The following is a 273672-nucleotide window of genomic DNA, read 5'->3' as shown; positions in this document are numbered from 1 at the left end:
AAAAAATATATCTATTTTTAGTTTTTCCTTCATTGCCATCGCCAGCAAGCTTTCCCTTCTTTCCAGCCTTCCTCTCATTAGCACTGTGTGACACGCATTGAAAGATGAATGGTACATCCCTGTGGGTAAAGGAATGAAATATTACAATCTGTGTGCACACATGCAGGCACACGCATGTATGAATGTATGTATGGACTACACCTGAGTTCAATGATTAGAACACGTCTAATTAAAGAGGGTCAACTCTGGGTATGCATTGTTCAATATCACACAAAAGAGCACAATTTTCTAATAATATACAACTGAATGTAGCAGTTCCTCTTCTCCGTAAGTGTTTCGGCTTGTAAAAGGACATAAGATTTTTGTTTTTCTTTTATTTTTAAACCTTACTGTGGTTAGCTTCTCACTTTTAAAGTTTAGCTTTAGTTTAAATATAGCGTCAATATTTTAAGAATGCAAGGGTTCTGGCTTCAATAGCCTTGCAGAACGTTATATTGTTTGTAAGGATGCACAATACAACGATGGTACATTTGTATTAAATACGATTATTTAATGTTAATGTTTTTTAATATGTCCATCAACAATCCCTTTCATAGACTGTGTAATTTCACAAATCCTAAACTTATTTCTGTTATTTCCTCAAAATTTCCATACACAGTATCGCAATTAATTACCTCTAAGTTATGAACTCAGGCCGCACAGTGGCCAACTGGTTAGCACATCCGCTCTGGACTTCCTGTGTGGCGTTTGTATGTTCCCCTCATGTCTGCGCGGGTTTTTTCTGTGTGCTCCAGTTTCCTCCCACATTCCAAAAACATGCATGGCAGGTTAATTGAAGACTCTAAATTGTCTATAAGCGTGAATCTGCGTGCGAATGGTTGTTTGTTTTTATGTGCCCTACGATTGGCTGGCGACCGGTTCCGGGTGCACCCCACATCTCGCCCTGCGTCAGCTGGGATAGGCTCCAGCACACCCGCGACCCGATAAGCGATTCAGCGAATGGATGGATGGATGATTAACTCAGGAGGAGCTGAATCAAACTATCCAATATGAAAATCATGCTACTAATAATAATGGAAAATGAAAATAATATTTAATACCGTTAGCTAATTTGTTCTGTGAATGCCCACCATTATCTGAGATTGGCTTAGAAACCAGTCCAAGGTGTACCATCCCTCTCACCCAAAAAGCTGGGACTTGCTCAAGCTCATCCACAAAGCAAATGAGGAAAAACTATAGAAAATGAACAGACAGATGCCCACCATTATTGGTTTGTCTTTGTATTGTTAAAAAAAGAAATAATTTTGTTTCGAAAGTCTGAATGCTACTGTGTCACCATGTGTAATTTGTCACAGCACGTGTATTCCCCTTATGATTCACGTCATGTGAGGCTAATGGCATTTATACTCAGATTCACGCCGTCAATGAGTAGGTACTATAGTCATTCAGCCTGCACAGAAGTCAGGCTCATGTACCACTACACCATCAGTGACTTCTACCCTAAAATATGATATGAAGTAACTTCCTTCGATAAGTCCCATCCTCTGCATGATTGTTTATTCAGCATCCATCCATCCATCCATTTTCTGAGCCGCTTCTCCTCACGAGGGTTGCGGGCGTGCTGGAGCCTATCCCAGCTGTCATCGGGCAGGAGGCGGGGTACACCCTGAACTGGTAACCAGCCAATTGCAGGGCACATAGAAACAAACAACCATTCGCACTCACAGTCACACCTACGGGCAATTTAGAGTCTCCAATTAATGCATGTTTTTGGGAGGAAACCGGAGTGCCCGGAGAAAACCCACACAAGCACGGGGAGAACATGCAAACTCCACACAGGCGGGGCCGGGGATTGAACCCGGGTCCTCAGAACTGTGAGGCTGACACTCTAACCAGTCGTCCACCGTGCCGCCGTTTATTCAGCATTTGTGTCTCAAATTAAATCATCTTTACTGTATGCATGACTAAGTATTACCTGCGGGATGAGGGATGGCGCACTGTTTGAGACAGATCCACCCAAAAACGAGAGTATGTTACCATGGCAAGATGTCTGTAATTCTTTTTCTGACAAAAGCATATCACATTTTATTAAGACCTTTAAGAAGTAATTTAAACGTGAAAAAGCATAGCACGTCTCCTTAACAACATTAAAAGAAGGTAGGACAGTGGATCACAGAACCCTTTGTTGAAGAAGTAAAGTGTTTACAACATCAAGAAGAAGTCAAGAATTTTAATCATCTGGAGAAGGTAAGACTGTAAAACATACTACAGAAGCAGCTCAAGACTTTTTGTAAGTAATGAAATGTATTACTCTTGATAGGTCAAGTCAGTGGTCTGATCTCAACCCAATAGAGTATGCCTGGCACTGACTAAAGACAAAATGATGGCAGCTATAGACCCCCGAACCGTTCAGCATGTGAAGGTGACTGCAGTGAAGGCCTGGCAAAACATCTCCAGGTAGGAAAGTCAAAATGTGGTGATGTCCATGGACTCCAGATTTGAGGCACTCATTGACTGTAAGTATTAAAAATTCCATTTGTTTTAGCCTTGTTTGTATGTCTACAATTGCCAGTGTAGCTATGTTTTGAAATTCAAATTAAAGCATTGTTTCCTTCCTGGAAAGGATACTTCAGATCATGTATATACTGTATGAAGTAACTCAATGCTCGTAAACATCAGTAGCCACATGGGATCAAATAACAATTGAATGCAATAAAGGTCATGGCCACATTGTGGAGTGTATGTGGTCTGGTATTCAGGTCACTGCTGTTTTTATGTGGCTGTTTTGCCAACCCACATGGACTACATAGGCAAGGATTGTGCATGTGCAGGTTGCCAAGAAGGAAATCATAATGTCCAAACAAGGACTGGGAGTCATTGGTGTTTATTATGATCAATGACTTCTCAATATTTGGTCCATAGAGTCATTGAAGTGCTATTGCTATAATGATTTAAACAAAAACATACTACACCATAATTTGAAATATACAGAGAGTGTGCTTTATTTAGTGTGCCGCTAGAGTCCACGGTAAATCTACAGTAAGTAATCATGAAGAGGGATGAAATATTGTTGATGCAATAGTCAAAACAATTCTGCACATCACTTCCGTCAGTCTCTTCATTCCCCTTTGATTATCTTGAGCCCTCTTGGGTCCACATTAACATCACCTAAACAATGAACCCCTTTGTTTGGCAAAGGTCACCAACGGAAGCTGATTAAAGTGTCATTTGTTGTTGTTCTGTCTGACCCAGTTGTCAGCTAACTCATCATCACCCTGGATACGGGAGGGAATATAACCTGGACCTGAAAGGAATTTAAAAAATCGCCACGAGCTAATTTCAACTCTACTAAGATTTTAAAACAGCATACTGTATATCTATAGAAGAGCACACAGTATTATTCAAAGTAAATACAGATGCTTTAAACTTGATGCAAACCACTGGTAACAGCCAGATTGGATTTTATCTGAAAACATTTACAGTATAAACCCTCCGATGTTCTAGAATCCGATTATTTGGATGGATGAAACCAAGGTCAATGCATGTTAGAATGATGGAAAGAGGAACGTATAGATGATCAAAAGCTTAGCACATCATGGGTCAAACAAATAAACAAATAAGATGGGATGTCCCTGAAAAACACATTCCTTGGATGGCAGCATATGTTGTTCCAAAACCTGTATGTACCTTTCAGCATTAATGGTGCCTTCACAGATGTTACCCACACCTAACACTAACACACCCCTATACCATTACAGATGCTGGCTTTGAACTTCGCTGGTTACAAACCAGATGGTGCTTTTGCTCTTTAGCCTGGAGTACACGATGTCCATGATTTCCAAAAACTATTTGAAATGTGGAGTCGTCAGATCACAGCACACTTTTGCACTTTGCATCTCTTTACTCTAAATACAGTAGTAGCACTATAAAAAAAATACACTTGCTACACTGTGTGTGGAACATTGTGTTCACTTTGGCCACTAATGCAGTGTGGTGCAGTGTAGAGGCTGACTCAGGAGTGGATTTTGACTCTCGCGCTTCCTCCCAATCCCAAGTGTTTGGGGAAAAAATCCCCCTCCCTCTTGATCCGAGGCATACATATTTGCAGTTACTCTTTATCAATTCCTGCACCTTTTTTTTTTTTTTACAGGCACTACCAATTTTTCCATATAAAAATACCCCAGTGTTTCATTGTATTGTGCCTCAATATGCATAAGCTTTATAGTACAGTACGTAATGAAGAAGAAGAGAAGAGAGCTTGTTTGACAGTGAAGAAGCAGGTGGGTGGCTGCTCCTGCAAGAGATGGAGGGTGTTAAGTCGTCACTATGATGCATATGTCAGAGAGCAGTGGTGGACTGTAGAGATGACTGAGATAAGAAGGCAGGAAAAGCTCCAAAGTTTGAGAGAGGGAGATTACCGAGGGCTTGGCCTCTACATAAAGAATGGGTGCTCATGGTTCGCGAACACAATGATACGCATGCCTCTTCCTCATTTCAGTCTTCCTCTTACGTGTTCACGAGTGTAAAACAAAGTGGTCAGGATTCAAATGCCAGCCTAGACATGGATGTGATAATGTGCCACACTGCCCATGTGACAGCCGTCCCAAATAAAGCACTTAAATCATACCGCTGGGTCGCATCCTCATGCTAAGTCCTCTTGTAGCACTTATGACCCAGCCTTGAACTCACTGTGTTTTGTCGATGCAATTATTTAATCCAGCATGAGGTCAATTTACTAGTGTGGTTTTTGTCCTCACTAGTATCACACTTCAGTGCACTAGTGGCTTAGTAGTAATGTTGTTGTTGTTTTTTACCCCACTACAGCCTTCCACTACTGCATGACATGTCTGCGCACTAGTAAGAATGAATCGGATATGAAATTTTTTTTTAATTTCAATCCCTTTATTCAAAAACCGGACATTATTTCAAATTGACAGTGCAGAAAATGCACTAATATAAATTGATTATGATTCAGTTACTGGTTGGGTCTGTAACAAAGCAAAATGTTGATCATTGTTTTTCAAAGTAAAAACGATATTTGCAAATGTTGTATATTTATTAAACATAGAGATAATTAGTCTGAAGATGACAGAAATCTGAGAATATTTACTGTTGAGAGACTGAAATTTCGAGGATTTGAACAATTTTAAGTTAAACACGGTCAATAAATGATTAATCGATTGTCAAAATAGTATAGATAATCAGTTTTCGATTAATTGTTGCCCCTCTTGTCCGAGTATCAACTAAATTAGATAGTATACTACTGTAAAGATCTTAATAGAGTATGTATGCTAAGCATGTATTCCCAGATTAATAAATTAAAAAAGAACATCTTGTTCTTCTTCAGTCTGTTTGTTATTGCTCCCTGTTGCCCAGTAATGAACGCCATTATTACTTCCTATCATTGCTGCATTCTTTATGTCCCAACATAATCGGCTGCGTTGGCTTTACTAAAGAAAGAGAGACTATGCAGAGGAGGTAGCGATCAGAATAGCTGTTTTATTGTGTGCCACTGCCTTGGCTCACAGTACTGAATGTGTTATCTGAGGGAGCAGCATGCCACACTAAGCTATGTGCATGTGACGCATGGCTGAGCAGCATTCCTCCTTCTGAGTGCATCGCAGGGCAGAGATAGTAGGAAGGCATAGCTGCCTGACTGCCAACAACAGTGAGGAAGAGAGAGGAGTGAGCGCAGTGCAGAGGAGAGATGAAGGGTGAGAGCAACATCGGGAACATGTAGTTAAGTGAAATAAAGTACCCTTTGTCGCAGATAAGATCATTCTGCTTTCCCGGCTGCCATTACATATAAAGTGATTATAAAGTGCTACAAATGCAGCTTGTCATGCTGTTGGCAGACCAGAAAATTCATGTAGATAAGCATTAGTCCGAGCATTAGGAGACTGCAGGTTTGGTATATTCAGTTTACATTTATTTATTGGAGGAAGACAGCAACACTTAAACTGGGTCGATTCTTGAGTTGTCAGACTACTAAGGAGTGTCACAGAAGAGGAGGCTGAACGATGAATCCGTTGTTGTTTTCAAGCTCAGGTAGTCACCAAACTTCCAGTGGGGTTCATATGTCCCCCCTGGATTATGGAAAAGCAACATCCACACGAATGCCTAATATGACAATGTCTCCTCATTAATAAAACATCCATCACATAACTTATTTGCTCATATTGTGGCCTCCACTCAAATTTGAAATATTTTAAAATTATTTTAAAATGCAGGGTTTTGTTTTTTTTAAATCAAGGCCTTCAGTAACAATGTGAGAAAATGCAGTAGATTGTGGATTGTTTACCTTAGCTTTTGTCATATTCTCAGAGTTGTGCATTCTGATATTTACAGCCGATACTCGGTTCTTATCTATTATCTTCAAAAACATTGCGTTTCTGTGAAACAGATCTTCAAATAAAACAACTACGTATAGCATGTTGCCAGTAACTGTGACAAAAAACAAGAAATAGTCACTCACTGAGTGTACACTGAGGAGCCGGGGCAAATTGGATTGGAAACAGGAAGTGATACCATTTACAGGTTTGCTTGAAAGATTGTAGCCATCTGGAGCAGGGCCTTCCTTCTGTATATATGCATAGTATATATACATGCATAATTGAAGACTCATTTGTCCGTAGGTATGAATGTGAATGGTTGTTTGTCTATGTGTGCCCTGCGATTGGCTGGCGACCAGTTCAGTCTGCTGAGATAGTGTAGGCGCCAGCATGCCGGCAACCCTAGTGAGGATAATAAGCGGCATGGAAAATCAATGGATGGATATTTTTTATTTTATATATCTTACTATTTAAAAAAAAAAAATGCAGTGTTCCAAAAACAAGGACATTACAATCTGCAGAAATGTGTCCAAGGTGGGAAAATATCATACAAACCAATCAATATACTGTACTGTGTTATAACCGTGTTATAATACAGTAGGTATTGATGCTTGTCTAGTCATTAGATAAAAAATGGAAAGAAAAAAAAAAAGAGTATTTATGTATTGCTAGTTGTTTAGCTTCTTGGCTGTTCACAGAGACCACGTCTATGCTGTGTCTGTTGACTTCAGGCAAAAGTCAGACCACACCCTATGACTACCACAATATTAATTAGCTATTAATTAAAAGTCCCAATTTTCTCAATTTATAGTCAAACAAATGTACCATTAATTTAAGGAGCCATTTGAAAGATACTGTGACATTATGTCAAGGTTGTAGCTCACATGCTAGTATCCAGCTTGATTTTATCTGAGCAAACATTACATGAAATCACATTTTTGCTGAACTAATCCAAAATACATGTTGAGTTGGTTTACAGATGGCACAAGCGCCACTCTGACGCACATCACACAAACGTCGTGGAGATTGAGACAAAAGTGCAGAGACACGAGCTTTGGCGCGATAACAGAACGGCGACAGCGATGACCATCGATAGGAAGACACAAACTATCACCACCCGTCCTACTTTTGGGATGTCGCCAAGAATCTGTCCCTGGTGAAGAGTGCTGAGCTGCTTCAAACCACTATTTGCGCCAGTTCCTGCTTTTCTGATAACGATGATGTACAATAGATATATTTTTCCACTTCTGTGGTCGGACTTTCGTGTTTGTATTCTGTGATACCAATTAACCACAACAAGCAATATGGATTTGGCAGTATATATACATATATATATATATATATCCCAAAATGTAATTAGCATCTTCATAAATCATGTTGAAAATCAGGAACTTCGTTTCAGGCACCTAATGGCAAAGACAGTTTGCCATTAAAAGTTTGAAAGATATCACTTTAGAATTGTTTTTCTTATAAACAATTATGGCCTCTTGATGGATAACTACTCCCAATAATTCAACGACGCATATCAGTCAAATTTATTCATTTCCAAAAGGAAATTCAGTGGGCCATGTCTTTACTGTTATTGATCAGTGTATCGTATCTATAGTAGGAAGCATTAATGTTGTGTGCAATTTTTTGGGGGGAGCAAAAATACTGTAGAGGGACAAAATGGAATAATTGGAGTCTATTTTATTGCAGCCAGTGTGTCATGCAAGCAACAAAAATGATTTGAAGAGTCGCCACCAAAAAACGTGTGGGACGTTACTCTGCCTTTCACTTCCTCTCACCCACTGCCACAAATACTGGCATGCAGTGCTTAACCCTAACAAAAATCCCCCCACCTTCATTTTCCAACATCCAACTGTCTCCCGACAAGCCATTCATGTCCAGTCGCACTGTAATCCTCTGTTGTATTCACCAGAAGAATGGCAGCTACTCCCGACTGTGTACTTCATGGGAGAACAATATGGCCAGTTAGTCACTGACATTTGGGAACTTTCTATGAAAGTTTGTAATTTAAAATAATCAACAAGAGGGCAATGCTGTACATCTATGACCTGACGGTTTGCAGTAGGATTTGTGTGAGGAGCTTAATCTTTAACAATTATCATGTCATGGAGTCACCGTGACACCACTAACAGCAGAAAACTGCTCCGAACTCTGCAGTAATAACACCCTTGAGATTTCTTTGCACCTTTCCTTCTGTGTCAACACTCTGCAGCTGCCAACGGGTCTCAAATATCCATCAGCTACCAGCACGGAGACACGGTTGAGGCTGCAACACTCTGCAATATGAGCCTAAACTGACCCTCACGCACCTTCAAACGGGGAAATCGGTTTTCTTTGGCTCTCGGGGTTGTCATAACCCGCTCATGTGTGACATATACCAGATACACGTTACAGCAGGCCACAACTTGTAATCAAAATCTATTGAAAGTGTTTTGTATTGAAGCCTTTTTGTAGGCAATGGAAAGACTGACTGGCCTGAATAATGAATCTTGGTGATCAGATACTTACGGGTGGAAAGGTGATCCTTTGCACGCTTGACCGGAAGATGGCACGACAAAGAGGGGTGGGCCATCAAAAAAAAAGGAAAAAGAACAGTGAAGGACGACATTTAAGAGAAAATGAAAGAACAAGGTGGGGTTTGTTCTTCCATTATCAAGGAAAGTGAAGTGTTCATTTGCTACAACATGGAAGAGAGATCACAAGATCTTCAAATACCATACCAGAGTTTGGATTTTATTTTCATATAGTTTGATCAACAACGGTAAAATTAATTCTAATTGAGCATTTTTTTTCTTTTACGCCGCCTTGATTCTATATGGGTAAATGTGTCCCGTGCTGAAAACAGCCACGCTTCAAATCCTATTTTTAAAATGTTAATGATGATTTAATTTATTTTAGGCATATTAAAGGTAATCCTTATTGTAACGGTAAAGACATAAACAGCTTCATAAAAATTGTGTGAGTTGCTCAATGTACGTGTTGCAATTCAGGCTCTGCGGATACAAGTACATAAATGATGCTAACTTCTCATCAAGCCCGTTACACTCTTGCCTTTATACAATCATAATAACAGTAAAGATATGCAATAGGTCAGACACTTTCACAAATTCATATATATTCATTCATATCTCAGAAATAACAGCAATTATTTTGTGGTATGCGATTGTGTGAATCAAAAAATGGCTGCCTCATCCTGGCACTTGAGCTGACAGATCCCTGTGGTGTATTGCAACAACATAATGCGGCTCTTTCCAGTGAAATTAACGGTAAAGACAGCTTGATTGACAAAGATGGATCGTTTGTAAAAGAACCCAAAAAAAAAAAGGGAACTCTGGAGACATTAAATGCATTTGTGTTAGCATATTAAGCGGTAGGAGAAAAATCCTATACTGTACATCCAAAAATGCAAATAGCATCTTCAGAAAACATGATGTAAAAGTAAAGACTTTTCAGCATTAAAAGTTTGAAAAATACTACTTTGGAGTGTTTTTTCTTTGAAGAAAAAAAAATTACTGTTTAACAATTGCCAATCATTCAAATACTCATATCAGTAAAATGAAATCATTTTTTAGATGAAATTCAGTGGAGTATGTCTTTACTGTTACTGATCAATTTGTATGAAAACGACCCTCCTCGTAACGGCCAGTTTAACATTTTATCGTCTCAATACAAATGACAACTGAGCGGATATAGCTAACTCTTCGGGCACAAAAAGGCATAAAGACCCACGATAATGCATTCCTAAATAATTGAACAGTCATTGAATCCCATGTTGAGGACATTCTGTGTTGAAAATGTTATGTTTTGTTATTATTTCAGGGTATGCGGCGTTATGGTGAAAGAGTTTGACAATGTAACATGTTCCAGCTTCAAACCCAGATCTGTGAGAGTCCATCCATTTTCGATAGGGTTTGCGTTCATTAATGCACTGTGGTACTGTACACTATGTACATTTTATTCCTTGTAATGTGTGTTTTAATGAATGTTTTTTTTAGTTTGAATGTTTTAGGCCGACCAATTCAGAGTGTAGTCCGCCTTTCGCCCGAAGTCAGCTGGGATAGGCCCCAGCGCCCCGTGACCCTAACTAGGATAAGCGGTGTTGAAAATGGATGTATGGATGTTTTCAGCATACACTCAAAATCCCGCAATATGGCGAATGATGTGGGATGAATATAGGGTGGGGGGGGGGGGGGGGGGGGGGGGAATCCGCAATGCACTGAATCTACAATAGGTGAATTTCAATATAGCGAGGGAACACTGTATTTAATTAATGTAATGCATGTTTTTGGAATGTGGGAAGAAGCCTGAGAACCTGGTGAAAACCCATGCAAGCATGGGGAGAGCATCATGCAGCAATTAAAATTAAACAAATTTCAGTGCTGCCACTCACTATGGTGGCCAAGGCCATACAGATCATCTTGATCATTGACTGTTAGGTAAATAAACATAGGATGTAGGCCTAAAGACAATTGTCTCTGGTGTGGTGACTTTACCATGGCAACAGTAAACAAATGTAAAAACATGTCTGCTTATTTGAATTAATCATATACTAATACCTTACCTTATCTGCTCTTTTACCACCCCTGCATATGTCACCCGCCTTGGAGACATCTTTGTTTTTCCACGAGGCGCCATGCTGCACTGAACTCATTTCAGCGGTGTTCACTATCTGGCAGACCGGAAATCTCGTGGCACCATAGCACCATTAAAACTAAGTGTAACTATAGTAGCAACTCCACTACCAATCAATTTTTCAACAAGCTGGCTCGGTTGGTACAGAGCTAAATTTAGAGTCACCGGTTGGCAGGTGACTCTAAATCAGGTGTAGAATGTTGTACACGCTGCATTCATTTATAGTAAAATACTACAAATTACATCAAAAGTTGCCATTATGCTTTTTAGAAGACCATCAGTGCGATGTTTTACAGGAACATTGGAATATGAATATTCAATCCTACTTAGCGTATTATGGATATTGCCCTCCACATTACTGAAATGTGTAATCATTTGTATTTACAATTAACAGTACTCATGGAACACTGTGCATGAAAATCTTGATTCATAGGAATTTAGCAATTGTGCTCATTGTGGTTGCAAATGCACCCCTATGGGAGGCACAAGCCAGTGCAAACTGTAAACCGGTCCCAAGCCCGGATAAATGCAGAGGGTTGCATCAGGAAGTGCATCCGGTTTAAAACTTTGCAAAACAAATATGAGCGTTCAAAAGAATTCCACACCGGATCGGTCGTGGTCCGGGTTAACGTCCGCCACCGGTGCCATTGACCTGCAGGGCGCCGGTGGAAATTCAGCTACTGTGGGTCGAAGTCGAAGAAGAAGAGGTGGAAAGAGAAGAGGAAAGCACAGAGCCTAGAACTGAATGTGGGTACTTTGAATGTTGGGACTGTGACGGGAAAATCTCAGGAGTTGATTGACATGATGATTAGGAGAAAGGTTGATATATTGTGTGTCCAGGAGACCTGGTGGAAAGGCAGTAAGGCTAGAAGTTTAGGGGCAGGGTTTAAATTATTTTACCATGGTGTAGATGGGAAGAGAAATGGAGTCGGGGTTATTTTAAAAAAAAAAAAAAAAAAAAAAAAAAATGTCTTGGAGGTGAAAAGAGTATTAGATCGAGTGATGAGGCTGAAACTTGAAATTGAGGGTGTTATGTATAATGGGATTAGTGGCTATGCCCCACAGGTAGGATGTGACCTGGAGGTGAAAGAAATTCTGGAAGGAGCTAGACGAAGTAGTTCCGAGGATCCCAGCCAGAGAGACAGCCGTGGTTGGTGCAGATTGTAATTGACATGTTGGTGAAGGAAATAGGGGTGATGAAGAAGTGATGTGTCAGTATGCCATCCAGGAAAGGAACTTGGAGGGACAGATGGTGGTAGACTTGGCAAAAAGGATGCAAATGGCTGTAGTGAACACTTTTTTCCAGAAGAGGCACGGACATAGGGCGACCTACAAGAGCGGAGGTAGAAGCACGCAGGTGGATTACATCATGTGCAGACGATGTAATCTGAAGGAGGTTACCGACTGTAAGGTAGTGGTAGGGGAGAGTGTGGCGAGACAGCATAGGATGGTGGTGTGTAAGATGACTCTGGTGGTGGGGAGGAAGATTAGGAAGACAAAGGCAGCGCAGAGAAACGTGGTGGAAGCTGAGACAGGACAAGTGTTGTGCAGCTTTTCGGGAAGAGGTGAGACAGGCTCTCGGTGGACAGGAGGAGCTTCCAGAAGACTGGACCACTGCAGCCAAGGTGATCAGAGAGGCAGGCAGGAGGAGTTGATGACTGAGGAAAATGAGAGAGAAGGGAGAGAAGAAGAGGCACGTGTGGTGGACCAGGAAGTGGCAATGATTAGTAATGGGGAAGTTAGAAAGGCATTAAAGAGGATGAAAAATGGAAAGGCAGTTGGTCCTGATGACATTCCTGTGGAGGTACAGAAGCATCTAGGAGAGCTGGCTGTGGAGTTTTTGACCAGCTTGTTCAATAGAATTATAGCGCGTGAGCCCATTTTTAAGAACAAGGGTGATGTGCAGAGCTGTGGGAACTATAGAGGAATAAAGTTGATGAGCCACACAATGAAGTTATGGGAAAGAGTAGTGGAGGCTAGACTCAGGACAGAAGTGAGTATTTGCGAGCAACAGTATGGTTTCATGCCTAGAAAGAGTACCACATATGCATTATTTGCCTTGAGGATGTTGATGGAAAAGTACAGTCAGAAGGAGCTACCTTGTGTCTTTGTAGATCAAGAGAAAGCCTATGACAGAGTACCCAGAGAGGAACTGTGGTACTGCATGCGGAACTCTGGAGTGGCAGAGAAGAATGTTAGAATAATACAGGACAAGTACGAGGGCAGCAGAACAGTGGTGAGGTGTGCTAGGCAAATTTAAGGTGGAGGTGGGACTGTATCAGGGATAAGCCCTGAGCACCTTCCTGCTTGCAGTGGTGATGGATAGGCTGACAGATTAAGTTAGACTGGAATCCCCGTGGACCATGATGTTTGCAGATGACATTGTGATCTGCAGTGAAAGCAGGGAGCAGGTGGAGGAACAGTTAGAAAGATGGAGGCATGCACTGGAAAGCAGAGGAATGAACACTAGCCATGATGTACGGATTACAGACGGGCACTGGAGAGACAACAGAAAGCAGAGCACGGAGGTGGTAGAAATGATGTTCAAGCTCACTCTCTGAGTGATCAGGTTGGATAAAATTAGAAATGAGCTCAGAGGGACAGCCAAGGTTCGATGTTTTGGAGACAAAGTTAGAGAGAGCAGACTTTGATGGTTTGGACACATCCAGAGGAGAAAGTGAGTAGATTTGTAGAAGGATGAGGAGGATGGAGCTGCCAGGCAAGAGAGCTAGAGGAAGACCAAAGAGGTTGATGATGTCGTGAGGTAAGACATGAGGGCAGTTTGTGTTCGAGGAGGATGCAGATGGTCTTAAATGGAAAAGGATGACGCGCTGCGGCAAACCCTAAGGGGACAAGCTGAAAGGAAAAGTGCTCAGTGGTTGCAGTTGCCCCTGTACATTTAATTATAATCTAACCAGAGCATGTCCAGTCCACAAAAACATGCTTAGGCACATGGAAGAAAGGATAAACTCCACAGGAGGCAATGGTCCACAATAGAGCTTTATTTTGTCAAAATAACAAACTTAGCATCTCTGCAAGCTACTGTAACAAACTCAACTAGAAACCTTAAACAAAAACTGATACACCTTATTTACACCATAGCTTCTGATGCATGCTCCACCCCCAGTACCTTGCGACTGAGGCTAAGACATGGCAGTTAGCTCGGACACAGTGCTACACCAACGCAGGCAGACAACACCCAGCCTGTGGTCAGTGACAGCACAGGCCAAATCTAACAAGTACTGATGTGCACACTTCCAAAGTGAACAGCTTTCAACACACTCTGCTTTTCTTAAACAGATTTCATCTTAAATTTATTTTAACATTAAGAGGCATTGGCTGATGCTCCTCAGTGCTTTTGGGACATGACAGGCAACATTTGTTTCAAAATAGACCCAAGTATGCGGAAGTTTCTCCTTTTAAAAAAATAAAAAAAGACCATGCAGCCCTCAATACAAAAACGGTCATTAAAAACCTCAATCAAGTACAACTGAGAAAATAAGACCAATTTTCAAATCTGGGTAGATTGTAAATTTTATTGGAAAACAAAAATATACAACTTGGAATGGATTATTTGAGGCATGGCAAGAGGCCATTAAAAAAAGAAAATGAATGAGTAAAACATTAAAAAGCATGGTAAGATTAGTCTTTTTCTGGTATATAGAACAGCAGATACAAAAAGTTTGTACGAGTACCTAGGAGATACACCCGTGTCATTTTTTTGCAGTAGTGCAATGCTGAGAGATTTCCCATATATACTTTGTCCATAGTCCATGCAGAGTTTTAACTGCTCTACATTGTTTCCATGCCAACTGTGTTGCCAAGTGACAACTAGCTGACAGGTTTCCAATGTGGCCTTGCCAGAAAAGGCCCAGAGCACAACAGAGAGAGGAGTCGGTCCTCCGGCTCCCAAGGGCCTCCGCAGGCATCTGGACCGTTCGTCACTCAAACATCATGACAGCAAAAGAAAGGGACATGGGGACAAGAGCCTATGCAGTTTACATGCAGTTCCATTGGACAGCAGTAGGGGCGGGGACGCAGGGGGTTAATAAGATTTTACAGATAAATTACACAAAGAAAAAAGGCAAATTATTTATACGAAATCTGTACAAGGCCCTCACTTCGCCGTCATCATTTGTACGAACTCTGTAGAGGGGGAAAGGTGGGATGAGAAAAAAATGGCTCAATTCAAAGAGGGATTCAAATGATTAGTTACCAACCTTCATAGTTGACTTGTCCATCTCCATCAATGTCAGCTTCTCTGATCATCTCATCTACTTCTTCATCAGTTAACTTCTCCCCGAGGTTTGTCATCACATGACGGAGCTCAGCAGCACTGATGTAGCCGTTACCATCCTGAATGTTACAATATCTTCACAGTTAGCCTTCACGTATAAGCCAGCCGGTCCTGTGTTTTGCGGCACATTTACCTTGTCAAAGACACGAAACGCTTCTCTGATCTCCTCTTCACTGTCCGTATCCTTCATTTTTCTGGCCATCATGGTCAGGAATTCTGGGAAATCTATCGTACCGTTGCCTGAAACGCAAAGTATGTTGAGGAGCGGAGTCGGAGCTATGCTGCTACAATGTTCTGAATCCACTCACCATCAGCATCCACCTCATTGATCATGTCCTGCAACTCTGCCTCTGTTGGGTTCTGCCCAAGGGAGCGCATGACTGTGCCCAGCTCTTTGGTGGTGATTGTGCCATCTCCGTCCTTGTCAAAAAGTGAAAACGCCTCCTTGAATTCTGAGAAGAAAGTGAGAGGAGGGTCTTAACAGGAATTATGTCACTCGTGTTTCCAATATCAACGCGATGTTTTGATATTCCGATGGCAACGGTTTCCAGTTCAACAAAGACAAAGACACCAAACAGAAGGCCAGGTAGCGGGCTAATGACAGCCTGCACTATTTGGCAGCACCATAAGGGCTGAAGATTGACGACACAAGTACAATGATGCCCATGTTATGGTATTCGGCAGCCTATTTGCAGGATCAACACGTAAAAGGCCAGTGTGTTATTTAGCAAAAAGAAAGTCAGTCAATATAGTCCCACAGAGTCACTGAAAGCCACTGTTCCCAAGGTAACATAACACATGGTGCTTAGTTTCCAACCATCTTAAAAACAGAAAATTGAAAAAACACCATGACACTAAAAAGCAGGTAATTAACTAAAGGAACAATTGGCACTGAAACCAGAGCTGAGGACTAATTGAAAAACAGAAGACATCTGCTAAGTGCAACATTAATGACATGAAACTAACACCTTGCACTTCGTTTTATCTACTATCCACAAGAAAAACATTTCAGTTTCAAATGAAATCATTCTGAGCCCTAATTTCATGGAGGACACACCCAGGGCAAAGGACACATGGTGCTCAGTGCCCAGCCAGATTGCATCACTTTATTCGATGACAGCGCTTCATTTTCCATGGGAGAATCAGTCATTGCACTTTTCATTCATTCCCAATTTGAAAACCTGTCGGTTGGCTTAAACGGAAACTATAGCGATCCTCCACGAGAGAGCCAATGATCAATAACGCAGGCCTTTTTGGAGAATGTGAATAAAGAAGCAATGTCTTACCAGCAATCTGCTCTTCTGTAAGCTGATCAGCCTGGAGAGAAAACAATTTTTTTTAAAATAAAAATGACAAGACTGCATGACAAATTATTCATGGTACGGCAATGCTGCCAATTGCTGAACTAAAGGTGGGTGCATACGTTTGAAACTTATAACATCTACAATTCTAGAGTACATTAAAAGTGGTTCAAATGGCAAGGCAGAGAGACTCAAGGAAATGTTAGCGCCCACCTAGTGCACACCCCTGCACATGGCATCCATTTCAAGTGGAGCGGTTTTTCGCACCAGAACATGGCCGCGCACGCAATCAGGTTCCTTGTAGTTTAGGCGGCAACAGAACCAACGGTCGCCTGGACCACTTACAAGGCTTCTCTGGGGAGAACGCTTGAACACTTTACACAAACCCTTTGGCATTGCAACGAAACAGTCGTCACACGCCACTTCCGAGTCATGAAAACCAGAAGCAACAGAATGCGTTCTAACGCTATACACGTACAGAAGAGGTTGGAGCTGTACATTATTATACAGTTACGAGCCCAGCAGTGACGCAGCGATTAAGGGAAAAGGACGAAAGACGCGCTTACGTTAGTTTTATTTCCCTTTTACTGTTGCCTTGGAGAAATAAGCAGAATTTGCGCATTTAGCCAGCACTGCGGCATTTGGCGGAGCACCTCCCACGGACAGTAACCTCACTCCGTTCCGTGGATCAGTAGCAGTATAAACGACGCCGAGTGTTGCTGTCGTTGTTTTTCTCTTACCATTTCGACGTAGATGGAGCTGCTTTTCACGACAAAAATCCTCTGCTAGCGCGTAACCTCGCCACACTGGCAGCCCGGTTGATGAACAGAACGCGCCGTCGCCGTCACCCGCCGCAACTGGGCTCGCCTTTAACGGTTATCCTAAACTCCTCCTCTTTCTATATCCCTCCGCTCAGTGTCATTTCCCCCCCCCCCCCCCTCACTAAAACCATACATTTGAGATTTGTTGAAGCGACGAAAACGCGTAATAATTTACAAGATAATACTTTACTCGCGCGTGCGTATTCTGGGAAGGTTCGGACTCTGATAAAAGGGATGATATAGTTGAATCGATGACGGTCTAGTTTACAGCGTATGAACACTTTCTGCTTCTCCGTGATGAGGCACACGCCGAGCCGAAAGAAATGGCGCTCTGTGATTGGTTCGTTTGTACCTGCAATGCGTCACTCCCCATTTTCTGCGTTTCGCTGCATTCAGCCAGTCGTCCAAGACATCATAGTGCTACATCCACAGCAGGCTAGCTCGGCAACCCCTATGTACAGTACGTACTCATGGGCTTCATTCATAAGGAACTCCTTAGCAGTTTTGCACTTACTATATTTATTTAGAACTGAATCTTTAATCGCACCAGTTTTATGTGTCAGTTTGTTGTATATCTTAATATCAAATTACAGTACATCACATGTTAACATCGATGCTCTCTGTTATCCCAGTGTGGGACTCCCAGGGTAAATGATCAATGCATCTATAATGAGATGCACATGTATGTGATTATATTTTTATTTTTTTAGCCCTTGCTCATCCATAATGTGTGCATTTCTCTGGCATGCACATTGAGATGCGTTTGTTGCATGCATTACTACTTATGGCACAGTTTCAGGTCTAATTATGTAGTTAGTGTGAAGGGAGTATCTGATAGCATGAGTGCTGACGCTTGACTGCACTCCTGTCTCCAAGCGGCCACCTGTCTCAGGCCTGTTCCAATGGAAGAGGATGAGGATGAGGATGAGGTTGAGAGAAGGTAGATGTGTGAGGGGAACCACTTTATACTGTATTACCTTTGGCCTGGGTCAGCATAGATGAGAGAGGACAGAAATGAAGCAACATTTCAAACAAAAAAAAAAGCGAAGGGACATTTAAGCTTTCACGGTGACTCAAGTCAGGGAGTCTGTGCGTGAGTTGTAGCCCATAGCAGCTCTTGTATGAAAGCGCATTCTGTGACCGCTCATGGTAATAAAGTAACTGAAGTGCATCAGCGACTGTCATCCTTGACCACATACGAGGGCATTACAATACCGATAAAGAAATCAGCATCCCTTTGTAGAGGATACACAGTGGTTCCCACTTCCATTTGTGGTAATGCCAGGTCATGTGATCAACTGTCCAGCCTCACAGTCAGCCAGACTTTTTTGCAACCTGCATAATCTTGAGCACATTGAATTAGTTTTCATACAGAGGTTTCTTTTTGTCACCGAGGATTATGAAATACCAAAGGTGACGACACAAAGGCCGAACTTTGTCACAAGAACCGGCTAAGCTGGAGCATGTGTGAATGAATGACTGCATGTAAGACCTGTACTGTAGTATTTATGCCATGAACATGTAAATGCATGTGACCTAGCTTTGACTTAGACATTACCTTGCAGCAACAGAGGTTAATTACTCCAGTATAACACTTGTTTAGATGCAAGGGGCCATAAATATTTTATCATGTAATGGTTTTCTTCTTTCTTCTTCTTTGACCCACAGGCTCAAGATCTATTGCCACCCTGCTGCCAATATTCCCAATCCGCTGTTCCCTTTAATGAGCCATTGGTCTCTGAGAAGCCGATGAAGGGCAAAGGTGATTGAAGGCAGGGGCGCCATCAGATGAATGAATTTGTTCGTCACCCCCACTTGTTACACACATTATTGATCTTGAAAAAAAATATTAATGTTTAAGCACAAGCTTATACACCTTTCATGCATACTCTCTTTTTTATCACCTCTGTGAATATATAACTTCTACACATAACCATAAGCTTCCTTATCAGTCATAGCCCAACCCAGAACATTGTAATGAAGCGGCAGCTTTCATTTCCTTCCAACAGGGTTCAAAGTTCATCCCAGTTCAACAGAGGCAAAGCAGAAGTCACCCTTCCATGTTCATTAATAACCCGTAAGATCACTCAGCTGAATGCCACTTAGCATGGATCCTTTTGTTGCGCAATCATATTCTAAAATATATCTTTTTTTATAGCATTTGTGGACCATGAGAGGCAAATGACAAATATGAGGCAATGTTTACCTGTGTAACAGGAAGACGCTATTATAAATGAATGAGGCTGTGTAATGCACCTGCTGGTTTAATGCCAAAGAGGTGCATCGCCTTTCATGGGAGAGAATGTCAGGTGTTTGCACTTCACTGTCAACTAAAAGATCATTGCGTCATGTATGTATTTCTGCATGTTTGTTTTGCCTTCTTTCTCTATGTTTAAGCTAATATGGAATCGAAATGCTTTTTTTGTGAACGTTTCAATGTGTGTGTACTGAGGGTAAAACAAGATGGAATGGGTGTGATTGTTTGTGGATTCATATTTTATTACGCATGGGCAAATCAGCTGGATCTGAAATGCCTCGCCGCACTAACTGGCTAAAGTTAAGAGTGGTGCTAACAACCCTGCCAAATTTGAACGATTAAAAACTTGGCCAATTCTCTAAAATTAGGCTTCAAAGTTGTGAAAAATCAAGCCATTCGCTCTAGTCTCAAATGCTGTGGGCGTGTCCATTGACTGTACTAAAACCTCACCCCTTAACTATCAACTGTCAAATGGATGTTACTTCATCTACCATCTGTCTTGTGACTACACATAACTTCATGTTTGAGCTGCAAAAATATAACCACTTAAAAAACGGTGGAATATATCGCACTGGGTCGTCGCGACGCATTGCCACGACACGACAACGGGGCGCTCTAAAGCCGCAATGCCAGCGTGAAGCCCCTGTCCACCCACTTACTGTCACCTCAGACATTCTTTTCCAACTTGGTCTTTCGCCTTCTCTCAGTGACGCGTGTGCACTCGTGGTCGACAATGAGGCACTCTAAAGTGCCCACCCGAGCCCAAAGCACCGGTCCACATGCTGGCTGTCAAGTCGGACTTTAAAAAAAAGAAAAAAAAAAATGCTCTTCGGTCTTTCTCTGTGTGACAACAGAGAGAGCACCTCCACCTCCAACAGGGAGGTGCTCTAAAGCAACCACGGCAGCAGACTATCCAAAAGGGAAGATGCATTTAGCCCGCTAGCTATCTGCAGGTCGCAATTGCGCCGCACAACCGCTGATGTGAATCAAGGTGCTCAAATTCTTAAATCGTGGGGCATGCATGACTCATGCCACAGCCTATGCGTCATTAGCGCACCTTGTAGCTATACACCCATAAAAATCAGGAACAATTAAATGTTATGAAACACTTAACCGCTACATCACCACAATTGAGCCCGACATCTCAGTTTTTGCACATATTTTCAGCTATTATCTTCAAACATGTACAATGTTTTTAGAAACAAATCTCTGAATTTTTACTGTACAGGGTTCCTTAATGGTTGTCAAATCGATCCTTACACTCTCATTTTTCGTTACCACCTCCGTCCTCGATGTATCTCAGGCCCTCTAGCTTCCTCCTTCCCTAGCTGGCTTGCCTCCAAGTTCTCTGCTGCAGTGTGTGTGGAGCTGGTGCTCATGAAATTGCTACTTGGACCTTCCAGAAGTGTAGCACTTCAAATCTCTCCTGCAAGGATAATTTCACCATCACTGGCTGTTTTTCCTAGTCACATGTGTCCTTGTCTTTCACATGGACCTGCAGTTCTGTCTTTCCAGAATACGTGGCCTGTGTGCACTTTTCTTTCTCTGAAATGTAAATAAGCAGAGGAAAACTGAGAAGCGCTCCATAGGCTGTACCGGGTTAGTCTTGTGTGTGTACTTTAGTTTATAACCACCAATAAGGAAGTGACAAGTGCAATGTATTAAGGAGTGCTACGTCCTTGGCCCTTGCGGAACTACAGGTCACGTCTGCTGCTGCACGAGTGGAGACCCACAGCCATGCCTACTCCTCGCCTTCTTAAGATGATTTCATTCTTCAGGGAGCATGCTGTGGCCACTACCACATGAAGACTGTAGAGCACGTGCCATGTCGCCTGCGTGTTCGTGTGTGTGCGCGTGAGGCTGTGGGTGTGTTGCATTTCTGTTTAGTCTGAGCTCATAAACAAATGTGATGGCTATGCCTCGCTTGGAAGACTCAGTAGTGACACCTGGTGACCAGAGCATTGCTTTCAAAGCGAGAGACAGAAAAAGCCTGGGGCCTCCCCCTGCTACCCATCCATTAATTGTCTATACCACTTGCAAACATTAGGACCATTGGTGAGCTGGACCCCCTCCTAACTATCGTAGTCAGATGGACGCCAGCCATTCGCAGGACAAGAACAAGCAACCATTCACACTCCAATTCAAACCTTTTAACAATGTTTTGAATTCGCCTAAGATTCATGTTTTTGGAATGCGGGTGTACCCGTAGAAAATCCATACAGGGGGAAATGTCTGTGTAGATTCTCGGTCATCTGAAAGGTTCAAAGGTTAAATCGACTAGTAGTACTAGTCGACTGGCGAAAATGTGCAAAGCTGAGATGCGAACCACAGAACATGCTAACTACTAGTCAACGATGCTGCCGGCCCCCGAAATATGTTCTCTAAGTTAAATTTTATAGCGATCATGTAGGAGTACCTAACTTTTACATACTTAAACTGTGAGGTATAACCTAATTCAACACTGTAAAACAAATGTATAATCAAATTTTAACAACAATTTAAAAACACATCATGAAGTTTCAAGGGAATTTTTAAACTTAAAACTGTGGCTTCTGACATTAATTATTTGCAGTGCACTCACTCTACACAATGCAGTTTCAAGTATTACCATCTGAACACCCTGGATTGGTCGCCAGCCTTACAGAGGGCACATATGGACAAACAATCATTCACACTCATTCGCACGGCTACTTGAATCTGACAGTTATGCAGTGTTGGGGAGTAACTAATTACATGTACAAGTAACTAGATAATGTAATTTAATTACAAAATGTTTGTAATTGTAGTCTATTATATTACTGGGAGAAAATGTGTGATTATATTAAAGTTGCTTTTGAAAATTTCTACAACTGAATTTTTGTTTTTTGTTTTGTTAATAGCCACAAAAGCCCATTTTATTTTCGCTTGTGATTGGCTCTCTCTGGTCATGTGCCATTTTCTGTAAATATGACCTCAAAGCGCCACCTTGTGGTGCAATCTATTAGTTTGTCTGCAATTTTGAAAAGGTCAGACTCATAGTTCTACTTTGAACACATACAAGAACAGTGACTTTTGAACAGTTTAATCTTTAATTTATGGAATATTCATTTATCTGGGTTGTCATATCACGCGACATTTTCTAAATTGTGCACATTTGTCATTAGGTCAACATGGTATGGTAGTTTTCCACATGCAGTACACATATAATGCAACAAACACCTTTGTTATTATGTATTTACATGTCATCATGTTTTGTTATCTGTTTATTATTTATGTAAAGAACAAATATGTGATTAATTCCGAAATAATGATCTATGGTTTTAATCCACGTTTTTAGAGGAAAGGGTCCAGTTGATGCATTCATTCAAAATTAGCAAACGTAATTCAAATGTAATCAAATGTGATTACAAAATAATGAGAAAAAAAATTATCTATGGTTTTAATCCACTTTTTTATAGGAAGCATCCACAGGTCCTGTTGATGCATTCATTCAAAACTAAGAAAAGTGATGAAAATGTAATCAAATGTAACTGATTATATTACTTTGATAAAGTAATGGAAATAGTATTAGTTTAGTATACTATTACATTTTCAACAGGGTAACTTGTAATTGTAACCAGCTACATTTCCAAACTAATCTTCCCAACACTGCAGTTAGGATAGTATACGTTTATTGAACCATATTCAATGTCTCTGGCAACACATCTGCAGATATTCTGCTTGGTCAGATTAAAATATAGATTATGCTAGCCCACTTGCATAGCTTCAACACATTGTAATGTGTTTATTTGTTCCTGAATTATAAAGTTGCTAAAAGGATCATTGCTTTTTTTTTTTTTTTTTTTTTTAAAGGTTGTTTTAATTAATTAGTTTTATGATGGCGCATGGACAATACACATATACAACATGTAGTCAAAAGTATTCACTCCCCTTGACTCACAATTTAAGTGACATCCCATTCCTAATCCCTAGGTTTTAATAAAACATCGGTCCACCCTTTTCAATTGTAACATCTCAAACTCTTCTGGGAAGGTTTTCCACAAGGTTTAGGAGTGTGTTTCTGGGAATTTATGACCATTTTTCCAGAAGCGCATTTGTGGGGTTACACACTGATGTTGGACAGGAAGGCCTGGCTCTCAGTCTCCCCTCTAATTCATCCTAAAGTGTTCTATAGGGTTTAAAACGGGATTGTGCCCACCTGTCAAGTTCATCCATATCAAACTCTCTCATCCGTATCTTTATGAACCTTGATTTGTGCACTGATGCACAGTCATGTTGGAACAGGAAAGGACCATCTCCAAACTGTTCCCACAAAGTTGAAAATGCCCAAAATATTAACCCCTGAGTTCCAGTGAAAGGAACTCTCAATGCTTTGGCATACCAAGAGATTTTAGACAGTCAATCAGTTGGGGATTACCCCTTCCCGTTCCAACATGTCTGTGGACCAATGCACGAAATAAGGTCTATAAAGAAATGGATGAGAGAATTTGGGATGGATGAACTTGACTGGCCTCCACAGAGTCCTGCCATCAACCCCATAGAACACTTTTGGTTGATTTTGAGTGGACAGTGAGCCAGGCCTTCTCAGTGTGTGACCGCACAAATATGCTCCAGAAAGAACAGGAAAAAATTCCCATAAACTCACTCCTAAACCTTGTTGAACGCTTTCCCACAATAGTTGAAGCTCTTATAGCTGCAAAGGTGAAACCAACATCATATTAAACCATTTGGATTTAGAATGGGATATCATTTAAAATCATATGTGAGTCAAGGCAGGTGAGTGAATATCATATTTTTTTTAAGGAAGAACAATTCTCGTGTTCAGTAGATGAGAAATTCAAGTGACTGATTAAAGGTATTTCACATACTGTACCTAAACGTTTTAATCTATAGTATCCTTAATTTAGAATAAAGAGTGTCCCTGATTTCAGAGTTAGCAATATCTGCATGTATAATTTTAAAGACATTGACTTCTCCAAAAAAGAGAATGAATTCAAATTTAGCTTCAAAATAAATGTTCTGTTGTAGATTTTAAGATGAATTGCATGGAGAAGAGTGATGCGATAGATAAAAACTTTTCTGGACAAAGGGTAGCAGTTTGATGCCAGGTATTTGGCAGATGCTAATGAGGCCATCAAAGACTCTTGGCTGCATTTCAGCCAGAAGGCAAAGGCCCTGCAGTGGATCACTTTTATATTCCCAAGAGATAGTCTTTTTCTGCTGCTGACTTTGATTGTAAACAGTTGTAAGCAGGAGCAAAAATCTAAACATCCACGTAAAACATAGTGGAAATAAATGTCAAAAGTCACTTAGTTTTACTTGTTTTTCACAATATAAATAAGTCATCCATCTTCATCATAAAACATCTGCTTCAAAAGTCGTTGTGGTATTTTTTGTTTGCATGTTTGTGTGCATTATGTATTTATTGTGTGTCCCAAAAGTGTACGAAAGAAAAACACAAAAAAACATGCACATGCTGTGTGAAACTGTGTAAATTTAGCTTGTGCTATCTGATGCGTTGCCGGGGTGTGATGTTGTCTATAATCCGGGGACTGCAATGGGTTATGTAGTGCAGAGTTGGGTCAGCGTAGTTGAAGGGCTGAGGATTGTCTGGTTCCTGTGTGTGACTGAAAGAAAAAGAAAAAACATGAAGCACATTTAATATTCTCATAGTACAATAATCCTGTCTTTGTGCTGAAGAGTTTCAATAATTTCTACTTTCTAATTTCTAACTTCTTCGAGTGTGACATAAACCACGACCAACGATTTGGACCTACGATAGCCTTCTAACGCCAAAATGAAAAGTCTAGCATGTTTTATTTTATTTTTTTAAATGATTATTATTATTTTGTATCTCTTCCATGTAATGTGACATATCAACGACAACTCTCCAACAGTGCACCTTGACGACGGCCAATAGGATTGTCTTCCGTGCTTGCCGTTGTCAACACACTTGGTCGCTGTTGTCAACATTTATTCACGTGCACAAGCCAATGTTTACTGAGGCTTTAGAGCATGATTTGACAGAACACTAGCATGTTTATGTACAAACATTAGTGCTAGCACTAGCTTGCTAGGCTACATAACATTTTGTTGCCTACTTGCGAGCCGTATCATTAAAATGTATGCAAATATACCTTAAGCCCCTCTTGAATGGACAGCCCAAAACGTCCTCTCCCGAGCAAATTTTTTCCTCTTTTTGTGCTCCCCCCCTTTTCACCTTTTCTGGTCAGACCTCCCTAACAGTGTTTGATTTGACAAGATAAAGCCCAGTGATCGTAAAAGACAGAATATGGTGGTATCAGGATGCACATCGCGTACTGTCAAATTGCTGTGAATGTGGCCCACAAACTAAAATTAGTTTGACATCCCTGCTACATTACATTTATAGGAGCCAGTCTGATGACTTGCACAATGTGAGTCATTCCCTTCTAAACACTTAATACTGTTAACTAGCGTTATTATACCTCAATTATGGCCATGAGTCACATAGCTGTGTAATTTGGACCTATCATGAATCTCTTCCTGAGATTAGTGTAAAATAAAATTTACATATGACTGACAATAATCTCAAGCAATTTATGGATGTTTGGATAAGCCCTTGTGCCATGGGATAGGCTCCAGCATGCCCGCGACCCTAGTGAGGAGAAGCGGAACGGAAGACGAATGAATGATGATGCATAAGAGATGTTTTGGTGGACATTTGTGGTTGTTCTCATATTGCAAACATGGAAAGATTATTTCATCAAACCCACCTCACCATAGCCATATCATGATTGACGCTAAACTAACATTGTAATCGTACAATAGTAGTGCCACCACCCTACATTATATCCATAGGACCTAGTTTACAGATAATAGAGAAAGCAGGCCGACTTTATTCGCTGACAATGACGGCCTCGCATGTCTGAAGAGAGAAATCTGAACATCACTGAAGCGTTGCCACTCAGCCCGGGTAGCAAAAGACAACGTGCACAACTGTGCCCCCCTTCTTGTGAACAAAGAATTTCTGGAAAAAAAATCTACGATCACACCCTGTTTGTGCCCATGTGTATGATGTGGCTCTTTGCAGGAACACAGTCAAATTGTGGCTCTTAGCCTCGGACTGGTTGGCCACCCCTGAAATACAGGATGAGCTGGTGATTTAAATACAGTATTTTAGCAGAAATATCATGAATCTATCCCCACCCGTGCACGACTCAGCTCAGACGGTTCTGAGGTACGCCACTCTGCTGTCTATTGTTATTATCATTTTATTATTAGCTAACATTGCGACTGAATGTTGACGACTTCAGGGTGTAACCCGCCTCTTGTGGCTGGGATATGCTCCAGCGAACCCGTGACCCTGAACAGGATAGGTGGTAGAAAAAGAAAAAAAAAGAATGTTTCAATTAATTAATGTATTCTTTTGTTAGTTAGTTAGTTAGTGCTGCAAATGCTGCTTTACCCATCAACCTCTATAATTATATTAGTTTACTTTTAAGGAAACTTTAGCTTTTTTCACAAATTAAAACAGTGCCAATGCCAGTTATAGTAGGAGAGTGGCCAGTCTGGCTTACGACTGAGAAGTTAACCCAGGACAAAAAAAAGGACTTCTGCAACATTACACAGCACAGAACTTGTAGAGACTTACTTTGTAATTTGCAGGTTTACGCAATAGTTGTTCTATGTGTAGCTTGGATTACTTACTCTCCAGTCACTGTTCTCTTCCAACAGCAGCAGAAAAAGGCCAGCGCAGCCAGAAGGAGCAGCAGGGGGATGCCAATGCCCAGAACCAGGGCCAGTATGAGATCTAAGTTGTTGGTGGTGTTGTTCATATTGTCTCTATCTGTTAAATTTGAAATCCAATTGTTATATACACTGAGTTCCTTACCAATGCGACAACAACAGTTGTTTCATTGCTTATTTTATTGCACATGCCTTATATCAGAACTCCTTAGTCGCAATGTCATTCACCTTCATTAGTTCAAAGTGCACAGATACTCACTTAATACACAGGACTGTGTTTCATCCACATCAGTAGTGCCGTTGCACACACACCTGTAGCCTCCATAAGTGTTGGTGCAAAGGGCAGGGTGCACACACGCCGCCTCCTTGGCCATACACTCATCCAGATCTGTGGGTGTATAGGCATTGCGTGAGTTGGAGGAAGAAATCTACAACATTACATTTTCTACTCTAGCAATTTGGAAATAGTTGGTTAGCAATTAATGAATTATGGTGCAGGTGATGATACAAAAGTAATTCAATGGATCTAAATTGCTTACAAAGTAAGTTCTCATATTTTGTTTGATGATATTGTTGGCTTGAGCTGCAAAACTTCAAACAACAATGGCACATTTTACCATCAACCTCTATGGCACCGATGTCATAGTGGCTGCTGACTCTGGCCAGGTAGTCTCTGATGTACCAGTGAGGTGTGTCACTGGACATATTAATGCGATACTCAACCAGACGTGGACTGGGACTCTGTCCTGGCTCTTTCTTACTGGCATTATAGAATTTGTTCTGGAATCCCAGGGACAAGATATTTACAAGCTGAAATAAAAATACACATTTGTATGTTAGTTTCAATAGAATGGTGATGACGCTAGCCCCCAGCAATTTATCATAGTCTTTGGCATTGACACACTAACCCACCTGCTTAAGTCCGTCAGCTCTGTTCCTCCTCCAGTCCACAGACACATTGAACACATTACCCCCTGTAGACACATTAAAGCATCAACACCTGTGTGATGGCCTTTTATGACCAAATATTGACATGTTTATATACATATTTACTGCATATTACAATTAATCTGTATAAACCCTACCTGGTGGATTGGCAGAGTCACCTGGAGAGTTAAAGATAATTCACCGCATTAATTTCACCGCATTAATTTTAACGCATATCAGTGATCAACTCATCACATTTGCATGTTCCTCATTGTGAATGATTATGTGCTCAGATCATAAGCAATTGCACTCGAGAATTACTTCTTTTTTTTTTTTTTTTAACATACTGTACCTCTTAGATAGCATGTTTTCATTAGGGGGAGTAAACAGATTTTCTTCAGCCATTTTTCATAAACTAATGAGCATTCCTTCTGTTGTATGCTGACAGTATATCAGTGGGGTGAGAGGATGTATTATTGTGGGAGTGTCTGCACTCTTCTTCCCACCATACAGTATTTGGAACATCAAAAGAGGGATTAAAATAATGAAATAAACTTAATGAACTACTACTACTTAATAAACTAAATGAACTGGTACTGTGAAAATCATGGTAATATATTGTGATGTATGATTACATATGTCACATACCACATCTGTCAGAGTCGATAGCATTCTGGTATCTGCAGAAGCAGTCGACAGATCCTGGTTTGTTCTTACATTCAAACTTGGCATTGGGACAAGTCGACATGTCAGCACACTCGTCTATATCTTCAGTACATACACATGCAGTTAGTTTCAGTGAAGGGGAAATTATTTCTCTCCAATGTGTTCCATACCTGTACAATTAAGTCCATCGCCGAAAAAGCCAGGTTTACACGTGCAGGTGTAGTTTTGCTTTGTACTAGAGCAAGTCGCATCTGCGTGGCAGGGGAAGGTGAAAGGAGGCAAGCACATGTCTGGGAAAGTAGACCGTAAAACAAGACTGAGGAGTGGAATTTCTTGTTATGTATAGATAGCCATTTTTTGTGACTGACCATGCTCAAAGCACTTGTATCCCTGCTTTCCATCGGACACAGTATTATCAGGGCACTGTCCACAGTTGAAGTTCCCATTCTTTAAATCGGATTGGCACTGCACCCCTCGGAAACAAGGCTTGCCTTTGCATGGATCCGCGATGTTCCCGCAAAACTTCCCAATCAACCCTTTTGGGCATAGGCACCCTAACACCTGGGACGTGAGTGATAAAGTACATATTAAGAACTCAATGACGTAAGTTTGTTAGACACGTAGAAAGACAGGACACTAGGTTTTCCTACACTCATTAAGTATCACAATAACAACATGAAGGAATGAATGAATCCATTTAATTACTTTGGAAAAGTTTTGGGGGTTTTTTTTTGTCTACAAGTTTTATCTGTCCCAGAATTTTTGAAGATTGTCGAGACGTACTAAGCCAAAGGGACTCACAACCAGAGAGAATTAAAAAAAAAAAAACAGATAACACCGGGTGGACACGACAAAAGGCCCGTGTGGTAAACGATATACTCGTAGAGTAACTAAGTTGAGACAGAGGACAAACGTCGGCGGCGAACACGGGGCAAAAACGGGTGAATATTGCGACGGTCTCATTGTTTATCAGCTCCAAAACTAAGTACTGGAAAATACTCATGTTTTGATGTCAAATCCAGATGTTTTCAAAAATGAAGGAATTGGCGTAACTGTTTCAATACTTCCGGACGACAATATACTGTTTGTGTGACTCGTAAGGAAATTAGCCGCTCTCAAAAGTTTACCTGGAACTTTCCATGCAAGTGGTTTTCAATGATGCTGTCAGACAGACAGGTCCCTCCATTAAGGCAGTTGCAGATACGTAGAATGGGGGTAAACAGGGAGCTGGAGAACTTGTCTGTGACCTTAATAGTAAGCTTGACCGGCTGGGTGCTAAGAGGCATCCAGGTTAAGTAGCCATCACCTGCATTGGAGAAAGCACAGGTCGCCTGATTGGACCTCAATCATATGTTGGAATTGGACAGTGGCAAATTATGCCGCAATCAGCGAGGCGTGTTGGTGGCAAAACAGCCTCTGACTCAGCATTGAAATTTTACTCCGCCCAAGGCCTGAAAAGTGAAGTCACTTGCTTCACTAAGGTGAATTTTCTCATAATCAATGTGCTTAGTAAGTCAGCAGAGCTCCAAAGTGACTTGCAAACATACATACAGTAGCTCTGCGCAACAGGCATGTCCCATATAATGACATTATAGTCTTCAATAATCTTATACCTTGTTTTGTTTCTTCTTAGGACACAAGCTGCCATATCCCCAGCCATAACTAGATCTGCAACCTCTGACCCTCAGGATGGGTCATCTTTCAGCAACGGTAAGAAACATGCATGTGTGTGTGTGTGTGTGTGTGTGTGTGTGTGTGTGTATTTGTGTCTCACCACTGCCAATGGAGGCCTGTGGGGGTCTTGGGAAGAGTAGTGAATAAATGACAGGATCTCCGTTAGGATCCTGGGCAATGATCTGTATGTTGACAGGAGAATTGACCTGTGCATGGATCAGTGTAGGTCCTGTCACTATTGGAGGTGTATTGCCTACCAGAACAGAAAGACACAACCCGTCATATATAGTCAAAGACACATTTTACTTAATATTCTCAAAATATTAACAGAAGTCTTGCCATAAATTAGGGCCCGATTTTTGTATTGTTTCTCAGCATTCAGGGTTTGAAGCCCCAGGTCTGAGCTGCTGGAAGCAAAACTGTCGTGGACACACTGCATGCTGCCTTGGCAGGCTCTCCTCAGGTCCTCCACCGCATTAGGACTGAAGCCCTCCAGCAGTTTGTTGAGGGAGACTGGTTCAAGTATATCCAGTGGAGGCGGGGAGAACAGCAGGCTCTCTGGTTGTGGGACTGCCCCTACAGACACAGTTTGTACTGTAATTATTATGTGCAGTTACAAATAGGTCATTTTCATAACATTTGATCAATAATGGTAAAGACTACCCCACAAATTGTTATTTTGAAAATCAATTAATTTTACTGATTTGAATTATTGGCAGCTGTTATCATTCAAAACTAATAATTGTTTCTAAGTAATCTTTTTTTGCACTTTTAATGCCAAAATAATTTTACCCTTATGTGTCCCAAATGGCGGCACGGTGGACGACTGGTTAGCCCATCTGCCTCACAGTTCTGAGGACAGGGGTTGAAATCCCGGACTCGCCTGTGTGGAGATTTGCATGTTCTGCCCGCGCCTGCGTGGGTTTTTCTCCGGGTACTCCGGTTTCCTCCCACATCCCCAAAAACATGCATTTAGGTTGATTGAAGCCACTAAATTGCCCGTAGGTGTGAACGTGAGTGCGAATGGTTGTTTGTTTCTATGTGCCCTGCGACTGGCTGGCGACCAGTTCAGGGTGTACCCCCACCTCTTGTCCAAAGGTAGCTGGGATAGGCTCCGGCACGTCCGCGGCCCTAGTGAGGAGGAGCGGTACAGAAAATGGATGGATGGATGGTGTCCAAAATGAAATTTCATGATGTTTTCTGAAGACGCTACTTACATTTTAGGAAATACTTACGGGATTGTTCTCCTTAATATGAATTTTCTATGAACACTAAAACAAATATGTCTTGAGTGAGTCTTAAATGAGTCTCAAGAGTTCCTTTTTTTTGGTTCTTTTAGGTCCTTCTATATCACATAATCTGCCGCCGCCATTTGCTCTGTCAATGCTGTTATCATTGTTTATGATTTTCCCCATAAATGTTTATTGTTGTTCGGATTACATTTGCATTGGACTGTCATGAAATCTGTATTTAGCACATGATTGTGTTTACTGTTATGGCCTAAAATGTTAAATCATCAAATAACATTTTGAAACTAGGGCTTCAAGCATGGCTGTTTCAGCATGGAAGACATCTAAACATATAAAACCAAGGCAGCATAAAAAACAAAAACAAAAAAAGCAAAATTAGAAAACACCCTTTTTACAAGTGACTTTACCATTATTCATCAAATGATATGAAAATGACCCCAACACAAAATATTCCCTGGATATTTTAATTGTCTGTCAATTTGGAGGACGGAGCTCACGAAATATGAGTTCCACTAATTGCGCTTGTATTATAAATGAATATATAACAACACATTTGGCTTCAAGTACAAATTAATAATATAAATGTATCCGCAATTCACTCACAGGACAACCCGAAAAGATGCAGCATGTCTTCTGAGGGCGGGTTAGGGTTAGTTGAAGACAGCAGCCGGCCATCAGACATGAGGAAGTCATCTGAGCGGTTAGTACTCCAGAGGCCCATGAGACCCACTGTTCGGTTGTAAAAGGTCTGGGGAACTTCCACCATGGCTGCCAGCTGGTTGTGACCTTCCGCACGCCACACTAGCACATGCAGACCACCAGCGTACAAAGCTGCACAGCGATCCACTGAAATACAGCGCACAGCAAAGTCTCTCTCTCCTACGTGCACAACACCTGGTAAGCATAATGTATCGCACAAAAAAAAAGAAAGGTTATCAGTTTCAGTTTCATACAACAGATCAGCCTTTAACGGTGCGTCATATGTGTGTAGCTGTTACCAACAGTGACAAACATTTCAGCATTATCTATAAACAATCGCAGTCCTTCTCCTTTCTCTGCACATCTCCATTCAATCTGTAAGAATCAACCAAATATAGGTACAGTACATGTTTTTTGCTCTCAAACTATTTAGTTGTCATTCTATTATTAGTTTGAGGAAGCATTAGGTTGCATTTGTTACTGTAACTCAGACCCTGTCAAATGCACGTGCAGTATGCAGATCAATGAATACCTAATTAATTAAAATAACAACTACATAATAAAGAAGAACCTCAAAAATCCTCAAACGGAACTCCCGAGTGCACATCCACATTCACTTTTGGTGTCATTTTTCCATACACACAAGCACACTGACCTTGCCAATGCCCTGGTGGAAAGCAGCCATGCGTACCACCACTGGGAAGTTAATGCTCCCTTTTGTGTGCGTGTGGAGCTTCTCAGTCTGCCCTTGCAAGGTGAAGATATTAGATCCAGTGTTGGAAGACAGCCGCATTATCACAAACTCTCCTAATGCCTTAAAGGAGTACTTTGTCCCATCGAAGGTGATGAAATGAAGGCTGCCATACACCATTGCTGCGTTGAAAAAAAAAAACACAGAACGTTTTTTTTTTAACAGGTAATTAGAAAGGAGTTTTACAAGAATTTGAACGCTGCAAATACGATTGGAAGATATTTCAATTTAATTCCACTGGTATTGGGGTTTCTGTCTTAAAGGTACTCAAAGCATTTTTGCAATACGATGGACCCACATATATTCATCTATTCACAGATTGATTTTATAATCTACATGTGTAGATTCAGCTGGTTGTGCATGAATATTTTCTTCAAAATTCAAATGTCTGCAGCTATACTGTATGAGGCTTTGATTCACCCGTATTCTTCTTTATATTTACAAAGAACAGAGCCCCTTACCGACACCCTGTGTTGCCTCGTTGGCTAGCTTGGAGCCATCCGGACTGGTCCAACTATAACCTTTGCAACGGTCAATTGGCCGCTTTTTGAGGTAAAGGTGGCAAAGAGGAGACCCAATGCAACACCATTGGAAAGGCAGAAGATCTTCATCTGGAGAGAAAAGTCACCTTCTCAAAAGACTATCAGAGAGCAAATCCTTCTGTACTGCATATATATTGAATATTATTGTACAGGTAAAAGCCTACTGCATCTTCATTTACTTTTTAGTCAACTTACTGAATTGCTATGCATGAATAATTCAAATGAGGCTAATGTTCAGTATTCCATCATACTTAAGACAAATACATCCATCCATTTTCCATACCGCTTCTCCTCACTAGGGTCGTGGGCACGCTGAAGCCTTTCCCAGCTGTCTTTGGGCGAGAGGCCAGGTACACCCTGAGCCGGTTGCCAGCCAATCGCAGGGCACATACAGTATAAACAAATAACCATTCGCACCTACGGACAATTTAGAGTCTTCAATTAACCTACTGTGCATGTTTTCGCGATATGGGAGGAAACCGGAGTACCCGGAGAAAACCCACGCAGGCACGGGAAGAACATGTAAACTCCACACAGGCGAGGCCGGGATTTGAACCTGGGTCCTCAGAACTGTGAGGCAAATGTGCACTCAATGCAATGCAAAAAAAAATAAAAAATAATGAAAGTTGTCATTGCCTAAAATGTTCAATTTAGATGTATTACCGATATGTTTCTGGATACTTTGTCTTGAGAAATAGCGCTCGCTGTAACCGGCCAGCAGAGGCCCCTCGGGATCATACACACATCGCTTTCCTGATCCGTATTTGTTGGCCAAAACTGACCGGAAGGTGTGGCCCCCAGCACCACCCCATCTCTGACCCCTCAAAATCTTCAAGTGTGATGCTTGTTCAGTGGTGTCTTGCACGAAGGACAAATCTTCCAGAGCCTGGTTGCGGGTACAGTGACATGAGGGCAACCCATCAGTCCAGGAAGCAGGATCAGGTTCCTTCATTGCCCATGCGTGGCACATCAGTCCTGAGTCCGCCTCTAACCCATGAGGTCCACTTAAATCATACACAAACTGGCCTAACTTTCCCAAGGCCCCTTTCACTTGCTGCGGCCTGTATCTCCCCCCTGTGCCAAAAATGTTTTCTGGTGGAGTAGTGGGCTCCTTGTGGATGCTTTTCCCCTCCATATAGCCGATAAGGGCATCGTGATGTTCTCTCTGGCCCTGGACCCCATCTCATCTCCCCATATTGTAGGAGGGCAAAGGACTGCACTCCGTCTGTGGTCAGAATACACTGGAAAGTGTTCGTCTGTAATGAACACATTGTTAGTCAACTAAATAAACACATCTTATTGTTTTATATTTCTGTTGTATACACCGGCATTGCGTCGACTAGAGCAGTGATTGCCGTGGCACATTAATGTGCTACCTGTGAGAGATCATCGGGTGTGCTGCTAAATTTAGACATGCTCATCATTTCAGTATATGTAGTTTTCTGTGTCTAATAGTTTTTGTAACAATTTTGTTCGCTGGTGTGCCGTGAGATTTTTCTACGACAAGTGAGCCCTGGTTCAATAATGGTTGGGAAACACAGGACTGAAGTGGATATATTGTTTGTATGCATGGCAACAGAAAATAAACTGTAGTGCATTTGTTGAGCCTGCCTCAAGGAGGCGCTTAATATCAATTTATAAATTACACTGGATCAGACACATTCAAAGTGAACTGCTAACTAAAAAGCATCTCATACAAGTTTTGGTTTTGGTATACATGCCAAATGTATGACATATTTCAAGCACACCAAAAAAAGCTCTCTTATTTGATGCAGACGTTTGTCATCAATTTAATCTTGTTACCTCTGACTGATTGATCTTCTGATAGGACACAGCCATTACATGGTCCCAAGTGATTTTGAGTATCCAAGAAGGAGTGAATGCGGGCTTTCCTTTCTGCCCCTCAAATTTTGAAACCCCAATGGCTGTACGATTGAACACATCGTGGGAGTACATATCTGACATATCTGACTCATGGTATTCCTTGAAAAAGAAAAAAATAATTAATACTTTGACAGGATTATCATACTGCAGCTTTCAAATATTTTGGATGACATCTAACCTTATAGAACAAACATCCATCGCCTAGGGTGAGGTCAGCATCATCCCAGAACACCGCCAAAAGAGACACGTTCATATCAGTGGGAAACCCAGTGGCTAATGGAGCTGGAAGAAGATACTGCTCGTTCTCAGCAACAGACTGAAACTGGACAAGGCCATTATCAGAGAACTAAAACAGAAAAGAAAAAGACGCACCAATTTCAATAAAAACTCCATCTATCTTGGCCTGGAAAGAAAGAGTGCAAGATTTCATCAACTCGAGTTTTAACCATACTTCTTAAAAACTCCAAGTTTAAGCGTAGACCTTATACAGTTGCAAGAAAAAATATGCAAACCCTTTAGAATTAGCTGTATTTATGCATACATTGGTCATAAAATGTGATCTGATGTTCAAGTCACAACATAAGACAAACACAGTATTGCTAAATTAATAACACAATTAAAGTGGATATAAAAAGTCTACAAACCCCTGGTCAAATGCAAATGTCAGTTTTTGGAATTTCAAAAAATTAGACCAAGATAAATCATTTCAAAATTTTATCCACCACTAATGGGAAGTATAACCTGTATAACTCAAAGGATTTTTTTTCCTTCATCTTTCAAGAGGTGAAGAAAAAATACACAACTGAAATAAAATGGTCGCACAACTGCACACCCTCTTATGACTGGAATGTGGCTGTGTTCAGAATTAACCAATAGCATTTAATCTCATGTTAAATGGGAGTATATGTATATACACTGTATACTGTATATACAGTATATACACACCTTCCACCATTTAAAGTCCCTCTGGTTAACCCCAAATAAAGTCCAATTGTTCTAGTAGGCCTTTCCTGACATTTAATGAATGAATGAATTAATTAATTAATGAATTTGCTTTCTAGCAGAAGTCGAAAGTTTTTTTGCTAACATCTACTGCTGCATCAAACTGTTCATAATTCCCTCTACCTTGTCTAAGGCCCCACTTCCAGTTGAAGAAAAACAGCCACAAAGCATGATGCTGCCACCACAATGTTTCCCTGGAGGTACATTATATGAAGGTAGGTGTTCTTTTGGTGATGATTATTGTTGTTTTTAAACTACCTTTTGGGGTTATAGCTCAAATGTTTAGCCTTTGTTTAATTGGACCATAGCAAAGTCTCTCAAAAAAACATGAGGAAAATGTGTCATGGTTTGATGAAACCAAGGTTGAACGTAGGTTACGTTAACGGTGGAAAAAGTTTTAAATGATTTGTCTTGGTCTCGTTTCTTTTATCACAAAAAAAAACCTTGCCATTTGAACAGGAGTCTAGAATTGGTAAATCCCTGTCTGTTTCTATTCTTTTACTGAACACAACATGCTTGCGTCACAGTGCAGGGTGGAAGTATTCAATCCTTTGGATTTAATGATTGGTTGAGCTTCATTGACAGGAATAACCTCAGCCAAACTTTACTGTAGTAGATCAGACCTGCACAACAGGAGGAATTTTGGACCGTTCCTCTTCACAAAACTGTTTCATTTCAGCAATATTTTTGGTGTGAATCCTGGAAGCCGTTACCTTATCGTGGTGGAGGGGTTTGTGTGTCCCAATGATCCTAGGAGCTACATTGTCTGGGGCTTCACGCCCCTGGCAGGGTCACCCATGACAAACAGGTCCTAGGTGAGGGACCAGACAAAGTACGGCTCAAAGACCCCTTATGATGACGACAAACTATGGACTCAGTTTTCCCTTGCCCGGACGCGGGTCACCGGGGCCCCCCTCCTGGAGCCAGGCTTGGAGGTGGGGCTCGAAGGCGAGCACCTGGTGGCCTGCACCCATGGGGCGTGGGTTCCCCTTCCCATGGGCTCACCATTAGTGGGAGGGGCCATAGGGGTCGGGTGCAGTGCGAGCTGGGAAGTGGCCGAAGGCAGGGACCTTGGCAATCCAATCCCCGGCGACAGATGCTGGCTCTAGGGACGCAAAATGTCCCCTCTCTGGCAGGGAAGGAGCCCGAGCTGGTGTGTGAGGTCGAGAAGTTCCGACGATATACAGTCGGACTCTCCTCCACACACAGCCTGGGCTCTGGTACCAGTCCTCTCGAGAGGGGTTGGACTCTCTTCCACTATGGAGTTGCCCACTGTGAAAGGCGCCGAGCAGGTGTGGGTATACTTATTTCCCCCCGGCACGGCGCCTGTACGTTGTGGTTCACCCCGGTGGACGAGAGGGTAGCCTCCCTCCGCCTTCGGGTGGGGGGACGGGTCCTGACTGTTGTTTGTGCCTATGCACCAAACAGCAGTTCAGAGTATCCACCCTTTTTGGAGTCCTTGGAGGGGGTGCTGGAGAGCACTCCCGCTGGGGACTCCATCATTCTGCTGGGGGACTTCAATGCTCACGTGGGCAATGACAGTGAGCCCTGGAAGGGTGTGATTCGGAGTAACGCCCCCTCCCCCCGATCAGAACCCGAGCAGTGTTCTGTTATTGGACTGCGTTGCTCATCACGGATTGTCCATAACGAACACCATGTTCAAGCATAAGGCTGTACACACGTGCACTTGGCACCAGGACACCCTAGGTCGCAGTTCGATGATCGACTTTGTGGTCGTGTCATCGGACTTGCGGCCGCATGTCTTGGACTCTCGGGGGAAGAGAGGGGTGGCCGACCGGAGGGGTGGCTGACCGAGCTGACGGCTTCGAGGATATTCTGGTCCACCATCCGGTGTCTCAGGAGGGGGAAGCAGTGCATCATCAACACTGTGTATCGTGGGGATGGGGCGCTGCTGACCTCGACTCGGGACGTTGTGAGCTGGTGGGGAGAATACTTCGAAGACCTCCTCAAGTCCACCGACACGACTTCCCATGAGGAAGCAGAGTCTGAGTTCTCTGAGGCGGGCTCTCCTATCTCTGGGGTTGAGGTCACCGAGGTGGTTAAAAAGCTCCTCGGTGGCAAGGCCCCGGGGGTGGATGAGATTTGCCTGGAGTTCCTAAAGGCTCTGGATGTTGTGGGGCTGTCCTGGTTGACACGCCTCTGCAACATCGCGTGCACATCGGGGACAGTCCCTCTGGATTGGCAGACTGGGGTGGTGGTCCCCTCTTTTTAAGAAGAGGGACCGGCGGATGTGTTCCAACTATAGGGGGATCGCACTCCTCAGCCTCCCTGGTAAAGTCTATTCAGGGGACATTGTATCGGTCCGTTGTGGTAAAGAAGAAGCTAAGCCGAAAGGCAAAGCTCTCAATTTCACCTATGATCACGAGCTGTGGGTCGTGACCGAAAAAACAAGAATCCGGATACAAGCGGACGAAATTAGTTTCCTCCGCAGGGTGTCCGGGCTCTCCCTTAGAGATAGGGTGAGAAGCTCGGTCTTCCCGGAGAATCTCAGAGTAGAGCCGCTGCTCCTCCACATCGAGAAGAACCAAATGAGGTGGCTGGTGCATCTGATTCGGATGCCTCCCGGACGCCTCCCTGGTGAGGTGTTCCGGGCACGTCCCACCGGGAGGAGACCCCGGGGACGACCCAGGACACACTGGAGAGACTACGTCTTTCGGCGGGACTGAGAACGCCTCGGGATCCACCCGGAAGAGCTGAATGAAGTGGCTGGGGAGAGGGAAGTCTGAGCGTCCCTGCTAAAGCTACTGCCCCTGTGACCCAACATCGGATAAGCGGTAGAAAATGGATGGATGGATGGATGGATGGATGGTGTGAAGCACTATTGAGGTCATGCCACAGCATCTCAATCGGGTTGAGGTCAGGCCTCTGACTGTGCCACTCCAGAAAGCACATTTTATTCTGTTGAAATCATTCAGTTGTTTATTTCATTCTGTCATTTAGGCCTTATTGCATCATCTTCTGTCAAGCTTCAAATGGGAGATCTCCTAAGTTCCCCTGTAAAATATCTCCATAAACTTGAGAATTATTTTTTTTGTCAGTGATAACATGACCTGTCAAGGACCTGAGGTAGTAAAGCAGTCCCAAACTATGCTGCCGCCACTATCCTGCAAACTTCATACCTGTAGCAATGTTTTTGGGGACAGCAGTGGCTGCCTCTGTGGTGTCCTCCAATAACATCCATTATTGTTCAATGTTTTACATGCAGATTTGTCACATGATATGTTAGCATGTGCCAACAAAAATAAACAAAGTATTTTGCTGTCACTGGGTTTATCTTCACCTCATTAAGGGCCTGAGTTACTAAATGTTTGCATGTACAAAAAGGGGCACGAACTTGATTGCTCAAGCAAACAAATTTGGAAGCTACTTTACTAACCAGGCACGCAGTTCATTCTGTGCATTATGGTAGAAGTACAAGGTAGGTGAAAAGTAAGTATTAGATATTGCATATAGATTTTTTTTAGTATCACTGAAGTCATCATGAAAACATCTTTTAAACAGACGACACTGACACGAACAGTGCTGAACTTTATCCATGTACAATCAGTCCTGTCATGGAATGATGAAGATCAAGGATTTAGAGATACTTTTGTGACCTTTTCTCGCTTCATGCAAGTTAACTGTTCTTAATTGTAGAGCTCTTTTGAGTTAGGCATGGTTCATATTGAGTTGCTTCGTGAGATTAGGAACGTGTGTTTTATGGGGCATGGCAGGGCCTTCAGCCACCACGTTCATCTCGTCACATTGATTGGAGTCTATGTTGGCTGACTCCTGACTCCAATTCGCTCTCTTGGACAAGTTAGCCTCTGGGTTCACATGCGTTTTCCACCTTGGAATATGAATGTTTACATGATGTATTCAATTTAAAAAATGAAAACATTTAATTGTTTGCATCCACCCATACATCAATTTTCTGAGCCGCTTATCCTCATAAGGGTCGCGGGAGTGCTGGAGCCTATCCCAGCTATCTTCAGGCAGGAGGCGGGGTACACCCTGAACTGGTTGCCAGTCAATCGCAGGGCACATACAAACAAATCACCGTCCGTTCTCACATTCACACCTACAGGCAATTTAGATGGTATTTTTTTAAATAACTGCATTTGTCTATTGTTGTGACTTGAATGAAGATCACACCACATTACCGATTTAAGCAGTAATCCAGGTTGTTCCAAATGGTTAACATCCTTTTGTTGTTGTTGTTGTTGTTTGTTTTCTTTTGAAACGATGAGATATACTCCCTTGGAAAACTTACATAAATTCTGTCATATAATTTCCCCAGAAATGGGAAACCTATTGGTGGTTTGATGTATGGAGAATTTCCATCTTTTGTGTCCATGTGTATTCTTCTATCACCAACTTCTGCTCCAAATGGGTACAGGTTAGTCTCTGTTGGTGCAGTGAAAAGCGTTGATCAGTGTAACTAATAAACATACTTGTGTTATCTTTATATTAGGCCAAATTAATGTAAATTTAAAACATGTTTTTAAAATAAAATCCAAACATGGCATACACTTAAAATATAATCTCTAACAACTAACTTGAACATCGAGTGCACCACCAATTACAGTGGGTGCGGAAAGTTTTCAGACCCCCTTACATTTTTCACTCTTTTTTATATTGCAGCCATTTGCTAAAATCATTTAAGCTCATTTTTTCCCACATTAATGTACACACAGCACCCCATATTGACAGAAAACAAAAAAAAATTATTAAAAAAGAAAAACTGAAATATCACACAGCCAAGTATTCAGACCCTTTGCTCAGTATTTAGTAGAAGCACCCTTTTGAGCTAATACAGCCATAAGTATTTTTGGGAATGATGCAACAAGTTTTTCACACCTAGATTTGGGGTCCTCTCCAGTTCTGTCAGGTTGGATGGTCAGGTTGGATGGTGAGCATTGGTGGGCAGCCATTTTCAGGTCTTTCCAGAGATGCTAAATTGGGTTTAAGTCAGGGCTCTGCTTGGGCCATTCAAAAACAGTCACAGAGTTGTTATGAAGCCACTCCTTCCGTATTTTAGCTGTGTGCTTAGGGTCATTGTCTTGTTGGAAGGTGAACCTTCGGCCCAGTCTGAGGTTCTGAGCACTCTGGAGAAGGTTTTCGTCCAGGATATCCCTGTACTTGGCCGCATTCATCTTTTCTTCGATTGCAACCAGTCTCCCTGTCCCTGCAGCTGAAAAACAAACCCACAGCATGATTCTGCCACCACCCTGCTTCACTGTTGGGACTGTATTGGACAGGTGATGAGCAGTGCCTGGTTTTCTCTACACGTGCCACTTAGAATTAAGGCCAACAATTTCTATCTTGGTCTCAGCAGACCAGGGAATCTTATTTCTCACCATCTTGGAGTCCTTCAGGTGTTTTTTTTTGTAGCAAACTCCATGCGGGCTTTCATGTGTCTTGCACTGAGGAGAGGCTTCCGTTGGGCCACTCTGCCATAAAGCCCCGACTGGTGGAGGGCTGCAGTGATGGTTGACTTTCTCGAACATTCTCCCATCTCACGACTGCATCTCTGGACCTCAGCCACAGTGATCTTTGGGTTCTTCTTTACCTCTCTCACCAAGGCTCTTCTTCCCCTATTGCTCATTTTGGCCGGACAGCCAGCTTTAGGAAGGGTTCTGGTCGTCCCAAACGTCTACCATTTCAGGATTATGGAGGCCACTGTGCTCTTAGGAACCTTCAGTGCAACGGAATTTTTTTGGCCAGATCTGTGCCTTGCCAAAATTCTGTCTCTGAGCTCTTCAGGCAGTTCATTTGACCTCATGATTCTCATTTGCTCTGACGTGCACTGTGAGCTGTAAGGTCTTATAGAGACAGTGGTGTGGCTTTCCTAATCAAGTCTAATCAGTATAATCAAACACAGCTGGACTCCAATGAAGGTGTAGAACCATTTTAAGGATGATCAGAAGAAATGGACATCACCCGAGTTAAATATGAATGTCACAGTAAAGGGTCTGAATACTTATGGCTCGGTGATATTTCAGTTTTTCTTTTTTCATAAATCAGCAAAAATCTCAACAATTACGTTTTTTTTCTGTCAATATGAGGTGCTGTGTGTACATTAAAGAGGAAAAAATGAACTGAAATGATTTTAACAAATGGCTACAATATAACAAATAGTGGAAAATTTAAGGGGGTCTGAAAACTTTCTGTACCCACTGTACATGTTGCAGCAAGGAGAAAATGCTTGATTTGCCCTGACAACACAATACTGAATATCCTGTCATAGTTTCATTGAGGATAAGGCATCGGTGCATGTTACACAGTACACATTTTATATTGAATTGCATTTGCTTGTGTGGGATACTGTGATTTTTGTTTATACACTACATGTGGTAGCCCAACGAATGACTGGTGCATCATCTACTTGAATAAATATAAGTTGCACCTCACATAAACTGTTTTCCTCTTAGGAAGTGGTGCCAATACGTGGCTTTAATTGCTATTGTTAATTTTGCCTTTCCTATGTCTGACACCACAATGTGTTGTGATTGACACGAACAAGCAGACATCTGTGAACCTAGATTTTGCAGTAGTGTTTAACGGGAAAGTGCTTCTTCATGCAAAAAACAAAAACCTTCAGAGGTATTATGGCCTCCTCAGTGACAGGAGGCCATAATAAAATACTGAATTTAAAAAATTATGTGTATGTAACGTGATTAATAATAAGTCAATGAATAATAATGTACAGCTAACCATTCTGAGTCCTGTTGCACTTTATATTATCTTCTCGACAGGAACAGGTGTAAGACCCTGGCAGATTTGTACAAGAAGTTTGCCCGGGACATATTGCGGGGTGGACACATTCATCAAAGTCCACACACCCTCCTTTTCCATGACCACTGTCTATGGTTGCACTCCAGCCACGGTTACAGGAGCATTTGAAACTTCCAACATGATTGGAGCAGGTGGCAGCAGAGTGACACTGCCCATTGGCCTGTTGGCATTCATCAAGGTCTACACACAGCGGCCCGATACTCACAAAGCCATGCATGCATAAACATACAAATGACCCTGGGGTGTTGTGGCAGCGAGCTACAGGATGGCATGGATTGGTGAAAGCCACACACTCGTCCACATCTTTGCACCACGAGCCATTTCCTGCAAAGCCCAGAGGGCAATGGCATGAAAAGGAACCAGGCGTATTCCAGCAACGTGCCAAGGAATGGCAAGGTAAATCTTCACATTCATTGGTGTCGACACACATGCTCCTGAAGGTATCCTGAAGGTATCCTGAAGGACAAGTGCAGTTATATGTTCCAGGAACATTGGTGCACACCTGATCAACGTGACAGGAGGTGTTGTCTTTACATTCATCAATATCATCACAACCCAGCTGAAAGGAACTGTACCCAGGATAACACTCGCAGATGAAGGATCCTGCTGTGTTATTACAGAATGAATGCTCAGGGCACAGACTAACAACTGAGTCTTGACATTCATCTATATCCTGACACTCAGTGCTATTGAAAATAAAGCCCTCATTGCAAGGACAACGGTAAGACCCAGGTTTGTTGACACATGTAGACTGAGGTGGGCACACTGTTGAGTTGCGAGAGTCTGAGCATTCATCGATATCTACACAATTTGTTTCATTACTCCAAAATCCACTCATACAGTCACAGTAATATGATCCGATTGCATTAATACATGCCCCGTTGCTGCAAATGTTCTCGAGATTAGTTTCATTGCACTCATTGGTGTCCATGCATGAGTCCTCGACATGGGAAAATCCAGCATCACATATACATTGAAAGCTTCCATTAGTGTTGATGCATGTGCTATATTCAGGGCAGGTAGAGTTGTTCTGGCACTCATTAATATCCTCACAGTCATGACCGTTGTTTTGGTAACCTTCCCAACACTCACAGAAGAAGGATCCTACTGAGTTCAGACAGCTGGAGGAATTGGGACACTGAATGAAGCCGAGAGAGCATTCGTCTACATCCGAGCACATGGATCCATTGACAGAGAAGCCTGAGTCACAAATACATTTGTAGCCTCCATTCACATTGCTACAAGTGCTGTTTTCCGGGCACGTGAAGTCCTCTGTTGCACATTCGTCAATGTCATGACAGTGTGTCACATTGTCAAGGAAACCTTCCCAACATTCACAGATGTAGGAGCCATTAGTGTTGAAACAGGAGGAGAAGGTAGGGCAAATTTTAACTTGGAATTGGTCACATTCATCCACATCAGAGCATTCCAAGCCATTGCCTTGATAGCCATATTTGCACTGGCAGTAGAAGGAACCCTGATAATAGTTGCACTCGGCGAGGGGATGGCAGACGGAACTGGTATTCAGGCAGAGGTCTTCGTTCACACATGTCCCCTTGTCATATACCAGGCCAACAATACACAAACAGGTGTAGGAACCGATGGTGTTGCTGCATATCGTATTTGTGCTACAAGTTGTGTTCTCGTGGCATTCATCGATATCCTCACAATCAAAGCCATCCCCCCGGTATCCGTCCAGGCACTGGCAGCTGTAGGCTCCGTATGTGTTGCGGCACAAAGCCTGGGTACTGCAGTTAAGTGGCAGGATGGAATTCTGCTCGCATTCGTTTACATCTTGGCACTGAAAGCCGTTACCATCCATGCCGATGGGGCAAACACAGGTGAAAGATCCAGGTGTGTTCGTGCAGCTGGCAATGTTATGGCATCCTCCATTTTGGAATTGGCATTCATCAAAGTCTATAATTCATCCAAAATGGGACATTGTCAGGGAGGCAGCCCCAAAGGGAGAGGAATAAATTTCTCAAGAGACTTACTATAATGGAGCAAAAAAGCCAAATTGTACAATGAATGTGCACGAGGAGTTGACACTTACCAGAGCACTTCTTCCCATCACCGGTGAAGCCACTGAGACAGAAGCAGAGATGACTTCCCACTGTATTGACACACTGTGAAAAGTCACTGCACTCATGTAGTCCTGTTTCACATTCATTTACATCTGACAGAAAAGGGGGTAGAAGAAGAACAATAAATAAAGAAATAAAAAATCAGTCGGCTACATATGAATACTCAACTGAATTAAACAACACAAATACATGCAATATCATGTCATGGATCGAACAAACATTAAACAAGTCTGACAGATACAAGCTCTATCCACCACGGATGATTTAGGCCCGCCTCATATCGAGCAACATAGCCGAACCTGAGTGAATTGTCATAAGGTGTGTATGGTCTGTAACTAGTTTTCATGAGTGGCCGAATGTCGCCCACTAGCTTTCCTGCGATACAAATTTTGAATCACAGATGAACGGCATTGCAACATCGCAAATCTAACGGACCAATCTAAAATGCCGTGTTGTATAACTTGCTTTTACAACAATACCAAACATTTCTAGGTATGACGTGAGATCCATCTAGCCGGTTGTCGCCAAGACGTACCAATACAGTGTATGTATATACAGTATATTTACAGTATGTATGTATATATATATATATATATATATATATATATATATATATATATATATATATATATATATATATATATATATACACAGTGTATGTATATAGTGTCTTACAACAATTATACTTAACTAATGAGGTTAGTTAATAATACTAAGCTAAAAAAGTTCCGCTTCTTCCTTGACAATGACAATGATGTTGTTTGTTGATCAATACAAAAATAATACAGTAAAGGATGTGTGGCGCCTCGAAACGTTGTTTCCTAATAATAATACTGGTTGTCGAAGTTTTTACGTTGCAATGAGTTTATACCCGTGCAAGGGCCAATCTCCTATTGTGCGGGTCTAAGTTGTCGACTATATATTTTTTTGTGATTGTCCAATTCAGTAGTGTTCAGCCCTGTTACTCAGTGTATATAATAATAGAAAAAGAAGTAGAAAATATTTAGTCTTACCAGCACATTGAGGTCCACTGAGAATGTAGCCTTGTTTACAAACACAGGAATATGAACCAGGGACATTCAAACATTCTGTGTCATTTTCAGGACAAATGTTTTCCCTCTGGCACTCATCTATATCAAAGCAAGCCAGGCCATCACCAATGTAACCCAGGTCGCACGCACATTGGTGTCCAGTAGGTGAGCGGTGGCACAGGCCATGAATGTGGCACCTTGTGTCACAGAGTGGACTGGGTGGCACACAAGTGTCATTTAGAGCTACTGTACCATTCAAACATGAGCAAATATGTGCTCCAGGGGAGTTGACACACTTTGAGAATTCTGGACAAATAGTATCCAAGAGGATGCACTCGTCCACATCCTGGCAGAAGAAGCCATCACCTTTGAAACCCTGCTGGCATGAGCAGAAGAAGTCCCCAATAAAGTTGCTGCATAGTGCCCATGGATGGCATGTGTCCATCACAGAGCACTCATCAATGTCATCACACTGTGTGCCATTGACTGCAAAACCACGCTTGCAGGTGCAAATGCGGGAGCCGATTGTGTTGAGGCATGTCGCATTAACATGGCAAGGATTCTCTTTACACTCGTCAATATCAACACAGTCCATGTTGGCGCCAGGGCGGTAATATCCAGTCTGGCAGAGGCATTCATACGAACCATCTATGTTCTTGCATTCTTCATTGACACCACATGGATTTTTCTGTTTCTCACACTCATTTACATCCTGGCAAAGAGTCTGGTTGACCAAGACAAATCCCTTCTGGCATAGGCAAGTGAATGAGCCTATGTTGTTCACACATGTAGCCTTATTTCTACAGCCTCCATTATCCACAAGACACTCATTCACATCAGCACACTGGATCACACCATCTCCAGAGTAGCCCACCTGACAGGTGCAGTTGTAGATACCAGGCAGGTTAGTGCAAAGGGCATTGGAGTGACATGGAGTAGAAATGGAACATTCATCCTCATCTGTACATGTGAAGCCATCTCCCCTGTAACCTGCTGCACACTGGCATGTGAAGGAACCAGGTGAATTCGTGCAGAGAGAGTAGGGGCTGCAACGGCCTGCTGCACATTCATCCAGGTCACGGCACTCAGAGTTATTAAAGATGAATCCACTGCCACAGTCGCAGAAATATGACCCACCGGTGTTGACACAGGTAATGGTAGGAGGGCAGATGTTTGGTGTTGCGCACTCATTAATATCCTCACACAATCTGCCATCTCCTACAAACCCCTCCAGACAGGCGCACTCATAACTTCCAAGCCTGTTAATACATAAAGAATTGGGATCACAGTCATTGTCCTCATTGCATTCATTTATATCAACACATCTCAGGCCATTTCCGACAAAACCGCTGTTGCATGTACACTGGTATGACCCGATTGTGTTAAGACAGTCTGCATATAGACTACAGATGTTGCTTGCGCATTCGTCAGTGTCCGTGCAGATCTGGCCGTTACTTTCAAAGCCGTTGCTGCATGTGCAGCGATAAGTACCAGGCAGATTTATACAGCCTTTGTAACCAAGCGAGGTCGAGCACACCCGTGGAGTCTCTGAGCATTCATCGATATCGAGACATAGGTAGTTCCCGTTGCCCTTATAGCCAGCATTACAGGTGCACACATAAGATCCAGGGTTATTGTTGCATGTTGCATTCCAGTGGCAAATGTTTTGGTTCCTGCATTCATTTTTATCAGTGCACTTGAAGCCGTTTCCCTCAAAACCGACTTTACATTTACACTGTCGTCCACCCTCAAAGTTGCTGCAGAGTGCGTTGGCGTGACAGCCCCCATTTTCTTTTTGGCACTCATCAATATCCTGGCAGTTAGTGCCATCGCCGATGAATCCACTGAGACAAAAACAACTGTAGCTGCCAAGGGTGTTTTTGCAGCGGGCTTTCAGATGACAACTGTGCAGGCCGCTGAGGCATTCATCGATGTCTCTGCACAGAACACCATCGCCCTGAAAGCCCACGCCACACACACAGGTGAAATTGTTTTGGAATTTTAGACACTCGGCTTGTTGGTGGCACTTGCTGCCTGCTGCTTCACAATCCCTCAGGTCAGCAACTGATAAGAATTTAAGACAGAGAAGAACTTGAAAAATGCAGAAACCACTTCTAATTATTTCGTAAAACTGTGTGAGTTTAGTATGAATGTGGTGACTGTGAGTTTGTTTACCTGCAGAGGAGTACTTTAGCATTGCCAATAGATTTATCAGCCACAAGAGTGGGAACCTATAAAGGCAAACAATAGGGTCAGAAATAAATATCTGAAATCCTTTAAAAAATAAAGTGGACATTCCTCATGCTATTCTCCTACAGTGTGATAGAATCTTAATAATAATAACAATCGTTACAAAAAATTAATAATAATAATAGTAATAGTAATGGGCAGCACGGTCTGCCTCACAGTTCTGGGGACCGGGGCTCAAACCCGGCCTCGCCTGTGTGGAGTTTGCATGTTCTCCCCATGCCTGCGTGGGTTTTCTCCAGATACTCCGGTTTCCTCCCACATCCCAAAAACATTCATGGTCGGTTAATTGAAGACTAAATTGCCCATCGGTGTGAAATTGTGTGGGAATGGTTGTTTGTTTATATGTGCCCTGCAATTGGCTGGCGACCAATTCAGGGTGTACCCCGCCACTCACCCAAAGATAACTGGGATAGGCTCATATACATAGCAATTTTCTACATTTGTGTACAATTCAATATTTTTTTTACAATTTCACGCATTATTCATTTACACCCTTGTGGTGGTAAGCTACTTGTGTAGCCAATCTGACGGAAACGTGGCTGCCATTCTGGGCCTATGGCCCCCATCCAACCACATTAATTCATAGGCAATGTGGGTTAAGTGTCTCGCCCAGGGACACAACAACGACATGTGCTTGGGTGGGGATACAAACCGGCGACCCTTCAGTTGCAGGGCATACTCTTACCCGCGGCGCTACGCTGCCCAATTTAAAGGGGGATCCTTTAAAAAAACTGATCTCACTGACGAGTATGTTACCTTACATTTTCACAACATGAAAAAAGACTGGTGCTCATTTTTATGGCTATGATGGCTATGAAGATAAACATATGTTATGTATATAATTTTCTGTCCAGTAGGCTTCAATAAATGCTGGCAGGTCAAAGAATAAATAGTGATTTAGGCAATAAACAGTAAAATATTTTATTTAACATCAGAAGGTTGCTTATTGCTCCTGAATTATATCACAATGTTGTAGTTTTGTATCACAGTTCAAAACATATGCTTTTATCTGCACCAAAGAGGTAATAATAATAGGTACAATAATAGGTATATGAGAGTTCTGATTGAGTTACCATCTAGATATCAGGACTGCCTTTGAGGCAAGTCAGACTATTGTCTGTGTCCCATGATAGTGCTGTGGCAGACTCCCATTACATAAATGCAGTCAATTCTAACTCATATAGGGCTTCACAACTGCATTAATCATTAGACTCTTAGACTCAAACAAAAACAGATGAGTGTTTATTATCTAAATGTGACCTAGAAATGTGGAAGACCTCACTTTATAAAGAGAACCTGACTTTACAAACGTTACTGTACGAACTTACTGTACCTTACCAATATTTTTCACGGCTCCAATGTATATCTTTTCACAGATTTGATTTTAAATTTATTTTCCAAAATGTAGAAATATTTGTCGGTTTTCATTCTTTACTCTTTATATCGATTTAGCAAATGAGATTACAGTGTAGGCAACGTCAGGTGAAAAGTAACACCATATTTATAGTTTTAAAGCTATACTAAATCATGACTAATTTACCCATACTTTACTGTTACTAACCTCTAGTTGTAGCGTGCTCAACTTTCACTCAACAACAAGGTAAAAACATGATCATTTTGCACCTAATATACACTTTATGGCACAATAATTGTATTTATTTCACCTGTAAGGGGCAAATCACAAAACATTTTCCCATACCACAATGAAATACAGGAAATCATAAAAGCAAAGTATCTTTATGTATCTTTTACAGTATCTACTGTATTTACATAGATATGCATATTCTGAATATTTGAATTGACTATTTGACCATCACTAAAAGAATGGAGAGCACTCACCCCATGATTCCCCTTCTCCTTGTGGTTTTTGGTTTTGGACAAGGTATGAATTCCCCTTGTATGGATTGCTACCTGCCTACCCGTATTCCTCACAAACTTACACTTTAGTCTTAAGTGGATCCTTCCTCTTCCTTCTCCTCCACCTCCTTAGTCTTGATTCCTCCACCCTAGGGAAACAGGACAATAATATGCACTGCCCTGATATCTTAAACCTCTGGGAAGGGAAACACCCATATTCCTCTGGTTGCGTGTAAGCTTTCACACAATACATGTAAAAGTTCCCTCAGGCCTTTGTTTGTCTTCTTCACTGCAGTCAAGCATGCAGGACATCAACATGATTTTCATTCACCAGCTCATCGCAGGGTACTTGTAGCCTTTAAGTATGGATGTTATTGTTAGATTTTGCTGTTGTTTGAGCTGCCATCCATCCATCCATTTTTCGTACCGCTTCTCCTCATCCTTTTAATCACATGATTAAACCATGTCGCGTACTTAAAACTTCAGAGCAGAAAGCCAAGTGAGGGAACCTCTGCATGGAGAGACATGGCTCTCCAAACTATGTCAAGTAGAGGTACGTGGTCTTCAAGTGATTGTGTGCCATGACATAACCATGTCTCAGTCCTTATGCTTTGTTGTGATTTCTTATAAGGGCATGTGTGTGACTTTCCAAATCATGTCCAATCAATTGTCAGTGGACTCCAATAAATTTTGCAGGAACACATGCACTGGAAAGTCAATGATGATAAGCAATTGAGGGCTGGCAGTTACAGTCAAAGGTAAAAGTATGGTAATCCTTGGAATTTCTTAAATTTCTGCATATGTTGGTCATAAAATATATTCTGATCCTCATCTAGCTCGCAAGAATAAACAAACAATATGCTGAAATGAATGCCACACAAACAAATATATGTGTTGGTTTTTTTAGAGCATTACAAGAAAACAAATCCCAGGACAGGGAGAAAAAGGTAAGTGAACCCTTGGATATAATGACTGGTTAACCCTCCTTTGAAAGCAATAACCTCAACCAAATATTTCCTTTCGTAGTTGCATATCAGACGTGTACAATGATCAGGATGAATTTTGTACCGTTCCTCTTTACTGAGGTCAGACTTGGACTGGGCCACTCTTTTTGTTGATTTGCTTTTGGATCATTGCCCTGTTGCAACACACATCCTCCTTTGAGCTTCAACTGTTTCAAAGATGGCCTCGGATTCTTCTGCAAAATATCTTGATGAACTTGTGAATTAATTTCTCCATTGATGGTAGCAGGCAGCATGGTGGCCAACTAGTTAGCACATCTGGCTCACAGTTCCGAGGTCCTGGGTTCAACTCTGGCCTCCCCCTGTGTGGAGTTTGTTCATGTTCTCCCTGCACCTGTGTGGGTTTTCTATAGGTCCCACAATCCAAAAACATACCTGATAGGTTAATTAAAGACTTTAATTTGTCCATAGGTATGAAAGTGAGTGTGAAGGGTCGTTTGTCTATATGTGTCCTTTGATTGGCTGGCAACCAGTTCAGGGTGTACCCCGCCTCTCGCCCGAAGTCAGCTGATATAGCTGCCAGCACACCCGTGACCCTAGTGAGGATGAGGTGTTCAGAAAATGGACGGATGGATGGTAGCAAGCTGTCCAGGCCCTGAGTAAGCGAAGCATGCCCACACATCAATGCTCCCTCTACCATGCTTCACATTTGGGATAAGATTTTGATGTTGGTGTGGTGTGCCATTTTTCCTCCACACATGGCACTGTGTGACAGCCACACCTTGGAAGAGAAGCAACAGTGCTCCATTTATAGACAATTCCTCTTACCATGGACTGATGAACATCAAGAGTTTTAGTGGTACTTTTGTAACCTTTTCCAGCCTTATACAAGTCAACAATTCATAATTACAGGTCTTCCGAGAACTCTTTCTGAGCGAGCATCAAGCAATTCTTCTTGACAAGAGACCATTTTGAACTGGCGTGTGTTTTGCAGTGGCCAGAGCATCTTAAAGCAACACTTCGAATCAAACTCATTGATTAGACTCCAGGTTGGCTCACACCTGACTCTGATTAGCTCTTAGAGAATCTGTAGACTCAATTTGCACTTACTTATGTTATTTTTCAATAAAAATATGAAAATTGTTTGTGTGTTATTAGTTTAAGAAGACTTTGTTATTGTGATGTAGATGAAGATCACCCTACATTTTATGACCAATTGGTGCAGAAATTCAAGAAATTTTAAAGGTTTCATATACTTTTTTCTCCCACTGTAAAACATCATAGGATAGGGTTTAACGATAATTTCAATCTTCAGTCCAAATAAGGATTCAACGAATTTTTACCATCTTTTCTCGTCCTCTCCTTGTTTACAAGCGTGAAGTTGCCTTTGTGATACTGAAAACACACCTGTTGCTGCCTTTGATGAATTCTTTTTGCAAGATTACATAGCTATATTCTTGCAAATCCAGCTAACTCTCAAGGACATTGGACAGAGCAATTGTTACACCGGCAAAATCCAAAACAAGTACATCTATATCTATGTTCTTCATGCTTATAAACAATAAAATCTGGAAAACAATATGTTGGGCAAGATAAATCCAACATTAAATCTCCAATAATGATTTTGAAATTAGACTGACCTGACCAATATACACTAGTAGATGGGTAAGACTTTTTCCGTCATTACGTTTAATGTCATTAGATAAAGACTTAAAGATTTAAGGCTTTAACTCTGATTATTTTTGTTATGTGGTCAAGGCGAATTGTTCTCTGTGAAAGAATTATAGTTATCATGTTTAAAGCATGTTCATATTTTGTCGAAACCCGCCCACGCAGATGTGTGGACGAGACAAGGCTGTCTGGTTCACCCCTATTTGACCTGTCTAGGTTCACACTTCCTCCACAAAATTCACACTTCTTGCACAAAGACGTGTAATTATGCTGACTGCTAAAGAAAACTATCAAAATAACAGGAAACTATCTAAGCATTCTTTCAGTGCACCTGCACATCCACTGTGTTGCATGCTGCTTTGCTTGAAATAAATAGCGGACGAGGGCAGCACTTCTTTGTCAGTCTTGGTGAGCATACTCAGCCAGTGAGTTGCTCCGCTGTCCCTCGCGAGCAGAAAAGACAATCTTGGTTGGTGTGAGTTCATTTCGATACAGTCCTCAGGCTTGTCTCAGTTGTTTTGAAGAAACTTCTCTGACATTCTCTTAATTTCTATCACCACTGAGAGAGTTTGTTTTTTATGTTTAATATGTACATCAGGGGTCACCAACCTTTTTTGAAGCTCCTCCTTGGGCACTAATTAACAGGAAGGGCTACCAGTTTGATAAACACTTCCGAAATAACAAATGCGCTCAAATTACCTTTCACAATATTTTATTATTAGGCATGTCCTCCCCGTTCCTGCGTGGGTTTTTTCCGGGTACTCTGTTTTTTTCCCACATCCCAAAATCATTGGTGGTTGATTGAAGACTCTAAATTTCCCGTAGGTGCGAATGGGAGTGCGAATGGTAGTTTGTTTATATATGCCCTGCGATTGGCTGGCGACCAGTTCAGGGTGTAGCCCCCCTCTCGCCCGAAGATAGCTGGGATAGGCTCTAGCACACCCACGACCCTAGTGAGGATCAGCTGTTTAGAAAATGGATGGATGGATATTAATTTATGTAAAGACACTGATCATGTTAATGATTCCTCACAATAATTAGTGGACAGATAAAAATCAATATACAAAGTACAACACTTTATTTCTATAAATCTGTAAATTATCACTTCTACAGATAGATAATCACTATGTCCCATCACTACTGAGCTATTTTTATAACAGGCCTGCAGCTGCAGGCTACTCATGGGGTGCTTGGGGGCCACCTGGTACCAGCGGGCACCCCATTGGTGACCCCTGATGTACATTATGTTGCCATCAATCCATTTTCTTTTTGTGCTTGTCCTCGTTAGGGTCAGGGGTGAGCTGAAGCTCATTCCTGAAAGGTACACGCGGACTGGTTGCCATTTCACTGAAAAAACAAAACAAATACAAAAATTTAAAAAATGAACTACAACCCCAATTCCAATGAAGTTGGGACGTTGTGTTAAACATAAATAAAAACATAAAACAATGATTTGCAAATCATGTTCAATCTATATTTAATTGAATACACTACAAAAACGAGATATTTAATGTTCAAACTGATAAACTTTATTGTTTTTAGCAAATAATCATTAACTTAGACTTTTATGGCTGCAACACGCTACAAAAAAGCTGGGACAGGGTCATGTTTTCCACTATGTTACATCACCTTTTCTTTTAACAACATTCAATAAACGTTTGGGAACTGAGGACACTAATTGTTGAAGCTTTGTAGGTGGAATTCTTTCCCATTCTTGCTTGATGTACAGCTTCAGCTGTTCAACAGTCCGGGGTCTCCGTTGTCGTATTTTACGCTTCATAATGCGCCACACGTTTTCAATGGGAGACAGGTCTGGACTGCAGGCAGGCCAGTCGAGTATCCGCACTCTTTTACTACGAAAGCCACACTGCTGTAACACGTGCAGAATGTGGTTTGGCATTGTTTTGCTGAAATAAGCAGGGGTGTCTATGAAAAAGACGTTTCTTGGATGGCAGCATATGTTTCTCCAAAACCTGTATGTACCTTTCAGCATTAATGGTGCCTTCACAGATGTGTAAGTTGCCCATACCATTGGCACTAAAACAGCCCCATACCATCACAGATGCTGGCTTTTAAACTTTGCGTCCATAGCTGTCCGGATGGCTCTTTTCCTCTTTGGCCCGGAGGACACGACGTCCACAATTTCCAAAAACAATTTGTCGGACCACAGAACACTTTTCCACTTTGCATCAGTCCATCTTAGATGAGCTCGGGCCCAGAGAAGCCGGTGACGTTTCTGGGTGTTGTTGATAAATGGCTTTTGCTTTGCATCGTAGAGTTTCAAGTTGCACTTACGGATGTAGCGCCGAACTGTATTTACTGACATTGGTTTTCTGAAGTGTTCCTGAGCCCATGTGGTGATATCCTTTACACATTGATGTCGGTTCTTGATGCAGTGCCGCCTGAGGGATCGAAGGTCACGGGCATTCAATGTTGGTTTTCGGCCTTGCCCCTTACATGCAGTAATTTCTCCGGATTCTCTGAAGCTTTTGATGATATTATGGACCGTAGATGACGAAATTCCTAAATTCCTTGCAATTGTACATTGAGGAACGTTGTCCTGAAACTTTTCGACTATTTTCTCACACACTTGTTCACAAAGAGGTGAACCACGCCCCATCTTTGCTTGTGAATGACTGAGCAATTCAGGGAAGCTCCTTTTATACCCAATCATGGCACCCACCTGTTCCCAATTAGCCTGTTCACCTGTGGGACGTTCCAAACAGGTGTTTGATGAGCATTCCTCAACTTTCTCAGTCTTTTTTGCCACCTGTCCCAGCTTTTTTGGAACGTGTTGCAGCCATAAAATTCTAAGTTAATGATTATTTGCTAAAAACAATCAGGTTTATCAGTTTGAACATTAAATATTTGTAGTAACTTTGTAGTGTATTCAATTCAATATATTGGTCGAACATGATTTGCAAAATCATTGTATTCTTGTTTACGTTTAACATAACGTCCCAACTTCATTGGAATTGGGGTTATAGATAGTATAGCTATATTATTTACTTATTTAATAGTCATGGTCAAGGACACAACAATGACTGTATGAATATCTGTCACATAAACAATCACTGAAACGTGAAGCTGTGATTCATCTACATTGACTGTGACTCACAATAGTTAAGAAATGCGTTCTTAAAAATGGTTTCAGTCTTAAAACTGAGTGACTCAACATACTGGCTCAGGTAATCCATTACGTCATCAGGTGACAGTGTTCAATTTTAAATGTGTTTAATAGCCAACATAAATTACCCAATGTAATATTGTATTTTAGATATTAACAGCAATATACAGTATGAAGTCCAATTGTTTTACTATAATATTGTATTATGATACAATAGTCTCCTCTGATGAGAAGCCTTTCTAAAAACATAAAGTTGAAGAACTGAACATGAAACTTTTGAATAATGAGATTATTTCCCCTTTCTCCACAATTCAAATCCTAACGTTTAAGTATTCACATTAAAATTTGGAACAAAATCCTGTTCGTATGTAACGTACATATATTTATGCCCTCTTTGTCTGGGAATAGCATCCTTTGAGATAAATGTCACATGAAACCATTTTATTAAATAAATTTTTAGAAATGTTTAGTAATTGCAATCTTTTTGAATACCTCAAATAAAATGGCAAATGTCTGTGTTTACTGTTGTGACAAGCCGAAAGTAGCATAGAAAAGCTTTCAAACGATAAGGTGGAGCACCTCATGACTAAATATGGTCACACCGGAAAAGGTGCGTGGGATTTTATTTTCCAGCTTGCGCCTCCTTCACCGGCTATGCAAATTAATATGACGTATTGAGACTACCTGCGTTATAAATTGTCTCTTCGTGACTGCTTATCAGTTAGTCGACACCCAGAAAGCGATTGAGTCAGCTCGACTGGGAGTTCACTTGAGAGAAAAACACGCCTGTTGCTGCCCAAACAGGTTTGACGTGGACACACCTGTAGGAAAAACAGCAAGCTTTGTTTCTCCGCTCCATTTTGACCTCTGTGGACGACGGACGGATCGAAAGCAAACGAAGGACGCCTTGAGACGAACTTGTTTTGAGCCTTGAATTCTACTATGAAGATGTGGCTTGCCCTTGTTCTTGTCGCCCTCGCGGCCGGAGCCTCAGCCCAAAGCTGTAAGTAATTGGTTTTATTTTCGCTGTGCTTTCAGCGTCGAACAACATCCTTCACTTTGTCAACAACCATTTTTTATTTATTTATTTATTATTATTATTTTTTTAATTATTATTATTATTTTTTTTTAATTTATTTTTTTTAAATATATATATTGCTTCAAGAAACTCTAACGTTTTAAAAACTGTATTATTTGGGGTTTAGTTTTATACCGTGTTTTAATTATCTCACCCTACCTGTTTGTTTTAATCATCGTGACTCGGGTTAGTCGCACTAATGTTGGTCGTCTGGAACCATTTGACGTGTTTTATTTGCTAGGAGAAATTTCATTTAAAACTTAATGCGGATGTCAAACGCCGTTTCGTTGCTGAGTGGGGGTGGGGAATTTGTTAGTCCCGCTCCCCCGGGACTTCTCTGTTTCTGAAACCAACGCCCATGACTTGAATTTGCTCGGCGTCTTTCTTGCTTTGCTTGCTAGCTAGCCGTCTTAAAAAGGCTTCAGCTTTCATGATCTAGGCCCTTTTTGTCGTCTTTATTTTTAGAAGCCTTCCCATCATTTTGTAAACTATCAAATATTAATTTAATTTAAAAGGCAATTTTGAGCTGAACTCGTCAAAGAAACAAGTTTTTAAATCACACAATTGAGATGCATGTCCGAGCATTAATTTTATTTCCATCAAAACTATGTGTACGTTCTGATGTTGTACCAACCCCCCCCCCCCCCCCCCCCCCCCCCCCCAGGTTCATGTAGCACTATGAAGTGGGCCACTTGTGATGGAGATCCTTGTGAGTGTTATCTCTTGGTTGGTGAACAGATGAAACAGACACTTGAATGCTCTGAGTGTAAGTATTTAATCCAACTTTATTATTATTTTTTTTTAAGTAACTTGTGTGTTCTCCTACTTGAAACATGCACCCCCATCTGTATCTTCAGTGATCCCCAAGTGCTTTCTGATGAAGGCTGAGATGTACAGAGCCAAAAAAGGCAAGGACACTCGTACTTTTGGAGGAAAGCCCGTGGAGACTGCCTTTGTGGACAATGATGGCATCTACGACCCGGAGTGTGAGAACGATGGCAAATTCAAGGCCAAGCAGTGCAACAACACAGAGGAGTGCTGGTGCGTCAACAGTGCCGGTGTTCGCCGAACAGACAAGGGAGACAAGAACCTAAAGTGTGACAAGCTGGTGGAGACCTAGTAAGTTGTTTTGTCCTCCATTTGTGTTAAGGAGAACAAGGGCAACCTGTAATTTGTTTGGACATTCCTGAAATGTTTTGTCTTCTAGCTGGGTTCGTCTTCAGCTGACTCACAAACCAGTGCCAGATTCTGTGGATGCTAACCAATTGAAGGTGTAAGTATATGCAATATACTGACTTTTGGAGAGCTCAGAATAGAGTGAGATGTATTGATTTGGGCACTGTATGTGAAAACATTTGCTGTAAAGACTCTTTCTTACCTAACAGGGCTATTGCTGATGCTATCCACAAGCGTTATGTAAACTTTAACAAAGATATGGTGAAAGAGATTGAGGCAAGTGGATGCTTAAGTGTCTATTTTAGTTTAACATGCATTTTAAACATCTGCTGTTGTAACTAACAACCCCCCCCCCCCCCCCGTAGTATGACCCTGATGCCCGTATGATTGTGGTGGATGTGATGAAGCCCAAGGGAGAACGCGAAAGCGATTTGACCAAAATGGCCTACTACATGGAGAAAGATGTGCGGCTATGCAAGTTTTCAATTTATTTATTTTTTTCAATTTTTTTTTACTTGTCATACTGACTCTCGTCGTCTTCACACAGGTAAAAGTGTTGCCGCTGTTCAACGACCAGGAGCCGTTTGAGCCTGTTGTGGGCAGCCAGAGGATGGAGATGGAGAACATCTTGGTGTACTACGTGGATGAAGAGGCACCGACATTCACCATGAAGCATCTTACTGGTGGAATCATTGCAGTCATCGTGGTGGTCGTGCTGGCTGTGGTGGCCGGCCTGCTACTCCTGGTGAGTTTACGTAAAGCCACAGCTTCATCGATCATCTTAAACATTAGTTACTCACAGTTTTTGTTTCTGTTGGTGTAGTTCTTCTTCAGAAGGCGTCAGAGTCAGAAGTACAACAAAGCTCAGGTGGGTAAAACGCAATGCTTCAGAGACATCGTCAAACCTTTTTATATTTTATATTTATTGTTTACCTTTTTATTTTTGTGTAGCAAAGAGAGCTGGATCCCATGTAAATTCATGGCTGCAGGAGGCCAGAGTCATTGTTGGATCCACATACTTGCAGTGTGCCATGTCCCGTTCTACATGAGGAAGACAAATTTTTGTAAAGGAACAATCAACATGCTCGTTTTTATTGGCACTATTGATACTGCCTTCTATTTATAAGTTGTGTAAAGTTTTAAGCACTCTTCCACCTTTATGCCATGCTTCAAAAAGTAGTCGGAGTAAATGCTGCAGTTAAAATTTTAGACTCTGTTCAATGGTTTTAATTCCTTGTTTGTACAGTTTCTTACAAATGTTTTGTTTTGGATTGTTTTTAATAAAATGTTTTAAAGACTATGGTTGAAGCTTATTACTGTTTATTTAAGTGTGTGTTAGGTTGACATACTGCATTGAGTCATGAAGCGACCCTAAGCCACTCGCGCTTCTATTCTTTACAATTGAAATGTCAGTTTTTGTGAGAAAAATAAAACTTCTGTTATAGTTTCCATAAATGGTTTCTCATGTTCTTTTTCCACATGAAGCCGTTTCTGTGCCCGTTAGTCCTTGCATTAATGGCTTTTTCAGTATTTCTCGAACATTTGCTTGTTAGTACATGACAGTACAGTATACTAAATGCAGAGTGAATAGATAGCTGTTTGCTTCTGAGCTTTCCCATAAATGTAAAAAGTTTTAAGATGCACATGTGTACCTTTTGAGGAATGACAAAGCATATTTTCACTTTTGATTGAATTAATGTCCCCCCCCAAAAAATAAATTACAGTGCAAAAGTGGGTGTTAATGTAATCCAGTCTATTATTCTTTGATTGGAAAAGGTGGTGGTGTTGACTAAAAGTGGCCTTGTTTATTTACTAAAGATTAAATGTCCTGTCTTCTGTGATAGAAACTGGCACTTCAGTTTGTTGACATCTAGCCCAAACCGACATGTATGTTACTCAACCACCATGCATTAGGATTTATTTTTACTGTAGCTCATTGCGATGTGAGCGTGCGTTATTTATTGGCAAAGCTGAGTATGAGACCAGCCAGTTGGGTGACATTGAGTAGAGAAGGGAGGTGTGTATATCCACATTTGTTGTCTCTCTGAAACTGATCAGAATTGTGCTTAACCTGATCGTCAGGTTTTACCTTGCTTGTAGAAACACACACAATGTATTCATGCTAGAAGTGACACAAGAAAACCTCATTTAAAAGGACTTTACACACTGCAGGTGAAAAGTCAAAAGCCCAAGTGGCAAAAGAGCCAATCACTAAAAGACCCAAAAAAAGCTGTCAATCTGTTGCCCTACTGAAGTGGAGACAGGTGTTATTGTGTTGCCTGGTTTGGCTCCAGCTAACCCTTGACCCAAATGAGAAGGGTGTGGGGAAAATGTTGGATAATAATGACAAGAGTGTTTTTAAAATAAACTAATCCGTGAACATTTACTCAACAGCCCCAATATTAGTTAACCATGCAGAATTCAATGCAATTCAATACGAGACCATCCATCCATTTTCTGAGCTGCTTATCCTCACAAGTGTAGCTGGAGTGCTGGAGCCTCCCCCCAGCTATCATCGGGCAGGAGACGGGGTACAAATTACACGTTCTTCAGTATGTTTATATTAGAATTTGGCAGATATGCTGTAGAGGCTCATCACTAAAATAAGACATACAGTATTTGTCTTTAAAAACAAAAAATGCTGGTCGTATTTGGATGTTGAAAAAGCCATTAATGCAAGGACTAACGGGCACAGAAACGGCTTATCCTCACTAGGATCGCGGGCTGCTGGAGCCTATCCTAGGTATCTTCGGGCGAGATGCAGGGTACACCCTGAACTGGTCGCCAGCCAATCGCAGGGCACATACAAACAAACAACCATTCGCGCTCACATTCACACCCAAGGGCAATTTAGAGTCTTCAATGAACCTACCGTGCATGTTTTTGGGATGTGGGAGGAAACCGGAGTACCTGGAGAAAACCCACCCAGGCATGGGGAGAACATGCAAACTACACACAGGCGGGGAGAACTGAGGCAGACGCTCTTACCAGTTAACCATCACCGTGCCGCCAATACAAGACCAGTTTTAAAACAAAAAAAAAAAATTTCTTTGTTTTGGAAAAGATGTTTTTCACACAACGATGGATTTCTTTTGTTCAGCCAGTCTCATGAAGCTAAATCTGGTAAACACAATTTTACCCTCATGCAAAGCACTTCTGGAGCTAATCACAACATTACTAAAACTATAGTAGTATACTAGTGTCTTTGAGAGATATGAGGTGATTGGACTTTATTTATTCTTCAGTTTTTCCGCATACAATAGTCACATAATAAGCAAACAGGGCAATAATATCATTATTTGTATTTAATTGTAGCTGTTTAGTTCCTTTTGCCTCACCCAATTTACGACTTCCCCCTTCGCCCTCCCTCTTTTGATCACCACAGCAACCTGGAACAAAAGCTTGTCTCAAACTAGTTCAGACAGGTCAGGTATCGTATGTCCTCCCCCCGCCTTGAATGCTGGAACGAGGGAGTGTCATTTGATGTCAGGTGCGGGTTGACGGAATCAACACGTCACGCAAGTTCACCCCAATTAGGCAGCAGGGGCAATTTTGTGGGGAGGAACAACACATCTTTGGGGGTTGGGGGTGTGAGGTGTCTCTGAATTATGACAAGGGTTTGAGCATTAATTCAATATCTTTGATACCCAGTTTGACATACTGTACATGTAATTTTGTCTTTGTCCTCACACTGAGTCATTGGCGGTTCTGATGGGGGGGGGGAGTAACACTGCGGCCTGGACCCCCCTGAGCCCCTCCCCGTACATTTACAATGGAGTACTGTAGTAAGATTTGTTTTACATTGTGTCAATGTAACGGGCGCATCAGGTGCTGACTTGAAATACCTATTCTAAGTCTACAGAGTACAGTGAAAGAATGCACGTGAAACCGAATACAATATAAAAATACCAGGAATAAATAAATACAGTGAAGCAATTTAAACAATATAGCGTGCATGCTTGCGTATGTTCAAAACTGTCCCTCTGTGACAAAAGTCCTGCCCCCCCCAAGTAAAATTGGTCAAGCACCGCTACTGCTACATGGACAACTACGTGCTACTAGGACTACTACAAAACGACAAGTTAACATCTAGTGCTTCATTCATAGTACTGTCAACTTGTGCACAGTCTTGCCTCACTAAAGAGCAGACTAGTACATGGACCTTAAACTGGATATCCAAGAGATCGAATAAATGGTCAAATGGCTTGTCATACTGAATGTTAAATTCCAGCATTGAAAATCAAACATCCCTGCAGTCATGGATTAATGTGATAAAGACCAAACACAAGGTTGGAATTGTATACAGTTGCAGTTTTATTTGTCATAGTTTCTTCACTTACACATGTTCCAGATATCATTTGAATATAATGCATTCGGACAAATGCCTTATAAACAAGCATCAATGGGAGAATTTATGAAAGTACCCTTACATTAAATGAATTATATTTCCAGTTTTAATAGCATGCCATGTGTGGTAAATGTTGCAAAGTGCAAAACGACACAGAACATCGTTCTGTGGCTTTAAGAAGGCCTTAACTATTCCTATTACGGGTGTTAGTTTCCTTTCCCTCCTGGTTAATCAGTAACTGCAAAGCACATTTCCGTGCAGGTTTGTTACTCTTTTCCAGCGAGTCCTTCTGCCTGACCAGGTCACCATATCGACAACTTCCTTTCCATTTCTGCTCTCCATTTTAATACTTAAATACTTCAGCCAGAAAATTAGGTGTACACAATCTAACGACATCGAATACAAGAGCTTTAGGAGAAAGGGAAATGATCAAAAACACATCTCAGTATGATGCAGTGAAGTTGTAAAGCACTGTAGCTATAGAATACTAAACAGTATTGTATTATTAATTTAATGACTGCTAGACTCTGGTAGTGTCAATCCAATAGTATTACGATTTTTATGAACACAATTTTGTCCTCCTCCTCCTGTATTGTTAGATGTTCTGCCTGTTCATGTTGTGCCTCACGTTTTACGGCATTTTTCACCACTTGAAACTGGTCGTTCATGTCTACTTTCATGAGCTTTCATTATTTCTTACATAACACAACCTACAATTACAGAATAGTATGCACTAGTGCAGGCACTGTGCTACACAAAAACTATGCAAATCCGTAGCCTTTGTCATTTTTATTTTTTTTTTAAATCCCCCTTTCCTCCTCCTGCAACCACAGTGTTTGTACATTAAAATGCACCAGACAGCAAAGATTAATGCTCTTGAGAACATTCGCTTCGTCAATCAGTAAACAGTGTTGACTCTTCAGCCAGCACATTCGACGGCAACACTCATAAGGAAAATGCTTCAGAATAGTTTTGTACCTTTGTACCCATAAGGCTTGCTGAATCGCTTTCAAGTGGTAAGACAACTCCCAGACATTGTGTGCAGGGAAATGTTCGAGTGCTCCCTGTAGAGGGCACAGATGTGACCGTTTCTATAAAGCGAAAGCAGGACTTCGCTGTCACAACAAGGTGGGGGCCTTACTGCAACACAGCGCTGGTGGAGACTTGCTCCTCAGCTCTTTGGCACTTCAGGCTGACAGGCTGTGCCACCATGAGAGCAGGGGCGGAGAGGTGATGCGCCGCGGCCTTCTGCTGATGCGCACTGTTGATGTAGCTGGAGATGAGGAGGGTTATCTCTCTGATCTGTTGATGAAAAGCATCAGTCAATACATCCTTGGAATGAATCACATTAAACACAGTAGGCACATTTGTTTTCACCATCTCTGGGTGAAGTTCAGCATAATTGGCGTTCATCTATTCATCAAGGAGGTGCCCTAGAGTGAGGCATCCAAGTGCTTCATTATCTCTCTGGGCGTCGGAAAGTTGACAATTGCTCCAGTGGGTCACTGTGGACATTTTGAAATCAGGTCCCCGAACAAAAACCATCAGATGATGCTTGGGGTGAAAGGTTTTTGTCATTTGTTGTGAAATCGATGTACAGACCCTTTCCAAAAAATTGGAATATCATAGAAACGTTTAGCTACGACCATAATTCCATTCAAAAAGTTAAACTTTCATAGATCATAGATTCAGGGCCCATAATTTAAACCATTTCAAGGAGTTGCATATTTTTACATAATTTGGGCTTCAAGCTCATAAAACCCATGAAATGAGGAATTCCAAAAATTGAATACTGTGAAGAAATCAGCCCAAATTTTGCAGGCCATAAATGTTTTAAACTGAGTGTCACACACTAATCATCTACTAATATCATAACATTGCGGGCGAAAGAATCACTGCCAAGGTAAACTTCATTTGTACATTTGCATTGAATCTTTAATCATTTCTTGTTTGTAAACTTTTATTTCGGTACAGTTTCTTTTAACTTTTATGTGCAATACGTTTTAATAGAATAATTATTTAATACCGTTTTGTTTATTTTCTACGGAGCCCCCCTGGTGCCAATCTATGGGGAAAATAAAATCATTGATAATCTGTTCCCTCGATTTAGTCATCTGTATCCTCAATTTACTAGACTGTAGCCTCATTTTAGAATTCTGTACCCTCAGTTTAGTCAACTGTAACCTCAATTTAGTGGGTACAGTTGACTAAACTGAGGGGTAAAGTTTACTAAACTCAGGGTACAGACAACTAAACAGAGTACAGTTGACTAAACCGAAGGTACATATTACTAAACGGAGGGAACAGATTATCAATTAATTTAATTTTTCCTATAAGTTTGGAACCAGGGGGTCTCTGTAATTTTCCCATATATTTAAGTGCAGTGTTAATATTCCAACTGTTCATAATGTTACATTGGCTTAAATGTTAAATGTACTTTGCTATTGTATTTTAGCATTGGTCATGATGGTGTTATTTTAAGAGCTAAGAATTTTTCTAGGTGGTCTAGTAAAGTGCTGCTGAGAAAGAAACTGGAAGTTAAAAAAACAAACAAACAAAAAAAACAACAAAAACAAACAAACAAAAAAAACATCCAAGGCTTTTGATCAGACACTTGTAATTTAACAAACCTACAGCTATTTCTTGTTTATGTGCTTGCGTTCTTTTACGGATTAAAGCAGAGTTTGATGCAGTTTTCCACTAACCTTCGAGACGTCCATAGCAAACGTATGATTCTCTGACGGTTTGTCTTTTGTCGTGTTGTTACCGTTGTTCTGTGCCACCACAAGCATGAAGTCCTGTTTGCAGCCCCCAAATGTCATCACATTTTTGTAGGGGTGGGACACCAGTGGTTTCTGTATAAACATAATATTAATGGATCGTGATTGAGGTTATGATGGTCTTGGTGAACATTACGCAAGCAAAATCGGCCTTTTGATGACTTTTGCTACAGAAACAAATTGTCAAGCGTTGGCTTGACAACAACTTAATTACTTGGTGACAATTGTCGTCTCCTGTTCTTAGTGTCAAAAACACATTTCAAATTACCTTCCAAAATTTTTAATTCAATGAATATAGCAGCTCAGGAGACTGAATAAATGTGTGTGTGGGTGTTCAGAGGGATGCTCACAATAGAGTTGTGCTCCAAAATACTGATACCATCTTCGTGAACCGCCAGCCAAACACGTGCTGCTGGGTCTGAAGAGGGAGTGATGGACTGAAAACACAAATCAAAATTGCAAATTCATCTATCGCATTGTACACTTTTCTCTTTGCATCAAAAGTTGTTTTGCTCTACTAAGATTGTTCTCCGTTGAACCATTTCAGCAAAAATATTGTAATTGTGTATTGTGTTGTGTTTCATAACCATTGTTTACATGATAGCATGACTCACAATGACTTTGAATGATATCCAACGCAAGATAGCTGAGATCAAATAAAAAACAATGACTGCACCACCACTCCAAATTTTCAAACAAACTTTCTTCCCAGGTTTTTTTAAAATTTGTTTTATCCTTTGTGTAAATTTAAGGCTGCGTTTACACTGTCTGGATGAAGTGATGATTCCGATTTTTTGCTTTCTAGTGGCACAATTCAGAAAGAACCGCATGGAATCCGATTTCCTTAAAAAACTGGTACAGTTCGGATACCTGCCAGTGCAAGGGAAGTGCAAACGAACAACACGTATTAAAATAAAAACCGCTTTAAAACTAAACTACAGCAAAAGCATAGACCATTCAATATGGTCTAAATATGCTACATTGGACAAGTGTTGATTATAAAAGTATTGTCAGGGTTACCAAAGATATAATCTGTAAACATATTTTTTTGAGGACTTTATATTTGAGTTGACACAACCCTCACCTCAGCTTCAAACAGTTTGGCACCAAAGAAAGGCCACTTCTTAGCAACAGTCAGGTAAATCCTGACGCACTCAGATGAACTTCGACCTCTGAGAGAGGACCAGCGACCAGAGAGACGCTGGAGCAATTGTCTGAAAGCAACAAAATCATCAATCATAGAATTGAAACCTTCCAAAAGGTTTGTTGTGGTGCACAACTTAATCCATTATTAGGGCGCGAGTACCAGGAGGCGGTGAAGGACCTCTTGGAATGTGTTCTTCCAACAAATGAGTCACCTTTTTGGGAGTATCAATATACACGAAAACTCACACATTTTCGCAAGCACGTACATCCTGTTAAAAATTGATCTATATTCGGTGTGCCGAATATGACCCTCGCAAAACCCACCCAGTAGGATCCTCTAGAAAGGTTTGGAAAAAAGCAGTCAGTGTGACACATCAACACTAAATCGGTGGACTATCATAACATGATGCTTGAAAATGTCTCAAGGACCCACGTCTGAAACAGGAACAGGAAGTCGGCCATTTTGGTCTGAAGCAGCGACTTTGGGCGGATTCCAGGGCTTGTATTTTGAAAAACTCCTACTAGGTCCAAATGAGCCCCAATCTGAACCAGGCCCAGTACACATATACGAGACAGACGAGCGACACTACATTGCACAGCTTTTCTGCCTACGCTCTCAGACTATAATGCCAAGGATTCATTTGGTGCTTGCAGCTTAATATTATTATTATTATATAAAATAGTACTTCATTAAGTGTATTCTACTACCTAAGGTGTTCCTCAGATGGGGTACAACGGTAGTGTTTGGGGTAGAACTTGTCCAGCACCTGCTTCAAGGTTTGGTTGGACTTAGTTTGAACTGGTCTGGAAGTCAAGAAGGGACGTTCAAAGTCCCCGGCCTCAACCTAAATAAAACAGACAATGAAAATACAACAAATATTTTAAAAAACAAAGAAGTAATATAGATGTCAGGAACATCTAGGAACTTTCAGACCTGAGCCAGTAAGGCAGCCATTTCCAGAGCCAGCTCCTTGTTGACAGGGAAGTGTCCTGCTCCAATGGCCTCATTGATCTGATAGGCCAACAACAATCTTTCCCTCTCTGACTCCCCCCTCACCTGGCTGGAGAAGTATAGTCTGGAACGGTAAAGATGGTCGTTAAAATCGTATAAGCCTGTTTCGATATACTGGTCTATTTGTGGCGCTACACTACATGGATGAAAGCATTGGGACACCTGGAGGAAGTAAAGTAGAAGGACATAGAGTTGGTCCTCCTTCTGCAGCTTCCACTCTTCTAGAAATCCTTCCTACAATAACTAAGAATAAACTCGTTGATATTTCCTGTCAATTTACTCTAAAGAACATAAGTGAGGTCAGATGTCTTCCAACCATGCCTTGATGGGAATTCCTGGAGTTGGAAGCACAAAATTGTCTAAAATGCAGACGCATTACAAATAAAAATGACCAACGTGCTCCGTCCCATCTGTGAATGATTACGGTCGATAAATTATTCATTGTGAATGTGGCTACGATGTGTCCCAAACCTTTTGTCCAAATAGCAACCTTGTCCTGTAATTAGGATTGCTTAGCTCAAACTCGTTTTTCCACAATGTTCAATGCATGTACTGTTATACTGTACATCATTAACCATTATTGTTACAAGGCAAACAACAACATTCTTTGTATGTCACTGTGCCACATGTACTGTATATTAATGCTTTAGTATTAACGCCTATATTTCTTGGCATACCTGTTCTTGTAGGTGAGGCGGACTGTTCTGGTGTTTTCTGACTTTCCAGTGTGCTGCTCTTTGGATACTTGTTCCCATTTGGATATAATATCACAAATCTGCCGTAGACATATAGAAGACGTAGACAGAAGAATAGTTAAGAGAGGCAAACGGGGGGAAACATGTAACTTCCACACACAACGCACACGATTTTGTTATTTAAAATATCCACCAAACAGACTGAAGCATTTAGATGCTTGAAAAATGCACCTTGACGTTCCCTTGAAGCAAGCAGTGTTCCACCTCTCGCCCGGTAGGGTCATCAGTGTACAGACTGAAACCTGACAGCCCCGTTTTCCTCATGCCGGTGTCCTGGTTGAGGCGACACTGGAATTCATCCACTGTGGTTGACGCATCAAAACTGACCACCTATAAAAAGGCAATTGCTCTTAGCAAGATTACACTTATGACATTATGCCAAGTGATTTAAAAAAAAAAAAAATTCTACCAAATGTGTCCCTAAACTAAAATCCTCCAATGGGTCACGCATTGCAACAAGCAAATACAATTCCTACACATGAAGGCATGCAGAAAAGCGTGCAAAGCCAGAATGAGAGTGCACCTCAGTGGTGTCGTGACTCTCGATAATGCAGACCACCATTTCTCCAACAACTAATTAGTGAAATTCCACTGCCACCTCCATATTAATAGCATTGCTTTGGCAGGGACTGGCGTAAAACTCGATTTGTAATGAATGTTGTCTATATGCTAACTAACAAGTGACATTTGGGCCGGAAAACCAACAGATTAACCAGATTTGTCAATTTTATCGTCCAAACACGCAGGTTATAGGTGTACAAATTTGTTGCTATGGCCAACAAACTAAAACTTACAATCATAAACCCTTCAGCTCAGCAAAATCTTGTGTGAGCCATCAATGTCAGTGCATATATTGTAACCCTACAAACCAGCTAATTTGGTCATTTGAACAAATGCTGGTGGCTAACAATAACATTCACAAAGCTGACAACAGTAGGGCTATATGGTTGAATAAATGAAATAAAATGATGACATGGGAATGCCCATTGTTTCAAAGTGAGACCAACAATGTATTTTGACTGGCACGCTCAAACTTCTGACTATTTGACCTACCAAAATTTACCCTAAATCAGAACACACCAGTACGGTGCAGAGACTATATGAACAGACTGTTTCATATACGTCAACCACATGTGGCTTGAGGGAATATCGAAATTGTTTGCATTAACTGCAGTCTTTACGAAGCCACTCACTTTATACCAACACGTCACCACTGTGGTGTTCGAACGAGCTTTTCAAATAGCTTTGTCACAGTCACTCTGTCATCATTGTTATCTTTTGTCTTTATTATTATTACCTGGTAGGTGTTATTAAGGAAGTGAACAGGCACACTAAAGGGCAGGGAGTGGTGATAGGGATTCCTGAGCAGAATAGACAGGATCTCCATGCGGGATGGTCTGGCCTGCCTCTCACCCTTCTGCTGGGTGCGTCCCAGTGAACGCTGGCAGTAAATGGCATATTTGCCCACCTCAGTCCTGGGGACAGAATTGAAGGTATTGATACATTTATTGGCCATAAAGTGTGTTTACAAACACTGTCACAATCAAAGAATATCCTAAATAAGAGGAATACATAAGCATAATGTTGAAATAATAGCTAGTTGACAGTGTCAATCAATTATAGCATTATAGTATTGTCTTTACAGATAGAAAGGCAAATTATATATACATATATTGTCATACTATAATTCACTGATGATACAAATTCAACGACTATTTTCATCAATTGTAGGAACTGGGCTCAAATTATCATCAGGGTAGTACTGGAACAAAGACAGCAAACAAATATTAAAATACATTTAGAGCAACCAGCATGACAAGCACTTAATTTTGGATGGTATTTGTATGAGGTAGACACGCACTGGAACAAGATAATATAGTTAAACACATGGTTTTCCCAAAATGGCTGCGAAGCAGTGCAAACAAGAATGAATTGCAAGGTCATTATTACAAAATTATTGTGAGCCAAGACCCCACGAAGCACACCTGAACTCCCATAATGACAGTAAATTCATGGAGTTTTTTTTGTTTTAATGGACACATCTACCCATTATGTCATGTCTACTGTAATGAGCGATTGTTATAGGAAAACATATTTAGACCAAATCAGGAAATCGTTAGAATTTTTCATGTGTTTTTGGTTTTTTTTAATATGTGGTGGAGTCTAGTGAATCAGCTCAGTGGTGTTTTGTCACCTGGAGTCCCCATGTCTTTTGAGATGAACTTGGAGCAGCCAGAAGAAAGGATGCTGAGGCAGAAACAGTCCAACACACAAGGCTAAAAACTGCCAACCCTGAAGAGTGACAAATGGCGTTTTCAAACACATATGCATCAAGACAGTACCGCGAGTTTTAAAGTGCAACACAAGCTCTGCCTCATCTGAAGTCATCCAGTTTGGTACATACTGTATCACTATGAAGCAATGAACAATCCACTTTACAATACTCTGCAGCAGGACCTTAGTTCCTTTTCCGAAAGACTCGTTCAGCTGCGAGCCATAAACAAAGTTTTAGGTTATATTTCATACCATTCATTTCAGTTGTAGAGCAACTATCAACTGTGTGGGTGATACATACTTCCTAATAATATGCAATAGAAGTGATCTATGTCTGTCTGCCTGCCTCCCTGCCCACCTGACCGTTCACCCGTTTACCCATCCATCCATCTAGCCACCCACCCACCCACCCACCTATCTAGAAATGAGCCCATTTTTACTCCAACCATCCAACTTCTACAGCGTTTGTCCTCATTAGAGTCCGAGGTGAGCTGGAGCCTATTGCAACTGACTTTGGCCGAGAGGAGGGATACACCCAAGACTGGGACAACCAAGATCAAATCCATGCAAACACAAGGGGAAGACGGGTGCTGCCAGGGTTTTCGGGTCCTGCGGGGAAAAAATTTTTTTTCAGCCCCTTATATCCGATTTCTATAGTGCGTTTCCTCACCAATGCAATGGGTGAGCTGGAGCCCATCCTTTTTTTCTTTTTTTTTTAACATGTCCTATTCAGCTGCATGGCCGTGCAGAATGGTGGATCTGTATGCCTTTTGTGCTGTAACAGTTTTGCTGTGGAACGGGAGTTTGAAATACTCCCTCTGTTTAATTTGTTTATTATTTTTGTTACTTATTCTGATGTTTATTGAAAATGCAGCCGGACAGAAAAGGGTTTTAAGGGATAGACAGAGGGACAGAACGGACACGGGGAATAGGGGTGTGAACCACAGCAGACCGAGTCTATGTATTTGACTACAAGTAACATTACAAAGTCAAAATGCATTCTGATATGTGGACTGGGGGAGGGACAACCAGTGAGGACATGCAACAGCTAACTAATAGGATAAGATGAGAGAGGACAGGACATGGGAGATGAGCAAGGAAAGTGCTACTGATGAGTAGTGTGGTGGAATGCTTTTATAGTGTCTAAACACCTGTAAGAACCTGTGAGTTGCTATCTTGTGTTATTGTTAGTTGTCACAGCATAAGCAATTCAAGCCTATAGCATGTTTATAGAGCGTATTAGTGAATGAACACCATAACACATGCATGTTAGTCAACTAGTGTATGGAGTTGCTCTGCCGGCACACTGAGGAAAGGGGGGCCCGGCCCCCTCCACTAGCAAGGGAGGGCCGAGCCAGCTGGCCCATCCCGTGGGGGAATCAGCCAGGGCGACTCCATCCAATCCCAAGGACGCAGGGCGCTCCCCCCGCCCAACCGAAGCGTCCCGACAAGAACCTGAAGGGAGGGGGCAAGGGGACCGGTCCACCAACCCCCACGCCCAATTCACCCAATGGACCCCACTGCCGACACCATGCCCGCAAAGCAAGGGGGTCCCAACCCGAGAAGGGTTGGGACCCTTCAGCTGCCACCCGAGAAGGCAACAGCCCACCAACAGTGAGCCCATCCTGATTGACTTTGGGTGAAAAGTGGATGCACCCTTTCAACTTGGAACTTCAACATTTTTTTTTATTAATTTGTCCCTGGACGGCAATTGGTTATGCAGCATGACAACAAAAACGGTACAGTACATGCAAATAGGGTCATAGGGAGAAGGGGGGAAGCGACCCTGAATATAATGGGAGGCAGGTTGACCACCAAAAAGCATTATACATAAAAACAAAAATGCATTTTTAAAATTGGTGAGTCTTTCGAAAATCCCTCCCTAACTTCTCCCCTTGCATTTAAAAAAAGCTATATCAGTGAGGGTGAATGAATTTCTGAACCTATTGCTCCGAGTAGGGGGTAATCTGTATCTGGAGCCAGAAGGCAAAAGCTGTAACTCTATGTAAATTAGATGGGTCCTGTCAGAAAGAATGGCTTTGACTTACTTTTAACCTGTCTGCTGTGGACAGTACACTCTGCTTTATTACAGTGATTTTACTGCACATATCCCTTTTTTTTCCCTGAGCTCCAGTGGTGCAATTGGGCAGTACTTATTTGATAGTACTCTGTAGAGCAATGCCGAAGTTGTGACTTTGAGTCTCACCTGGAGTAGACTTTTGGGCCAGCCGCGGCTAAGTGGTCAAAATCGCCAGCAAGGGTCAAATCTGTGCCATCGACCTGCCGAAGAGTGTGGGTACACACAATAAAAAAATAACATTTCCTGTGTGAATGTGCATGTTCTCCCTGTGCTTGTGTGGATTTTCTCCAGGTACCTGAGCTTCATTCACATTCCAAAACATGCAAGTTAGGTTAATTGAAGACTCTATACTGTATTGGTCAAGTTGTGAATTTGAATGGTTGTTTTTCTATATGTGCCCTGGATAGGCTGGTTATCAGATCAGGGTGCACCCCGCCTCTTGCATAAAATCAGATGGGAAAGGCTCCAGTTCCAGTTCACCCCCGACCCTAGTGAGGATAGATGCCAACAGTGCCCTCTGTTGTTGACATGATTGAGAACGCACGGGCGGATGCTTCATATCAAGATCACGTGACTGTAGCGAACTGAAGCTCGCTTGATGATCAGGCTGCTGTTGCTACCAGTGGCGAGCATGCGCACCTGCAGGGGGCCCGGGTGGCCGTGCGGCTGCTTCTTTCGGGTCTGCTTGATGAGCTGGCAGAAGAACTCATTCTGAAGCTCAGGGTGGGTCAGACACACCTGCAGGGCGCTCTGAGCCAGGGAGACGTGATAGTCGATAGCCGGGGCATCGATGGCCACATTTATGAACAGCTGACAAGTCTGAGAAGAAAAGTAATAGCCACTTTTATGACAAGGAGCACAGAAGTACTTTTACTCTGAGCCCTATATCAACACCAAATAGCCCTTTAAATTGGGAAGGTAACCCATTCTGGAAAACAGCAGTGTCTCAGAACCAGTGGTGAGCATTCCAGGCCCTGATTTATATGTATTTAGATACTAAATACTAATATTTACTCCCTGAAATTATTATTATTTATTCCTAACAGTCTGTTCTCTTCATTTCATAATGTCCATCTTTAGTTTGTATGGATGTTAGATTTTTCTTTTTAGTTTGTTTGGCCAATCAGATTTTAGTCTCTATGTGCTGCCATGTGAATCAAATTTGCCCAGGGCCTTCAGAACCAGTTATTTCCAAAACGTATAAACTTTGAGAATCTTTTCTGCACAAATAAATACGCCCAGCTCACTAAAAGTGGACAGCAAAATAGAACCCGGAAGAGACCAGATTGTCGCGCTTGCCTGGCCGCCTCAGACTGCGACTTGGTTGGCCGCGAATTGGCCTGGAGAGAGGGACCACTGCGTCGCGCTCACCTGCGTCCGGCTCAGAATGCTCCTCAGGGTCGGCCGCGAGCGCGCAATGTTACACTAAATGTTTCCGGTTTGGTGTTGTATTTTTTGGAATGCAGCCGTCTGCGTATAGGACTCGCACCACCATTATATAACTTTACCATAGATTTCAAGTAGAGAGCTCTCTCGCTTTTGTTGTAGAGAGCTCTCTCGCTTTTGTTGCTAACCTGAGTTAAATAATCGGGCCAAGAAACTATAGTGGTGTCCTTTTACGCAAGGTTGGTCCCCCTCCCCCCCGCAAGTTTCATGAGCCAAAGATGCACGAGAGCAAAAGATTGACAGGCTATTCGGTCAAACATCCTGTCACTACACTCTGTGATGAGCTATTCTTGTCTCGCCGTACCTAGTTGTAAAAAAATAATTACAATTAAATTAGAAGCATTAGATGGGGCCAGAGATGGGTGATTCTTCAAAAGATCATTTTAATAATATTCTACTGTCAGTTCATACAGAGAGTTTAAACATATATGACAAAAAAGTGTTGTTTTTTTCAACTGTAAATTGTCCCTTTAAGCAAGGAAAGCATATGCATACTCCCGCACCTTAAAGAGTTTGACAGCCTCTGTTTGCAGGGCCTCTGAGGGCAGCGTGGTCAGGGGGGACAATAGAGCCTCCTTACTGAAACATAATGCTGGGTGTCTCCAGATATGAGAGTCTGGAAATCAAAGTATAAAGTTTGAAGAAAACACATCTAACAAATGGAACATTATGAAAGCAGCACTCATTGAAACACTTGGAAAGTCATTATCTCTATACATAGACACGGATATAGTCAGAAATTAGATGGGTCTGGTTTAGATTGCAGGCAAATCCGCTTTTTTGATCTGACGATCAGATATTGACGTTCGACTGTCCACACTGTCAATTGCAAGTGACCAGATCGGACTTTTTGCTCCCACACAACTCTGAACTGACCTGTCTGCACAGGTTGCTGTGGTAATAGGCGTCAGTAGTATGTTGGTGAGGCCATTTACAAACATGAACGGACAAGCAGTGGGTGGGGTGGGGGTGGGGGGAATAAAAAAAATAAAAAATAAAAATCATGTGATGCTTGTTGTTCAGACTTTATAAAATCAAAACTAATAATGTGTGGAGATGATAGAAAATCAGATTTGGGTTGGCAGTCTGAGCAAGGCCTTAGAAATGCTTACTTGGATCTCCATCCACTTTAAAGAGTTTTCCCACCAGTTTTTCAAACTCAGTGCCGACTTTCCCCAACATGGTTCCTGCTGCAACACACAGGTGGTACAGCCACGAATCCTAAACAACACCATGAATTTTGTCAGCTATTTGAACTCCATACATACTATGTTTATTAAAGTGTAGTTTGGAGTAAACAGACTGACCTTCTCATAGTGAGATTCGATGAGAAGGTAAATTGGATCTTGATCCTGTGGATGGATGGCGATAGTAAAAGCCACTACCTGTGATCCGCCCCCACATGCTTTCAGGCCATCGTCCGAGTCCCGAGACCTGTCCATCTCCTCCACCTGGGCATCCCAAAGCTTAATCTGACCAAGTGGAAACTGAGAACATACAAACAGAACAGTCAAATCAGTAAGGGATCATTTTTATTTTTCACTCCATCACTCACCTAGCATTTGTGGTTGGAATCTACTTTTAAGCTTATATGGTAAATACAAATAGACAATGGTAAAGAAACATTTGTACAGAAAAAGCTCTTAAAAACGATGCTTGTGACCTGTTGATCAAATTTGTGTCACATATGGAGACACAAATTGGAAGCATTTAAAGTGCTTAACACATTTAGCACACCACCCAGTGTAAGGGTTATACCAATGCTACCGAAATCACCTACACCAACATGTAATATTTAACATTTTCAATGCTGAAATAAAACAAAAATATTTTTATGTATGAATTTTCTGTCTACTGCTGTTCTGCAAGAAAACTGAAAATATGGTAATGCACATGAATTATTTCTGAATATTCTGTTAACCGATTAAGATGTCCATTATAGTTCTTATTTTAATCAAATTTCTCAACGGAAAATGTGTTTTTACGGTTTTGTGTTATGTTTGATTAGATTCTGATTTCTCAGAAAATGACACTGAGTTTTTATGATGATCATCATTACTCCATGGTAAAATTTATTATTATTTGGATTACAGTTTCTGAAAAAATATATATATATATACGATGCCATTTCCAGCAACAACATCCATTTTAACCTGTAAAAGTAATAGAGGTACAATAAGATTTATAAATTGTACCTTGTCCTCTTGGCTACGAAAGTAGTACAGAGTTTTGCCAATCAGAGGACACCAAACCCGCTTGGAAGAGCCATGCTTTACCTGCAATTGACAAAAGAAATTTCATCAATTCTGAAATTGCTTTGAATTCAATGAAAATAGTTCAATGAGAATAGTGCAGTGTGCGTGATGAAAAAACATGGGAGGGAAATATACAGTAATGACTTTCATGAGGGAACAGTTGTAGAGTAATAATGTAACCTTGATAAGCCATCCCTTCATGCTGGGCCGAATATCTGGCTGGGTGAAGAGTGGACTTGCAGCTTTGACTCTCAGCACACTCTGCAGCACCATGAGCCACTCATCGAGCAGGTTAGGGGAGTCTGCTTTCAGGTAGCATACTCGCTTCCCTGTCAGTATCTACACAAAACAATAAGGAAGGAAGAGGAAGGGAAAACGAAGAAAGTTATAGCATCCATGGAGTCTGACCAAATGAACTTGAAATACATTTCAAATGTTCCATCCATCCATTTTCAACACCGCTTATCCTGGTTAGGCTCACGGGACGCTGGAGCCTAGCCCAGCTGACTTCGGACGAAAGGCGGACTACACTCTGAACTGGTTGCCAGTCAGTCGCAGGGTACATTTACTAACCATTCGCACTCACATTCACACCGTCACTGAGTGGGAACTGAACCCACACTGCCTGCACCAAAGTCAGGCGAGTGTACCACTACACCATCAGTGACTATCATTTCAAATGTTGAATACTCATATTTATTGTTTGGAACACAAGGCATCCCTGAATACCTGGAGCACTTGTTTTCCTTCTCCTCGTGTGATGTTGCTGGTGGCGTTGACCTCAATCTGACCTTGAGGTTTCCTGATCACATCGCTCTGCGGAAACAATTTGATATAAGAGCTCACATAAGCGTCAACGCAGCTCTGTACATTTAAATAGGGGAGAACAATTAGTCACAGCTCCCAAAAATATATCTAAATAGAAACTCAGACCTTGGCAAAGGCCACAAAAGTGGTAACAGTAACAAAAAATTCACACTACAAAAATCTGCAATGTTGCTTCTCAGGACCATCCATCCATCCATCCATTTTCTACCACTTATCCGAGTCGGGTCGCAGGGGCAGTAGCTTTAGCAGGGACACCCAGACTTCCCTCTCCCCAGCCACTTCATCCAGCTCTTCCAGGGGGATCCCGAGGCGTTCCCAGGCTCTCCAGCGTGTCCTGGGTCGTCCCCGGGGTCTCCTCCCGGTGGGACGTGCCCGGAACACCTCACCAGGGAGGCGTCCGGGAGGCATCCGAATCAGATGCCCCAGCCACCTCATCTGGCTCCTCTCAATGCGGAGGAGCAGCAGCTCTACTCTGAGATCCTCCCGGATGACCAAACTTCTCACCCTATCTCTAAGAGAGAGCCCGGACACCCTGCGGAGGAAACTCATTTCGGCCGCTTGTATCCGGGATCTTGTTCTTTCGGTCACGACCCACAGCTCGTGACCATAGGTGAGGGTAGGAACGAAGATCGACCGGTAAATTGAGAGCTTCGCCTTTCGGCTTAGCTCCTTCTTTACCACAACGGACCGATACAAAGTCCGCATCACTGCAGACGCTGCACCGATCCGCCTGTCGATCTCCCGTTCCATTCTTCCCTCACTCGTGAACAAGACCCCAAGATACTTGAACTCCTCCACTTGGGGCAGGATCTCATCCCCGACCTGGAGAGGGCATGCCACCCTTTTCCGACTGAGGACCATGGTCTCAGATTTGGAGGTGCTGATTCTCATCTCAGCCGCTTCACACTCGGCTGTGAACTGTTCCAGTGAGAGTTGGAGCTCACGGCTTGATGAAGACAGCAGAACCATGCGGACCAAACTCTGACTCCGGTCGTACAAGGACCGAACAGCCCGTATCAGGGGGTTCGGTACCCCATAATTCCGAAGCACCCTCCACAGGACTCCCCGAGGGACACGGTCGAACTCCTTCTCCAAGTCCACAAAACACATGTAGACTGGTTGGGCAAACTCCCATGCACCCTCGAGGACCCTGAGCTGGTCCACTGTTCCACGGCCAGGACGAAAACCACACTGCTCCTCCTGAATCTGAGATTCGACTTCCCGACGGACCCTCCTCTCCAGCACCCCTGAATAGACCTTACCAGGGAGGCTGAGCAGTGTGATCCCCCTGTAGTTGGAACACACCCTCCGGTCCCCCTTCTTAAAAAGGGGGACCACCACCCCAGTCTGCCAATCCAGAGGCACTGTCCCCGATGTCCACGCGATGTTGCAGAGGCGTGTCAATCAGGACAGCCCCACAACATCCAGAGCCTTTAGGAACTCCGGGCGAATCTCATCCACCCCCGAGGCCCTGCCACAGAGGAGCTTTTTAACTACCTCAGTGACCTCAAACCCAGAGATAGGAGAGCCCGCCTCAGAGAACCCACACTCTGCTTCCTCATGGGAAGGCGTGTCGGTGGAATTGAGGAGGTCTTCGAAATATTCTCCCCACCGATTCACAACATCCCGAGTCGAGGTCAGCAGCGCCCCATCCCCACTATACACAGTGTTGGTGGTGCACTGCTTTCCTCTCCTGAGACGTCGGATGGTGGACCAGAATTTTCTCGAAGCCGAAGTCTTTCTCCATGGCCTCACCGAACTCCTCCCATACCCGAGTTTTTGCTTCAGCGACCACCAGAGCTGCATTCCGCTTGGCCAGCCGGTACCCATCAGCTGCCTCAGGAGTCTCACAGGCCAAAAAGGCCCAATAGGACTCCTTCTTCAGCTTGACGGCATCCCTCACCGTTGGTGTCCACCAACGGGTTCGGGGATTGCCGCCACGACAGGCACCGACCACCTTACGGCCACAGCACCGGTCGGCCGCCTCAGCAATGGAGGCGTGGAACATGGTCCATTCGGACTCGATGTCCCCCGCCTCCCCCGGAACATGAGCAAAGTTCTGTCGGAGGTGGGAGTTGAAACTCCTCCTGACAGGGGATTCTGCCAGACGTTCCCAGCAGACCCTCACAATACGTATGGGCCTGCCACGTCGGACGGGCATCTTCCCCCACCATCGGAGCCAACTCACCACCAGGTGGTGATCAGTTGACAGCTCCGCCAACTCTCTTCACCCGAGTGTCCAAGACATGCGGCCGCAAGTCCGATGACACGACCACAAAGTCGATCATCGAACTGCGACCTAGGGTGTCCTGGTCCCAAGTGCACGTGTGGACACCCTTATGCTTGAACATGGTGTTCGTAAAGGACAATCCGTGACGAGCACAGAAGTCCAATAACAGAACACCGCTCGGGTTCTGATCGGGGGGGCCGTTTCTCCCAATCACACCCTTCTTTAAATGTCCTTCTCAGGACATTTAAAAAAATTGAAAAAAAAGAAACCACAAGCACCATCTGCTCAGACAAGTGTACCTGTATATATTCGGTAACTTCAATACAGACAAACAAGCCCATATGTACATTTTAATTACCCCCATGAGTTATTGTTTGGCGTCCTTGGGTCCCTTGAAAGGCACTATCTAAAGCTAAGTTATTATTATTATTAACTAATCAGTGCAAATTACAGTGAGTGCATTTTTAAATCACACAAGTACATTGGTTTTTAAAAGCAAACAAATGTTTCATTCAAACAAAAGATTTGTGTCATGATCCTTGCCCTGCAGGTCCTCCTTTGGAGCTTGGATGGTGGCTTGCGCCTTGTCTCTCTCTCTCTCTCTCCCCAGCAATCAGCATCACCTGGGCCACACACCTGTCTTCAAGCAGCACGCATTGCTGCCTGCATTTAAGCCTGTCAAGTCCAGAAAGCCTTCACCTGAGTATTGACACTTGATTGTGGCTTACTGGCCTACTCTCAAACGTCAAGGTTTCGTTGTATATAAGTAACTATCTGACTACCCGCATCTGTACTCACCTGATTGTATTCTCTTCCATCTCCAGTGTCCCCTCCATGTCTTCCCCTGCCTCGCTGTCTGCTCCAGCCACACCACCCCATCTGCTCACATTCCCGTTTCCTGCTCGCTCCTTTTCCCGACGGCCCACCGTCTCGCCTTGTATATCCTTACCCTGAGCCAACCCGCAATAAACCATTCTAAATCTACTCCCTCTGCTTTAGTCTGCTCTTGGGTCCAATCCAATTCACCTACGATTTTGAACCGTGACTATTTGCTGCTCTGTATACATGGAAATACAGGAGCCCCTCTTTAATAACCATCACATCATCCATTGAGTTTGGCTTTGGATAATTTTTGCCTGCATCAATTCATACATCAAGGATGTATGAATTGCCTCCCGGAGTTGCTGTTTGGAGTTATACTGCCATTCACCGTCATAGAACGTCCGTATAAAGACGCTCCGTGGTTGAGGTCAGGGGATGACGGTGGCCACACAAGATTTTCTCCCTTTATGCCCATAGCAGCTAAAGTGATGGCGTGCTGTCTTGCATGAGTAATATTTTATTGCAGAAGGTTCCGTTTTTTTAATACCACGGCACGTAATATTTGCTTACAAACACCACCTGTTTTGCACCTTCAGACCCTCGATAAGGCCCTACCACCTCACTCCACATTGTAAACGTCACTCCAACATCTCTTTGCTGGCATCACAGCCTTGTTAGGACATGAGGGCCACTAACCATCCAAAACTTCTTCCATTTGGACAGTCCATTTGGACAAATAGCACGGCATTCATCAGCGAATACAAGTTTGAACGTTAGTCTTCGAGTATTCCTGAGTCCAGTGCAAAGTTTCTCGTTGTGAAATTTTTTTTAAGAGTAGCTGAAATGCAGCTTTATGCATGACACAAACTATTAGAGAATCCTGTATCGAGAGGTTCTTGGGACATCAGAGACAATAGCAGCTTCAGATACTATCTGCTTCCAGCTCATCAGTGGCTTTTAAACACCTTTTCTCTCAGATTATGCATTTGTCTCTTTCTCCAATATGTGTTTATCGGTTGTTGGAATCACACACTTTTAACAGTACAATGTAAGCACTTTTCATCAGCAGAACGATCCTTATTTCCCCCCATAAAGCATGAAAACCGTGACTTGCTTAATATGGAGCAACATCCATACAAACTTTCCTCTTAAATTAGCCTTTTCTGGGAAACTAATCAAACCTGTCAATAGTGATCAATATCAGTGATCTAAACATACAAACACTTCCACAGAAAGGTTCATCAAATGTTGATTTAACTTAAATCCTAGATGAATAATTTGGAACAGAAGAGGAATTGTGTCCTTTGTAAAGTCATCATCTCATGTCTCGGAATAACAAAAATGAGGCTGAGGTGAGTAGAACTGCTGCAGATACTGCAGTATATTACAGAAAATTCAGAAGGTTGTTAAAAGTGAAACTGACAAATGTTTTGAGACAAACTCACTGGGGATTTATAGTAAAGAAGCTCTCCATCTTTCAAGACAAACCAGCGTCTCTTCCAAGTTTTCTTCCAAGTCTTCACCATTTTCAGCAGGTAGCCTGATTTCTCCATCGATTCCTAAAACATGCAGTATTCAGAATGAGAACCACACTGACCTTTAGTGGTCAAGTATGTTAGAAACATCCACGGATTTTGTTGCTGTTAGATGGTGTCACTCTAGTACTGTAGCAAAAATATACCAAACAAATTACATATTCTTCAGTATGCTTTATAATAGAATTTGGCAGATATGCTGAAGAGGCTCATCACTAAAATAAGACATACAGTATTTGTCTTTAAAAACAAAAAATGCTGGTCTTATTTGTATGTTGTTGTCCATCCATCCATCCATTTTCTTTACCTCTTATCTTCACTAGGGTCGCGGGCTGCTGGAGCCTATCCCAGGTATCTTTGGGCGAGAGGCAGGGTACACCCTGAACTGGTCGCCAGCCAATCGCAGGGCACACAGAAACAAACAACCATTCGCACTCACAATCACACCTACGGGCAATTTAGAGTCTTCAATCAACCTAGTACGCATGTTTGTGGGATGTGGGTGGAAACCGGAGTGCCCGGACAAAACCCACCCAGGGACGTGGAGAACATGCAAACTCCACACGGGCGGGGCCCGGATTTGAACCCCAGTCCCCAGAACTGTGAGGCAGATGTGCTAATCAGTCGGCCACCGTGCCGGCTTGTATGTTGTTGTTGTTTTTTTTTAAAAATAAATCTCAAACCGAGTTCAGAAAGTATACAAGGCAACATTCTTATGAAGTAAATTCTCATAGTTTAAAGATGTATTTTCTATTTCCAAAATAACTGTCTTCTACATACACATGAAGGGTTAGAAGCAGAGATATTTTACTTCAGTTTTATCCATCCATCCATTTTCTGTACCGCTTCTCCTCACTAGGGTCGCGGGCATGCTGGAGCCTATTCCAGCTATCTTCGGGCGAGAGGCGGGGTACACCCTGAACTGGTCGCCAGCTAATCACAGGGCACGTATAAACAAACAACCATTCGCACTCACATTCACACCTATTGGCAATGTAGAGTTTTCAATTAACTTACCATGCATGTTTTTGGGATGTGGGAGGAAACCGGAGTACTCGGAGAAAACCCACGCAGGCACGGGGAGAACATGCAAACTGCACACAGGCGGGACCGGGATTTGAACCCCGGTCCTCAGAACTGTGAGGCAGATGTGCTAACCAGTCGATCACCGTGCCGCATTTCAGTTTTATTTCACTCCAAATATATAAAACAGACAGCTCAAGCTCAGCTCGATGTCAGAAAAGTCAACATTTTTGCTTTTGCATGGGAATCCAATCAAGTGAATGCATTAAATATTCATACAAATAGAGACTAAAAATGTACAAAATAAGGTTTGTGGGCACTGCTATTTGGAGTGACAGATACTGTATCATGTGCAGTTTAATCCCTTTGCAATTTCAAGTTTTGGAAAAATATTGGATTTTCGCATTTCATTCTGCATTGCTCCAATGAATGGTCACAATGTTTAGTACAACAGTATAATAATAGCCTATAACACAACAAAGTTGAAAGTTGAGCAGTATTTCGAATTTGAACTGTTTGAACTGACTGCTTTCTTCCAGCTTGAGCTCCCCACCTCAGTGTGACCCTTGCAACGACAAATTAGTTTTGCTGCACACTCAGCTATGTGGGGAGCTATAAATGTGCTGTACTATGAATACAAAATTCAGCCACAAAAATTCTATATTTAGCCTTGGTTTCCAAAACCATGGCGATTGTTGTTGTTTGTAATACAAATACAGTACATACACTCTTGCTGTTGTCACCAGCAGAGGTGCAGGTTTTCGGGAATTTCTGCTCTGGTTCAGAGCACTCAGTATCGGTGGAATACGCATCAGGCGGGATGGCATAGTCGTTCTCTGATGTCATTGAAGACATGGACACAGCTGCAAGTAAAGCATAAGTGGTTTCACGTTATTGTAATGTTCAAAATATACACTTAAGACGTTTATTGTATAAATTAAAAACAACAACAAAAGAGAGGTCAGGTAATTTCCTCCCAGTATAAGTGGCGTGTACCTCTTTTGAGAGAGCGTGGGCTGCCTGGGTTGCTGTCCTTGTGGGAGCTTGACGATGTGTGGGAACTGCATAACGAACCATCCTCCTCTCCAGAACTGGATGACTCCTCGGAACTGGATGACTCATCTAAGAATGGGTTGTTGCTCAGCAGAGTGGCTTTCTGCAGACACACAGGCCTTTTGTGTTCACAAAGACAATACAAACCTAAAATACATACATAAATTCAACCACCTGCATATGCACAACACAGAACATAAGAATGTTGCACACAGTTTTACTTACCCCCTTCAGAGTAGTGTAAATGGGTGTGGTCATGTTTTTATAAATGAGGGATGTGTATATTACAAATGCAGGATAGGAGGATTGCTGAGAGGGGTCTACAAAACAGAGTAAAGCTCAGTTAAACATAGACTTTGTCATCACGACTGTCACACTCACTGATTCACCTTTGCTAGCCGAGTCTGTGCAGGATGTCTCAGACAGCCTGATTCCTGATTTCGCCACTGCGTAGATGCGACTCTCCTTTTGAAGGCAAACACGTTAACATAGACAACATAGGTACACTTGAACCATTACAGGAAGTTTAACACTAGAGATGCATAATCACTCATAGAGAAACAGTTAAGAAATTCCTAATCTAATGGAATAATCCCACAGTTGACTGATTTTCTTCAGGGGCCGGAGATGAAAAAGAGGAAAAAAAGGAAAAAGAACTTTACTTCTCCCTGTCCTGGCTTCTCATTATTACATGATTAAGTCAACAATAAATCAGTGATCAAAAACAACGGAATGTACACTGTAGTGAGCTGTGTCTACCCTTAATGTGGAGACATTTTAACGATGAATACATACAGTACAATTTGTTGTACTGCAATGAGATTCAAATAAATTCACATTCTTACCCAGGAGGGGAGCCTGTGTAATGGGGGTGTAGGAGGTGAGCTGTGACTGTCTGAGCTTATTTCTGGACAGCCCTCAGTAGGGACGGGTGTGGCCTGTATGGAAAGCGTTCTGGGTTTGGCACGAGAGCTGGGGCAGATCTGCAGGGGCGGATCCTTGCCTGTTTCCATGTCAACCTCCTGCACTTGGTCAAGATCAGTTTCCTGCGGCTGGGAGGAGCGCAGCATGCTGAGGGCATTACGTGTTTTCCCGTGTGCTGCCTCAGTGCTGATTGGTGGTTGGCTCAGGTGTTTCTTGATCATAGCTACATGCATCAACCCCGACCCTGCTGCGGTCCGCAGTCTGGGCTGTTTGGGTGAAGCAGGAGTATCTCGAATGTCTTGGGGCAGGTTGGGTCGTTTGGGAGTAGGCGCTGGTGTGACAATGGGGCTGGGGGTGTTCGGTTCGTTGGACGAGGATGACGAATCAAGTCTCTGCGACTGGAATCGTTTGTTTAGCTCCTCAGAGGGGCAGTCCTCCATTTTACATTCCCCAGGTGCTCCCAGAATGTTGAAGCTGGGCCGCTCCGCACGTTGCATGTCGCCGTCAAACAGAGAGCTGCTGTCATCCGAGGCTGTCAGGTAGGCCTCGCTCCCAGCGCGACTCAACTCCAGACCTCCTTCTCTGACTTCACACCCTCCTCCTCCTTCAGCACTCGAGAGCACTGAGGAAACACTACAAGACTCAGACCTGCTCGCTCCAAAGTCTGATGGATTCTTGTTCTCATTCTCCTCCAAACGAGTATCCAGCAGTCCAGTTTGATCTGGTCTCTGGACTTCGGCACTTGTGGCTGAGGAGGCTCTCTGCTTACATCTATTGTCTGTTAGAATATACAAGAGGATATGCCTTACTTTATATACTGTACACTGACAGGTTACTTCATTAGATATGCCTGCATCTAATGAGATCTTATAGCTAGTCAAATTCTGCCTTTACAAAGACAATGATACGGTGTTAAGTATTAATTGAACAATATGTTTGATATTGCGGGTGTAGTATGCAGCATAGTATACAGTATTATCCCTATTTTGACCAAATATTTTTTTTTTACATGTATGTTAGAATAATTGAAGACTCTAAATTGCCCATAGGTGTGATGCAAAATGAAAATAGTTGGTTGTTTATATGTGCATTGCGACTAGCTGGGGACCTTTCCAGGGTTTACCCCGTCTCTCGCACAAAGTTCAACTGCAATGGGCTCCAGCTCTACGTGACCCTATTAAGAGATGCATTATAGAAAATGGCTGGATGGGTAGCTTCCATGAAAAACAATTGTCATGAATTGTCTATAAACAGACTAAGGTTTGCAGTTTAGAATCTCCACTTCAAATTACTGAGTACATACATCTGCCTTATTCATAACAGTTAAGCATTCTTACCGATGTTGACCCTGCCTTCATTCTCTTCCTCGGTGCTGAGGCTCCTTTGGGAGGGAATGGGCCCTGTCAGAACCTGTGCACTCTTCCCTCTCACCTGGAAGCAGCCAAATGTCAAGCTGCTAACCCGGTGGGCTTCACCTGGCCTGCACAGAACTGCTCGTCTACCTGAACATTTCTGCTCAAATTCTGAAAAATGAACAATACATGATATAGCATATATATTTGAACAGTTGCATATATAGCCTTGGATCTTACACTGACCGTCCATTTTCTTCTTTAGCTCATTAATCTGTGCTTCTTGTTGTTTGTTGTTTTTTCTTAGTGCAGCGTTCTCTTCCTCAAACTGAGGAACAAACAAGTGGTAAGTAGGTCAAACTCACAAACTGATCATGCAAAAAATGTATATCATTGGTCTTAAATCAATTTTTTTAAATTATTCTTTTGTTTTTTGTTCCTGTTTGGCTTTTAGGCTAAGCATAAAGGAGGATCTGTATCCCTTTTATGCCAGAACAGTTTTACTGGAGTTTTTAAGATACCACTGTGGTTCTTCGTATTCTGATGGATTTTTACTGAAAATTCAGTTGGATAGAACAAAGCTTTAAAGGGGAGTGACAGATAAAAAACAAAAGGGAGTGATAGTGAAAAGATAATGAAATAATATAGAACGAGAAGACAACAAAAGACAGGACATTTGCTGTAATAAAGATGAGGAAAGTAAATCATTATATGCCTAGTACAATGACACATGATATTCGAGTGCTGTATGGGGCAGTCGTGCTACACCTTGTGAAGGAAGGACAAGACGATATAGTATAGGACTGGACAGGACAAGGGCCGGAGGGGAAACATCCAGGACAGAGGTAGTCGACCCGACTGTACGGCTGAAATGTGGTGGGAGTTGCTATGTAAATTCTAAACAGCCATAGAAACAGAGTGCAAGAGTGTCTTAAATCAATTAAATCCGTGTCGTGTTTTTTTTCATTTTTCGCTACCTCTGACAACTTCTGCAACACCCATTCTTTGATCTTTGCTGCTTTCTCTTCCACAGTCTTGGCATCTTGAAGCCTTAACTGTTTCTGTTGCAAAGAAACAAGTCACAGGTCACAGAGGCACAAACAAAACTCATTGTCCTTAAAGCGAACACTGACGTAATGACAAATACGTCTTAAAATACAACCACTGACCTATACTTTTGAAATACGGTGTTACGTTTATAAATCATTTTTTTAGTTATAAAAAACATTCTGAATTTGGTACCAAGTGGCCACCATGTTTTTGCGTGTGCAATGCATTCTAGGATTGATGACATACAATGGTTGGTGTTTGCCGCCGTACATTGCTTCCCTCTCTTATATTAGTTTAATGTTTAAATCTACACACTTGTAAACAGTCATCCATTGCAATAAAATAAAAATAAAAAAACATTGCTGCCCTTGGCCGAGCTAAAGGCAGCCAGACACCGAGTGACGAGACTGAACTCGACTGAACTATTATGCAATGTGTGCATGTGGTTTTATGAATGGCGAATGAGTCTGCCACCGGTTTCGCAGCGATTCAAAATTGGAAATAATGTACAAACTGTCGTAGTTCAAAGCTAATCGTAATGCACACAAGGTTACACTTACTGTGTGCTGAAAATACATTTCCAGATGAGTGTAACCCGCCTGGTTTTGGTTTTGCATTGCGTTCTGGGTTACGAAATTGCCACCATGAACGTATCGTGAGGGGAGTATGCTGACCATTGAGCTAACCGCCCTGGGCTGCTGATACAGTGGCCAGTACCCTCTTCTAAGGATCAGGGAGTGAGATAATGACGTACAGCCATGCAGCCTAGTAGGCTCCAGTTACACACTCCACCACCCCAAGCCATATAAATTGTATATAAAGCATCAAATATTGTGTTTTACATCAATACTTACTGTAATTTCTCATGTATAATGTGCACCCATGTATCATACGCACCCCCAAAATTGACCTCAGAATTCTGGAAAACCCTTCAACCTATGTACAATGCATTTTTACAACGCATGATTTTGCTTCTACCCATATGATCAAAACATGAAATATTGTCTGTATTTTGTTCGTTTTTCAAAGAATTATTCTGAAGTTAAGCACTTTATTTGAACATTTACATGCTCTTATTTTGAATTTCACACCCCTACTTTTATTTAATAAATGAGAAAACACACAGTTGTGCTCATGTTTGATTACCCAGGCAGAATTTGTAAGATGTGTACAATTTTTTTAAGAAAACATGAAGGACCAGGTGAAACATATTTATTTTTATTTTAATGGGATTCAAATTAAACTGTCAAGCATTTCAGAAAAGCATTATCATTAAATAAAACATAACCATAAAGAAATTGATGATGGTTGTTCAGTCTTCGGCGGCACGGTGGGCAACTGGTTAGAGCGTCAGCCTCACAGTTCTGAGGACCCGGGTTCAATCCCCGGTCCCGCCTGTGTGGAGTTTGCATGTTCTCCCCGTGCTTGCGTGGGTTTTCTCCGGGCACTCCGGTTTCCTCTCACATCCCAAAAACATGCATTAATTGGAGACTCTAAATTACCCGTAGGTGTGAATGTGAATGTGAGTGCGAATGGTTGTTTGTTTGTATGTGCCCTGCGATTGGCTGGCAACCAGTTCAGAGTGTACCCCGCCTCCTGCCCGATGGTGGCTGGGATAGGCTCCAGCACGCCCGTGACTCTAGTGAGGAGAAGCGGCTCAGAGAATGGAAAAATGGATGTTCAGTCTTCAGTTGTGTTTAAAAAAATAAATATATATATATACATCCATCCATTTTCTGAGCCGAGAATGAAAGTGTAAAACTGTGCGCGCGCACGTGTGTGTGTGTTTTACCTGCTCTTCCAGCTGCTGCTCCAGCTGGGCGATGACGTCATCCTTCTCCTGCACTAAGGCCTGCAGCTCTTGGCAGCGCTGAAACCAAACATTCTCTGAGTCTTCTGATTGACCGTCTGGAGCCCTCAGCTTCTCCTCCATCCACTGCACCTGAATTTGTACACAAGTACACTCTAAATAACACATTCCATATTTTATACGTAGCGGCTGAATTAAGTATTTAACAGTCACCATTTTTCTCACTAAATATATTTCCAAAGGTGCTATTGACATTACATTTTCACCAGATGTTGGAAACACCCAAGCAATCCATACATACAAACAAAACTAGAACAAATAAGATCAGAGATTAAGTTGTGTGTAATAATCTCAAATGACACAGGGAAAAGTATTGAACACATGAAGAAAGGGAGGTGCAAAAAGCCATGGAAAGCCAAGACAACACCTAACATCGATCAATAATCAAACAGCAATCCAGACCCTTGTCACTGCAAATGAATGGTTCAGTCCTAATTGATGGCCAACAAGAAGGTCTCATTGCCAAGGTGTGAGTCAAAACACATGTCATGATGGAGAAGAGCAAAGAGCTGTCTCAAGACTGTCGCAAAATAATTGTTGGGTTTTGGCAAATCCTCTTCTGACAGAATAAGTAAGGAAGCAATCTTGTCTTTGTGGGGTTTTATTACAAAAAAGAAAGACAAGTCTTTCCAAACAGAGGAAAAGGTACAAGTCGTCACGAGTTGTTACCCCTGACTGAAGTCCAAACAAAAAAAAAAATCATCTCTGTTATACAGAAGTGAGAGAGACAGAGAAGAAAACGCAAACAATTATCTGTTTCCAGCTGCGCTCAACTTAACTTTATCGAAAAACAGCTAGTAGTCACAACATGGCTGGGAACAACTAGTATACACAGCATGGCCAGAAAACAGCTAGTAGTCTCAACATGGAACAATAAAGCAGGTGAAGGTTGTATAAACTAATAGAAGTAATATTTGGTATACATGAAACATACATTTTCCAACTCAGCTGCAAAACATAACGATGGCATTGGTTACAGGCACATATCTAAGCTTCTGAACGTTCCAGTGAGCACGGTTGGTGCCATAATACATAAGTGGAAAGTCAATCATACCACCATAGATTTGCCTCGATCGGACGATTTATGACAAAGGAGTACAAAGAATAATCAGAAGAGTTGTCCAAGAGCCAAGGACCACCTGTGGAGAGCTTTAAAAAGACCTGGAATTAGCAGGTACTGTTGTCACAAGGAAAACAGTGAGTAATGGACTCCACCGCCATCACCTGTATGCACACTCATTCCTCATTGCTGGGAAAAATATGCATGTCAAAGCTCGTTTAAGGTTTTCTGAACAACATTTGGACAAGCCAGTTAAACACTGGGAGAATATCGCCTGGTCTGATGAGAGCAAAATTGAACTGTTTGGTTGCCATAATGCACACCACATTTGGAGGAGAAATGACACTGCACATCATCCTACAAACACCATACCAAAAGTCAAGTTAGAAGTTGGGAACACGATGGTGTGGGCTCTCTTTTCACCAAATGGTACTGGTAAACTTCACATTATTGAAGGAAGGATGAATGGGCAAATGTCCCGAGACATTCTTGACAAAAATCTGCTGCCATCTACGAGGATGATGAAAATGAAACGAGGGTGGATATTTCAGCAGGATAATGATCCAAAACATACTGCCAAGGAAACTTTCAATTGGTTTCAAATAAACAAAATAAAGCTGCTAGAATGGCCCAACCAATCACCTGACTTGAAACCAATTCAAATAAGGTCCACTAAAGAAGCCCACTGAACCTTCAAGATTTGAAGACTGCTTGTGTGGAGGAATGGGCCAAAATCACACCAAAGCAATGCATGCGACTAGTTTCTCCATACAGGAGGCGTCTTGAAGCTGTCATTGCAAACAAAGGCTTTTGTACAAAGTATTAAGTAAATACCAGTTGGCGTGCTCAATACTTTTTCCCTGTGTCATTTCACACTATTACAGACAGCTTAATTTCTGGCCTTTTTTTCTATTTTCTTTGTATGTATGCGTTGTTCCCAACATCTGGTGAAATTTTCATGTCAATGGCACCTTCGGAAATATATTTAGTCAGAAAAAATGGTGACGTGTTAAATACTTACAATATTTCACCCGCTGTATGTTTTCTGACTTACCTGCTGCTGAGCGGTGAAAGCTCGTTTTTCCGCATCAATCACTTGCGTCTCCAGTTGTTGAATCTATGACAGATCAGCAAATTGACTACTTGTGTTACATTGTTGCTTTCAAATGCTTTGCCAGGTAAAAATAAAAACGCTAAGTGAAACTTACAAGGACTCCCAAAAATAAAATGAATAAATACATACAGGTACATTTATACACGGCACAGTGGGCGACTGGTTAACACATCTGCCTCACAGTTCTGAGGACTGGGGTTCAAATCCAGGCCCCGCCTGTGTGGAGTTTGCATGTTCTCCCCGTGCCTGTGTGGGTTTTCTCCGGGCACTCTGGTTTCCTCCCACATCCCAAAAACACGCATGGTAGGAGGTTATTTGGAGACTCTAAATTGCCCGTAGGTGTGAATGTGAGTGTGAATGGTTGTTTGTTTCTATATGGATGGATGTTTCTATGGATGGATGGATACATACATACATGATGCAAGAAATAATGAGGTATCGTAAAAGTGAGATAAATGAATGTGAATAATGAATTTCACAAGTGACTAAATAGATAAAAACATTAGAATTGAAGCAAGCTAAAAGTGTAAAATGAAATGCTAATTATGTTAAACAGGGATAAATCATAACTAAGATAAATAGTGGGTGTAAAAACAAGATCAGTAAAAAATCTCAACTAAAAAGGTGGGTCTTGAGCTATCAGTGCTCTCTGCATCGCTGATTTCCTCCAGCAGGCCATTCAAATTAAGCAGGTGTCATGTCATAAAACATGCTTCACCTTGAACAACATGTAACATGCCTCTCAAATGAAAGTTTCATCCATCCATCCATTTCAACACCGCTTATCCTGGTTAGGGTCGTGGGACGCTGGAGCCTATCCCAGCTGACTTCGGGCGAAAGGCGGACTACACCCTGAACTGGTCGCCAGTCAGTCGCAGGGCACATATAGACACGGACAACCATTCGCACTCACATTCACACCGTCACTGAGTGGGCACTGAACCCACGCTGCCTGCACCAAAGTCAGGCGAGTGTACCACTACACCATCAGTGACTATTAAATTTTTAATGATGCTAAAAATTTTATTAATTTCGACCAACTGTCAGACTACCCAGTCGTATATGGCGTTAAGCCTTTTTGATACGTGACAACAATCATTCATAATCATGTTATTTTGGTCCAAAGTCTTGAAGAGGACTATTTAGGACAGTTTGTCACGAATTATTATTAACAGTTCGGTTTTAAACATAAGCAGATTTTCGGAGATTTTAGGCCTTTTAGGCCTTTGATGGTGTGAATCACAAAAAAATAAAAAAACAAAAAAATCACCCGGTTACACAACACAACACTAACTGTATTGCAAAATCGTATATACCGATGCATGTGCAGGTTATCACAGCCGACAAATGGTATAAGATAAACACTGACAAACCCTGCAACCTGGTAAATTGTTGATTTTCCTTGCTTGGTTTTTATGAACAACTTTATTGTACTTTATTATGTTTTTCAATGGCCCATAATATAGTTTAGATTTTTTTTAATAAGAATATTTGTTAAACATGTTGATGGATCTGAAATTTTAGTCCTTCATTTTTGTGACAACACAACACAACACAGAGCCTGTTCAACACAACACAACACAACACAGAGCCTGTTCAAGCTGACTTTGAGCAAGAGGCAGGGGATGCTTGGAGGTCACATATAGACAACCATTGACAACAATGGACAAATTAGACTTTTCACTTAACATGGATGCTTTTGTAATGTGGGAGGAAGCACGCGAGAACAGGGAGAACACGCAAACTCCACACAGGAAGGATCGAGCCGAGACTCAAACCCAGAACTCAGACCTGTGAGGGGGACGGGCCAACAACTATACGAAAGTATGAAAGCCAATGTGAAAATTGGAAGAAATCAAAAATTAATTTCCTGAAGGTAGTCAAAAATACACACAAGTGAGATTGTGTTCGTATTGAGTGCAACGAGTTGTGTAATGAATGAGGTGCCACATCTATTAAGGTACAAACAGAGCTCTGTTTACTTACATGACATCAGAGTATGCAAACCTGTAGCGTGTTAAAACTGAAGCAACACTAACAGGTCACACAATTCACACAGAGGCAACAGCGCCAGTGCATGCTTGTGCAACCTCTACTGAAATACTGTATAGTGTCACTCTATACACAAGCGCAGTAGTAGTGGGTAGTGTAGTGAGGAAATAGATGACTTAAGGAAATTTCTCAACTGCTTCTATCGCTCTAAGATGAGCATTTGAGAGGGAAATTCTTTAAGTCATCTATTTCCTTCACCAACATGTCCATTACAATCTGCACCAATCACGACTCTCTCTCTGTCTGGGATGCTCAGAACTACTTCGTCTAGCTCCTTTCAGAATTTCTCTTTCACCTCTAGGTCACATCCTACCTGTGGGGCATAGCCACTAACACCCTCAATTTCAAGTTTCAGCCTCATCACTCGATCTGATACTCTTTTCACCTCGAAGACATTCTTAGCCAACTCTTGTTTTAAAATAACCCCGACTCCATTTCTCTTCCCAGCTACACCATGGTAAAATAATTTAAACCTTGCCCCTAAATTTCTCGTCTTACTGCCTTTCCACCTGGTCTCCTGGACACACAATATACCACCCTTTCTCCTTATCATCATGTCAACCAACTCCCGAGATTTTCCTCTCATAGTCCCAACATTCAAAGTCCCCACATTCAGTTCTCGGCTCTGTGCTTTCCTCTTCTCTTTCTGCCGAAGAACCCGCTTTCCACCTCTTCTTCGACTTCTACCCACAGTAGCTGAATTTCCACCTGCACCCTGCAGGTTGACGGCGCCGGTGACGGAAATTGTTAACCTGGGCCACGACCGATCCGGTATGGAATTCTTCGGATGAACGCTCATATTTGTTTGGCAACTCAGACAACCTCCAAAGACGTGCAGGCCTCCCTTGCCTCAGTTAAGGTCAGACACGACAATAAGGAAGAGACTAGGCAAAAATGGCATCCATGGCAGAGTTCCAAGGCGAAAACCACTGTTGACCAAAAATAAAGGCTCGTCTTACTTTTGCAATAAAACCTCTGAATGATTCCCAAGACATCTGGGAGAATATTATATGGACTGACGAGATGAAAGTTGAGCTTTTTGGAAGGTGTTTGTCTTCTTACGTCTGGCGTAAATGTAGCACAGCATTTCAGAAAAAGAACATCATACCAACAGTCAAACATGGTGGTGGTAGTGTGATGGTCTTGGGCTGCTTTGCTCCTTCAGGACCTGGATAAATTGCTTTGATTGATGGAACCAGGAATTCTGCTCTTTAACAGAAAATCCGGAAGGAGAATGTTCAGCCATCAGTTTGTGACTTCGAGCTGAAGCACCCTTGGGTTCTGCAGCAGGATAACGATCTAAAACACACCAGCAATTCAACTTAAAAAAAACCAAAAACAAAATCAAGGTTTTGGAGTGGCCTAGTCAAAGTCCAGACTTACATCTGATTGAAATGCGGTGGTGTGACCTTAAAAAGACCATTATTGCTTGAAACCCCTCAATCTTTTACTGAATTTAAACAATACTGCAAGAAAGAGTGGGCCAAAATATCTCCACAGAGATGTGAAAGACTCATTGTCAGTTATAGAAAACACTTGATTTCAGTTGTTGCTGCTGAGGACGGCCAAACCAGTTATTAGGTTTCGGGGGCCATTCATTTTTCACACAGGGCCAGGTAACGTTTTTCCTTAATAAATGAAATTTAAAAACAGCATTTTCACTTGGGTTATATTTGTCTGACATTTACATGTGTTTGATGATCTTAAAGTGAGGAAACTTCGCAAAAATATAAGAATTTGAGAAGGGGGCTTTTTACTTTTTCACAGCACTGTAATTATAAAATAAATATGCTCCATTTTTGTATTCACACATCGTCATGAAGAAACCACGTACTTTTTGGTTGGTCTTACATGTTATTGTAGGAGTTTAATCAGGTGTATCATTGCCTATTGGTTATGTGCTTATTCAAAAAATGTCAGGGCTTCAAATGTGCTTTGAAGCATTGTGGAATGGGAGGATCTTTTTCTTTTTTCCCCTATTTGTGTCTATGTATTATTACATGTATGCATTTGACTGTGTAATGTAGATGAACGTTTCCAGTTTAAATAACATACTGAATGGACTGAACTGATTAGAAAATTAGACTAGAAATTCATTCACCGATGTTTCGTGCAGTAATCGTGTCTGTTTCCAGTGCAGCGTGTATAAAACATAGGTCTACAAAAATTCTAAATCATAAAATTACAAGAGTATTTCATACAGCTACAGCTCTACTGCAAGAGACTCGAAAGCCTACTGCAATCAGAAGCATTGTGGACAGCTGAGGCTGCCATGGCGCCACTTTCACTCTGCTTCTGCTCAGACCAACAAACTAAACTCCCTCCCTGTACAGAGAAGCAGCCACACCCTGCCAAAGCATTCATAGTTTCCACAAACCAGACCTCCTCTGGACACATGGCCTTTTTTGTAGCTTGACCCGAATTTCATGTCACTGTAATTCTAGAGGAACTGTCTCTTAGTGCATGTGTTTATGAAATTATATCACTGGACCGCGTGTGCCCACACCAGTGGCTATTAATGATTGTATGTACAGGTAGGTGTTATTAAAGGTCTTGGTTAGTAAACCACAGTGACATTACTTTGTAGCTATGAAGATACTGTCAGATATTATTTATTATTATTTATTATTAAGTTGATTAAATACCAAATATAAGTCATTATATAAAGCAAATAAGTCTGTTTGTTGTGAACAAACATAAAAAGACTGTAACTCAGATTTTCCGACTCACGCTCACTGTACCACAAGCCACACGTCACTCTAAGTCGCAGATATAGCATCTGGCAGAGAGAAGCATGCTAATTACAAGGCACCAGTACTCCACGCTATTTGCTATAGCTGCATTTTATACACACACACAAACACACACACACACATAGCAACATATGAAAAGCTTGTGTTTGTTATTCTCGAGGTTTTATTTGGACGAAATCAGTTCAAGTGTGTATATGCAGTTCAAGTGGGATAAACAAAGAGATTCGGGGGTTTGATGTTGGTTTGATTAAACATTACAAGCAATATTATTTACATTTACTTTGAGTACCCTTGGTGAGTGTTGTTTACACACAAATAGGACCTGTCACCTCTCCCATAGGTCCATAATCAGTCTTTAGTGCACTGTCACCTCTGTGGATGATTTCCTGTTCATATCCAAAATAAATTCACTTCCATTCCTGGAATTCCACAACTGGCGCTCTGTGTCCAACCTCCCCTGAACTCTAGCCATCCCTCCCCCGTCCACAGCCAGCTCACAAAGCCTCTTTCTCTGCCGCTATAACCCACATCCCCTGCAATACATTACCTACAGACATATACAGGTTGAGGACCAAAAAGAATCGACCCAGCTGGAAGTTACTGACATTAAAAACTCACAAAATCCCTTAAAATAAAGAGATGGAACATTTTTACACACATTATATTCAATCACTGGCCACAACAGTAGGTACACCTGGACAATCAAGTGCAGTTTTGACTTACACTGTCAAAGGTCGGGGAAAATATGTTTAGTATGGTATTTGTAGTCACTCTGACTGACATTTCTAATAAATGAAAGGGGTAGCACGATACAGTGGTTCGCACATCTGCCTCACAGTTCTGAAGTTTGCGGATTGAGATCTGGCTCTGCCCTTCCTGTGCGTGCGTGGGTTTTCTCAGGTGTGAATGTTGGTATGAATAGTTGTTTGTCTGTTTCGGTACTGTGATTGGCTGGCTACCATTCCAGGGAGTAATCCTAAAGAGGACAAGCAGGAGCAAAATTCAAAAGACAATCTAAAGTCAAATGGCCCAGAGGTCGTGTGATTACAAGTCCAACACATTTTGGGAGAAAAAAAAATGTTTTTTTTGCTTTTTCTTTCACATTTTTTGCAGCACTCAACCCCAAAAGAAGGACCAGCCTCAAGAATACATACTATGCGTGAAGGAGGAACACTCAAATTAAACACATTAAGACGCCAGGATCACTGTAAAAACATCACTTAAGTTGTATTGTTTTTACATTTTATTATCAAAAAGGATTGAGATGAAACGCTATGAAAGTGTTATATCAGTGACCAAAATGATTGGTATCAGTATTATCATGCTATTGCTAAAATAAAAAGTCACAGATACATGCACAGAGAGCATTCAAAATATAAAATCAGCAACCCTGTGTACTTTATAATTTGCAAACAACAGAAAACTAAATATATTGTCATGCATCAACGACCCCATGAAATTTACTTAGAAATTAATGTCAATGATATAGAGGTATTTAACTACCTGCAACATGAAGGGGCTCACATTTTCGGGTGGAGATCATGGAGATTATTCAAATATTTAACTGTTGCACCCTCCCTTTTTGCCAACATTTGCCTGCATTCAGTGAGAATATTTTGAATTAATTTTGTATCTGCAGGTTTTTCGGTAAACTTTTTACTGTCTCATCCTACAGGTTAATTTCATTCTACACTTATGTGACACCTAGGAATATTAAATAATGACATGCCATGGGTGGCACGGTGACCGACTGGTTAGCACATCTGGTTTATAGTTCTGAGGACTGGGGTTCAAATCCTGGTTAAATTCCTTCATTGTTCACCAGTAAATTGACTTGTGTTTTATTGTTTATACAGTTTAACATGACAGGCTATAACTTGCTGTTGTATTATTGTTAAAACTGTTACAAACAGTAAAAGTTGCATGTACAGTTCATTTTAAAACATTTTATGATGGCAACAGTCTGACAGATTATTATTTAATTATTATTATTTTTTAACATTTTATTTTATTTATTTATTTATTTTGCGATTGGCTGCCAACCAGTTCAGGGTGTAGCCCGTCTCCTGCCCGATGACAGCTGGGATAGGCTCCAGCACTCCTGCGACCCTTGTGAGGATAAGCGGCTCAGAAAATGGATGGATATTTATTTTGCATAAATTCCAATAGGAAATCCAAAATCCGAACAAATTAGAAATCTGACAGGTGCTCCGGGAAATACTGTGTTTTACCTTAGCGGTTCTAAAGTATTTTGATTTCAGGCTGTGTCGTTGGGGCCAACGAGTATGTCTGAATTAAAACTTACTAAAGCATTTGAAAACGTGGATGTCTGTTGTGGTACAGGAAGAAATACCGCATTTCTGATTGGAGCAGGAAAAGTCTGAATCAGTTCAACTTTTGCTGTTGTCAGTTTTGCGGTAGTGGCAAGGATGCTAGTTAATTACAATAGGATGTTTCTGTCGCAGCACATATGGAGAAATGCTCTTTTTGGATTTAATGACTCTAAAACCAGCTGTACATTTTATATATAGTTTTATAATTTGACCACAGTTACTCCAGGTGGTAAAAGCTTTTTGATTTAGCCTTTCCCAGCCAGGACTTGCTACTCAATCCCAGGGCACATATACAGTAGACAAACAACCATTCACACCTATGGACAATTTAGACCCTTTGCTTAACCTAACGTGCATGTTTTTGGAATTTGGACGCAAGCCGCAATACCAAGAGAAAATCCATGCTAGCACTGGGAGAACGTGCAAACTCCACACAGTAAGGCCTGAGCCAATACAGGTTTCTGGAGAATATTGTCAATGGGGGAAAAAAAGCAAGAAAACCGAGGCAAACAACAAGTGTCTTAGGTTGAAGCGAGAATGCTGAGATATTCAAAGAAGATAAATTTCACTGGGCTGAAACACAGACACGTGCAACAAACTCAAAATGACCTGTTTCGGCAACACACGCATATGAAAACACACACAGTTAACCAAACTAGCTATTTCCTCCCTTGGGGGTCTCAATCTTTACACCAGGCCTCTCCCCTCCTCTTTCTACTTTATTTTCATGTCCTCATTCTCTCTATCTTTCTCAGAGGCTTTCCAGGATTTCATTACATTGCCAAGTCTGCTAAGAGAAGTAATAGAGAGGAATTGCCAGTAAAGAATAATTGCACAATAGAAAGATTTTTGACCAACAAAATTATTATCTAGCGTTTTTACGAGCCCATTTCCAAAGATTAAGAACTGGGTTGCAAAGGCACCAGCCACACAGCTTTAAAAAAAATAACTAAAAACAAAACGAGCTTTGTCCGGAGTGCTGGCTGTTTAGGAACAGAGATCAAACTTCAGCTGGGGACTGGATGGTAACAATGACCTCATAGTGTCAGCAGTTTGGCCTGGGCAGTGAGAGGACTGTCTGTATAAGGATTTAACCATTTCCGTGAGAATGCCTTCAGACTGTGGTGATACTATGGCATGCAACTAAAAGACCATTTTCAACATTGTTCTGACTTGCTACTGAGATAGATTACATTGTTCGACATAAATGAGTACACCTGAACAGATTTGTTCGAAAACCTTTAGTTTCGTTTCAGAAGCAATATTTACTGTGGTATACTGCTTTAGAAACTCCTCCCACAAATGTGGGAGGAGTTTACAAACAAGTAAATCTTTTAATTCTAAAATTTTAAAATTTATTGAGACGTGTAAAAAGCTTTCAAAGAGGATGCACTCATTTATCTTGAGCACTGTTTGTGTTAAACGTTGTTTATGTTTATGGAGTTACAGCTTCTCCTTCCACTTGATGAGAGACGTCAGAGTAATACGGGCTTTAATACTGTGTCATATGGCAGAACTATTGGGAGTGTGATGGCTTGCTCAAGGGCACTTTACCAGTCTATGTTTAATCAACAATAATGAGTCTTGAACCCCTGACCTTGCATGAAAGACCTATTTCAGCCCCTACGACTGATTGAAATACAGGACAATACTCTTTTGTGATAAGACGAATGCATATAAAGCGGAAATCCCCAAGTAAAAAGTATTACGTCACGCTGACGTTTCGCGAACGCTCCCATAGATGTCTCAAGACAGTTGCAAAGTATGACTTCTTTGTTTTTATTAGACAGGGTTTTGGCCTGAGAACAAAGACGGCAAATAGGTGAGTTTTTATCGGATAATGGAAGAGTTCGGCCTAAAATTAGGGAATAGCGAGTCGTGAATATGCGAGGTTACACTGTAGTTTGACCCTAAGCCAAATAAAACTGACCTGTATATATAAAGTCTTGGCAGCGGGCTCCCTCATTGGGAAACAACATACTGTAATAAATATTCAATACAATGGATAAGGCCAAAGAAATTCTGTTGAGACAAAGGTAAATAACTACCAGACTCAGATGTTTATATGAGTCTCAACAGGAGTTTTGCTATCCAGTTTGTCTGGAGTTGAATCAATCCCATCATGCAGTGCATGGTGAAACCATGTGGTGAGACTGCTGTTTATATTAGAGCTGCCTGGAGAACAGTTTCAGATCTAGGCCACTGAGCAGCATGGGCCAGCCCAGTGCCGGTGAGCTCGGAGGGATGGTTCAAACTGCCTGTCTTCCTGTGATTCATTGTCACATGACCAAGGTCTTTTTTTTTTTTTTTTTTTTTGATAGTCTACATAACAACATAGAATTTACTGTCATACAGCTATTATGTAATTAATTTGGCCAATCTAATTTTTTTTTTTTTTGCTTTTCATTACACCTATAGCAGCATCATCGAACTGGTTCCAACTCAGTCAAGAAACCATGCGTGATACGATCTATACAATGTCTCGACAACGCACTTATCAGCTCCAAAACATTTTACTTTTTTTCCCCATGAAGTTTATAGGTAATAATGAAAACAGCTATAGTGGTGCAGATATCACGTGGCAAAGATGCTGTGACATTGGCTCAATCACATCACAATCAAAAGACGATCAACTGTGTAATAATCCCTCTACTACTCAAATACAGTATGTACATGGCCTATAGGAGGCTACTAATGAGTGACTAATGCAGTGCTAATACTCCAATGTTAACCAGTTTCATCAATCAATGTTTTTCTTTGGTATTTTCGATTAGTGACTTTATATCAGTAGTCACAGATTTCTGGGGAGCTGAAATTTCTATTGCGTATACAAAACTGTGTCTACAGTCTACTGTGCCTATGACCAACAGCTGCAACAAAAATCCTTGTTTGAACGTTATATTTTCAAGCAAAAATCAAAAATATCAAGACAGGATGTTTGAAGAACATCTTGCTAAACTGTGACAGGTTTTCTCACTTTTTTAAATCGGCTAACAATCAAACAGTTTAACTTTTCATCAAAACAAAACTATTTTTGCTGGATGCTGCTTTTTTACTGAATCATAATGACCTCTGGACATTTCATTTGAACTGTTGCCTAATTTCATGAAGAGTTTATTTTTTATTCACTATTTCCATTTTTTGTTGTCTGTTTATTTCAAATATTCAAATCATAAACCACAAGAGAATCCAGAATAAGCAGTAGCAAGGTAACTACGTCTGTGGAGGAAGATGGACATCACAGAAATGACATTTTAATTTGTATACTCTGAGCAGCTGACTATTGATAGTGTCATATCAAATTGTTATTCACCTCTTTTTCCACCTTCAAATCTTCGGTACCCCCCTACCCTTGAGGACTTGCATGCTGCCAGAACTAAGGCAAGCGCATGCCAAATCCTCTTGGACCCTCCACATCCTGGTCACCACCTCCTTCCCTCAGGTAGGGGCTATCGATCAATTCAAACTAAAACAAGCAGACATTCCAACAGCTTCTTCCCTCTTGCCATTAAATTGCTAGAGGCTAAGCGACTCTCCGTAGTACGTTTTTATGTCTCAAAAGTATTTTTTGTCTATTGTCGTACTCGAGCGGCTCCAACTACCGGAGACAAATTCCTTGTGTGTTTTTGACATACTTGGCAAATTAAAGAGAATTCTGAGGATTCAGATTCTAAATGAACTCATGTTTGTTGCTGGTTTCTTCCTGTGCGTTTTCCTTGCGTTTGAAGGGGACTATTCATTCGTCTTCCTCCCAAAGTAGGAGGAGTGAGCAGTACTTTACTAACTATACTGTACTGTGTACACTTCTCCCTACGTGACCTCAAATGACTACTGTAGAAACCTTATAGTGACAACTGTCACAGTGATTCTTTAGAGTATTTCAAGTAAAAAAAAAATTGCTGCAACCAACCTTGTCAGCAGTAAGCTCTCGGATTTTGATGACCTGAACTCTGAACTTCACGAGCAGAGCTTCGAGAACCATACATTTGTCCTTCCAGTCCGCTTGACTCATGGTCTCCTCGCCTTCTGCCATACTGCCTGCGCTCTGGAAGACACACATAGACACTAGCATCACACTGCAAATAGGGCTGGGTGGTTATGGAAAAAAACAATAGTCACGATTCTTTTCATTGATATTGAAATCATGATTAATGAACACAATTATTCATTGATTTAGAAACTTTGAATTTAACTACCAAAACTCAACTTGAAATACAACTTAAAATAACAACCTGAAAACAAATTAGTAACAAGTAATATGATACATTAAACAACAGAAATAAAAAACGAATGAAAAAAAAACCAGCCATGGGTAAAACATTGGCATGTCTGGGGTGACTGTATTGTCTATCATCTATAAAAAATAAAAAAAATTCTCTCAATATTCTGGTATTGAGCAAATAGAAATAAGGTTGGTAATGCTAATTAACCTGAAACAGGACAAATTTATTCCATGTCAGACAGTCAGGGGGGAAAAGCGTTTGTCTTTTTATACAATGCTGCGACTGTATCTGCTGTTCCTGCTGTGGCCTGGTGCTTGTTTACATTCAGGTACTTAGTGTACTTGCCCTGCGATTGGATGGCGACCAGTTCTGGGTGTACCCCGCTTCTTGGCCGAAGATAGCTGGGATAGGCTCCAGCACGCCAGCGACCCTAGCGAGGAGAAGCGGAACGGAAGATGAATGAATGAATGAATGAATGAATACTTACTGTAATGTGTTGGCATGTCAAGTCTGCACTAAGTTGCTGATTTAATGTGGCTTCAACGACACTAATATATAAGTTACTGGTTCATGTTGATGACGTCATTCTCTAACTTGTGTGGCGTACATTACCAAGTAAAAGGTACGGTTAAGTTAATGCCTTTTTTTGTACTGTGGATCAGTGATATTCGTGCCAGTTGGCAGCTGCTGAAAGTAACTACAAAGTTACTTTATTCTAACTTAGTTACTTTTGAAATCAAGTAATCAGTAAGGTAACTAAGTTACTTTGAAGCGCAAGTAATCAGTAGAGTAACTCAGTTACTTTTTCAAGGTATTGCCACAGATATTTTGACAGTAGCCAGACCTGAAATATTCCAAGGCTGAGCCCAGCTGGACCAGTGTGGGCAGCGGGTATATCACTTTGCTGGGCCAAATAGAAAAACAACAGTACTACAAGCCGTGTTTCCGGTGCTGTCGTTGGAAAATAGATAAAAGAGAATGATGGATGATCATCTTTCATGGCAGATAAACACAACACACAAAGCCTGGCTTTCTGCTCCATGTGATAACCTCTCATTACCCAGCTGGCGTCTGAGCAAAGAGACTGAAAACATGCTGAGGACGATTTTAAACTGGCTTCCACTGGCTTATTTTTTGTCGCTTTCTGATGCCAAACGTATATGAATGCTCATCCTTTTTAAGAATAGCTGGTTCTTAAAGTTTGACAGCTATTTTTAAAATGCGAGCAAATACCACATCAACATTAATGTACTTGTATTTTACATCATGAAGGAAATTTTTCCCGCATAACATGCCTTTTTTTTTTTTTTTTGGCCTTTCTCCCAAATTTCATCAAGTGGAACTTTTGAATTTTCTGAGGTGTGAGCTCAGCAGTAGTTAAGTCGCTGAACTCCAACTGTGACGCAATAAATAGCAACCATCAAAACATGATGCATACAACAGTTTAGTTTTGTTGACAAACAGCTATTTACCTAGCGATACTATTTGATGAGTTTCCCGACTTACCCGTGAAAAGAGGTGATGGAACACAGCTACACGCGTGATTTCACGCCATGTCCATGCCAACGTCTATATAGTTTAATAGTCCCGTGGACGGTTCTCATGAGTATACCAACAATGAGTTTCTCTTTTCCCAAAGAGTTTCGAGGAAAAAAGTTGGGACTGGGTTGGCGGTTCGTTGTGGTTTTGTCAACAGATCCAATCACATATTTAGTGGGCGTTGCACTGCGTGGGAGAAAAGTCACGTCTATTTGATTGACTTATGTTTCACACCAATCAAACAGCCGAGCGCTATTTCGAGCCAGGACCCACTTTTTGCAGTTTTCATGACTGGATTCGGCTCTTGGGCGCAGCGAAGCAATAAATTATACTTCGTGTAGACTTTAACAAGGATAACATGTTAGAGATAATCATAGAATTAAATAATGACATATAAATGCGATACCTCGGTCAAACCGGAAGTAGTATGTACAGTTGAACGTGACCTCAGTAGCAGACATAGATGTATACAGCTAGATACCTCATTGAGCGGATTGGCACGCTCCTAGATTTGGATAATTTATGGACAATGGTGTGAGGATAAACGGTGCGGAAAATGAATGAGCAAGCAGCAAACGAACGAGGCATCTACACTAACTACCGTATGAAGAAGTCATCAATGTTATATCTATATGTCTATATCGACATATACATATACATATATATATATATGGTTCAAAGTGGCCTCAAATGGGACACTCATTTCCTCCCATTTCAAACTAAAATCGTCTGGCCAAATTGACCCCGTGGGCAAAACAAAAATCACTAGAACACGTTCTAAAATCAAATGTTTTTAGACAACAGGGAGCAAATGTGGAGGTGGCTGAAAAGAAGATCTTGATCTTCGCTTCAAGAGGGACAAGGTTTGATCGCATTAGAAACGAGTTTAATCATGAAGTGCAATCCACCGGAAGCTGTTGCGTTGGGGAAAGTGACGCAGGTCGGAAGCTTAAACGCTGTTTCGGAAACCAGTGCCACATGCTCGACTCAGGTGAATGCCGACTATCTTGATACACGTTATATCATCCAGTATTGTTCATCTTGACACGATTCAAGCCTTTACTTCGGTTTAAAAAAAATTACAAAAATAGTTATTTGTATCTCTGGCTACTTGGTATCTTACATGCACAGTTACCGGTGTATGGCTAGCAAAACTCGCTAGCAGCAATCAGGTTGTGGTAATAGTCTAAAAGGTTTGGTTGTAAATCATGGCTGTTCATTTCGGAAACATGCATGTTTTACGTGTGTTTGTTGATGCAGCTTCTCATTTGCCGTTTCCTTTTAATTAGGGTCACTTTGCTGTTTGCACGGTTGCTGACTTTCAGATTTAAGGCGAAAGGTTTGTTTCAAATGATGCAGAGTTGAATGCTGCTGTACCATGGTGGTTAAAAAGAAGACACCCAAAGTCGAGGCTTTAGTTTTGGACGAAGAGAAACTGCACAAGCTTTTAGGTAATGTGGTCGGAACGAAACCATTTTACGCCTTGATGGTTAATGCCGGATAATGTTTGAATTCCAAAGGTTCTTCACAATTCATTATGTCACATCATTAAAACTGAACAGTGTACCCTTGCCTCTAGCATCTCTATCTGTGGATGGAGGACAGGATGGAGTCAGGCAGGTCGCCAAGACTTTGCAGTCCTGTCTGGAGCAGCAAGAGCCAGTACAACAGATCCAACTGGTCAAAAAGGTGATCACAAATAAGCCAATGCACTATTGTCTTTATATAATTTTTGTCATATTTTGTCATTTTGTCATATGGAGTCATGTCGTGTATGCGTTCATTCAACATCAGGCCGGTTCGCTGCTGGAGGCACTCTGCGAAGAGTCAGCTGATGGAGAAATTTTAGGAGCTTGTCTGCAGACATTGGCCTTCGGCTACACGTCCCTGCAGGCCAAGAACCCCATGAGACGTGCCATTTCCAGGTGCACAATAACGTTCATATATTCTTGAATGAGTTTCTTTAAAAAGAGAATCAAGACACAGAGTTAGGAACTAGGGCCCAACCAATATGCATGTTTATAGGCTGGTGCCGATTTAGATATTTGGCAGAATAAAATCCCAATACTCGTTGAAATGGCTGATTAACAAATTAATTGTCCTTTAGTATTTAACTTTACAGCAGAGGACAAAATTGGCCGAATTTTGCAGTTGAAAAAAGGTGCTTAAATTTTTTTGGTGATTGTCTTATGTTGTAATGTGTTAATGTGCAAACGAATCTGACAATTTGAAACTGTTAATATTGGCCGATTAAGTTAATCGGCCGGGTCCTCGTATGAAGTCATGCTTTACACTGTGTTCCAAATTATTATGCAAATGATATTATTCTCTGATTTTCCTAAATTGTTGATTCAAATGACAGTTGGCATAATTGGCAAGTCATCAACGGTCATAATGTAATTCCACTGTTTTTGAACAAATCTCCCAGTGATAGCAGTATTTCTTTGAAAAATAAAAAACTGATAAAGCAATTTATTACTCACAACAGAGTTTCAAAACATTTGACGAGTTTTAAAGAACTGCAAATAGTCATTTATTGAATTTGTAGCATTAGTGGGTCATATTTCCAGAAATCAAAAGCTAGTTCAATCAAAAACATAAATCAAGTTATATTTTCACATAGGACTTCTTATTTGATAGCAGCTTCACAATACTTACATCCATAAAACTTGTGACTTTTTGAACAGTTTCTGTTTGTATTTCTTTGAGATTATGCATTGTCACACTTGAAGATGATTTTGTTAGTTAAAGCACCATTCTTCTTTCAATGCCATGGAAGAAAGTATTCAGTCAGAAAGTCCACATACTTTTCAGAGGACAAATGTAACTTGATGTTTTTGTTTGAAATAGCTTTTGATTTCAGTAAATAGACCTCTTAATGCTGCAAATTCAATAAATGACCCTTTTCACTTCTTTAAACCTTTCAAATGTCTTGAAAGTCTATGCGTAATAATTTGCAAAAGTGCTTTTGAAGTTTTTTTTTTTCAAACAAATACTGTAATCATTGGGAGGTTTGTTCAAAAACATTTCTGACGGTTGATGACTTGAAAAGTATGCTGACGGTCATTTTATCAATTATTTTGGAAAATCAGAGGAAAAAATATCATTTACATAATAATTTGAAATGCAGTGTATGTCCATCCATCCATTTTCTGTACCGCTTTATCCTCACAAGGGTCGCGGGTGTGCTGGAGCCTATCCCAGCTATCTTCGGGCTAGTAGCAGGGTCCACTCTGAACTGGTCGTAATAACGTTAGGAAAATCTGGGTCTCATTTTAATCCCGAAGAAAAATATCCTTTACTGTCATGACATAAATTCATACACAGGTGCATATTCTAGAAATTGTACGTTTTGGTTTTAAGCCATCACAATAGTGAACACAGCAAACACATTGCTCCTGGCATACTGTATAGAATAGGGGGCTAGTTTCGATCCTGGGGAGCAGTTAATAATTACATTAATAAAAATGAAGTCCTCTTAATGTCTGATTTGATTCCATATAATTAGTTTTGATATTCCACCTAAACTATTAACTCGAGCATCTTATTGCCAGTATGAACTAAGATTATTATTTTTTTTTTTGTATTTGCATTGCATTTGTTTGTTAACGTTATGCAACATGTTTGTGTGTGCTCACCTCTCTTTTTAGTGTTCTGAATTCAGTACCAACCTGGCTTCAGGAACGAACCACAGCTTGTCTGTCCATGTGCCTGTCAGACTGTTTGTCTGATCCATCTCCAGACCAATACTCGCATGTTGTGAACACCATTGCTGGCTGCATGGAGGGCTTCCCTCTGGGTAAGTACACAAGCCCTTGGGCTGCCTCTTGATTGGTTATCATATACAGTATTCCACTCTGACCACTAACTACACTATTTTCAGGCGAGAGATGCGTCAATCAACTCCTTCCAGAAGGTTTGTTTTTGGAGTTCTGTATAAATCATTTATTTTGAGCAAGATCCTCCACTGACCACGATGTCTTCTATCTAGTTTTGCAGTTTCTCCACAAGGGATTAAGCGACTATCTGAATCAAAACAAGTATGCATATACAGACAGTACTGTAGTTCTGTGTGTCACTTTAATAGCAGCTCTCATAAGCTGTCTATTTCGCCCTCTGCTGTTTATAAAGTAGTGTTGCAGGAGGTCACATTGCTCAAGCCCAGCTGATGCATTCCTGTCTGGCGGCAGTGAAAACATCAATGCTGGTCATCCAGCGATGCCAAGGTTCTATTAGTTCTGCCCTTAAGATCCACCAGAGACTGAAGGACACACTTAGCAGCCTGCTGGACTGCTACATACGTATTATTATTGATGGTAAGAAACTGCAGCGCTGACGTGGAAATCAAATTGGCTCATTTAAAGGAGTTATCCTTGAATCTCAATTCTTAACCTTACCAAGATATTATATTGTCTCTATTATAACATTGTAACTTTGTGGGAATATTTGCGGAAGGCACTTCATATTTTTTTCCCCCCCCATTTTTACACCCTTCCAAGACAGCAGTGTAAAACATGTTTTTTCCAAGGGCTACATCTCATGTTATATTTCCGCTCATTCATTTGTGAAACCAGACGGATGTATAATTGAATCATTCATTATTATTACAATTTTACCAGCAACTGATTGATTACCTTTTACAAAATTCTAGTTATTAAATAGTAAGTCAACGAAAAGCAACTACAAGCAGTTATTCAATTATATCACTATATTGTTCTTTTAAACAGTTTTGTAACAAAAACATTTGCTAGTATTCTCTCGTTGCACAAAATAACAAATTTCCATGTTTTTGAATACATTGTCATACTTAAATATTTAAAGAAATATGAAACTGATATTAATGCATACAAAGCTAAAACAATAAATGACAAATGTTTAAAATTATTGACATGCATTTTTCTCTGTCTGTCTGTCCTCTATTGAACCCAGAGGAGTTTTTGCAAGCAGTTCAGAGTACATCCGGTATGGCCATAGTCTTATTAATCAGATCTGTGATGGGTTCTGGAGATGAAGTTGCCTCTGTGGTAAGTTTAAAGTGCTAATTTACCAATATTAATTTATCTGATCAGCTACGGCAACACAAACGTTAAACTACTTTAAAAAATTCATTGGGCAATACTCTTTGAAATTGAATACTGTAAATAAGTGGAACTGCACAAAGAATAATACACAGTAAAATTGATTTTTGTTCTTCAGTGACTCCAATGCATGTCAACCAATGAAATATTAACTAATTGAATATGTATTTGGGGTTATGTTGTGTCAAAGATCATTAAGATATTTTTCAGTAAAACAATCACATTGTGCATGTTTATCCTGTGCCATTACAGGTGTGCAGTTTGCTCCGTAGCTCAGTGTACGGCTTGGACTCGGCGCCCGTGTGGATTAAGCAGAGGTGTGAGCGGTTGTGTACAAGTGCTTGTCCGCCAGGTGTCTCTATGTGTTTGTGTCATGGGGCGCTTGTCATGCTGAGTTGGAAGGGCTCCCCCCCTGGCCCACACTGGGAAACAGTGCTCCTGTTGGTCCCAAACACACTGCTGGATCTAGATGTCAGGTAGGTGATTTGAAAAAAGCAACACTGTTGTCACTACTACAGAAGGATAAAAGTCTGTGAACAAGGTTTACAAACATATAGAAAAAGTTCGGGATATGTGGCAATGTACTACAACCTTTACATGTGAATTAAAATTTACCTTCTCTAGGTTTTTAAATGCACATTTCAAATTGTTCAGTCTTCGAGTACTACTTTTAAGTACTTTTTTTTTTTTTTTTTTTTTTTTTAAATAAAGGAACTCTCTTATTTTCCTCCAAGAGTGTCCACTTCCATGACTGTCTGTGACTCTTTCAGTCTCTCTGTACCTATGTTGCAACTTACTGGTGACATTCTGTGACTCAAGCTCAGTGGCATGTCCCCTCTGAGAACTTTTGAAGCCTTGCAGTGCCAAAGTACTGTGAAACCATGGTTCGGTGTCAACTTGATCTCATGATGTTAAAATGTGAACAGCATAATGAAGAGGCGTGTGTAAATACCAGTTTTAACTGAACCAGGAAATGCATAGATCATTTTACACTTGAGACGAAGTGAGTATTGGGATTCACGTTACGGAAACAATGAGTCCCTGCAATTTATCATCACAAAATACGGATACAGTAATCCTCCGGTATATCACGGTGCTTCGCGTTCCCGCTATATTGCAGTTTTTTTATTACAGTTGTTACTGTATTTTTTAATACAGTTTATACAATATTTTTGTGCATTCCATTGCTCTTGCCCTCAAAGTTTTTTAGGACGATTTTTTCCAAAACTATCACGACAAACAAATTTATCGTTTTTTTTATGCCACTGATTAATGATGGAGCATAATAATTAAAGTAGATCCTTTTTTAAGAACAATTTTAATTCTAATTCCAAGAATAACGAACATTGACATTTTCAATGTAGAACAAGAAACAAAATATCTTGGATAAAAAAGATAAATAAAACACACTCAGACTCTGTTCATAAAATTTGCCTTGAACAAACATGAAGCCGTCATTAATGCCTCAACAGTCAATATACTCCCAATCAAGTTTCCAGTTGTTTTAAAGTGCCAAGTAGCAACAGAAATAAGAAGTAGATCTTGGCAACCTATTTTGAGTCAAGATTTGTACTACTTTTCAAAAGTCTGCAACCTTTCTTTAAATGATTTGTCAACATGTTCAATGGCTCTCTTATAATAGTGAGTATGCTATACTGTATATAATGTGAGCAGCCGTGTGCCATATACGCTGACATGTTTGTATTTGCATTGTTTGGGCAAAGGGTTCCATAATTGGAAGCTGACGGAAAACGGAAAATGTCCCACCGTGTTATTTCTTCCCAGCTGTCCCCACTTTGCACTATCTCTGATTGGTTTAGAGATCACGATGATGAAACCCAGCGTGTGTCTGCTTTCAAGTCGCGGAAATGTTTTTTTCTAGATCAAATGACTGGCCACCTCTACGCATCCTCAGTTTTTTTTTTTTGCTTCATTCGACTACTTCAACTTCTTAAACACCTAACCTACAATTCCATTACAACATGCTGGCAATTTTTTGACTTGAGTTTGTTGTGGAGCCAATTATACATTACTCGTGCACTCACTGTAGTAGTCTTGCCACGCTGCACTATTTCCATATCTGTTGTTGACCAATACTGGCCACTCATGCCAGAGTAGCATCTGCTCCATTTGCACACTGATTGAGGAGTATCTGCAACATTTGCACAATCAACATTGTCCCAGGTTATTGCACTACTCGCTTGAAGTCTCGGCGCCCTTTGCACAATGGTCATTGCACCGGACTATTGCAATATCAGTCTTTCGAACTGCTCTAAGTGCTAGAGGACTCTGCATCTTTTTGCACAATTGTCAAAAAAAATAAAATAATGCATTACCAGATAACTAGCAACGCTTTATTGCTCAGTGACTGTTTTTTGTCAATGTCTTTGTCTCAAAAGTGTTCTCTGTCAATTGACTGACTGTTGTCGTACTAGAGCAGCTCCAGCTACCGGAGACAAATTCCTTGTGTTTTTTGGACATACTGGGCAACTATAGATGATTCTGATTCAGAAATGCTAGCCGCATATGCAACCACATTAGTCGCACTCTGGAGCCCTGTCTCCATCCATCCATTTTCTACACCGCTTATCCTCAATAGGGTCGCGGGTATGCTCCTCAAAGAAAAAAATAAAAGAAAAAATGCATCCGCCGGATTTCCAGCATCACGGAGTACTAAGCCGTTCTAAGACTCAGATTGATGATACTGTATGCGTGCGTCCCTGCTCGCATACAGTATCTTTTTGTGCCTCACATCGGGACTCTCATCCACAGAGATCCCTGAAATGTATTGTTTGATTCATGGATCAAACTTTTGTTGTAAATTACACTGTTACGCTCCTTGTTAAATAACAGCAATTCATACAAAAAGCATTGACACATGGAACTGTAGGGTAGATGCATTGAATTAAGAGAGGTTTCTGAATCTGACTTTAAAAGTTTAGAGAAGGTAAAATTAAATAAATCTGCAAAGGTTGTAGTGCATTTTGGGTTCATCCTAAAATTTCACCTGAAAGTCAAATATCCTTAAGTGTATGCGCAGATAGGAGTACATTGCGATATTTTGACAGCAAAAGCATGAGTATGATCAGTAGGCTGGGTGATTAATCGAAATTTAATCGTGATTTCGATTTTGGCTTCTCACGATCATAAAAATGTTATAATTGCAGAAAAACGATTAATGTGTCGCGGCACCGGTTGTGTATGCAAGTTCCTGCATTGTTAACGCACTCTGAACGCACTCTTTGTTGCTTGTAGCACGCATGTGAAGCATGTTCTTCTGCTCTCCCTGAGCATGCTTTAAGCTGTTTGACACCCCAGTTGGAGTTCACTGTTCAACTAAACGCACAACAAAAATAACTACTCACATTGACTATTTAAATACAAGACACATCGTTTTAGAAATCGGCAGTTTATGCTATCAGTCAATGGAAAACCCTATTGACAGTCTACCTAACATTAACATTAGATCACAGGAGGAATTTACCTTGCAATAACGAATATTTACACACAAACGCCATAGTAACACATGCATAAAGACAATATATCAATGCTCAAAGGCATATAGTCTTCCTAATCTGTGAAAAATGAGTTTAATAAAGTTTTATTGTGACTTTCTTCCTCGACTCTTTATCTTACTATAATACGCAGCTCCATGCATGCATCGCACCACACTGTGCCCAAGGTGCGCACAGAGGAACAGCGGATACAGCCATGGCTGTGTATAAAAATTAAAAAATATATTTTTTTTAAAAACACGCTTTTTTCTCCCAGACCGTCTGACATGAAATCAGACTAAAGTTTTCCTGTTTTCGTTTAATTAGGATTACCAACATTATTTCTATTGGCTAAATGCCAGAATATTGAGGGAATGATTTTTTTTAACAAATATATATAATAGAAGCGGCATGGTGATCCGACTGGTTAGAGTGTCTGCCTGACATTTCTGAGGAACTGGGTTCAATCCCCGGCCCCGCCTGTGTGGAGTTTGCATGTTCTCCCCGTGCCTACATGGGTTTTCTCCGGGCACTCCGGTTTCCTCCCACATCCCAAAAACATGCATGGTAGGTTAATTGACTACTCTAAATTGCCCGTAGGTGTGACTTTGAAAGCGAATGGTTGTTTGTTTGTATGTGCCCTGCGATTGGCTGGCAACCAGTTCAGGGTGTACCCCGCCTCCTGCCCGATGATAGCTGGGATAGGCTCCAGCACGCCCGCGACCCTAGTGGGGAGAAGCGGCTCAGAAAATGGATGGATGGGTGGATATATAATAGACAATACAGTCACCCCAGGCAAGCCAATGTTTTTAACCATGGCTGTATTTATTTTTGTTTGTTGTTTTTTTATTTCTATTTTTAAGATATGTTTCCCACTTGTTACTAATTTATATTGTGGTTCTATGAAGTTATATTTATATTTACTTTTGTTAATTTAATAAATACTAAGTTTTGAAATCAATGAATAATCATTTCATTGTCAGTCAAAACAATCGTAATCAATACTTTTTCAATAATCGCCCAGTCCTAATTACCAGAATGCACAATATAACAAATTGTTCCTGCAGTGATAAATATTCTTAGGAAAACATCTTCCACACACAGTGGGTATTTAGTTTTTACAGTTCAGTCCATAATGTTTGTTCATACTCTGACTTTGTACACTATTTATCGAAATATATATTTATCCTGTACAGTTTCCTGTCCCACTCTTGCATAGGGGGACTCTGTAACATGGACTTAGTATAAAAGTCTCTATTTCATTAAAAAAAAAAAGACCTTGGTTTTGTCAAACGAGTGTCCAGAAAAGGCCCCTCTGACAGCTACTTCAATTTGAACCAGTTTTTTATCCTATTTGGCCAAGACCGCACCTTTTCCGCTGATTAGTTGCCTCCGTGTAGAAGACCAACTTATGACTCCACACGTGTTTGTTGACAGTGCTGACTTAGGAGCGGTAGGCGGAGATCTCCGCTTGTGACATAGATGAGCTTGAAATTCGATTGACCTTGATTTCAGGCCTCTCAGCAGAAAAACGTCTGGAACTCAGGAATGCGTGGACAATTTTAATTCATCTTTTCACATGTTTACTGAGGAACCATATAGCCAATATAACATCCCAAATAGTAAAAAAGAAAAAGTGGGTTTGGTAAAATGCAGGACCTTTAATATTTTCTTGATCTGCGCATAGTGTCTTTGTGGTGACAAATTCTTCTGTTTCTCTGTGTATTCTTCTATTTGCAGTATAAAAGAGCCTAGTACTGTTATGGTGGTAGTTCGGGTCCTGACGCTGTGGAGCAGTGCTGCCTTGGACTGCCTGCGAGGAAAGAGGCAGCTCTGTTCCCTCAGCCTCCAACAGTCACTCAGTGGAGGGTCTGATTTACACCAACGCCTCCTGGAGTATATCTACTCCCACTGGGAGCATCCCTTAGATGGAGTCCGCCACCAAACATGCTCCCTGTTTCGCAACCTGCTCCTTCTCCATCAACATGCCAAATCCCCCACCTCTGAAGCAAATCCGGACAGTTATGTCATAGAGCTCACACAAAGACTGTTCCAGCTCGAGTGGCACATGCGGGGAAAATATGGAGCTTTAGGCTGCCTTGTGGAACTCTATGGTGCTGGGTACCTGCTTAAGATACAGCCACAACTTCCTTCATGTCTCTTGGGCCTGATGAGTGACCAGACCTTGGCTCCATATGCCAGTGACCTTCTGGAGAGGCTTTTTATCAGCCATAAAGAACAGCTTGCTGCTGAAGCCTCAACAAAAACACTGACCTCTGCAGAAGACTGGATGGAGTGTTTGCACCAGGACGTGGGTTACACCCCTGCTACAGGTGCTGTGTAGCGCGAGAGTGGACGAGACTATTTATATGCTGGATAATTTCCTACCAAAATTGCTGCGCTGCAGCCCATCCAGTCTGACATACATGGTGCAGGCATTGCAAGACAGACTTCCCTGCGGCAAAGGTAAAAGCACAAAGACTGTCAACCATAAACATCCAGCCATTCATTTCCATACAGTTTGTCTTCATTAGGGTCACGGGTGAGTTGGAGCCTATAATTATTTTTGTCGCTTATAAAAAAATATGGTGAGTTGTTTTTTTGTGTTGCCTGCTAGAGGCTGCAGGTGGGGTACACCCTGAACTGGTAGCCAGCCAATCGTGGGGCAAAAAAGTATTGAGTCAGCCACCAATAGTGCAAGTTCTCCCACTTAAAAAAAGGAGAGAGGCCAGTAATTTTCATCATCGGTATACCTCACCTATAAGAGACAAAACGAGAAAAAAAATTCAGAAAATCACAGTCTAATTTTTAAATATTTTAGAAGGAAATTATGGTGGAAAACAACTATTTGGTCACCTACAAACAAGCAAGATTTCATGTCTCTGATAGACGTGTAACTTCTTCCTGAAGAGGCCCCTCTGTCCTCCACTCATTACCTGTTTGAACTTATCGGTATAAAAGACACCTGTCCACAACCTCAAACAGTCACACTCCAAACTCCACTATAGCAAAGACCAAAGACCTGTCAAAGGACACCAGAAACAACATTTTAGACCTGCACCGTGCTGGGAAGACTTAATCTGCAATAGGTAAGCAGCTTGGTGTGAATAAATCAACTGTGGGAGCAATTATTAGAAAATGGAAGACCTACAAGACCACTGATAATCTCCCCCTATCTGGAGCTCCACGCAAGATCTCATCCTGTGTGGTCAAAATGATCACAAGAACGGTGAGAAAGAAATCCCAGAACCACACGGGGGGACCTAGTGAATGACCTGCAGAGAGCTGGGACCAAAGTAACAAAGGCTACCATCAGTAACACACTACGCCGCCAGGGACTCAAATCCTGCAGTGCCAGACCTGCTTAAGCAAGTACATGTCCGGGCCTGTCTGAAGTTTGCTAGATAGCATTTGGATGATCCAGAAGAGCATTGGGAGAATGTCATATGGTTAGATGAAACCAAAATAGAACTTTTTGGTAAAAACTCAACTTGTCGTGTTTGCAGGAGAAAGAATGCCGAGTTGCATCCAAAGAACACCATACCTACTGTGAAGCATGTGGGGTGGAAACATCATGCTTTGGGGCTGTTTTTCTGCAAAGGGAACAGGATGACTGATCCGTGTAAAGGAAAGAATGAATGGGGCCATTTATCGTGAGATTTTGAGTGAAAACATCCTTCCATCAACAAGGGCATTGAAGATGAAACGTGGCTGGGTCTTTCAGCATGACAATGATCCCGAACGCACAACCCGGCAACTAAGGAGTGGCTTCGTAAGAAGCATTTCAAGTTCCTGGAGTGGCCCAGCCTGTCTCCAGATCTCAACCCCATAGAAAATCTTTGGAGGGAATTGAAAGTCTGTGTTGCCCAGCGACAGCCCCAAAACTGCATCACTGCTCGAGAGATCTGCATGGAGGAATGGGCCAAAATACCAGCAACAGTGTGTGAAAACCTTGTGAAGACTTACAGAAAACGTTTGACCTATGTCATTGCCAACAAAGGGTATATAAGAAAGCACTGAGATGAACTTTCGTGATTGAGCCGATACTTATTTTCCACCATAATTTGCTAATAAAGTCTTTAAAAATCAGACTGTGATTTTCTGGAATTGTTTTTTTCTTTTTTTCCCTCATTTTGTCTCTTGTAGGTGAGTTATACCTATGATGAAAATTACAGGCCTCTCTCATCTCTTTAAGTGGGAGAACTTGCAGAATTGGTGGCTGACTAAATACTTTTTTGCCCCACTGTATAAACAAACAACCATTCACACACACACATTCACACCTACGGGCAATTTAGAGTCTTCAATTAACCTACGACGCATGTTTTTGTGATGTGCAAGGAAACCGGATGTGCAAGGAAGCCTTGTGATGTGCAAGGAAACCGGACTACCCGGAGAAAATCCACGCAGGCACGGGGAGAACATGCAAACTCCACACAGGCGAGGCCGGGATTTGAATCCCGGTCTTCAGAACTTTGAGGCAGATGTGCTAACCAGTCGCCCACCGTTCCACCTCTAATTTACCCATTATTATTATATACTATGATCAAGAGGTTTAAATGATTTTTTAATTAAACTTAGACATGTTTTTGTAATATTAAAGGAAGCCGGAGTACCCGGAAAAATACCCACCCAAGCTTGGGGAGGCAAATGCCCCACAGCAGCACCATTACTATCCACTACTTCACCGTGCTGCCACCTTAAGCATCCATCCATCCATTTTCTGAGCCGCGTCTCCTCACTAGGGTTGCGGACGTGCTGGAGCCTATCCCAGCTATCATTGGGCAGGAGGTGGGGTACACCCTGAACTGGTTGCCAACCAATTGCAGGGCACATTAAAACAAACAACCATTCGCACTCACATTCACGCCTACGGGCAATTTAGAGTTGTCAATTAACCTACCATACATGTTTTTGGGATCTGGGAGGAAACCGGAGTGCCCGGAGAAAACCCACGCAAGCACGGGAAGAACATGCAAACTCCCCACAGGCGGGACTGAGGATTGAACCCCGGTCCTCAGAACCGTGAGGCAGACGCTCTAACTAACTAACTAAAACTGTTTGTAGCGCTCTGTTACATGTTTTGCCAATGTCCTTGAAGAGTGTTCTTGCAGTGTTATTTTTAGTCATCAGATTTTTTTTTTTTTTTATGCTCAACAGGTTCAGCTGGCAGCAGGGGTGGACTTGGCGCACTAATGACATGCCTGCGGGCAGCCAGGTCTCAAGGTGTGATGCAGACCCCAGCAGAGGGTCTGTGGGGGGAACTGGCTCCTCTCAGCCTGGTTCGACAAGCACTCATACATAAACATGATCAAGTAATTATCTTAGCATTGTGCCATATCCCCGTTATCTGGTTGTCAATTCGTTAGTTCTTTAATTAGTCTTTATAACATACGTCTTTATAACACATATTTTGTGACATATCTGCCAGGTGAAGATGGAGGCTTTAGGGTTGGTGTGTGAAAGCAACCGCAGTACTGAGGTTTTGACCTTACAGGAAATGGACCTCATTCACCACTTCTTGCTTCCCAACCTCAATTGCCAGTCACCAAGTGTCAGACAGCAGGCTGTCAGTCTTTTCAAGAAGGTAAGACAAAGCTCACTTTTCTTTGTCCACGCTGAGCATACTGCACATTTTGTCATTGAAATCTAGGTATTGGTAATTGTGCCCAGTTTGTATTGACCTTTGTCAACGTCTGTTACACAGATGCTTTGCAGAGTAAAAGACAGTACACAGCTGTTGCTAAAGAGACAGAGCCAAGAGAGAGAGCAGGAGCAAAAAGCTAATGACCAACATACTCTATGTCTTTATCAGGTACATTCCAAGCAATACATCGTTTCTCCCCTTTATCATCAGAAACAATAATAATATGTGTATGTGTGTGTGATAGGAATTCCTCCACGAGCTATGTACAAAGTTGTTCGATGTTTTGCTTCCCGGAGCTTCGTTCTCTAAATGCCTCATGTCCCTCCACTTGCTTGGTCTACTGGCTGAACTCTTCACTTTTGGTACTGGTTTGTGCACACTCCTCAGCAGCACCAACACTGACATTTTACATATTTTCGATGGGAAAACAAGTAAAACATAATGCTTTTAAAAAGAAAAACAAAAAGCTGTTGAAAGCTGTTAGTATGGAAACAGGATGAGTATTCTGATAGTTTTCTGCTTTTGTCTTGTCCTCAGGGCCTGATGGGTTTGGGCTTGGTGAAGTTGTGACCTCTACTTATGCTCAGAATGTCCTCAACTGTGTGGCAAGCAACTTCCTGGAAGTCAAACTACTGGCTACAAAGTTGCTACAGAAACTTCCTCTGTCAGCAGTGGAACTAGAGGTTAAGAGGCCCTGTACAGTTTTCTGAATTGGTCTACATAATTTATATTTATCTTTCTTACTGACGTTAGGATGAGGATTATCTACGTAATTACCTTATATATAATACTGTATGAAACAGTGAAGTCAATTTAAAAAAAAAAAAAAAAAAAAAATCATTCACATGTTTTTTAGTTTGCCAGTTTGCAGTTGTTGTTAGCGCATAATGAAGTAGCTGAATAAAAACAAAAAATGTCGTATTGATCTGTATTGGATTAGGAACCAGGCGTGATGTGTGGTATACTTCATGCTGCGCTAGATCTGAGCACCAGCACCAATCCTTTTGACAGTGTAACAGCTGCCCACCTGCTCAACCTGCTACTCCACCAGCCTAGTTTGAGTCAGGCACTACTACACTGTGCCCAGCAGCAGGGACTTGACTTCCAGCCTCCTTCCTCATCGCCACAGGCACCTGATGTTCAGGAGCTTAATACATTATCTGGTAAAATGGTGTTCCGGAGCCCAAGAGTGATCTAATTTAATCTGCAATAGACTGTGATCATGATATTGCATACACTATATTGTCTCTCTCCAGTGATTCAGTTCTTGATGTGCTGTCTGGAGATAGAGGTCTCCAAAGCGGAGCGTTGTCTCTTGCAGGCTGCCGCTTCCTATCCTCTCTATGGCCGAGCCCATTGCATCACTGCGGTCCTTCAGAATCTCAACACAGAGTGAGAGAAATAACTGCATTTGCATCCTTAAATCTACGTATGTCTCTTTTTTTGAAAGCAAGTCATGTATTGCCGTTAATAATGCTCACTGGAATTGTGTGGTGCATGTAGGTGTTTGTGTCACACAGAGGAGTGGAGGCGACTGGTGTCGGAGGTCATCACCATGTGTTACAGATTGTCAGATGTGGTCTCTCCTGTTGTCCAGAGCGCCGCTCCTGAGGGGCTCATCCCCATGGACGTTGGCACAGGTAATTTCTGTTTGAAATGTGACGGATTACAATTTGGCTGAAGCATGTGCCCATGTTTTCTGATAGTGTAAGCAAAGCAAATTTTATATAGCGCATTTCATACACAGGTACCGTAATTTCTCGCGTATAATGCAAATTTTTTTACCCCCAAAATTGTCAAAAGTCAATAGTGCGCATTATACATGGGTATAGGGGGAAATGAAAAATACTTTCGGGAGGGGGGGTGCTTGTCAACCACAGCAAACGCAGTGTGAGTATTGTTGAAGTTCTTAACTGATGATTTCAGAAAAGTTTTGCTGTCTAGCCCAGACAAACGTTCTGATTTTCTCCCCTTTGATTTCGACGTCTTTACCATCATTGTGCGCCTTCACGGTGTTCTCGGTCACCTCAAGATTGTCTTAGTTTTAATAGGAGCGACAGCATTCATGACATTTGAGATTATCCAGTTGAAATGATCCAAAAGTTCATCAACTGTCTCAGCATTCACAGTTTGTGGCACAGCTATAGACTCCATAAACTTTGTGGCAGTACTCTCATTTATGTACTTTTTCTTAATAGACGTAGAGGTTTTCTGACCTTTTGGGAAAATCTGTAATTCAAAGAATACACAAAGCTCTAAAATGTGACCTTGAACGTGGATTGGACTCTTAATATGTTGAGAGAGGTCTAATGTGTCCAGTGTAGCAGAGTTCTTTCGATTTTTATGTATTTATTATTTAAATTTTTTTTTTTTCCATGTTATTGTCAACGCGAATGTTAAAGTCTCCCGTTATGACAAAATAGTTGTAGTCGGTTCAAATAACTGACAGCAGTTCTAAAAAATCCTCCTTAAATTTTCCATTGTATCTTGGAGTTCTATAAATTATTAAAACAATAACCTTTGGGTCACTTTTAACTAAAAAAAAAAAACAGAATTATTCAAAAGAGCTCAAATCACCCAGTATAATTTCTTTACACTGAAATAATGACTTAAAAATAACAGCAATACCACCGCCTTTTTTTCCCTATTCGACACATGGTAATAAAATTTTTATTTGCTGGTGTTGCCTAATTTAAAATTATATTACAGCTACTTTCTGTTTACCACGTTTCATTTAGGAGCAAAAAGTCTAGAGCATAGGTTGTAATGATGTAATTAATCAACATAGATTTATTACCCAGTGACCTGATATTGAAAAGAGCTAGTCTCGGAGAGATAACTGGAGACAATGATTTGATAGATTCACATTTTCTCCTCACTAAGTTTGTAGTTGTACTATTTCGTGCCATATTTCTTTGACCAACTTTCTGTCCCTTGTAATTACAGGAATGAAAAATGAATTGAAAATGAAAAGACCCCGCACATATCAGTCAGATTTGGAGATAAGATTCTTCATGGGTGAAGGAGGGGCCCTTCGCATCTTAGTGGGTGAAGGAGGGGCCCTTCGCATCTTAGTGGATGTTGGTTTCAGATGAGGGGGGATGGGAGGAAGATCTTGGCGTGGTGTGCGTTGGATTCCAATATTGACAATAGCCTTCATCCTGTCCGTCACATCTAACAGGGCATTTAGGCTAGTAGAGAGTGAGTTTTGCCTTGGGCTTTGCTCCAATGGGGCACTGAGGGGTGTGGGAGATTCCAAGTGCTGCCTCATCTCATTTCTCATTCGTTCCTCCGATTGTTTGGGTGACTCCACCTGTGCATCGTGTCGCCTTATCACTTGTTCCTCCGGTTGTCTGGGAATAACTGGAGACTCCTGTGCTTTTTGTCCTTCAGCCATGTCAACAAGGCCAATGTTTTCCTTTCGGCCTCTCTTCACTATAAATGTTTTGGTTTTGTGGCAATGTTTTCATTTCCGTTGGTGTTAATGGCCAATCATTTTGTAGAAGCATGTACGTAAGCACATAAAAATGTTTCATCATCAGGTTGGAATTGCTCGACTGACGTGGAGAAGCACTTTTGTTCATGGCATATTGTGCATTTGACATAAACGTTCTTATACTTCTAGTTAAAAATAAGATTATTTACCTGTAGATTTCATGGGATTGCCATTCTTGTTGTTTATCATTTCCTCAATCCTCACAATTTGTTGACTCGTGTGTGCATCTATGCGTTCTTTCTTTTGTATCAACAACACCTGCCAAATCGACCTGATTTGCTTAAAATGAAATTTGACTCTACTTTAGCTAATATCATCACTTTCGTGGTTGTCTCGTGCCCCCTCACGAATAACAAATGTTTTTAAAAAAATGCCTCCATTTAGAAATGTCGCTGGTCTGATGAAAAAGTGCTTCAATGATCCAAAAACTAAAGTAACACATTGTTATTTGGAAGTAGAGCTAAGTGTTTCATCATTGAAAACATTTTACCGGTTTGCGTTTTCTGAAGCTGTTAGTTATGCCATTTATTTGTAACGCCATTACTCCCATCACTAGTTATGTCTTTATAACAGACACATCATCAGGACTGCAAAGGATCATGCAGGAAATTCAGCCAAGGGACACCAATGATTTCTTTACCAGTGCCAGAGAGCTGGATACACATGAGGGAAAGGGTCAGGAAGAAACCCAGACCACACACATCGTGTCGCCACACACCGGTGAGTTACACACATGACGAGAACACCCTCACTACTTTTAACATCAAACCAAACATGCAGAGTTGTCACCTTAGATGTACTGTAGTTAGTACTTAACTGAGTATACCAGCAGTGTTCTAGACCAGAGTTGTCCAACAAGCATTTAATAAGCTGCATGCGGATGTTTTGCTGCCCTCGTGCAGCTCGCGCCTCACCTGTTATGCCTGGATCAGACTGCAGGATTTTAGCACAGCAATTTCCCAGCTCGGGCCTTCTTGTAGTGTGACATAATCTGTGACCAACGATTTGGCCCTACGACACCAAAATGAAAAATCTAGCATGTTTGATTTATTTATTTAAAAACATTTTAAAATTATTTTTGTGTATATCTTCCGTGTAGCACGACATATCAATGACAGCAGCGACCAGTAGGATTGCGTATTGTGACTGGCGCATCGCCTCCCATATTTGGTCACCGTTGTCAACTTTTATTCACCCGCACAAACCAATGTTTAAGCTTTAGAGAATGAGTTGACAGAACAACGGCATGTTTACGTTAGGCTTTACACGATCAAGATTTTTGGGGCCGATCAACAAGTTTAAAAAACGAATAACTGATCACCGATCCGATCACAAGAAGGAGCAATGTGTCTATTTACATGACTTGTTAATTTATTGTGTAAAGTGGTCCCCCGCTATATCGCGGATTTTTTTACAGTGCAATTTTGCATGCTGTATTTTACAGCGTACAAACTCGCATTGGTTCCTAATTGACTTCACATATTCTTTACAGTGCAATTCTGCATGCTGTATTTTACAGCGTACAAACCCGTATTGTTTTCTGCATCCTGATTGGCTAAGATACTGCAGACCAATTTGAATCCATCTCCTCCGTGCCATGTCTCCTGTACAGCACAGAATGCGTTCGGCTTGCTATATTTAAATTAGTGTTCGATTGCTAGCAATGTGACTCTAAAGTGCCTTCTGTTTGCAAGTTTTCTCCCCAACAAAACCAACAATGTTGACAAAACGTGCTGCACCTGCGGTCGCACCCAAAAGGCAAATGAAGGTGCTAACTAAAAAAGGAAAAGTGAGACTTCTAGACATGCTAAAGGAATGTAGAAGCTATGCGGCTGTAGGGCCCCATTTTGGAATCACTGAATCTTCGGTGCGTTACATTAAAAAGGAGGAAAGTAACACAAGGACGACAACAGAAATAAGATTTCATAAGCAAGCAAAAAGGGTTGTAACTGTGTGCAACAATCATCGTAAGGATGGAATCAGCTGCCGTGAAAAAGAACGTACACCACGTTTTTGTGCGTGCGTACCTTTTTGTACATGAGGCCCCTGTTGCGGTGAAAGGTGACACGTTTTCTGGTCATGCCTCCCCGATAGTGTTTGATTTGACAGGATAAAGCCTAGTGATCATAAAAGACTGATAGTATCAGAATACGTGCCGTGTAGTGGTGCCACTGTCTGAGCGAGATATGGCAAGTTTAAATGGTAGTAGTCTGACATTGTGAAAGACTAAATTTGTCTTGTAGTCTGATCCAGGCATTAGTCAATCAGTCAAGTATAATTCAGCAGCTTGGTGGTGAAGTTCTGCCATCCACAAAGCAACGCAAACCATATTTATTTATATAGCGCATTTCATACACAAGGTAACTCAATTTGCTTTACATGATTGAAAGCATTTAAAAACAAACAAAAAACAGATTATAAACATTTAAAACAAGAAAAATAAAAGTACAAGTAAAACAGCGTACAGTGCAAGAAATATAATTTAAAAGGGGAAATGGTCTAAAAAGCATGGGGGGGGGGATTTTTAACCTGGACATAAAAACATTCACATTTGGGGCTGACGTCACTTCTGTTGGCAACTTATTCCATGTGTACAGCATAATAAATAAATGCTGCTTCACCATGTTTGCTTTGGACTCTGTGCTCCACTATTTGACCCGAGTCTGTTGATCTCAGTCAGAAGACCATTAAAGTAATCAAGTCTATTTGAGATAAAAGCATGGATGAGCTTCTCCTGGGGCCTCATGTACAAAGACTTGCGTGGATTTCCTCCTAAAACATGGCGTACGCTCAAATCCAGAAAACGTCGTACGCACAAAAATATTCAGATGTATGAAACTCTGCGTACTCATGAATCCAAGCACATTACATTCCAATCAATGTGGAAATGAGCGCACATGTTGGAGTAGCCGACGCCCATATTTGAATATGCAATGATCAGGAAAAAAAGGAAAATGAGCAAGGTAATGAAGAAAAATAATTTTTCTGTATGTGAAGTTGCTCAATGAAGTGGAGGAACGCAAGAAAATTCTCTTTGGCACACTGTCCTACGGCGTTAACAACATGCGAAAGAGGTGTGAATGGGACAGCGCGTGTGCGGCTGTCAATGGTGTGGAGACAGAATAGCGCGCACACGCTGAACTAAAAAAGAAGTGGTCGGACATTAAGGTGGATGTGAAGCGGAGGACAGCTGCCCACCGCCAAAGTGTGGCCAAAAAAAAGGCGGAAGAACCGGCGCGGAGGGCCTCACCCCGTTCGAGGAGAGAATCACTGCGATCATGGGTGACGCTGCTCTCTCGGGTGATGGGAGGACATGTGGCTGACTATGATCTTCCCCCAAGGTTAATAACATGTATTTTTAGAACTCATAACAAATGTGTTCATCCAGTAACTTACACTCAGCCCTGTGAGATAAAGGTTCATGCGTAAATGTTGTATGTGTGGTATTTGTAATAAATCTTTTGAATTCAAATCAATATCAGCATATCAAAGAGGATGTCAAAAACTTTGACTCCTTTTTTATTACTCCATTTATTATTTTAATACACGAGAGAGAGGACACGCACACTGACAAAAAAAAAATCATGTTTTTTTTTCGGAGAAGAGGGGTAAATTATGTCAATTTAAACAGATTTTAATCATGTGCAACCGATGTACATGTTCAAATTAAGTAAATTCAAAGGACTCTTTTTGCATGTGCTGGAGTCACGAAGCGATTGTGAGGGCAATAGGCGGCATAAATGATCGCCTCGATCAATTAATAGGTGTCCTCACAAATAGAAGTGGTTCATTAAACACACTGGTTAACAAATGAATTCTCAGTCGTTGCCTCAATTGCATTGTTGAAATCAAATGTTGCCAGTCATGAATTGTTCATCAGTGCTAATTATTCATGTTTCTCTGGTGTGCAGATTTATGAGAACAGTTTCCCAGCATCACCTCTAAGTGTCGCTAAAGCACCAAAAGCTGCAGAAACGTGTGTACGCCAGCCACGCAGTTGGCGTGAGGCACCGCACATTTCCACGGTCATGTCACTCTTGATACATCTGAACGTTGCCGTAAAAAAGAACGAATGCCACGTTTTTGTGCGTACGCACATTTTGTACATGAGGCCCCTGGTCTGCTTGGCAGAAGGCAGTTTTAGTAATTGTTTTGTTATGATTCTTGAACGTCAGGCCGACATCAGTACACCAAGGTTTCGGACTTCAGTCTTTGTTTTTTAAAGACAGTGACTCCAGGTATTTACTAACAGCAATTCTCTTTTCTTTATTGCCAAAAACTATTATCTCCATTTTGTTGTGGTTTAATTGAAGAAAATTTTGACTCATCCAGTTATTTGTTTTAGACACTGACAAAACACCTCGATTGAACTGTAGTCATCTGGAGACACTGCTACATATAACTGTGTGTCATCTGCATAGCTATGATAGTCAAAATTAAAGTTCTGAAGAATTTGATCTAAGGGTGGCATATACAGGCTGAAAAGGAGCGGCCCAAGCACTGAACCTTGAGGGACCCCATAGGTCATTGCCATTAGATGAGGTTGAACACTCCCAGTGGTTACAAGATGACCCTTTTCCTCTAGGTAGGACCTGAACTTTAAAGTACTGTTCCATTTAGTCCTACCCACGTTCCCAACCTGTTCAGCAGTATATTATGATCTACCGTATCAAAAGCTGCACTGAGATCCAAGCTGTGGTCAGTGAAGCTTGGGATGATGCCCGGCTGCTTCCAGGTGATCCAGAGGGAGTTCACTCATCTGATGATTCCGGATCCCATTTACTCAAATCCTGGTCGGCAGACGATCAGCTGGTAAGCGGCCGAGAGCATCTCGCCATATGGCCCGGCATTTTCGGCGGTAGCTTTCCAGAGCCTCATCCTTTATTGCCCCATATGATCTAAAGCAGTGTTCCCAACCTGTTTTGCACCGCGGACCGGTTTAGAATAGGCATTGTTTTCCTCATGGACTGGCTGTCAAGGTGTGGCACATATATAATATATAGCAATAATAAATGAACACAACTGTCTTAAAACTGAATGTTAAATACAATATTTTACCATAATGCAGAATCAGTGTGAGTCATGGGCTTGTTCCTTATGTCCAGTCTGCTCTGAAATGTTGTCTTTTTTACTGTCACTGCAGGGTGCCATACCTTATTCCAGTTATCCAGAGGTTTGATGATCACACACAAATTGCACAAAACCCTCCCCCACCTATGCCCTTTAAAAAACGCCATTGACGTCTTTAGACTGCATGGGCAGGGAATAGCTTGATTCTGAATGACGTCTTTGGGCGACATTGGCAGGGAATTAGTTAAAAATAACTTTCTCAACAATCTTCGGCTATGAAAGGCAGATTTGAGATCGGTTCGTTGATGGTTTCAGCTGCTGAACCGTTTTCTTTACAATTTCTTGGTCAACAGTATCAAATTCTGACAGGGGTAATCGAGTTTTTCCTGGGTGGCTTCAGATGTAATATCATTTTATTATTTTGCTGATTTGTGTTGGTATTTACCCTATGAATTGTATTTTTTCACTAAAATAAGCAAATTCATTGCATTTATCTGCTCTTAGGAGTTCTGGAGCTATCTTATTAGGGGGGGCTGTGAGCTTGTCAACCACAGTGCTCCACTAATGTGTGTGTGTGTGTGTGTTCACTATGATGGGTAAAAAAGCAGAGAAAAAATTTCGTGTGTATGCATGCATGTTCATGACAACAAAGGTGATTCTTCTTCTTCTTATGGCTATGTGATGATTAAGTTTTTCTTTTTTAATAAATCTGCAAAAAATTCAACAATTAGTTTTTTTCTGTCAATATGGGGTCCTGTGTGTACATTGAGTGGGGGGAAAAAACAACTGAAATGACTTTAACAAATATAACAGAGTGAGGAATTTAAGGGGGTCGGAATACTGGGACGTGGCGTGGGGCCGATGAGCAAATTATGGCTATTTTCGATTTGGGTTTTTTATGGCTTTGTTTTTGCAGTGGGAAAGTTCTAAAAGTAACGAGCTAATTTTTAAATGTAAGGAGTAGAAAATACAGATATTTGTGTTTAAAACGTAAGAAGTAAAAGAAAATGGTGGTCTTACCATATATAAGGTGTTGACCGTAAAGGCAGCATTTGTCAGTATGTTCCACTTGTTGAGCTTAATTGCTACGTACCTTTCGATAAGATTCAGGTTTCTTTGGTATACAGTAAAAGCTCTTCAGATCAATCTTAAAGTTTGGTCTTTCACGATTACACTATGTCAGACTACTGCAATAAAATCTTGTATTCCGATACCACCACATCCCGATTTTTACGATCACTGGGCTTTAACTCAAATGCGCCCGGATACACTCGTTACCACGGCCACAACAACAACAATCGATCGCGTCGTGTGTATTATAAGAACAAAATGGGGAAAAACCTGTGTTGGTGGTCACCGGTGCTCGGAGAGGACTTTAATTCAAGGATTGCTTGAGGTGTGTTCACGTACTTTTAATACGATACGGCTCGCTAGCAGGCAACAAAATGTTATGCAGCCAAGCCAGCTAGTGCTAGCACTAACAGTTGTACGTAAACATGCCAGCGTTCTGTCGAATCATGGTCTAATGTTTCGGTGTGTGTGAAGTAATTTAATTACCATAAGTTAGCACCCATTATTTCTGTAATGTTGGACTGACCTGACTGATTCGAATACATGGCCTGACTAGAGCAGGGATTTCCAACCTTTATGGAGCCAAAGGCACATATTTTACAATTGAAAAATCTTACGGCACACCAACAAACAAAAATGTCACAAAAATTGGATACATTAATTACTGTATTTACTTCCTGCCATCTAATAGAAGAGCATTAATTTGTTCTCTCTGTCACTATCCCTCACTCACATAAATAGATGAACAAAGATGCATTATTTATTGTAAATAGAATTTCTTTGAGCACTTTAAGTAAATGAACAAGTCATTTAAAGAGACACATTGTTCCATCTTGTGATCTGATCGGTGATCGGCCCCAAAGGTTCTAATCGTGTAAAGCCTAGTGTTAAGTGTAATCATGACACTGAGAGTTGTTCCTAATGTTTTAAGATTCTCTTAGAGCTGGATGACATAACCAAAATATTAGAAATAATGTAACTAGATTGTATAGGTTTCCCTAATATTCAGTAAATTACTGTTGCTGTGGTAATTTAATTTGTCGCTTTTGCGATAGGGTGAGGCGCTTAATGCTCGTCAAGTTGGCTTGGCCTAAACAACCACTTTTCCATATTTTTGAGTGTCATATGACTCATTTATTGTTGCTTCTTGCTGCTATTTTAGTGATGTCCTGATGAGGGCAGTGGTTGTCCTTTTTTTGTTGTACCCGCACTTTCTGTATCTTGGAAAAGTGATGGAACTTCCCTTTTCCTTTTGGTTGTGTTTGTGCACGTGCATGTGTGTGGGCATGCACCAGGTGGTGAGGGCCACAGGGTGACAGCCCAGATGGTGCTGGTGTGTTGCTGGCGGAGCATGAAGGAAGTGGCTATGCTGCTGGGGCAGCTGTGTCAGAGCCTGCCACTGCACTACACCAATGACAACACACACCCACATCCTGGGCTCATCACAGAGGAACAGGTAAGATCTGGAATGTACACCTTCACACACACTGGTATTTTTTCTTCTGCCATTACCCCATGTTACATTTGACTAGAAATGTGTATAAATTTAATAAAGTCCATCATTCCAACAACTGACTGCATAGAACTTCGAGTATTGCTCGTTAATTAGAAGAGCCAAGATAGCAAATAACCAAATTATCGCATGCCAGTAATGTGCTTCCCCCCCCCCCCCCAACTATTTCTGAACTCTCAACTAAATTTCTTGACCACTTAAAAAACAAACAACCGCAACTGAAACAAAGTGTTTTACCTAATAAAGATTGAACAGAAAACACATTTTCTGGTAATAATAATAGTAGTAGTAATAATGATACAAAAATATCAGCTCCAACTAAGTAATTCCCTAACTACATAAAAACATAAATGCATACACACAAACTATTTTGTAATTAAAATGTACTTTGACTCCTGAAGCACCTCCTTTGTGTCTTATAACAAACTGTCACAGTCCTTATGTTGGCCGCCTGCTGTACCACCAGGCAGCCTATCTCAAAATGTATCCAGTTTCGGTCAGACTTCCTGAGGAGGGAAAAGAGCTTCCTTCACAATGGGAACAACATCGGTTAAAAAAAAAAATCAGACTGTCAATACACAGCCCCAAGTAAGCATACCTTTAACTTAAATTACTGTGTGTTAATTGTGCTTGTAACTTTAGGTACCTTGAGTCTTAAGGTTCCAAATATCTAAGGCTGGTTTTCAAAGTTGGAAACCGATGTGACTTGATAACAAAAATATGTGACTCTAACCAGCCCTGACATCCATTGTGGACATATAATAGCAAGTCTAGACTTTGCTTGTGCTTTCCCCAAAACCACTGCGAGTGCCTCCTAGGAGGGATCTGTTCTGCTCTGTTATAAATACATTTCATGTCTATTTTTTGACAGATGCTGTGCCGTCTTGCACAGAGCAAATCAAGTGAGACAAGAAATCTAACACAAAACTTCAAAGAATACATTGAAACAGTAATAGGCTAGATCATCTGATCACTGTATGAGTCTGAACTATGAATGTGCGTTGTGCAAATACTGAACGGATATAAATGTCATTCATCACTCAAAAATAATAATGATCTTGCCAGTAAAGAATTCTTCAATTGGCTGCCTTCATTACAGGCTGTATTTAAAAGAGAGATTGCTCCATATGAGTTTAAAATGCTTCCCTAAATCTGAGTTGATTTGTTTTTGGGAATTAAACTTACTAAAACATATTGTGTAGTGCCATATCATCAACAAATATGCATAAACTAATGATAAAAACACAGCACACATGAATTACTGACATTAAAAAAAAAAAATTCTCCCAGGCCAAATAAAAACTTGGGAATAGCTTGTCAAAGCAAAAGTCAAACAATTAAATTGAAAGTTATTCAGTGCTAATAAAATCTACAAAATACTTTTGTATGTGCAATTCACTTCGTCTGTCACAAATATGGTGTCACTGTGACGTTTGTAATCAGTACAACCTCAACACAAAAGATTCTGACTTCAACCAGACTTAGTATGTGGAGTTTGTATGTTCGTCCTCTATTTGCATTGGTTTTGAAGTTAACTTGTCTTTATCAGTGAATGTGTTAGGAGTCTACATTATTAGCGGTATTCTTTGTTTAATCCTTTTTACATTATTTGCAATGAAACAGACAGCCGGAGGGAGTTCGTCTGTGCCATGCTGTGAGTGCGAGGCTGCACAATTAGCATCTTTCCTTGTTAAGCCCTCTTTATACTCCAGCGGCCGACGTCGCCTGCATTGCATCACGTGACCAATGAATTGCCCCACGCAGCACCCCTGCGTAGCTTGCCGCGCACCCGACAAAAATAGTTGCTGAGTGTCGAACGCCGCAGAGATCCTCTCTTGTGAGTGATCTGTTTTAGTCACATGCTGTGATGGCGTACCAGCGTGCCCATTGGTTCTACGTACCATCTGTGTCGCCGCCTTCTCAATCGATTTTGCAGCATAATTAAACATATCATCTGGTCATCTAGGTCCATTTGTTCTGTCGCGGTCGCCATTGTTGTTGCTTTTGTTCCTTGTTACTGAAAGGAAAGTAAAAACGGCTACCGGAAATGGCCAAAAAAATGCAGAGTAAACGCCACCCTGTGGTGTCCTATCCAATACCAGCCGTAGCGACACTCCCGACTTGGAGGAGAACTGCAGCACACTTTCAAAACAGCGCCTCTGGGTTGCGCTCGAGTATAAAGGCAAACTATGCGTGGGACAGCCGCAGTGACGTCAGCGCGGTCACCGTCCGCGCGAGTATAAAGAAGCCTTAAAGGCTAGTGTCATGGTTTCGTTTAAGGCACGAACCTGCTGCTTAAATCACCGTGATGCTCCTTCCTTTCTACTGCATTCTTTCCAAATCACTTCCACCACCAGCATGAAAACACTGGGCACTACAAAGTTCTACACACACAGACAAACTTGCACAGGAATAGTTGTCTGAGTGGTTCAGCATGTGAACAAGAGTAGCAGATAAAGGCTGTGTTTTCATTTGTAGGGGGTAAAGTGTGTGTTTACATGCATGTATGGTTGTTTTTACCTGTTGACTGTGCATTAAAGTGTGTGAGTAAGTGAGAAGTGTTGTATGTGCTAAATTTGTGTCTTTGTGCTAGGTGTTGTTTGGACATTGGTGTGTTGTTGGTGGGACAAAACAACCAATTCACAAAAGCTGAGCTGTGTAATGAAAATACGAACAATAAATCTCCCATGGTCTTTAATTTTGCTTATTTAAATCTAAGTGATAATCCATCATCTTAATTGAATAGGCAGAGAGACAGAGACAATTATCACCATATGTACATCTACATATTGTTCAGATTATAGCAACTGTAGTACGTGATAGTTGAAAATTTGACTTTAGAATGCTAAACGGAGCATGGAGACTTTAGTGGCGTGCCACATTACATAAGAGGAAATTCTGACCGTCTCTTTATGGCGTCCTTTTCTTCTCTCCTCCATTATTTATGAAGTCAACACTTTGAGCAACTTGTTTGTATGTAACATTGATTGTCTTTGGGGTGACTCCTGCTGTGCTTGGAAAGTAGGCTGCAGACAAAGTCATTCGGCCCTACCACAGTGATGACATGCATGAGCACATGAATGTAGTGTGCGAGTACATATTTGGTACTAGAACATGTCGCTGTCAGCCAACATTTTGTCTTCCATCTCCGTTGGCTCGGTAACAGTGCAGATGTTTATTTCCCTGGGTGGCACCATGGCATCATCATCTGTTATTGATGTGCAGTGATCAAAATAATTGTTCTCATATAAGGCAAGAATAAGTTATGTTACAAATGTTTTTTTTTTCAATTTAATTCATTCATTCATTTTCCGTAACGGTTATCCTCACGAGGATTGGGGGCGTACTGGAGCCTATCCCAGCTATCTTCGGGCAAGAGGCGGGATACACCCTGAACTGGTCGCCAGCCAATCGCAGGGCACATATAAACAAACAACCATTCGCACTCACATACACGCCTACGGGCAATTTAGAGTCTTCAATTAACCTACCATGCATGCTTTTATTATGCGGGAGGAAAACGGAGTACCTGGGGAAAACCCACACAGGCACGGGGAGAACATGCAAACTCCACACAGGCGAGGCCCGATTTGAACCAAAGTCCTCAGAACTGTGAAGCGGATGTGCTAACCAGTCAGTCACCGTGCTGCTTTTATTTAATTATGTTGCTTTTAAACAGGCTAATGGTTGTAAATGTAGTGGTTCTGTGACTGTAAATTGTGTTATCCAGTGAGCCTTTAACTATACTGTACTATACTGTATTTGTGTGTGTGTGTGTGTGTGTGTGTGTAAAAGACCACTTAAAATGCCAGCCAGTTAGATTTTGGTTGCTCGAGTGTTTATTTGCCATGGCTCGGCCTTATGCTTAAATCAGACTACAGGATTTTAGCCCCGATACTGGCCCGCTTAGCTATCGCAACCGATTTCCTAGATCGAGTCCAACATATTTTGTCGGAAACCACAGTTTCTTGTTGTGTGACATAATCCACGACCAACGATACAGCCCTACAAAGCCAAAATGAAAAGTCTAGCATGTTTGATTTTATTTTTTTCCCCCTTTTTCCGTGTAGTATGACATATCAACGACAACTCTCTGACAGCGCACCTTGACGTCGAACAATAGGATTGTGTATTGTGAGCGGCACTTTGCCCTCTGTGCTTGCCATTGTCAACATACTTGCAAGCCATTGTCCAGATTTATTGACATGCACGAACCAATGTTTAACGAAGCTTTCGAGCATGAATCGACAGAATGGCGGCATGTTTACGTACAACCGTTAGTGCTGGCACTAGCTTGCTAGGCTACATAACGTTTTGTTGCCTGCTTGCGAGCCGTATCGTATTAAAAGTACATGAACATACTTAAAGCAATCCTTTAAAGAACTTCCTCTCCCGAGCATTGGTGATGACCGCCACGCATATTTCCTCATTTTGTTCTTTTTTTTCCTCCGACACAATACATTGGTGCGGCGCATTGTTGTTGTCGTCGCCATGGTAACAAGTGTATCCAGTCGCATTGACTGGTGACACGTTCTCTGTTACCGCCTCTCCGACAGTGTTTGATTTGACAAGATAAAGCCCAGTGATAAAGAAAAAAAGACGGGATACGGTGGTATCGGAATACATGTCGTGTAGTGTTGCCATGGTCTGCCCGAGATACGACAAGATTTTATGGCAGTAATCTGACATAGTAACGTACAACGTACAAAGGCTGGGTTACTTTGTCCTCTTTGCCATCACTGGTACCCTTCTGAAATGACATCACACAAAGCACAAGCCAATGAAAAGTCAAAACAGACTTTTGCAGTTAATCCTTCTGACATTATATGAAGTCTTTGTTACAGTAAGGCATTATGACCATTTAACATGCTGTTTTTGTGGCATATTGTTTCAGGGTTATTTTTTATTTTTTTTGTATGACATGTATATACGTGTAGCTTATATTGGTTTTGGATGAAAATGTAATTAATTTGGGGGAAAAAAATGTAAATACATCAGAAGGGGAATGCCTGCATTTACTTCCAGTGTGGTTAGACCAGTGATTCCCAACCAGTGTGCCGGGGGCACATTAATGTGTCATGAGCGCTCTTCAGGTGTGCCAAATATCAAATTTGACTTACTTGCTCAAAAGTGATTTATTTCCAAGAAATAATGTAACTTTATTCTTCTATTTATGCCAGTGAGGCAAAGTGACAGGCAGAACAAATACATGCTCTTCTATTCGATGGCAGGAAGTACATACAGTAATTAATGTATCCACCTTTTGTGACATTTTTGTTTGTTGGTGTGCCGTGAGATTTTTCAATTGTAAAATATGTGCATGACGGGAAGTGGAATTTTATAGAAAATGTAATTACAAGAGAAACTACAGGGACAACGATGCAGCAGGGCTTGACTACGGAAAGAAAATAATAATAATGAAAATAGGGATATGTAAAGAAAAATAGGACTGCGTGTTGCTGGACTAAAATTGAGCGTGAATAGGTTACAGCGTGTTGAGCTAGTACAAAGTTGGAACTTGTGTGAAGCTGGTATTTTATTCCAAAATTAATTGGCACTAATTTTTTACTCACGACCGTAGCTCAGTTGGCCCTGTGTATGGTCTGTCTCCGAACATCTCAGGAGGAAAGAGGCAGGTTTAGTTGAAGAAGATGCACAAAAAGTCAAAAAGAAAGTATTTGTCCCATTGGGGTGCGCTTGTAACTTTTCCTGCCGCTTGAACTTGTTGCGCGCCCCGCTCTTGCGCTCAACTGCGGGCATAGCTGGTACGGCTGCCGGCAGATGCTTCCTGGAATCTCTGCCAACAGATCAGGCTAAGAAAAACGATCAAAGCCGCATGACTGGCTTCTTCAATCGGGCAGCACCGCCATCGCACGTGGTGGCAACAAAGGACAAAGAATGAAAAGTGGGGGGGGGGGGGTTTGACCGAAGCCGCCCCATGGCTGAAGGGATGTTAGCCAGGAAGGGCAGCGAGTCAAGAAGACGAGAGCGAGAAGGCGGAAGTCGAAGGGTTAAATACCCAGGGGGTGTGTCTAAGGGACGGGGGAACTGGAGAAGACCACACCCATCAGCTTGATTTAGTCTACAATTTGGCTCATAAAAATGGGTTTAAAATTCATATATCAATCTAAAATACTCCCAATTTTGTACTCTCCCACGCTTAGGAAAGAAACATAACAACAAACTCTTGGTTGTTATAACTCTTGCGCAGGTGCTAAACTAGTGTTCTTGGCACAATCAGTTTTTACAGGTTGATATGAGACATGATGGCACATTCAGAAGGCAACCTGTAAACACAATCACCATTTTCTATTTTTCAACAGTCATCAATCACTTCCTCATACAAACCAGGTTTCCTTTGTCTTGGCAAAAAAATCTGGTTGGTTGAGGTTCAGGAGGCAGGAATGCAACAGTTTATCAGTTCTTGGGGTTGCCATGACAACCGGGCCATCGTGCGTCATCACTACAGACACGCTACTACTTCTACTGCTACTACTACCACTAATCCCTTAGAAGCATTTTACTTGCGAAATTCCACTGTACAATACTGGTACTAAAATTCATTATCCCACACAATATATAGCACTCGTGACTTAATTTAAAAAAAAAAAAAAGAAAAGTCTCCTTTCATTGTTTACTGCACATGATTGCACAGAACTGGAATTTTATATGTTCATGTTTTAATATCCCTTTTCCATTTTCGAAAACATTTCTAAATTATAATTGAGAAAAGAAATTGGTGTGATGTGTGAACAGTAGTGACCACATAAGATTGTGAGTTTTATACATTTCTAATATTTGTGCTATTTTTAAATTCAGAATTCATGGTTCCTGCAGTAGATTGCAGCTCAAGTACAAAGAACAACAAACATGGTCAGAGTGCTGTCTCACCCATTTGGGCCAGTGTCACGGGTTGATCCATACATGTAATTAGACTTGGGAAACTTCTCTCTCCCCACAGGGAAGTTTTTCAGGGAAACAGGCACGCTTGCAAACAGGAAGTTGATGTCTAAATAAATCCCTTCCCCCGCCCTTGCTTTCTTGGCCTTTTTAAACAGTTACACAGACGGGAACCTTCAGGAAGAAAACTTTAAATACGCAGAACAACTGCCCGGCTTGGCCACGCTCAGTACCGCAGTGGTCTGGGCCCGGCAACCTTGGGCATCTAACATGGACTGCTGTTTTTACTCTAGTGAGGTCAGGCCTGTCCTGGGAGTCCATTCTCAAACCATTGTGATAAGTTATTGTGCATGGTTCAGTTGTGGTTTACTCATTCTGTGCTTGGGTGTTTTAGTTGGTCTACTTTATGTCTGCAGGGTCAGGCAAGTTTACTAAACTGATTTGGCTGAATAAACAGGCTGCCTCAGCTCTTCATTTTTGTTACACGTTCACCCAATTTTTTTTTTTTTTTTTTTTTTTATATTCATTCTTCAATTCATCATATTTAACAGGTCGCAGGGTTGTGGGTATGTATAATATACAGTCAGGTCCATAAATATTTGGACATCGACACAATTCTCTTTTTGGCTCTAAACTGTTTTCCCTTCAGTTTCGTCTTCAGCAAATGAAATGCATGCTCAATCAGATTCAGGTCAGGTGAATGACTTGGCCATTGGTTAACATTTCACTTCTTTGCCTTCAAAAAACTCTTTGATTGCTTTCACACTATGTTTCTGTTCATTGCCCATCTGCATTGTGCATCCGCGCCATCCAATGAGTTCTGAAGCATTTGGATGAATATGAGCAGATATTGCCCAAAACATTTCAGAATTAATCCTGATGTTCTTTTCAGTTGTCATATCATCAATAAATAGTAATACAACGGAACCAGTTTCATGTGTAGCCATACAATACTTGGCCACACCATGAGACTACCACCACCATGCTTCACTGATGTGGTGGTCAATTCCATAGATATTGGGACATCGGCACAATTCTTATCTTTTTGGGTTTTTGACATCACCACAATGGATTTGAAAAGAAATGAACAATATGTGTTAATATACAATATTAACTGCAGACTTGCTGATTTAATTTGAAGGTATTTACATCCAAACCAGTGAATGGTGTAAGAATTACAGCAGTGTATACATGTGCCTCTCACTTTTTAAGGGACCAAAAGAAATGAGACAGTTGATTGGTTGCTCAGCTGTTTCATGGCCAGGTGGGCATGTATGGCTGCCAATGGAACTGGTTTCCTTAAATGTATTGATGTGACTGCTGATATAAGCAGCAGGATGGATTCTAAAGTATTTTGGGCAATATTATCAGCCAAATGCTTCATGCTTTTTTTGTTCAATAATTTTGTTCTTAGTTTGACCACACTGTACTACTTTTTTATACCAGCGTTCTCGCATTGTTTGGCTCCATTTTAAATCAAGGCTTTGTTGGTAAAGGCTCAGTCACTCTCGTAATTGTTTTTTTCCCCTGTGGTTACCAGTCTGTTTTAGTTTAGATGCTGTGTCAAACCCATATCCCAGAAGGAGTCGGTTTTGGATTGTTTTTTGTTTGTTTGTTTGTTTTGTTTTTTGAACCAAAACCTTGTCACTCCTCCTTGTGCCCTCTGTGCCACCCCAGACTAAGCCGAGGGTTGGCTGCCTTAGTGGTAGCGGTGACACCACAGCTTTAATGACAGGGCACTATAGCTCCACGTCCGCCTCGCCCTGCCGCCTCACCTGCTACACACTCACCAGTTTACATACTGCCACAGAAATGGCACTAGTGTGTGTATATATGTGTGTGTGTGTGTGTATAGTTACAATAATGTTGCTAACACTATTACATACTGGATGGTTTTACTTAGACTGGCGATTATGCGGATGTCTCAGCATCCTTATTTGAACACACTTGTCACGCTACTGCCATGCTGCTCTCATGCTGGACATGCTCACTGCTCACTGACCGAAAAGTAAGTGGTGTCTCGAAAAGAAGTGTGGTGCTGGTGTTAGAGCTTTAAGTTTTAATGCCAACTGGAGAAAAGGCTAAAGTGTAGCTTCCATTCTTCAGTGAAATAACGTTTTACCCCTTTTCCTCATTTGCTTCTACTTTTTCATTTCCACTTAAAAGTTGATAGACTGCTAAAAAGTCAGCATTTTATTGATCATTGTTGGGTTACATAATTGACAGTTGTGGAGTTAAATGGGTGTGGAACAATGGTTTTGGTGTTAATTTGTTTTGTTGGAAAATGACTCACAAACATGAAGTACAACATTTAAAGGGGAGGTTTTATAAGAATTTAAAGACTTTTTTGTTTTAAGTGTGCATCTGGAGAAAATCTGGTCATCTTGCTCACAGCTTCCGATTATATAGCCACCAGGAGGACTTACTTTGCAATGGTTGTGGCAAACTTCACTTTTTCTAGTAGTCAAACAAATCAGTCATTTTTTTGTCAGTCATTGCTGTTGATAATGCACAGTGGACTGTAACTTAATATTCCAATGCTGTATTACATAGTAAAATCCCAGAGCCACTTGGTGAGTTTAAGACCCTCATTATTAGACCATCATTGTCTCGACCTAACAGTATATGGGATACTGCCATGAGGCAGAAAACGCTTAAAGATCCCCCAAGATCATGTAATGTGTTGTAGCTGTACAGGTAACTTTAAGGTTGTATCTTGCTGCTATTAAAAACAAGTGGTCTGTGACTGGCAGTGCACCCCCAGTCTACAAGCATGCACTGATCTACCTGCTTGCCTGCATTACAAAATGTCATATTTCATCACATATTCTCTCTCTGTTACAGGTGGCTTGTATTGGCTTGTATTTCCGTCAGCAGCTCCTGCAGTCCCGTCATCGTGGTGCCTTTGAACTGGCTTATGTGGGCTTTGTTCGCCTCACTGACATGCTATGCAGGTAAGTCTTTACATACAGTGTTGAGGGCTAAAAGGTAATACTGCTCCATGGGTGTGGATAGCCCTGCGCTTTACAAGGGTAACTTTTGTTCTGCCATATAAATGGTCAGTAGGCACATTCTTGTGGTGTCAATCTTCCTCTTGTGGTGTCATCTTCCTCGTTGCAGTGTGGATTGGCACGACCACGGACGATCCTCCACCATTTGCCATACATTACAAATACATTTCCTCACGGGATTATTAAAACAATATTTACTGTATCTATAAGTACATTTATATACAGAATGCAAGGTATGAAATAATATACAATGTGTCTAAATTAATGTCTGTTTCATTACTTTACGCGATCAGGATTTCTGGGATCGATCAGCAAGTTCAAAAAAACGATCACCGATCCGATCACAATATGGAGGAGTGTGTATTTACATGACTTGTTCATTTATTGTATATACTTGTTTACTGTATACTGAGTATGTATCTTCAAAATTATTCTCTACCATTTTAGACTTAAAAACATCTTTAAGACCTCAATGACAACTAGGGGGCATTCGAGGATTGGCCACTGACATAAGTTTAGGTCAAATCAACATTACAACATGGCAGAGATAATGGGTGCTACCTAACTGTAGTAAAATTATTTTAGTACAATTAAGTTACTTTAACAAATACTGTCAATTACATGGTTATTCCAACTTTCTCACCGTCCCGGCTATATGCACGGGGTGCTGTCCAGAGTTAGCGTCGGTTTGGGTTTTCCTTTGCGTTTTTTTTCCCCCCCGCGCTGCGCTGCTTGAAAACGGTATGCTCCTTCTTGTGTACATTCAGATGACGTTCCCCACGACCTACTTCCGTTGTGCGCAGACTGCAAATAATTTACATGTTGTTTGTCTGAGACACCGCAAAATAGTCCCACACTGACGTATTTTTTTCACAGAAAGGATTGAAAAAAACTTTATTGGCCGTCAGCTAGTTACAGTACAACGCCACAAGACACGTGACAAGGCTAAAAATAAACTAGCTTTTGGATTCACATGCGACGGCAATGCGGAGTAAATGTCTTTTGCGGAGCCGATCGATAACGTCATTGATCGGTTCGGCGAATTTTGACATGACAGCCGATCAGCATAAAATGCTAATTATCGGCCGATACCGCTCAAACCTATCGGATCGGTGTAAAGTCTATTGTATAGGCTGTGTACCCTCTGGGAACTGGCTCAGTCTAAGACGAATAAAATTTAAAGCATATGCAAAAAGACCTAACAGGAAAAAAACTTCCTATTCCTTTATTTGTTCAGAAAATAAGTAACGAATAGGATGAGTCTACAACCAGACATAAGTTCATCCAGTGAGGTCAGTGGGTCATGAAAAAAAAATGAGCACCAAGCAACAACTTGCTCGTGCAACTTGCTCATTTGAGAACCAGACCAAAATTATTATATGCACCCCTGCTAATAAGCAAACTATGCTTAAAGCCAAATCTTATACAGTAAGTCTCAGATGCAGCTAGTTTGCCAGATCTCTTTGTGAGAGAGGCCATATTGCTGATATTTTGTCACCAGACACATTTAAAATGCAATAAAGTGAGTACTAAACTGAAAACTAGACATTACACCGATCTGAGCGGCTTCATTAGATTGGCCGATAATTTGCATTTCATGGAAATGTTGTGATTTTCTTTGTCTAAATTCACCAATTGATCAATGACGCCGTTGATCGGATCCGCAAATTAAGACATTATCGCTGATACAATCTCGTTTACTCCAGGCACTTTCCTCGCTTTTGTCTTGTATGTTTGAATCCGAAAGCTAGTTTATGTTTAGAACTGTCATGTGTTTTGTGACTACGTTGCGCCGGCAGCTTGGGCATTCTCACGGATGTGGTTAGCTCGCTAGCATGTCTAAACACAGTGCAGAATCGCTCCTATGAATCACTAATCATCACATCCATGGCGGCTCCGCTGCCAGATTATCCCTCCATCCCTCCATCCATTGTCTTCCGCTTATCCGAGGTCGGGTCGCGGGGGCAGCAGCCTCAGCAGGGAAGCCCAGACTTCCCTCTCCCAAGCCACTTCCTCTAGCTCTTCCGAGGGGATCCCAAGGTGTTCCCAGGCAAGCCGAGAGACGTAGTCTCTCCAGCGTGTCTTTGGTCGTCCCTGGGGTCTCCTCCCGGTGGGACGTTCCTGGAACACCTCACCGGGGAGGCGTCCAGGAGGCATCCTAAACAGATGCCCGACCCACCTCATCTGGCTCCTCTCAATGCGGAGGAGCAGTGGCTCTACTCTGAGCCCCTCCCGGATGACCGAGCTTCCCACCCAAGCTCTAAGGGAGAGCCCGGCCACTCTGCGGAGGAAACATCTTTTGGCCGCTTGCATCCGGGATCTTGTTCTTTTGGTCACGACCCACAGCTCGTGACCATAGTTGAGGGTAGGAACGTAGATCGACCGGTAAATCGAGAGCTTCGCCTTTCGGCTTTGCGCCTTCTTTACCACAACGCAACGATACAAAGTCCGCATCACTGCAGATGCTGCACCGATCCGCCTGTCGATCTCCCATTCCATTCTTCCCTCACAACTGTGGTTTAACGAGAACTTTATTCATCATTGAAGTTGGGTTAGGAGTACACAAAGGCTATCAAAACCCCATGACACTTTACGACACTGTGTTTTTACTCTCATGTCGCCTGTCAGAATACTGCATTACGGCCATGAGACCGGCAATAAGTATGCATCTTCAAGTACAATAAAATCTAAGCTAATAGTTAAATAGCAAAAGTGAAACAGAAATGCAGAATTGTTTATAGGCAGATGACGTTGTGGTGTCTTATAACAAGGGTTGGGCATCATTTGAATTTGAGCGATTCCGGTTCCTTAGTTCGAGTCCGGTTCCAAACGATTCTCGATTCCGATTCTTTTAGGGGGCTGGGTCAGAAAAGTTTGCATGGTTTAAATAAAGGGTGTCCAAATTATGAACATCCATTTTCTTAGCAGCTTTCAGCATAGACTAAAATGTACATTTGACTCGTGGTTCTTGAGAACCAGTATCACGATCAAACTTATTAACTAAAAGGCAATGTGTGTGGAACTAACCCAATTTGACTTAATATTCAATAATTAATGTTTCAGCTAAAAGTTAAATATAGCATTGTTAAAATATTTATTTTCCTGGTGAGGCACAAGGTTAGTGTTTGTGATACTGTGAGACAACGTTTATGTGAATTTTCGGTTCGGTTCTCGATTCTCGATGCCCAACCCTACTTATAACATGCTAATAAAACCGGCACGTTGAAGTGTAATTCTGAGTGATATATTTAATCATTTGTTTTTGTTTCTCTGCCACGGCTACAATATATATCTTCACATAAAAACGGTCAATGGCACTACGAAGTTTGGGGAACGCTGCCTTTTTGAGTTCTTTAATTTTATATTGCGCATTGTTGCAATATTAGTGCAATGTAAATATTTTTAATAATTTAGTAATTGATTTATTCTTTGAAACATTAATATGAATTTGTGGAATTGAAATGCCTTGACTTAATTGAGGTTAGCACACAGATCGCTTATCAGCTTCTTTGAACTTTAAAATCCTGATCGTGTGAAGCCAACGGAAAACCAACATAAAAATAACCAATTTAAATGAAACTAAAGTTACTTTTGCCCACTTGTCGTGTCTGGTTCAACATCAACAATAAGATAACTGTTACTCCAAATAATCCTTGAAATACATGGAATATTCCAAGTTGACTGCGGGCTGTACATTTTCATGCGTGCGCACGCGTGCACACATCCTATGGGTTTGTGTGTATGCATGTGTGTGTTTCAGGAAGGGAAGTGTGTGTGGATAGTATCCAGACTGTGTGCTGGGTTATGGGGTGCTGATTGCAGGGTACTAAACCACAGCCTTTTGATGTGATGTCTTTGCAGCTGCCATTGGTGTGCTCGACCATGTTTGCACTCTCAGACGGTGTTTCTTTTGTGCTTTTTCCTCTTCCTTCTCACCCCCCATAATTTCTTATTCTTTGTCTCATTAACATGACTTTCACTTTCCTTTGCTCCCATTACAAATTACAAAGTTTTTGAAAGAAAAAAAAAACGAAAAAAAAAAACAAGGACTCGAGACACTGTATAGCCGGTGTGGACAAAGGAATGCACTATACTATAAAGTGGCAATATTAACTCATATTTTATATATTGTAGCTGTCGGGTGGAATTCTCCACCTCCAAAATGACAACTTTTTTCGGAAATAACCCGAAAAAAAAAGACTGTTTGCTTGAGTTGTCAAACGCGGCTTTGTTCAAGTTGGTATACCTTATATTGCTGTCATATATATCATTGCACTACAACATGAATAACAGCTAGCACCCCAAAATTATTTTCAATCGACTATCGCTAATTCAATATGCTGAAAAATCCCTAATTTATTACCGTGCCGTCATTAAAACGATACAAGCACGCCAGGCTCAGATCGGCCGCAGCGTTTGGGACATAAGGCGACATAACGCTTTTAGCCGGGAGATACCCTCGTCAGCCTGCCACCAAAATCTGCATCTTTCACACATTGTCACCAACAGAAACGCTTTTGTGATCTGTAGGAACTCTATTGGAACATCTTAAAGGTATATGTGGTGTAATCAATGCAAAATTGAGCTGACGAAAGGCGTGTATATATGCGGAAATGAATTTGCAAAGCACTTCCTTATGTGTAGATGATCGTGTCTGATGTGGAAACGCGTCGATAAAATCATAAATACCGAGCCGATCGTTCTGATATTTTTAGAGGTGTACTTGGGCATAAAAAGGGAGGCAATTGTGATGCAATCTATACTAAATTAAGATGACATGCAGAAAGGAATCTACAAGATTTACTGTACTTCATGTGGGATGACGTAGCTATATTCTTTCCTCAAGGAGGCATTTCAACAATAATTTTTTCTTTTTAAACTACAAGCCTTCTACCATGTTTCACAATCACTATTTTCACTCATTATTGTATTAAAAAAACATCCAGACTTTCAATATAGGCAACAGTTACACCGTAGAATGCATAGAAGTCCAATGAGAAATGGCCTCACCTTCTACCGTCCGTCTACTGGCTGTGACAGGCTCATGTATCCAAATTGTGGGCAGGCTAAAATCTGTCCGAACATCTAATATTTCATCAGAAAACGAGCCTAAAATTATTAAGTCAATTTTGGGGGGATTCATGGTGGAAAAAGTTTTAAAATGAATTATGTTAGGCTTATGATTATTATTAGGGATCTCCCGATCACATTTTTTTGCAGCATAGTCCAAGTCTTTGATTTTAAGTATCTGCCGATACCGAGTTCCGATCCGATACCTTGGCATTGCATTAAGAAAGAGAATTTAAAAAAAAGTGTGTGGAAACAAATTTCAAAGTTCTATCTTTTTTTGCTCTAAATTTGATAATACACATATACTGTATTGAACTACAACAGCAAAATTTGAATTGGCCCAACTCAGACAACTTAATTTTTTGTCTTTTTTTTTTTTTGTACTTAAAACTTCTTATTTGAGTAACAGGATGGAAAGTAACAGTTAATAATATTGTTTAGCACATCTGCCTCACAGTTCTGAGGACCCGGGTTCAAATCTAGCCTCCACTGTGTGGAGTTTGCATGTTATCCCCGTGCCTGTGTAGGTTTTCTCCGTGTACTGCGATTTCCTTCCACATCCCAAAAACATGCTTGGTAGGTTAATTAAAGACTCTAAATTGTATGAATGGTTGTTTGATTATATGTGTCCTGCGATTGGCTGGTGACCGGTTCAGGATGTACGCCGCCTCTCGCCCAGAGTCAGTTGGGATAGGCTCCAGAACGCCCATAGTGAGGATAAGCGGTATGGAAAATGTATGTATCTATGTATGTATGTATGGTGTGGTTATACATTATACACGCAAATGGCCCATAAAGGTTTTATAGGCGGTCCGTGTCATGTTTCCAATGTTCCAAACTAGCATGGTGCAACGGGCCAATAGTATCAAGGCAGACTGTCTTGTGTGTGTCACGCACACATGGCGTCTGCCTTTCGAATAATAACCCTCCCCCCCAAAAAGGTTACATTGTGTGGTATAAAATGAAGCTGTTACTGTTCCATTTGGCCAGATCATTGTGCCTTTGGATTATTTTGTTAATTATGATTATTTTGTCACTTTGTGACATTTAAAATGTCAGAAAATTAATAAAAACGATCTTTTTCACTTGAACTCTATCAGCTGAAAACCACGTGATCGACCCCTATTTTTGATCACATAATCGGATCGGGACATCCCTATCCCAAAACCCTCCCATTTGAAGAGGGGTGTATAGATTTTTTATATCAACTATATATTTAATTTGTCCTGATTCTTTATTCTGGTATTTTTTGACTTGTGAGTCTTAAGACATTTTATCCAAACACCTGTGCAAAGTATTTGGAAAAGAGTGTTAAACTATGTATTAAAATCCTCCAATGAGGACGAACACCCATGGTCATATTTTGTGTGCGTGCGTGTGTGTGTGTGTGTGTGTGCGTGTGTGTGTGTGTGTGCGTGTGTGTGTGTGTGAAAGGAGTGGTAGTAAAGTTCTGCAACAGCTTCCAGCATGCTGGCTGTCCGAGGTTTTGGAAGAGGTCAAATCAAGTGACCAGTCGTCCAAATTGTGTGCCACACGACGCAGCGCTGGAATACCCTTCTATATTCAGGTGATGATGCTTGACTTTTTTTTTTTTTTTTAATTCTTTATTTTATAATTTATTGAAGATTATCAGAATTGCTAGAAATTGATAATTGTTGACTGAACTTTAAAGCATTAAAGCATGTAGCATTAAGAACAAACTTTAAAGCTTTAAAGCATGTAGCATTAAGAACAAAAATTAACAATATAATTTGTGGTGGTCATCATTGCCTGTGATTATTTATTTTTGTTGTTGTAAAGATGCACCGACAATCCTCAAACAATGTTTATATGTATCCAACTACTGTGTTTTGAGACACTGAACTGAACCACAAGAAAGTAACACTGTTTAAAAGGCATTTTGCTACACCTCATCTATATTTATGGCTTCCATGCCAGATGCATACTTACAGTATGCATACTTACAGTACATGTAGATAATCATATCTCTAAGAGGCCCTTCACGAAGATTGTTCCCATTTCTTTAACGCAATGTCATTTTTAAAACTGTCATTTTAGCAACAAAGAATATATTTTATATAAAATGTGGCTGTTTTAATGCCACTTTCTTGTCTGATAAAACTTGACTGCCAACTTGGCGATCAAAACAAAAAGCAGCGATGTATAAAATATGGCTATATGATCCATCCACCCATCCTGTTTTGAGCCGCTTATCCTCACAAGGGTCGCAGGAGCGCTGGAGCGTATCCCAGCTATCTCCGGGCAGGAGGCGGGGTACACCCTGAACTGGTTGCCAGCCAATCGCAATGTATTCTTAAATTGTTTTCTGTACAGCTCCAGTTTTAATGTAGATACGATCATATAAATCCTGAATCGATACATCTCTGGCTAGTAGTAGTGGTAACTATAACAAAAGTCCAGGATATATATTTAAAAAAAAAAAAAAAGATATTTGAAGATGTCAGCTAAATAATAGACCATCGCAGTGGAAATAGTCTGAGGAGAAGATGAATTCCACACCTTGGCAGAGGTTTGGTCTGCATTCCTTACTCTTGGAATGACAGATCCGGGAAGGCTGCCTCCTGCACTCACTTCTCTCTGGTCTGACCAATCCAACACACACTTCACAGGAACCAGACTGTGTTTTCCTTCCACCTCCTCTCAATCCCATAGGCCCGAGGCTTTGTAAGGACCAAACCTGGTGTCCTTCTCCTCTCCTCCTACCTTCATCTCTCCATATCTCTCTGTCCCAATTCTTAATAATAACTAAGGTCAGATGTATCAACTCCCTCCTCGAGATAACGAACACACCAGCCTTGCTCCTACATTAACCCCCCTGGACACATACAAATTATCTCGGCCAGTAAAGCTCTTGGTATGTCATCATCCATCTTGGCATTGATATACTGTCTGCACAGTATACAATATGTTGGTATTAAGAAGAGTCCGGAATATTCCCTTTTGTTCATTTCCAACAACAATTATTCCTAAGTTTCCTAAATCAGGCACCTAAAAGTACTATCAGTGTTGGGAAGAATAATTTGGAATTGTACAACCCAAATTCCAATGAAGTTGGGATGTTGTGTTAAACATAAATAAAAACAGAATACAATGATTTGCAAATCATGTTCAACCTATATTTAATTGAATACACTACAAACTGATAAACCTGATTGTTTTTAGCAAATAATCATTAAATTAGAATTTGATGGCTGCAACACATTCCCAAAAAGCTGGGACAGGTGGCAAAAAAGACTGAGAAAGTTGAGGAATGCTCATCAAACACCTTGTTTGGAACATCCCACAGGTGAACAGGCTAATTGGAAACAGGTAGGGGCCATGATTGGGTATAAAAGGAGCTTCCCTGAATTGCTCAGTCATTCACAAGCAAAGATGGGGCGAGGTTCACCTCTTTGTGAGCAAGTGCGTGAGAAAATAGGCGAACATTTTAAGGACAATGTTCCTCAACGCACAATTGGAAGAAATTTAGGGATTTCATCATCCACGGTCTATAATATCAAAACGTTCAGAGAATCTGGAGAAATCACTGCATGTAAGCGGCAAGGCTGAAAACCAACATGGAATGCCCGTGACCTTCGATCCCTCAGGCGGCACTGCATCAAAAACCGACATCAATGTGTAAAATATATCACTACATGGGCTCAGGAACACGTCAGAAAAACAATGGCAGTAAATACAGTTTGGCGCTACATCCGTAACTGCAACTTAAAACTCTACGATGGAAAGCAAAAGCCATTTATCAACAACACCCAGAGATGCCGCCGGCTTCTCAGGGCCCGAGGTCATCTAAGATGGACTGATGCAAAGTGGAAAAGTGTTCTGTGGTCCGATGAGCCAAAGAGGAAAAGAACCATCCGGACTGTTATGGACTCAAAGTTCATAACCCAGTATCTGTGATGGTATGGGGCTGTGTTAGTGCCAATGGCATGGGTAACTTACACATCTGTGAAGGCACCATTAATTCTGAAATGTACAAACAGGTTTTGGAGAAACATATGCTGCCATCCAAGCAACGTCTTTTTCATGGACGCCCCTGCTTATTTCAGCAATACAATGCCAAACCACATTCTGCACATGTTACAACAGCGTGGCTTCGTAGTAAAAGAGTGCAGGTATTAGACTGGACTGCCTGCAGTCCAGACCTGTGTCCCATTGAAAATGTGTGGCACATTATGAAGCGTAAAATACGACAACGGAGACCCCGAACTGTTGAACAGGTGAAGCTGTACATCAAGCAAGAATGGGAAGGAATTCCACCTACAAAGCTTCAAAAATTAGTGTCCTCAGTTCCCGTTTATTGAATGTTGTTAAAAGAAAAGGTGATGTAACACAGTGGTAAACATGACCCTGTCCCAGCTTTTTTGGAACGTGTTGCAGCCATAAAATTCTAAGTTAATGATTATTTTCTAAAAACAATAGTTTATCAGTTTGAACATGAAATACCTTTGTAGTGTGTTCCAGTAAATATAGGTTGAACATGATTTGCAAATCATTGTATTCTGTTTTTATTTGTTTAAGACAATGTCCCAACTTCATTGGAATTGGGGTTGTATTATTAAATATAATTTTGGTTATCATCAAGAAAACCATGGAAAATGGCTGGAGCTAATCAGCTCTATATTAAACTCTTATGAGCTATTTTCAGTGTCATCATTAAATTTGTCCAAAAAAGGTGCCTTTATTTGCCTGTGGCATTAAGAATGAACAAAAAATGTAAGAAACAAGGGGTAAAAATTTTTTTCCATGACTACATTATTTCTATATTTCTACATACTTTACTCATACTTAATACTGTGTATTTCAAGCTTTCAAGCTTTTAGTATGATATCGCCCATTGTAAGCAATACATTGTGCACCCAGTCAATGCAGTGCTGGTTTTCATTACGTATGGAGCCACGACACTAAAAATGTGGACCTCTTTGCTCCACTTGGATAATAAGTGGTTTTCCTTTTGCATTCGGGTGGATTTTTAATCTTCTCGAACTCCCCGATTTCCAGAGTGGTCTCCGACAACGAGGGTAGCCTGTATCCATGTTGAGCGCTCCAAGCTGGGCTTTCATGTGGAACTTCCGTGTAATTTCTCATGTATAATGTAAATCTTTTTCCAAAAAACATTGTCAAAAAGTCAATAGTGCGCATTATACAAACAGTGGGGCAAAAAAGTATTTAGTCAGCCACCAATTGTGCAAGTTCTCCCACTTAAAAAGATGAGAGAGGCCTTTAATTTGGATCATAGGTATACCTCACCTATGAGAGACAAAATGAGAAAAAAAAATCCAGAAAATCACAGTCTGATTTTTAAATAATTTAGTATCAAATTATTGTGGAAAATGAGTATTTGTTCACCTACAAACAAGATTTCTGGCTCTCACAGACCTGTAACTTCTTCTTTAAGAGGCTCATCTGTCCTCCACTCATTGCCTGTATTACTGGCAACTGTTTGAACTCATTATCAGTATAAAAAACACTTGTCCACAACGTCAAACAGTCGCACTCCAAACTCCACTATGGCCAAGACCAAAGAGCTGACAAAGGACACCAGCAAAAAAATTGTAGACCTGCACCAGGTTGGGAAGACTGAATCTGCAATAGGTAAGCAGCTTGGTGGGAAGAAATCTACTGTGGGAGCAATTATTAGAAAATGGAAGACATACAAGACCACTGATAATCTCCCTCGATCTGGGGCTCCACACAAGAGCTCACCCCGTGGGGTCAAAATGATCACAGGGACGGTGAGCAAAAATCCCAGAACCACATAGGGGGGACCTAGTGAATGACCTGCAGAGAGCTGGGACCAAAGTGACAAAGGCTACCATCAGTAACACACTACGCCGCCAGGGACTCAAATCCTGGGGGGGTTGTGCTGATACGGGTGGCAGAGTTCTGGACAAGCAGTAGTTTTTATAGTGACTTGTCAGGGAGCCCAAACAGACGAGATTTACAGGAATCCAGGCGGGAGGTAACGAGGCTATGATCAAGGGCGGCAAAGTTCTGGACAAGCTGTAGCTTTTATAGCGAATTGTCGGGGAGCCCATACAGACGAGATTTACAGTAATCGAGATGGGAAGTGACGAGGTTCTGAACAAGGACAGTAGCGGGGGGTGAGGGATGGACAGAGGCCATTGATGTTTTGTAAGTGAAAGTATGCAGACCGGTGATGTTGTTTAAGTGAGCAAAGAATAGCCCTTACCACTTCAGCATTCCTCTCTGTCAGCAGTAACAATCAAACACCAATGAGCTCGTTATCTTAGCAGTTATTAGTGATGTAAGTGTAGGCTTGTCTTGACTCCTTAAAGTCTTGCTTTTTTTCTTGGTCTCTGTGAGTTCTGGTCTCAGGTAAGTCTCAGACAGTGTGGTCTTGAGCACAACACTAGCAGTTATACTTGCCCATGCTGTAACACTGCGACACCAGCAAAGGTAAAATAAATTTAAAAAAAAAAAAGTGTTGAGCAAAGTTTCATATACATGTGATTATTAGTTTTCTTTTTAATTTATAAGCAAAAATAAAAACTTGGCAAAGGCCGAGCAAGAGGCATATGATGACCTGTATGCCAGGTTGGACAATAACGAAGGAGAAAAAGATCTATAGTTTGGCCAGACAGAGGGATAGAGATGGGAAGGTTGTGCAGCAGGTTGGGGTGATTAAGGATAGAGATGGAAATGTGTTGACTGGTGCCAGTAGTGTGCTTGATAGATGGAAAGAATACTTTGAGGAATTGATGAATGAGGAAAGAATACTTTGGTGAGTTGATGAATGAGGGAAATGAGAGAGAAAGAAGACTAGAAGAGGCAAGTGTGGTGGACCAGGAAGTAGGAATGATTGAGAAGGGGGAAGTTAGAAAGGCACTAAAAGCATGAAAAATGGAAAAGCAGTTGAGCCACACAATGAAGTTATGGGAAAGTTATGGGATCCCAGCATGATTATACGGAAGTATTCTTGTTTCTGTTTTGGTTCTTTTGTATTTCTTATGTGTTGTTTGTTGTACGCAGGCTCTTGTCAATTCTGAGCCAAAATCCTCCAGTTGCAGTCTGTTAAAAAGGACCATGAGAGAGCTGATTACCCTCGCCATGCCTGCTGCTGACAGAAATACTGACAGTTCCACTGTTCCTCAGGTTTGTCATTTTGTCATTTCATCTATTGACTGGTCTCCCTACCGTAATCTTGCTATGGTGTCATTTCAGAAATTTTAGTGCCTAACAGACTTTTGATAAGAGCAAATCAGCTTGTGCACCTTTGGCATCTGTGGCTGTAGTAGCATTTTGCTGGCTGCAGTATATTAACAACTCTGTGACTTAATGGCCAGACATGTGCAATTCTTAAATTCTTGTCTTGTACCAACTGAATGCTTAAATACTATCATTACAGGTCCACGCTCTGAACATCCTGAGAGCTCTTTACAGAGACACTCGTCTGGGAGAAAACATAATTTGTTTTGTGTCGGATGGAATGCAGGCTGCTATACTTGGCTTCACCTCTCCTGTCTGGGCAGTGAGTTTCCATGCATTTTTCCCCCTTAGCTTTGCACAAATAATGTGTGACATCTTAAATATGACATGGCTACTTTATTTTTCAGTAAATAGAAGAACAAAACTACACAAAACTGAGAGGTTTATTTTAGACACCCAAAGGTGGATATTCATGAAAACCCCAAATCACCAGCTATTTGATGTGTACTCTGATTAACCTTTACAAACCTGTGTTGCTGTTAACATTGACATTGTGTGATGCTATTGAAGCAAAATGTGCTCCCTTTTGTATGAGTTTGGTCTTAAAAAGCTAACATATTATGCAGATATTAGCTGTAAAACTGCATGAAGATGCTGACGTGTGTGCTTTACTTTTATTGTCATGTTTTCTATCCTCATACTCCCTCCATATTCCACTTATTTTATTACAGGTAAGGAATTCTTCAACTCTTCTCTTCAGCACTCTGATCACAAGAATCTTTGGAGTGAAGAAAGGGAGGGATGAACACTCAAAAAAAAACAGGTCCGCTTCTTTTCCCTTGCTGGCGTGGAATGAAATGTTTGTATTGACCAGGTGTTTATATAAAACAGTAGTCATTCAAGCACGAATTGTGTAAATCGTATCGAAAGGTAACAATGGCTAGTTGCAGAAGAGTTTTCTGAGCAATCTATATTTTTGAATTTCAACTTTGAGCCAATTTATGAGTCAGGATATAAACATTTTGAGTAAGCAACGTAAAATATTACTATGCAGTGGTTGTCTAACACCACCAGGGGACACTATTGTAACACTAGAGTGTTTTTTTTTTTTTTTTTTAATCCAATTTTCTCAAGGTCACTGCAAATGAAGATGAAAGGTACAGTATTTCCTGCTGTTTGAGCTCCTATGTGCACATTATTCTTACTTCAAATACAAATAAAATGCAATGGCAAGGTCAATTCCTTTGTTTTTATTGCTTACTGAAGACATTTGGGTTTCAGATCAAAAGATGAATATGAAGCAAAGGTTTTAGCATCCAAAACACACGAGCCCATCTGTGAAGTATGGTGGAGGTAATGTCATGGGTTGGCTTGCATGGCTGCATCTGGCTCACTAGTCTTTATTGATGATGTAACTCATGATGGTAGCAGCAGAATGAATTCTGAAGTCTACAAAACCATTTTGTCTGGCCATTTACAGAAAAATGTTTCCAAACTAATCAGAAGCTTCGTCATGCAACAAGACAATTACCCAAAACACACTGCAACACAGCAAAGGACTGCATCAGGGGACTGACTTGGTCATCTTAGACTGACCAAGTCAGTCACCGGAACTTAACCCAATAGAGTATACATTTTACCTCCTGAAGAGGAGACCTCCAGAAACAAACAAGAACTGAAAAAGGCTGGAATAAAGGCCTGGAAAAGCATTTCAAATGAAGAATATAACAGTCTGGTGAAATCAACGGGTCGCCGGCTTGAGGCAGTTATTGCAAGTAAGGGTTATGCCACCAAATATTAAATGTTATTCACTTTATAAGTTATTTTAATAATGTCTGTTCCAATAGTTTTGCTCACTTGAAAAGTGGGTGGCTTTAAACAAAAGTTCTTTAATACATCTATATGTAAATACCATGAAATAAAAGCTGGAATTCTGAACTTTTGCCTCATACTCATCTTTTGATCTGAAACCCAAATGTCTTCAGTATATAACAAAAACAAAGGTTTGACCTTGCCGTTCCAATACAACACATTCGGGGTTGCTGGGTTCCCCCAAATTACCGCAGTGATCGATTTTGTCAGTAATATGTTTGTTTGACTCTTTCTCTCATACTTTAAATTCCATCACTTCAAACGTCATTTTGCTCTTGTAATGCTCTCCCAAATTTTCCATCGTTAAAACTGTCAAAGCTACCTAAAGAAAAAACGTCATTTTAAATATGGCCGTCTGTACCACTTTCACACCTGTTGCCAATAATGCACGCAATCTGTTAGAGTGAATAAACACGCAAGTTAGCAAAAGCTATTCGAAATTTTAGTAAGAGATTGCAATATTAGTAAATCACGCTCACCACACCAACCAAAAGCTCACAGAATCTGTGAGAGCAAATGCACAATTCACCCCCCACTATTTGGGATCTTGGTAAATAAAGCCCCAAGTGTCTTATTTGAAGGACAATGATATTCCAAATGACTATTGGTTACATATGGCAGTAACAATCAAATGATCTGTGAAAGCTTATAGGGAGCTTCTTATCAAACAACAAGTGCTGTTTTCACCTATATTTTTTATGTTTTATCTAAGTTGATGAGAAGATTGACAAACTTTGGCTTGTGCAACTGTTTCTGGGTGATCGATGATTTTATAATTCAATGATTACAATCACTGCAGGCTATGGACAATAAAAAATGTCTGTTTAGCTGTTGGACAGTATGTATGTCTATTAAACCCAGTTGATATTTTAGACTTTTTCACAAGCATTTTACTATGTTTCTATTGACTCACTTTAAAGACTTCTGAATGCTTTGTAACCATGAGTCAATCGTGATGTGGTATTCCCACCTTATGACTGCTGGATTCGTCTTTATTATTACAGCGTGGGTTTATTTTCATGTGCATGTGGCAGAGTTTAGTAGTTAAAACATAAGATGCAGAAGAACGTCTGCGTGCTTTTTGTTCACTGTTTTCTGTCATATCTTAAAATCCGCATTATTCATCAATTGAAATTGCTAGAAAATTGTGAATTAACAAGGAAACTGACTGCAGTTCAGTAAGTCTCTTTAAAATTATTGTGCTCCCCATCTGTTAACGTACACAAGTTAACCGAATGAACTTTTGACTATTTTCCTTGATTGGCTCTGGAGAATCTCCCTCCATCCAGCCATTGTCTGTACCGCTTTATCCTCACAAGGATCGCGGGGGTGCTGAAGCCTATCCCAGCTATCTTCGGGCGAGAGGCGGGGTACACCTTGAACTGATCGCCAGCCAATTGTAGGGCACATATAAACAATCAACCATTCGCGCACACATTCACACCTAAGGGCAATTTAGAGTCCTCAATCAACCAACCATGCATGTTTTTGGGATATGGGAGGAAACTTCCACCACACGGTTCTGCTCTACCTTTGTCTTCTTAATCTTCCTCCCCACCACCAGAGTCATCTTACACAGCACGACCCTATGCTGTCTGGCCACACTCTCCCCTACCACTACTTTACAGTCAGTAACCTCCTTCAGATTGCGTCGTCTGCACAAGATGTAATCCACCTCCATGCTTCTACCGCCGGTCTTGTAGCTCACCCTATGTTCCTGCCTCTTCTGGAAGAGAGTGTTCACTACAGCCATTTCCAACCTTTTTGCAAAGTCCACCACCATCTGTCCCTCCAAGTTCCTTTCCTTCTTCATCACCCCTGTTTTCTTCACCAACATCTCCATTACAATCTGCACCAATCACAACTCTCTCTCTGTCTGGGATGCTCCGAGCTACTTCATCTAGCTCCTTCCAGAATTTCTCTTTCACCTCTAGGTCACATCCTACCTGTGGGGCATAGCCACTAATCACATTATACATAACACCCTAAATTTTAAGTTTCAGCTTCATCACTTGATCTGATAGTCTGTTCAACTCCTTTAATGGTAAAATAATTTGAACCCTGCCCCTAAACTTCTAGCCTTACTGCCTTTTCCTTTCTCCTCATCATCCTGTCAACCAACTCCCGAATGTTTCCTGTCATAGTCCCAACATTCAAAGTCCTCACATTCAGTTCTAGGCTCTGTGCTTTCCTCTTCTTTTTCTGCCTAAGAACCCGCTTTCCATCGCTCCTTCATCTTCGACCCATAGTAGCTGAATTTCCACCAGTTAACGGCGCCAGTGGTGGATGTTGTTTACTCGGCCCACGACCGATCCGGTATGGAATTCTTTGGATGAATGCTCATATTTGTTTGGCACTTTTAAACCGAATGCCTTTCTTGACGCAATCCTCTGCATTTATCCAGTCTACAGTTTGCACTGGCTTGTGCCCCCCATAGGGCTGGATTTAAATATTATCCATCAATTAATTATTATTTTTATGTGGGGGTGGATCTGTTGAAAGTTCTGAACTCCTCCAGAATGAGCTGAGCAAATTAATTGTGCCCTTCGGAGTTGCCATAGAGAAGGTCAGCCCTGAGTTGAAGTCATGTTTTTGTTTGGACTATAAACTTAGGAATCAACAGTTATTTTAGTTAGTTAACTTATTTCTTTTTTCAATCACTTCAAGATACGACTAATCAACAGTCAATTCCACACAATTAACCAAACACTTCATGATGGCGCTTAGTCCTTGTTTATGTATGTGGGTCTTCTATTGCTGTAAGAAAGCTCACTGCAGTACATTATTTTATTTATTTTAAAAAACATTTTAATTTATTATTTATTTATTTACTGCATGGGTGGTGTTTTATGAGACTTTGCTTCTTTCGTCTTGCAGGAATTTCCACCCGTGTATTTTACTTGAATCCAGATGTAGTGTTTGTGGATCACTGCTCCATTAACTGAGCCCAGACTTAGGCCTCTCTGCTTCGTGACCTTGCATTGATGTCGGTGTGATATCATCTTTACCATAAATACAACCAGCTGACACAGAGAGATTGCTTACTCAGTTCCATCTCAGCATCCAGCCTTATCACGCCTGTAGAAACTGCATATAATGCATCCTGCATGTAACGTTATACGTCTATAAAATGTCTGCACACCCCTATTCAAATGCCATATTTTAGAGATATAAAACAGACACCAATATAAATCATTTTAAAACTTGTTTGACCATTAAAGTGGCCAATAAACTTTACAATTGAAAAAAAATATAGTTTAAAGATGGCAAGTAAAAATAAACAACTGAGAATGTGGTTGTACAAGTGTGCATACCCTCTTATAATTGGGCATGTTGCTGTGTTCAAAATTAACCAATCATATTCTAACTCATGTTAAATGGTAGTCAGCACACACCTGTCACAATTTAAAGTGCCTATGATTAACCCTTAATAAAGTCACTGCTATGCTTTTCTGACGTTTTTGTTAGTCACAATTTAGGTTAGAATCCACCAGCCGCAGAGAGCTTCCGCAGCATCAGATGGCTCTCATTATTCAAAGGTATCATTCACCAGAAGAGTACAAAAGAATTTTCAAGGCAGTGTATATACTATGAAATACAGTTAAGAAAGTCATTAAGTGGAGTAAATATGGCACATCATTGACATTAGCATGGACTAGCCATCCCTAAAAAAATTATGAAAAGACATGAAGAAAACTGCCAAGAGGCCGACAGCGACATTGACGGAGCTGCAGAAATTTCTGGAAAGTACTGGCTGTACATCTCCCATCTGAAGAAGACTGACGACGACGAAGAAGACATCTCCAGTCTTCTTCAGACAGGAGATGAACAGCCAGTACTTGTCGGCCACTTGGTAGCCTCCCTGACCAGTATATATAGGCTATGGAGACATTCTTCCAAAGAATAACATCCAAGCCCAGCTAAATCTTCCAAAAACGCTTTTGAAATCTACCAAACACATGTGGTAAAATTGTGATACGGTCCGATGAAACCAAGTTTGAACTTTTTGGCCATAATATCAAGAGGTCTGTTTCACGCAAACATAAGACTGCTCATCACCGAAAGAACACCACATACAGTGAAGCATGGAGGTGGCAGCAACATGCTTTGCAGCTGTTTTTCTTAAGCTGGAACCCAGGCCTAAATCAATTTGTAGGGAGGGATAATGGAGGGAATTATGAAAAGTTCCAAATAACAGGCAGTGTTAGCAGAAAACATTCAGGCTGCTGCTCGAAAGCAAAAAATGTCAGTAATAGCATACGACTGGAAAAGATGAACTTTATGTGTAGTTAATCAGTGCTGACTCCCATTTAACATGAGTTTTAATGCGATTTGGTTAAATGCAGCCCTATGGGGGGCACAAGCCCGTGCAAACTGTATGCCGGTCTCAAGCCCGGATAAATGCAAATGGTTGCGTCAGGAAGGGCATCCGGCTTAAAACTTTGCCAAACAAATATGAGCGTTCATCTAAAGAATTTCATACCGGATCGGTCGTGCCCCAAGTTAACAACATCCGCCCCCAGCACCGTTAACCTGCAGGTTGCCGGTGGAAATTCATCTTCCGTGGGTCGACGACAAAGGAGAGGTGAAAAGCGGGTTCTTAGGCAGAAAGAGAAGAGGAAAGCACAGAGCCTAGAATTTAATGTGGGGACTATGCCAAGTGTGGTGGACCGGGAAGTGGCAATGATTAGTAAGTTAGAAAGGCTTGTTCAACAGAATTCTAGCGGGTGAGAAGATGCCTGAGGAATGGAGGAAAAGTGTGCTGGTGCCCATTTTTAAGAACAAGGGCGATGTGCAGAGCTGTGGGAACTAAAGAGGAATAAAGTTGATGAGCCACACGATGAAGTAAAGAGTCGTGGAAGCGAGACGCAGGACAGATTTGCGAGCAGCAGTATGGTTTTATGCCTAGAAAGAGTACCACAGATGGATTGTTTGCCTTGAGGATGTTGATGGAAAAGTACAGAGCACGTCAGAAGGCGCTACATTGTGTCTTTGGTGATCGAGAGAAAGCGTATGACGGAGTACCCATAGAGGAACTGTGGTACTGCATGCGGAAGTCTGGAGTGACAGAAAAGTATGTTAGAATAATACTGGGCATGTATGAGGGCAGCAGAACAGTGGTGAGGTGTGCTGTTGGTGTGACAGAGGAGTTTAAGGTGGAGGTGGGAGTGCATCACGGATCAGCCCTGAGCCCTTTCCCTTTAAAAGATTATTATTTTTTTTAAATGATAGTTTTCCAGGTTGTGGAAAATGCAGAGGTGCCGAATGTTACCGAACGTCCGCATGTTGTTACAGAAATAACTGAAAGATGACTCATTACGGCCGTAACATCGATTGTTCCAGATATTAGGGGAGAAAAAAAATCCAGTTTCTGACATTACCGGCCAGTACGGCGCTGTCTCTGGCGATTGTGATGAAAAGAGAGGGGGGCTGGGGGTACACCGGGATGTGTAGACTTTTAATCTACTGTATGTAGCAAAGTCTGTCTTGACTTGTTTCAGTCTGAATGTGCGTCTCTGCTCCACAAACTGAAACAGTTGTTTTGTTTGTTTTTGTTGTTTTATATAGTACCTCTAACTGACTTCTTTCTCCTCCTCCACGACCTCTTACCCTGCATACATGGTAATCAGCACTGACATAATTCCTGTAGCGTATACGGGTTAAATAAAAATGTAATTAATTTCAGAGAAAAGAATGAGCTGGAAGCGACGCCTAATTTTAAATTACAGTGTTATAAATTAAGCTATTTTATCTAGTAAAAGGGGTACCACGTCACTTTTTATGTGGATAAAATTTAGGGAAAGTGACGAGAAACCTTTTTGTCAGTCTCGTAATCTGAAAGATGCTACACTTTCAGAAATTTTCCTAAGAGTCTTTGCTCGAACCCAAACACACACAACAATGCAGGTAGTGAATTTTATGGAAAATTTAATTAGATCTAACATGGGGAATCTACAGGTAAGCAATACAGAAAAACACAAAACAAACAGTACAGACGAACATTGGCACAGGAAACTGATTTATGTGAGATTGAGCATGGGGTGTCAATGCGTATAGCTGCAATTCCTGTTCTCGCTAGTTTAAAACCCAAATATGCATTAATCTGTACTTTTAGTAGACCACAGGTTTGACTTACGTGTGTTGACCAATTCAGGCAGGCGGGTCGACCTTCCGGGGGTTGGCAAGAGCGCTCACGAGGGATGGTTTGGAGGAAATCGAAGCAAAGCCAAAAAGATGCACTTCAAGTGCAGGTGGGCCGGCGCGCTGGCAGTGGCAATGCTTGCCACGCGGTCAGGGAAAACTCGCACCGCAATCCCTTCCCATCGGAGCCTTTTCCGTAAACTGGCCCACACCCAAAAGGATAGCTTTGGGGAGCTGGCAGGTGCTCCCTGCGGTCCACGCTTGGCAGCGCGGCAGGGAAGTTTGGTGTCTCCCAGCCTCCGCCACCTCGTGGTGAGGTTAGGGGCTCCCCGGGCTGGGCCAGGCCTTTGGCAGATGGAACAACGAGATAGCGAGAGAGAGAGAGCCAAAGGAGCTTCGTCCTTTTATCCGCTTCAGAGAGCGAGGCCTGCCCCTTTTGACCAAATGGAAGGCAGACTGCGCCTCTAGAATTGGATTTCATTTTAGTATAATTTGTGGTTTAAAACCAGTAGAATATAATATTAATTATTGAATTTAAGATGAGACCATTGTTCCGCTTTGCATTTTCACAAGCCCAACCTCTTTTATCGCTGTAATGAATGTTTCAAATGTTATGTGATTGTGGAGAACACTAATATTTGCAATGTGGCTTTCGTGTTGTGGGGTGAAACATTCCATCTGGTTCAGTTGACAACAGATTCGACATCTGACATTCAAGTTTTCAGAAATACACTCACTAGTGGCGTTCATTTAAAGTTCTTAAAATATTAGATCCCAGTGAAGTCCAGTGAAAACTGTGCTTAGTGAGCCTGCGTTTGCAGTGGCGTTCCACCGCCTGTGGGTGTTGCTAGTACCCCGTCTATTGTCCCGGTCTGGCTGGGAGGTGGAAGTTAATTAATTTAGCGTTCTGGTTCAAAACCAGTGTCTTTTGTCTCCGCTTTGATGCTCCTGGTGCTGGTGATTCACTTGGCGTCGGGATGCAAATCCACATGTCTGTGTCTCACTTTGATGCTCCTGGCTTGTCATTCACTTAGCGTCTGTATGCGAAGTTGAATCTCGCCACTCCGTGGTCGTCTACCTCGGCGGGGAGAGCGGCGGTAGCCCGAGACTGGGGTGCTGGGTGTCATCTTTTAATGGCATGTCCGTTACACCCCTGACCTTTGACTTGCAAGGAGCAGGCTCTTTTCTGAAAGAAGGACTCTCATTAGAGAGGGAAGAGGAGGGTGCAGAACATGCCCATGTGCTCATGTTGTAATTTCCAAACTACTGTATTTCATACATGCAAAGCGGTCGCCTTTCTGCGAGATTCGCCATTTTGAACTCAAAATAGGCAATTTCTGTGAATCGTACAGATCCGATGAGTTTTTCTGAGGTGGGAGTGAGGGGGTCGCTGTCGTCATAGGCTGTTTCGTACTCCATGAACGCTGGCAGCTAGATCAATTCCACACATCCACCATACACACACAGATGTAATTGTGAATATTACTCCGCGGCGGACGAATATGCTGGCGCATCGGCCTGAGGTTCCGCCTGTGCGCTCGGGCCGGCTTTGGATAAATCACAGGAGTTGGCAAGACCAGAAAAATACTCTTCCGCCGCTTCTGGTGTTAAGAAGTAACGGTACCTTTACTCTATTACGATGATCTAAATGTCGGTCACTACTTTTATTAATCAATTATTGCTTATTTATCAACTATTTTGTGAGCGAGACTACGACTTCCACATTGGCGCTGTTTGCGCCAATCCAGTTTAAGCGCTAGTGACGTTTAAGTCTAGTTCACCAATCAAACGACACAAAATCAGATGACCTCACGCAACTTCTTCTATTGGGCTTTCTGGGCATAGGTATTAAAACTAGATAAGCCAGCCCGGCTGATTGTCGTGCCTACGTGGCGGCCATGTTGTGAAGGTCGTCGTTACCATGAAGGCAACGGCGTGCAACTCGTCGTGTTTAGATTTAGACGAACAAAACCAACAGCTTTCATGTATTGTAGTATTTGTCTGGCACTATCTGCCCAAACAGCAGATTTCAGCTCACTTATAACTTGAGAAAACACCATGCAGTAAATTGCAGATGTTGTGTTCTAGTTTTGACTGTTCATACACATACGACCACACACAGCAACATCAGAATTTGGAGAATTTCCATTTTATTTGTAATTTATTTATTTATTTATTTATTTATTTTTAAAAGTGATGTTCATGCTCTGGTTAAAAAAATCTGAATTTGCTCACTATTTACTCATTACTTGAGTAATTATTTCACTGTGTACTTTTTACTCTTAAGTAATTTTTTGGAGGACTACTTCTTGAGTCGCATTATTGTCAAGTAACAGTATTCTTACTTGAGTACAATATTTGCCTATTCTATCCACCTCTGGAACAGACATCCTCTATATCTATCCTCAACATTTTGGCTCATCAGATCAGCCAGTGTCGTATTTGTTGCACTGGTGTTTTATATTTTCGCATTGAGGTGCTGCGGGTCGTTGCCCTGATTGTGGTCCCAGTGTGACAGCAAAGCACACGTAACATCGGCAACAAGAGTTAATCCGCTCGTACATTTTGGATTAATTAGGAAATGCGCTTACATTTATCTAATTAGTTTACGGATGTTAAAGTTAAATGTATTAAGCGACGGAGTGATGTTCGGGATTATGTGACAACACAAAATGAACTAACTTCAAATTTAGCAATGGTCAATAAAAACAGAAAAATATTATACTTAATATTTTCCTGGAGGATGCATTTGAGATTAGCCTTTGAAGTTGGTAATAGTGAAACAGATAATGATTGTAGAGGAGGATGCTGTTCATGTGGCACATTTTGGGACATCTTGAAGCAGGCATCAGGTGCAGGTGGAGATAGGCCTGGCTCAAGTTGGAGGCTAAAACAAAAAGTTGGTGGCCAAAACAAAAAATGCAAAGAAATTAGGAAAATTTAATTTTAATCCTAAATTTGTACATCAACATGTACTTAAGCAGTGTAAATAAATGTTTTTCTGCGTGAATAAAACATGTTGATTTTCTCTTATTGTACTCTCCAGAGTCTTGCAGATTGCTTAATTTGTTAAAATAAAAAAAACATTCTCTTCAGGAGCCCGGGGATCCCCCAGACAATGTTTTTGTTTTGTTTTGTTTTTCTGTCACCTTTTTCATGCCTTTGGTGTTTGCATATCTGGTATTTGCATGTGTACACAGTGATTCGTTCGGGCATCACATTTTACTTACATATCTGTTAGGTCACAAGTGGCGAGGAGTTTCTCATATCCTTATAGTAGCTTTTAAATCACACATAAACATGACAGCCTTTCATCTGATTGTTGCCCATTCATAACTTCCCATGTCTTTGCAAGCCAGTGGCAGTCTCTCCAGTCATATGATCTTGTAAGGATGCTCTCTTCCCTGAAGGAACAACTTCATTTCGATGAGCATTGTGAAATAAAAACTTAAATAGCCCTGAGGTAGAATTGAGGTTGCCGAAGCAAGACTGTGTTAAATATAACATTTGTCATTTTATTGTGCTCATGCATGTGTGTTTGTGTTTTATTGATGCGTGTGTGTGTCATTTTATTGAAATGTGTGTCTGTCCTCATGTACATGCATGGCGTGCGTGTGTGTTTGGTTGTGGCCCCACATAAGTCAATGCGCACTCTCACCTTGAGGCAGGCTGAATTTGCTCCTATTTGAAAAAAACTTGCAAAAGTCACACTGTGTATTCATTCTGAATGTTGTTATTTCATGTGCTTTTTTTGTGTATTCATATGATTGTTTTTTCTTTCAAATTACACTATTTTTCCTTCCGCCAAAACCAACACAGCTATAATACGCAAGTTCTGTCATCCCCTGGGCTGGAATTCAGTATTACAACAACAGAAACCTTCGATATGATGTAGTGGGCCCCTTGTATGTGATTCTACAACATTCTGTAACATTTTTATTCTATTATTTTGAAGGACACCCAGTGAGGGGGAAAAAAAGATGGATTCGTCGGAAGAGGCAGTTGTAAATTACCTATTATTGCTACGTTTTGCACATGCTTTGCTCGGACATGGCTGAGCTTCATTTATTTTATGTCTGCCACCTTCTTGGACAGCTAAGGGGTCCTCTGGAAGCTATATGGATTTCGGTCATGGAGACGGCTGGTATTTTGTTATCATTGAAGCCTGTCTGCATTTGTAATGATCAGACAGAAATATCCCAGGAAATATAATGCAGACAGAGTGAGTCATTCCCTATTATTGCTGCATTTGTGCATCATTGTTCAGTGCGTGTATTTTACGTTAGGCACCTTGTTAGGCAGCTAAAGGGTCCTCGGAAAGAGGATTTGTTAATTCGCAGTAATTACTATGATTATTGTTTTCATTTACACAGTAATTATTTTATTATTATTTTGTCCTACAGAAGCGTAAAATATGTTAACCGAGCTTTTTAGAAAACATAAGGCAGGTAAAATGCATCATTTTCGTGCCGCCATGTTCAGTGCATCATCAGGTTGGCCAGCGCGGGAAATGAATCCAGCAGTCACTAAATATAAAAAAAAAAAAAAACATACATACTGAAAAATACAGCATGTTAGAGAAACTGATAGTCCTAATCAACATTGTGTCATCTAGTAGTGGCTTGGTGTGAAAAGGACGTTTTAACAAAAAAATATTTACATACTGCAGGTTTTATGTGTAATGTCCCACGAGAGAGCTAGTGGTAGACCTTTAACTGATTTTGTTCAACAGTTTCCAACTAAAAAGGTGGACTTATCTTTAATGAAAGTACAATATAGGATTTGTTTTCAGTAATTTTTTTTCACCTGTGTTTCTGTTTGTTTTTTACCATCATAATTTCAACCTAGTACTGTGCTCTGTGTAGTTTTGGCATGAGAAAAGGTGATTGAAATATTCTGCCATAACGCAGGTTCTTTTGTTTAAATTTTTTATTTTTTTTTGTATTTGTAGTCCAATAATTTTTTTCCCTTGTTCCTCTGTGTCTCACCTTAGAATGACTGGTCGTGAGTTTTTCACTCGTTTCCCAGCCCTGTATCCATTTCTACTGAGCCATCTCAAGGAAGCAGCTGTGTCAGTGGAAAGGTAAGGCTATGACTTTCTTGTTTGTGATTTTGTTGTGGAAAATATTTTTTAAGTCCATGCACCAGAACTATTGGAGTATAAAATCACTGCAAGCTTTAACAATTTGTTCTTCAAAACAAACATTTTGTGTTTGGAACAAGGTCAATAACCTCCAACTTGACAATCCATGAAAAGAACACTGTGATGTGATCAAAAGTTTCACCTAATCAGGCAACTTCAGCTTGAAGAATAAAGAATGCAGTAAATGTGACACCAACTTTGGGTTTGTGTTTCTGCAGAAGATTTTCGGCTCTGCAGAGACTCACCTGCCTTGTCTTTGCCTCCGCGGAGAAAACTCCCTTTTTAAAAGCATTTGAATCATCTAATAACATCTCTCTCTTATCTTACTATGGATCCAATTAATTGAGGACTCTCACAATCGCCCTCACTCCCTTGGCTGGTTGTTTATATATTCATGGTTTTCGCATGGAACCAAATCTTGACTTTCTTACTTCGCCACATCATCATCAGTATATCAAGATACCTAAACCGCACTAAGAATTGTTGAAACAAACAATAGGACATGAGAGAATTACTGCTCTTAACAGTGATACTTTAAAGTGTAGACATTAAAACATTCAACTATGTAACTAATTTAATACATATCTGTTAAACTAATTTAACAGATATGTATTTATAGAGGTGAATGTCTGTTTTTTGGCATTTTGTTGTTTTTGGAAATAATGATGTAATGTTATTTTTGTCTACCAAGAGCAAATCATAGTATTGTCTTCCAATGTTTGCCATTGCTTCCTTTATTTGTGGTTATTGTCCTAAACACAAGTGGGCAGCAGTGTATAGAAATCCATTGTATACTTCAGTGCAATATGGGCAAACAATTATCTAGGTATTTATTTATTTAGCAAATCCAAAGGCATTCAGCCAAGCCGTTGCCTCCTGGTCTTCTGGAGGTCAGCTAATCCTCCTCTCTTGATCTAGAAATATAATGATGCATCAGCATTGAGACTTCAGTGCAATATTAGCAAGATGCGAGATGACAAGACACGGTGCCCAAATAACGCATACCTAATTACAGTTCAGGAAGATAAATTTTTTCAAGTTGTGGGCATAGTTTCATCGCCATTTGCACACTGTACTGATAGAACAGGGTGAAGTTATTTATGAACAAGGAATTGCATTTTCTGCTGAATGGCCACTGAATGGAATAAGGGCGCATGGTGTTTATATCATGGGGTATACGCCCCAGCCCCGTGACATCACGGCGCTAATTTAAAATCTGGAAAATTTAGGTTTGCAAAGGTATAGACCCAGCTGAAATTTCCCTTTCACAGCCAAGATTGTTGAGTTATTTTTAATGAAGTCAGCAATTTAAATCGACGTTTTGACAAATTTCAATCAGGTTTCCGAACTCATCACAGTACAGAATCTGCTCTTATCAAAGTGCTAAATGATAAAAAGTTGAATACTGACTCGGGAAAGGTGTTAATTTTGGTCTTGTTGGATTTCAGTCCGGCTTTTGATACGGTAAATCATAATATCCTGCTGAATAGGTTGCAAATGTGGGTAGGACTAAATGGAACAGTCCTTAAATGGTTCAGGTCTTACATGGAGGAAAGGAGTTATTTTGTAACCATTGGAAGTGTTCAATCTCATCGAATGGCAATGACCTATGGGGTCCCTCAAGGGTCATTTCTTCGACCCATCCTGTTCGGCCTGTGTATGCTACCCTTGGGTCAAATTTTTCAGAACTTTAATTTTGACTATCATAGCTATGCAGGTGACATACAGTTATATCTCGCAGTGTCTCCAGATGACTACAGCTCAATTGAGGTGTTGTCATTGTCTAAAACACATAAATAACTGAATGAGCCAAAATTTTCTTAAATTAAACCACAACAAAACTGAGAGAATTGTTTTTGGCAATAAAGAAAAGAGGATTGCTGTTAGTAAATACCGAGAGTCACTGTCTTTAAAAACCAAAGACCAATTTTGAAACCTTGGTGTACTCATAGATGCCGACCTGACTTTAACAGTCATATCAAATCATTACTCAAACTGCCTTCTACCATCTGAAGAACATATCTAGAGTGAAGGCTTGAATGTGTAGACCAGGAGATGCTCATCCATGCTTTTATCTCAAGTAGACTTGACTATTTTAATGGTCTACTGACTTCTTTTTAATATGGTCTTAATCCTATAAAGCATATTGTTACCTTTTGGATGAAATGTGCTCTATAAATAGGCTTTGCTATGTAAGCACTTGAAAAATATTTAATGTATTTAGAAACAAAACATGAACAAAAGTTTGGTTGCACTTCAAACATTACATAGCATTTAATTGGCCTGCACGTACATATTGAAACACTGCTGCATGATTAGAAGTGATATAAAGTCTATAACTGTATGCATGTATGTATAGTGACAGTGGTCAAGTGAAGCTGCATCCCAGTCTCTTCTTGCTGCTGCTGGTCCTCAGCCGACTCTACCCGTTTACAATGGATGGCTCCTCTTCACCTCTGGGACTTGCCCGGTTCATGCCATTCATCATCAGGTAAGGAGGAGGCAAGCACAAACTCAAATCCAGGGGCTGGTTCTCATGCAAATGCAAATCAAAGGAGTGAATAATCACAATAAATTGGAATGTCAGCAGTAATAAATTAGAAGCAGAACCATTTTCTCGAACAATACTCCACCATTCTTTTACTGCTGAAGATTTTCAGTAATTTTACCATATATTGGTGATGATGGAGACCATACATTTAATCCATTATTGCCTGTGCTCCACACAACACAATACTAGGGGAAATGTAACAGCATTCAGCCATAGATCTAGTCAGTCACGTTATACTTAGTTTTAAGAATTTTTTTTGTTTATTTTTTTAAATACTTGGGCCTCCTGTGTTTTGTTGGTCATGATGGTGGTACTTGCTGAATACTTTCATCCATCCATCCATCCATTTTCTACCGCTTATCTGAGGTCGGGTCACGGGGGCAGTAGCTTTAGCAGGGACGCCCAGACTTCCTTCTCCCCAGCCACTTCATCCAGCTCTCCCGAGGCGTTCCCAGGCCAGCCGAAGGACGTAGCTCCTGAATACTTTTTGAGTACTTTTTGGTACTTGGTGAATAAAGTTTGAGAACCACTGAACATCAAATGACCGTTTGGTGACAATGGCTTAGTTGAGCGACTCCCTTAATTTTGTTTTTTTCTTGGCCAGCATAGCGCATGTCATCTAAATATTTTAGAAAATTCCAACAAAAAACACAGATGCTTTTTATAAGCGAAAATTATTGTTTGCCCAGCTGCCACAGAGTCTTGTGTGTGTTCCAGAAGTGTGTAGTGAATTACACATTCACGCATTTTGGGTGCCAGAGTTGATGTTTGAGTAACTGGAAAGAAAATTGAGAAAATAAAACACCTTGTCGGAATAATTGTAATCCCTTACAAACTCCATGAGTACATATGCATATTAGGCATACAGTGTTTTTTTTTTTTTTTTTTTTTTTGCAACAAATCTAAATTGTATGTACTGGTTGTTATTTTGGCGACACGGTTAGTACATCTGCTTCACAGTTCTGAAGACCGGGATTCAAATCCCTGTATGGAGTTTGCATGTTCTCCCAGTGCCTGCGTGGGTTTTCTCCGGGCACTCCAGTTTCCTCCCACATCCCAAAAACATGCGTGGTAGGTTATTTGAAGACTCCGAGTTTTCTGTAGGTGTGAATGGTTGTTTGTTTATATGTGTGACCTGCGATTGGCTGGCGACCAGTTCTGGGTATACTCCGCCTCTCGCCCGAAGATAGCTGGGATAGGCTCCAGCACGCCCGCAGTGAGTATAAGCACTTAAGGTTCCTAAGATCACAGTGGCCTCCATAATCCTTAAATGGAATAAGTTTGGGACGACCAGAAACGTTCCTAGATCGGGGGAGAAGAGCCTTGGTGAGAGAGGTAAAGAAGAACCCAAAGATCGCTGTGGCTGAGCTCCAGAGATGCAGTCTCAACAAGACAATGAACCGAAGCACACAGCTAAAATAATGACTGGCTTCAGAACAACTCTGTGACTGTTCTTGAATGGCCCAGCCAGAGCCCTGACTTAAAACTATTGAGCATCTTTGGAGAGACCTGAAAATGGCTGTCCACCAACGTTCACCATCCAACATGACAGAACTGGAGCGGATCTGCAAGGAGGAATGGAAGAGGATTTCCAAATCCACGTGTGAAAAACCTGTTGCATCATTCCCAAAGACTCATGGCTGTATTCGCTCAAAAGGGTGTTTCTACTAAATAATGAGCAAAGGGTCTGATTATGGCTGTGTGGTATTTCAGTTTTTCTTTTTTTCAAAAAAAAAAGAAAATCAGCAAAAATTTCAGCAATTCCATTTTTATCTGTCAATATGGGGTGTGCTGTGTGTACATTGAGGGGGGAAAAATAACTAAGGATTTTAGCAAATGGCTGCAATATATATTTCCGTACCCACTGTATATATCTGTATGTTGTGTGTGTGCGCACGAGATGTGTTCTGCCAGTTTATTTTGTATTTTTTTTTTTTTTTTTTTTTTTGGGTTCCATATATCCTGCCGTCATAAGAGTTGGTACCCTTGAGCAAGGCTGAGATCTGTGTGGGCTGGCATAGTAGCCAGCATTATGTTCCATCTGCAGCTTCTCCCTATTGCCATCACTATCAGTGAGAATGTGGCTTGCAGGCAAGTGGAATGCTCTATCACATCAAGAGGGTCACACACCTGCTCACTCAGCCATGATAAAGGTTTTCTGAGCTGCACTGCCTTTTTAAGTATGGAAACATACAATCATCAAGACAAAACACACATAGTCTAAACCTTGTATGTTAGATCACTTATTTTCTTTTCGTTTCTTCTGCAAAATATACACAAAATTGTATTCCCATAAGATATCAGATATTTGTTGTTAACCTATCTGGTTTAAACTCAACACACTGATGATGTTGACAATTAAACATGCTTAGTTTTTTGTTTGTTTTTTCATTTTAATCAAAACATTGTTACGGTCTAAGGCTATGTCCACATGGACATGGATATTTAAATTAAAAAAAAAAAAAAGCATATATCGTATTTTGGCCTTTCGGTCACACGAAAACATTAAAATGTATTCTTAAAACTGGTCAGGAAATCATGTGTAAGTTGAAGACTTTCCAAAACTCACTCTTCAGTGTCTGCAACTTTTTGGTGTGTCATTTGAAATATGTGACATGATCTCGAGTATTTAAACTATTAACAGTAGAATATGTTTTTGCCAAGATCCAATCACAAATTTCAACCTAATGCAAGCAAATACAGTTAATGCATAAACCGCAATAACATTAGGCTGGAAGCATCGAGTTTTCATTTGAAAATCCCCATCAATATTGTGAATTGTCAAGGAAGGGTATTTCCCCGTTGTTCTGCTTGATTGGTCAGTGGTGAACGGTCACAAACTGCAAATAATTCGACAGTTGTGCTTTCCCTCTCTATTTACTTCTGGCGTTTTTTTCATTGCAGTCAGGCCAGCTGAAAAGTGGAAGTCAAGGTAGCCACCCAACGAGTTGAGAGGGCCAACTTCAAAATGAAAGCTTAATATATTACTACATTGGACATAAAAGCCATTTAACGCTTCTATTTTGAAGTTGGCCACAGAGTGCTTCATTTAGCAGCACTTAATAAAACCTTCATCATGCGTTTACAGATGTGCTAACCAGTCGCCCACTGTGCCGCCTATTATTATTGTTATTATTTTGTGTGTTTAGGAGGGCTAGATTGGAATGTCAAAAAGTACAGGGATGAGCTTAAAAATTCTGGGACAAAGTATGGACAGATGAGACAGAGATTAACCTAAATTTGGTGAAAGAAAAATTATTTATCATGATCCCAAACATCGAAGCTCATCTGAAACACAGTTGAGGTAATTTCCCAATTTGGGTTTCCGTGGCTTCTTCTGGGATGGACTCAATAATCTTCTTTGATGATCTAGGACACAATGGCAGCAACAAACTGAAGTCTACAGAAACATTTTGTCTGAGAATTTAAAGAAAAGGAACCCCCCGAAAACAAACAACAACATAAATAGACAAGTTGACAAGCTGGAAAAGCATCACAAAACAAACATGCAGTACTTTGGTGATTTCAGCTGGTCACAAGTTTAATGCATATTTTCAACTAAAATCTTGTCATAAATAGCAATTTTAGTCTGATGCAGTACTTTTTTCGCACCTAAATATTTGGTATTTTGTTACAAATAATGACATCCTCTAAATTTTCTATCAGATGTACCTACAATTGCATGTTTCTGATGTCGTATATTTTGATGTCAAACACAAATGTTTTGAGTCTATAGCAAAAAATAAAGGAACTCACAGTTCTAATACTTTTGGAGAAGAGTGTAGATCGTTTTACCTCGTGCTAGAAATATACTGTATACGTTTTGAAAATATCTGTGTATGTATGGACATGGCCTTAGTTAAAAGTTTTTGTTTTTAAAAAGTTTTTTTTGGTTTTGTTTGTGCGGTCTAATGTCAGACTTTGTGATTAGATTGTGACTGGTTTTTCTGTCTGCACTCTGTTTATTGGGGAGTAAAGCTTACAGACAAAAGGGAAACTGTGGTTCTAACCTTCATTTTTGACATTCCTGTGATGAAGTCTGCAAATATTATTGAGACATGTTCATCTATTGCACCTGCAACTTAGACCTGACCTGGAACTCGACTCCCCAGTTCTTTTAGCAATGTAGAAACAAAGATATTTTAGTTTTTTGTTTTTTTTTTTTCAAAATTCTAATGCTAATTCTTACACCAAACTTGTAACACGTCACTGGTTTATGTACTGTAAAGGAGATTTTGGATGGATACAGTACCATAGACAAAACTCTACAATGTTAATGTGCTTCATTGATGCTTTTAAAGCATTCGATCGTGTTCATGATGACAAATTGTTTTTAAAATTGACAAAAAGTGGGGTCCCTGGATTCTCAATCACAATCTTGGTATCAGGCAATGAGTGAGGTGGGGGAATATAACATCTGCTCCATTTTATGTGTCCAGTGGTGTTGGTCAGCGGGGTATTCTGTCTCCTTTTCTTTTAACATGTATGTGGCTGATTTGTCTTTAGATTTTAAATGCAAGTGGTACGGGATGTAGGATTGGTGACATACGAATCAACCACCTTATCTACGCAGTTGAGCTAGTCTTTTTTAATCCATTTTGTTTTTATTTCTTGTTTGTCATTTAAATCGTTGTTTTTACTTTGTGATATGGATCCCCCTGGGTCTGAAATAAAGGTTAAAGTAAAAGTAAAAACTACTGTTTGGCAGGTATTCCCGGGTCATCCCAAATGGAAGTTTTCAGTTCATTTTTTCATTAATTAAATACCTCGCTCTGTACACAGTTTAGAAAACAATGACCTCACTATACGCTGTATTAAGCAGTATCCTCATGCATTTGAACAATATACAGTACATATATACAGTCGGTACGGAAAGTATTCAAACCCCCTTAAAATTTTCACTCTTTATATTGCAGCCATTTGCTAAAATTATTTGTTCATTTTCTTTCCTCATTAATGTACACAGAGCCCCCCATATTGACAGAAAACTTAATTGTAGAACTTTTTGCAGATTTATTAAAAAAGTAAAACTGAAATATCACAAAGCCATTAGTATTCAGACCCTTTGCTCAGTATTTAGTAGAAGCACCCTTTTGAGCTAATACAGCCATGAGTCTTTTTGGGAATGATTTTCACACCTGGATTTGGGGATCGTCTGCCATTCCTCCTTGCAGATCCTCTCCAGTTCTGTCAGGTTGGATGGTGAACATTGGTGGACAGCCATTTTCAGGGCTCTCCAGAGATGCTCAATTGCGTTTAAGTCAGGGCTCTTGCTGGGCCATTAAAGAACAGTCACGGAGTGGTACGGAGTTGTTATGAAGCCACTCCTTCGTTATTTTATCTGTGCTTAGGGTTGTTGTCTTGTTGGAAGGTGAACCTTCGGCCCAGTCTGATGTCCTGAGCACTCTGGAGAAGATTTTCATCGAGGATATCCCTGTACTTGGCCGCATTCATCGTTCCTTCATTCCTCCTTGATTGTATTGATCAGGTGCCTCGTTTTCTCCACACGTACCGCTTAGAATTAAGGCCAAAAAGTTCTCCCGCTGGGCACTCCATCGTTCTGCTGGGGGACTTCAATGCTCACGTGGGCAATGACAGTGAGATCTGGAAATGCGTGATTGGGAGGAATGCCCCAGCCCACCTCCCCCGATCAGAGCCCGAGCGGTGTTCTGTTATTGGCATAAGGGTCTCCACACGTGCACTCGGCACCAGGACACCCTAGGTCGCAGTTCGATGATCCACTTTGTGGTCGTGTCATCGGACTTGCGGCCGCATGTCTTGGACACTCTGGTTAAGGGAGGGGCGGAGCTGTCAACTGATCACCACCTGGTGGTGAGTTGGCTCCAATGCTAAGGGAAGATGCCGGTCCGACGTGGCAGGCCCAAACGCATTGTGAGGGTCTGCTTGGAACGTCTTGCAGAATCCCCTGTCAGAAGGCGTTTCAACTACCACCTGCGACAGAACTTTGCTCACGTTCCAGGCGAGGCGGGGGACATCAAGTCTGAGTGGACCATATTCTGCGCCTCCATTGCTGAGGTGGCCGACCGGAGCTGTGGCCGTAAGGTGGACGGTGCCTGTCGTGGCGACAATCCCCGAATCCGTTGGTGGACACCAATGGTGAAGGATGCCGTCAAGTTGAGGAAGGAGTCCTATCAGGCCTTTTTGGCCTGTGGGACTCCTGAGGCAGCTGATGGGTACCGGCTGGCCAAGCAGAATGCAGCTTTGGTGGTCGCTGAAGCAAAAACCCGAGTATGGGAGGAGTTCGGTGAGGCCATGGAGAAAGACTTCCGGACGGCTTCGAGGACATTCTGGTCCACCATCCGGCGTGCTCCGTTGCTTTTCCATTACAACAGGCACCAATCAAAAGTGGGAGGGATTGGAGCTGGATCAAAAAGAAGGTGACACGCTCGTTTTTTGTCGCACCTTCCATCTCGCTGTATATCAACTTCTGCCAATATGGACAAAAATGCCCCCGCTCCTCAGTCGACCACACTTTAAACCTGCCGCACACTGCGGGACCGGACTATCGTGAAGAGTTGCCAACGCACCCCTGCGCATGAGCGATTCATAAGTGGATGCCCCGCAAGCCTATATAGGCGTTTGATGCTGTGTATTCAGTATCTTGTACTTTATCATATTCCTTAAACCATAAAAAGATAGATTATTAATTAAGGAATAAGCAGGTTGCTCAAGAGAGAGGGTGTTGGTGAGAATAAAAGCGAGTGTGTGGATATTTGAATAGAGGGTCGGTGGCTCCATTTGAACGTACACAGCGTGTACGAATGTTCACGTACATTCTGGTCACAAGCTTTGCTTTTTCATTCACAGCTACATTATACATTATAAATATAGTGAGGTATTGTTGTAAAACACAATATTTGATGCTTTATATACTATTTATATTGATTGATGCGTCGTGGCTCGCTAAACCCAGAAATGTGTTTTCCCCATGAATAAACGCTGCAGCGAAGTTAAGATGGCGATTAAAATTTTGAATCGCGGCAAAACCAGTGGCAGAGTGACAGGCCACTCATGAAAACTGTCACATAATAATGTATACTACATGACAGTTCAGTCGGTTTCGGCGGCGGCGCTCTGTGTGCGGCAGCCTTGAGACGCCATGATTGTGAATGTGACAAGTCACTGCGTTTAAAGAAGCGCCTACATCTGTCGGCTAATCAGCTAATATCTTGAAGTTTTGTTTTCCTATGTTTTGCTATTAAATAACTGCCTTTAGTTATGTTACCACCAGCAAAGTAACCATTAACACCAATGCAAATATTTATGCAGTAATCTAAATTGATCCGTTGAGCTACAATGATACATATACAGTATTGTACATATTAGATTGTTAGCACTAAGTGATTTTTGTTCTATTTTACTTGTTTCTTTTTCAAGACAGTACATGGAGGCCGAGAGGGTGTTTTTGTGCAATATCACTTTTAGGAATCTAAATTTTATCTGAATGGCCAAATGGAGCCCTTTCATTTGAAATGAGTCACCACGCCACTTCCTAACGTGTGTTCATTCCCCAGTGACACACTTGGGTGCTTGAGCTTGTTTATCCAACAACATGCTGAAGTCTGTGCAATAAACCATTTCACCAGTTTTCTTTCAAATAAAGCCCAGATGAGACTCACCCATGCCAGTCAACAGCGTTCATACTGACCCCAATGGGCACAGCTCTGTTGCTAAAATTACACAAGTTCCAAACTGTCATTTCCTTTCACAAGAATTACATTGGGACACATTTACAAAAGAAGTTAACATATGTGCCTCAAATGGAAAGGGGTCGGGCACAGTAAGGAATGGTCAAAGGTGTCTTTCTGTCTATACGTCTGTCTGTCTATTCATGTGTGCGTGCGTGCGTGCCTGCATGTAAATGCAGTAGCATTTGCAGCTAAGTAAAGTAAACTGTTTGTATTTGCAACCTTTTTGTGTTACGATTTCGGCCTGGTATGTATTTGTGCGTGTGAGAATGACAGATATGCAAAACAGCAGGTGGAAAAGCAATTATTGACCATTGACTTGTTGGTCCATATAGCATCTAATTATCAATCGACATGATTGTGGTTTATTCACCATCCAGCTATCTTTTTCCATCGTTTTTATGTAGTGTAATGTGTTACACATTGTTTGAAGATGCAACTGTGCTTCTATTCATATCACACACTCCCTCTTGCCAAAGCCAAAAATGTAAGCTTTCCTTTTCATCACTGCATTCCATTGTAAATATATTGCTGTTTCACATTGCTTCCAGGCTTCCACTGATTTTTGAACAGCTAAACCCAGCCTTATTTGGCACAAATTTTAATACCATCACAGACTAAAAACAGCCTGAAACACGTGTTCTTTGTCATCTGTGGACTGGAATTTTCACACCGTTAAATTGCATACTGCTCTTAATGTGTTGTGGTATAACAAACAACAAATACATTGTAAACGGCCTGTCTTTCTGTACACAAGACTGCCTAAAAACGGTCTTTAACAGTTTTAGTTTTTTCTTTAAACCTAAAAACTGTCTTTTAACAGTTTTTTTTATAACCTAAAACAAGATGTCCGCATGTACATTACATTCATTCCCGAACACAGTGCTGCTGTTGCGTGTGTGCTGCTCACGGTAATGTGCCCAGTCGCTCCTGTCAGAGAAATTACATTGTCACAGCAGCAATATTAAAACATTCACTCATATTAATATATTTCTACATCCATCAAGTACAACAAAAACAGCATTGAAGAGGGATTTAAAGAAATGTACATCTAATCTAAAAAAAGAAACTAAAACAAGATTAAGATGTTTGTATATAGTTAGTAACAACATATAGTCTAATTTTGTGACATTAAATACAAAGAATGACATTATTGAATATGATCCATAATAAATTACATTACTTTACACATATATTTATGAGGTGTGTCAGAAATATTCCAGGACTGGTGTTAAAAAAGAAAAAAAAACAGATATATTCCAAAATGATTTTCTCTTTGAAGTAATACCCCTGGAGTCTTAACATATTTTCTGAAGCCTTCTTCTCTGCCACGCCATAATGCAGTCTTAAAATAATTATTTCAGGATCCTCCATGGCTATGTTGCTACGACTATCTTGATGTCGTCCACATCTTCAAAACGGAGCTTGAGCTTAAGAAAAAGGAAAATATAACAGAGGAAGGTTGTCCCAGCATAGAGTTGTTCTTCTCTGCCAGGAACTGTCAGATGCTCAGGAGATTGTGAGCAGACAAGTTGTCCATCCACAACTCTCACCTTTTCTTGAGCGCTAAACAAACCAAACACCACACTATCTAATTGTAAAAGTGCTTGTTGATCGTCAGGCCCACATTAAAGGGAAGAAACCTGGGCTTTGGGTTTAAAATACAGCTTTTGCAAGAACAGTCCTGTAACTTAACTGACACACCTTGTATGAAGCATTTATCGATACAAATAAAGTATGCATAATAGTTCTGTTGCACCAAAATATTAAAATAATGAAATGTATTTATGCTAATATAGTAATATGTTGTACAGTCACATTTGTATAATGAGCAAATAGGTATTATGTATAATAATATAAAAGTGGATCACACATCTAAATCAAGAGGTAATTCAAAGAGGTAAGTAAAGTGGCGCCTGTGATTTGGCAGCCTGTTACAACAGCTCTGCTAATTTTCCACCCTTTTTTGTCATTAAATGTTCAGTGTGCATTGTGCTAACCCGTTATGGAATGTTTTCCGCATTTTTGGCTCTGATATTCTTTGGCAGAGAGGATCGGCGCTTGTTGCGCCTTCACTGGCAGCATGTTTTTAACAACTGTTTCTATTGAGCGGATAATATCGGCGGTATTCGATTTTTGCCGCTTCTCTCCGATGCTACAACCGCGAGGAGCTACAACTGCAAGGAACTACACCTGTGAGGAACTGCAATTGTGAAGAGCTTCAACCCCCCCCCCAACATGGAGCCGACTGCATCCTGGATGAGATAATGGGAGGGAAGAGAGCTGGCGGTAAAATGAAATAAAGGGCAGCGTGAGAGATGATTAAATGGGACGCGAAAATTTAACCAATCCATTTTGAGCCAATCATTCTGTCTGATTTAGTAACGGACGAACTATCGGCTGTTAGAAAACTACAGTTTATCCATCCATCCATCCATTTTCTGAGCCGCTTCTCCTCACTAGGGTCGCGGGCGTGCTGGAGCCTTTCCCAGCTATCATTGGGCAGGAGGCGGGATACACCCTGAACTGGTTGCCAGCCAATCGCAGGGCACATATAAACAAACAACCATTTGCACTCACATTCACACCTACGGGCAATTTAGAGTCGTCAATTAACCTACCAAGCATGTTTTTGGGATGTAGGAGGAAACCGGAGTGCCCGGAGAAAACCCACGGAGGCATGGGGAGAACATGCAAACTCCACACAGGCGGGACCGGGGATTAAACCCCGGTCCTCAGAACTGTGAGGCAGACCCTCTAACCAGTCGCCCACCGTGCCGCCAACTACAGTTTACTTACTTTCAAATGTAGCTTATAGCAAACGTGAGTGAAGTCATGCATGCTGTGATCGCAAGATTACAACATGCATTTCAGCAACCCTGTGCCCTCATACTGGTCATTGCAGACTTTCACCTCTCTCTCTTGTACTGACAGCGTCACACAGCGTGCAACAAAAAGGAATACAAACTCTGCATCTCCTGTATGCTAAATGCAAATGTAAAGGGAGCACTTTTGCATTTTATTGAGAAAATATTTTATTTAGAAATTGATGATTGTATTATTGTCATATGTTCTATGTATCACATTTTGTTACAGTTCCGGTTGTTGTTGAAGTGCTATAGAAATAAAGTTGAGTTGAGTAAAACGTTTCCAGCAGTAAAGCCGAACGTGTGTTCTGGAGAAAGAGCTGCTGCCAAGTGTCATGGAGAGGATATAAAAGGTTGTCCACAATGGAGAGGAGTTAGCTCAGTGATCTCCGCTCCCTCACTGATTCAAACATCTCCATCTACAGTCCCGGGCTGTCACTGACCTTTTTAATAAATTTATTAGTTGTGTGTGTCTGCCAATAATCCTGCAAAGTACCGGTAGATGGCACTTGCTATCACTGGTAGAAGATCTATTTACAGGGTCTTGTGAAAAAGGGATCATTAGAGCAATATTGTTTAAAAAGAAGAAAGAAAGAAACTACAGTAACTAATTTTATGGAATTGTTATTTTTGTAAATGTACCCTTAATCATTGTAGGAACCATTTTGGACAATTTCCTCCACCGTGAAAAATGTAGGCAAAGCTTCTTTTTGACCTCTCACAGAACATCATTATAAGACCCTCATGAAGGCTATAGATGAACAGAATTTCACTTCCTGTAGGTGTAATTAGGCCCTCGTCCAAGTCTGTTTACTGTGGTTCCGACACTCACGGTTACAAACGGCGCGAAGAATAATGATATGGCACGGTCAATTACTGTTGTACGTGATTTCCATTTAAGGCCGAGAAGTGTTTTACATTCTGATATTTACGGTGATTATGACATGTTGAAGTTATAAACATTGCACAGCAAATTAGTTTGCACAGGAAGGGTACCACAGATGCATTATTTGCCTTGAGGATGGAGAAGTACAGGGAATGTCAGAAGGAGCTACGTTATGTCTTTATATATCTAGAGAAAGCCTATGACAGGGTATCCAGAAAGGAACTGTAGTACTCCATGGGGAAGTCTGGAGTGACAAAGAAGTATGTTCGAATAGTACAGGACATGTATGAGTGTAGCAGAACAGTGGTGAGGTGTGCTGTAGGTGGGACTGCATCAAGGATTAGATCTGAGGCCATTCCTTTTTGCAGTGGTGATGTATAGGCTGACAGATGAATATAGACTGTAATCCCCACGGACCATGATGTTCGTAGATGGCATTGTGATCTGCAGAGAAAGCAGGGAGCAGGTGGACCAACATTGAGAAAGCTGGAGGCATGCACTGGAAAGTAGAGGAATGAAGATTAGTTGAAGTAAAACAGAATATATGTGCATGAATGAGAGGAGGGGGAAAGAGTGAGACTACAGGGAGAAGGGATAGCGAGGGTGGATGACTTTAAATACTTAGGGTCAACAGTCGAGAGCAATGGTATGTGTGGTAAGGAAGTGAAGAAACGGGTCCAAGTAGGTTGGAACGGGTGGAGGAAGGTGTCAGGTGTGTTATGTGACAGAAGAGTCTGCTAGGATGAAGGGAAAAGTTTATAAAACAGTGGTGAGGCCAGCCCTGATGTACAGATTAAAGAAGGCGGCACTGAAGAGAGAACAGGAAGCAGAACTGGATGTAGCAGAAATGAAGAAAAGTTCTGTTTAGGAGTGACCAGGTTGGATAGTATTAGAAATGAGCTCATCAGTGGGACAACCAAGGTTAGAGAATGTTGATGGTTTGGACACATCCAGAGGAGAGAGAGGGAGTATATTGGTAGACGGATGATGAGGATGGAGCTACCAGGCAAGAGAGCTAGAAGGTTTGTAGAAGTAGTGAGGGAAGACATGAGGGCCATTGAGAAGGATGGAGGAGGTCGGCTTGCGTGGAAAAGGACGCGCTGCGGCAACCCCTAACCCACAAGCCGAAAGGAAAAGAAGACCGAACAGTGCTATTTGTTAAACTAATGTTGGTGTTTGACGTGGGGCTGGAATTGATTGACATTTCCATTTGAATGAGGAACGATAATTTGAGATACGAGCATGGTCACAGAATGAATTAAACTCTTAAGTCAAAGCATCATTGTATCATTAGTTTAGAAACACTCACCAAAACCTATTCGTCTTGGTCATGTGCTTCTCTGTCAGCAACAACATTTTGTCACTGCAGTTTATAAACAAGGTTAATTTGCACTGAGGGTGACTGGCTGCATTGTCTATCTCAGTTGTATAATGTAAAAGACATTACCATGTGCGGGAGAGGAGAGCATGAAGGGGAGAAAATCATGTTTGGCCAAAAACACATTTTCCAGGCTGCTTTGGTAATTATTTGGTTAAAGTATTTGATTAGGGGAGCTCTGAGAAGTTTGGTTCCTGATGGGTTAAAGAGGAAACCACTGAAAAACAGATGCAGATGTGACATAACTTTTGTATAAAAATAGCAGCCAACTGTCCCAATTAAATAAATTGACCATGGTGTTTCCAAAGTGGAAAATGTCTCTCTCTCATAAAATACCAAGTTAAAATGAATAGTGATGCTTTGTGGAGCACAAACCCACACCAGCACCAGTCTAAAGCAATATTTTGTGTTTTCATTGCCTTTGTCCTGCCATCTTCATCAGACCTTTCTACAATCCTCTGCTAAATGTCATCGCAGCTGAACTGATGCATTTTGTGTTATCTTTCAAAGAAACAAACATACAGAATAACAAATCAGCAGAGGCAAGTGAAAAGTGGTTCATTTGAGTGGTTGACGCGTCGTTATGTGAATAGATGTTTATATTTGGAATAAATAAAACTGAACTATTGCAATAATACCTCGTAAACCCAACCTAACATTGCAAAAGCTCAATTTTACGTAACACCAACTATATGGTCATCGTAACAAAGGTTCTACCCTTGTTCCGAAGTTTTACTAACCATGATTATGTTTGTGTGCGTGTGTGTGATTGCGTCTCCTGCAGATGTGGTCGTTCAGCAGTATATCGGACCAGAGAGATGGCAGCACGAGCCCTAGTTCCTTTTGTACTTATCACCCAGGTCTCGTCAACTGTACATTCTTTACTTCAAGAGCTTCCTGAAGACACAGGACCCCAAATCCAACACAACTACATCCATGGGACCCTTCTACAGGTATGCTTATGTAAACACACAAATGAGTTAAAGAAGGTAAAATTAAGTTCACGTGAAAATAGGGTTGAGAATCAAGAACCAATTGGAACTGGGACTAACATTATGGTTCTCTTGTAATCGTGGCTACGAATTAAAACATTTCGGTTCCCAGTTTCGAGGCTTACAGTCCGCCGACTGAGAGGCCTACAGTCCGCCGACCGAGAAGAAAGTGGCGAAAACCAACATAGAATGCGCACGAAGATGTGCTTGTGCCCAACGGTGGCGGCGAGCAAAAGTGTGTCTTAACTTTGTTAAAGTTAATGACCAGTCGCCGCAGTGCAACAATTGGAATAACATTATAGTGTGGTGAAGAAGCTTTTACGAGCTTTAGTTCCTAGGTTTGATATTGACCCTGGTTACAAAGAACCATGAGTCAAATGTACATTTTAGTCTATGCTGCAGGCTGAGTAAATTAGAAATGAGCTCATCAGAGGGACAGCCAAGGTTAAATGTTTTGGAGACAAAGTTAGAGAGAGCAGACTTCGATGGTTTGGACGCATCCAGAGGAGAGAGAGTGAGTATATTGGTAGAAGGATGATGAGGATGGAGCTGCCAGGCAAGAGAGCTAGAGGAAGACCAAAGAGAAGGTTGGTGGATGTAGTGAGGGAAGACATGAGGGCAGTTGGTGTTAGAGAGGAGGATGCAGGAGATGGGCTTACAAGGAAAAGAAGAAGTAGTCTATGCTGCGGGCTGCTAAGAAAATTGATGTTCATAATTTGGACACCCTTTATTTAAACCATGCAAACTTTTTGGGCCCATCCCCCTAAAAAAAATCGGAATCTAAATGAGGAACCGGAATCGGGACTGGAATCGCTCAAATTCAAACAATGCCCAACTTACCTATGAAGGTTATAGTGCATTTTAGGTCAAGGTTAACTTGCTTATATATACAGCGGCTAAAATAAGTATTTAACATGTCACCATTTTTCTCAAATATGTTTCCAAAGGTGCTATTGACATGAAAATGTCACCAGATGTTGGGATCAACCAAAGTAATCCATACATACAAAGGACAACAAATAAGAGATCAGAAATTAAGTTGTGTGTAACAACGTGAATTGACACAGGGAAAAAGTATAGAACACGCCAACTGGTATTTATTTAATACTTTGTGCAAATGCCTTTGTTTGCGATGAGGGGTTCAAGACACCTCCTGTATGGACAAACTCGTCGCATGCATTTTTTGGGTGTGATTTTGGCCTATTCCTCCACACAAGCAGTCTTCAAATCTTGAAGGTTCTGGGGGCTTCTTTTATGGACCTTGAGTTTCAGTTCTTTCCATAGATTTTTGATTAGATGCAAGTCAAGTGTTTGGCTGGTCCATTTCTTTGAAACCAATTGACAGTTTCCTTGGCAGTATGTTTTGGATCATTATCCTGCTGAAATGTCCACCCTCATTTCATTTTTATCATCATCGTAGATGGAAGCAGATTTTTGTCAAGAATGTCTCGGTACATTTTCCCATCCTTCCTTCAATAATGTGAAGTTTACCAGTACCATTTATTGCAAAGCAGACCCAAACCATCATGTTCCCACCTCCAAACTTCACTGTTGATATGATTGGTACTTTAGGGTGATGTGCAGTGTCATTTCTCCTCCAAATGTGGTGTGCATTATGGAATCCATTTTGCTCTCATCCAACCAGACTATATTCTCCCAGTATTTAACTGGCTTGTCCAAATGTTGTGCAGCGAGCTTTGGCTTTTTTTTTAGCAATGGAGTCTTACTGGTGAGCGTGCATACAGATCATTACTCACTGTTTTCCTGGTGACAACAGTACCTGCTAAGTCCAGGTCTTTTTAAAGCTCTCCACAGGTGGTCCTTGGCTCTTGGACAACTCTTCTCATTATTCTTTGTAGTCCTCTGTCAGAAATCTCGCGAGGAGCACCTGATCAATGCAAATTTATGGTAGTATGAATAGCTTTCCACTTCTGTATTATGGGCCGAACCGTGCTCACTGGAATGTTTAGAAGGTTACTGTAACCAATGCCATTGTTATGTTTTGCAACAATTAGTTTGCGATGGTCTTTTCTCTTACCCATCATGAGATGTGTCTTGACTCATACCTTGGCAATGAGACCTTATTGTAGGCCATCAATTCGGACTGAACCAGCTGATATTCATTTGCACTGACAAGGGGCTGGATTGCTGTTTGATTACTGATAGATTTTAGGTTTTGTCTTGGCTTTCCATGCTTTTTTGCACCTCCCTTCATGTGTTCAATACTTTTTACCTGTGTCATTTCACATTTTTACACACAACCTAATTTCTGGTCTTTTCTACTTTCTTTGTATGTATGGATTACTTGGGTTGTTCCCAACATCTGGTGAAATTTGCAGGTCAATCGTACATTTGGAAGTAAATTTAATATGAAAAATTGTGACGTTATATACTTAATTCAGCCGCTGTATATATACATATGCATACATTCAGTGCCATGAAAAAGTATTGGAACCCCTTCTCATATTCTATTGTGTGTGTGTGTGTGTGTGTGGCAATTCCTTTGTTTTTGTTGTATACAATGATCCCTCGGTTTTTGCACTTAATGGGGACCAGAACCCCCCACGAAAGGTGAAAAACTGCGAAGTAGGATTCTTCCCTCACTCATGAACAAGACCCCAAGATACTTGAACACCTCCATTTGGGGCAGGATCTCATCCCCGACCTGGAGAGGGCATGCCACCCTTTTCCGACTGAGGACCATGGTCTCAGGTTTGGAGGTGCTGATTCTCATCCCAGCCGCTTCACACTCGGCTGCGGGCTTTGTTTTTTCTTTTGCTAGGCTGGGCTTATCTTTTATCAAGTGCCCCATAATTGTTTTCCACAATGGAAACAGTAATTGACACTTAATATACCAAATTAAGACATTGTATTAGGCCTCTCACTTCAGATTTCATTTTTGTTTATAAAAATAACACGTTTTTCACTTTGGCCCTTTCCTAATTAGTTTTACAGAAAAGTAAACTCAGTTTTTGTCTATCGGGATGCTAAAGTAAATTATCTGTGCACATGATGCACACAAAACCCATACACATACATGCAGTACATACTGTATACCCTCAAATAGTTTGGAGGTGGTTGTGAAAAGCCTATCGAATATGCTTTTTTTTTTTTTTTTTAAGAAAAAATATAGTGAAGAGTAAGGCCTTTTATTATTTTTTCCTGCTTGTTTTTTTTTTTTTTTTTGCTCAACTGGCTGGGTCCATACTTATACCCACATGTGAATGCCGATATATCTGCCTTAGTGCCTGTTTCAGTGGACCAAGCCATAAATTTTGACATACAATTATTTGCTCTTGCACAAGTGTGTTTGTGTGTGCGTGTGCATGCACGCTCACTGCATCATGTGGTCAGTCTGTGGTTGCGGCAGTAGGAGGGACAGCAGGGCGGGCTGATAACAGAGTCTGACTGGAGCTCACATCCACCACCACTATTTTTACCAGGCCAAAATACGGATTAAGGCTCTTCGCAACACAGATTCACATACAGAAATACACACATTCAAGTCATAAAGTTACTGGAGAAAAGAGTACAACAGGTTGCACTGGTCTGTTTTTTTAAACACACATTGTTGACTTTTACTAATGGGCAGCTTGCATGTTCAATTCATGAAACATATAACAAATATATTAGTTATATTAGATGACATAATTTACATACACATTTGCCCATTTTTAATTGCGCTTTTTAATGAACTAAGATGTCTGTCTTTTCTATTAAAAAGAAAAAAAATTGGCGAGACATGTTTTTCTATTGACATTGATGTGTGCCAGTATAGTTATATTAAATATCCTCTCTGTCTCCTCCCTTTTAGATGCACTTGTGTTCTGTACTTTATTTGTAAGAGCAAAAGGGAGGCTGCATTTTTGATAAATATTTCACTTTCTCCTTTCTGGGCTGGATTGAGCTGGTTAAAACTCTCATACAGGGACTTTCCAGCCCAGTCACTGAATTGAACTGGAAAGTTTGAATGCAATGGAAGATGAACACATGGCTTCCTATGACACTACTTGTTATGAGATGCAATACCTTTCGAAGATTCAAACAAAGTATTACGAATGACCATTAATACAGCTTGAAAACAGCAATTTTGGCAGACGACCACATTACTGTAGATAATAAAAAGCAACTTGACTGGCTGACCAATCACAACTTTATCTTATCAAATTCAGCTGCACACATAAAATCAAGTTTGGATTGGTGATTTGTCATTACGTTGCTATCACTGTCAAATCCCAGCGTCTTCTCCATATATTTGAGTTAAGTGATTATTAATTTGCACTACATTGCCAAAAGTATTCTCTCACCTGCCTTGACACAGGTATGAATTGAAGTGGCATCCCATTCTGGAAATGCTTCCCACAGGGTTTAGGAGAGCGTTTATTGAAATTTATGACAATTTTTCCAGTAGCGCATATGTGAGGTTACACACGGATGTTGGACAAGAAGGCCTCGGTCTCAGTCTCCGCTCTAATTCATCCAAAAGTGTTCTGTAGAGTTGAGGTCAGGATTTTGCCGGCCAGTTAAGTTCATCCACATCAAACTCTCTCATCTGTGTCTTTATGAACCTTGATTTGTGCACTGATGCATAGTAATGTTGGAACAAGAAAGGGCCATCTCCAAACAGTTTCCACAAAGTTGGAAATGTCCAAAATATTAGCCCCCTCGCTCCAGTGAAAGGAACTCTAAATTCTTGAACATACCAAGAGATTTTGAACAGTCAAACAGTTTGGGGATTACCCCTTCCTGTTCCAACATGTCTGTGTACCAGTGCACAAACCAAGGTCCATAAACTCATGGATGAGAGAATTTGGTCTGGATCAACTTGACTGGCCTGCATAGAGTCCTGCCCTCAACCTGATAGAACACCTTTGATGATTTTGAGGGGGCAGTGAGCCAGGCCTTCCCGTCTAACATCAGTGTGTGACCTCACAAATATGCTCCTGGAAGAATGGGCAAAAATTCCCATAAACCCACTCCTAAACCTTGTTGAAAGCCTTCCCACAAGAGTTAAAACTGTTATGGCTGCAAAGGCCAGACCAATATCATATTAGACCATACGGATTTAGAATGGGATCTCACTTAAACTCATGTGTGAGTCAAGGCAGGTGAGCAAATACTTTTGGCAATATAGTGTATTTCAGCAAAGCAATCTGACAAATTTAGAAATACAAAAAGGAAACTGTCAGTCTTGCATATATATGTATGTATACATATATATATGTGTATATATACATGTATGTATATATATATATATATATATATGTATATATGTGTATATATATATATGTGTGTATGTATATATGTATATATATGTATATTTTAGCATTTTATGCTGATCGGCTTTAATGTCATAATTCGCCGACCCGATCAATGACCGCAAAAGACATTTACTCCGCGTCGCCATCGTGCACAGTATATTTGAATCCAAAAGCTCGTTTATTTTTAGCCTTGTCGTGTGTCTTTTGACATAGTACTGTAAATATCTGACGGCCAATAAAGTTATTTGAAAAAACATTAAAATGTTGGCGGTGTGTAATGCCCGGATCAGACTGCAAGACAAATTTGTTCTTTCACAATTGCACTATGTCAGACTACTGCAATAAAATCTTGTGTGTGTGTATATATATATATATATATATATATATATATATATATATATATATATATGTGTGTGTGTGTGATATATATGTATGTATATATATATATATATATATATATATATAGTATATGTATATGTATATATATATATATATATACACATACATATACACACATATATATATATATATACATATATATATATATATATATACAAGATTTTATTGCAGTAGTCTGACATAGTGCAATTGTGAAAGAACAAATTTGTTCTTTCACAATTCAGGCCCATCAGATAGGTGTAAAGTCTACAAACAACCATTCGTGCACACATTCGCACCTACGGACAAGTTCGTGTCTTCAATTAACCTACCATGCATGGTTTTGGAATGTGGAAGGAAACATGGAGAAAAACCATGCAGGCACGGGGAGAACATGCAAACTCAACGCAGGCGAGGCCGGATTTGAACCCAGGTCCAAGGAACTTTTAACTGGTAACGAGTCGTCCACCATGCTCCCTATTTTATTTATTTATTTTTTATTCATTCATTAATTTTGTTAAACAATGGCCAACACAGACCATGCTTACTTGAGGCGTGGTTTTTGGTCCACAAAGTTTACATATTAATAAAGTATTGATATACTCGCATTGCACTGAAACGGTTTTGGGAAATCATATATTTATATATATATATATATATATATATATATATTTTTTTTTTTTTTTTGTCACCTTTTTCATGCCTTTAGTGTTTGCATGTCTGAGGTCACATTAATAATGAAAAAGGTTTTGAAATGATTTATCTTGGAATCTTTTTTTTTTAAATTACTATTCATGAGCACAAAAGCCTGGCATTTGAACAGGGGGTGTAGATTTTGTATCCACTGTAGTTTGCAAGATGTTAGCTATCCCCACTAGTACATTTTCAACATTGAAAAGCATTTGAATGGTTCCCTATTTGATTGGAATTCCGTTTGACACTGGCTCCTTGTAATGGAAAAGCCCTTCATAAAATGACAGCAAGAGAAAGAGGGTCCAAGGACTATCCAGGCTGTTTTTGTGAGCCAGTGGGTGTTGCCTGGGTGTGGAGACTGCAGGAGAACAGAAGGGGCAGGCCATGCTCAGTGCTACGTGGTCAGCCTGGTTTTTCCCCATGTTACTTTCTCTGCGTAATGTAATGAATGGCTTCCTATTGGTCTGTGGCCATGGCCCAGACCTAAATAGTATACTTACCAAAGCCCAGAATACACACCCCAGCCAGTCAGCCACCCAGCCAGTCAGCTAGTTAGCCAGTATTCTGGCCTTTGAACACTCCCAACCACCAGGGCATCACCACTGTCACGTAATTTGAACATTTTATTTAATGTTTCAAACATAACACATTTGATATCTACACATTCTAGCAGGACTCAATTATAGCCTTTTTTCACAATAACACATTACCATTATTAGTACTGTATTAGGATAATATTATTATACTTGTAGTTGAATATTACATTGATAATGGGATTATAAATCATGAATAGCTCTGAAATGAGATGAAAGCCCAATTTAACAAAATATTAATCTTGCTATTCCATTCATTGTGTACTGACTAGACTTTACACCGATTTTATCGGGCTGATCTGTATCGGCCGATATTTAGCATTTTATGATGATCGGCTGATCGGCTTTAATGTCATAATTCGCCGATCCTATCAATGACGTCAGTCAAGGGTGCAGTGAAAACTTACATTTATTTGATGAATTTACAAGGAGAAAATACAGTGGAACCACAATAGAATGGACTAATAGGGGCGGGGGGGGGGGGGGGGGGGTCGTCTGATATAGCCGATTGTCCATTACATTGCAGCACTTATTTTTTTTTGGGCCATATGCACCCGTATTACTGTACAGTACAAAATTACTGTTTAATAGGTTTTAGAGTTTCACCTAAAATGCTCGATACAGTACAAAGTTATTGTCAATAAATAAAAAAAAAAAAGCTTGAAAATGTTTGAAAATTTCACATTTCCTCCAAACTTACCACGCTGTTGTGCTTGGTCATGGTGACATTGTTAACGTACAGTACTCATCATACGCAAGTCGGCTTCATGAGCTGCGAGGAATTATAACTTCTTAGTTCAAAATCTGTTACCAAAAGCGAACGGCTTGACCAAAACATTTTTCTGGAACAAAAATAGCATGTTCCAAACTCCAGAGACTTGTTTTGTACTCCTCAGAGTTAACACTGCCGCCATGCACAATAGATATAACCATCATGACATGGCCTCCGTGTCAATGCCCAATATTCAACATGTCTGCCACGTAGGCACGGGAGGGACGTCTTTTGGAATTTGATATAGTCATATTGTATATCTGTGACCTGGAAATACGTCAGTCCTATTCCCTGCCTGCATTGCACCTCAGCGCCAGTACTCAACAGTAGTCAATTCTGGAATTAACAGACTTTATCAACAGCAGTTTAAGTGACAAATCAAAACTATTTTTGGACACATTGTTCAGTTCCGACGGTCCAATTTATCCGTTATAGCGTAAAAAAAAAAAAGCATGAGGATGAATGTGTGGCTAGTTCTTATAAGCATGTGTGCTGCAACACTATATTCATAATGTTAATATAGTTTTTCATACACTGATCAGTACTGATGGTAGCTACAACACTGCACTGTCTCCTAATCTTTGAAATTGGCCCATTTAATTTATACTTTTGATACTGTATATACCATAGTTTTATTTAGCTTCTTTATACTGATGTTAATTATTTATGCCATCTTTTGTAGCACCATGGGCCCTTGAGTACCGTAATTTCAAACCTCTGCATGTGCTACGCATATTGCAGAATTGACAATAAAAGTACCTTGTACCTGTGTGAGTGATAGTACTTTTAATAGTCATGTGCATCCATACACAAAATTTTAGATGTACATTTAACCAATTACACTGACATGGTAAGCTCACGCCATTAATACCAAACAATCAACAGAGGAAAACAAATTGCTATGACTGTTACATAATGAAGTAGGTTGACATTTGTACTTCAATGTTTTTGCAGGTACTATTTCTGCTCCAGTCTTACCAGAGTGAGTCACACAGACCCCTGCCAGCAGGAAATGGAATTGGTGAAGCTGTCCTTCAGCACATGTGGCTCGCCTCTCGGTAATCTTAGACACATGCATGTACTGATAAGCATCCCTCAGTCCCTCCCAACTCCTCTAGCAGAAGAATAGTTCCTTGTCCCACCAGTCCTCCCCTCCCTGACCATGTCCGCTTCATGTCCTGCCGAGGCTTCAGTTTCAAAGTGAACACCCCCTGTATGCCCCCATCATATCATCTACCTCTGGACCTCTTACCCAAAATTAAGTTCTTGAGATGGGGCACAGATTGCTGTCTGGCCGCAACCCCGCCCCCCTCATTTTATTTCTTTAGTCCAGGGTCTCAGTTCTCATCAGGGTCGCTGGGTTAGCAACAGTAGCCCTGTTACCTTCGCATGGTTACACTGATGAGTCTTAATTAGGATGACAAGTTGAATTCTTGCTTACTAGAGCAGCCAGCTTCTTTTTATATGTTCATGCACCCAGCACCGTTCACCACTGAGTTAACCACACACATGAAAACAGAGCTGAACCACAGGCGCTGTGAGTGACCCCCCTGCTACAGTGTCAGATCAGCTTGTTGTGTTCACTATTGTGATGGGTAAATGAAGAGGGCAAATGTTGTTAGAATGCAAAAAAAAAGATTCTTCTTAACTGAAAAAAAAGGTATCTGTGTGCATCATTGTTCTGGAAAATGTCACTGTATTTTGACCACACTCCGTTACCTCTACTAAGTGTCAGTCAGGCTGAATTGCTTTTTGATAGTTGGAGATTGACTCATTTAAGTTAGTTAGCAAGTTAGCAGGATTAAACAAAAGCTACAAGCGTTAAAGCATAGCGGGGACACATGACAACCATTGCATTTTGGCTTGTATAAATCAAGGTCATCAGTCAAGAAATTTTAATTTTGGTCATTATATACTTTTATCAGTGACTACCAGATTTAGCAGTTGGCACCGCAGTGAAAAATGATCGCCGTGTATGGCAGTTAAAACTGACTTTTGTAATCCATATTCCTGCCACCTACAGAACTAAATAAATGTGGGAAAAAATATTGTGTAGAGCTTCACACACATTCAGTCAAATGAGCCGGACAGACATTTTGGGGATTGTTTGGCATTGGTGGATGCCTGTGCACTCTTGAGTCGTATAGGCTAGCATTATACTGCAGGTCTAGTGCCTAGTGCCGATTTATGCCGATATAATAATTACAATTTTGTTGATGGCCTATTTATGGTTAATTTTTTTACAAAGGTCCCATATACGATGTCACTTTGTTTACTTAATACTGAACTCCTGAAACAACCTGCTTGAGGACACACCCAAAAAGCATGTAAACAACTACTACATGAGTGTCAATATAAGGCAGCAGCAACACACAATTTAACATTAAATAAATAATACAAATAATTACTCTTTCACACAGTTTAGTTGTCCTGTCCTTGATTTATGTCCTATAATTCCAGCCTTAGATTTAGTGACGACTGCAGCCAATGATGACGACATTGCAATTTATTTGCTTTATTTTACCTTAAAATCCCTTCTTGACCTTTTTGGCAAGGTTCCTCTCTTTTCCATGCTCTAGCACTATAATACTGTCTGTGCATGTGTGTTTAATATCTGCTTGATGAAAATATGACATTTAGCTAACACACTGTCTCCCTTGTTCTCACACAGTTGTAGGCTTTCATAACACCCTGGGGACAGTCTTTATTGAGGTTGCACATAAACATACGCTGCCCACACAAGTTGCTAAAACTAAACACTGATATGACTTGAGGCAGCTTCAATAATATTTTGTATTATGTGTCATTCTTCTCTCTGCTTGAGTGAGTGCATTTATAATTTATTTACTCGTATATGAGATTGTGCAGCTCAGGCATCTCGTGACTCACAAGCTACAATTTGTTGCAGTCCTATGACCCAGGAACAGCAGCATTGCTAGTTTGCTTATGTTTGCTTCTAGTTTTAGCTCTTATATTTTGTGTTTGAGGCGATATGGTTTCCTTGAGTAAAGAGATCATAGGATTTAACTTTTGTGTTCTGATTAATTTAATAACTTTCCTTTTCAGCTGTAATGTTAATTAATTAATCAATTGTGTTGAATTGAGCTTAGGTTAAACGAACATCTGATCTAAAAAAAATTGTTTCAATATCGTTCTTGTCGTTATTCACAACAGTTGCAAGGGTACAAATAAAAATAATAGCTTGCCTCTTTTTCCTCATTTCTTTTTAGAGAGAATAGCTGTGTGGTCACCAGAGGAGCCTTTCTGGATGTGTTGGTGTGTCTGTGTGGACCAAAGATTAGTCTTCTGCATGGTGAGTAAATCGGGACACAATAAATGATATATTAATAAATAGGTAAATATTGTGTTTCAATACAAATATAATGCAATGCATTACTTAATTCCTGTCCTAAACTGTTCCTATATGGTTTGGTCAGTAGCTTTTATTGGAAATATACCAACATAACAGAATAATGTTTGTGAGACATTTTCGCTTATTGACAAAATATTATTGAAATGCTTCAATGCAAAACGTTTTGACAATCATTAGTGAATGAAAAAAGCCTCACAGAGCCACCTGTCAATGTGGTTCAGTTCATTTTGGTACAGTAGGCATTTCTTAGCATTTCCACTGTAAAGGCTCCCAACATATCCAAAACCTACTGTCCCACTAAGCAACGTTTTGGTGAGATATTGCAGTAGTACTCTGCATTTTGGTTTTGTAGAGTGCACCCAGTATCCATTAATTGGTGAAAAGAGAATTGCCGTTTCCATATTACAATGGAATCTAAGAGTCGAATTTTAAGAAAACACCAGGCTTCAGTCGATGGGTTTGCAAACAATATCTGCCCCCCCCCCGGTTCATGGTCACACAGTAGAAATTGTAAGCGCACCAACATCCATTCGAACAAACCACGTCACGTTTTCTCTCTTCTTTCACAAACATGTACACGTAAACAAGAACACAATTTGCTGTATGGACGAGCTTGTGATAGCTGAAATAAATGGAAAATATACAGTAAACACCAAAACTTAACATAACTGACTAACATTTTTTTATTATCTGAGCAGTCTTGCAGATATTGAAATAAGGTAGCAAATACTGAGCATGCATGGAGGTGCCTAACTGCCAATATGCTTAAACAGAAGACGTATCAATGAAGTCAACTATCTGCTATGGTTATATACCACCTGTAATTATTAGTGATGCAGCGAAATTTCGGCCAAAAATAACCCATAAGTCAATTTTCGATTTTGAACCGAAATACTTTTTTCACCGCAAATACAACTACCGACATGTGTACACATATCACACACGTCTCATATATCTCATGGATAACGTGTGTGTACAAATCAGATTAAAGAATCCTTTACTATTAACAAGCATTATCCTGTAGAGCTTTGCTGACCGTCCAGTTGAATCGACTCACAGTTTGATGATGACATAGTGCCATGAATCAATCATAAATGTGACATAAGCGTAAATGTTAAATAACACATACATTCAACAAACTATTAGTAACATAAACACACATTAATAACGTCTAAGTAATCTTTTTTACTGTAATAATTCAAATTTGCATGTCGCAATGAATTATGGGAACCGCGTGGTTTTTCCGTCATCATACTAGCGGCTACTAGCCCAAACCAAGCGTGCCCTATTGTCGTCCCTGCTTTCCGCTGTTCTGGGTTGGAATGCTTGTCGCATGCTATTATGCACTCCTGCTACCAACGAGCTACAGCTAACACAGCTAAATTCGATGCTGAGCCGCAGAGGCTGTTGTCAACACAGCATAAGTCACTAATCATAAACTGCACTTTTACATATCTTAATATCTCGTGATGGACCAAACATTTGGCTGTCAAAATGTGGCAGAAAATAGTTTAAAAGTGCATTTCCGGTTTCAGACCAAAAGGCAGAACATGTCACACGTTGATTACTGACGGCTGGCATGCGAGTACACATCAGAGTAAAGAATCATTTACTATTAACTATTGTGTAGAGCTTTGCTGAATATCCAGTTGAATTGACTGGGATGCCACTTTATTACACACACCTTACACACATTTTGATAACGAGAAAATCAACCATAATGGCGGAATGCTGCAAAACCCTCAATTTTTGATGAATTCAAACAATTCTGCAAGGAAGAGCGGGGCAATATATCTACATACAGAGCTGCAAAAGACTCATTCCCAGTTGTAGAAATCACTTGATTTTAGTTGTTTATGCTGAGGATGGCCCAACCAGTTATTAGGTTTAGGGGGCCATAACTTTTTCACACAGGACCAGGTAACTTTGAATATTTTTTTTCCCCCTTGGTAAATAAAGTTATCATTTAAAAACAGCATTTTAAGTTATATAAAATATATGTAATGTAATGTAAATATGATATTTACATTTGTTGGATGATCTTAAAGATTAAAGGGGAAACTATGCAAAAAATATAAAAATGTGAGAAGGGGGCCAATACTTTTTCACGGCACTGTACTTTATTCATCCCGGGCCGTTAGGGAAATTGTCACAGCAGCAATAGTCTCACACATACACTTGTATTAATAATTTAAAAAATAAAAATACAAAGAGCAGCATTGATGAGGAATTAAAAGAACATTGTTATCTAATCGAAAGCTACATTTACACTATGTTCCCTGGGGCTACGACAGCCCTGCTTCAGGCCAATGTGGACAAAACAAGATGGTCATGAGACTGGGGGAAGGAATTGGCAAATGTGACAGGCTGTGATTGCTAAGGAACATGTTTGTGGAATTTGGGAGGAAACACGAGTACCCAGAGAAAACCTATGTGTGGAAAACATGCAAACGCCACACAAGAAGGCCAGAACCCGGATTCCAACCCACTACCTCAGAACTGTTAGGCGGATGTGCTAACCACTCTTTCACCATGCCGCCCTGATGGATTAATGAAATAATCATGCAAAATCTTGATCAAGCTGGCCAGGGCCCAGCAAGGGAGCTTCATTTGACTCTGACGGGGCCACAAGCATGCTCAAAATCTGCCCAGCGTCCACGTTCCATCCGTAAAAGGTCTTGGCAGAAAGTGAGAAACATGAGGGACGCCATCAGAATGTGACAGGTCAGCCGGGAGCTTACTGGGATCCGTGGTAAACCGCTAGCTGAACCGTATTACACCTTTGAGCTTCAAGGACTCAGCAGCCCCATCCTTTCACAACCCGTTACGGATGCCGTGATAGACCATAAGAAAACTTGCAAGACTTTAATACAGAGAAAAAAACGCGCCCAAATCCCACAGCACACTACATTTCAGGCAAACGGGGCTTCTGTGGCCACTGGGAACTTAGTGTTAACGTAGCCCAAGCAACAAAGGGGGAAAAAAAACAAAACTATTTTGCACATTGGTATGTGGTAAGTTACATACAGTGGGTACGGAAAGTATTCAGACCCCTTAAATTTTTAACTCTTTGTTATATTACAGCAATTTTCTGAAATCATTTAAGTTCGTCTTTTTTCTCCTTATTAATGTACACACAGCACCCCATATTGACAGGAAAAAACTAAATTGTTGAAATTTTTGCAGATTTATTTAAACAGAATAGCTGAAATATCACACAGCCATAGGTATTCAGACGCTTTGCTGTGACATATTTTTTTAACTCAGGTGCTGTCCATTTCTTATGATGGTCCTTGAGATGGTTCGATGCTTTCATTGGAGTTCAGCTGTGATTATACTGATTGGACTTGATTAAGAAAGCCGCACACCTGTCTGTATAAGACCTTACAGCTCACAGTGCATGTGAGAACAAATGAGAATCATGAGGTCAAAGGAACTGCCTGAAGAGGCTCAGAGACAGAATTGTGGCAAGGCACTGATCTGGCCAAGGTTACAAAAAAAAGTCTGCTGCACATAAGGTTCCTAAGATCACAGTGGCTTCCATAATCCTTAAATGGAATACGTTTGGGACCACCAGAACCGTTCCTAGAGCTGGCCGTCTGGCCGAACTGAGCAATCGGGGTAGAAGAGCCTTGGTGAGAGAGGTAAAGAAGAACCCAAGGATCACTGTGGCTGAGCTACAGAGATGCAGTCAGGAGATGGGAGAAACTCCTAGAAAGTCAACCATCACTGCAGCCCTCCGACCAGTCGGGGTTTTATGGCATAGTGGCCCGACGGAAGCCTCTTCTCAGTGCAAGACACATGAAAGATGGAGTTTGAAAGATGGAGTTTGCTAAAAAATAAATAAAAAAATAAAAAATAAAAAAAAAAAATTAAAAAAATAAAAAATAATAATAATAATTTTAAAACACCTGACGGACTCCAGGATGGTGAGAAATAAGATTCACTGGTCTGATGAGACCAGGCACTGCTCATCACCTGTCCAATACAGTCCCAACAGTGAAGCATGGTGGTGGCAGCATGATGCTATGGGGATGTTTTTCAGCCGCAGTGGCAGGACATGTGGTTACAAATGAAGGAAAGATGAATGCGGCCAAGTAAAGGGATATCCTGGACTAAAACCTTCTCCAGAGTGCTCAGAACCTCAGACTGGGCCGAAGGTTCACCTTCCAACAAGACAGTTACCCTAAGCACACAGCTAAAATAACGAAGCAGTGGCTTCAGAACAACTCCGTGACATTTTTTGAATGGCCCAGCCAGAACCCTGACTTAAACCCAATTGCGCATCTCTGGAGAGACCTGAAAATGGCTGTCCACCAACATTCACCATCCAACCTGTTGCATCATTCCCAAAAAGACTCATGGCTGTATTAGCTCAAAAGGGTGCTTCTACTAAATACTGAGCAAAGGGTCTGAATGTGATATTTCGGTTTCTTTTTTAGTAAATACGCAAAAATGTCAACATTTGCATTTTTTTCTGTCAATATGGGGTGCTGTGTGCATTAATGAGAAAAGAAATTACTAAAATGATTTTAGCAAATGGCTGCAATTTAACAGAGTGAAAAATTTAAGGGGGTCTGAATACTTTGTGTACCCACTTTATAGATAGTCTAATTATGCAGCAGTAATATATTTACAATTTGTGAAAAGTAGGGAGTATAATATTATTGTTAAAATTATTAATTGTGTGTAGAGTTTCATTAAGACTAGTTTTGCTGACGTCCTCTTGTTGCAGGGATTTATATGAGCTCAATAAGCAACAACTGTGATCACATCCATTTGGTGTCAATCAAAACCGATGACCCTGCAATGTTATCTGGCAAGACTGTGCATGGCCCTCTCCCTCTAGACCTATTGTTAACAGAAATCATGCCTAAAACTGTTCAGAGAAGCGCCCTGCTATGTGTCTTTGTGGCTTTGTAATTGTATGTATCTGTGTGGACGTGTGCAAACCCGTCTCAGTGGGGATCTCCTCAGGAGGAATGTGAAACCAAAGGCGCGCAATCTCTGACAGATGGTGGATTTGTGCCTTTGACCCAGTTTATTGAGTGCCATGAAAAAAGAGAGGAGGGTGAGGACCTTGTGTTTTCGGTTGGCCATGTGCTGAACACATTTGCATTTGACAGTGGAAATACCGAGGATTTCTCAAAACAAGCTGGATCCGGCTCCTTACATAACAAAATAATTGCCTTCCATCTTACTTATACGACATTAATATCTCTATTAGTCTGTTTTTTGTTTTGTTTTTTCCTACATTCCCCCTTTTATTCCATCTTCTTTGCTCGTGTTTGAGTCCTGCTGTTTTTTTAATTCTTTTTAAAGATGTCCTCAAGCACTTTTTTTTAGTCCAATCCGATTTGTTCTACCTTAAAAGTAAAAACAACTGTTAATTTAAAAAAAAAAAAAAAAGCTTTTAGAGTAAATTGTTTTGATGTGTGACAATTTAAGGCATTTTTCTTTTTCAATTGCTGACTTATGGCGAACTGTCATCTCATGACGTTTTCAGGTATCCGGTAATTTTAATGTCACATTTTCTTCTCAACATTACTAAAGGCAGCTTCGCATTATCATAACAGAGCTGTCAAATGTTACCTGTCGTCCGTATTTTGTTACGGAAATCATTGAACGCTAAATCGTTACGCCTGTAACAGTAGTTCTTCCGAATATTTAAAAAATCAGGAGTCATATTGCTCAAACGTTGAAAACGAGCAAAAAAATAATTGTGATACATGTTTGATACGAGGCAAATTGTAGACCCAGCATTGTTGCCAGTTTTCGCGTTGTCCACTCGCTAATAACAAATTGAAACAGGGTTGGCAATGCGAATATTTCCCATGTTAGGCTCACTGGTGAGTGGGGGACTCGGGAGGAGCTGCCGCTCAGCTGATGCTGGCTGAGCAGACAGGTTCTCAGTTTGAACAATATACAGAATTATTTTTATCCTATTACATAATATACTACAGTAACTGTCCCATGGTAATATTATTGACATAATAAACAATATGCAGAATTATTTTCATCCTATTACATAATATACGATAGCTGAGATAGGCTCCAGCACGCCCGCCACCCTAGTGAGGAGAAGCGGCTCAGAAAATGGATGGATGGATTACATAATGTACGACAATAACAGTCCCACGGTAATATTATTGACATAATTTTAAAAATATGAAAATTCAGACAAATTTTTCTGAAGGTGGATTTCTATAGGTTGACAGCTCTGTAATAACGTTACTCCTTCTCAACTGAATACACTCGTTTCCATCCTCAATGTTGTGAAATAATATTTACTTGTTTAAAAATATATGAAATGGTCTGACACATTAGCATAAGGAAAGAAAATCTTTCATTTGTTGTGGTTCTTCTTCTTTGACAATTACAGGAGTGAGTTCCAACATTTTCTCAGACAGCACTGCTGTGGTGTAATTCCATAATAGCAGTTAAAAATGACACCCAACGTATTGCAACACTCAAATAACTGTTTTCATGATGTCAGTGTATTTAACCCAGTCACTCCCGCAAATAACATTGGGTCACCAACTTAAATATGCTTCAAAAATAGGTTGGAAAGAATTCCAGGTCCAGGCACTCAGTTGGATACCATGAATGTGAAAATGCTTTATTTTTAGGGTTTTAAAAAAAAAAAAAACAGCAGCGGCATCGGTCCACTGGCCTTCATTAGGGTCTTGGTAACAAACATTCATTCATTTACCATCCCGGTTTTTACTCACTAGGGTCATGGGGGTTCTGGAGCCTAGCGCACCTAACTCTAGACAAGAGGCGGGGTACACCCTGAACTGGTCGCCAACCAATCGCAGGACACATATAAACAAAAAATCATTTGCACTCACATTCACCCCTACAGGGAATTTAGAGTCTTCAATTAACCTATCATGCATGTTTTGGGGATGTCGGAGGAAACCGGGAGCACCAGAAGAAAACCCACGCAACATACAAACGCCGCACAGGCGAGGCCGGATTTGAACCCGGGTCCTCAGAACTGTGAGGCAGATGTGCTAACCAGTCGTCCACCGTGCCGCTTGGTAACAAACAATGACGTGGAAACAAATCATAGTGCTATTGGCATCAGGTGTGTCACTTCTGACACTTGCAACATCTCTGTAAGCCACTGGGGATAGCAATCCAAACAGCCCCATATCATCACCATCGGCACCAGTCAATTCAAGTACAGATTCCCAACAAGACAAAAAAACAAAAAAAATGTTAACGTTGGCGAAGTACCACAGCCAATAGCATTTGTTTTCACCACATGAACAAATGTGGCGAGTATTTATCAAAAGTAAATCATAAATACTTTTGTGGCACGTACTATAATTCCTGACTCGGAGAAGTCTGGACAGCTGCATAAATTGGTTAACAGCCATACAATAATAAGCAGATCAAATCCAGTCAGAAAAAAATCATGGTTTCCTGTGATCCCAAGAACATCTTGTCACTGACCTAAACCTCCTTTATCCAAATTTGGTCAGTTTCATATATATATATTTTTTATTTTTATTTTTTCCCCCCACAAATCTATAGTATTGGTCAGTCCACGCGTGGGTCTGTTATTTTTACAAATGATCAGAATCAGCTTTATTGGCCAAGTACATTACAATACAAAAGGAACTTGTCTCCGGTTGGTGGAGCCACTCTCGTATGACGACCATTTTGACAAAATTTACATTTAGGACTATAAAAAGTCAAGTATGGAAAGTCATTGAGCAATGAAAGTGTACCATTAGTGTGGTAAGGCTGATATAATGGCATTGTGCAAATTATGCAGTGTCCTCAAGCAATTTAGAACAATTTAAAGTGACTAATTGTGTGATGATCTGGTCCAGTGATGATTGTGCAAATGGTGCAGAGTTCTCAAATAACTACATGGCCAGTAGTACTCAACAACAGTATGCTAATAGTGCAGCGTGATAAAACAGCGAGTGCACGAATAATGTAGGAGTGTCCCAACATAAATGTCCAAAGTTGGCAGCATGTTACAATGAAATTGTAAGTCAATTGTTTAAGCGGTTGAATGCAAGAGAGAAGAAGCTGTTGGAATGTCTGCTGGTTTTAGTTTGCATTGTTCAATAGTGCCTACCTGAGGGATGGAGCTGGAATAAGGTGGTGTCCAGGATGTGGACAGTCCAAGAGAATTTTGCATGCCCTTGTCTTAGTTCTGGCAGTGTGCAAGTCCTCAAGAGTGGGTAGGTGGGTACCGATGATTTTTCGCCAGTCTTGACTGTCTGTTGCAGTCTGATTTTGTCCTTATTTGTGGAAGCACCAAACCAGACTATGATAGATGAATAATGAACCGATTCAATAACTGCTGTGTTGAACTGCCTCAATAGTGGCAGGCTGTACTTAATCAGAAGCCATAGGAAGTACATCCTTTGCTGGGTCTTTTTGCGGATAGAGTTGATGTTGGTCTCCCTCTTCAGGTCCAGAGAGACTGTAATTCCCAAGAACTTGAAGGTCTTGACGGTTCACATGGGGCAGTTGGACAGTGTGAGCAGCAGTTGTGGTGAAGGATGTTTCCTGAAGTACACGATCAGCCCTACAGTCTTGAGCGTTTTCAGCTCCTTGTCACGGTGCGCTTGGTGTAGTTGGAAGCCGGGCAACAGTACGGCGCCATCACAAAGCGAAGTCTCCAGGAAGCAGACAGCAGCAGAACGAGCGAAGTCTTTACTGGTCTTTGTGAGGAGATGAAGCTCGTCCATTTTGTTGGGTAGAGAACGTAGATTTGCAAGGTGAATCAACGGAAGCGGCATTTGAAATCCTCGGTGTCTTAGCCTGACCAGGACGCCAGCTTGCTCCCACCTATGCCGTCTACGCCTCATTGACCAATCTCAAGTGTTGAAAATGGCTTGCTCTTTTTTACTATGCAATGTTAATGGCTCAGCAAACATGCCGTTTTGGGGGGGTTTCTTGTGAAGTGATGGTTCTAGAGATGCAAGGATAACACCCAACGCCTGCGATATAAATAAGTAATTTGGAGAAATCAAAGGACCTTGTTTTGAATAACCTTAAGAATGTGTATGTTTATGTAGCAGAAATTTCTTTCATCATGTATTTCTTAGAAAGTATTAAAACCTCAACTTGGTTCCAGGCTGAGATGGGAAAAATGCAATATCTAAAGTAACTTGTTTGTGTGTAATGGAAAATTTTTTTTAATAGCTATCCTTATCCTAGACACCCATTTGACAGTAGCAAAACACCCATGAAACATGTTCCCACAATTAGAACTTTATCACAGCACGTGATTGATATTCATCGCTGACAGCTTGCTAAACCTTGTTTTCCCTCATAATTAGCTACTTTCACTCATCGTCGAACTTTAAGATGTGCTTTTATAGCCTTAAATCTTCGCCAGCCAATCCAAATCTCTACTCGCTCCTTTAAAAAAATAAATTCAACCTCTGAAATGGGTCACAAGTTTCCTTGGTGCACGCATTCTCACTTCTCTAAACTTGTGACTCAAGAACTGTATTACATTGCATTGCTTTAGAACTCAACAGAATGTGCAAAATAAACCTTTCTATGCTGCTGTCCAATTACTACAGTGCAATCTCTAAGGTTGAACACAACCCATTCCGTTCTACTGGTCATCCTCTGATTTGTGTAGCTATAGAATCAATATTGTCCCATAGAGGTGGTAGTAGTAATGCGCTACATTTACTCAGATACATTTAAGCAACTTTTGGGATAAATTGTAGATCTCAGAGTAATTTTAATGCAACATACTTTTTACTTGAGTATTTTTGTGAACAAGGGCGGCACGCTTGCCCACTGGTTAGCACATCTGCCTCACAGTCCTGAGGAGTTTCTAATCCGGCCTCGCCTGTGTGGAGTTTGCATGTTCTCCCCATGCCTGCGTGGGTTTTCTCCTCCCACATCCTAAAAACATGAATGGTAGGTTGATTGAAGACTCTAAATTGGCCGGAGGTGTGAATGTGAGTGTTAATGGTTGTTTGTTTACATGTACCCTGTGATTGGCTGGCGACTGGTTTAGGGTGTACCCTCCCTCTCGCCCAAAGATAACTGCAGTAGGCTCCAGCACAACTGCGACCCTTTAAGTGGATAAGTGGTATGGAAAATGGATGGATTTTTGTTAAGAAACACTACTTTTACTCTGTCATATAGAGCTACATTTCGCTTGGTACTTTTATCAATCTATTGCTTGTGCAGTCTGTTTTGGCTTGTCTGAGAGACTTGTGCCTCAGGCGCTGTCAAGTGACTAACTCAACAATGCAACCGAACCACAAGGACTTTTGATTCCATTTCACCAATCAAACAGAGGAAGGCAATCACACACAAAGTCTCCGTGGCCATACACAGAAGCAAAGATTTCTAACTGGCTACTTTATTTGAACGACGCGCAGTCAGAAGAGGCAGGACACCCCTGGCCTCTCATTCAATCTATAAATCTACCTTACATGCTATAAAAAGCAACAGCTTTGTCATGCGCTGTCATCTGTATCTCCCGAAAAAAGTCTGAAAGTTCCAGTTTTCTCTGTAAAATTTGCGTGGTGAGCCTGTTACACGAGTGTAAACAAAGAAAGTTAATTTAAGACCAGTTCTAATGGCTGATTTTAATATTATTGGGCAATATCTGAAATTATACAATAATTCATTCATTCATCTTCCGTTCCACTTATCCCCACTAGTTCCATTTGATATTTTTGTCTATTTGGCATTGATGCGCTGATTAAAAAAAAATAAAAAATTCAAGGATAACGCCCAGCGCCAGTTTTATTGACCAGTTATGCAGAACTTGAGTAGTTTTTTTTTCAATGAGTACATACTCTTACGCATGTAATCATTTGAAGTATTACTTTTTACTTATATTTTATCATATTTTAAAGTAACAGCACTCTTACTTGAGAGTAATTTCCGACTGTGACCCACCTCTGCAAGAAATATTGGAAATTGAACTAATCCATTCCACGATGAACTGTCACTATTATAAAAGCTTTTTCCAAGTGTGCAGGCAATGTATTAAGTTACATTTTTAACATTCCGAACTGTCATGCAATTGTAAAAAGAAGTTAACTGGTGTTTTTTGGGGCATATAGGCATATATTTTCCTTCACATTCACTCTTCCAATGTCTACTATTTCAGGGGCATTCCAATTTTGATATTCCACTAACAGTTGTAGCTTGTCACATTACCATGGGAATATAAGTGATCAAACTATCCCTCAAATGCAGCAAAAGGTAGTGTGTTGAAAGAGATGTCTGTAAAGCAAACTGTTATTCTCTTTTCAGGCAATACATGCACACACACAGACACACACAGTGTCTGGGGTTTGTTTTTCACAGTTTGGCTAATGATGGTGGAAGTTGATGTGAACTCCAGCTGTGTACTGGCATGTAAGAGCACATGCACGTGTCTAGCCAAGGTTGTAGCTTAACACAGCAAAGCCTCCTTACTGCCAGTTTTTACAGGGCTGCGGACTGTACAGTAGAGAGCCAGAACGTTTACTGATACACACTTGCACACGTGCAACTTCATACAACTTAAAACATTTTCCTCATGTTTTTAATTACCTTCTGACAAACCAAGCTCTTAATCTTTATATGCATCACACATATCCACACCCATGCCATACACTGTTGGGATTTATGTTGATGCACTGTATCAGTTCAAAGAACAAATTTTAATGCATTTGCACCAGCTGTAATAAGAGTCAATACACTCTCAGGTTGCCCATCCGACCAACCTACTCATGTGAACATGATATCTCAGGAATGCCATGAAGGAATTTCATTACATCTGGTACAAGTATCAACTTGCACACAAAGATGACGTGATTAAAAGTTATTGTGCATAGGTCAACGACCCCTTTTTGGCCATTACCTAAGAATGTATACACTGGTGGTATTTTAACAAAGAATAACTAAAATAAGATTAAGAAGTAAGTAAGCAACTATTTAACATCACAAAAATATATTTGGTATGATTATTTTCTTCTTAGAAACAGGGTATGCAGTAGAAAATCAACGGATGGATGCTTTCTATGATCTCTACACATTGTTGATGGCTGTTGTCCATTGGGACCAGATTTTTTTCTAAGGCTCTCTTATAGCCAGGGGCCTTCGTGGAGAAATGGATGGTGAAAGGGTGACAAGATGGAAGTATACAGTACATCATTTGGGTTTACAGGGTATGAGAGTCTTGGCTGCAGGATAAGGTTGACATTTGATATGCGATTTGGCCATTGATTGCTGTGTCAATCTGGCATCAGACAAGTCAGAATAGTGTTAGATAAATCTGGTGCACTCAGACTTGATATTCCTGAAGGTGATGGATGCCCAGGCGTATGGAAATGAGATGCAGATTGCATGGCTGTTAAATATAGTTAGATATATGCATTACATGTGGTGTAGGTTGTATGATAGTGAGTACACTGTATATGTGGGACCTTGAACATACTGTCTTCCTGTGGAAAATGAGATTAAGAGATTTTAAAATGACTGAAGAGACTGTCACTCGGGGCTGTTTCCCCTATTGATGCATTTTGACTTGCAAAAACAGGTGCTGTGAGATACTATTTCAACAAACCCCAATTCCAATGAAGTTGGGAGGGTGTGCAAAATGTAAATAAAAACAGAATACAATTATTTACAAACCCTTTAAAACCTATATGCAATTGAATACACTGCAAAGACATTTAATTTTAAAACATAAATGTTCACGTGTTTTTTTTTTTGTGTTCTTGTCTTTTTTTCAAATATTCCCTAATTTTAAATTTGATGCGTGCAACATGTTCCGAAAAAACTGGGACAGGGCCAACAAAAGACTGGGAGAGTTGAGGATGCTCAAAAAACACCTCTTTGGAATATTTTGCCGGTGAATAGGTTAAATGGAAATCAGAATTGGTGAACGTCATGATTGGGTATAAAAAGAGCATACCTGAAAGGTTCAGTTGTTCACAAGCAAGGATGGGACAAAGATCACCACTTTGTGATTAACTGTGAGCAAATAGTCCAACAGTTTAAGAACATTTCTCAATATACAATTGCGAGGAATTTCGGGGTTTCATTATCCCATGGTCCATAATATTGTCAAAAGATTCAGAGACTAGAGAAATCTCTGCACATAAGCAGCAAGGACAGAAATCAACATTGAATGCCCATGACCTTTCATCCCTCAGTTGGCAATGACGGCATCATTTCGTATAGCATATTGCCACGTGGGCTCACGACGTTGGAACATTAATTACAAACAACAACGAACAAAATGCATATCCATGCAGGTTTTGGTGCTCAAACAGAAGTCAAACATTGTCAGGTCTTTATACAGTACATATGCAATTCTCCTTCATACAGTATGTTGTTGCACAAAACATGACTGTGTTCCTCCACGAATAGTGGATTGATAGGGACCGAGCGCTGCTTCAATTAGCGAAAATCTGTGAGTAATCTAAAAAGCTTTAGAACTGCCTATACAGTTTATCCCACAAGATGGCAGCAAAGCACTACTTTTGTCGAAATCAAGCTCTTCAATTCAGTTAATCATAGTTTTTTAGCACCGATATGCAATAAGATGACACCAAAGTAATACTTTTATTGCTTTGGCCTGAGCTCAAAAACAGCAAATAGGTGAGCTTTTCATCACATAATAAAGGATAGGTTCCCAGAAAATATCCACAATTGAGTCAGTTTGCAAATGCTGAACTGCAAATCTGTGTGGGGTTCACTGTATATGAAAGGTTTTGTTCTGGTGTGTTAAATATGAATGGAATTAAGGTTTGCACCAAATAAGCCATGCCAACTTGCCAGGATATACCCTATTCTCAGTGTTTTGGTAACAGCATGTTGTAATAAAAAACATGTAATAGTAAAAACTACATGTGATACCTGTGGCATAATGCTTTTATGTAGATCTAAATAAACAGCTGTGAGTATATCAAAAGCCGTTTGTGATCAGAGTTGAAGAATCACATGAAAATTTCCCGAACCCTGGTTTAGTATACTTAGTATACTCCCACACATATTTGGATGAATCCCATTGTAAAACCAGCATCCACTACTGTTCTCTTTCTCTATTTACTTGCCTCTACTGTGTAGCACTTTAGTCTTTTTTAATTCAAGTCACGACAGTAGATTTGTATTTAAGTGATTATATGTGACGTGCTTTCACACAGCATGTATTTAATTATAGCACGGTCTACCTCAGTCATCCTCCCGTCTCACTTCCCTTCATCATTGGTATCATTACTGTGTTCCTGCCCACCATTATGTCTATTAGGCTATGCCTGTTTGGCCCTGGACCCCCATTTGAGGATCAGGTTCCATAGTAACCTGGCCCATAAACCAGCCCATCTCTGCAGGAATGCTGAATTTCCCGCTCTTTTCTCAGGACACATTTTAACTTGTGCTGCAGGGCCGGCTTCAGTTGCATTGGGTTCAGTGTGTGTCTACATGAGAAAGACTTGACTGTCAAAAGCAGAATCAGTGCGGAGTCCGACACATTACTGTATGCAGGAGTGCAGCTTTTGATTAGTGTCAAGTAATGATAACGTGGCAGCGCCTCAAAATTTTACTTGCATTTTAGAGGAAATAGTTCAGTTTGTGTGTGCCAATGTGTGTTTGTGTGTCCATCAATCCCCAAGTGTGTACGTCCACAGGTGGCTGGGTTGGCAAAGACATATTTCCAAACAGACACTGACGTAACCTTTCCAATATATATATATATATATATATATTATATATATACGTATATATACATATATATGTATATATACATGTATATATACATATATGTATATATATAAACGTATATATATATATATATATGTATATATATATATATATATATATATATATATATATATATGTGTGTATATATACATATATGTATATATACATATATGTGTATATATATATAAACGTATTTATATACGTATCTATATATACATATATATGTATATATATATATGTGTATACGTATATATATACGTATCTATATATACATATGTATGTATGTATATATATATATATATATATATATAAACGTATATATATATATGTGTATATATATAAATACGTATATATATATATATATATATATATAAACGTATATATATATATATATACATATATATATATATATATATATATATATACGTATATATATATATATATATATATATATATATATATACGTATATATATGTATATATATATATATATACATTTCAACACAGCTCTAGCTATTGACTCCAATAGCACACTTGGGCCTAATATAAGCATTCTGGAAAACAAAAATGAAAAAAAAAAAAAAGAAAAGAAAAAAAAAATGAAAAAAATCATATGTCAAATGTTTATCTAGATCTGCACCAAAGGTATTCAGTTCTTCCTTGACCCAAGCAACACTCATTTCATGGAAACCACTTTTGTAATTTTTGCATAATCTTGCAAACGCAATAAACAAACGGCATTCATAACCTTGTCTTGTTCAAGTCGATCGTATGGACTAAATAGTGTAATTTCTTGTGTCCATCAGATTCAGAGGTTAACAAGCTCCGTCAAGAGACGTTGTCCGTCCTGTTGACCTCAACCTTGGTCACCAACAACAGCCCCACATCCAACCAGGAGCCCGGCTGCATCCAGTACATGCTCAGCTTGACCAGGGTCGCCCTCAGTGCCAGCATTGAGATCCCTGAGCTCTGGGGGAGGCATCAGCTCACAACTCCACTCCTGGAATGTCTGCTAAATTGTCCACAGTATGAGGTTAGGGAGTTGGTTCTTGAGAGGGTCATGATGAGACTTAAAGAGGGGGAAGACCAGGAGAGGCCGCCTGCATGGCTAAATGAGAGCACCGTGTTGAACCTGACAAGACTAGCTCTTCATGAGAGACACCCCCCGTGTCTGGCCAAGGTGAGGACACACGCATGCACGCGCACACACACAGAGTAAATGTGTTTCTTTAGTGCCCAGCCCATATTTTTGAGGTGTGCGTGCGTGTGCATCATCCAATGTTCATAGCTGTACATGAAGCTCTTAACTACATACTTGGGTGGAGAACTCTGCAAACCTTATACGTACTCCTAACATTTTCACAGACCGACAATGACTTTTAGTGCATATTGATTGAATTTCCAAATCCATCCTACAAAGGCTTGCGTAAGACACTAATCTGCCACAGGAGAGTTTGTCAACCGCCCTGGTCGTGAGTTGACTCATTTGGTCTTTACCTCGTTCGCATTCAGGAAGGTTTGCGAGGCTTTCAATCTAACAGCTTTTGGAGGGGAAAATATAGCTTATTTCCTTTTTCAAGATTAGGTCATATGTGTTACGACCAAAAGCTTGTGACCCTAGGTGAGGGTGGGGAATCTAGCCTTTCGTCTCAGCTCTTTCTTCATGACAACAGGCCAAGTTTGCATCACTGCGGATGCCGCACCAATCAGCCTGCTTATCTCTCGGTCCATTCTTCCCTCACTCATGAACAAACACCCCAAGATACTTGGACCCCTCCTAAAGCATGCACTCCACCCTCTTCTGACCGAGGACCATGGTCTCAGACTTTGAGGCATTGTCCATGTGATGTTGCTGAAGTGTGTCAAACAAGCAGCCTCTAGTTTCTACTTGTGTGTGGCATGTCTTTCAAGTATTCCCCCCACCGACCCACGACGTCCTAAGTCGAGTTTGGCTGTGCCCCATCCCCACTTTACATAGACACCGGATGGTGGACCAATATTTCCCTGAGGCCGTGCGGAAGTTGTTTTCCATGGCATTATCAAACGCCTTCCACGCCTCAGTTTTTGCTTTAGCAACCTCCAAAATCATATTCCGATTGGCCTGCTCGTACCCAACATGCTGAGTTCCACAGGCCAAAACAGCCCGATAGGACTCTTTCTTCAGCTGGACAGCATCCCTCCCTGCCGGTGTCCACTAGCAGATTCAGGGATTACCACCACGACAAGCACCCAACCAATTTACAGCCACAGCTACGGTTGGCTGCGTCAGCAATCGTGGTACGGAACATAGCCCCCTCGGACTTAATTGCGCCCCGCCTCCTCCGGGATGTGACTCCCAGCTCCTTCTGCCGGTGGTGGGAGTTGAAATTCTTTCTGACAGTCAATTAGACAATATTGCTACAAAGAGTAGCCCTGCTACTGTTTTTGTAACTGTTCTTTTTTAAGCATTTGCAAATATACAACGGAATACTCAAGCTCACACACAAATGCTTACATGCCTTTCGTTCTCCCCACACTCCACCCACACAAATCCTACAAAGTAATATTTATTTTAAAGGCCAAATAACACATAGGGGCCTCAAAGAGAAAATAATCAATGAACTATGCTGTAGAAATGTCAACAAAAGTTCTCTGCAAGATTTGTTTTGTGATGAGGGTCTCATGTGGCAGAAAACAATGTCTTTCCTCCTCTGGAGAAACACAACAGTACGTGAAGCGACGGTGGTTGAGGGTGGAAAGGCGGAGAAGCAAGAATACTGGTGGAAAGAAATATATATATAATAGAAATGGAACTGGACGGATGCTAATGTTTTACAGCGGTATAAATGAATGTAGAATATTCCTGGGCATGTGGTAGAGAGTGGATAAGAAAGTGTGCTTTTAGTTTGGGGGTGAAAAGGGATGCTCAACTGGTGTTAAAATAAAACGACGAGGAAGCCACACTAGTGTGGTTTACATGCAGCCTTGTATTCCAATTAGAATCAAGTTAGAAACCCAAGCTGAATGAAAATGCTCCATATGAACACATCAATTGAGTAAACAGGCCTAATCCGAATGGAATTTCATTTGGTTTCACAGGGGTGGAATATTCCTATTGCCAAACGGATCTGAAGTAAATTTTCGTTATGTGAACTGTGAATCGTAATGGTGCCGGGCTGTGCTCTGTGTGTGCATGCTCTGTCCTGACATAAATCTGTGGCGACATAATCGTTTACGCACATAAATATGGCATCTTAACTAGCTGTAATTTGTTTTTGTCGAGCTGTTGTTGTAGTAAAAATGTGAAAACAATTCCGTCTACTGTGTTAAAAAGATGACTGACCTCCATTTTAAAAAATGACACGTTTACGTTAATGTACACGTCACAGCTGTTCCAATTAAATGTAGTGACACATGTATACACTCGATTTGACTAGATCACGTCACATGTAAACAGCTGACCAGAGATCTTCAATCGGAATGAATTCATTTGCAATGACAAAAAGGTCTGCATGTAAACCCGGCTACTGAGAGAGAAGACACCAAACCTGTTTTGATAGATATCCCAGGGCAAATTCACTCACCCATACCACTGAGTGCCTGTGTTTGAAACATTCATGAAAAAGACGCAATACATCAGTATCTCCTACTTTTCATGTCACCCTCATCTCCCCTTCGCCTTCCTTCTTCTCAGGTGCTCCAGGTGTTGAGTGTTTTGAGCTGTGGTGATGCGCTCCATTGGATGGATGGTGTGCAACATTTGTCTCAGGACAATTTTCTGCTGCACCTGCTTACTCTGGCTCAGAGGACTGCACACAGGTCGGGAAACGGTCACATGAACAAATCCCAGAGTAATCATACTTAACATAAAATAGTTGGCCCCTGACAAGTCACATCCTATTCATATAGGGCTATATTCTCCCATGTGCATAAGAGGGGAAGGGCGTGCAGTTGCATGGTTTTTTTTCTTTTGGCTGCGCAGATTCTCCCATCCACTTAAGTCTGTCATTTTTGCACATTCATGCCAGATATGCACTTTGGATGGAGCAACTCTAAAATGTGGGCGTTTCCCTGTCAAATCTTATTTGACACAATCTGATGACCAGATTTGACAGGGAATCTACTTTTTGCCAAACAATGTGTGATGACCTTTTTTCCGCCTACAACCATGGACGGCATTAAAATCATATCATCATCATCATTTGTTTTTATTGGCTTCTTCTGCGTGATAGGTTGGGCACCGCTGAACTATCCAATTTTTTTTGATGGACCTCAAAAAATGCATTCAGGCATAAGTACAGTATTTTCATTAAATTGCTTTTATTGGATTTATTTCCTACAGAATAAAAAAAAACACGTGCCACGTAAGTTATTTTTATATTTAAAATGTGCTTTTAAGGAAATGTTGCAAAATATAACTTTACTGTAGGCTATACAATGAATGTGTTTCGTCAATTAGCTTGATTATGGTAGAAATATAGAAACGTGTAAAGACAGTACTATAAGTGAATAAGGTCGATATGACAGTGCAAATTATAAAGTCATTAGCTTTGTTGAGTGGCTAATATGGGGTAAAGTACATTACAGTTTATACTCCAACACTTCAGTACCTACAGCATTTGAACCACCATGTATTTTTTCATAGCCAGTAAATGGACATGAAATTGTTAATCTAATTAATTTTATGGAATGACATGAGACAATGTTACCGCTAGATTACAGTTCAGGTCAAATTAAATTGAAATGTAAAGACCAAATGAAAAAAATGGTTTGAAAAGCCAACTCTCTCTTTAATTTAACCGAGAAACTAGTAGATATGTCAGTTGGTGCTGCTGCTTTGGTTAGCAGTGAAGTTAAGAATGGTGTTTGAATGACCTCAACAGTTAACTACAACCCCAATTCCAATGAAGTTGGGACATTGTGTTAAACATAAATAAAAACAGAATACAATGATTTGCAACTCATGTTCGACCTATATTTAATTGAATACACTACAAAGACAAGATATTTAATGTTCAAACTGATAAACTTTATTGTATTTAGCAAATAAACATTAGAATTTTATGGTTGCAACACGTTCCAAAAAAGCTGGGACATGGTCATGTTTACCACTGTGTTACATCACCTTTTATTTTAACAACATTCAATAAATGTTTGGGAACTTAGGACACTAATTGTTGAAGCTTTGTAGGTGGAATTCTTTCCCATTCTTGCTTGATGTACAGCTTCAGCTGTTCAACAGACCGGAGTCTCCGTTGTCATATTTTACACTTCATAATGTGCCACACATTTTCAATGGGAGACTGATCTGGACTGCAGGCAGGCCAGTCTAGTACCCGCACTCTTACTACGAAGCCACGCTGTTGTAACACGTGCAGAATGCGGTTTGGCATTGTCTTGTTGAAATAAGCAGGGGCGTCCATGAAAAAGACGTTGCTTAGATGGCAGCATATGTTTCTCCAGAACCTGTATGTACCTTTCAGTATTAATGGTGCCTTCACAGATGTGTAAGTTACCCATGCCATTGGCACTAACACAGCCCCATACCATCACAGATGCTGGCTTTTGAACTTTGCGTCCATAACAGTCCGGATGGTTCTTTTCCTCTTTGACTCGGAGGACACGACATCCACAATATCCCAAAAGTCTTCAATCAACCTTCCACGCATGTTTTTGGGATGTGGGAGAAAACCGGAGCACTCGGAGAAAACCCACGCAGGCACGGGGAGAACATGCAAACTCCACACAGGCGGGGCCGGGATTCGAACCCCGGTTCTCAGAACCGTGAGACAGACGCACCAACCAGTCGTCCACCGTGCCGCCAATAGTGTCTATCAACTAAGATAATTACAGTTAGTCCCAACTATTTCCTGATGGGTAAAGGGGAGTGTCTGTTATTGTGTTCAAGTGGTGATTAACTGAGACACAGTGTTGATTAGAGTAGATGCCACTGTTCGAGGAAATGTGTATAAAAACAACGTATGCCTGCTTGACAATTAATGAAATAACAGCTAATATGTACATTTTATTTCACATTTAATCTTGCATAAATCTGGATTACTCTTTTGGGTAATGTGATAATGTGATTCATTTCCATTCAACAATAGCATCGCCTGAACCTTTTTACCTGCTGCTCTTACCTAAAAACATGCTGCCAAAACAGCCCCTCGTCTTTGCAAGACTCCTGTTGTTCTGTTATGGATAGGAGATACCAGAGAAGATGCAACTTTGCCCTTCTCAGTTCACTGTCTTATGTTTTGTTTTTCTTTTTTTGTTTTTTTTTATACCCACCTCAACATATGAAAGATCCCTCACAATGGTGTGGAAGGTTTACTGACAGGCCTTCATTCAGAGCCACAGTCCAACGGGAAAGTACGCTGAGGTTCACTAGCCACACTTGAACTGTGTCGTCTGAAGCCTACAACCTCTTTTCTAGAGAGTTTAACTAGAGTATTTGTAATCTAAAGTTCTAGTAGCAAACATATAGTTTTGGGAGAGATAATAGTATTGTACATGTCTTCAAGGCCACTGGTGCATAACTATTCTGTTTGAGGGCAGTTGCAGTTTGTTTTAGTAGGTTCATGAGTCAGAGAGCTTATTCTTACAAGCTTGTGTGTCATGGAATATTCCAGTATTTGTGTATATGCAGACTGTAATCCCTTTGACATCTATTGATAGACACACACCTACTTGACAAGCCACTGCTGCACTTTTCTCACTATTTCAAGAAAGTACAGGCTTGAGCCAAGATCAGGTTACAAAGAGTATTAGACCTATAAAGCCTGTTTCTGGCCACAATCTCAGAACCCCGGATCCACTTTCCCTTCTAGTGGCCTCAAGGTTATGATTAGAGGCAAGGCAGGATGAGATTGGGTTGCTGCTTGCCCTCACCTTCCATGCGATTGAATGGGAGTCTGGCTTTTGTGTTTCATAATGTATTGGTGAGTACCAGCACACTTTTGTTTTTTGGTGGAGAGTAACCCAATACTTGTTGTTTATGTCATTGGAGGTGCTTACACATGAAATCACATTATCATTTTGAAAGTTTAATTATGATAGGTTCACGTGAACTACTAAGAAATATTCACTCTCTCGTCTTAACATCCATTGACAAAAGAGGATGACCCACCTTTAAGATTCAATAATTCCCACTAAAATGAAAATCTTGAAGAAAGGGTTACTGAAAGCAGCAGACTATTATCTACAATCTAGGACAAAACTTTGAAGCTCATGTAAATTGATGTCAACTGATTTTTGAAATGTTTGTGTGTTTTAGTGTGGAGCTGTATTGTGCAGCCATGACACTGCTATCTCAACTGGTAGTCCCGGTTGCAAACTCTGATTTGAAGGTAAATACTGATCTAAAAGCATCAATGTATTGGTTAACAATTGAATATGTTGTTAAACATAGAAAAAATGTCCTGTGTCGATTAACATTCACATTATTTCAACTATTTAAGGGATTAGGAGCCTAACTGACATACAACAGCATTTTTAAAACTATTTACAATCAGATGATTTTCCAGTGTGCTTAGCGCAATTGTATAGTTTTTAAAATGCTGTTTTATGTCAGTTTGTCCCATAAAACTTTAAATATAGTGGGGCAAAAAAGTATTTCGTCAGCCACCAATTGTGCAAGTTCTCCCACTTAAAAAGATGAGAGAGGCCTGTAATTGCCTTCATAGGTATACCTCACCTATGAGAGACAAAATGAGTGAAAAAAATCCAGAAAATCACATTGTCTGATTATTAAAGAATGTATTAGCAAATTATGGAGGAAAATAAGTATTTGGTATAAACGACACCGGTCCACAACGTCAAACAGTCACACTCCAAACTCCACTATGGCCAAGACCAAAGAGCTGACAAAGGACACCAGAAAACCTGCACCAGGCTTCGAAGACTGAATCCGCAATAGGTAAGCAGCTTGGTGTGAAGAAATCAACTGTGGGAGCAATTATTAGAAAATGGAAGACATACAAGACCACTGATAATCTCCCTCGATCTGGGGCTCCACGCAAGATCTCACCCCGTGGGGTCAAAATGACCACAAGAAGGTGAGCAAAAATCCCAGAACCACACGGAGGGACCTAGTGAATGACCTGCAGAGAGCTGGGACCAAAGTAACAAAGGCTACCTTCAGTAACATACTACGCCGCCAGGGACTCAAATCCTGCAGTGCCAGACGTGTCCCCCTGCTTAAGCAAGTGCATGTCCAGGCCCGTCTGAAGTTTGCTAGAGAGCATTTGGATGATCCAGAAGAGGATTGGGAGAATGTCATATGGTCAGATGAAACCAAAATAGAACTTTTTGGTAAAAACTCAACTTGTCGTGTTTGGAGGAGAAAGAATGCTGAGTTGCATACAAAGAACACCATACCTACTGTGAAGCATGGGGGTGAAACGTCATGCTTGGGGGCTGTTTTTTCTGCAAAGGGACCAGGACGACTGATCTATGTAAAGGAAAGAATGAATGGGGCCATATATCATGAGATTTTGAATAAAAACCTCCTTTCATCAGCAAGGGCATTGAAGATGAAACGTGGCTGGGTCTTTCAGCATGACAATGATCCCAAACACACCACCCGGGCAACAAAGGAGTGGCTTCGTAAGACAATGGGCAGAATGCAGTTGTAAAAAGCTCACAAAGTATATTTGTTTTTGTAGCATAAAATAATCATACAATAATTACTTTATAAACAATCATAATAATTGCCACAAATGAAAGACACCTACCTCTTTTCGAGGAACTATTGGCTGCCCAACAGCTGCGTGGACGGTCACGTGTGCGACCCAGCATTCCTCTCACTTATCTGTTTTTTATTGATACTTACCTAATTTCTTTTAACGTGTGTATGTAAATTTGCTAGTGACCCAGCGATGTAGTTCACAAGATGTTTTAGCCACTTGGTTATAACTGAGTGTTTTAACGCTACTGCCTTTCCACCTGTCATGACGTAAAGGAACACGCAGTGGGGAGTTTCTCTCTGCCGTGACTTCCTTATCTCCCTACGGACCTCAGTTGCCAGTGACATACAGTTGATGTTCGAAGACATGACATGAAAGGCATACTCGAGATGGGAAAAGAGGAATTAGAGGAGGATGACCGGTGAAAACGTCCTCCACGTCCTGCTGTCAAGTGTGAAATGACAGCCTCACGATTCCCCTCCCTTGCACATGAAGCGATTGGATATCTGGACGTGCGTTTGATGCTATCCATCCAACCATCAATTTTCAGTGTTTATTCAGTTTATTCATATTACATTTAATATTATTAAGGAAGAATCAGGTTGCTACAAAAACAGGACGTGGCACTGATACAGTATTTTAAAAGAGGCTCGCTTATTTAAACGTCTGGTGATAGGTATGTAACTAAGTCAGGGGTGTCCAAACTTTTTGCAAAGAGGGCCAGATTTGGTCAGGAGAAAATGTATGGGGGCCTGACATTTGTCGAACCATTACCATTGTAAATTAACATGTAAATATGTAACTGTATCACTTTGCTGTCTGCAGCTAGGTTGATATTGCAAATGAGAATCTGTTTTCGATTGCATTACCAGGATAGTTAAAGGTTAAAATAATAATAAATTAAATACAAATGAACTATTTTATGAAAGTTGACTGAAATGTTTTAGAAACACGTATTTATTGATTTTGTTTTAACAAATCACATCCCAGTGCATTTTGACAAAGAATAGTATAGTGACTATACAAACTGTGGTTTGATAGTATAGTGACTATACAAACTGTGGTTAGATCATCACAAAAAATCAATTCACTGAGACTCATAGCTTGCCTTTGTAGAATTTTCATTTGAGTCACGCGCTCTTGTGAAAAAGTGCTACTGTGCTATCAAAACAGCTTCCAGTGGCTTAAGTGTTTTGGCGCATTCGTTCGCCGTTAGCTTGTCGTAGTTAGCATGTTTCGTCTGGTGGTGCCTCTTAATATTAAATTATTTGAAAACAGCCACAGTCTCTTGGCAAATTAGGCAGACACAGTTGTTTCGTATGTCAGTGAAAAAATCCACTCCTCCTGGACACGGCGGCCCTCGTTGTCAACTTTCCTATTTTTAGTTTCAGTTGCCATTTTAGAAATGGGCTAAAAACATACCACAGGGGTAAAAGTTCACACAGGGGTCACGCGACGAGAGTGCAGCCACAGGTCTACTGCCACCCTCTGGTGAAATATAAAATGCCTTTTTTTTTGTATGTGTGTATTGTTTACTGTGGTAAACTGCTGGCGGGCCACATATCATTGCTTTTATGACATGATGCTTCGGGCCGGAGAAAATTTGGACACGGGCCAGATTTGGCCCGCGGGCCGGACTTTGGGCATGCCTGAACTAAGTACTCCCCGCATACATTTTGGCCATAAGCTTTACTTTTTTATCCACAGGTACATTATAAATATAGTTCTTAATTGTTGTAAAACACAATAATATGTATACTTTATAATGTAAATTATCGGCCCCTTCCTCAAATTCTTATATTTTTGAATAGTTTCCTCCACTTTTATTTTTAGCCTCATGAAACAAATGTAAATTTCAGACAAATATAACCCAAGTCAACTTAAAATGCTGTTTTTCAATGATTACATTTATTAAGGGAAAAAATACTTGTAAAGTTACCTGGCCCTGTGTGAAAAAGTAATGACCCCCTCAACCTAATAATTGGTTGGGCCATCCTCAGCAGTAACAACTGAAATCAAACATTTTCTACAACTGGCAATGACTCTTTCACGTCATATTTTGTCCCAATCTTCCTTGCAGAATAGTTTAAATTCAACAATAACTATTTAAAGTTACCTGGCCCTCTGTGGAAAAAATTGAATTACCCCCCTTATTTAATCATGAATTAATTGTGGCTAATAACTTTTCACTGATCACACCCAAGCCTGATTACCGCCAGACCTGTTCAGTCAAGAAATGTAGGACAAAAGATTTTTTTAAAAACTGCAACAAAAGGGCACGATCCAACTACTGTACATCTATGGTATATACAACTTGAATTGATGCGTATGTTCTTTTCTATTAATTTGTTTTTTTCCCTACTGTGTGACGATCTATTCTAAATAAAGGAAACCTTTCTGTTAAAGACACAATAACCCACAATGGTCACAACATTAACTTGGCACTAACAAATAATAAAATTTACTGAAAATTAACCAATGAAAATTATAGCTTTATTTTTGTGGTCCAACAAAACTGTTTTAAAAAAATAACTAATTACCAGTAGGAGGAGAAGCAGTGTGGTTTTCGTCCTGGCCGTGGAACAGTGGACCAGCTCTATACCCTCAGCAGGGTCCTCGAGGATGCATGGGAGTTCGCCCAATCAGTCTACATGTGTTTTGTGGATTTAGAGAAGGCCTTTGACCGTGTCCCTCGGGGAGTCCTGTCGGTGGTGCTTCGGGAGTATGGGGTACCGAGACCCCTGATAGGGGCTGTTCGGTACCTGTAGTTTGGTCCAGATTGCCGGCAGTAAGTCAGACTCGTTTCCCATGAGGGTTGGACTCCGCCAAGGCTGCCCTTTGTCACCAATTCTGTTCATAACTTTTATGGACAGAATTTCGAGGCGCAGCAGAGGCGTAGAGGGGGTGCGGTTTGGTGGCCTCAGTACTGGATATCTTCTTTTTGCAGATGATGTGGTTCTGTTGGCTTCATCAAGCCGTGATCTCCAACTCTCACTGGAGCGGTTCGCAGCCAAGTGTGAAGCAGCTGGGATGAGAATCAGCACCTCGAAATCTGAGACCATGGTCCTCAGTCGGGAAAGGGTGGAGTGCCCTCTCCAGGTTGGGGATGTGTCCTGCTCCAAGTGAAGGAGTTTAAGTATCTTGGGGTCTTGTTCACGAGTGAGGGAAGAATGGAACGGCAGATCGACAGGCGGATCGGTGCAGCGTCTGCAATGATCCAGTTTGTATCGGTCCGTTGTGGTGAAGAAGGAGCTAAGCCGAAGGCCGAAGCTCTCAATTTACCGGCCGATCTACGTTCCTACCCTCACCTGTGGTCACGAGCTGTGGGTCGTGACCGAAAGAACAAGATACTGGATACAAGCGGACGAAATACAATTCCTCCGCAGGGTGTCCGGGCTCTCCCTTAGAGAGAGGGTGAGAAGCTCGGTCATCCGGGAGGGGCTCAGGGTAGAGCCGCTGCTCCTCCACATTGAGAGGAGCCAGATGAGGTGGCCCAGGCATCTGATTAGAATGCCTCCTGGACACCTCCCTGGTAAGGTGTTCCGGACATGTCCCACCAGGAGGAGAACCCGGGGACGACCCAGGACATGCTGGGGAGACTACGTCTCTCGGCTAGCCTGGGAACGCCTCGGGATCCTCCCGGAAGAGCTGGAGGAAGTGGCTGGGGAGAGGGAAGTCCGGGCTTCCCCGCTAAATCTCCTGCCCCGTGACCTGACCTTGGATAAGCGGAAGGGGGGTGGGGTTACCAGTAATACAGCTATCCTGGACAACAAAAATGATGGGACCATCAACTTAACTTTATTGCACAGCCTTTTGAGGCAGTCACTGCAATCAGTTTCTCTAAATCTCAGTGAGACTTGTGTCCCTGTTAACATGTATTTTGGCCCACTCCTCATTAGCATATTGAGCCATCTCTCTCAGGTTTGAACTTTCATTGATCGTTGCAGAAATTGTTTGATTGCAGTGATTGCTTCAGAGGTTGTGCAGCATATTAAGCCATGGGTAACATCATTTTTGTTTTCATTAATTTGTTTTTTTAATAACTCTGTTGGACCACAAAAATACAGCAATTTTGATGAGTTAATTTCATTATTTTTTATTAATTGTTTGAAGTTATTTCAATGACCATTGTGGGCTTTTCTGTCTTTAATGAAATGGTATCCTAAAAAAAATTGAACTGTTTGTAGTCTATTGAGTGCACTACATTTTACATGCATTTTAATTTCCTGCTGAACCTATCATGCAGGGTGCAAGTATAATGACTTGCTTATCTCAGTGGGGTGCACTAGTGTGCTCATCCTGCAGTGAGGAACAGCCTGTGGAAGTAAAGCTGACGGTTGCCAAGGTTTTGGTCAACTGCACAGGCACACTACTGACCAACTCTGAGCTGCCGCTTGGTGAGTTCTCAAACATAAACTAGCTCTAGGAAATTCATTTGAAATGAATACTGAAAGGGATGTGAAACATAAAAAAAAAAAAAAAAATACCTGTTTTGTTCCTGTGTACATGTGTATGTGTGTTTGCCTTCAGGTCTGGTCAGCACAGTGTCTCTGTGGAGGAGTTTGTTTATGCTGTTACAGGATGAAGACCCGGAAGTTCGCAGTTCTGCCTGTGACTTTATTGGTAATGCACCAAGTCATCAGATTAGTGCAGGTACATATTCAGTGTTGAAATGACAGAAGCACTTAATTAATGATTTTCTTTGCCAGGGGTTGGTTACACCTTGTGGTAAACTTTTATTTATATTCATAAACACAACTTTTATATCAAGTTAATATAGTGTTCAAAGTTCTCTTGTTTGTTGTTGGAATTTTTTGTTTGTTTGTTTGTTTGTTTTGTCCAAGCCCCTTGAATTCTCTTTGAACACACATTGAGAATTCCCATGAACTCCTGGTTTAGCAAATGTAAATGTTGGAATCCAACTCAGATTGCATGTCTACATGATTTATAGGGATGGGCGAGTACCGATACCAGGTATCAGTATTGGGCCTTATTTCTCAGTATCTGGTACACTTGAAGGCTGCTAATACCAGCCACCGATACTCAGTGTCAGTGCCAGAGCGTTTTCGATCTGTGGGCATTTGGTCGGCGTTGGGGGACACTTTTTAATGCTGAAAAAATGCACACAAGCCCCCCCACACACACACACATTGAAGCCATGTAAAATACAAATGCCACGGTGGCGCACACTTATACATACTCATTAAATCTAAAATTGGTTTGCCATGGCAGGCGCAAACAGTCACACACATTGTAACAGGTACAGTTTGAAAGCAGTCAGCTCACTGATGATACGTACGTTACCTAGCTACTTGGACAGGAAGTGACGTGATATATGCAAATGAGCAACAAAGTTTTTCTTATTTTTGTTTTGATTCTCTCTTATCTTTCAGGACTGAAAGGAAAAAAAGTTTTCCTCGTAGATTTATCATTTATGTAAATCGTGTAAATTTGCAAAAAAAAATCTGGGGGGTTGTGTTTACGTAGTACTCTTTCGACATTGACATTAACTGTGATCGTAACTGACATATTTACAGCATTGAAGACCGTATTACAGTAGACAAGGTGCAAATCTTCCGCCATTTATATTTTATCAGTGCAATCTTTCTACACATTTATATTCATTGTATGCTATCAAGTTTTTACGTTAATAAGTTTGCGGTATGTCAGTGTCATGGAGGGACATATGGTACAAGAGGGAGGACGACGAGACTGACATTGTAAAGAAGCTTGATAAGGACAAAGGGATCAATAATCCGTGGAACTGACGCTGGCTGGAATGAAAAGTCAGAAATTAATACCTTCATGAAAATATTAGATTAAAGAACCTGGGAAGCCATCTTGTGTCATCAGGATGTGAAGTATGGATATGGAGGCATAACGCGCTGTCTCGATCACGTCAACGGAAAGAAGCGCGCACAGCTGGTTAAAACGAAGCAGTCAAATTATAGATTACCGTATTTTCACGTAAGGCGCACTTAATAGTCTTAAATTTTCTCCAAAATGGACGGGGCGAATGTGGCGCGCCTTATGTGTGCACCATGTTCCAAAATCTGTAAATGTTGTGTGACTTTAATGAGCGCTCCGCTTGACTGACTGGGAGCATTTCCTGCCGACACGCTGCTTATATAGAGGAAGGCGGACGTGGCTGAGGACAGCATGCGGTCGCAAAGGGGGAAGGGTGCGCGTGACAGAGGACGCTAAAGACACACCCCCAGTAGGTATATAGTTCCGGTATGTGCATCGGTTCAGCTAAGGACCCCCAAAAAATGGCACCTACGAAGAGACACGCTTACAAAGCACAGTTTAAACTGCAATCTATTAGTTATGCGGAGGAACATGGGAATCGAGCAGCCGTGAGAGAATTCAAGATCAACGAATCCATGGTTCGCAAGTGGAGGAAGCAGGAAAATGAGCTTCGCCAAGTCAAGAAGACGAAGCTGGGTTTCCGCTGAAACAAGGCGAGGTGGCCCGAGTTGGAAGAGCAACTGGAGCAATGGATTAATGAGCAAAGAAGAGAAGCATCTCTACAGTCACCATTCGACTGAGTGCAATGCATAGACCATTATTTCAATTGTATCCATTGATTATGTTCATGATTGTTTGTTAATTGGTGTTATTAGAGCTCGACCAGCTCCTAGCAGTCCTATTGTAATTGTAAGAATCAAAACGATCACATTTTGACCACCTTTTTTTTTAATCGTAATTGCAACAATTGTATTATTTTCACCCAGTTTTTTATTTGTGTTGTCAGTTTGGGTGTAAAAATACACCTGTTTTACAATTTGCTACAGGGATTTGTCATGTGACAGTTTATAACAATTCAAATATATTCTGCCCCTTTTTTTCCTTCTATTCATATGTTTTAAAATATTGATACCCAAATTCTTTAAACTGGCGTGACTTTATCTCCTTGTCAGTTCAAACACTTCCCCTACCCTTCCTTTTACTGTCAGCCACAGAGACGGGAGTATGCACAGAAAGGCAGTTCCAGTAATCAGTAAATGTCAGCGTTCTTGCATACATGCGAAAGCAATTTGGTTTTCAATCAAATTGTCTCGGTGTGCATTTATCCAAGTTTTAAAAAGTGCAACAGGCACTAGGGTTAAATTAAAGTGTTAAAATTCTAGTTTCAATCCATTGAATGCAGTAATTCGGTTTTCTTTAGTGCGTTTAAATGTACTGACTATGCTATATGTCCTCACAACACAGCCTCCTATATTTTCCCAGCTTTCCTCCAGGAGACATGCTTATTGTGTCGGTTGCTACCATCAGTATTGCTTAACATAACACCATAACAAAATAACTCTCCATAACTCCATTAACAGAAGTGTAAAGGACAGCCAGTAGCCATGTTTTGTATGCTATAGTTCATCCAGAGGATTTTTAATTAATTTAATGAAGTTTAAGCTTTTGCTTCTAAATGTGATTTGGGGAATACACAGTATTGCTGCTAATACTATTCACTTGCAATTTTTATGTTCTGCATTTGTTGGTACTTAAGGCCAGACAAAGTCAGATTACCAGTCAGCTAAAAATCTGATAGAACCTCAGGAACTAGACTAAGATAGAGATCGTTTCTTAAAAAGAGGACGAGAGCACAAAGCACATAATTAGAGTTTGCCTGAGATATTCTTCCTTTGCCGTCTATATTTAGTTGCTGTTTCTGCACTTTAGTGTTAGCTCTACATTTACTCTTGCTAAGATGACTTAAGTTCCTCCAAACTCTTATATGATCATGAAGATTTCGAATCAGATTCCAAATGTGCGATACAAACAAAAGAAATGTAACACTGTAATGTGGTCTTCTTAATTGAATGTGTGACCAGGCCAGGGAAGTCACATTCCTAGAGTAAATGAGAAAGCACCCAAAAACCCAAAGCAAATCACATTGCACTGTCTATAAAATGAAAACCCACAGAAACCTTCAGTTGGAAACAATATATTGTCTCTCCACTTTTAAAGCCTAAACTTGTCTGATGTTCTGAAATTAGATGTGTGCAAGTGAGTGGGAAGACTTATTTTAAAAAACAAAGTCTACTGTGGATGTAAAAGGTCTACACACACTTTTTGAAATCCGAACCAAGTCCAAATCACTGCTGTGGCACTTTTTTTTAATCAGCTCCTCCTGCTCCATGGTCTCTGTGGTTGAAGTCATTGTCACACTAAGTCTGATACAATCAAAAATCTGTCAGATTGCGAGGACATACTGTGGGTACAGAAAGTATTCAGACATATAAGTATAAATGTTTTTACTCTTATATAAGTATAAATGTTTTACTCTTTGTTATATTGCAGCCATTTGCTAAAATCATTTAAGTTCATTTTCCCCCTCATTAATGTACACACAGCATCGCATATTGACAGAAAAAAGGGAATTTTTGATTTTTTTGCAGATTTATTAAAAAAGAAACTGAAATATCACACAGCCATAAGTATTCAGACTCCTTGCTCAGTATTTAGTCGAAGCACCACTTTGAGCTAATACAGCCATTAGTTTTTTACACCTGGATTTGGGGATCATCTGCCATTCCTCCTTGCAGATCCTCTCCAGTTTCTTTCAGGTTGGACCGTGAACATTGGTGGAGAGCCATTTTCAGGGCTCTCCAGAGATGCTCAATTGGGTTTAAGTCAGGGCTCTGGCTGGTCCATTCAAAAACAGTAATGGAGTTGTTCTGAAGCCACTCCTTCGTTATTTTAGCTGTGTGCTTAGGATCATTGTCTTGTTGGAAGGTGAACCTTTGCCCCAGTCTGAGGTCTTGAGCACTCTGGAGAAGGTTTTCGTCCAGGATATCCCTGTACTTGGCCGCATTCGTCTTTCCTCTCCTTCGATTGCAACCAGTCTCCCTGTCCCTCCAGATGAAAAACACACCCACATCATGATGCTGCCACCACCATGCTTCACTGTTGGGACTGTATTGGAGAGGTGATGAGCAGTGCCTGGTTTTCTCCACACATTCCGCTTAGAATTAAGGCCAAAAAGTTCTATCTTGGTCTCATCAGACCAGAAAATCTTATTTCTTAGCATCTTGGAGGCCTTCAGGTGTTTTTTAGCAAACTCCATGTGGGCTTTCATGTCTTGCTCTGAGGAGATGTTTCCGTCAGGCCACTCTGCCATAAAGCCCCGACTGCATCTCTGGAGCTCAGCCACAGTGATCTTTGGGTTCTTCTTTACCGCTCTCACCAAGGCTCTTCTCCAACAATTGCTCAGTTTGGCGGGCTAACCAGCTCTAGGAAGGGTTCTGATCATCCCAAACATCTTCCATTTCAGGATTATGGAGGACACCGTGCTCTTAGGAACCTTAAGTGCAGCATAATTTTTTTGTAACCTTGGCCAGATCTGTGCCTTGCCACACTTCTGTCTCTGAGCTCTTCAGGCAAATTCCTTTGATCTCATGATTCTCATTTGCTCTGACATGCACTGTGAGCTGTAAGGTCTTATATAGACAGGTGTGTGGCTTCCCTAATCAAGTCCAATCAGTATAATCAAACACAGCTTGGACTCCAATGAAGGTGTAGAACCATCTCAAGGATGATCAGAAGAAATTGTATTTTTTTAAAAATATATATATATTAATGTAAGGTTTGTGTGTGGAAGAGAGTCTAAGACGACAGATTTGTTGAGGCAACTCTTTCCCTGCGCTTTGAGACACAAAGGAGCTATTGTCCACGACTTGAAGACTTATTAATCTCCAATTTAACATATTCCCACACCAGCGCCCCCACTGCCCAAATACCTCAAGACTAATTGGGTCTGAAATCAAACTCTGCTCACCCTCACTGGACCTCCAGCAATGACAGTGTAAGGTTGGGAACAAAGGATCACTTCGTGTGTATATATAGCACAAAGGGATTTGGAGTGGGCACTAGCTTATGAGAGGGCATGAAATTGAAACGTGATTGGAAACACAAAATGACAAAGTGAATATGGAGTTCATCGTTAGACCCTCTACTTGCCTTTTTTATTTTTCCGTTTTGTGTCTGTGTGTGTGTGTGTGTTTTTACAGTAACAGCAATGAGATATTGTTGTGATGGTTTGGCAGCAAAAGCAGAAAATAATTAAGTAATTATAAGTAATTGTGCAGAAATATTAGATTTTTGTGGGAACCTCTGACTCGATATTTTGAAGACAAACTGCTGACGCACACATTTTCCTGTCCATTCTGACACAGTGAATTATCAGACAGCTCATCCAGCATAACCCACTTTGCTTACTGTAAAGCCACAAATGCCTTTGTGTCATATGACTTTCACATGTCCTTTCTCTTAGTTAATTCATTAACAGCGGGTGATGCAGCTGAATGTTAGTGAAGGGCCCTCTCAAGCAGGACACTCATTAAACAGACCATCCTATTTCAGGAGAATGCTCACCCAACTATTACACCAGCAGCGCAAATCTACTAGAAATGATTAAGTACACAAAGGCAAGTCACTACTCTTAACATTTACTCAACATCTTCTCAGTGTCACTTAGTGTGTCTATATTTCATGCAAAGCATAACGTGAAAATATCTGTGTCTGTATGTTTGCATGCCACAGCTCTCAGCATGAACAAGTTTAAAATACAGTATAGTATTTTAGTGCAGTAGTTGGCAAAATTATTATTAAAATGCTATGCACAATAACTGCTTGTGGTCTTATAAAAAAGAAAAGAAAACGACCAATACTTTTTCGTCTGCATGTACTATATGTTAAAGAGCCTATAAAGTGATATCAGAGATTGGTTTTGATTACATTGTACATGTTTGAAAATGCTGAAAACGTATAAAGACTATTATTCAAACGTGGAGATATAGCATTAAACTATTTTTAAGATTTTTTTTGGGGCATGGATATGTGTGCCAAGTGACACACTTCGGCTCAGGCATGAGTCCCCTCTCCCCCACTGTATAAGAACTTGAGTGCCTTCGTGCGCATCAGTGGTTAACAGGCACGAAGTGTAGTTAGATAGATAGCTAGGTCTACACCCTGAAAAGGAATCCTTCTTTCAGATAGTCCACTGCTATGGACACTTTAGAAGTGCCTCAGACTCATGTTGATGCTGGACAGTGGCCTCCTTGCAAGGCATCTTAACGACTGTCATTTTGCATTCCAAAAGAATAATAACATTTGTGGCTTGGGACGTGCATCCAACTTGGAGCATAAATAGTCGAGTTTCTGCACAAAAATATTTAAGCTAGTCTTCTCCATGTTGCATGAACTGATGAAGTCTGGTCAGATGAGAGGGGAAACGTCCAGCTGGAGCAACCATTCCAGTTGTGATCGATTCAATGCCCGGAGAATGAAACGACCTGGATGAATGAAAATATTCACAGGTATAGTCATGTTCACTTGACACAGACTTCCATTGTGACATCTGATGTCTGTAATAAGGTGTCCCCACTGGTCACAAAAATATTATCTAGAGCCACTCGCTTACTGTATTCCTTGCAAATTGTTGCATAAGTTTATAACAGCAGTTTTTTTTCCGCCTGTCCCTTTTCAGAAATCCACCAAAGAGGCTTATTGCCAGGAATGTGTGCACTTGCCCAAGACGGAATTGCGGATAGCGAGTCTTGGGTGTTGAACCTTTCCACTGTGATAATGGCTTGGTGTCATTCTGTCTCGTTTATATCTCTAAAACTACCTATGAATATGGGAAATGTGCGAGTCTATCACTAACACTATCTTCCACCTCAGTCCCATACAGACAGGACAGCAAGCCAGGAAAAGGGCAGAACAAATGTCAATTAGCGTGAAAAGAGGCTTATGCCATTGACTTGAGCAGCAGAAATGCAGCAATGGCTCTATAGTCTGATTGTTGTTTTGGTTCGGATGCATTTGTTTTTACGTTAATTTGTTGTGCTAATTGTAGTCCTCAAAGGAAAGTTCTGTTTCGTCTCCACTCCACACAAAGATCCAGATTCAGGCATGCAGGAAGGGACAGATTTCAGAATGATGGGCTGTGAAGCAGTCGCCATGCTTTTCTGTCTTTTGACTTCATTACTTCTGAGTCAGCCCTTGTGGGAAGGCACTGTGAAGAATTTTCAGATTGTTTTAGGTCTTTTGAGTTGAGTATCAGTCTGTTATTTCTAATGCAGCCGAGATGAATGCTTTGTTATATTGTCAATAGACATAAAACATACAAGAGCAATTTCATGAAATAAATTTAAAATTAAGTATCCATCCATTTTCCGTACCGCTTTATCCTCACGGGGGTCGCGGGCGTGCTGGAGCCTATCCCAGCCATCTTCGGCGAGAGGCGGGGTACACCCGAAACTGGTCGCCAAGCAATCGCAGGGCACATATAAACAAACAACCATGCGCGCACACATTCATATCTAAGGGCAATTCAGAGTCTTCAATCAACCTACCACGCATGTTTTTGGGATGTGGGAGGAAAACCCACGCAGGCACGGGTAGAACTTGCAAACTCCACACAGGTGAGGCCGGGATTTGAACCCCGGTCCTCAGAACTGTGAGGCAGATGTGTTAACCAGTCGGCCAGCGTGGCGCTTAAAATTAAATATAATTATTAAAATATGTTTTTTTGGCCGAAGGCGGGGACCTTGGCGATCCGATCCCCGGCTAAAGAAGCTGGCTCTAGGGACGTGGAATGTCACCTCTCTGGCAGGGAAGGAGCCCGAGCTGGTGTGTGAGGTCGAGAAGTTCCGACTAGATATAGTCGGACTCGCCTCCACGCAAATCTTGGGCTCTGGTACCAGTCCTCTCGAGAGAGGTTTGACTCTCTTCCACTCTGGAGGTTCACCCCGGTGGACGAGAGGGTAGCCTCCCTCCGGGGGGACGGGTCCTGACTGTTGTTTGTGCCTATGCACCAAACAGCAGTTCAGAGTACCCACCCTTTTTGGAGTCCTTGCGAGGGGGAGCTGGAGAGCGCTCCCGCTGGGGACTCCATCGTTCTGCTGGGGGACTTCAATGCTCACGTGGGCAATGATAGTGAGACCTGAAAGGGCGTGATTGGGAGGAACGGCCCCCCGATCAGAACCCGAGCGGTGTTCTGTTATTGGACTTCTGTGCTCATCACGGATTGTCCATAACGAACACCATGTTCAAGCATAAGGGTGTCCACACGTGCACTTGGCACCAGGTCGCCATTTGATGATCGACTTTGTGGTCATGTCATCGGACTTGCGGCCGCATGTCTTGGACACTCGGTTGAAGAGAGGGGCGGAGCTATCAACTGATCACCACCTGGGGTGAGTTGGCTCGAATGGTGGGGGAAGATGCCGGTCCGACGTGGCAGGCCCAAACGTGTTGTGAGGGTCTGCTGGGAACAACAGGCGGACTCCCCTGTCAGAAGGAGTTTCAACTCCCACCTCCGACAGAACTTTGCTCATGTTTCAGGTGAGGCGGGGGGCATCGAGTCCGAGTGGATATTCAAGCCACAATTTATTAATGATTAAAATTATACAGTAATGGTTGTTGTTGTGCAATTGAACAGTATGCAGAATTATTTTTATCCTATTAAATAGTATACCTGCAATAACTGTCCCGCAGTAGTGCTCTTGACATAATTTTAAAAATGTGGAAATTCAGACAAATTGTCCTGACAGTAACTTTCTATGAATTGGCAGCTCTGAAAAGCTTTTCTGTTATCCACAAGTTGATAGTATTCATTAACGCCATTTGTTTGAGGTTCTCCAAAATGGTGTCCAAAAGGACGATGGGTCGTCCATAACATTTTACTGTCATTGATTGTTTTTTTTTTTCAAAACATGCAAATAACAAAATGCCAATGTCTTTAAAAAGACATAAATGCATCATGTCCATTTTTTTTCTTAGTCAAAGAAACATGAAATCCACTGGCTTTCTTGGCATGATTCTGATTCTGATGATATCCCTTCCAAACAATTTTTTTTCTTTAAAAAAAAAAAAAAAAAAAGCCACCTTTGAAATATGGTTGTATCTGTGACACAACATGGATAAGAGAAGATAAATTAATAGGTGTGTGTAAATGCAACCTTTAAAAAAAAAAAAAAAGCATAGTTAGCAGAGCATTGAATTTCTTCGAGATCCCTCATGAGTTTCCTTCTGTTTACCTTTTTGGAAGTTACTTTTGCATCTCCTGCAGTAAGCTCAAACCATCATCGTAACCTGGAACCCTTATTGTCATGGGGATTTTCACTCCTCTCTGACTAATGTTTCCTGTCGGTGTCGATTGTTGCATTTGGTCCACTGACCTTTCGCCATGAACAACCAAAGGAAATCAGAGCTGTAAAGACTGCTTTTTTGTTTCACACCTCTCTGTATCTCACACTTTAGCTTCCTGGTCTCTCGGCTCCAAAGTGACATGTGTGAGGTAGAACAAATTTCTCGTGTGAAGACCATTGTTGTGGTTGGCTTGCTGATGTCTTTGTTTTACTGGTGATATCTCTGGCATGTCGCTTCCAATCTTATTAAGCAGTGGTTCTCAAACCTTTTTAACCAAGTACCACCTAAAAAAAAATTTAACTCTCAAAGTACCACCATATAATGGCCAACATTAAAATACAGTAGTGTAGCAGGTCTGTTTATCAAAAAAAACAAGGGACATTTTATTATAATCAGCTGTAACATTATGCACTTTTAACATAACAGTACGCTTAAATATAGGAGAAAAGAACTGCAATTAAATTCAATTAAAATGTACTGCACATAAACAATGTATGAAAGCAAACAGTTTAAAAATAATAATAATAATAATAATAATGCAAATTAACTTAAAAGTAAAATAAAACAGAACTGTACTTAACAAATGTTTTAAAGTTCTGCTACTGGTCTATAAATCACTAAATGGGTTAGGTCCTGAATACATGAAAGAAATGTTAATGGAATATAAACCCAGTAGGGCACTGAGATTGTCAGACTCAGGTCAAATAGTGGAGCACAGAGTCCAAAGCTAACATGGTGAAGCAGCATTTAGCTATTATGCTGCACACAAATGGAATAAGTTGCCAACAGAAGTGACGTCAGCCCCAAGTGTGAATGTGTTTAAGTCCAGGTTAAAAACAAAAACTTTTTTGTCATGCTTTTTAGAGCATTTCCTATTTTAAATGATATTTCTTGCACTGTACACTGTTTTAATTGTACTTGTATTTTATTTTTTTATTTTTGTCTTAAATGTTTACAAGCTGTTTTTTTCCTTTGTTTTTTGAAATGCTTTTAATTATGTAAAGCACATTGAGTTGCGTTGTGTATGGCGTCCTATATAAATAAAATTGCTTTGCTTTACCCCACACTCTCACACTACCACACTTTAAAAGTCAGTGTATGTTTACATACACTGATCCTGGGATTTGTTGTTTTGTTGCATTTTTAGAAGTACCACATTCTAAGGTTGTTAAAGCAATCCCAATTCGTAAAAACCAAAACTAATTAAAGACACTATACATGTCTGTATAGTCTCAGTTGCTACTTCCACGCTGCCTTCACTGCAAATTGCCGCAATGGTAAAGCCGGAACAAGTGCCGTTTGACAAAGTATTCTTAGGCTGCTGCACAAACTGGCTCATTGTGCGTCATTTGTAACCTTATATGTTGGGATCATTGTAAACCAAGGACTCCTGTGTGTTTTTGTACACATACACATTTGTGTACAATTAACTTTACGGTAGTTAACTAGCCAACCAGGGCCATTTCTCTGACCATCGGTCTCTGCCGACCAGTCAACATTCCCATACAGCTGGAAAACTTGCTGGCAGGATCGAGCTGGTGAACGTGCCAACAATGACTCTCACCAACGACCTGACATTTAGTGACACCAGGCCACTTTGCTGGATTTAGTCTATCTATCGCTCCCTATGCTTCATTTTCTTCTCTACCCAGAACTCAGGGCAATCTCTTGTTACTCACTATGAGCAACACAATTGCAGTGTCATTTGATACAGTTTAATATGCGGAATATTTTCACTAATGTGTAATTCATACTATACAATCAGATGAGGGAGGATTAGGGTCACACACAAGAAAAAAAAATGAAGAAATGTCCTTATGTTACAAGAATGTTACAAAAAATCGTCATATTGCCAGATATTTAGATTTACATGTGGACATTTACTGTAACAATCACAACCCTCTATAAAAGGTCACCAATCTACTGAGAATACATCTTAATGGGTAACAATGTGCTGTGGATCAGGGTGTTATCCAGATTAATGATGCAGTGACAGCAGGATTTTACGATTAGACATGATCGTGCAGTTGGGTTTAAATGTGATCAGGTCTAAAACAAACAAACAAACAAAAATCAATTTACATAACGACAGCCAAAGACAAGCTTTACGGGGAAACCGTTGTTTTGTTATTTTATTCTCATACTTTCCACATGCGGCAAAAGGTTACATTTTCCCCTTACAGTCCTGCTCAACTCTCAAATAAACTACTCATTATATTGTAATTGATTCAGACAAGTCTCAGTCAAATCCAAACACACAAATGGAGACAAATATACACTGCACAACAAGCAGCTCACATGCCACCATACAAACTAACCCACAACATACACTCACACACACACGATACAGTCACCCAACACTCATGCTGGCCATAGCATGAAAGACAATCTCCTTGAGAAACAAGTATTTAACGCCAAAAGCTTAAGGAAGGAAATCACGTTACAAGATGTAGAAAAAAAATGCATGCAGCTCTTCTAACCCTTTGTTTGGAAGTGGGGGTGGTAAGTAGACTTTTACATCAAGGCTTGGCTGTCCCTGAGAAGAGGTGGCTTCTTGATAAAGAAAGGAATTTGTTACTCAAGCTCTTAAACTGCTAAACCTCCTCTAATACTGTACAATCAGCAGCCTGAAATGTTCACAGACTGCGTCTCTCCCTCTGCTCAGACTTCAGACTCTGATTTTACGCCTCTTTTCTCAAGAGGAAAATCAATATGGGTTCCCATTACTATGCGTGTTATACTGTATGTGTGCTGATGGGCGGCTGTAAACCTCCAAGGCCCCCCCCCCACCCCACTCCCTCTTCTTGTTCCCATAGTGGTAGTCGTGTTTGGACTTGTGATTCTGCAAACCTTTTAATGTCCGTGGTGTTATCTGGGTGTCAGCTGCAGGGACGATGGTCAAGGTGGGAAAAAAACATAATGTGCATTCACACAGCATGACTCAAACGGGACAATGGGCATCTTTAATGTGGACCAAGCTTTGCAACTGGTGCACCCGCATAAAGGTTTAGTGCACCAAAATGTTCGACCCCATCGCATTCAACACGGCAGTTTTACAGGTTCCCTTTAAAATAAAATGGTGCCTGTCTTTTTAGGCAATATTGACGAGTAAACGATTAGCTAACAATCTGGTCAACAAAGTTTTTTATTTGACGCACAATTCCACAAGATGGGTAATTTACTGGAAAATGTTGGTGCTTAAATTGCGCCGTGTCAGAACGTTGGTTAAGACTTTCGGACGAATCAGGCCTTAATTTAACAGTAAGTTGTCAATCGTTGTTTTGATCTTATTATCCATGGCTATTTCCACTCTTAAATCAAATCGCCTAGGCCAATCACCTAGGCCTGGCATAACAACTAAAACACTAACAATTTTTAGGACAGTTTAGTTTCCCAGAATCTATCACAATAAACAATTGTATCGTTGTTGATGTTTTTTTGAATGCCTCATTAATGTACACATAGCGCCCCATATTGACGGAAAAATACGGAATTGTTGAAATTTTTGATTTTAAAAAAAAAAGAAAAAAAAAGAAAAACTGAAACATCACACAGCCATAAGTATTCAGACCCTTTGCTGCGACACTCATATATTTAACTCGGGTGCTGTCCATTTCTACTGATCATCCATAAGAGGGTTCTACACCTTGATTGGAGTCCAGCTGTGTTTGATTATACTGATTGGACTTGATTCGGAAAGCCACACCCCTGTCTATATAAGACGTTACAGCTCACAGTGCATGTCAAAGCAAATGAGAATCATGAAGTCAAAGGAACTGCCTGAAGAGCTCAGAGACAGAATTGTGGCAAGGCACAGATCTGGCCATGGTGACAAATAGATAAAGAAGAACCCAAAGAGGCTGTGGCTGAGCTCCAGAGATGCAGTCGGGAGATGGCCAAAAGTTCTAGAAAGTCAACCATCACTGCAGCCCTCCACCAGTCGGGGCTTTATGGCAGAGTAGCTCGACGGAAGCCTCTTCTCAGTGCAAGACACATGAATGCCTGCATGGAGTTTGCTAAAAAAAAAAAAAAAAACACCTGAAGGACCCCAAGATGGATGCGAAATAAGATTCTCTGGTCTGATGAGACCAAGATAGAAATTGTTGGCCTTAATTATAAGTGGCATGTGTGGAGAAAACCAGGCACTGCTCATCACCTGTCCAATAGAGTCCCAACAGTGAAGCATGGTGGTGGCAGCATCTTGCTGAGGGAGTGTTTTTCAGCTGCAGGGACAGGACGACTTGTTGCTGCCGAAGGAAAGATGAATATGGCCAAGTACAGGGATATCCTGGACGAAAACCTTCTCCCGAGTGCACAGAACCTCAGACTGGGCCGAAGGTTCACCTTCCAACAAGACAATGACCCGAAGCACACAGCTAAAATAATGAAGGAGTGGCTTCAGAACAACTCCGTGACTGTTCTTGAATGGCCCAGCCAGAGCCCTGACTGAAACCCAATTAAGCATCTCTCAAAAGACCTGAAAATGGCTGCCCACCAATGTTCACCATCCAACCTGACAGAACTGGAGAGGATCTGCAAGGAGGAATGGCAGACATCCCCAAATCCAGGTGTGAAAAACTTGTTGCATCATTCCCAAAAAGACTCATGGCTGTATTAGCTCAAAAGGGTGCTTCTACTAAATACTGAGCAAAGGGTCCGAATACTTACGGCTGTGTGATATTTCAGTTTTTCTTTTTTAATAAATCTGCAAAAATTTCAATAATTCGTTTTTTTCTGTCAATATGGAGTGCTGTGTGTACATTAATGCGGGGGGGAAATTACTTAAATGATTTTACCAAATGGCTGCAATCTAAAAAAGTGACAAATTTAAGGGGGTCTGAATACTTTCCCTACCCACTGTATATCTGTGTATATTTAACCCTAGGGTTCATATTAAACTGAAATGTGTCTTCAATCTTGTAGTCAGTCAGTCTGCCTATATAAATGGTGACAATCAGGAATATGCACAACCTACTTCCGCATTCAGCAAAACGGGTGAAAACTTTTCCTCGCGCCTCGAGTGAATGGCAAAGGGGACAATGACAAAACACCTGTAGAAACTTGAAATGTCTACAATGTCTTTTTTTAAACACAAGATGTCATCACAAAGCCACCAAAAAGACAATATCCAATGTTTATGCTTTGTTCGTGTTATGTATACCATATCATATTTGTATAAATAAATTCTATTTATATTTAACTTTTGTCTAAAGACACTAGCCCAAAAGAAAACATTCATGCAAGTTTGGCTTCAACATGTCATCAACCTTTAGTCATGCTCATTAGCGTACCATACACAGGAAGTCAGCTATACAGTTATCCGTGTTGTTCACGTGATGTTCTGCATATAGCGAATTAGTCACTGTGCTGCTTGGTGACATGGTGTGTATCACACTGAACATGGACCACACAAAGTGAACGAGAGTTGTCTCAGGAGATTGAAAATTAAGTTAGACATTTAAGAGACGGACAGGGAATACGAATAGTAAACAAATAAGCCAGAACAGCCCTAAAAAAAATAAAATTTAAAGGTGCAATCCAAGGTCAAATTCCATCAGTGTTTTATCGCACAATCTGTCGTCGTTTCAGCCAAAAGAGACTTCATGGGAAGCGACCAAGGAGGACACCACTGATGAAAGCAAATCATGAAAAAAAACATGTGAGACACAAAGCTTTTGGGATAATGTCCTTTGGACAGATGAGACAAAACTGGAGCTTTTTGGCAAGCACATAAACTCTATTGTCACAGACTCAGAAATTAAACATACCAAGAACACTGTGAAACACGGAGGTTTGCTTATGATGTGGAGCTGCTTGCTGCATCTGGCACAGACTGTCTTGAATCTGTGCTTGGTACAATGAATTTTCAAGGCATTCTGAAGATAAATGTGCTGCCTAGTTTCAGAAAGTTTGGTTTCAGTCACAGGTAGGAGGTCTTCCATCAGGATAATGACTCAAAACACACCGAAGAATGGCTAGGAGCAAAGTGCCCTTTTCATGCCCCTGTTCTAAATCCTATCGAACATCTGAGGAAGGGGCTATGTACCATAAGGTCTGGAAAATGCATCCTTTAAACCTGAGACAACTAGAGCAGTTTACTCGCAAGGATTTTAATTGACAGTTGCAGAAATTCTTTGATTGCGGTGTTTGCCTCAAATAGTTAAAAGGGTAACATCATTTTTGTCCAGGACTGTTTCAGTTTTATTTTGTATTTATTTATGATTCTGTTGAACCACAATTCAAAATTAAAAAAGATTTTCATAGGTTAATTTTCAGGAGAGTAAATAAATAATTGGAATTTATTTTGTCAGTTATTTAAGTTATGGTTGTGGGTTTTTCGTTCAACAGAGGGGTTTTGTGTGTGTGCATGTGCGTTCACTGTATACTGTATAATGTGATTGGCGAAGTGGAGGTTTTCTTAACACAAGATAATAACACTAAATAATGCACTTAGATTGAATAAGATTCAATCTTCGTAGAATTTTGTTGTCCAGTGCAACTGTGTATGTAAGCTAATTGAACTAACTGACAACGCTAATACTAGCTTTAGTGGTTCAACTTATTTTCCGCAAGCTTGTGGTTGAAGTGGTTTTGCTCAGTTTTCTTGTTGTTTCTCTGAACCTGTTTACCTCATAATGACCTTATGTGCAAAGGTCCTCTTGCCGTTCCTAAAGGTGAAACCCTTATTAATACAAACACTGCTCAACTCGCAGGTAAAGGTCATACTTCGACAATTGAGCCTTGAGAGTTAGGCGAGGGTGGAAGAACTTGACCCAAGCACATACACTTCTTTGCAATTCTGACCAAGACAATTATGGATCAGCCTGGAATCTTGTTTACGAATCCTGTCAACCAATTGGGAGATCTTTAAATGCTTTCAAATTTTGGTTCAACAGATGTGGCAGGCATGACGGTGTGTCCTCCTGTAGCCCTGGACGTCGGGGTGAGGCTCTTGTGTCACCTGTTCGAACTGTGGAAGCAGGTACCGGCAGGCATCCTAGCTCTGACAGAGTGGCTGCTGGGAGAGGGAGAAGACAATAAGGAGAGAGATTCAGATGACGCCTCCAGCCTGGTAAAAAAAATATATATACATCATTTGTTTGGCTTTTTTCCACCAAGCAGTATAGTTTTGTTCTGTTTTGTATGCTACACGCTTGTTTCTATTGACAAAACGTGTCAAGGGTATCAAAATTAACAGATCCATACCACTATTGAGGTACTAGCCACAGTGACAAAACAAAAAGTCATTCAAAATTTCAGTCTATAGTGTTGCTTCTTTCTGGTCTATGTCTGAATGTCTAGACTATCTCAGCATATACTCTCTGTTGGGAGAGTTACTGGTGACTGGTGAGGGTAAAATGATTGACTGCCTCGTTTGTCCTTGTTCTGCCTGTTGTCCAGTTCTGCACATTTGTCCATGTGGCCAGAGGCACAAATGTGTGCAGTTGTTTGCTGGATGTGTTAAAAACTAGAGGAGGTTTGTTGTATAATATTGTTAATGGACCAATTTGGTTGTTTTGATTGGGTAGGATGAAGAGGACTTCCTGTTTGAAAAGGGCGACCTTAACCTGTGGGCCGAGCCAGTCCAGTGGGTGAAGCTGCTTCACAAACACCTCATTTCCCACATTCTTATCTACAAACAGACCAGAGATTTGGGACGTGCGGAACTGGAGCAGGCTCAGGCTCAAACCGACACACTGACCTTCAATGCCCGAGCCAAACTGTTGCGCTCCAAACAAGCCTTGGACTCCCTCCCAGTCCTGCCCCAGTTCTCCTGCCCCATGGAGCACACCCGACTGGTATTGCAGCAGCAAAGGGCCACTCTGGCTCTGGATGTGCTGGACATGCTGAGAAGAGAAATTGAGTAACATCGCCATGTCAGAAAAACTATCAGATAGCTTTTCCTGAGTGATCGTGAATATAACAACCTCAAACAGGTTTTTTGTTTTTTTTTTAGTATATATTTACCCTCTTATTGATTTTAATTTTTATGACTGTTTTTCACTGATGTCTGAAATGAAACCTTCTGAGAAGTTAATTTTGAGTCATGTGTTATTGTCCAAAATGGGTTAGGGTTCGTTGGAAATTACACAAGAAAGTGGCACAAGACTAACACGTTGTAGTCATCTGGATACTTCATCCGTCCATCCATTTTCCATACCGCTTAGCCTCACTAGGGTCGCGGGCGTGCTGGAGCCTATCCCAGCAAGAGCGTCACCCACCTTGCAAATTGTGAGTATATGTTGACTTCCTTTATTTTCCTGGTGTTTAATGATCCTTCCAATTGGACTTTGTCGTGTCATTCCCTCTCGTTATATAATATAGATGACAGCACAATAGACTACTGTCAGTGTGCCTGTGTGTGTTCATGGTGTCCATATACTCATTGACCTTTCTCCCTCCCTGGTATATCCATGTTCCTTGTTACAGTAAAACTGACGTAATGTTTTGAAACTGCTCAACATCCCCTAATAAAAACAGAGTTGTCTGATTAAGATTAAGGTTCCTGTGGACAAGGGATTTCTCAAGAACTTCACCGTGTCTGTCCTTCACATTAAACTGTTTATCTCAACGGCAGAGAGCAAATGGGGCAATTGGTCCTAGAGCAGCTCTCAGCCTATTTTTAGGTTGGTAGTAGTAGATTCCAAAGTCTTATGTCATTTTTGTTTTTTCCCATGCCTGTTTCTATTTCCTTCACCTCTTTCCCTTCGTCAACTCGGGAGAATATTAAATCATGTCAGAGCCTGAAAAATAAACGATATATTTTTAGATCCTCTTTTGCAATTATGATTCTAAATTAAAAGGCTATAATGGTTACTGGTGTAGCAGAAACCGGCAATTTCTGGTAGCCCGCTGTGCATTTTACACCCAGTCGCATCCATTCACTACCAACTTTGTGACGTTGTTCGGTGTTTTGTGAAACAGACTGACATTTAATGTGAACATTCAGTAAGTAATTCTTCTGTAGGGACTTGAGCTTTGGAACCGAAGGGTCACAGTTTGAGTGGCAACTACAGATGTTGGAGAGATGCTCATCCGCTTCCCTAGTATTGTCAATGGTGCCCTTGAGCAAGGTCCAGCACTGTTTGCGTGCCCCCTTTACTCTTTGAGTTTTAAAAAAAAAATATATATATATATATATATATATATATATATATATATACAGCAATTAGTTTTAAGAGTATAAAACCCACCCCACCAAAAAAAAAACAACAACAAAAAAAAAGTGAATGGGTCAGAACTGAAAACACTATGCGGCAGGATTTGTCGCCTGACAAAATCTTGCTCGGCAGGTGGCGCACTGGCTTTCCCTGCTGTCAGTTCCTAACACGCCCCCCAGAGGGCATCGTTACTCCGCTGGTTCACATAGAAACCACATTCCTTCACTCTTCACTCTCCTTCATGCTCCCACACTGAGAAAAACAAGTTCGAAGGAACTGATGAAGGAAAGAGCACTGTAGGGGGAACAAAAAAAAAAATGTGTAAACCAGAGTTGTATTTTTATTTAGTTGTAGGAATCATAGGCTCCCTCGACTCTGGTTACTTAATATAGCTTAATTTGTGGAATATACTAAAGTAGGTTGGGTAGTTGGGTAGTTTTGATCCTCAATAAACGGCAATAGCTTGTTGTTACATTGTTTCTTAAGATTATGCAACGGGTAAATGCTAAAAATTGTCCTGCACTCTGCCTGGACTCTGCCTCATACTTGTGGTCTCACCCGATCCGCAGGGAGAGAGAGAAAGGGTGAGGCCGTTTCCTTCCATTACAAATACATGCACATGCTTCCAAGTGAGACAAAGTAGGAGGGGATGGGGGTGGGGGGCATTTGTGCTTGTTCAAATCCTCACAGGTTTGCACCGAGTCTGTATGTGTGAGGACACATTTCCTAGATTTGCATTCGCAGCCCCGACAATTAACAAGGAAGATGTGGCGGTTTCAATTGAAGTCCGTTTTTTTTTTCCTTCCCCTCACCAAGCTGCACTAATTTGGAAGTGTGATTTAAAACTGAGAAGAAGACCAAAAAAAAAAACAAAAAAAAAACTTTGGGGCTGTGATAAGGGGGATGGGCTTTGGGTTGAATTTCAAGGCGTGGTGTTAAAGAATCGGCGGCCAACCGGTGAATGGATGTTTTTAAATGAGAAAGGGGGGGAGGAGGAGGTGGCGCTGGCAAAAGTTTTCTACGACTTAGTTCACTTCGCCCCTCCCCGGCCACCGGCAGGCATTTATAGCCCGCAAAAAAGGGGCTTGATCCCGCAGTGAAGCACTTGTGGCTCAGCGCTTCTTCAGGGGAGGAATCACACCCATCTACTACTCATCAACACACACAAAAACCTAGCCCCTCTTTTTGCCGTCGTCGATTATAAAGTGCCCCGGCTCTTCTTTTTCTTTCCATTTGATTTTTGAAGCAACTTTCCAGAACAACCAAAAAGCAGTCGTGGCACAAACCAGCGCTCGTCGCAGTGCAGCCTGCTCGTTCCTCCATGAAAGAAGGAGTGCACCAGCAAATTTGGGGAAACGACGACATGTCTGCGACCGTCTTGTCCGCCTTCTACGACAGGGACATGCTTTACAAGGTACAGCTGCTGCCCCTTTTTTTTTTTTAATGAACTTGCGTGTATGAGTTGAGTGCGCGTTGCAACAAGTCGCAGCCATGTGACTGCAGTGCATTGCTAACATGTCGCCCGTTCTCTCCCGCAGCAGGATAAAAGCACGAACATGAACGCCCTCCACATCAACAGCATGCTGGACAGAAAGGCGGTGGGAGCCCCGGTCACCTCTGCGGGCTCCGGTGGCCCGTTCGCGCCGGGATTTTTCCGGCGAAACTCCACCAGCAACGTGGACGCGCTGAACAACGGCAACAAGTACACCGTGAGCTCCTCTTACAGCAGTCTGAAGGAGAACACGCCGAGCGGAACGACCACGCTCATGAACAAGGAAAACAAGTTCCGCGACCGCGCGTACAGCGAGAGCGGAGAGCGGGCCGTGCTGCAGCAGAAGGCCGGCTCTCAGATCAACTCCACCCGCTACAAGACCGAGCTGTGCCGGCCCTTCGAGGAGAACGGCTCGTGCAAGTACGGCGAGAAATGTCAGTTCGCCCACGGCTACCACGAGCTGAGGAGCTTGTCCCGCCACCCCAAGTACAAAACGGAGCCGTGTCGCACGTTCCACACCATCGGCTTCTGTCCCTACGGTCCCCGGTGTCACTTTATCCACAACGCCGACGAGCGCCGGCCCGCCCCGGCCGCCAACGCCAACGTGCAGGCGGGGGAGGCCCGCGGCTACGGCCAAAGGGACGCCCTGCCCCCTCAGCAGCAGCAGCAGCAGCTCTGCTACACCCACCGGGACAGACCAAAGCTTCACCACAGTCTGAGCTTTTCCGGCTTCTCCAGCCACCACGGCCTGGACTCCCCGCTGCTCGAGAGCCCCACGTCGCGGACCCCACCGCCGCCCGCTTCCTGCTGCATGTCCTCCTCCAGCTTCTACGACGACGTGCTGTCGCCCAACTCCGTGGCTTGCATCAACAGTGCCTTCAACTTCCCCGGGCAAGACCTCAAGACTTTGCTGGCCCCGCTGGCCGTGCACACCAGCGGCGGCTACTCCAACAACCACTCGGCCGGCGGCGTCGCTCACTACGGCGGCGTGCAGGGCGGCATGTGCCCCCCGTCGCCTCCCGCCTATAATATGAGCCACTTGCAGGCGCTGCGCCGTCTCAGCGAGTCGCCGGTGTTCGAGCCTCCCCCCAGCCCGCCAGACTCGCTCTCAGACCGGGAGAGCTACGCCAGCGGCTCCCTCAGCTCCTCCGGGAGCCTCAGTGGCTCCGAGTCTCCCAGTCTGGACGCCGGGAGGCGTTTGCCAATCTTCAGCAGGCTGTCGATTTCAGATGACTGAGCGCGTTTTTTTGTGTGCGTGTGTGTCGTGGATTATGTTCAGCGGCTTCCACCCTGCTGAAGTGCCTCTGAGCAACGAGACATTCAATCTCTACCAGCTGAAGGGGTGGTGGTCCTGCTCTGACCTCCCTGGTGGGGGGCAAGTGAGGAAAGTTCCACCCATGGGGATCAATAAGTGTCCTTAACCTGGCATTAGATTACTATGGGTCCCCCCCCCCCTTTATTTCTTTCTTTCTTTCTTTCTCTGTAAAATAGCTGTATTAAAAGTTGAGATAGCAAACAGAAGGCATTCCATCAGTGCCTTGCCCAAGGGCTCATGCCAGCCCCTCTTCCGTTTTTTTTTTTTTTTTTTTTTTTGCTCTTATCAGGTGAGTCACACTTTTCCTTGGATTAGATGACTTGACAAGAAGAAGAGACTTTAAAAGCGAGTCGATTTCCTCCCATCCTGCCAAGAATATGCCTTGACTCTGCGACAATTTTTTTTTTTCTCCTTTTTCAGTGCTTTTTTTTTTTTTTTTTTTTTTTCTCTTCAACTTCCATTCCATGTTTTCTCGTAGCGCCACCCAGTGGTTAGGTTGGTTGTTGTAGTTTGTTGCTTGGTTGAAAAGCACTCTCGAGTTGGGTTTGTTTGGGGGAAGTCACTGCTGATGGTTGAATATATATTTTTTTAGCTGTTATGAGTGATTTGCATAGCAGTGCATAACTGGCTATGGACTATTTAACTTATTTATTATCTTGTGAAACAAGTATAGGCTACATTGGTAATTTGTGTCCATACTATATTTATCAAGTATGATGAAGCAATAGATCTATATTCTTTTATGTTTAAATTATGATTGCCATTATTAATCTGCATAAAGTGGAGTGTATGTTCTTTTCACAGTAATATATATTGTTTTCTCCTTTTTTGTAACTTCACTTGGTTATTTTTTATTGTAAATGAGTAAAAAAAAAAAATCTTAATTTAAGAGGACGTATGTGATATTTATTTCATTAATTTTGTTTCCATGTTTACGTTTATTAAAGTTTGCGTAATTGCTGTTTGCTTCTGAGCTTGTGTGTCAATGCTATAGAAGGCTTTTTTTTTTTTTTTCTTATGAGAATCCCTATTTAGTTGATTCTGTAGAATGTAAACACAATGTGGTTGTATAGACCGTCCAAAACTTGTTTTATTTAGATCAGCAACAAAGAATCCAAGTCAATAAATTAACCAAAAAGTATTTTTTTTTTCTTTCCTCTGTTTGCACGAGGTCACACTGTGATTCCAGCCACGTGCTTAAGAATGTAGCAATCCCATGTGCCCCAGTATTATTGTGTAGTGCCTGTGGGGCTCACCAACATGACATGCCTTTAAAATTAACCAAATAAAGTATTTTTCTTACACGGCATCTTTGATACGCAGGTTGAAATGAATGTAGTTTTGGATTCTATTTTTACTAAAAGTTGTTTCCGCTCAGATTTTCTGACAACAACCATAACCTCTCTTAGTCCCCTTTCCTCCTTATTTGATTTTCCTATTTGCTCTGCTTTTCTTTCTTTTGATATCAAAATCTAGTCTGAGTGTTGTTTGCTGCAGAGGGAAGTGGTTGAATATGTCTGGTTTGTACATAGTAGGTACAGGGGGATGCGCACTATGTACTTTTGACTACTTTATCAGAAGTAAAGCTTTTTGAATGTAATAAATGGACAAAGACAACGAGAGTTGTTTATTTTGCGGGGAGTCAGTTCACTACAAGTTGAGTGTGAGACTGTTAACTTTGTACTGTACATTTTTTGTAGTTCTCCCAATAAAAAAAAAAAAAAAAAACCTTTGGAAAAAGTTTGTTTTTTTGCTATCATTTAAGTCAATTTAGGTCAGTTCGACATGATCTGTTAGTGAATGAACACGTAAGGAATATTTCAACAATGGTACTTTAAAAAAAAAAAAAAAAAACATTCTGGAGTCACTTCAAATTCAGTCCAGGACACCCTTGACCCTGATCGTGCCTGTGTCATTCCTCGTCTGAGGTTGTCATTGCTCTTCTCAGTACTCGGTAAATTCAACAAGCACACACATGTCATCGCGAGACACAACTGCATTCACAAAGCAAAGGAAGATGATCTTAATCTGGAGGTGAGCTGCACACTCATGAGAATGGCTGGGAACGTTATCCCATGAACTGAATTAGCCGCAGCATGCGCCAACTGGCATCAGGTAAATGTGTCAGGCTCTACAGTTTTGATTGTCACTGTCAGAGAAGTGGAAAAATAACCATATGTTTATTATTGTGGCTGTAGTTTGTAGTGAAGTAGAAGCGCACTGCATTATATCGAGAGGTGATCTGGGCATGTCCAGGAAGAGGATCCCCCGAGGGAGGGTTAGGACATGCTGGCTGGAGGGTCTCCATTGCACAGCTGGCTTCGGAAGGCTTGTCTCCTGGTTTAACTGGAGACAGAAAAGTGCGGGCATCTGGACCCAATCGAGTACACATTTCACTTACTGCAAACGAAACCTGAAGGCAATAAGACCAACATGTAAGCAGCAAGTCAAGCGAGGCTGGAGTGAAGGCCTGGCATGCAGTTGCATGACCACGAAGCAAACTCAGAATTTGGTGACATCCATGACAGCTAAACTTCATTGCCTGTCAAGGATTGTCACCCTCGTATTCAATCAGTGTTTCATTTCAAATCCCTTGTGATGGTGTGAAAAGGAGAAATCATCAAAACAATGCCACCGTCCAAATGCTTGTGGACAAAACAATAACTATGTAGCTGCCAATGTGTTTCAACGATCAAAAGCTTTCGCTGGTGACTTTTCAGCTTGTTCACCAACCCCGACGGGACTATTCTTGTGTCTGGACCGCATTCTAATCTCTGTGCCATATTCTGATTGGGACCACAGTTGCTATGCTAGTTTTCCAGGAACTTCTAAAAGAATAATGTAAGTGTTTTCTTCACTCCACACTGGGAAGTTATCAGTGGTAGCATAGGCATTAAGAAAATAAGAGGCCCAGGAGTCATGCAGTGCCTGGAGTTCACGCCAAGATAAGGTGGTCTGATAAAGGTCCTGGCAAATATTTACTGTGCCCTCAGTATTTCATAATGAAGTGTGTTTATCGCAGCAGAGCCAAGGGGCTGCACAATGCTTTAGGCTGTGCCAAGTAGGATACCTGTGGCTAAGTGTGTGTGTGAATGCGTGTGCGTGTGTGTATTTGATAAAATGCTGTAAAGGGCTCAGTGTGTCAATCACTAAACCTACACGTTATGTATGATTAAGTGTTTCATACATGTCAGCTCTGTAAAAGATAATCTCTCGCTCCACATGGAACAGTGTTTGTGTGCATGCTGGGGTCTTACTGGTTAATGAGTCTGGAGCTGCGACAATGAAAGGAAATTCTCTGACTTGTGATTAGGGCAGGAAGAGCACTGGTTCCTGGCCACCACCCATTTCCACCTCTTCTATGTCTTGCTGTTTTTCCTCCACCATCAGTTTCCTTTCTCCTCTGTAGTGGTGGTCAGCAGCTTCTAGAAGTTACTATTTGTGTTCCACTGCCGCATTGGGAAGCTCAGCTCGTCCTGGTATTGTTTTGGACACGCTCAGGGCCGACCTGAGGTCAAGAAATAATTGCTCATACTTTCTAGATGTTGTTTTGGCCTCCAATGTGCGCCACATGGGTGGAGAATTGCCAACTATATATTGCAGAACAAATACCGTTGACCACTTGAGTGTCACCGAGTGCCAGATAAGGCCACATTCTGCTGTTTGATTTACATTTCCATCAGGTTTTGTTTTCTTTACAGTAGTGGAAACGAACTATTCTCCATTTTCCCTTTTCTTATGAGATTATTTATTATCGCAGTGTAATAAAATATTCCCTCTGCTTGGAATCACAGCACAAATGTCAATAAGCCTGTGGTAAATTTGAGCCAATTAAGGTTGGTGCAAAAACACATCCATCCATTCATTTTCTGTAGCGCTTGTCCCTCATTCGGGTCATTTGTGAGCCGGAGCCTATCCCAGCTAACTCAGGGCGAAATGAGCAGTACACACTAGTAGGGTTAGGGTGATGAATTGAAATGTAATCGTGATTTCGATTTTGGCTTCTCACGATCATAAAAACATTGTCATCAAAGAAAAACGATTACTATGCCACACAGCGCGGTGTGCGTTTGCCAGTTCCTGCTGTGTAAAAGCACCCTGAATGCACCTGTGTTGCTTACAGCAAGCGTGTGATGTATGTTATTCTGCCCTCCCTGAGCAAGCTCTCAGCAGTTTAATGACGCGCCATTTGGAATTTACCATAAAACTAAACACACAACAAAAACAATTGCACACATTGTTGTTTTAAATACAAAACATAGTTTGTTTGAGAAACATCACCATCTTAATTCTAGCACCCAATGGAAAACCCTATTGACCGGCAAACAAAACTTAGCATTAGAAGTCACATGAGTGATTTACCTTTAAATAACAAATATTCACACACACACGCTGTAGTATAACATAGCCAGGTAATATACAGTAACAATACTCACGGGCATATATTCGTCCTAATCTGTGAAAAACAAGTTAATAAAGTTATATTGTGACTTTCTTCTTCGACTATTTCTTATCTTAATTGTAAGTTTATCTCCATGTGTGCACCACACTGCCCCTAAGAGGCCAAGGTGTGCACAGCAGGAACAGCGGGTATTTATTTTTATTTGTTGTTGGGTTTTTTTTATTGAAATTAATTTAATATAGTATCATTTTACTTGCCGGGGTTCAAATCCCGGCCTTGCCTGTGTGGAGTTTGCATGCTCTCCACGTGCCTACGTAGGTTTTCTCCGGGCAGTCCCGTTTCCACCCACATCCCAAAAACATGCGTGGTAGGTTGATTGACGACTCTAAATTGCCCGTAGGTGTGAATGTCAGTGCAAATGGTTGTTTGTTTATATGTGCCCTGCGATTGGATGGCAACCGGGGTGGACATCGCCTCTCGCCCAAAGATAGCTGGGATGGGCTCCAGCACGCCCGCGACCCTTGTGAGGAAAAGCGGTACAGAAAATGGATGGATGGATCCTTTTACTTGTTAATAATTTATTTTCTGGTTTTTCTTTCAAGGTATATTCAAAGTTGAGTTTTCGTACAACCACAATTCCAATGAAGTTGGGACGTTGTGTTAACCATAAATAAAAACTAGAATACAATGATTTGCAAATCATGTTCAACCTATATTTAATTGAATACACAACAAAGACAAGATATTTAATGTTCAAACTGGTTAACTATTGTTTTAAGCAAATAATCATTAACTTAGAATTTTATGGCTGCAACATGTTCCAAAACAGCTGGGACAGGGTCATGTTTACCACTGTGTTACATCATCTTTTCTTTTAACAACATTCAATAAACGTTTGGGAACCTAGGACACTAATTGTTGAAGCTTTGTAGGTGGAATTCCTTTCGCCTTGCCTCTTACATGCAGTGATTTCTACAGATCCTCTGAAGCTTTTGATGATATTATGGACCGTAGATGATGAAATCCCTAAATTCCTTACAATTGTACGTTGAGGAGCGTTGTTCTGAAACTGTTCGACTATTTTCTCACGCACTTGTTCACAAAGAGGTGAACCTCACCCCATCTTTGCTTGTGAATGACTGAGCAATTCAGGGAAGCACCTTTTATACCCAATCATGGCCCCTACCTGTTTCCAATTAGCCTGTTCACCTGTGGGATGTTCCAAACACGTGTTTGATGAGCATTCCTCAACTTTCTCAGTCTTTTTTTGCCACCTGTCCCTTTTTTGGAATGTGTTGGAGCCATAAAATTCTAAGTTAATGATTATTTGCAAAAAACAATAAAGTTGATCAGTTTAAACATTAAATATCTTGCCTTTGTAGTGTATTCAATTAAATAGCTTGAACATGATTTGCAAATCATTGTATTCTGTTTTTATTTATGTACAACACAACGTCCCAACTTCATTGGAATTGGGTTGTCGTTGAAGAAATACAACATTTTTAAATCAAATCGAAAATAATCGTAATTATTGTTTTTTCCATAACTGCCAAGCCCTGGACTGGTCACCGAGTCAATCGCGTTGAACAAAAGATATAGTAAAAAGAAAAAGTAAATGTAAAAGTACTGCCAGTCAAACAGTATTTTGTTACAATCATACCGTAGCGTGATCACATGAATTTATTTATTCATTTTTTAAAATTTTTGTTTTTGTTTATTTGTTTAATGCAATGGAAATTCAGCTACTGTGGGTCAAACACGGAAGGAGAGATGGAAAGCGAGTTCCTAGGCAGAAAGAGAAGAGGAAAGCACAGTGCCTAGAATTTAATGTGCGGACTTTGAATGTTGGGACTATGACTATTAAAATCTCGGGAGTTGGTTGACATGATGATGAGGAGAAAGGTTGATATATTGTGTGTCCAGGAGACCAGGTGGAAAGGCAGTAAGGCGAGAAGTTCAGGGGCAGAGTTTAAATTATTTTACCATGGTGTAGATGGGAAGAGAACTGGAGTCGGGGTTATTTTAAAAGAAGAGTTGGCTAAGAATGTCTTGGACGTGAAAAGAGTATCAGATCGAGTGATGAGCCTGAAACTTGAAACTGAGGGTGTTATGTATTATGTGATTAGTGGCTATGCCCCACTGGTAGGATGTGACCTAGAGGTGAAAGAGCAATTCTGGAAGGAGCTGGATGAGGTAGTTCTGAGCATCCCAGACAGAGAGAGAGTCATCATTGGTGCAAATTGTAATGGACGTTGGTGAAGGAGACACAAGTACGGCATCCATGAAAGGAACTTGGAGGGACAAATGGTGGTTAGACTTTGCAAAAAGGACGAAAATGGCTGGAGTGAGCACTCTCTTCCAGAAGGTGGATTGCATTTTGTGCATACGATGTAATTTGAAGGAGGTTACTGACTGTAAAGTAGTGGTAGGGGAGAGTGTGGCCAGACAGCATAGGATGGTGGTCTGTAAGATGACTCTGGTGGTGGGGAGGAAGATTAAGAAGACAAAGGCCGAGCACAGAACCATGTGGTGGAAGCTGAGAAAGGAAAAGTGTTGTGCGGCTTTTCGGGAAGAGCTGAGACAGGCTCTCGGTGGACAGGAGGAGCTTCCAGAAGACTGGACCACTACAGCCAAGGTGATCAGAGAGACAGGCAGGAGAGTCCTTGGTGTATCTTCTGGCAGGAAAGGAGAGAAGGAGAATTGGTGGTGGAACCTCACAGTACAGGAAATCATACAAGGAAAGCGGTTCGCTAAGAAGAAGTGGGACACTGAGACGGACCGAGGAGAGGAGAGAGGAATACATTGAAATGCGACGTAGGGCAAAGTTAGAGGTGGCAAAGGCCAAACAAGAGGCATATGATGACATGTATGCCACGTTGGACACTAAAGAAGGAGAAAAGGATCTATATAGGTTGGCCAGACAGAGGGATAGAGATGGGAAGGATGTGAAGCAGGTTAGGATGATTAAGGATAGAGATGGAAATATGTTGACTGGTGCCAGTAGTGTTCTAGATAGATGGAAAGAATACTTGAAGAAGAGTTGATGACTGAGGAAAAGGAGAGAGAAGGGAGAGTAGAGGAGCCACGTTTGGTGGACCAGGAAGTGGCAATGATTAGTAACGGCGAAGTTAGAAAGGCATTAAAAAGGATGAAAAATGGAAAGGCAGTTGGTCCTGATGACATTCCTGCGGAGGTATGGAAGCATCTAGGAGAGGTGGCTGTGGAGTTTTTGACCAGCTTGTTCAACACAATTCTAGCAGGTGAGAAGATGCCTGAGAAATGGAGAAAAGTGTGCTGGTGCCCATTTTTAAGAACGAGGGTGATGTGCAGAGCTGTGGGAACTATAGAGGAATAAAGTTGATGAGCTACACAACGAAGTTATGGGAAAGAGTAGTGGCAGTTAGACTCAGGACAGAAGTGAGTATTTGCGAGCAGCAGTATGGTTTCATCCCTAGAAAGAGTCCTACAGATGCATTATTTGCCTTGAGAATGTTGATGGAAAAGTACAGAGAAGGTCAGAAGGAGCGACATTGTGTCTTTGTGGATCTAGAGAAAGCGTACAACAGAGTGCCCAGAGAGGAACTCTTGTACTGCATGCGGAAGTCTGGAGTGGCAGAGAAGTATGTTAGAATAATACAGGACATGTACGCGGGCAGCAGAACAGTGGTGCTGTGGGTGTGACAGAGGAATTTAAGGTAGAGGTGGGACTGCATCAGGGATCAGCCCTGAGCCCCTTCCTGTTTGCAGTGGTGATGGATAGGCTGACAGATGAGGTTAGACTGGAATCCCCGCGGACCATGATGTTTGCAGATGACATTGTGATTTCCAGTGAAAGCAGGGAGCATGTGGAGGAACAATTAGAAAGACGGAGGCATGCATAGGAATGGAGAGGAATGAAGATTAGCCGAAGTAAAACAGAATATATGTGCATGAATGAGAGGGGTGGTGGGGGAAGAATGAGGCTACAGGGAGAAGAGATAGCGAGGGTGGACAGTCCAGAGCAATGGCGAGTGTGGTAAGGAAGTGAAGAAAGGGTCCAAGCAGGCTGGAACGGGTGGAGGAAGGTGTCAGGTTTGTTAGGTGACAGAAGAGTCTCTGCTAGGATGAAGGGCAAAGTTTATGAGACAGTGGTGAGGCCAGACATGATCTACGGATTAGAGACTGGAAGGACAACAAGAAGCAGAGCTGGAGGTGGCGGAAATGAAGAAGTTGAGGTTCTCTCTAGGTGTGACCAGGTTGGAAATGAGCTCATCAAAAGGACAGCCAAGGTTCGATGTTTTGGAGACAAAGTTAGAGAGAGCAGACTTCGATGGTTTGGACACGTCCAGACGAGAAATAGTGAGTATATTGGTAGAAGGGTGATGAGGATGGAGCTGCCAGGCAAGAAAGCTAGAGGAAAACCAAAGAGAAGGTTGATGGATGTTGTGAGGGAAGACATGAGGGCAGTCGGTGTTCGAGAGGAGGGTGCAGGAGATAGGCTTACATGGAAAAGGATGACGCGCTGTGGCAACCCTTGATGGGACAAGCCGAAAGGAAAAGATGTATTTATTTTTTTATTCAATCATTCATTTTCCATACCGCTTCTCCTCACTAGGGGAGAGTACACCCTGAAGTGGTTGCCATCCAATCACAGTTTGTTTATTTATTCATTCATTCATTCATTCATCCATGATGAGCTCATCATGATGGGATAAACTCAGCAGATTGCCAGACAGACGAGGCAACATTTTATGCAGCTCACAACCTTATTGTGAGGACCTCAAAACTTAGACTTCCTTATACTTTCAAGGGGGCCAGTAGGGGATTGAGTGGGGTGTTCCTGACCCCCGTCGTCAGCTGAGGTAAAGCTGCCTCACTCCACCGATAAATCCTGCGAGGTGAGTCAAGGTGAGTAGCGGCACGTGGATGCTGAGAAAGGTCATCTTGTTTGCCCTGTGTGGCGATGGTGGGAGTTGGCTCTTGCTGATCCAGTTCAACCGTTGCTGCTTGGCCCTCTGTGTTCCTCTCCCCTTGACGCCTGCCAGCTTGTAAATATTTACAAAGCCTCTTGTAAGGGGCCTTAGTGTTTACTGCCAATGTTTGTGGCTCCGCAGCAAGTGTGTTTGTGTGTGTGCCTGCATGCTTGTGTGAGGGCTGTGCAAAATGGATGCATCTTGCTTGCTGCACTGTGTAAACCTTAAAAAATGTGTCGGATGAGGTACTTCCCCTGGTCTCTACTGTTTACTAACACTGGGCTTTGGCTGGCTCCCTCCTCTTACCCCGTCAAATGACAGCGACATGCAGGAAGCGTTTGCTTGAGTTGCCCCGCTCTATGTAAAAGCCCTGACATCATGTTTTTCCAGACAGGATATTATCATAGAACAGATTTTCTGTAGTCTCTGACAAATGTAAACAATAGAGGGTGTTAATACTAATAACCCAACCCAGCTTGGCCGTTTTAGGCATAGCTTTATGAGATGTTTGTAGATTCTTGGACTTGAGGCTGGGGTTAGAGCGTGGGCAATAGTTTCACCGTGTCATCTTTAATTACTGTTAACATGGCCTGGCTTTTATTTTAGAGGTCATGATATTCTGGACTGCAGTTGTAGAGATCATGATAAACTTTCATGGAGCAAAGCCTCTTACTTCACACAGCGGCAGGGCATCCCTCAATAATCTAAAATGTTTTTAAAGTTAACATTTTGCTAAAGTAAACTTTTAAAATGAACTTTACTTGAATTAATCCAAAATAATCTACTTAACGTAGGACATGCTCTCTGAAGGCTGAAATCATTACAAATGAATATAGGAAAACTGTGATTGACTCGATACCAGTCCAGGATGTAGCCCACCTCTTGTCCAAAGTCAGCTAATGAAGACAAAGAAAATGGATGGATAATCAAGTGCCAAACATAAACAGGCAAAAAAAAGACATTTCCTACAAAAATGTTCATATGAGTTCTTTAATTATATTATAATCGGTAATAATGTCATAATTGGTTCCAATTGCAAGGTATACTGTTGTTTTTATGCACTCTCTATAAATTTAGCTGTTTCACTCTTTTTCACCCGACAGCGATGTAGGCCGTCATTTATATAACCATATAACACTGAGCAGAAAATACACGATCAGCATGACCGACAATGATCAGCCCCTAAAAGCACCTCACCAGACTGAACATAGTAAACAAATTGAGCCCTTAATGAATTGCACTTTTAATTGGTTGCTGTAACAAGGTGTTGTTTTTTTTCTTCCTAGACTTGAGTGTTGCAAATGCCTTGAATATTAGTCTACATCACTGCAGGCCCATGGAAGACTGTAGACCCAAGCGTGCCTCGGGCTGTGCTGTTTCAGAGATGCAGCTGTAAAATGTAACATGTCCCATCTAGTTGAGTAAAAAAAGCTTTACTTAGTCCAGGCGTGGCCTCCAAACACGTGATTGGCAACCAAGCTCGGAAGGCGATAAGGAACTATCTGTGAGGTGAGAGGGTGGAGAATGCGTGGACGTTTGAGCGTGGCCTACTTACACTTCCTCAACCAATCGCGCTCAAGAGGTTGACAGCCTCACGCGAGATGAACGAGGCCGTGGTGAATGAAGCTTTATGGTCAGTGCTGCAGGGAAAAGCTGAGAGAGAAATAAATGATGAGTATAGCATCGTTTTTGGGTGTTTATTTGGAGACTATATCGTCATTGACTTCTCTCATTCATCTTTTTATGCACCAAGACAATCCCTGAGGTCAGAGTGTGCACATTTTCGTGAGAGGATGTCCGAGCACCGGAGCAACGCGGAGTAATTATATATAATCATCCAAACGTTTATGTTGTACAAACTTCATAACTATGGCGAGTGAGAGGCCGTGTTAGTCGTGTGTTGCTGGAACTGTGAACGAGGCCAGATGTTATGTGATTCACAGGGCTGACAGCCAGGATCTGATTGTCACGCAGCAAGACTGAAGGCCTGCTGATGCTCTTCACCATACTGAGTACAATCAATCACAGAGATGTGGTTTGCATCATTGTCACAGTATGCTATTGCTGTTGGTATTGCTTTAAGCAGAGGATACTCCCAAATAAATATTAAACATTGGTGAATTTAATATAGGCACAGATATGAGGAATGGCCACCCAAGACTGAAACCTCACCAATCGACCCCCCGTTGGGGATGCGCTTTGTTGCATTTTTTACTTGTCCAGAATTACATTGCTTTTCGTGGTGTAACGCTTCTCAAGAGCCGCAACACACCAAGGAAACATTTCACCCGCGCGCAAATACACAGGCAGGGCGCGATTATCGTTTTGCAGGGTGTTTCTGTGTACTGTTCAAGTAGGGACAAGAAGTCACTACAGTGGTTTCACTGCATGAGAACTCCAGAGAAGTTTAAACTAGCAGATGAGCTAATGATTACAAGTAAGTGAACTATAACAGACCGAAGGTCAATTTTCAACTCATTTAACTGTCTCACATCTGACTGTATGCATGTAACAATGTTTAGTAATAATCAGCATATCCGCCATCATCGATGTAGCAGATCTGTCCATGATGCCTGCTCCATACATGTTCAGTGTTACTATGCGCAACCCCAAAATGACCTCTGAGAGGTTTGGGACTGCTGCCCTATGGGGAAGAGGAAGAAAAACATCAGTATGATTGCAACACTCAATATAAAATAAAGAAAGAGATTTATGTAGAGCCCTCTGGCTCAAAGAGGTAAAGAGTTCAGGTCACCTTTGAGGTTTAACCTGCATCTGGTGGAGGGGTTAAGGTACTATTCCTGGATGTATTGTGTGTGTGTGTGTGTGTGTGTGTGTGTGTGTGTGTGTGTCTGAGACTCCAACAGAGGAAGAGGGGTGTTGTTAGTTCTGCTGGGTCGAGTTGCAGTGTTCTTACTCACGTCCATATTTCATATCTGCAGCTTTCAAACAAAAGACTATGTTGATATAATCTGCCGGCCAGTCAGAGGAAATGAGTGTTTGTATGCTCACAAACGTTGTTTCTGTTTCTCTTTTGGTGTGATCCTGTTTTTCCATTAAGCTCATTAAAGTGTCCTGCTTCATTTCTTAACATAACCACAGATCTATTTGTTCAAGACTTCACTGGGAGAAGTCAAGTCATGACCTGCCATTCAATGGACGAGATTCATTTGTTTCCATTGAACAGGGTCCTGAGGGAATTCAGGAGGATGCGATCTGGGATTATTTACCAAAGGATCAATTCCATTTAAAAAGGTTTGTTGAGAATGAACTCATTCTTTCAGATGGAAAATGTAAATGGAAAAAAAATTGGAGGGGGGGGAGAGAAAAAAAAAGTTACTTAAAACATCCTGTATATGCTATTTTGCCGCCATTTAACATAAAACACGAGAGAGGGGCTGTGTCAGTTCAATACAAATAAATCCCACTTTCCTAAATCATCACATGCCACTTTTTCACCGCTCAACTCACCTTGGTTTGGAGTTCTCGGTTTCCCACTTCAGAATAGTGCAGTGATGGTATGGAACAAAAACAAATTGTCCGTGGCCTTTACGGATTTGACCGATGATTACAGACTACTAATTTATATATGAGTTCCCCGAAGGAATTTTACAATGATCCCAAACTCAATTATAATTATTGTACTGAGGTATAAGTATACTCACTTGGTGGATAGTTTACCTGACTGGAAAAAACACGAACAAACCCTGTCAATCCTATAAGCACCGACAGTATGTACCTGAAACATGAAGAGAGAGTTGTGACATGGAAGGACTGTAATAAAATCCATTCATTTAATGAATTAGATATTATCACAATTTACACTGAAGACCAAATAGCACTTTTATCATGGCAACCTTAAAAGTAGTAAGAAGGAAAAAGGATCAATTATGTCATTCGGGGGGAAAAAGAGGCAAACAATCCAGCATCTGCCCCATGAGGCCTGTCGGTTCATGGGGAAAATACCAAGTACGCCAGATTAACAGTCCAGTACTAGTGCATGTGTGTTGGGCATTTACAGCAGATTGTGACTGTTGATTTGGTGGGAGTCTGATAAGAGGAATGACTGTAAGAGTAATTGGTTAATGAGATCAGTATGTGATCAAAAACCTTGTTTCCACGCAGTACAATACAGTTCTGCATTGAAGGATTTTGCCAACGGATTGGCGCCATGAGCCACATGGCTAATTTACATGCAAATCGTATATAAATTAGCCACGAGCTTGCACGCTGGCTCGCTGCCAGGTGAAATCCGGGCTGGAGGAGGTAAGTCCAAAACTTTTTCAAAATTTTCCAGCTTTTCTATATTTATTTACAGTGATTTTGTACTGTATTGTGTCCTTTCGGTCATGAAAAAAAAAAAAAAAAAAAAAAAAGTTTAAAACAATAATTTTGTACTGTATGGTTGCCATGAAAAAGTGTTTCAATTTTATGGAGAATCGGCTGTAATGGTACAAAACATGGATTATACATTGTTGACATAATACTATCTACTACAAGTACAACAGTTATCAAATATTTATTAAGCGGCAGTATACACGTGACCCCCTTACATGGCCAGTCACGGACTGCGAGAAAATACTTGAATACAGAGGCAAAAAATGGTGCACTACGTTTCAGGCCGTGGCCGCTGGGAAGTGCGTAAATGTTGTCTCAGCAGCCAAAAGCTCACTAAATTGGTGTTCATTTGTGTGGAAGAAAGATTCAAAGAATTGGAGAAAATGTTAGCTCCTCCAATGCTTTATGGTGCAATGTACACCATTATGTGATTAGCAAGAGGGGTGGAAAAAAATGGGAACTATTGGTTGATGCGTCTTTTCCCTATATCAGTGGTTCTCAAAGTGTGGTACGAGTACTACTAATGGTACCTTTAGAACAGTTTTTTTTTTTTAACATTTATTTACAATTTTTATTTAACTTTTGTGTGTAATCCAATTCAGTTGAATCATTATTTGAGTAGTTTTGGTCGCTGTACTTAAGCACAATGAAATGTTCAAATTTGTGGATAATATTACATTGGCTTACAATAATATTAAATCAACCTTTTACAACACAACACAACCTCTGCCTCAAATTTGCTGAACACGTAGGCCTGCTATGCTACTGTATTTGAATGTTGGTCATTATGGCAATACTTGTACTTTTCAGGTGATACTAGTAAAAAGTTTGAGAGCCACTGCCCTATTTGATGACAACTACAGACAACAGTCATTTGCTGCCAAGGACGGTTAGCTTGGCGGCACGGTGGCCGACTGGTTAGAGCGTGAGGAGCGGGGTTCAATCCCCGGTCCCGCCTGTGTGGAGTTTGCATGTTCTCCCCGTGCCTGCGTGGGTTTTCTCCGGGCACTCCGGTTTCCTCCCACATCCCAAAAACATGCATTAATTGGGGACTCTAAATTGCCCGTAGGTGTGAATGTGAGTGCGAATGTTGTTTGTTTGTATGTGCCCTGCGATTGGCTGGCAACCAGTTCAGGGTGTACCCCGCCTCCTGCCCGATAATAGCTGGGATAGGCTCCAGCACGCCCGCGACCCTAGTGAGGAGAAGCGGCTCAGAAAATGGATGGATGGATGGTTAGCTTAATGATAATCTTATATGATGGTACACATGGACAAAAAATTGGGACACTTGGCCATGACAAGAAGGGAAAACTAAAATATTTAATTTAGTCCCACCTTTGACAGATCCAACAGTTTCCACTCGTGTGGGAAGACTTTCTACAAAATGCAGGTGGAAATGTTTATCTGTTCATCCAGTAGAAGTTTTTGTTTTTCAAGTTTGAGGTGGTGTTGGACAAGAGGCTCATAATGTCTTTTCTAATTCATCTTAAAGGTGTTTGAGGTCAGGGCTCTCACGTGCTTCCACACCAAAATCTTTGAGCTTTTACAGTCCAGCCCCAAGACCTGCTCAGGCCGTCTCCAGCTTCAGCAGGCATGGTCATCCATCAATGCCCCCTTTAAGGGAAGGTGGAGTAAAAGAGCAGTACAGAGCACCTTTATCCTGCACTCTCAGGACACTCATTCATGCTCTTGGGAAGGAGAGCAACAGTGTGTGTGTGTCAATGTGTGTGTACACTCCCTCAAATACTATTGGGGAGTGAGAAAACACACATTCTCCACTCCTTTGCAGACTCTATATGTGCATCTGTGTCTTGTGTAAGTTTTGCATCCCCTGTTACAGTATACACACTCACTAACTCGAGTGGTTCTTGTAAATGCAGCTAGATTTTATGTAACAATCTTGAGTTGAGGCAGTGCTTCTAGTTGTAAGGTTCCAGGGTCCAATGTTGGCTCTGGACCTCCTGTGTGGAGTATCTTCTCCCTGTGCTTGCAAGGGTTTTCTTTGTGTATTTCAGATTCTTATCACATTTCAAGAACATGCATGTTAGGTTGACTCAAAATTGTCTATACACTCTAGGTGTGAAGGTTTGTGTGAATGGTTGTTTGTCTATATGTGCTCTGTGATTGGCTACCAACCAGTCCAGGGTGTATCCTGCCTCTCACCTGGGATATTAACTGGGATATTCTCTAGCTCACCCTTGACACTAATGAGGACAAACGGAAGTGAAGTTGGATATATCTTCAGTTCATTTTAATGATCGGTCATACACTCGAACACTTGATCTCAAAGTAGACATGAAGGAAAATTCAAGTTGAATTGCTTGTATACAAACAGCAAAGATTTGTTTTTATCTTGGATTCATTTTAAACAGTACACCAGTGCTTGTAAGTACAGTAGCTGGCGACAGGAACAACAACAAATTCTGCATGATGAAACTGACAAATAAATTCAACCTCAAGGCTTAGCCTGAATCATATACAGGTATTGCCCCTCTCTCTCTTTTGTGCGAGTCATAACAGCTACAAATGCTGGACACTCAGACTTTATACAACTTTCATGACTGAGAGAAGCTGTTTTTGTACGCTCTTTGAACCACATTCAGTTAAAAAGAGGGCTTCCCGAGTCACAAGCGTCTCATCAAAGAAACTACATAATAGTGGAACAATGTGATGACTGTTTTCCCTCCCAAATTGTGTGATTAAGACTCACAATATACGTACATAAAGAGATGCATTCAGTTAAATAGGGCATTCCTTCTTCAACTTCAAGGCTTCCAATGAAACACAGTGCCCTTATAACATAAACTCTTGATAGTATTTTATGCATGATACCTCTGCAGTTTACATTCAGTGATTTAGAAAAAAAAGTTTTCCCAGAGCAAGTAATGGAAATTTAATGTATGCGTTCGACGGCCAAGCTGTTGCCATGAAAAAAAAAAACTTTTGATAATCCTTCAAGCAATAGGCCTGATTCACCAATAAGTAAGAATTTTGTTGGAATTTTTTCAAGAAAGGTTGGAAAATTTTCAAGTAAGATTGAATAATAATTCATCAGTATTTGCCAATACGAATATGTTTTATTAGTGTACCTGCTCACTCGTCAACCTCCTGCACTCTCCTGCTCCCACGGACCACCGTCACGCCTCTGGATTCTGGACCACGCACAGTTCACAATAAAACCCCTTCCCACCACTTTTTCTGTCTCAGTCTGCTTTTGGGTCCAATCTAACTCATTTGGTTTCAAACCATAACACAAAATTTACTTTCATCTGAAAAGAAATTTCAAAATTAAAATTATTTGGGAACATACCTGTATTTGTTCTTTACACAAATAAAAAACTGATAACAAAATATGATGAAATGTAAATACATAAAAAAAATAGCTTGTTGTAGCATATGTGTACAGCATGTGAAAAACTACCATACTATACCATACCATATCATGTGGACCTAATGACAAATGTGCACAATTTACACAATATCGCTTCATATGACCCAAGTAAGTAAATGTTCCATAAAAAAGATGAGACTGTTCAAAGGTCACTGTTGTTTTATATGTTCAAAAGTATGACTATGAGTCTAACCTTCTCAAAATCTCAGACAAACTAAGAGATTGCACCACAAGGTGACATTTGCGGTCATACTTGGAAAAATATGTCATGTTTGAGACTACGGCAGAAAGGCACATGACCAGAGAGAGCCAATCCCAAGCACTGGCTTTTGTGGCTGTATTTCAAATGTAACTAATTATGGAAATTTTCAAAAGCAACTGTAATTTATTTACACATTTTCTCCCAATAATGTAATTGACCATTGCATACATTTTGTAGTTAAATTACGTAATCCTGTTACTCCCCAGGCGGCACAATGGACGACTGGTTAGCACATCCGCCTCACAGTTCTGAGAAGTGGGGTTCAAATCCCAGCCTCGCTTGTGTGGAGTTTGCATGTTGTCATCGTGCCTGTGTGGGTTTTCTCCGGTTACTCCGGTTTCTTCCCACATCCCAAAAACATGGTTAATTGGTTAATTGAGGACTCTAAATTGCTCATCGGTGTGAATGTGAGTGCGAATGGTTGTTTGTTTTTATGTGCCCTGCGATTGGCTGGCAACCAGTTCAGGGTGTACCCCGCCTCCTGCCCGATGACAGCTGGGATAGGCTCCAGCACGCCCGCGACCCCAGTGAGGAGAAGCGGAACGGAAGATGTTACTCCCCAACACTTGATACAACATAGGTGTTTTATGTATGAGTTGTAGTTTTAGACTTACAAGAGGGAACCTGTGTGTCGGCAGCCTCAACTGCTCCGCTAACGTTCTATTCATTTACCATTTAGTACTCCGTTTCACACTATTGACAACATTTTAGCCATGATATTTTTTGAGGAGAATAACAGTGCTTGCTCCTGCTGTTTGAATTGGCAGCCCATTACAGCTAATTGTCTTCTTTGTCTGTACTTTCCACACTTTATTCTATTTGCATTGTGCTAAACCGTTTACACGTTTACAGCCTTTTAATCCTGATATTTTTTTAAGCAGAGACTATTGGTGTTATTGGACTTTTTTTCGCTGTTTGTTTACAATGTGGCGGCACGGTGACCGACTGGTTAGAGCGTCAGCCTCACAGTTCTGAGGACCCGGGTTCAATCCCCGGCCCCGACTGTGTGGAGTTTGCATGTTCTCCCCGTGCCTGCGTGGGTTTTCTCCTGGCACTCTGGTTTCCTCCCACATCCCCAAAACATGCATAAATTGGAGACTCTAAATTGCCCGTAGGTGTGCATGTGAGTGCGAATGGTTGTCTGTTTGTATGTGCCCTGCGATTGGCTGGCAACCAGTTCAGGGTGTACCCTGCCTCCTGCCCGATGACAGCTGGGATAGGCTCCAGCACGCCCGCGACCCTAGTGAGGATAAGCGGCTCAGAAAATGGATGGATGGATGTTTACAATGTTACAACTGCGAGGAGTTTCGCCCCAACATGGAGTCGACCAGCATCGCTTCGGCAAAGAATGCATCCCTGAGGAGATATGGAGAAGGAGGAGAGCCGGTGTTAAAATGAAGTAAGGTGAAGCTAGAAATTGGACTAACTGTGACAGGAGATTTCCTGAGCATTCCTCAGTTGAGCTGAGAATTGAATTTCAATTGAAACATGAATCCCACATTAGATGAAGAGTTGACATATTCTCAAATGAGGGAGAGATCGAAATGCAACATAAACAAAATGTTGAACTACAATGCAGAATGTACCAAATCTCTCAGATGTTGACAATTGTTTTTGTAAACAAATTCAATTTCCAAAAGCTTGTCTTCATTTGAGTTATTCATTGCTGTCGGTTTAAACATTTTAGCTACGTCTTGTTATTTGTCCCCTTACCCGACATGAGACCTTTTGTGTTATCTATATTTCTACAATTGACCTGTTCTAAAAAAGTCCTCATTCTGAGGAGTCGATATTTGAAATCCGTCGGAAAATAGGTCTACATTCCTCAGCCACTAGCCTGTTTTCAGAATCAATGAAAGGAACAACATGTCCATTCAATCTTAATAATTTCATCAACAGTGAGGGAACACATGGCTCTCCCAACAATTACATTTAATTTGAGGTTTCTCGTTCTATTATTTAGGCTGGGTAGGACGAGTTTTATTGTGGTTCTAATTGACTCAAACCTTTAGGCTAATCTGTCACTAATTTGTAACCCGCCAAGTTTGACTCAAGGAAACTGGACTGTTCTTGTTTATTGAAGACATTTCACCGTTAATCCAAAAGCACTACAGGACAGAACCAAGCCCACTCCAGGCCAGATATGCGGTCTACTTCAACTTTCAACACCACATACTGTACTTCCCATACAACAAATGTTTCTAGAGGCAAAAGCTCGGCTCCCCCATTCTGGCCAATATATTCATGGAAGATGTGAAAAGAAAAGCCCTGGACTCCTTTATATGAACTACTGTTACAGGTTCAGGTATGTTGACAACACATGGGTTAAGATCAAAGCCTGAGAAGTAACTTTGTTTACTGAACATATCAACTCCGTGGGCAGAAAAATCAGTTGCACTCAGGAAGACGTAAAAGACACATATTGTGGTTTTTGGAGTGTGAGGTGTGTTCAAGGAAGGACGAAAACCTCAATATTGAGGTCAATGGAATACCTACCCACACAGACCAGTACCTATTCTTCGATGATTATCACCTGCCGGAATACAAGCTAGGGGTCATCAGAACCCTCGAGGTCAGAGCACAGACGATCCCCACCAGCGACAATCGAAGACAGAAGGAAGGCTCATACAAACTGTGGGTATCCGAAATGGGCCTTTGTCAAATCTGCCAAGAGAAGAAGTGTCACTACACCTGAGCCTGTAGACAGAAACATGAGAAAGAATGTGGTGATCCTCTATGTGGTTGGTTTGTCAGAGAAACTCAGAAGGATTTCCTTCAAACATAATAATTCAAACCCTCTAACACCCTGAGACAAAAGCTGGTTCACCTCAAGGACAAAATCCTGAGAAGCAAACTGTTTTTCTTGCCGTGCCGTGCAGTGAGGAGTTCAATGACCTCTACTTTGGAGAGACGAAGCAGCTGTTGCACAGACGCATGGTGCAACATCGCCAAGCGGCTTCTTCAGGTCCAGAAACAGCAATTCATTTGCATCTCAAAAATACAAATTCTGGATATGGAGGGCCGCTGGTTTGAAAGAGATGTAAAAAGAAGCAGTTATACCGGATGTCAAATTAGAAAAGCTGTCTCCAAACAGAGAAGAAGGCTTGAGGCCTCACTCGTCTGCTTATAACAATGTCTTGACATCTCTCACCCCAAAGATTGCCTCATTACATAGAGGAGAGTGGCCCGAACAAACTCTTTTGCCGCGAGACGAGTGAACGACTGATTGATATGCAGGACGGTCGTTTCACTAACACAGTGGGCAACACCAACAACACCCTATCGTTGACCACCCCCAGGGGACACATCCACTCAGGCATAAACAGAGAGACTCCATGCCTAACATGTAGAACTGAAGAAGAGTTTTGGATAAAAGCTGAAGCGTCTTCAACAAACAAGAACAGTCCAGTTGTCTCGAGTCAACCTTTGTGGATTACCATGACCTGGATGACTGAGAATCTATACAGACATGTCAGAAATTTGCCATTTGCAGTTTTTTTTAGCACTCCATAATGTGTTGTCTCATTGTTTGGTTCCATTCACAAAACCACTCAGGAGTTCTTCTTTTTTTAGAGATGTGTCTGACGTTCAAGTACCGCTTTTTGTTTTAACTTGAGATTTAACATGTTTTCAGTTACGCCCTAATATTGACTACTGACCAATCTAGGATGTAGACTGCCTTTTGCCCAACGTCAGCTGGGATAGGCTCCTGTTCCCCAAGAATCTGAACAGGCTGAGTGCTGTCAAGAAGGGATTGATGGTTGTTTTCAGTAGCACTTTAGGAGCTGTAAGTTGAGGGTGGCTGGCTTGCTATTTTAAAGCCTCCTATTATTTTTTTTATGTGTATGTATTTGTGTGTGAGTGAGCGTGTGCACTTTTCAGTTCTTTTCATATCACAAGTCATTCAAATGACTGTTTTAGTTGGTTATGGTCGACTTTGTGTGTGAGATGGATAGTGTTTGCTTTGTGTGGTTTTCCACCGACTATGTGTCCTTCAACCTCTTTTGCCATCATTAAAGCCAAGACAGCATGAGGGATACTGTACATTATGTGAAATACAGTCGTATGAAGAGTGGAGATTTTCTTTTACTGAGGGATGTTTCATGATCTGTGTTTTTGTGGTTTAGATTATATTTAGTTTTGTTTCATGTTATGGCTTGTTTTCTTGTGACCCTTGTTTATGTCCTGTCTTGGTCGTTAGGTTTTCAAATTAACAAAGAAAAGCGGAAACAAAAAAAAAACCTCACTACTACAAAAAACAGTGACGAAACTAAAAAACATGATATCTGGTGACAATGCACCATTCGGACTGAAACAAAACAGGGAAATCTAGTGACTCTGACCCAGTTGTCAACGCCCCCCAACAACTTGAAAAACTGCATTCCACCCTGCGGCCCTGCTGTGCGAGACGGCCACTAAAAGACACCTGCTGGATCTTAACCTAATTAGCAGCTTCCTATCAAATCTGGATTCCCGTCTTCAAAAGACTCCTTTCCTTCTTTTGAAGATAGCACCCAAAAGGTTGGGGTGCCACCGAACGCCCAATAGGAACAATTGCTGAAACACGGGCGCCACCCACTGGCGTTTGAGAGTTACTGACTGCAATGTGGACTTCCATTCAGGGTTTTCTTTAACTTAAGATAAAATGTCCGTTTTGATATTTCACAAACTATGCAGAAATATTCCACATGTATGCCTTGATGTCTGTGTCAGTGTGTCAACTTTAGAGGTGCAGCTGCGAGATTTTGAGAACTGTTTGTCTTGATTTGAAGCCAAACAGCATGAAGTGTTGCATTGAACCACAAGCAGTTGATTTGCCCAGACTAAAGTTTAAACAATCATTCTATATGCTTGATCTATGAGTAAGAGTACAAAGTTGGGAGTGTTTTAGATTGTCAACAATTCCAAAAAAAACATGCATGTTAGGCTCATTGAAGACTAAATTGTCCTTAGGTGTGAACGTGTGTGTGAATGGTTGTATTTCTTTTTGTTCCCTGTGATTGGCTGGTGAACAGTCCAGGGTACATCCCGCCTCTCACCCAAAGTCAACTGGGATAGGCTCCAGCTCACCCATAACCCTAATGAGCATAAGCAGTATAAAAAAATTAATGGAAGGTTTATTAATGTTCCAGTGGTGCATTATACAAATAGGTTGTTCAATACAAACAGTTAGGTCAAGAAGTATTTGGACAATTGCATTACATCCATCCATCCATTTTCTGAACCGCTTATCCTCACTGGGGACGTGGTGGCATCTATCACAGCTGACTTCGGGCGGGAGGCGGGGTACACCCTGAACTGGTCGCCAGCCAATCACAGCGCACAAATAATAGACAAACAACCATTTATATTCACATTCACACCTATGGACAATTTGGAGTCTTCAATTAACGTCCAGGCATGTTTTTGGATGTCGGAGAACAGCGGGAGAAAACCCACGCGGATCATGCAAACTCCTAACCATTGCACTACAGACACTGATATTACCTTTATGTATCTCCACAATGGATTTTAAAAAAACCCAAAACAAAACAGAGTGCCTTCATTTTTAGTGGCTCAAAAGTACATGGCGATTCGATACAACTGTAAATGCAACCATCATTTTAACAGTTTGGATGAAATCCTTTTCAGCCAATGATTTTGAAGACTGGAGCCCATGGATGCCATCAAATTCTTAGTTTCCTCTCTGGATATGCTTTGCCAGGACTTCACTGCAGTCACCTTCGGTTGCAGCTTGTTTGTCTTCACTTTTGTCTTATTACTATTGGGTTGAGATCAGGCCACTGGCTTGGCCATTGAAGAATAATCAATTTATAAGCCTTTGAGAAGTCTTACTTGCTTTCACAGTGTTTTTAGGGTCACTATTGATTTGAACTGTTAAGCAACATCGGTTTTGTACTATTTGTTTGAAAGTGAACAGACTCCTACACACGATAAAATTTATCTTGATCTCAGCAGTCATATCGTTATGTCCCCTTCACATCAAGCTGCTTCCTTTGGGGATCAATATGCTAAGCCTCAGATGCAAAAATCTAAGGTGTCAGGTGAACATAACATTACAGAGAGTGAGAGCAAAGCTCGAACGGGTTTAAGAGATACTCAACTGACACAGTCAGTCTAGGCAGGTGGCAATGAGTGTGTGTTTATATATGTGTACTGTGTGTGTATATAGGTGTGTTTTAGAGGTTGAGGGGATCAGTGGTTGGTTGCTGGGATTCCTCTTTGCTGGTATTTAGCCTTGCTGCTGCACATCCTGTGTTTTTAACCCTGACAGCTGCTAATCTCCTAGTCCTCTGAAGAGCTGTCTGTCTGGAGATGAGGGGTTTGTGCAAATGCGTGTGTGCACATGTGAAATGTACTACTCCTCATACCCCCATTCTTGAACTTCAACTTTGTAGCATGGTACAGCAAAGTCATCTTTAGTATGCATAGTAGCATTAGCCTGCATGTGGGGGTGGGGGTGGGAGGTGGTGTGTGTGTGGGGGGGGGGGGAGGGGGGGGACTTTTAGGACAAAGGTCAGTGGACTCCATCAACCTTTTAATATGGAAGTTCATTTTTTTTTTTTTTTAAGTACACCTCAGTCAATCCAGTGCTTTGACAAACACCTTCTCGTGGAATTTTGTAGCAGCTCCAATTTCCATGGAAATGTGAAATGCATGAATGAACTGAGCCCCTTTAGTCATACATCATTCTTAAAATCTCAATTCCGTGGAAACCATCCAAATCAAACTCATAGTCATTCAACTTTACCACCAAGCTGGTCAAGAAGGATTTTCTTCCTCCAGACTCTAGCCCACTATACATAATTTGATGTCCTTTTTATGCTTGTTCAGCACAAACCTTAATTACAGCTTTTTGTTTCCTTCCCCGCAGACTCTCTGTTGCTTGGACTCCACATGACGAGGGGTTGGGTGATTGAGTTCACAATGTGTGCTTGTGTATGCATGTAAGCGGGTGAGACAGAAGAAAGAAAGAGAGTGAGAGACAAAAAAGTAGGGAAGTAAGGAGGTAGAGAATGACAGCACAACCCAGGTCAACTGACCACAGAGCAATTCTCCTTGCAGGCTCACAGCTAATCACAGCACATGGTAATTAGTTTACCTCAGTGGACACGCGCACACATGCATGCAAACAGACACAAAGACACACACATATGTGCACGCTCGCACACACACACACACACACACACACATACTGTGTGTCAGGCTGTCCTTGGGGAAACTGGCAGTGCAGTCAAATGACATAGGACTTTGTCATACACGATATTGCAGTGTGGAAGTGGGTCAGTGAGTATTTGCAAAGCGTCGTGTTTGTCTTCACGTGTGTGGAAAGCAGATGGGCGGAGTCACACAAACCAGGACACCCGAGACCTTGTAATGAGGACATTTTGCTCCTAAGGGCCATGGACAGAACATATTGATTTACTAATATACAGTGTTTGAACTAAATAACATTAAAATAGCAAAGAGATCACAGAATAAGTAAAGGGATGTGATTCCTGTCTAATTCTCCATTGCAGTCATTCAGAGTGCTCGTTGGCGATTTATTTTCAGGGGTGACTATGTAGGTGCTATGCTGGTCCAATTTCTGTGTACACGCATACTGTAGTAATATGACCATAAAGAATAACTTCAAATATATTATGAAAATTTAGGTCTCCATGAATGATTTGTCTTTTTTTAAGGTTAATGTTTAATCAGAATCAGAATCAGAATCAGAATCAGAATCAGAATCATCTTTATTTGCCAAGTATGTCCAAAACACACAAGGAATTTGTCTCCGGTAGTTGGAGCCGCTCTAGTACAACAAACAGTCAATTTACAGAACACTTTGGGGACATAAAGACATTGACAAAAAACAATTGTGCAAAAAGATGCAGAGTCCTCTAGCACTTAGAGCAGTTCGAACGACTAATATTGCAATAGTCCGGTGCAATGACCATTGTGCAAAGGGCGCTGAGACTTCAAGGAGTGTATGCGCTTTAAAGTGACGAGTAGTGCGATCATCTGGGACAATGTCGGTTGTGCAAATGTTACAGATACTCCTCAATCAGTGTGCAAATGGAGCAGATGCTACTCTGGCATGAGTGGCCAGTATATGCAAATAGTGCAGCATGGCGAGACAACTACAGTGAGTGCACAAGTAATAAATAATTGGCCCCACAGAAATGTGACAACGAACTCAAGTCAAAAAATTGCCAGCTTGTTGTAATGGAATTATAGGTTAGGTGTTTAAGAAGTTGATCGCAAGAGGGAAGAAGCTGTTGGAATGTCTACTAGTTCTAGTTTGCGTTGATCGGTAGCGCCTACCTGAGGGAAGGAGCTGGAAGAGCTGGTGACCGGGGTGCAGACGGTCCGAGAGGATTTTGCACGCCCTTGTCTTAGTTCTGGCAGCGTGCAAGTCCTCAATGGTGGGTAGGGGGGTACCGACAATCCTTTCAGCAGTTTTGATTGTCCGTTGCAGTCGGAGTTTGTCCTTTTTTGTAGCAGCACCAAACCAGACTGTGATGGAAGAACACAGGACCGATTCGATGACCGCTGTGTAGAACTGTCTCAGCAGCTCCGGTGGCAGGCCGTGCTTTCTCAGAAGCAGCAGGAAGTACATCCTCTGCTGGGCCTTTTTGAGGACGGAGTTGATGTTGTTCGCCCACTTCAGGTCCTGAGAGATTGTAATTCCCAGGAACTTGAAGGTCTCGACGGTTGACACAAGGCAGCTGGACAACGTGAGGGGCAGCTGTGGCGAAGGATGCCTCCTGAAGTCCACGATCATCTCTACAGTTTTGAGCGTGTTCAGCTCCAGGTTGTGTCGCCCGCACCACAGCTCCAGCCGCTCCGCTTCCTGTCGATATGCAGACTCGTCACCGTCCTTGATGAGGCCGATGACAGTGGTGTCATCTGCAAACTTCAGGAGCTTGACAGTCGGGTTCGCTGAGGTGCAGTCGTTCGTGTAGAGAGAGAAGAGCAGCGGAGAGAGGACACAACCTTGGGGCGCCCCAGTGCTGATGCTGCGTGTGGATGAGGTGGCCTCCCCCAGCCTGACCTGCTGTGTCCTGCCCGTCAGAAAGCTGTAAATCCACTGGCAGATGGCAGGTGAGACGCTGAGCTGGAGAAGCTTGGTTGAAAGGAGTTCAGGGATGATGGTGTTGAACGCTGAGCTGAAGTCCACGAACAGGATCCTCGCGTAGGTCCCTGCACTGTCGAGGTGTTCTAGGATGAAGTGCAGTCCCATGTTGACTGCATCATCCGCAGACCTGTTCGCTTGGTAGGCAAACTGCAGGGGGTCCAGCAGGGGACCTGTGAACACTCTTGAGGTGGTCCAGCACGAGACGTTCAAAGGACTTCATGACCACAGATGTCAAAGCGACAGGCCTGTAGTCATTCAGACTAGAGATTGCAGGTTTCTTGGGGACTGGAATGATGGTGGAGCGTTTGAAGCAGGATGGAACTTCGCACATTTCCAAAGATCTGTTAAAGATCTGAGTGAAGACTGGAGCGAGCTGGTCCGCGCAGACTTTGAGGCAGGATGGGGACACATGGTCCGGTCCTGTTGCTTTGTTAATCTTCTGTTGTTTGAAGATGCGTCTCACATCCTGTTCATGGATGGTTAACGCAGAAGTCAGAGGTGTGGTTGTGGTCGCGGGTGCGGCCGGGTGGGTGTGTGGAGTGAAACTGTCCTTTTCAAATCTGCAATAGAAGGTATTCAAGTCGTTGGCTAGTGTGCTATTGTTCTCAGCTTGGGGGGATCGTCGCTTGTAATTAGTCAGCGATTGGAATGCACGCCAGACTGATTTCGAGTCGTTCGCGCTAAACTGTTTTTCCAACTTTGCTGCATAGATCCTCTTTGCAATGTTAATTTCTTTAGTAAGCTGGTTTCTAGCTCGATTATACAGGGCCCTGTCCCCGCTCTGATATGCATCTTCCTTAGCTTGGCGAAGCTGCTTAAGTTTAGCAGTGAACCACGGCTTGTTGTTGTTGAATGTCCGAAATGATTTTGTTGGTACACAAACCTCTTCACAGAAACTGATATAGGATGTGACAGTGTCCGTATATTCATCCAGGCTGCCAGCTGAATTTTCAAAGACACTCCAGTCTGTGCAGTCTAAACAGCTTTGAAGTTCCATCTTTGCTTCATTGGTCCACTTTTTGACTGTTTTCACTGTAGGCTTCGCACATTTAAGTACTTGCTTGTACGTCGGTATTAAGTGAATTAAGCAGTGATCAGACGAGCCCAGGGCTGCACGAGGTATAGCACGGTATGCGTTTTTTACCGTAGTGTAGCAGTGGTCTAAAGTATTATTTTCCCTGGTAGGACAGTCGATGTGCTGCTTGTATTTCGGGAGTTCGTGGTTGAGTTTAGCTTTGTTAAAGTCCCCGAGAATAATGAGGGGTGAGTCAGGGTGTTTTTTTTCAATTTCGTTGACTTGTTCGGCGAGCGTTAGCAATGCGGCGTTCGTGTTAGCTTGCGGTGTGATATAGACTCCAGCCAGTATAAACGATGCAAACTCACGTGGCGCGTAAAATGGTTTACAGTTCAGAAACAGCGACTCCAAATGCGGGCTGCAGTGTGTGCTGAGCACCGTGACGTCCGTACACCATTTTTCGTTTATATTGAGGCATATCCCGCCGCCCTTCGTTTTTCCCGATGATTCCATGTCGCGGTCCGCTCGATGAATGTTGAAGCCGGGAAGCGTGACGGCGCCATCGGGTACGGTGTCGCAAAACCAGGTCTCCGTGAAGCACATGGCCGCGGAACGTCCGAAGTCTTTACTGGTCTTTAACAGAAGATGAAGCTCGTCCATTTTGTTGGGTAGGGAGCGTACATTCGCGAGGTGGATCGACGGGAACGCCAATCTGTGTCCTCTCTTGCGGAGTTTCACCTGAATTCCGGCTCGTTTTCCTCTGTGGCGCCGCTTCCGCATCCATGCGCCGAAAACCGCGGACGCCGCTCCGGTGAGTAACTCGGGGAAAAAACTGAGCGGATTTTCGAAAGTTGGTGACAGAAAGTCCGGAGTAGCCTCCTTGATGGTTAGCAGGTCTCCCCTTGTGTAAGTGAGTCGTGTAAGGTCTCCAAAGACGGACGAAAAACACAAAAACAAAGACAATACTAGAGAGCGCGTTACCGAGGCGGCCACACTGGTAGGCGCCATCTTGATTGCAATTAAAATTATTATTAATTAAATTATGAGGGCATATAGAAAAAAGAAATTTTCTCAAACTGCTTGCACAACAACAAACTCTTCTGTTTTACAAGTTATGACTTTGGCTCTCGATCTGTCCCATCTTAATTCCAGCTAAAGTCTGCCAACTGGTCATCTGATTAAATTGTTTACAACACTTGACTGAGCGTTCAAGCTTGTATTTAAGCTCTTGTTATTCTGTTAATACATTTTTTATTATTATTATGCATTCTGGTAGTAATGGGCTACTGGAATTCTGCGAGACACAATCATCACATGTATTTGACCAGCTTACCCAGTAGATGATGCCATTGATGTGATCATATTCAAAACATAATATATACTGTACATATTGACTGTACCATTGACAGTTTCATTGTTTTGGATAATTTGACAATTTGAACAAAAAATACTTTTATCGTGCGCAATAATTAACAGATCTAACTGTGTGGATTCAAGGTGTTGACGTTCATATGACCGGATCAATGCATTATAAAAACACAGCCACATGATGTGGACACACAGATACAGATGCAAATGCACACAGCGAGTCCAACAGGAGAAACATCACACCTCGTGTTCTTTCTCTCGATTTCTCAGGTCTCACCCTCTGTGTTGACATGGTTACTTGTGGTCGTCATGGCCACCTTGACCCCGCCTCTCTGTCCGACTACTTTTGGTAATTGATCATGAGACTGTGGAAAAACGAGCGGGTTAGGGAGAAACAAAGATACTGAGATGAGGAGACTGGGCCAAGTCCACTACTTTGGGATTGAGTTAATATATATGAACCGAATAACTTATTCCCATTTTATAAGTGCTTTTCATACACCTGAAAACTAATGTACCATACTATAAGGTGTAGCGTGTATTGGTTTAAATGAAAACGTAATTAATTTAGGAGAAAAGAATAAGCCGGTTTAGCATAATTTTAAGTTTCATCGTTATAAATCAAGCTATTTTGTCTCGTGAAGGACACCACGTCACTTTTTTATCTGTATAAAATTTTGGAGAAAGCGACAACAAACCTTTTATCAGTCTCGTAATCTGAAGGTTGGTACAAGAATTTGATAAGAGTTCTCGATAACCAGAGGTCTGTTGTCGAACCCAAACACAAATGATACAGGTAGTGAATTTTTACAGAACATTTACTGAGATCTGTCAGGGGGAATATGCAGGGAAACAAGGCAGGAAAAAGCAAAACAAAGGACAGACAAAAATTGTTACGAAGAGCCTGAGCTTGTGATGTGAGGGTGCAATGAGTGTGTAATGATAATGCATATAGCTGGAGGTTCCCGTTCTCGTTAATTTAAACCCAAATATGCAGTAATCTGTACTTTTAGTAGACCGCAAGTTGGATTTATGTGCGTGGAACAGAATTTAGCGGGAGAGGAGGAAGGGAAAAAAAAGCAGAGAAAAAAAAAGTTCCCAGGCAGGGCGGCCGGAGCCCGGGGGGTGTCGCTGTTGTGTGCCCGGAGAAAACCCACGCAGGCACAGGGAAAACATGCAAACTCCACACAGGCGGGGCCGGGGATTGAACCCCGGTCCTCAGAACTGTGAGGCTGACGCTCTAACCAGTTTAAGATAACGCGACCATTTTCGCGACCATAAATAATATGGTGCGGTGTCCCTTATGTATGTGTTAAATACAGAAATAGACCCTGTAACTGAGAAGGCGCCTTTTGATATGGCGCACCCAATGGTCGTGAAAATACGGTAGTCCTGGTGCCGCTGTAATTTTTGGCTGTGTAAGGTAGATAGCCGTAGTTAACTGAATTGTATTTGTTCGTTAGAACGGTGATAGGTACTTCTGTCTTTTCAGTTGAAGCTCAAGCAGTGTGGTAGCTCTGTGGTCTTTTTTCAACCGTCTTTGTTCTCTACATTCCTGAGAACTTCAATCTACATATTGCAAAGAAAAGTAAAAAAATAACAAATAAAAACATGGCGAGGAGGCATTAGTTTGTGACGTTTGTCCTATCTTGAAGAATGAAAAGAACAATGGAGTTAGGCCACTCTTGCAGGTTGCCCTATGACCTATAAATTGAAGTAGCTAACATGACTTGTTTGATAGACTTGTATTTGAATCATGCACTGCTGTATGCGGGTAATCATGTTAGTGTGACAGCTGAAATGAAATTCACTGTCTCACCTCAAGTTCAACTTCAATAATGACGCAGTTCTCCGAAATGCTGTCATCACACAATACGTACTTCTTACGTGTCCTTGGCAAAGAAAAATCTGCTGAAGTTGGCATACATATGTAATGGTCAGATTGCTTGACAGAGATGTGGTTACATCAATACAGGATGAAATAACTTCTTTCTGTGCATGGGTACAATCACAGACAGTGTGGGAGAAGACATCTGTCTCCCAGTTGTGAGGCTGGGGCTTGAAACAGGGCATCCGGCCTTCCTGTGTGGAGTTTGTATGTTCTCCTTGTGCCTGCATGGGTTTTCTCTGGGTGCTAGAGCTTCCTTCAACATTTCAAAATCATGTCTGGTCACTTCAATGTAAACTCTAAATTGCCCATAGGTGTGAATGAAAGTGTAAATGAATCACGTGTTTTTGGCTTGAGAGCTATCCATTGTCATTGAATATAGATTATTGCAAAGCATTTCTCCTCCTCTTTACTGAAAATAAAATGACATCATAGATGGGTGTTATTAGCCTTTAAATAGCTGCCTAAAGTAATTCCAACATGAAGTTACCTTGTGTAATAAGCAAATGTTTCCAAGTTTCTAAATAGTAGTAATAAAATGGTGGTTTCCGTAAATTACATTTCCACACCAATGCAAACTGAACTAACGCCCTTAAAGGCAGTAAAAGCGTGAATTACATTTTCGCTTGTGGAGTTCATCAGAGAGCCACCGAATT

At 41.3% G+C, this 273672-nt stretch overlaps 5 protein-coding genes across 9 annotated transcripts; 3 read left to right on the top strand and 2 right to left on the bottom strand.

The window, feature by feature from the left end:
- Positions 1 to 13960: 13960 nt before the first annotated feature.
- calm2a (calmodulin 2a (phosphorylase kinase, delta)) lies at positions 13961 to 17444 on the bottom strand. The gene is made up of 6 exons (XM_061690125.1): positions 17312 to 17444; positions 16557 to 16587; positions 15579 to 15722; positions 15404 to 15510; positions 15194 to 15329; positions 13961 to 15119 (listed from the first exon to the last, which is right to left on the bottom strand). Exons 1-6 carry the CDS (start codon positions 17312 to 17314, stop codon positions 15091 to 15093), a joined length of 450 nt encoding a protein of 149 aa, XP_061546109.1. The 5' UTR covers positions 17315 to 17444; the 3' UTR covers positions 13961 to 15090.
- Positions 17445 to 57240: 39796 nt separating this feature from the next.
- epcam (epithelial cell adhesion molecule) lies at positions 57241 to 60085 on the top strand. The gene is made up of 9 exons (XM_061689953.1): positions 57241 to 57534; positions 58274 to 58375; positions 58467 to 58728; positions 58817 to 58882; positions 58995 to 59061; positions 59151 to 59249; positions 59333 to 59530; positions 59609 to 59653; positions 59737 to 60085. Exons 1-9 carry the CDS (start codon positions 57474 to 57476, stop codon positions 59758 to 59760), a joined length of 924 nt encoding a protein of 307 aa, XP_061545937.1. The 5' UTR covers positions 57241 to 57473; the 3' UTR covers positions 59761 to 60085.
- A 3014-nt stretch (positions 60086 to 63099) lies between these two features.
- On the bottom strand, positions 63100 to 104788 carry plekhh2 (pleckstrin homology domain containing, family H (with MyTH4 domain) member 2). Of its 4 annotated transcripts, XR_009769467.1 has the most exons (32): positions 104610 to 104788; positions 103449 to 103533; positions 102791 to 102925; positions 91683 to 91745; positions 89491 to 89640; positions 87626 to 87709; positions 86895 to 86976; positions 86634 to 86819; positions 85218 to 86074; positions 84762 to 84837; positions 84598 to 84692; positions 84316 to 84475; positions 84046 to 84182; positions 82207 to 82320; positions 77611 to 77697; positions 77062 to 77220; positions 76822 to 76902; positions 75934 to 76113; positions 75739 to 75847; positions 75130 to 75242; positions 73820 to 73999; positions 71021 to 71118; positions 70124 to 70301; positions 68998 to 69156; positions 68749 to 68846; positions 67994 to 68135; positions 67768 to 67904; positions 66998 to 67127; positions 66264 to 66350; positions 65839 to 65988; positions 64511 to 64638; positions 64390 to 64435 (listed from the first exon to the last, which is right to left on the bottom strand). XR_009769467.1 is itself a non-coding variant. In XM_061690455.1 (31 exons), exons 3-31 carry the CDS (start codon positions 102911 to 102913, stop codon positions 64271 to 64273), a joined length of 4380 nt encoding a protein of 1459 aa, XP_061546439.1. In that variant the 5' UTR covers positions 102914 to 102925; positions 103440 to 103533; positions 104610 to 104788; the 3' UTR covers positions 63100 to 64270. The 4 variants fall into 4 exon arrangements, 3 of the variants coding, with proteins under 3 accessions (XP_061546439.1, XP_061546438.1, XP_061546440.1); XM_061690455.1 differs by lacking the exon at positions 64511 to 64638 and having other exon boundaries at positions 63100 to 64435; positions 103440 to 103533; XM_061690454.1 differs by lacking the exon at positions 64511 to 64638 and having other exon boundaries at positions 63100 to 64435.
- Positions 104789 to 105579: 791 nt separating this feature from the next.
- thada (THADA armadillo repeat containing) lies at positions 105580 to 239388 on the top strand. Its single transcript, XM_061690981.1, is given in 39 exon segments — positions 105580 to 105633; positions 105932 to 106093; positions 106222 to 106331; positions 106437 to 106567; positions 108293 to 108441; positions 108526 to 108558; positions 108634 to 108682; positions 108777 to 108958; positions 109572 to 109666; positions 109973 to 110196; positions 114955 to 115522; positions 115524 to 115680; positions 118375 to 118529; positions 118646 to 118801; positions 118922 to 119029; positions 119106 to 119229; positions 119399 to 119544; positions 119802 to 120024; positions 120118 to 120253; positions 120365 to 120501; positions 122931 to 123077; positions 129794 to 129954; positions 139756 to 139865; positions 146427 to 146559; positions 152004 to 152126; positions 152380 to 152502; positions 152912 to 153003; positions 165187 to 165276; positions 167696 to 167827; positions 181512 to 181680; positions 190371 to 190474; positions 192647 to 192729; positions 208298 to 208671; positions 211165 to 211289; positions 214747 to 214819; positions 220404 to 220554; positions 220688 to 220810; positions 237205 to 237380; positions 237838 to 239388. Coding segments are annotated over 38 exon segments (5784 nt in total). The 5' UTR covers positions 105580 to 105633; positions 105932 to 106020; the 3' UTR covers positions 238177 to 239388.
- A 976-nt stretch (positions 239389 to 240364) lies between these two features.
- zfp36l2 (zinc finger protein 36, C3H type-like 2) lies at positions 240365 to 243987 on the top strand. Of its 2 annotated transcripts, none has more exons than XM_061690983.1 (2): positions 240365 to 240883; positions 241011 to 243987. In XM_061690983.1, the coding sequence occupies exons 1-2, from the start codon at positions 240791 to 240793 to the stop codon at positions 242196 to 242198; spliced, it is 1281 nt and encodes a 426-aa protein (XP_061546967.1). In that variant the 5' UTR covers positions 240365 to 240790; the 3' UTR covers positions 242199 to 243987. The 2 variants fall into 2 exon arrangements, with proteins under 2 accessions (XP_061546967.1, XP_061546966.1); XM_061690982.1 differs by having other exon boundaries at positions 240369 to 240883; positions 241008 to 243987.
- Positions 243988 to 273672: the final 29685 nt, after the last annotated feature.

The sequence above is a fragment of the Phycodurus eques genome, chromosome 11 (assembly GCF_024500275.1).
Source record: "Phycodurus eques isolate BA_2022a chromosome 11, UOR_Pequ_1.1, whole genome shotgun sequence".
Taxonomy (NCBI): domain Eukaryota; kingdom Metazoa; phylum Chordata; class Actinopteri; order Syngnathiformes; family Syngnathidae; genus Phycodurus; species Phycodurus eques.
Note: the sequence above shows the minus strand (reverse complement) of the source record. Positions and strands in the feature narration are given on the sequence as shown.

Coding starts and splice junctions, on each gene's coding strand:
- plekhh2 (XM_061690455.1), bottom strand. CDS start 102,913: ATGGCAGAAGGCGAGGAGACCATGAGTCAAGCGGACTGGAAGGACAAA. Junction 89,641..91,682: donor CTTTCACCGCTCAGCAGCAG/GTAAGTCAGAAA, acceptor GTACAAATTCAG/GTGCAGTGGATGGAGGAGAA. Junction 75,243..75,738: donor TAAAGTGGATGGAGATCCAA/GTAAGCATTTCT, acceptor TTTGATTTCCAG/ACTCTCATATCTGGAGACAC.
- calm2a (XM_061690125.1), bottom strand. Junction 15,511..15,578: donor CAATGAGGTGGATGCTGATG/GTGAGTGGATTC, acceptor TTTGCGTTTCAG/GCAACGGTACGATAGATTTC. Junction 15,120..15,193: donor TGGACAAGTCAACTATGAAG/GTTGGTAACTAA, acceptor CCCCCTCTACAG/AGTTCGTACAAATGATGACG.
- zfp36l2 (XM_061690982.1), top strand. CDS start 240,791: ATGAAAGAAGGAGTGCACCAGCAAATTTGGGGAAACGACGACATGTCT. Junction 240,884..241,007: donor ACAGGGACATGCTTTACAAG/GTACAGCTGCTG, acceptor TCTCTCCCGCAG/CAGGATAAAAGCACGAACAT.
- epcam (XM_061689953.1), top strand. CDS start 57,474: ATGAAGATGTGGCTTGCCCTTGTTCTTGTCGCCCTCGCGGCCGGAGCC. Junction 58,376..58,466: donor GACACTTGAATGCTCTGAGT/GTAAGTATTTAA, acceptor CTGTATCTTCAG/TGATCCCCAAGTGCTTTCTG. Junction 58,729..58,816: donor GACAAGCTGGTGGAGACCTA/GTAAGTTGTTTT, acceptor TTTGTCTTCTAG/CTGGGTTCGTCTTCAGCTGA.